The following is a 288358-nucleotide window of genomic DNA, read 5'->3' on the forward strand; positions in this document are numbered from 1 at the left end:
AGGTGGAACTTTCCCTCCCCTTTCTACCCCTCCTGTTTTTCTTAGTACCAATCATATGCTACCTTTCGTTCTACCTGGAAACCCTCTACCCCAAATTATTTTCTTATATTCTTCAATAATTGTTATTCTAGTCCCCATCATTGTTCCTTTTTCACTGGATAAGAATGAGTAGAACACTGGTTAGTGACACTTTAATAAATAAACATCTTTCATAGATTATTGGTCAGATATTGTGATAGGAACAGGAAATGTACAGATTTTGACTGAGGATGATAATTGTTCTAGATAATGTTTGATGGTACTCCCATATACCTTCTATGCTTGTGTGTTTCAATAATCCATGTATTTACGGTAATCATTTCCAGTATGTACCACCATGTGACAATTTTGTATTTGTTGACTCATTATAAATATCTTGAAAACCAGTAATATACGATCGATCTAAATAAATGATTTTAAATTGCTGAAACAATTTTTTCTGCAACTTATACTTTTATTTAGTGCATTTGTGTAAGATATACAGGTAAAGAAAAAGATAGAGATAAGAATATAATTTTAAGATGCTCTGTCTCTAGAAAAAAAAATAGAAAACTGCTGCAGGTATAAAGCGTGGACACCTGAAGATGCCTGCATATACTTGCAGGAACTCCAAAAAGTCTTCAATTATGGTTGAATTCCTGATTGTTCTTAAAGCCAAAGCTCTGTCCCATCCTGTTAGATTCCTATTGTTCTAACAGCCTGTGCTGCCACATTGGCCAATAGAAATGCACAGGTCGCAGGAAAGGGCAGGCAAGCTTTGGACCTATCAGAATGCCTAGTATTTTTTTCTTATGTGAAAAGAACCCTTTAAGATGCTGCAGGCACGTGCGGTTTCTTCTTCCTTTTTTTTTTTTTTTTTTTCTGGAGAGAGAATCATCATTGCTGTTTTAAGGGAGTTTTCCAAAAAGTCCTATATTGTGACACACCGCTACCCATTGAATAGGAAAAGAAAATCACTTTTTGTCAGTGACAATGTTAGATGCTGGCACACAGAGCACATGCCCAAGATCTAATGTCAAGTTTCCTAGGCCTCCCACCTTAAAGGGGTTGTATGGGTTCGCTTTTTATTTTTTTTTAAAAACAAACATGTCATACTTACTTACTGTGCAGTTCGTTTTGCACAGAGTGGCCCCGAACGTCCTCTTCTGGGGTCCCACGGCGGCTCTCGCAGCTTCTTCCCGCAAGGGCTAAGCCCCTCTGGGAAGCTCTCTCCCGAGGGGGTTACCTTGCGGGCGCTCTCCCGTGTGACACACTCGGCGGCCATAGCCGCCAAGTGTATGACTCAGCCCCGCCCCCCGGCGTGCCGTGTCATTGATTTGATTGACAGCAGCGGGAGCCAATGGCTGCGCTGCTATCAATCATCCAATGAAGAGCCGACTAGAGCTCGGTGAAAGCAACACGGGATCGCGCCCAAGGAGTTTCGGGTCTCAGGTAAGTAAAACGAGGGGGCGGTGACTGCAAGTGTCAGCGAAATTTGGCTGTACGCAGAGCACACAGCCAAATCTCCTGTTTCCCTTAATAATAATATTTTCGTCTTATGATATAATGTACCTTACCTATCAACCCACGCATCCAAGTAATCAGACATCATCACACTCTTACGTTCTCATCCCAGCATGGCTGCCTTTTCTCAGCCAGCCCTTTTATTTACACATCAACAGGAAGTCCCAAAACTTGGGGGTTGTGCCTCCAACAGCCAAACGCCTCCTACAAAGTTTGTGACCTCACAGGAAATGAACTACAACCAATGAACAATGACTACAGGAGTCTCATGGGTGTGTCTGAGCAGAGACAGGGTGCATGCATGCTTTTAGAAGCCACATGGCTTTCAAACATTGACTCTGTCTCCAACCAGAACAACCCAAAAGACTCCCGTATTTCCGTTGATAGAAATTCCTATAATACATTGTTCTAGAGAACAATGTATACCTGGATTATTCTTCTGTCTTTGTGGGCAAGAGATTGTCAGCAGGCGTACACTCATTGGGCCACAAATATGTTGATCAGGCACACAGGGGCAACATGAGCGCACACTCGTTAAACCGATAATGTCTTTGCAGAGCGAACACACCCCCACCAGACGATCGTTCTGTGCATCGCACAGGGGCCTTTAGCTGGCGAACATGTCCCCACTCCACAAACATTTCTCTACATCTCCAAAGACCTTTTCACTACCAAACAGATCTCAATCAGCGTCGGTCTGCCCCAGTCAGCTCTTTAGAGCGGCCTGCGAGAGAACGAACACTGGGAGACTTATGACAATACATTAAAATACATCTTCATAAAATTTTCCACAACAGTCCCTCCTCTTGTCATATGATCCCATGTGTCCCTCGATGAATCATGATCTTCTTCTTAGTACTCTGTTCTTCAGGAGAGACGACATGGTGAGCTGTAGTAGTCGCCGGTCGGTTTGGGATCCTCTGTGTCTTTTATGTGGGTTGGGCTTCGGGGCATCTCATCAGGGAAGATGTGGTCACCTGCTCAGGCTCTGGTCACGCGTCCAATCAGGCAACAGGAGCACCTCATCATGGCATATAGAAGCAACAGAAACAAAAACAACATGAGTATATATACCCCTACTTCCTTCAACTATGATCTGCTGCAAAATAAAAAAAAATTAAATCCCCCAACGATTCCCAAACCCTTAAAAGGATTCCAACCTTCACTAGTTATAGCTCTGGCTTTGCCTTGTAGGGATCTAAACCTTATCCATATGGGCCTGAACTTTGTTACTACTATCCCCGATCCAGATATAACAATCTTTACTTATGAATTCCCAGAAACCCCCCTTGGACTGTGGGAACTTCCTTGTAGCTTCAACAGTTACATGAAAACATCCCACCCTCAATGGATGAGAAATTGTTCAATCGTTTCATAAGCTCAAGCCCCCACCGTGTACAAGCAATTCCCTTCCAGCTGTCCCTGCCATTCTTACCTTCTTTCGCGCCATCAGATCCTCACGATCGGCCGCGACATAAGATGCTGGGACGAGTTTCACCAGCACACATGAATCATTTGCCTTAGGGGAATTACCTTATAAGCTGTAGATCCGCATTAATACCAAACTACAGTTGAAGCACACTTGTGGGCTACCTAGTTATCCCGATACCAAAGCTGGCAAGAACCAGAGCTATTGTTAAAATTATAACTAATTTTACCCTCTAGAAATGTTTTGTTAAGTTCTATTAACAAAGGTTTGTTTGGATTTTACTAGTTTGTCAAAACTCCTCACACCAATATGAACGTCACATATAGCATGTACCGCCGTCATCGCTGGGGCACCAGTAGACCCGACCATGTGTCCTGTTCTCTTTCTTAGCTAGTTGGGATGCTTTTCATCGTTACTCTTGCTAAAATTTACTAAACAAAAAAATATAAATAAACAAAGATACTCCTCTATTCTTTGTGGTTGAGCCGCTTCTTGCAGTGACTGGCGTGGTCTCATCCCTCAAGCGTCTTTACAATGACTCAGTCACCTGGTTGGAAAAAATGTAATCTGGTTATTGTGTCAGGGTCCAGGAGGGACTTGTGAACCCTGTGGTGGACCTTTTGAAGTTCATGTTACAGTGATTGCACCTACCCCATCAGCTGAGAATGTAGGTGAAAGCTAATGAGGAAAGTACAACTCTGTTTTTGGTTGACCTCCAAACAAACCTCATATGACAATAACCCAGACCTCGGGACTGTGGTCACTGCATAACCTGTACGTGGCTTACCATCTGGGGTGTAATACCTGGAACCAGTGACAAAAAGGTTCTTAGCATCTGGCATGGGAGCCTACTTCACCAGACTGCTGCTTGCCGATTCAAATTCCATCAAAGAAAGACAGTCTTGGCACAAACTTGGTTAGAATTAGAGCGGTTAGTATTATTGGTTTGAAAATTTTCATTCTCATCACTCTCATCCCCCCTTTTCTTCCTCCTCATTACAAACTGGAGGAATACATGCAGGGTTCAGAAAGGTGCAGAAAAAAACTGAAACAGCCTATGACACTTTTACCTTCTTATACACCTGCTTTCTATGTAAACTCCTTGGACCTGAAAAGATACTTATAAACAAAGGTTATTACTCTATCCTTCAAAGAATGGTAAACAATACAACATTCGTGTACATTGGTAAATTGTCACTGACATTCCACAAAACCGATAATAACTAAGCCCTCTGTAAATCTTACTTTCACGTTTTTACTAAAATACAACAGCAGCGACACGCAAGAAGGGCTGTCGCGGTAGGTTCAAACATGTTACTACATGCAAACAATGAGAAGACTAAAACATGAGACAAACATTTAGATACAAATGTGGGGGAGGTGTTTCATAGTTCCCAAAAATGAAAATGAAAAAAATAAAAACAACCAGATGGAATGCTGCCTTCACTCTTTTAGCGATAGAAAAAGAATACAAATTGAAAAGCACGAGAGCATCTCGAAATCTTTGCATGGATCAGCCACACAAAGTTCAAAAACAGGCCTGTATATTTTAATCACACAAATGTGTTCTACGCATCCATCAACTCACTCAACATTACAGATTTCTGAAGCCGCAATCACGCTACATCAACTCCAGAGGGATACCCAAAATAGTATCCTTGGACCACCTATGTCAATCTTTCTGGGGTTTAATGGCCTTTTCCTCTAAGCTATTTCATGTACTGTGCAGCCGTCTGACTGTGGGAAGCCTCACTCCTTCCCTTGCATGGACTTCCAATTGCCCATGGCGATTCGAATCGGCTTATCGTCTTACCCCTGCGTCCAGGGAAACCCTTGCACCCATTTCGGGGAGCACCGTCTGATGTCTTCTTTCACGGTGGAATGACGGACTACAACCACTATTAGTCCCCCAACTAGAAACCCTAAAACGAGGCATCAACTCTATGGCTTGTTGTCCCAACACTTTTGGCACAGAACTACAGAGTACCACTCTTTTAACAACCAACTATTAACTATGCCAAATGATTCGCCAACAACCACAGATCAACCCCCGAATTATGTCTCTACCCCTCACAGTGTATGCATACACTGCGTCGCCAGACTAAACTACACAGCGCACTTATGCCCGCTTTCTTTTACAAAACACTGCGGCTTCTCTCTGTACCTCGATATTACAACAATAACTTGGATGCCTCCTGTTTGCTCTCTACCCAAAACTGTATTACAGTATAAAACTAAAAAGACAACTGGAATTAAATTTAAAACACTTTCAAACGCCAGTATTTTCCCATTGTCCTTCTGAGCACAAAATCTCATTTGCTTGTGTCATAGGACCCCAAGCTCCCCCCACCAACTTCCTGTGGATACATAAAATGCTGAGAAGAACTTCCTGTTGCATGCCCAGCTCTAAAAAACCCACAAACTTGTTTATTTACATATCAATGTACAGGAAAAGGGAGGGGGAGGGGGAGCCTAGCTTCATATACTGCAGGCTATACAATAAAGACACAAAAACACAAAGCAGATAAAAATTAAACACACACTGCTAAAAGTACAAAAACTCAGTTAAAGCTAGTCTTGTTATCCATTGAAATTCAGTGCAAAGTAGAGGTTTCACTCAAAACCAATATTCAATACAGAAATTGCAACAGCTTCCTTGAAAAGTATGTAAAAAGTACAAAAATAGAATTCACTTAAAAGGAAATGGTGCCTAGAGAGGTGACAGCCCAAACCACATGGCTACACACACACACACACAAAGGAAATGGAGCAGTTTCCACTCTGGGATGATTTACAAGCTGAAAAGCACAAAATCTTTAAAACTGCTCCTCTCAAGTTGGCCGCCGATCATAGCCTCATGGTGACTACAACAAAAGCCAGGCCACAACAAAATGGTGCATTTTCCCGCCAAAACTGAAATCCAATACAAATATGGCCACTCTTCTACTGCAAGTTGACATAAAGTACAGACACAGCTCACCTACAATAGTTTACATTCGCTTAAAAGAAAACAGAAATGATGCCTAGAAACAAGATAGTGGCTCATGTCACATGGTTTCACACACAAAGGAATTGAAAATGGTCGACCGTAGCCACATGGCAGACAACAACAAAAGGAAATGGAAGACAAAAACCAGGCCACGACAAAATGGCGCATTTTCCCGCCGAAACCAAAATTTCTCCCCACAAAATTACACATTTGAGATACTAAAAGAACACTTACAAACATTTATGAGTGTTAGAAGTTATGACAAAGCACAACTTAAAACAAAATGGTAGATGAAATCTGGACCACAGCAAGATGGCCGATGACAAAAAGACCACACTAAAACACAAGCACATGAAATGCAATTGTTGAACACTTAAACCATAATAAAAACACTTTAGGAACAGTTCTACTGAAAAGCATGTAATCTCACCGCACAATTGAGAATGCACACTTAGGAACACATGCTATCCAATGAAACAACAAAGCCACATAAACCACAATCACACAGCTGAAACATACCCTCTTTTCTCAAACAAAATTCACATCAGCTTTCACAGGAACAGGACATTGAGAAATACAGACAGTGAATCCTTGCATGTCTGCTCAGAACATTAGAGCTCCCTTCCCACAAAGCATAGCCATTTCAACACAAAAACAACAATGCCTGCCCCTCCACCAGTTAAACTCATGGCATCTTTACAAACAGATTCAACTACTTACAAAACTGTTTAGAACACACACACATCCCATGTTGCAAATAATCCCATATCATACATTTCTATTTCTCATATACTTATTACACAACATACAGTTACTTACACATACACACAGCACACAGTCACGTTACACAAACATTCGAGCTTGCAAATACAAATCACACACACACACGCAGGCACACATCAGACATACAATCAAAATTCCAGCATTTTTTCAAAAAGACGAAAAATAATTTCTTACGCAGAGCAGAGGCTCCCCAACAAATCGGAAAGAGATGTCCTGGACTGGGATCCATTCTCCCCCCTTTCTTGGCGGTGTGGAGGGGGCTCTGTCTGCTCCATAAGGACCTGGCTCGCCATATGTCAGCGAAATTTGGCTGTACGCAGAGCACACAGCCAAATCTCCTGTTTCCCTTAATAATAATAATATTTTCGTCTAATGATATAATGTACCTTACCTATCAACCCATGCAGCCAAGTAATCAGACATCATCACACTCTTACGTTCTCATCCCAGCATGGCTGCCTTTTCTCAGCCAGCCAGCCCTTTTATTTACACATCAACAGGAAGTCCCAAAACTTGAGGATTGTGCTTCCAACAGCCAAACGCCTCCTACAAAGTTTGTGACCTCACAGGAAATGAACAACAACCAATGAACAATGCCTACAGGAGTCTCATGGGTGTGTCTGAGCAGAGACAGGGTGCATGCATGCTTTTAGAAGCCACATGGCTTTCAAACATTGACTCTTTCTCCAACCAGAACAACCCAAAAGAATCCTGTATTTCTGTTGATAGAAATCCCTATTATACATTGTTCCAGAGAACAATGTATACCTGGATTATTCTACTGTCTTTGTGGCCAAGAGATTATCGGCAGGCGTACACTCATTGGGCCACAAATATGTTGATCAGGCACACAGGGGCAACATGAGCGCACACTCGTTAAACCGATAATGTCTTTGCAGAGCGAACACACCCCCGCCAGACGATCGTTCTGTGCATCGCACAGGGGCCCTTAGCTGGCGGATATGTCTCCACTCCACAAACATTTCTCTACATCCCCAAAGAGATTTTCACTACCAAATGGATCTCAACCAGCGTCAGTCTGCCCCAGTCAGCTCTTTAGAGCAGCCTGCGAGAGAACGAACACTGGGAGACTTATGACAAGACATTAAAATACATCTTCATAAAATTTTCCACAAAACAAGGTGTTTTTTCACCTTAATACGAAGGATGCATTAAGGTGAAAAAACACAAAGCTTTACAACCCCTTTAATGAAAGGCTGATGTTACATTTGTAGATGCAGGAAACACCCAGCTCTAGGATCCCTACTTTACTCCTTTTTTTCATTCTGGGTACTTTGGTTTAAATTGCTACTTACTGCCAAAGAATGTGGCAATGATTTATTTATTAGAAAAGCAGACACAATTATGTACCTGTTGTACACAAAACATGAATCTGGGGCATGTGCCAAGTGTGGAGGCATAATGAGGCCAGAGTGAAACTAGGTCCCCACCCCTTAGCACTCATGATCGGAGAAACTATTTATCGTAGTGTTTTGTTGATGCTGTCAGCTATGACAAAGGCCCCCAAGGGAAGAAACTCGTTAGTGCTTTTTATATGTATCCTCAATACTCAATAAAGGACTCATATGCTGTTTACACACTGGATTGCCAAATGTTTCTTCCTTTCCAGAGTGTAACTGTGTTTGTACCTGGGGTGCGGAACTTGAAGGGGATATACAGGCACTCAATTATCCATCAGGTCCACTTGCCTTGTGATCCTTAGCAAACACATCCTGCTATCAGCTAAATAATCAGTCCAGCCATCATTATACAGTAGCAAGCATGGAAATAAATATCAGGGGGGGAGATGGGCGGAGCCTAGCGGAGCAGACATGCATTGTTAGAGCTCTGCACCGCTGAGGAGAGAAGAGAAGGACAAAGCGGAGCCTGCAGGCTCAAAAGGTATCCATTTGAACCTTTTTGCCCCAGGGAACAAACTGTGAAAGTTTGGGCAGGAAATATGGTACTGGGAGGAAACCGTGGCAGAAATAAAAAATCATCTCACAAAGAGCTCACAGGCACTCACTGCAACTAAAGCAGCTCCAGTCACCTCACAAGATACAGCATCAGGGCGCTCTCACAGATAGAAAATGTCACAGCAAGACTCTCCATTTGAGTCAGATACAGAACAAATCCTCTCACAAACTTCTCCACAAGCCTCCTCAGCATCCCCAGTAATATTATTACAATTTGAAAAGATGCTTCATAAGGCTTTAAAACAAACCTCAGACCAAATAACAAAAAGCCTAACCAAAGAAATAAGAGAGCTGGGAAACCGCACCGCAGCCTTAGAAATAAAAATGGATGAAATTGAAATTACAACCCAAGTAAATATAACAGAATTGGAACAATTAAAAGAAGAGAATTTAATACTTCAAACTAAGCTCGAAGATTACGAAAATAGAGCCAGACGGTCAAACTTGCGCATAAGGGGAATACCTGAAACTGTGACAGACCTGCAATCTACTATTACTGCTCTATTACAAGAACTAAAGCCAGATATCCCTATTGAACGTTTAGAACTGGACAGAGTACACAGAGCCCTCACAGCCAAAAAGAAAGATGGACCCCCACGTGATATAATCACAAAATTTCATTATTACAGAACGAAAGAACAAATACTAATTGCTGCAAGAGAAAAAAAAAGAACTTAATTTTCAAGGACACAATTATCAAATTTTTGCTGACCTATCCCAACTTACTATTACTAAAAGACGATCCATGAAACCCCAACTAATGGAACTGCAACGCCACAACATTATGTATCAATGGGGCTTCCCCTTTTCAGTCAGATTTAACTACCAAGATACAATTTACAGAAGCAGATCAGCAGATGAACTACAACAAACCCTTTTAAAATTAAATCTGACAGAACCCACAAGCAGCAACTCTCCCACACGCAGAAGAATGGCATCATCTTCACCTTCAGGCAGCACTCAGAAAATTTCAGAACAAAATGGGAATCATCATTCTCACAAAAGAGGCCGTTATGCCACATTATCCATGGACCAAGAAGATTCAATGGACTGACATCCTAATTCCTGATATCTCTTCATTTATTATACTAAGAGATGGTTCTCTATAAAAAACCTGTATTTATAACTGAATGTAACTGCATTCTGATAGTCACACACTGTGTGGGATCATGTTACATTCCAGTTATATTTCTTATGACTTCTGATTCATATAGCCTTAGAATATATAAGTGAAATAAGGAAATTCTTGTTCAGTTATATATTATCAGGTAATAACAATAGATTTATTACTTTTTAGGACAAATATGTTCAATAATCCAGAAGTAATGGAAGCTTTTTCTTTCTTTTCTTAAAACAAATATATTATTACCTAACTAGTTCCTAGAATTATGTTTTTGTTTATTCTAATCTGAAGCAATACAACCTCAATTTTATGAGTTAACATATCTAAACAGTTACATATGAATAAAATATGTAATTGTTTACTCTAAAAGGGTTAAAATCCCAAAATAATTCAAACTATCTTCATCAATACCAAAGTTATTAACAGTACCTTTCTAACTGAATTATTTAGCCTAGGGCAAGACTAACCATATACAACCACCCTGGAATAAATAATTTCAACAAAAACTATATTCTGCACTCCAATTAATGAAACATCATTTTGATGTCTTTTGACATAGCACTTCTCTCCTGTAAGCGGAAGATCCGTGTACCCCCATTAGCCCTCCTCATTCTCCCAACCATATTATGTGGGAGTGTGACGAAGGCACTTATTCCCCTGAGAGAGATATTTACTCTCTTTCACGGGTAAATTGTGATTACTTGCAAAAAATAATTTATACAATGTATCATCTAATCTCATATGTTTTTTGTTTACTCTTTACTCCAGAATTCACTGGTTTCTTTTCTATCTATTCATCTCTTCAGTCCACACAGGTTGATCTGCGCAGTCAGCTCTGCATAACAAAAAGTAAGTCAAAACTATTTGATCTGTTGCCATGGCACCACTGAATATACTTTCCCTGAATGTTCAGGGAATAAATGTCCCTCAAAAAAGGACCAAAGCCTTCCGTACTTTTCATAACAAGAAGGCTCACATAGTATGCCTCCAAGAAACACACTTCACCAAAGATTCTACTCCAAAATATATTTCTCCTTTTTATCAACAAATTTACACGGCTTCTGCCTGTACCAAGCAAAGGGGAACTCTAATTGCATTTCACCGATCCACACCATTCACCTTATCATCAGAAATTAAAGACCCAGAAGGTAGATACCTGATACTCATGGGTTATATAATGGATACAGCAATCACGGTGATTTCCTACTACGCTCCTAACAAACAACCTACACCATTCCTCTCACATATATTACAAGTGATTAATACACACAAAATAGGAACAGTGATAATGTGTGGGGATTCGAACCAGGTCCTCCCCCCATTTCTAGATAAATCACCTTTTACACCATCCAAAATAACCTCTAGATTACCTTTTTCTCAACTTCTTTCCAAATACAATCTGGTAGATTCGTGGAGAGAAAGTAACCCAATGAAAAAGATATTCACTTATTTCTCGCACCCTCATCAAACCTTCACCAGAATAGATCATATTTTTCTAACAATAGGAATGATACCAGAAATTATTGCATCAGATATAATTCCGATTCCGTGGTCTGACCATAATGCAGTATACGCTACTATAGCCTCAGCCATACCAAAAGCGCATGACCCAACGTGGTACTTACCGGACATAATGCTCAAACACCCACTACATCAGATGGCCGTTGAACAAGCTTTAAAGGAATACATATCAATTTATAATACAACAGACATCTCCCCAATAACACTGTGGGAAGCTCATAAGCCTGTCTTGCGTGGTACAATACAAAGACAAATGGCACTATTTAAACGGGAACGCAAAAATCTAGCAAAAAAACTAGAACTCAATTTTAATGCAGCCTACATATCATTTCAAGATAATCCATCTCAGAGTACAAAACCTCATCTGGAAAAATCTAGATTGGAATACGATCTATTTCTCACTGAGTCAGTTGATAAATCCCTCAAACGCTCCAAACACAATTTCTACATGAATACAAACAAACCAGGTACATATTTGGCTCGGGCATTAAATTCAACTAACAAATCTTTCAAACCAATACGTTTGAAATTATCAAAAAATGTTTACACTTGTAATCCAGTTAAAATAGTCCATAAATTTCACTCACATCTCGCAACTTTATACAAGACAAACAATTAATTTAATCCTACAGAGGCTGAATCCTTCTTTTCAAAAATAACCTTACCTGAGTTATCTCAGAATCAAAAAACCAGTTTGGATGAGCCTATAACTATAGATGAAGTTGCTAACGCCATAAAAGACCTAAAACTTAACAAAAGACCAGGCCCAGACGGCTACTCGGCTTTATACTATAAAACATTCTCAGAAATACTCTCTCCCATTCTCACTGAAACTTTTAACAAACTTCTAGATGGACATTCTTTTCGGCAAGAAACACTAATGGCAATTGTTTGTATGATCTCAAAACCCCTTTCTGATGATACTTCCTGTGTGAATTATCGGCCTATCTCTCTGTTAAACCTCGATATTAAATTATTAGCAAAAATAATAGCAAAACGCCTCAATAGCATTATAGGAAAATTAATACATAGAGATCAAGTAGGCTTCATGCCAAATAGACAGGCAGGCGATAATATACGCAGGGCAGTGTTATTGGCACATATTGCTAAAAAACGGAAAATCCCTTTATGTTTTCTATCTCTCGATATTAAGAGGGCATTTGACACAGTATCCTGGCAATATATGCAATATTCATTACAAAAATGGGGTTTTGGACCCCACTTTTTAACATGGATCAAAGCATTATATAATAAACCCAAAGCCTATATAAAATATGCTGGATACAAATCTGATGCCTTTAATACCGAAAGAGGTACCCGACAGGGTTGCCCATTATCTCCCTTATTATTTGCCCTTATACTCAAACCCATGGCCCAATACATCAGAACAAACCAAGCTATAACTGGCATTGAAGTAGGAGGTATTACACACAAATTATGTATATTTGCAGACGATATATTACTTTTTCTATCATCACCACAGGTCTCTGGTCCTAACTTAATACCAGCTCTTGATGGATTTGCAGCCCTATCCGGCCTTATGATTAATCCTAAGAAATGCCTAGTGCTTAATATTTCACTCACAAACATGGAATTGATCCCGGCTAGGGCTGCACTCCCATTCACATGGGCAGAAAAATCAATCCCATATCTTGGAATTCATTTAACAGCATCTCATTCTGACTTATTCTCAACCAATTATCCTCCTGTATTAAGACAGATCACAAATCTAATAAAACAATGGTCGCAACTTCCTTTATCCTGGATAGGGAAGATTAATGCAATCAAAATGACTATTCTACCCAAATTGCTTTATCTATTCAGAGTCCTCCCTATTCCAATTCCTTCCTATTTTTTGAGAATAGTACAAAAAAGAGCAACTTCGTTTATATGGGGCTCTTCTAAACCACGTATACCTATACACACACTACATCTTCCCAAAAATAAAGGAGGCCTGGGATACCCTAATTTTACTAACTACTACAGAGCAGCACATTTGGCCAGTCTGTCCAAATACCATGCAAAACAGGAAATCCCATTATGGGTATTTATAGAGGCTTCAGAAAATGACCCTCTATTAATATCAAATTTATTATGGCTTGATCCTAAAGACCGCTTTAAAATTCATAATCCCATAACTAAACACTTCTTATCTCTCTGGGATAAACTAAAAACCAAATATCAGTTACAATCTCCACACAATCCTCTCCTTTCTTTTATCAGAAATCCGGCCTTTTATCCGGCATGGATCTACCCAAATTCTTTTAAAGCTTGGACAACATCAGGCATTCAGACACTAAATGACTTCATAGCATCTAAATCATTCCTTTCATTCCCATCGCTTAGAGAAAAATATGATCTACCAAACTCTGAGATATTTAGATATCTCCAAATCAAAAATTTCTATACACCATTCCTAAAGGGGGATACACCATTATCCCAATTATCCATTTTTGAATCAATCTGTACAAAAGATCCATTTGCTAAAGGTACAATTTCATCACTTTATAATCAATTATATGGAGTAGCAAATCTTAATAGACCCTCTTACGTTCAGAGGTGGGAGGAGGACCTGGGACGAACTTTAGAAGACACGGACTGGTCTAACATATGGCTCACATCTAAGTCATCTTCACCCAACATCTTAGCACTGGAGACAAATTATAAAGTCCTAACTCGCTGGTACCTTGTACCTGCAAGAGTGGCAAAATATTCACCTAATACCTCAGCTCTTTGTTTTCGAGGATGCCCAGAAATAGGCACATATTTACACATATGGTGGACGTGCCCAGTAATCCAAACCTTCTGGAAGGAAGTCTTCGTGATTGCATCTAAAATATTTTAAAAAAATAATACAACCAGATCCATATTTAACTTTACTTAATCTAAAACCGGAATGGTTAACACTCTCTCAATTCAAACTTATGATCCAACTAATAACGGCTGCAAAACAAACAGTGGCCAAGGCATGGAAATCTCCTACATTGGTACTAGCAGAAACAATTCACAGAATGAATAATACAATGTCCCATGCTAAGATGGTAGCCATCGATCAAAATCAAATTCCAAAATTTGAAAAACTTTGGCACTCTTGGATAAAACAACAGTTCCTGTCAAACTTCAATGACTCTGTCCTGTTGCCATGGTAACAGATCAAATGACTTACAGAGACACCCATTCTAAGGCTTCAAAGAGAACTAAAAAGAATAATAAACTGACGAGCGGGACAACCTTGTGGACCATACCTCTACCTTTCAACCCTTTTTCTTCTTTCTCTTTCCTTTTCTCCACCTTACGATTAAAGCTCATTATCAGAATTTATTTGACCTATATACACTCTACTTGTAAACAATATGTATAGTAGGTATAAATCATTTAAATACCTACAAAAGTAACTAAGGAAATTATATATATCTTTAATTTAGGTTTACGTGAACCCAATGTTTAATATTTGAAATTTCATGATATTTACCTATATAAACCCTACTGTAAAACAATGAGCTTACTTTATAGATCCTTGTAAACTTACTTTATGTATCTTTATAATATTGTATACTCAATAAACTTCTTTTGACAAGGAAATAAATATAAGCCCTGAGGGGGTGTTGGCAACAGTGATGTCATTACATCAGTGCCACTCTGCAATACTGAGTGACCCACCACTGGAATAAGATCTAAAGAGGACTTCTCTCATCACTTGATCTGCCTGAAGAGGGAATTTATGTACAGTATAACATTAAAAAAAAAAAAATCATAAAATACACACAGTTGAGGGAGGGTGCTCAAGGAGGAGAGGGGGATGTTTGAAGCACAGAGTTGGGCTTAGACACTTGAAGCATAATTGGCAGGTAACAGGTAACAATTTGTATCCAACAGAGTTTGGGTTGTACATATGCAACTGCCTGAACATACCCCAGGGCAGCTAATGACTTAAAAAAAATTGCATCTATGCATTTGTGTTACCATTTGAATATATCCAACATGACAGTACAAATAACAGCAGCAAATGGACTTACAGTATCTCACAAAAGTGAGTACACCCCTCACATTTTTGTAAATATTTTATCTTTTCATGTGACAACACTGAAGAAAAAACACTTTGCTACAATGTAAATTAGTGAGTGTACAGCTTGTATAACAGTGTAAATTTGCTGTCCCCTCAAAATAACTCAACACACAGCCATTAATGTCTAAACCGCTGGCTAAGTGAAAATGTCCAAATTTGGCCCAATGCCATCGTCTCCGGTGTCATGTGACTCGTTAGTGTTACAAGGTCTCAGGTATGAATGGGGAGCAGGTGTGTTTAAAATTGGTGTTATCACTCTCACTCTCTCATACTGGTCACTGGAAGTTCAACATGGCACCTCATGGCAAAGAACTCTCTGAGGATCTGAAAAAAAGAATTGTTGCTCTACATAAAGATGGCCTAGGCTATAAGAAGATTGCCAAGACCCGAAACTGAGCTGCAGCACAGTGCCCAAGACCATACAGCGGTTTAACGGGACAGGTTCCACTCAGAACAGGCCTTGCCATGGCCAACCAAAGAAGTTGAGTGCATGTGCTCAGCGTCATATCCAGAGGTTACCTTTGGGAAATAGACGTATGATTGCTGCAGAGGTTGAAGAGGTGGGGGGGGGGGTCAGCCTGTCAGTGCTCAGACCATACGCTGCACACTGCATTAAATTGGTCTGCATGGCTGTCGTCCCAGAAGGAAACCTCTTCTAAAGATAATGCCCAAGAAAGCCCACAAATCGTTTTCTGAAGACAAGCAGACTAAGGACATGGATTACTGGAACCATGTCCCGTGGTCTTATAAAACCAAGATAAACTTATTGAGCATCTGTGGGGCATCCTCAAACGGAAGGTGGAGAAGTGTAAGGTCTCTAACATTCACCAGCTCTGTGATGTCGTCATGGAGGAATGGAAGAGGACTCCAGCGTCAAGCTGTGAAGCTCTGGTGAACTCCTTTCCCAAGAGGGTTAAGGCAGTGCTGGAAAATATTGACACTTTGGGCCCAATTTGGACATTTTCACTTAGGGGTGTACTCACTTTTGTTGCCGGCGGTTTAGACATTAATGGCTGTGTGTTATTTTGAGGGGACAGCAAATTTACACTGTTATACAAGCTGTACACTCACTACTTTACAATGTAGTAAAGTGTCATTTCTTCAGTGTTGTCACATGAAAAGATATAATAAAATATTTACAAAAATGTGAGGGGTGTACTCACTTTTGTGAGATACTGTATGTTACAAGCTACAATGACTGGGTTTAGCAAAGGAGAAAACAATGTCTTTTGGAACTGAACCTCAAGTGTCTCATGTGTTTTTGAACAGCTATTTTGAGTAGCTCATTTGATTATATATTTCAGGAATTTTATGTTGTATTTTTTTTTTTAATAGTTAGTCTTGATGAAAAAAGACACAAGTCCATCTAGTTCAACCAAAAAAGGGGGGAATTTTTTATTTTTTTTTAATTTTACAATTCTATATACACAATTCTATACCCACTGTTGATCCAGAAGAAGGCAAAAAAAAAAACAACAAAGCATGAGCCAATTTGCTCCAGCAGGGGAAACAACTCCTTACTGATCCCCCAAGAAGCAATCGGATATTCCTTGGATCAACCTATAAATGTTAGTATCCAGTTATATTATGTACATTTAGAAAATAATCCAGGCCTTTCTTAACCACTTCCCTACCGAGCCATAGCCATATGATGCCCACAGGAACACTTTGTCCCTCCGGGCAGGCGTCATATAACGTCCTCGGCTTCTCGCCGCGCGGCGATCGGCCATGAAGCATGTCCTTCAAACACAGCCCATCCCAGATCAGTGTAAAGAGACAATAAAAATTGTCTCTTTACCATGTGACCGACTGTGTCCAATCACAGCCGGTCACATGCATTGTCCTCTTTCACGGCGCTCGGGCACGCCCCTTGGGGGGCGCAGAGCGGTGATCGGGGACGAGGCTTGTCACCCTGACACAGCCCATCCCCGATCGTGGTGAAGAGTGAATTAAATTGGCTTTTAACCACGTGACCGGCTGTATCCAATCACAGCCAGTCACCAAATGTCAACAAACCGTGGTAACGAGCTGTTACCGGGTTCTCCTCCTCACACACTGATCGTGCGTGAGGAGGAGATTGCGGTAACAGCGCATTATCGCCTACAGTATACACCAATCACACTGATTGCCCCCCCCCTTAATAAAGAGGACCTGTCACCAGCCCATCAAAGTATCTGTCACCAGCCCATCTGAGTACCCGAGTACCTGTCACCAGCCCATCTGAGTACCCGAGTACCTGTCACCAGCCCATCTGAGTACCCGAGTACCTGTTACCAGCCCATCAGAGTACCCGAGTACCTATCCCCAGCACATCACAGTACCCGAGTACCTGTTACCAGCCCATCAGAGTACCTGAGTACCTATCACCAGCCCTTCTGAGTACCCGAGTACCTGTCACCAGCCCTTCTGAGTACTCGAGTACCTGTCACCAGCCCATCAGAGTAACCAAGTACTTGTCACCAGCACATCAGAGTACCTAAGTACCTATCTGCAGCACATCAGATTACCCGAGCACCTGTCTTCAGCCCATCAGATTACCCGAGTACCTATCTGCAGCCCTTGCCTCATAGAATATACCTTGGGGTGTTTGGAGTCATTTTGTGGGTAATTCCACTGTCCTGGTGCTCCAGGACCTTTAAAAGTGTGATAGGAAGGAAGGAATGAAATTTATATTGTGTTAAACCTCTCTATTTGGCCAGGCTGTGTAAAAGTCTTACACATGTTGTATCGCCATACTCAGGAGGAGTAGCAGAATGTGTTTTGGGGTGGAATTTTTGCTATGTACATGCTGTGTGTTAGAAATATCTTATAAATTGACCACTTTCTGTAAAAAAAAAAAAAACATTTTCTTTCCACGTTTTCCAAAGACTTGTGGAAAAAAATTAACCGTTCAAAAGACTCATTATGCCTTGGGGTGTTTGCTTTCCAAAAGGGGGTCAATTTGTGGGTAATTCCATTGTCCTGGTGCTCCAGGGCCTTCAAAATGTGATAGGTCATTAGGAAATTGTATGTGTAATTTATGCTCCTAGAATGCCTGTCGGTGCTCCCTGCATGTTGGGCCTCTGTATGTGGCCACGCTGTGAAAAAGTCCCACACATGCAGTATCACCATACTCGGGAGGAGTAGCTGAATGTATTTTTTGGTGTAATTGAAAGTATGCATATGCTGTGTGTGAGAAATAACTTGTTATGACAATTTTGTGTAAAAAAAAAAAATAATAATAATAATTTCTTAATTTTTCCAAGAATTGTGGGAAAAAATTACAAATTCAAAAAACTCACTATGGCTCTTACTAAATACCTTGGACTGTCTACTGAGAGATGAGATAGGCCATCAGTGCATCAGGTGTGATCAATTTTCGATGATTTGCTTGAAGACTCTATAACTTTCACACAGACCAAATAATATACACTTATTTTGGTTATTTTTACCAAAGATATGTAGCAATATAAATTTTGGCCCAAATTTATGAACATAAATTACTTATTTGCAAAATTTTATCATACTAAAAAAAAGTGGGGTTTTTTTTCAAAATTTTCGCTCTTTTTTCACTTATGTCGAAAAAAATAAAAAACCCAGTGGTGATTAAATACCACCAATAGAAAGCTCTATTTGTGTGAAAAAAATAATAAAAATGTTGTTTGGATAGAGTGTTGCATGACTGAGTAATCGGTATTCAAAGTGCGAGAGCACTGAAAGCTGAAAATTGGTCTGGGCAGGATGGGTGTATAAGTGCCCTGTATTGAATTGGTTAAAGCAATCTACTTTTGGAACCTGCAAGGTAAAGCCATAATGTGCTAGTATGCATTGCATACTAGCACATTATGTGAACTTTACCTTAGAATGAAGGCTTCCAGCAGCAAGCTGTCACCGTTGACAAGGCTTCCATCTTCACCTGGTCTTCCGTCACGTGGTAGTCGCCGTATGCAGCACAGGATCCGGAAGGCTATTCCTTCAGAACGCATGCACGTTACAGTAAATATCTTCTAAATGGTGCTTGCTTGGGAGATATTTACAGTACCTATAGGTACTTTTTTTTGGTTTACCTATAGGTACAAATTATGCATGGGAGTTTACTCCCACTTTAATCTCCTTTTCTCCAGAGAGAATAAATTCAGTCTCTCTTGCCTCATAGCTGAGCTCCTTCATGCCTCCTATCAATTTAGTTGCTCTACTCTGCACTTTCTCCAGTTTCCCAATATTCTTTTTGTGAACGGGTGCCCAAAACTGAACTGCATCTCCAGATGAGGTCTTACTAATGATTGTACAGGGGCAAAATGATGTCTCATTCTAGAGTCTATACTTCTCTTAATACAAAAGAGGATTTTGCTCACTTTGGAAACTACAGCTTGGCATTGCATGCTATTATTAAGCTTATGATGTACCAGAACACCCAGATCCTTCTCCACCATAGACTCCCCCAGTTGTATCCCCCAGAGTATGTATGATGCATGCATATTTTTAACCCCCAAGTGCATAACTTTACATTTTTCAACTTTAAACCTCATTTGCCCACATCTTCTGCATTTCATGAATCCATGCTGTCTGTTGTTTAAAATATTATTTCCAGCAAGAACTCATCTATGTGATCTTTTATTAACTTCTCCAGTATCTTCCTAACCATAGTAGTTAAACTAACAGGTCTATAGGTAAAGACTTTGATCCCTTTTTAAATATAGGCACCACAATGGACTTACGCCAGTCCAGTGGTACTATTCCAGTAATTAACTGCTTGCCGACCGCCGGCTGTCAATTGACGGCCAGGCGGCGCAGCTCTCGTTGCGGGAGGGCGTTACATGACGCCCTCGCTTTCCCGGCCCACCAGGGGGCGCGCGCGCAACGCCGACAGCGATCACGCGTGCCCGCCGTGTCACTGGGCACTAGGTGCGCGTGCCCGGCGGCGGCAATGTCCGCCGGGCACCCGCGATTGCTGGTAACACAGCAGGACCGTGGATCTGTGTGTGTAAACCAATCAATATACGCTCATTGCGATTTTTTTTTACCAAAAATATGTAGAAGAATACATATCGGCCTAAACTGAGGAAAAAATTTGTTTTAAAGAAAAAAAAATTGGATATTTTTTATCGCAAAAAGTAAAAAATATTGTGTTTTTTTTCAAACTTGTCACTTTTCTTTTGTTTATAGCGCAAAAAATAAAAAACGCAGAGGCAATCAAATACCACCAAAAGAAAGCTATATTTGTGGGGAAAAAATGATAACAATTTCATCTGGGTACAGTGTTGCATGGCCGCGCAATTGTCATTCAAAGTTTGACAGCGCTGAAAGCTGAAAAATGGCTTTGGCAGGAAGGGGGTGAAAATGCACTATACTGAGGTGGTTAAAGAGTCCCTAAAAATTAGAAACAATGGTTTGAAATGACAGAGCTCAATTCTTTTAGGATCTGTGGGTGTATGCCATCTGGTCCTCATGCTTTATTCACCTTTGTTCTCTAAATATTGCTGGACCATATACATTTTTGAGCAATTGTGGATCATTTGTCAATACCATCCCCATTATGGATATGAGCTGCCCCATGCTCCTTTGTATACACAGAGCTGAAGAAGGAATATAATAAATTTGCCTTCTCTTTGTCCCCAGTCACCCACTCTAGATTATTTTGTAAAGGGCCTACATGCTCAGACCTGACCTTTTTACTATTAACCACTTGACCACTGGGCACTTAAACCCCCTTCCTAACCAGACCAATGTTCAGCTTTCGGTGCTCTCATATTTTGAATGACAATTACCCAGTCATGCAACACTGTACCTATATTAAATTTTTGTCCTTTTTTCACACAAATAGAGCTTTCTTTTGGTGGTATTTAATCACCGCTGAGTTTTTTTATTTTTTGCGCTATAAAAGAAAAAAGACTGAAAATTCTGTAAAAAAAAAAAATTTTTCTTAGTTTCTGTTATAAAGTGTTGCAAATTAGTCATTTTTCTTGAAATATTTTGGCCAAAATTTACACTGCTACATATCTTTGGTTAAAATAACCCAAATCGGTGTATATTAATTGGTCTTTGTGAAAGTTATAGAGTCCACAAGCTATGGTGCCAATCTCTGAAAATTGATCACACCTGATGCACTGACGGCCTATCTCATTTCTTGAGATCCTAACAAGCCAGGAAAGTACAAATACCCCCCAAATGACCCCTTTTTGGAAAGCAGACATTCCAACGTATTTAGTAAGAGGCATGGTGAGTTTTTTGAAGTTGTAATTTTTTTTCCCGCAATTCTTTGCACAATCAAGATTTTTTTTCTTTTTTCTTTTTTTTCACAAAATTGTTATATTAGCAGGTTATTTCTCACACACAGCATATGCATAACACAAATTACACCCCAAAACACATTCTACTACTCCTTCTGAGTATGGCGATACCACATTTGTGAGACTTTTACACAGCGTGGCCACATACAGAGGCCCAACACGCAGGCATTCTTGGAGCATAAATTACACATATAATTTCTTGATTACCTCTTACAATTTTTAAGGCCCTGGAGCACCAGGACAATGGAAACGCCCCAAAAATGACCCCATTTTGAAAAGAAAACAACCCAACGTATAATCTATAAGGCATAATGAATCTTTTGAACATGTAATTTTTTTCTACAAGTTTTTGGAAAATGTGTAAAGAGAATCAAAACACTTTTTTTTTTTTTTTTTACACACAAGTTGTTCATTTATACAATATTTCTAACACATAGCATGTACATACCAAAAATTACACCCCAAAATAGATTCTCCTTCTCCTCCTGAGTACGGTGATACCACATATGGGAGACTTTTACACAGCCTGTCCACATAGAGAGGCCCAACATGCAGGGAGCACCATCAGATGTTCTAGGGGCATAGGTTTCAAATCTAATTTGACTACCTATTACAATTTTGTGAGGCACTGTAGTGACAAGGATGTGGCATGGATGAGAACTAATGTGGTGTGGATGAGCATGAATGGGGATGGATGAGCCGTGGATGGGGATGGCTGAGTATGGATGGGATGACTGAGCATGAATGAGCATGAATGTGTATGGCTGGGTACGGCTGAGTACGGCTGGGTACGACTGAGTATGACTGAGTACGGCTGGGTATGGATGGGATGGCTGGGTACGGCTGAGTACGGCTAGGTATGGCTGAGTACGGCTGAGTGTGGCTGAGTAGGGCTGGGTACGGCTGGGTATGGCTGGGTACAGCTGGGTATGGGTGAGTGCAGCTGGGTATGGCTGAGTACAGCTGAGTATTGCTGGGTATGGCTGAGTATTGCTGGATATGGCTGAGTATTGCTGAGTATGGCTGGGTACGGCTGAGTATGGCTGAGTATTGCTTGGTATGGCTGAATATGGATGGGGGTGGATGGGATGGCTGAGCATGGATGGATGGATGAGTATTGCTGAGTATGGATGGATGGATGAGTATTGCTGAGTATGGATGGATGAGTATTGCTGAGGATGGATGAGCATGGATGGATGAGTATTGCTGAGGATGGATGGATGAGTATTGCTGAGCATGGATGGATGAGTATTGCTTAGTATGGATGGATGGCTGGATGAGGCTGCAATTGTCACATATCAGCGCTGTGGGCACTACAGATCCGGCGGTCATGGGTGCATGCCCCAGGGGGCGCGCGGGAGCGGGATTCTTGGAGGACGTCAATGTACGCCCTCCCAGAGTTATCGAGCCGTGCTGTAGACATCATTCGGCTATGGCGCGGTCATTAAGTGGTTAATATATTTGAAGAATTTTTGGGGGCTTGTCCTACTATCTTTTGCAATCTGTCGTTCATTTTGAAATTTTTGTGGCCTTGATTTCCTTTTTACATATTCTGTTATACTCTTTGTACATTTAAACAATGATTGTGTTCCTTCATTTTTATATTTTAATATATTTTATATATTATTTTCTGATTATTTATAGCTTTTTAACTTTGGCCGTGAGCCACGTAGGTTTTATTTTTAGCTTTTTAAACTTCTTTCCCATCGGAATTTACTGTATTTTGCAGTGTGTTCGCAAAGTCTTTTTGAAGAATTCCCATTTCTCTTCTGTGTTCATCAATGCCAATATGTTTACAGCTACCATTAAATGAAATCATGTTATGGTCACTGCTACCCAGATGTGTTTTTAAATGAACATTAGTAATAAGCTTTGCATGGTTTGAGATTGCCAGGTCCAGCAGAGCATCATTCCTAGTCAAGGCCTCTATGAACTTTGCCATAAAGTTGTCTTTTAAAAGGTTAATACATTTTGCCCTTCAACTGTTTCTGCAGTGCCATTACTCCAGTCAATTTCCAGGTAGTTAAAATCGCCATTATTATCACTGTCCCAGCCCTTGCAGCCCTTTCAATTTGTGTAAAATATTACTTTACATAAAAAAACACAATTGCTGAATTGTTTTATGATTTTTATTTTCAATAGAACAAATATGGCTCACAGTATTTTTCCATTTAAAGCTGAGCTGGAAAGTCCTTGTTTTCTATTTGTTGAGAATTTTTCCTAACTGGCCCATTGGTAGCATTGTACAGTGCCTTGCAAAAGTATTCACCCCTTGGCTTTTTACCTATTTTGTTACATTACAGCCTTTAGTTCAATGCTTTTTTAATCTGAATTATATGTGATGGATCAGAACACAATAGTCCAAGTTGGTGAAGTAAAATTATAAAAATATATACATAAAACTATTTTTCAGAAATAAAAAAATCGATAATTGGCATGTGCATATGTATTCACCCCCCTTTGTTATGAAGCCCATAAGAAGCTCTGGTGCAACAAATTACCTTCAGAAGTCACATAATTAGTGAAATGATGTCCACCTGTGTGCAATCTAAGTGTCACATGATCTGTCATTACATATACACACATTTTTTAAAGGCCCCAGAGGCTGCAACACCTAAGCAAGAGGCACCACTAACCAAACACTGCCATGAAGACCAAGGAACTCTCCAAACAAGTAAGGGACAATGTTGGTCAGGGTTAGGGTCAGGGTTAAGTTGTAAAAAAATATCCAAATCTTTGATGATCCCTAGGAGCACCATCAAATCTATCATAACCAAATGGGAAGAACATGGCACAACAGCAAACCTGCCAAGAGATGACCGCACACCAAAACTCACGGACCGGGCAAGGAGGGCATTAATCAGAGAGGCAGCACAGAGACCTAAGGTAATCCTGTAGGAGCTGCAGAGTTCCATAGCAGAGACTGGAGTATTTGTACATAGGACGACAATAAGATGTACGCTCCATAGAGTTGGGCTTTATGGCAGAGTGGCCAGAAGACAGACATTACTTTCAGCAAAAAACAAAATGGCACATTTTGAGTTTGCGAAAAGGCATGTGGGAGACTCCCAAAATGTATGGAGGAAGATGCTCTGCTCTGATGAGACTAAAATTGAACTTTTTGGCCATCAAAGAAAACGCTATGTCTGGCGCAAACCCAACACATCACATCACCCAAAGAAAACCATCCCCACAGTGAAAGATGGTGGTTTCATCATGCTGTGGGCATGTTTTTCAGCAGTCAGGACTGGGAAACTGGTCGAAGTTGAGGGAAAGATGAATGGTGCTAAATATAGGGATATTCTTCAGCAAAACCTGTACCACTCTGTGTGTGATTTGAGGCTAGGACGGAGGTTCACCTTAAAGCAGGACAATGACCCCAAACACACTGCTAAAGCAACACTTGAGTGGTTTAAGGGGAAACATGTAAATGTGTTGGAATGGCCTAGTCAAAGCCCAGACCTCAATTCAATAGAAAATCTGTGGTCAGACTTAAAGATTGCTGTTCACAAGCGCAAGCCATCCAACTTGAAGGAGCTGGCGCAGTTTTGCAAGGAGGAATGGGCAAAAATCCCAGTGGTAAAATGTGGCAAGCTCATAGAGACTTATCCAAAGCAACTTGGAGCTGTGATAGCCGCAAAAGGTGGCTCTACAAAGTATTGACTTTAGAGGGGTGAATAGTTATGCACATTGACTTTTGTGTTATTTTGTCCTATTTGTTGTTTGCTTCACAATAAAAAAAAAAAAACACATCTTCAAAGTTGTGGGCATGTTCTGTAAATGAAATGATGCATAGTATCCTATAAGTCCTTGCCACTCTCTTTACTCTCTCCACCTTTTCTCTCCCATGTTAATATTAATAAAACATTAAATACTTGTGGATTGCATTTAGAGTAATTTTGGTAACCAATTGTAATTGTTGTAAATCTTTGTACTATTGTAGTATGGTTGTATGATCTTTTTCTATAATGCTTGCTGGTGTATTTCTAATTCCTTCCCTCTTCCATTTTAAATATAAAAAAAATTATAACAGAGGGCAAGATATATATTTTACTAAAAGCAGAACTTCAGGTAGAAAACACCTGAAGTCTGTTTATGTAAACTGTTCTAATTGAAAAAAAAAGAAGAAATATGAAACCACCCAATTCTAATCTCTTGGCAATGCTAGTTGCCCGGCTGCTGCGCTGATACTCTGGCTTCAATACTTTCTGTGTCACCGAATCAGAACCGATATGCAGGTCAAGAAAGTCAAAATAACGTTGAAAGTCCTTATCTACTTACCTGTTTTGGGTCTGTAACCATAAGTATTGAAGCCAGGTGGTCATTGGAACGACCAGGAAACTAGCATTTGCACAGTAGAAAGTCAGCAATGGCAGCTTCTTTGTATTGCTCAGGAAGGGCTTACTTCACTTCTGTGAGCCATTCACACAGACCGACCACTGTTTGGAGCCAAATGATAATACCACCAATTAGATCTTCTTGTATCTTTCAGTGTCACCTTACTTTCTCATGCCTTCCCTTTTGTCTATAAGTAAGGATCCCCAAAGCGAGGAGGCCTTCCTGTGCTCTCCATGTATTCAAGCCTGCAAACTCTACATGTCACAGTTCCCATTTTCCTTAAGTAGTTACTATCTACACATCATTAACCATCTCCTGGCAGAAGGGTAGAAGACCAGGAGGTGCAGGGTTTCTTTAGTTGGCTCAGATCTTCCAACAATAATGCATAGGGAAGGAGGGAATGCTATACAAGAATGCTGAATAAATAACTCCCAAATGTTCATCATTTGGTGCCTTGCCCTTCCTTTGGAACCAAATGCCTCTGTCCCTCTTTCCTTTTTAATTGTCCTTTTTCTTCTCTAATGCGTAAACATCTATTTAAAATAATGCAATCAGTAAAAAAGATAAGTAGTAATGAAAAAAATGGTGGATTTAAAAAATGATTCTTTGTTCTTTTTATGTTCCTAATATATGGGGGTGTGGTAGATGTGCATCTTATACTTATATAACGTTTACTAAAACTGTTGCTTTTCCTGTCTCAGAAAGTTGGGAGGTATGTGGCGATTTAAACTAATCTGAAACTTATTTTATCTAATATGCATGTGAACCTTTTGAAGTAGCGACTCTTACAGAAGGAACCATTGCTCCTCAAAAATTGTAGTGGAAATACCATATGTAAAAGGCTTAATTTGGCCATAAATAGTGCTTCCTAGAGTTGTTCTTTACCAAAATTGACTTTTTCCATTATGTTGCAGCAATACTACTTACAGTAACTGTTTTATGACACAGAGGATATAAAATATCCTGCTTAAAACATAATCCGATGAGATCAGATTCAGAGGAATATCCTGGTTTGCATGCAAAGTGAATATTGGCTCCATTCTCAAAATAAACTTTATTGTCATCAATTATAGTAAGTTCCAAAAAGTTCTCATCCATTTTCTCTTGAGATATTCGGCAAGGTTCTACAAAGCAAGCACATTTTGGAGACTCATGGTCATTTTAAATACCATTCCAGTCATGACAATTGTAATATATGAACAGTTTGCAAAGGTTTTCTATCATTTACAAAATACTAGCCCAAAAATTCTTGCTTTACTATGTTGCAACAAAGTCTCCCTTAGCTGTAAAGGGCCAATTCACAGCTATGTGTGCACAGGAAAACACATGTATAGATGTGAAGGAGACCTTCATTCTCCAATGAATGTTTTGTTGAAACCTTCAAGTGTATGCCAGGGCAAAAGAAAATATATGCATTACATATCTACAATACATGCACAATTTCTCATGTTTTAACCATTTAAAGACCCTGCAAGTACAGAAAAATGCCTATTGATCTGCCAGAAATAAGCTCAGCTACTAAGTACTGTTATGCAGAAAATGAACAGCAGGGTGCTGAGGTCAGTATCAAATGAAAATCACTTTATTAAAAGTAAGCAGCACACTTACACAGAAGTTAGCATTAAACAGCATGGATTGGGAACACTGAGACCAAGTAGCTGTGATCAGTGTGAGGCTGTAGGCATCACTGAGCAAACAGAAACCAAGCATGACAGGGCACCAGCCAGTTCAAGGTATAGATAGTAGCAGCAATGTTCTCAGCTGCACACAAGGATGACAGCTGTCAAACTGCCTGGCAGATGTCCACATGCTAACGTAACAGACCCATAAAAACTAAGGGAGGCGGCTCAACAGAAACTACAGAACTGCATGAAAAACCTTATGACAGAAGCTAGCATCAGCTGAAGCCTGTACATCCTCCTAGCAAAACTTAAAGTGATATTAAAGGTTGTTTTTTTTTTTTTTTTTTTTAATAAACAATATGTCATACTTACCTGCTCTGTGCAATGGTTTTGCAAAGAGCAGCCTGATCCTCTTCTTCTTGGGTCCCCTGTCTGCGCTCCTGGCTCCTCCCTCTTGACAAGTGTCACCAATAGCAAGCCGCTTGCTATGGGGGCACTGGTGTGTGCTCGCTCCTGAGCCCTGCTCTATGCATCCTTAAGACACATAGAGCCACGGCTTGAGTCTGCCCCCCACTCTCTCCTCATTGGCTCACTGGCTGTGATTGACAGCAGTGGAAGCCAATGACTCCACTGCTGTGTGTCAGCCAATGAGGAGAGAGGGATCCGGGACAACCGAGGCTCCCGTGCACATCACTGGATCAAGAGCTTTTTTTTTTTTTTTTCCTGGTTTCATCAGTCTATCAATTAAGGGGTGTGGTTAATTGCTCACAGGTGCCTATTTAACTGGTTGTAGGACTCAGTCTGAGCGTGCTTAGTCTGAAGCTGTGGAGCTTGGTGTAAGTGGAGCTGGATTAAGTGGGAGTTAGAAACAAGAGTTAGAGTATACAAGTCTTGGTGTTTGTTTGCTGTTTGCTGTCTGTTGCTGTTTGCTGTCTGTTGCCGTTTGCTGTCTGCTGTCTGTTTGCTGTGTGCTGTTTGCTGTCTGTTTGCTGTTTGCTGTCTGTTTGCTGTTTGCTGTCTGTTTGCTGGGTTGCATTTTGGGGGCTTTTCCTTTTAGTTTTTAATTTGCCTTTTGCTGTCACTTTTTGAAAAGCTTTTTTTTTTTTCCTGGTTTCATCAGTCTATCAATTAAGGGGTGTGGTTAATTGCTCACAGGTGCCTATTTAACTGGTTGTAGGACGAGGTCTGGGCGTGCTCAGTCTGAAGCTGTGGAGCTTGGTGTAAGTGGAGCTGGATTAAGTGGGAGTCTGCGCTCCTGGCTCCTCCCTCTTGACAAGTGTCACCAATAGCAAGCCGCTTGCTATGGGGGCACTGGTGTGTGCTCGCTCCTGAGCCCTGCTCTATGCATCCTTAAGACACATAGAGCCACGGCTTGAGTCTGCCCCCCACTCTCTCCTCATTGGCACACTGGCTGTGATTGGCAGCAGTGGAAGCCAATGACTCCACTGCTGTGTGTCAGCCAATGAGGAGAGAGGGATCCGGGACAACCGAGGCTCCCGTGCACATCACTGGATCAAGAGCTTTTTTTTTTTTTTTTTTCCTGGTTTCATCAGTCTATCAATTAAGGGGTGTGGTTAATTGCTCACAGGTGCCTATTTAACTGGTTGTAGGACTCAGTCTGAGCGTGCTCAGTCTGAAGATGTGGAGCTTGGTGTAAGTGGAGCTGGATTAAGTGGGAGTTAAAAACAAGAGTTAGAGTATACAAGTCTTGGTGTTTGTTTGCTGTTTGCTGTCTGTTGCTGTTTGCTGTCTGTTGCTGTTTGCTGTCTGTTTGCTGTTTGCTGTCTGTTTGCTGTTTGCTGTCTGTTTGCTGTTTGCTGTTTGCTGTCTGTTTGCTGTTTGCTGTCTGTTTGCTGGGTTGCATTTTGGGGGCTTTTCCTTTTAGTTTTTAATTTGCCTTTTGCTGTCACATTTTAAATAGCTTTTTTTTTTTTTTTCCTGGTTTCATCAGTCTATCAATTAAGGGGTGTGGTTAATTGCTCACAGGTGCCTATTTAACTGGTTGTAGGACTCAGTCTGAGCGTGCCCAGTCTGAAGCTGTGGAGCTTGGTGTAAGTGGAGCTGGATTAAGTGGGAGTTAAAAACAAGAGTTTAAAACAGGAGGTTATAACAGGGGTCATAGTACCTGTTTAGTGTGAGTATCTGAGTGTTGTCTGAGTAGTGTGTGTGGATCGTTAGTACTTGTGTATTGTGTACCTGTGTATTGTTGTGTACCTGTGTATTGTCTTGAGTATTAGTGCCAGGAAGCTAGCAGTTAGGTAATTTGGACAGCGTAAAATCCCCAAATCCTCACTAAATTTAATAGGTACGATGCCCGGCGGGTGTGGAGAGGCGACTCTTTGTACATCTTGCCGCATGTATGCGTTCCTTGATCATCCGATCGAGGGCGAATACTGCTGTGCAAAATGTAAGCACATTGTTTCCCTGGAAGCCCAGGTTCTGAATCTGGGGAAGCAACTGTCAGCACTGAGAAGTCCCTCCATACTAAAGGTGAGCCAGGAACATACACGGCAGGTGCCGGCAGGGGCCAGCACAGAGGCGGGTGGAGACAAAGCGGTGCAGGCACTAGCAAAGAGTAGATGGGTGACAGTCAGGAGGGGTAGAGGGGGAAGTGCCAGAGAGGCCGATCCAGGACTGGAGCATCCCAATAAGTACGCTCCATTGAGTGACATTGGTGTAACCAGTCAGGGACCAGCACTGCTGGAGATGAGGGACTCTCCTAGCTGCCAAGGGAAGAACTCCTCCAGTGAGAGTGATGGGGGCAGCAAAGGGAAAGGAAAGACAGATTCTGGTGGTAGGGGACTCAATTCTTAGAAGGACAGAGAGGGCAATCTGTAACCAAGACCTGAAGCGCCGAACAGTATGTTGTCTACCGGGCGCTCGGGTTCGGCACATCACGGATCTTGTGGACAGATTACTGGGAGGGGCTGGGGAAGACCCGGCTGTCATGGTGCACGTTGGCACCAATGACAAAGTCAGAGGCAGATGGAGTGTCCTAAAGAACGATTTTAGGGACTTAGGAGCTAAATTGAGGAAAAGGACCTCCAAGGTAGTGTTCTCAGGAATACTACCGGTACATCGAGCCACACCAGAAAGGCAGAGGGAGATTAGGGAAGTAAACAAGTGGCTGAAGAGCTGGTGTAGTAAGGAGGGGTTTGGGTTCCTGGACGACTGGGCCGACTTCTCAGTCGGTAACCGGTACTATAGAAGGGACGGACTGCACCTAAATGAGGAGGGTGCAGATCTGCTGGGAATGAAGATGGCCAAAAAGTTAGAGGGGTTTTAAAACTAGGCGATGGGGGGGAGGGTCCAGAGACAGTGATAGCCAGCGCGGAAGATATTTCAGAGGGTAGTATTGGGGGCATTAGTGGTAGGTTAACCAAAGCACAAAAACACAAGGTGAGTATAGTAGCAAGTCCTAGTTGCAATCTTGAAACACCCAATACGAGGACAATATGCGACCAGTCTAAACTATGTGGCATGTTCACCAATGCCAGGAGCATGGCGGACAAGATGGGTGAACTAGAGATACTGTTGTACAAGGAGGATTTGGATTTTGTGGGAATTTCAGAGACCTGGTTCAACAGCTCTCATGATTGGCTGGCAAACATTCAAGGGTATACCCTATACCGCAAGGATAGAGAGGGTAAAAAAGGGGGAGGGGTATGCCTATATATCAAGAATAATGTACAAGTGAATGTGAGAGATGACATCACTGAGGGGGCTAGGGAGGAGGTGGAATCTTTATGGGTAGAGCTCCAAAGGGATGAAGCTAAGGGGAAAATAATACTGGGAGTATGCTATAGGCCCCCTAACCTGAGGGAGGAAGTGGAGACGGATCTCCTATCACAAATTGGATTAGCAGCAAGGATGGGAAGTGTTATCATAATGGGGGATTTTAATTATCCAGACATAGACTGGGCGGAGGGAGCCGCGCATTCATTTAAGGCTCGTCAGTTCCTTAGTGTCTTGCAGGACAATTTTATGGGTCAGATGGTAGACGCACCAACTAGAAATAAAACATTACTAGATCTACTGATTACCAACAATACAGACCTGATAACAGATGTGGAAATACGGGGCAATTTAGGTAACAGCGATCACAGGTCAATTCGTTTCAGTATAAATCACACAAATAGGAAACATGAAGGGAACACAAAGACACTGAATTTCAAAAGAGCCAACTTCCCTAAACTACAAACCTTGCTAAAAGGCATAAATTGGGATAAAATATTAGGAACAAAGAATACGGAGGAGAGATGGGTTTGCTTTAAGAGCATATTAAATAAGGGCATTAGCCAATGTATCCCATTGGGTAATAAATTTAAAAGAGCGAACAAACATCCTGGATGGCTTAACTCCAATGTAAAAATGCATATAAAAGCAAAGGAGAAGGTCTTCAAAAAATACAAGGTTGAGGGATCATCCTCAGCATTCAGAATTTATAAAGAATGCAATAAGAAATGTAAGGGTGCAATTAGGATGGCTAAGATAGAACATGAAAGACACATAGCAGAGGAGAGCAAAAAAAATCCTAAGAAATTCTTTAAGTATGTAAACAGTAAAAAAGGGAGGACAGACCATATTGACCCCATAAAGAATGAGGAAGGACATCTGGTTACAAAGGATGGGGAGATGGCAAAGGTATTGAATTTATTCTTCTCCTCAGTCTTCACGAGTGAATCGGGGGGCTTCAGTAACCAAAACTGCAGTGTTTATCCTCATGACACAACACAGGAAGCACCTACATGGTTAACAGAGGACGGAATTAAAATTAGACTTGAGAAACTTAACATTAATAAATCACCGGGACCAGATGGCTTGCATCCGAGGGTACTTAGGGAACTCAGTCAGGTGATTGCCAGACCGTTGTTCCTAATTTTTACAGACAGTCTATTGACTGGAATGGTACCAGCTGATTGGAGAAAAGCCAATGTAGCACCAACATTTAAAAAGGGCCCAAAAAACATCCCTGGGAATTACAGACCAGTTAGCCTAACATCAATAGTATGTAAACTCTTGGAGGGGATGATAAGGGACTATATACAAGATTTTAGTAATAAGAATGATATCATTAGCAGTAATCAGCATGGATTCATGAAGAATCGTTCTTGCCAAACCAATCTATTAACCTTCTATGAGTAGGTGAGTTGCCATCTAGATAAAGGAAGGCCCGTAGACGTGGTGTATCTGGATTTTGCAAAAGCATTTGACACAGTTCCCCATAAACGTTTACTGTACAAAATAAGGTGCGTTGGCATGGACCATAGGGTGAGTACATGGATTGAAAACTGTCTACAAGGGCATGTTCAGAGGGTGGTGATAAATGGGGAGTACTTAGAATGGTCAGGGGTGGGTAGTGGGGTTCCCCAGGGTTCTGTGCTGGGACCAATCCTATTTAATTTGTTCATAAACGACCTGGAGGATGGGATAAACAGTTCAATCTCTGTATTTGCAGACGATACTAAGCTAAGCAGGGCAATAACTTCTCCGCAGGATGTGGAAATCTTGCAAAAAGACCTGAACAAATTAATGGGGTGGGCGACTACATGGCAAATGAGGTTCAATGTAGAAAAATGTAAAATAATGCATTTGGGTGGCAAAAATATGAATGCAATCTATACACTGGGGGGAGAACCTCTGGGGGAATCTAGGATGGAAAAGGACCTGGGGGTCCTAGTGGATGATAGGCTCAGCAATGGCATGCAATGCCAAGCTGCTGCTAATAAAGCAAACAGAATATTGGCATGCATTAAAAGGGGGATCAACTGCAGAGATAAAACGATAATTCTCCCGCTCTACAAGACTCTGGTCCGGCCGCACCTGGAGTATGCTGTCCAGTTCTGGGCACCAGTCCTCAGGAGGGACGTACTGGAAATGGAGCGAGTACAAAGAAGGGCAACAAAGCTAATAAAGGGTCTGGAGGATCTTAGTTATGAGGAAAGGTTGCGAGCACTGAACTTATTCTCTCTGGAGAAGAGACGCTTGAGAGGGGATATGATTTCAATTTACAAATACTGTACTGGTGACCCCACAATAGGGATAAAACTTTTTCGCAGAAGAGAGTTTAATAAGACTCGTGGCCACTCATTACAATTAGAAGAAAAGAGGTTTAACCTTAAACTACGTAGAGGGTTCTTTACTGTAAGAGTGGCAAGGATGTGGAATTCCCTTCCACAGGCGGTGGTCTCAGCGGGGAGCATTGATAGCTTCAAGAAACTATTAGATAATCACCTGAATGACCGCAATATACAGGGATATGTAATGTAATACTGACACATAATCACACACATAGGTTGGACTTGATGGACTTGTGTCTTTTTTCAACCTCACCTACTATGTAACTATGTAACTATGTAAGAGGGGGCGCAGTTAGGTATTAGAGGGAGCTGTGGGTGGAGCAGCGCACAGAAGGTTTTTTAACTTTATGAATAGCATGCATGAAGGTAAAAAACCTTTAGCCTTTACAACCACCTTAACAAACAAGTGAACAGAAGCCCATGTGGCAGCCTTGCAAATCTGAGAAATATGTCTGATATTGCAAAGCCAAAAAAAGTATTAACTGATCTGGGTGATTGAGCTTTGACAGGAAAAGGCAAAACCCTGTCCTTAGGGCAAACCTTGTATGATGACTTGTCGACTCTACCAGGTGATAGTGGAATGAGAAGCAGGCTGTCCCATACAAGGCCCTTCAGGAATGACAAACAGAGAGTCATACCATCTAAGGGATGTTGTAACTTGGAGATAGCCTCAGATACTGTATCACCTAATGCATCTAGAGACAATGGAGGCAAGTGTATCATGAAGCATTACAAAGAGAAAGGAGAACAGTGTCCTGGTTAAGGCAAAAAGACACTATAATAGTACAACAAAATACGGATAAAATACAGAAAAAAATATTTTTGTACAAAATCCCTAAGGCAAATTAAATGAGCAGGTTGGCATCACGACATTACCAAAGATGTTGGAGTATTTATCTTTGGTTAATTGATATGCCATGATGTCAGCCTGCTATTTTAATTTGTCTTAAGGATTTTGTACAAATAAAAAAATGTTGTACTTTATCTATATTTTTTGTACTGTTATAGTGCCTAAAAAGTCCTATTTTGTTTTTGTTAGTCATCTCGGAAAGGAAGAAAGCCTTAGCCCTCAAGACAAACTTGTCTCTGTGTAGAACAAGAAAGGGTTCTTTACAGATTAAGGTCACCAATTCAGAAACTCAAAGCTGATGACAATGAGCGAAGCAACCTTTGGGTAAAGCCAGGTACACACTACAGTTTTTTTTCATGCGACTCTCAGCTCCGGTCGGAGACACTGTACTAATGACCCGACATTAGTGCAGTGATCTCCCCTGCTGAGCTTCTGCGTTCTGACAGGGAGACGGCCCCCCGCCAGAACACTCCGATCAGCGCTCTCTGCTATTGGCTGCCTGTGTGTACGCTGCTTAAGAGTGGGAGGGGAAAATCCCTTATCAGTTCAAAGGGAAGTTTCTGAAGAACCAACTGGGGGATGTACAGGGAGAATAATGCGAATACTACCTATTAGAAAGGCCTTCACTAAGAAGTGAAAAGGCAAGTGATCTTTAAAAAGAACTGCTAGGGCTGCTATTTGACCCTTGATGGTACTCAAGGCCAAATGTTAATCCAAACCTGATGGAAAAAAAGACAATTCCTCCCACAGTACTTTTGGGATGGAATTTCCTTGCCTAGTACTATGAGAAATATGCTTTCCAGGTGCAATAGTAGACTTTAACAAAATAATTTGTGCTCTGCATATTATTATTATTATACAGGATTTATATAGTACCAACAGTTTGCACAGCGGGCAGACAGTACAGTTAAAATACAATTCAATACAGCTCTCTGAAGAGCGGTCAGTATTTGGATCAGTCTTCAAGGAGCATTTGACAGGCAGTGAGGAGGTTTATCACCTTCTTACCGTCTGCTTTAACCCCACAGTAGCATGCTGCAACCATGTGCTTTACACATGGTTGCCTGGCACTTGTTTGACAGGGGTATCATTTCTGCCATGGCTTAGAAGCATAGCATCACAGTCATGGCATGTGTACACCCCTAGCCACTGCCTAGCCACTGCCTCTGTTGCTAAAGTAGCAGGTAGCAGTTTGTGGGTGGTAAAAGCACAGCTCAACTGTGGGGTAATATTGCCCCCCCCCAACCTCATGTGTGAGTGAGTCCTAAGGACTCATTCACACAGTAACATTGGCTGTGTGAATGAGTGGATTGTTCATGTGGCTGGAGCTGCCTGTCACTCTAATGCCGCGTACACACGATCGGACATTCCGACAACAAAATCCATGGATTTTTTTCAGACGGATATTGGCTCAAACTTGTCTTGCATACACACGGTCACACAAATCTTGTCGGAAATTCTGAACGTCAAGAACGTGGTGACGTACAACACGTACAATGGCACTATAAAGAGGAAGTTCAATAGCCAGTGCGCCAGCCTTTGGGCTCCTTCTGCTAATCTCGTGTTTGTAGAAGTTTGGTAAGAAACGATTCGCGCTTTTCAGGCGCGTGCTTTTCTGCTCGTTACTGCTCTTCAGTTTGTGCTTGTGGGTTTGTATCTGGTTTTCAGTGTGTGCAGTCAGTTCGCATTTGTTTTTCAGTGCTTATTATTATAGTACATATTTGATTTTCAGTGCGTTCTTGTCCGCTCATTTCTGATTTTCAGATCGTTCTTTTCAGGTCCTTTCTGATTTTCAGTGCGTTCTGTTAGTTTGTTCTGACCAGCTGACCGTTTTCAAGCCATGTTGCAGGTATGTACTCATTGTAGATTTTGTGCTGTGCAGGGGCTTGGTGTTGGTGTTCTTACTTTGACCCAAGCCCAGTCCATGAACAGGGCGGGGAGGAGTTCATGAATTGGTTACTCCAGCATGACCAATTCTCTCATATGCCTTTGTTGCGGGAGATCCGAGAGAATAATCCTGATGATTTCAGGAATTATCTCCAGATGACGGACCCTGTTTTTCACCGTTTGTTGGCTTTGCTGTCCCCTTATATTACCAAGCAGGACACCTGCATGCGGCAAGCCATCACTCCCGAGCAGAGGCTAGTCGCCACGTTGTGGTACTTGGCGACAGGGAGAAGTCTGCAGGACATCAAGTTCTCGACAGGCATCTCCCCCCAGGCTCTGGGGATCATTATCCCAGAGACCTGTTCTGCTATTATTCAGGTCCTGCAGAAGGACTATATTAGGGTAAGTTTTCTCCTTTAACATCACATTCTATGTGTTTAATGTTTGTTAATGTATTGTATTTCTTTCATCATTCCCTAATTACCATGATTGTTATATGCTGTGAATGTCCCCTTTGTCCTCATGCATGCTTGAATTTTTTAAACTTCTTTTTTTGTCCTTCATGCATATTTGCCTTCACTAACCTCCCCAGCATGCTATCCTGTCCGCTTCGTTCTCCTCTCTGTCTCCTCTCTCGCTGTGTGATGACGTCACCACGATATTACATGCAAAGACGCCGCACACTGACATTCCCTGCTGACACCATATAGTCGTTCAGCACTGCGGCTATTTAAGCCTACACCTGGCGCAGCTTCTTAAAAACTCTCAGTTTAAACAACAATGGTAGCAACGACCGGTCACACACTCAGTCTCAACAGGTAAAAGGTTTATTTCCAATCTTACTTGATCTTTGATTTACTTAAAGTTACAAGAAAGTATCTTTACATATTCATTTAAACATTCAATTGACTTGTCATAATAAATTACCTTCAAATTGCAATATAAAATGAATATAATTCATTATTTTTAAATCTTACCTTTTTAAATAATTCATTTGATATCATTTTCAATGCCTTAATTTTTCTATACAAAAATATAGTTTCCATTTTTATCAAAACACTTTATTATTTTGTAGGGCTCACTTCTAGCTGTTTGAGTTGGCCATTCGGTGGGGATCCTTGTGTGGGTTGTTTCAAGCAAAGACGGGGTTTATAGGCCATGATGGACCATTAATGACAAAATCAGGTCTTTCAAACCTTTTTTTCTACAAAAATCAAATATATTTTTTCACATCTTAAAAATTGGTACGTATGCTAGCTATGCTCATGCTTCATGGGGGTACTTTTTGCTTTGAAAAATGCTTTGTTAAAACCGATCCTCTTTTTCAGAATATACTACATTATCTCCCATAGACACCTCTGAAGAAGGGAAGTGTTCCCGAAACATGTCAGGCTAACTGGAGGAATATTATATTCATTTTTGAATTATGTGTAATAATACAAACACGATGAAAATGTATTTTGTATCATGTACCAAAAGTGTTGTATGAGTTATATTTATATATGTCCTTTTAATCTTTCTAATAAATGATATTTTATACCTATACATGCTGTTCGCCCTTAAAGTCCCGCTGTACCGGGGGGTACTTGTGTCCCTAATTCAGGGTCCTTATACAATAATTATTGGGATGTTGGCAACACTTTTTTGAGAATAACATTTCTCTTTGTGGTTCACCATTTATATACAGCATGCTATCCTGGGCCCATACACACCTAGCCTAGTCACTTAACAATGTATTTTGTCAGTTCCATTGTATTGCTTTTCCCTAAACACCCCCTAAAATGTGTATAAATGTTATTTGTGTTCTTAAATTCATGCAGAGTGCCAGAGGCTTTTTTTTGGGTCCCAAAATCATTTGGAACCCCCCCCCAACCGCTAAGTCAACCGATACCAATCCTCTATCTGCTGACTTTGCCAAACCCATAACACTATACCTACCTCTTTTGTGGTCAGATTTATGGATGAATTCACCAAAGCATGTAGTGAAAGGGCCTGCCAGAATACTTTCAAATGGTACTGTTTAAAGTTTTGTTCTCCTATTATCTTGATAGGTAATTGCAGAATGTAAAAAAAGTGCTTCAATTTGTACAGTGTGTATTTATTTATTTAAGGAGGGGCTGGCCAAAGTAATACAGAGCATTCAGCTCTCAATGAAGTGGAGAGGGTTACCTGTCCAAAACATACCCCCCCCCCTCAATTTTTTACAATGGGCCATCAGAGAGGGTGAGGAATCTGATAGGTGGACCTTATATTTTTGTCTTTAAATACTCCTTAAAATAAATGTTATACTGATGTTGACCAAGAATGTTTGTGTCTAATCTGCTTGCAATGTTTATGTGCAAAATTACTTTTTTTTTTTCTTGTTTGACTTCACAGTTTCCTTCAACGCCACAGGAATGGCAGGCTGTGGCTTCCCAATTTTCCCAGCGGTGGGACTTTCCCAACTGCGGAGGGGCAATTGATGGGAAACTCGTCCACATAGTCCCACCCCCCAACTCAGGTAATACTATTACAACTATAAAGGGTTTAATAGTATTGTGATGTTGGCGGTGGTGTCGGCGACATATGAGTTTCTCTATGTGGACATCGGGAAGAATGGCCGGATGTCAGATGGTGGAGTCATTGCCCAGATGGAGTTTTACAGACGGCTCCAGAATGGTGGCTTGGGATTGCCACCTGCTGAAGAGAATATGGAAGGACTCCCGTTCGTCTTTGTCGCTGATGAAGTGTTTGGGCTGGGTCGCCTGATGCGGCCGTTCCCCATGAGGACCCTCACCCCGGACCAGAGGGTTTTTAACTACCAGCTGGCCAGAGCCAGAAGAGTGGTGGAGAACGCTTTTGGGATAATGGCCAGCCGGTTCCGCCTATTTCTTACACCCATGGCGGAATATAAACTTAACTATATAATCCTTTCATGCTGCATTCTCCACAACTATTTAAGGAGAAATTCAATGACCTATGTTGCCTCAGTTGGGCCGGAGGCCGGACTTAACGAACAAACACTAACGGAGCTTAAAGCTGGCCGTCCTGGCTTGCCCCCCCCAAAGCGCCCGCGAGGTCCGTATAAAATACATGGAGTACTATAGGTAGGGGGGCCATTGATATGCATTGATATGAAAATGTTTAATACACATTTTAAAAATGCATTTTTTAGTTAAACTGAAATTATATTTCCTTGGATTTACTGCTTGTGTTTCTTTTAGCTGTCTCCTAGGTTCTCCAATGGGCTTTTCTTTTTGGCCATTTTCTTCAATAGTGCAAACATAATTTATTTGATACATGAGGTGACAATCTCTTCTTCAGCGAACTATTATTATGTTGTGGTTCTGCTACACACACACCTCGTTTTTGTTGTTAATGTATGTAATGCATTAATGATCAAAATATACATAATTTTCAGTACCATGAATGAATTTTGGTGAGTCACGAAAATGGCTTGATTGTGGCAAATTATAAAGCATTGTGGGAGTTATTTTCTAAAGGAAAATCCACTTTGCATTACAAGTGCACTGCAAAAGTGCATATGAAACTGCACTTGAAACTGCACTTGTAGTGCACTTTTAGTGCAAAGTGGATTTGCCTTTAGTAAATAACCCATTTCAGTGTAAACACCAACTTAGTCCAAAAAATGATATTGAGCATTGAAAGAAGAAGCCACACATTGTTGAGTAGAAAACTTTTTACTCTGTGCACATTCACATGTGCGTTAGAAAAGGGTTTTTGAATAAACCAACATATTTTAGTAATAACATTTTTGGTTTTTACATTACAAATAGCCTTTTTTTTTGTGGTAAACAGGCATGTTTAATACCAGAAACCAATACACAACACAGGAACTTACAAAGTTCAACTTTGACAAAGTGAAGGCAATATCAAACATTAGTATGACCAAACTGTGTTGATATTGCCTTCATCAGATGGGGTGATGTCACCCTTGTGAAAGCCAAATTTTGAAGATGCACACAAATTGAGAGTGAAAATGGGGATTTCCCTCCTGATCCCATGCCTAATGTCAACATGTGCTAGCTCCCATCATGGGGATCAATGGATGTGTTTCGGGGGTGCAACCCCTTCCTCTCATCTACTTTAGTTGCGAGGAAGGGGTTGCACCCCCAAAACACGTACGTTGATATCCCGTGATGGCAGATAGCACACGTTGACACACTGTGTGCATCTTCAAAATGTGGCTTTCTATAAAAAACTTAAAATGTGTGAAAATAATCAAAATATAAACAAACTATAATAATTTTGGGGTGTTTTAGATTCTGCCTAAAACATCAATGATGTTTTTGAGTCTTTTTTCCACATCATTGATGTCTTCCTTGATCTTCTGTAAATCCCGATTGCACACCATGATCTCCCCGATGATGACGTGTGCACTTGCACTTGTGAAATGAGATTCTTCTTCCACAACATCCACATCACCTAAAATAAAAAAACACACGCATGCATTATAAATATGCAGGCATACATCTATTACCTGAAGCTGTGGTCTCAGACACTCACCTGTTGTGGTCACTATTTCGCCCAATTCACAAACCTCTCCTTCCTCCACATCCTGAGGTTGTGGTGTTGTGAGTTCTCCTTCTTTCGGAGGTTGGGGGTCCCTGGTGACCTCAGATATCCCAAGTCTTTTCTCCCCTATGTGAATAAAATAAAGGTATACTTAGCACACAGATATATGATGCGAGTAATAGTAATATGAAACATTTACAAACAAAGTCGACCAGCGCGAACCGTACAACCTAACTATAAGCAGCTGTAGTACTGGGGGAAAAAAGTATCAAATCCCAAAAAACATAAATAAAAAAGGCAGTACAGCGCATATGAAATCTTAATTTAAATAAAACAATCAATAAATGTCCATAAAGAGATTAAATCCAATTCAAGTCCAGCAATTCCTTCAGTGATAATCGTGACATGCAATAGCTGATTATGTGACTGTAGTGACATGGACCTCCACCTTCGGTAGCACAAGCAGCTCACCTCTACAGATGGACCCCTGAATTAATCAGTCAGGTCAAATCAGCAGTTCCCTCACAGGGATAAAAGCAGGGAGTGGTGTATGCAGATCCCGGTCAAACTTCAGCAATGAATACTCTTGCAGTCATGACATGTAAGATATATAAAGGAGATCTAGTGCTCTCTGTAGATCGCTAAAAATGGTTTATTTATAAACAAGTAAAATCACTTACAAGCATCGCACTGAACCCCAGTGCAAAGTACAACAGCATATGTGAAAGGATGATCCACATCGGATGGACGAGCGGAGCGCGGGTGACGTCATGATCCAGACACGTGGGAGGTGCCGTACGCGTTACGTCCCTAAAGGGGGCGGGACTTCCTCAGCGGCAACGGCTGGCTGTGACTACACCCGCTTATATACATATCAGGGAGAGGACAGAGCCAATCCCCGTCAAAGCGTACCTATCTCCATGGTAACACAGGGAGAGATACTTGACAGCGCAATGTAAGTAAACAGGAAACACTGCAGCTGCCCGCTTAACATTGCATAATCAAAGACTGAACGTTTTAGAGAGCTAAAGCACGAACATAGTAAAAAATGTATAAAAAAGATATGTAAAAAATGTATTTTTTTTTAAAAATTAAATTGATTAATTGTCATCCCGCGCTCTTGACGGCCATCCTGGAAATCATCCATAATTCATCATACATAAAATATGTAAATTACATCAATCCCTAAAAATCAGACCCTAAAGTGAAATAAAAAATAAAACAAAAATACAAATAAAAAAAAAAAAAAAAAAAAAAATTTAAAATAAAAAACGCAAGCAAAGAGGGGAGGAGGAGGGCCAGAAAAAATGATTTGACAGTTAACTGTTAGCGATCCGAAATAAAGCAATTAACGTCAAATTCAACGTTCAAGCCCCCAGGGATGAGAACCTTGGTCTCATGAATCCAATGGGATTCCCTGCGACTTAATTGACGTAAAAAATTGCCCCCTCTCCAATGTTTTTTTACTCTCTCAATACCCCAAAAACTCAATCATCTGGGGTTTTGACCATGCACTAATTTAAAGTGTTTGGAGACATTATGTGTCTTTAATCCCTTCTTGATGTTGTTGACATGTTCTCCTAAACGCACATGTAGGGGGCGGGAGGTCCTTCCTATGTATTGAAGACCACACATTGGAGCATATATACGACCCCTACCGCTGTACAAGTGATCAGTTGGTCAATTTTATATTCTTTACCAGTGGATATGGCCCTAAAATTCTTGCGTTTTTTATTATTGCATTTAGAATGCCTGCAGGCTGTGCATCGCCCACAGGCATAGAAACCTGAGAGGAAAGAGAACAATCGGTTTTCCGATTGTATAGGAGGATCAACCACTCCTGGGGCTAATCGATCACGCAGAGATGGAGCTTTCTTATAAATAAACATCGGACGTGGTGGCAGCAAGGGACCCAGCACACGATCCTGTTTCAGGATTGACCAGTTTTTTTAAACTAATCTTTCAAACTGTTTATGTTGGACGTTATAGTTGAGCACCATTTTGAAATTGGAAACATCAGGGCTAATTTCTTTGACTTTGTCAGCAATCAAAGAGGCCCTATCCATGGCCAAAACCCTCTCAACTTCACTGTTCAAATTGTGTTTATTATAGCCTTTTTCCACGAATCTAGACGTAAGCAGCGCAGATTGATCAACAAAATCACTAACATGCGTGCAATTACATCTAAGTCTAACAAATTGCCCCCTGGGAATGTTGCAAAGCCAAGATTTATGATGGCAACTTCCCAGGGGGATGTAGGAATTACGATCCGTAGGTTTTAGGTAATTACACAATCTAAATCCTTCACTCTCTTTCAGGATTTCTAGATCCAGAAAGACTATCTTTTCCTTGCTGTAAACCCAGGATAACTGGATATTTTTGGTGTTACTATCCAGTTTCTGTACAAAGGTATCAAGACCCAGTTGATCACCCTCCCAGATCATAACGAGGTCGTATATGTACCTTTTGTAACAGACAAGTTCAGGGGGCCGATGCTTGAACACCACGTCTTCCTCCCAGTGGGCCATAAAAAGATTGGCCACAGTGGGAGCAACACGGGCGCCCATTGCAACACCCCTTTTTTTGAAGAAAGAATTGACGATTGAACCAAAAATAATTTTTGGCCAAACAAAACTTTAAACATTTCAAAAGGAACTTTTTATGTGCCTCAGGAAGGTCAGAATATAGAGATAAGGCCCATTGGACTGAGGATATAGCGTCCTCATGTCCAATGATGGTATATAAGGACCCTACATCGGCCGTAACCATAATACAAGAGGGAGAACATCTGGTTGATTCAATAGTTTGAATAATGTGCTTGGTATCTTTAAGAAAAGCATCTGTTTTACTTACCAGGGGCTGAAGAAAGTAATCTATATATTGGCCTAACCTAGAGGAGATGGAATCGATACCATTTACTATAGGCCTCCCAGGAGGGTTGATCATATCCTTATGAATTTTTGGGAGGCAATAAATGATAGGGGTTCTGCAGAAAAAGGGATCCAAATAGGAAGCCTCTTTCTTAGTGAGAATATTCTCACTTTTCCCCTCCTCTATTAGCCAATGAAGTTCATCTTTATAGATTAACATAGGATCTTTGTTCAAAATTTGATAAGTGTCTCGATCCTCCAACAATCTATGCAGTTCACCCAGATATTTAGATTTATCCAGAATCACCAGGCCATTTTTGGTTCAATCGTCAATTCTTTCTTCAAAAAAGGGGTGTTGCAATGGGCGCCGTTTTGCTCCCAGTGTGGCCAATCTTTTTATGGCCCACTGGGAGGAAGACGTGGTGTTCAAGCATCGCCCCCCTGAACTTGTCTGTTACAAAAGATACATAGATGACCTCGTTATGATCTGGGAGGGTGATCAACTGGGTCTTGATACCTTTGTACAGAAACTGGATAGTAACACCAAAAATATCCAGTTATCCTGGGTTTACAGCAAGGAAAAGATAGTCTTTCTGGATCTAGAAATCCTGAAAGAGAGTGAAGGATTTAGATTGTGTAATTACCTAAAACCTACGGATCGTAATTCCTACATCCCCCTGGGAAGTTGCCATCATAAATCTTGGCTTTGCAACATTCCCAGGGGGCAATTTGTTAGACTTAGACGTAATTGCACGCATGTTAGTGATTTTGTTGATCAATCTGCGCTGCTTACGTCTAGATTCGTGGAAAAAGGCTATAATATACACAATTTGAACAGTGAAGTTGAGAGGGTTTTGGCCATGGATAGGGCCTCTTTGATGGCTGACAAAGTCAAAGAAATTAGCCCTGATGTTTCCAATTTCAAAATGGTGCTCAACTATAACGTCCAACATAAACAGTTTGAAAGATTAGTTTAAAAAAACTGGTCAATCCTGAAACAGGATCGTGTGCTGGGTCCCCTGCTGCCACCACGTCCGATGTTTATTTATAAGAAAGCTCCATCTCTGCGTGATCGATTAGCCCCAGGAGTGGTTGATCCTCCTATACAATCGGAAAACCGATTGTTCTCTTTCCTCTCAGGTTTCTATGCCTGTGGGCGATGCACAGCCTGCAGGCATTCTAAATGCAATAATAAAAAACGCAAGAATTTTAGGGCCACATCCACTGGTAAAGAATATAAAATTGACCAACTGATCACTTGTACAACGGTAGGGGTCGTATATATGCTCCAATGTGAGTGTGGTCTTCAATACATAGGAAGGACCTCCCGCCCCCTACATGTGCGTTTAGGAGAACATGTCAACAACATCAAGAAGGGATTAAAGACACATAATGTCTCCAAACACTTTAAATTAGTGCATGGTCAAAACCCCAGAGGATTGAGTTTTTGGGGTATTGAGAGAGTAAAAAAACATTGGAGAGGGGGCAATTTTTTACGTCAATTAAGTCGCAGGGAATCCCATTGGATTCATGAGACCGAGGTTCTCATCCCTGGGGGCTTGAACGTTGAATTTGACGTTAATTGCTTTATTTCGGAACGCTAGCAGTTAACTGTCAAATCATTTTTTCTGGCCCTCCTCCTCCCCTCTTTGCTTGCGTTTTTTAATTTAAATTTTTTTTTTTTATTTCACTTTAGGGTCTGATTTTTAGGGATTGATGTAATTTACATATTTTATGTATGATGAATTATGGATGATTTCCAGGATGGCCGTCAAGAGCGCGGGATGACAATTAATCAATATAATTTTTTTTAAAAAATACATTTTTTACATATCTTTTTTATACATTTTTTACTATGTTCGTGCTTTAGCTCTCTAAAACGTTCAGTCTTTGATTAAGCAATGTTAAGCGGGCAACTGCAGTGTTTCCTGTTTACTTACATTGCGCTGTCAAGTATCTCTCCCTGTGTTACCATGGAGATAGGATTCGCTTTGACGGGGATTGGCTCTGTCCTCTCCCTGATATGTATATAAGCAGGTGTAGTCACAGCCAGCCGTTGCCGCTGAGGAAGTCCCGCCCCCTTTAGGGACGTAACGCGTACGGCACCTCCCACGTGTCTGGATCGTGACGTCACCCGCGCTCCGCTCGTCCATCCGATGTGGATCATCCTTTCACATATGCTGTTGTCCTTTGCACTGGGGTACAGTGCGATGCTTGTAAGTGATTTTACTTGTTTATAAATAAACCATTTTTAGCGATCTACAGAGAGCACTAGATCTCCTTTATATATCTTACATGTCATGACTGCAAGAGTATTCATTGCTGAAGTTTGACCGGGATCTGCATACACCACTCCCTGCTTTTATCCCTGTGAGGGAACTGCTGATTTGACCTGACTGATTAATTCAGGGGTCCATCTGTAGAGGTGAGCTGCTTGTGCTACCGAAGGTGGAGGTCCATTTCACTACAGTCACATAATCAGCTATTGCATGTCACGATTATCACTGAAGGAATTGCTGGACTTGAATTGGATTTAATCTCTTTATGGACATTTATTGATTGTTTTATTTAAATTAAGATTTCATATGCGCTGTACTGCCTTTTTTATTTATTAATAATATGAAACATTGCTTAGAAGTGTCATACAATTGTCTTTTTTGGCAGAGTTCCAAGCTGAAGACATTATTTTTTCCCTTTATAAAGCTGGAATACTTACCTGTTTTGTACAATTTTCACAGATGAAGACACCCCTAGTATCCACTGGAGCACCTGTGTGGGACACCCCAAAAAGTTTGTTCTGGTGTCCCACACTAGTGCTCCTGCGTCCAGATGTGTAATCAGCTGCTGAGTGTCCTCTCCTTACACTGAATCAAGTTTGCATTTCATTCTAGTTACAAACCCATCTAGACAACAAACTTATTTTAATAGAAATAGGCCTGAACAAATGTAGTTAACCTGCATCTGCCAAAAACATCTTATTAGTGGGCGAACGAACGTTGTGTACTACGAACGATTACTGTGCCCACGACCCTGAAAGTTGCCATTTTAAAATGTACAACAGTAAAGAAAAGCACATGGAGCAGCATGCAAGTAATAATAATAATAGGAACAAATGACAACTACTTACTTTTTTGAAGAACTCTCTTGAAGAACTCTCTTTCTGTACTGATCCTGCTCCCTCAATTTGAGGTCTGACCATCGTTTCCTCAGTTGATCCTTGGATCGTCGTACCCCAAATTTATTCTGCAGACTTTTCACAACTTTAGTCATGATCTTTGCCTTTCTGACTTTTGGGTTTGGGTAAGGTCCATGCTTCCCGTCATAGTCGTCCCTCTTCAAGATGTCCACCATCTCCACCATCTCTATAAAGGACATATTTGAGGCCTTAAATCTCCTCCAGGATCGGGACGTTCGTGGCTCCAGCCTTTCGTCGTTGCTGCTGCTGTCTGCATGCACTTGCTCTTTCTCCGCCATGTGCTCTCCCACTGCGCCGAAGGACAAGGGGTGGGGAATAGACTAGAAAGAACTTCAGGGGCGGGCGGAGTTTCACGCATGCACAGTGTATATAAAGCGTGAGGAAGGAGTATTGGCAGCGCCGATCGTTAGAACGAAGGTACAATTTTAACTTGGTGCATCAGTGGCCTATACTGCTTCTAGATTGAGGCCTATATTGGGACAAGATTATGAGAGTTTAGCCTGACATTAGGGTCTGTCTTGTGTTGTGTCTTGCAGAGAAAATGGATGGCTTCAATAATCACAACCTCCTCCCCCTATTCATAGACAAGTACAGGGAGCTGCCCTGTCTGTGGCAGGTGAAACATCCACATTATAATCATAAACAAAAGAGGCAGGCAGCGCTGCAGAAACTGCTGGAGTTGGTGAAGCTTCAGATCCCCACAGCAACCATCCCCTATTTGAAGGCAAAAATTGGTGGGCTGAGGAGCACCTATAATAGGGAGCGCAATAAGGTCCAGGATTCCATGAGATCAGGAGCAGCAGCAGATGCCATTTATGTCCCCAGGCTGTGGTACTATGACAGACTGTCATAGTTTTCTGTCAGATCAGACTGAAGTCAGGCAATCACTCTCAACCCTTCCTTCCATTCTTCCTTCCACCCCAGCTGAGGCTTCCGACGTCCATGGGCGTCCGCAGAACTTTTTTCAGGGGGGGGCATCATTTTATATCACCCATGCTCCACCCCTTTTTGACAATGTCATGAAGGAGAGGGGCTTAGTCATTATCACATAAAACGCAGGCATGTGCCCATCAATTGCAGTCTCATTGTGCCTATCAAATGTGGCCTGTACAGTACGTGTATATATAGGGGGTGGATTGGAATATTATATACAGGAAGGAAGGTGTGTGTATATAGCTGTACACAGGACAGATGATGTATATCTGCAGTCAGTGATGATGGAGGAAGGTCTCTATATACAGGAAGGAAAGTGGGTATATACAGCTACCTGTATATACCCACTTTCCTTCCTGTATATAGAGACCTTCCTCCATTATCACTGTGCAGATATACATCATCTGTCCTGTATACAGCTATATATACAGGACAGATGATGTATATCTGCAGTCAGTGATGGGGGAATACAGGAAGGAAGATGGGTTTATATAGCTGTATACAGGACAGGACAGATGATATGATCTTTCCTATACAGTATCTAGCAACCCACTTCACTGATCATACCTGCATTCACTCAGCTGCCCCCCTCATCTGTATATATGTCAGGCCCCCACACACACACAGCTCTGCCCCCCCTATACACAAACAGCCTCCTCCCTTCACTTGTACTCCCACCCTCACTTGTAAGGTGGTCTTCCTTCTCCCAAGTCCTGTTTCCACACGTCCCTGTGAAAATACAACAGGCAGCAAAGCAAACACGAGGGGCGCACATACAGAAAGCAGCCATAGGTGGCAGTAAAGAGCTCTGTAAGCTCAGTGACACTGATCTGAAGCAGCTGTGGAGCCGACTCGCACAAACCCAGAGAGCCAGCACAGCTATAGGTGCGGCCACAGCAGACCCTTGCCAATTCCAGGGGGGGTCACTTGCCCCCCCTTGCCCCTACCTGCGGACGCCCATGCCGACGTCCAACCTGGGCCTTCCAGCCAGGAAGAAGTGAGCCAGGTTTAGCATTGTTCTACATATTTCTTGTCGTAAAATTAATGATGTTAGCTAAATTTTATTATTGATCACTAATTGCTGATTTAATAAAGTGTTTTACATATCAATAGACAGTAGTGGCCAAAAATGTTTGGGACAAGAATGAAAAATGCTGGGCTCAGAATGATAGTCTTTTCTATTTGTTAGCATTTAACAGTCATGAGCTGAAAATTGTATGTGATTAATGAATAAAAAACTAAAACTATGTCCCTTTTTCATACACAGGAAAGCCTCAGCCAGGAGGAGGGCATGGAATGTGGCAGCCAGGAGGAGGCTGTGGAATGTGGCAGCCAGGAGGTGGCGGAGGAAAGTGGCAGCCAGGAGGTGGCGGAGGAAAGTGGCAGCCAGGAGGTGGCGGGGGTAAGTGGCAGCTATGAGGTGGCCTGGCCCAGTAGCCTGACCGAATCCCAGGTCCCTCCCCTCCGCCTTCCAAACAAAAGGCCAAGAAAGGGGAGTAACATGGAGGAGGCAGTGCTTGGGCTGATTCTGGAGGCTAATGCTGCCCTCAGAACCACCACCACTCTTCAAGAGGCCTTTGCCTGCATGGCTGCATGCAAAATGCAGAAAATGAAGGAGGGCCAACGCCTCATCTGTGAGGAAATGATGTATCTGACCCTAAATAAGGGGTTAAGGGGCCAACTTACAATCAAAACCCACCTGTGTGAGTTGGACCATCCTCCTCCTCCTGCCACAACTCCAAAAATACAGCCTGGAAGCAAGCCTGCAGGGAAGAGTGGAAGGAAGACAAGAGTGTGATGGCCTGGGTTAAATCTGGCCTGACAAAAGACGCAGGCTGTTGTATGACCATAGCCTGGGGACCTATATGTCATCTGCTGCTGTTCCTGATCTCTTGTAGTCTGGGACCAGATTGTGCTCACTATTATATGGACTCCTCATGCTACCAATTTTGGCTGTAAAATAGCTGATGTGTGCCCTGGGGTACAAAGGTTTCGCCAATTTCACCAGTTTCTCCAGCATTGCCTTCCTCTTTATTTGATTATGACCCATAATAAATGGCTATTTTGTATTCACAAATACTTGCCTATGTGTTTTACTTAAAAAAGGACAGTTTGTTTGTGAGTAGGCAGGTACATGTCCTAAATACAATGTCAAATTAACAAGGGACACCAACACCAACCAACCTCCTTGAGGTTAAAAAAATACAAGATAATAATGGTGTTGTGGTAACTTGACACACAAAAAGAAAAACAATATTATGGAGAGCACTATAAAAAAAAAAAAAAACAAGGAGATCTTGATACAACAAAAAAAAATATAAACAAAAATTAAAAACATTATTATGAAGATCTGACAAAAACAAAAAAAAAAATATTTATGAGATCACGAGAAATAATAAAGAAATCAGGTTGTCAGAACTCTGTGTGAATATGAGCAGCAAAACACCTTCATTCTTCTAGCATTCTAAAGAAGAAGAGAATGCACTGCATTAAAAGATTTCAAAATTTGCAGCGGGACAAATGTGCTATCTCCATTACGAACACCAGTTTTACCAGACCGAGCGCTTTCGTCTCGTAATTGATTCAGAGCATGCGTGGAACTTTGTGCGTCGGATTTTGTTGTCGTAAAATTTGAGATCCAGATCTCAAATTTCGTTTTTCGGAAATTCCGATGGAAAATGTCCGACAGAGTCTACACACAGTCGAAATTAACGACAAAAAGCTCCCATCGAACATTTTTAGTCGGAAAATCCGACCGTGTGTACGCGGCATAAGGGGGCGCAGCACCTGTAAAGACGCAGCCGCAGGTCCTAATTTGACAAGCGTGCAGGTGAGAGGGAATGGCCCTGAATATTCACTGTGTATGTTCAGGGCCGTACACATGAACCCTCACATTTGTCAAATTATAACCTGTGGCTGTGTTTGTACAGTTGATGCGTCCCCATAGCAAAACATAGGCTGACTGCACACAGATCCAGGTGGCTCCAGCCACATAAACAATCAACTGATTCACACTGTACATCCCACAGCACCCATGGGAATAGACCCAAAGACCTCACTAACACACAAAGCTTTATTTATTAACTCAAAACAGTTCTATCTTTTAACTTTAGCATGAATTGTGTCGTGTTTATTTCCACTAATAATAATTTTAGTGTATTTTTAGCGAAAGTATAATTTGATATTCTCGGGGAGGGGGGGGTACCTGTCAGGTAGGCTGTACAGGGCACTTTGATGTCTAACAGCTCCCCTGCTCCTTATTCTCAGGTGACTGGTCAGAAACAGCTGCAGCCCCAGGCAAGTCAGTGATGGAATCTGGAGAAGAAGACATGGAAGCACCCTGCGTAACATAAAATATAGTAGAGAGTTACCCCTGAAAGGATGAAAGGATTAGGGAAGACTCTGAGGAGTGTTGCAACTCAGGCAGGGGACAGTGATCTGGACTATTGATGTCAGGTCCCTTTGAGAGACTGCTGCAGAACTTACCCCAGCATCATTAGGGAAACATAAATTGGGAAGGCCCCCCACCATACTAGGTAAACAAGTGAGGTATTGCCCACAAGGGGTACTCACAAACTGCCGCTGGAGCATTAAAGGTTAACACCATTTGTGATCAAGTCACTGTAGGGCAAAAGGAAGTAAAAGAGTATACTCAGAAGATCACTGAGAATTATGTAAAGGTGAGGAGATGGCAGGCAACAAGGTCTCCAGGAATTGCCATTTGTATGCATAGTGAGCCTCTGCAGGAGTGGGAAGGCCAAAGAGCCCATGTAGCCACAACAAAGAACTACGAGAGTGCCAATTTTAGTTATGGCCCAGCTCCTCTTTCGACCTCCATCCCTGTAATCAATATTGTCTTAGCCGAAGCCTGGTCATGTGACAAATACTGTCTTGACTGGAACATTAATCCCGTAGATTAAAAAAAGAAGTAAATACCCGTGAGTCCTGTCTCCCCCTTTGGTCCCCGGACCTTTTTGTATTTCACCAACCATCTCCAGTAAGTAATAGTTGGATCGAACCCCCCCACGATATTGCCTTTTGACTTTCCCTATTCACATACGCCCAATCATGGCCACGCTTGGGTTGGGTTATGTACCCTCCTCCCCACCACCAGCCTGACTCGACCCAACCTGTTGGTGCGGACTTTGAAGTCACCCCCTCACCATCCTTGTTTATGACTACCCTCCTCTTCTCTTACACGCTCTGATTGGAGATCCATGAGTTCTTTCATTTGCTTTTGCACCCTGTTAGACTTAATTGTGCTGCTCCGGGACTTTCCGAACGCATTGGCATATTCCAAGCTGTGCAGCACCTGACTCTTATTGCCACTCACCATCCAAATTACCTCCTCAAGACTTCCACTCTGGACTTCCATGTCGTATTAACATCAAACGCTCCATCGCATCCAGAACCCCACTGTTTTATTTGAATTACAGGGTTCTTCCCCATCCTCTTAAGCATATGGTCCTGTAGATGCATGGTACATGGGAGCCCACCACGCTCCTTCCCCCCTCCTTCCCTTCCACCGCCCCCCCTCCACCTTTTTTTTTTCCTTCTCCCTCCCTATTTACTCTCCCCCCTCCCCCCTCCTTTTTCCCCTCCCTCTCCCTCTCCCCCCCTCCCCCCTTTCTCCCCCTCCCCCCTCTCCCCCTCTCTTTCCCTCCCCCCTCTCTTTCCCTCCCCCTGTCTCTTGTGGTCCCGACCCTCCCCTCCCTACCTCCTACATGCTCTTGTCTGAGCTTTAACCGGCGATGCTTCTCTCCTTTATCTTATCGGAGGTTTCCGGGGGCCCGCCTCCCGCCAGCAATAGTGGCTGGTGGCCGGCCCCGGGGGGACTTCTAGATGGACCCCATAACAGAGCCACCTAGCCGGATGGCTGGAGATTAGCCTGACTGTATGAGGTACTTCGCAAGTGTTATTTACAAGTTATGTTTAATACTGTTTTCAGGTAATACTGAATTATATGTTTATGTAGTGCTTAATTGCTGTGACTCATTTCCAGGTTGATAATTAATGTCCAGCCTCTTTTACTAGTTTAATTGGGCTCTCTGGGGGCCCGCTTCCTGGTGGCGCTTGGGCCTGATGGTGGGCTTCGGGAGATCCCTTGACGGACTTTAGGCCTGATACCCCAGGCTGGCTGACTGGAGCCCGGTCTCGCTGTATGACCTGATTCTCAGGGGTTGCTTACTTCATTTGTGTTCTTTATTGATATGTAACAATTCTATGTTTAAAGTTCAATTGGCAATCCCTCGTTGTAACTTATCCTCGGATTGGCAACTAGCACCCGTAATCTTGCTTTACCCCCTTAGTTGGGACCCCCCCCCCCCCTCCTTTTTAAAGGAAATTTAAAAAAAAATTTCATTTGGTTGACACAGCCAAAATCCCCCCCCCCCCCCCTCTTCCCGGCACCCCCCTCTTCTTGCTAAATTTTGAGCTATCAAGACCTAGAATGGCCATGTGTCTGGCGGTCAAGCCCCCCCGCCTTACACGTCTTGCCGAAGACGTGGTCCACGCCCACCGTGGCGTACTTAGTACATTCGTACTGTTTTTGTATTCTTCTTTTTGTGTTTTTTTTCCTTCCCCCATCCTGTCTCTTGTCTCTTGTCTTGCATCTTTTCCTGTCTTTCTCTTTTCTTCTTCCCTCAGGCTGGAAATCCACAAAAATTGTTGACCGGGATCCCTACCGACCTTAACTGCAGCTGCTGGACACCATCACGTGAGCTAACCTTCATCTCCTCACTATGACCCAATTTCCGCTGAAGTTTTATTCCCATAATATCCATGGTTTTAATTCACCAGTAAAACGATCCAAGGTGTTTCATCACCTAAAATCTAGTTGCGGCGACGTAGTATGCTTGCAAGAGACCAGGTTTTCCTCCTCTTCTGCCCCAAAATTTGTTTCCTCTCACTTCCCTACATTTTATCTGGCTTCCGCCCCCGAAAAGCATAGGGGGGTTCTCATAGCCTTTAGACGCAATCTCCTATTCTCATGCTCCAAAGAAATAGCGGACCAAACCGGTAGATACCTGCTACTCCAGGGCACGTTAAATGGCCAGAATGTAACCCTAGTTGGGTGCCCCCAACCGCTTCCAACATAAATCTTTCTCCCACCTTCTCAAGGTCGTGTCCCAACACAGCTCCGGGACCCTTATCTTGATGGGTGACACGAACGTAGCTCTGGACTCCTCGGTGGACAGGAAATACGGATCCCCCCCCCTCTCATGACTCAGTCGTGGAGGAACAGATGAGATCTCTTGTACAATCCCATGGCTTGGTGGATGCCTGGCGGGAGCTCCATCCCCGCGATCGCGACTTCACCTACTACTCTAGCCCGCACGATAGCTTTTGTAGGATCGACCACGTTTTCATTCCTCTACGCCACATCTCCAATATCCATAAAATTACGATCCCCTCTTCCGCGTGGTTGGATCATGACCCTATCATTTTTTTTATTCACCCTCTCAGGTCTGACACGCCCTACCTTTAATGGCGATTAAATGACTCACTCCTTACATCACAAGACGCCCTCCTTGAGATCCATACACGACTCCAAACTTTCTTTAAGGAAAATGTAGGCTCCGTGTCTTCGCCCATCTCTCTTTGGGGAGGCCCACAAGGCTACCATGAGAGGCCACTGTATACAACTATGGCAAAAAAAAAGTAAAAATTTGCGCTGAACTGTAAAAAGCAAAGTTCGTAGATAACAAACAAAAAGTCACATGCATAAAAATTATTGCGGTGCTGAAAAGTTCAAAATGAAATTGAAGAGTGGGGGGAATCCAATCACCAAATATATTGTGCAGATGTAGAAAGAGTCACTCGTCACCACGTGGTAATGTAGTCTGCTTACCAGAAGGTGTTAAGGATTAGGCATAGATGATAAATTCTCAATAGCATCCAGCAAATCCAGCCCACTGGAACCCCTCATCAGACCACAACATCCGTGGGATTTCCTTCACATATAAACATCTCCCAATGGTCACTTCAGAATTAGGCATTCAGGCATGTAGTCATCATATATCCGAGAAAAGAAAATGAAGGACCCATAGTGAAGCCCGTAATGATAGATAAAAAAAACTTTTATTGTAGTAACTTACAGTTGAAGCTTAAAACAGCGTGCATCAATGATAGGAACAAACGGCTGCAGCAATCAGCGTATGGATGTCAGCCTTCCTGACATGTTTCATCATAACAGATGTCTTCAGAGGCCACTGTATACAACTGGAATCCTCCCGCAAACACCACGAAAAGCGGACCCGGGAACTTGCAGTTCTTTTGGCCTCCACTGATGCGGAGTGGAAATCCCACCCCTCGCTAGCAAACAGGAAAGCTAGGGACACCCTTGCAGCCGAATTAGACTTGTTGGCCTCCGACCGAGCTGAGAGGGCCCTATGGTGGACTAAACATAAATTTTATTCCTACGCAAATAAACCGGGCGCAATGCTGGCTAAGAAACTCAATGCTACATCTCGCAGCCATAAACCTATCCGCCTTTGTACTGCCAACGGAGACCTCACTTCGGATCTGAACAAAGTCACTGCTGCCCTGGCAGACTTCCTAGCCTCGCTTTATAGCAAACTTCCCCCTTCCCTCTTAATCTCGCGGACGACTTCTTCCGTGATCTTCATCTTCCGCCTCTCTCCTCAGCAGCCTGTGCGACTCTTAATGCTGACATTACTGAACTGGAGGTGGCTCAGGCCATCAAGGGTTTCGAAGGCCCCGGGCCCAGATGGCTTCACCGGACTATACTATCGCAAGTTTTCTCCCCTCTTGCTTCCCCATCTGACGGCCTACTTCAATTGCATGAAACCAGGTGCGCTGCCCTCCCCGGACTCATTACGAGCTCACATCTCCATGATTCCTAAGACCACAGAGGAGGCTTACGAACCCCAGGCGTTTCGCCCAATTTCCCTATTAAATGATGTGAAACTTTTGGGGAAAATCCTATGCTTTCGCATTAACAAATACTTGCGCTCCTTGGTTCACAGAGACCAGCTTTGTACCTCGCCGTCAGGCGGGGGACAATATCCGGAAGGTTGTCCACTTGATCACCCTACTATAGCAACACAAAATCCCCGGCTTTCTCCTTTCTCTTGACATATATAAAGCTTTCGATACCCTCTCATGGGACTATCTACGTTACGTGCTACAACGATGGGGCTTTGGCGACTCGATCCTGTCATGGTTGATGGCCCTTTACTCAACCCCCTCTGCCTCAGTTCGTTATGCTGGTTGCCTCTCGCCCTCTTTTCCTATCTCTAGGGGAATGAGGCAGGGCTGCCCTCTATCCCCGGTCCTCTTTGTTCTTGCCCTCGAACCGCTGGCTATTGCCCTTAGGGCAGACCCTAATATCACGGGCATCCCTTATGCAGGTGACAACTATAAATTGAATATGTTCGCTGATGATGCCCTCCTGACCCTCACCAACCCCATTGTCACCCGACCAAATCTCCAGTCCCTTCTAACCCGCTTTTCAACTATCTCAGGCCTCCGTATTAACCCACACAAAAATACCACCCTGAACGTTACTCTCCCAGGCCCCCTAGTCTTACACCTCCAATCTTCCTTCCCTTACCGCTGGGCAAGCTCCTCCTTGGACTACCTGGGCGTCAAGTTGACCCCCTCTTACGCTTCCCTTTTCTCTGCCAACTACTACCCACTCTTACGCACAATCACGGCTCTCGCGACATCTTGGCGATTCTCCACTTTATCCTGGATCGGCCGTATCCATGCGGTCAAGATGACCATTCTTCCAAAGATTCTTTATTTTTTTCAAACCCTTCCTGTTCGGGTCCCTGCCTTCTATCTGCGGCTACTTCAGAACAGACTTCTCGCCTTTATCTGGGCACATAAACGCCCCAGGGTTTCCCGCTCTATGCTCTATCCTCATAGGTTACGGGGTGGGCTGGGCGTTCCGGACGTTGCAAAGTATTATCAAGCAGCCCAAATTTCCCAACTCTCCATGCTCCACGCAACTTCTGATATCCACTTATGGGTTCTCCTGGAGGTACCCAATTGTGCGCCTGTCCCTATCTCGGCCTTATTGTGGCTACCCCCTAAAATGCGACCGCCTTCTGCCAGCCCCCTCATGATACACAGTCTGAAATTATGGGACTCGATACGATACTCGGGCAAGTTTATGTCCCCATTTTTACCGCTGCTTCCCCTCTTGAATAACCCTATGTTCCCACCTGGCCTAGAACAACCCCACATTTTTTCATGGTGGCCTACTTATGGGTTTTCCCTGGTTCGCCACTTTCTTCATACCCGCGCCTTTCCTACGTGGTCCTCGTTTCGAGAGACCCATGAAGTTCCACCTGCCGAACTCTTCCGTTACATCCAACTGCGACACTGGATAACTTCCCTCCGGCACCTGGGCTCCTTTCCGTATCAAATGACTGCCTTTGAGCACTCCTGCCAACATTGCCCAGGTGCTCGCGGCACCATTTCCATGATATACTCCTTACTAACTGCTGGCAACACTTCCACTACCCCTTCCTATGTGCTTAAATGGGAACGCGACCTGTCCCCCATAAATCCAGCAGACTGGAGTAAAGCCTGGTCCAGCATAGCAAAATGCTCCTTTAACACTGCCACGTTGGAGGCGGCCTATAAGGTCCTCCTGCGCTGGTACTGGGTCCCAGCTCATATCGCCAAATCAAACCCATCATGCAATGACAGATGCTTTCGAGGTTGTGGTCAACGAGGAGATGAACTGCACACATGGTGGTCTTGCCCCCGTCTTACAGGCTTCTGGTCAAGGGTCTTTGGTCTACTTTCCTCCCTATTTCATGCTCCCTTCCGCAAAGACCCCAAATTTGCATTACTCCATTGCCCGCTCCCGGGCCTCTTCTCTTATCAACAAAAACTAGCTACATACTTATTTATTGCCGCCAAACGAACAATAGCGAGGGCTTGGAAAAAACCCTCTGTCTCATTCGCAGAGGTGAAGAATTCCTTGAGGACCCTCATGATCCACGAGAAAATGTCCAGCGTCCTCCACGACTCCCATGCAAAATTTCTTAAGGTATGGGCCCCGTGGTGGTCCTACACACTCCCCAACCTAAATCCGACTAGTCTAGGTCTGTGAATTCAACTTGAACTAGCCTGCAGCCTGGGGGACCCCTTTTTCCCCCTCCCATTTCTTCTATTTCTGGGCCTCTCGCCCGCCGTTCTGTTCTACTCTTATATCCCTCCCTCCTTCCCCCCCCCCCCCCGTTGTTGTATATGTGTTACATAGTTACATAGTTACATAGTAGGTGAGGTTGAAAAAAGACACAAGTCCATCAAGTCCAACCTATGTGTGTGATTATGTTATGTGTTCTTTCCCTTTTTTTTTCCCTTCTTTTTTTTTCCTCTCCTCTCGTGTTTGTTTGTCTCCCCCTACCCTGTTTTGTGGACAACTCCGCTCACCCTTGTCTGCCTTAGCCCCTGGGCCTCATGGCTTGAGCATAGCGCACTGACCGCCGGCCCTGGCTGACAGGTCAATGTCAGTTGATAAAATACACTCAAAAAATGTTTATTATGTTCTTTCATGTAAACCTTTTTCCTATGTTTTTGTACATATCCCCTTTCTCATATTTCAATAAAAACATTGTACCAGAAAAAAAAGAAGTAAATACAAGGCTCCCTATACACAAGGCCAAAACCCTGATTCACCTAAGCTGAGGCATTAGAAACCCTGCAGTTTCCACACAGACACTCAAGAGATGAAGAGACGGGATTCAGGGAACGTGTCACTTCCACAGTTTTAAGCCCCTCAGGTGGATACACTTGCTAAGGAGTTTTTACGGGAAGAGTTACATCAAACAGATGCACCATAGCCCTGGAGCTGACTCACACATTGCATAAAAGTGCCTAGCTGAGTGCTTTCAGCAAAGCGCAGTACTGAAGGACACATTACAAGCCAGCCCTGATTCTTTCTTTGAGAAGGGTCTAGGTATGGCTTCTGAGGCAGTTCCAAGGATCAAATGATCCAGAATCCTGCAAAATGAGCCTCTACTTGTTCTAGAGCAACTGAAGAAACTTACTAGAAGAAAAAGAATCTTGATAAAAAAAAGGGTTTTGCTTCTCTCAGTGGAGAGAAGACATCTATTCTCCGAAGATACAGGCAAAAACTGAGGCATGATAGGACAGGGAGGGGTTATAATAGACTGTCTTTACAGCTTTTGTTTGCCTGTGCAGCAGCATAACCCAGTGTACCTCAACAATTCATTCTGTGTCCCTTAAAGTAGAACTATAGAAAAAAAAATTTTTTTTTTCATTTTGGATAGAGTAAGGTAAGGTTATAATGTTGTTAATTTTTTTTTTCTCCATCTGTGTCCCACTGAGGAGATTCCCCTTCACTAACTGCCATAGCCAAAACAGGAAGTGAGACAAAATTCCTCCAACGTGGAGGAATCCCTGGTTGTCACCAGAACTAGTGTCCCCATCGGAAGATTTAATAATGTTCTGGGGACAACCCAAAATTTAGAGTTTACGTTGACTTTCACCTTCAATGATAATGGTAAACAGGACAAACAGAGAGGGTGAATCTCCCAAATGGGGGCATATACAGTAATAAAAGCTGGACAGTGGCTATAATTCCTCTCCACTCTGTCCAAAAAAATGTTTTTCCTGTAGTTTGTGCAATTAGGTAATGTAGTTTAACATGAGGTAATAAAAGACTAAGGCCTATTCATGCTGGATAATTGTCAGCCACACACTCAGTATACTGTTTGCTCCAATTCGGACTCATGTACATTATTCATATGTGTAACTTGATGATACGTAAAATGCTGTTTGTAAACTGTTTAATTTTTGTGTTCCTAGAATGCAATAAAAAAGTTTTTGGTTGTGTACTGACACATGTATATAACTTTTTCTGACTCAATGCAATTTTGATATTGCTTTATTACCCCTTTTTTTGCTGTTACAGGTTACAAGGCAAAGCAACTGTATTTTATATTTGAAAGTAAGTAGTATACTTACGTTCATGTGTGCATTTCGGATAGGCCAGTTTTCTATCCAGACATTTCAGTTGCAAAGGAGGGGATATAGAGAAATATCCAGGCTTACACCTGACTAGCATCATCTCACCACTTTTGAAAACTTTACGGTGGGAAGCACTCCTTGGTAATAATATGTTATTTTGGATTATTTTTTCTTCAGAAAGTTGGCAAGAGTCTGAGCCTTATAAATAAAAACAAAAAAAATCATAATCATTTTATGGGAAATTAATCACCATTAGTTATATTCATTCTTTGTATAAGAAAAAAGACCCTAGCCAGAAGCCTCTTACGTAGCCTGGACATAAGTTTGTAAGCCTGCTAAGGGTCAGTAGTGTACTTAGGGGGGTGCAGCAGGTGCAGTCTGCACCGGGTATTGTCACTCTGAAGGTGCTGGCCATCCAGTAGGCCAACAGCACCACTTATGCCTGGCAGACAGACATAAGTGGTGCTGTAGTTCTAGTATGCAGAACTATAACTCTGCCTGTCTGACAACAGCAGTTCAGAGCCAAGGGGAGGCTCCTCCTCTGCTCTGGTCACATGTCACAGTGAAGGGAAGGACTTCCTTCACTCTGAACTGCCTGCTGATTGGTAAGGAGAACTGCCCTAGGGGTGTCTGTACTTGGGGTTAGGCTGAGATGGGGTGTCTGTACTAGGGGTGTCTGTACTGGAGGGGGGTCTGTACTTGAGGTATCTGTACAGGGAGATTAGACTGGCAGGGGGAGTCTTTATTGAAGGGGTCTGCTCTGGAGGGTGTCTGTACTGAGGTGGATCTGTACTGGGGGTCTGTACTAGGGGTGTCTGTACTGAGAGTTTAGGCTGTGAGGGGGGTTTCTGTACTGAGTGGATTCGGTACTGGGGAGTCTGTACTAGAGGGTGTCTGTACTGAGAGGTGGGTCTGTAGTGAGGTGGATCTGTACTGGGGGTGTCTTTACTGATGGAGTTTTGTACTGAAAGAGGTCTGTACTGGGGGGGTCTGTATTGAGGGGGCTGTACTGGAGCGTGTCCGCACTGAGGGGGATCTGCCCTGGGTGTCTGTGCTGTGGGTTGTCTACACTGAGAGGTGTCTGTACTGATGGGGGTCTGTACTCAGATATGTCTGTATGATGGAGATCTATACTGGAAGATGTATGTACTGAGTAAGGCTGTTACTTGGGGGATCATATACTGGGAGTTGTCTGCACTGAGGGGGTTCTGTACTGAGGGAGGTCTGTACTGGGGGTCTGTGCTAGAGGGTGTCTGTACTGAGGCAGGTCTATAAGGGGGATTGTCTGCACTGAGGGATGTCTGAACTGAAGGGTGTCTATACTGAGGGGGGCCTGTACTGAGGAGCTCTATACTGGGGACTGTCAGCATTAAGGGGTGTCTGTATGGATAGGGGTCTGTACTAAGGGGGTTGTCCACACTGGGGGGTGTCTGTACTGATCAGGGGCTATACTGGAGGGAGCCTGTACTGAGTGAGGTATGTACTTGGGGGTTCTGTACTGGGGATTGTCTGCACTGAGGGATATCTGTACTGATGGGGATCTGTACTGAAGGGTATCTGTACTGAGTATGGTCTGTACTGGAGGAATCTATAGTGGGGGTTTTCTGCACTGCAGGGATCTGTACTTAGGGGCTTTTGTACTGGTGGTCTGTACTGGGGGTGTCTGTACCTTTGGGGGTTCTGTACTGGAGGGTATCTGTACTGAGTTGGGTTTGGGAGGGAGACCATACAGGCAGGTGTATGTACTAAGTGAGTACTGTACTGGGGGTGTTCTATACTGGGAGATTTGTACTAGAGGATGTCTGTAATAAGGGGGGTTGTACTGGAGTTGTCAATACTGAGGGGGATCTGTACTGGATGGTGTCTTTACTGAGGAGGGTCTGTACTGGGGGTTGTCTGCACTGAGGGTTGCCTGTACTGAGGGAGGTCTGTAATGGGGACTGTCTGTACTAAGGAGTTTGGCTGTAAGAGGGAGTCTGTAGTGGGCTGATGTCTGTACTGATTGGGTCTGTACGGGGGGTGCACTGGGACTGTCTGTACCGGAGGGGCTGTGCTGTGCTAAGAGGTTTAAGCTGGGAGAGGTGTCTGTACTGAAGGAGGTGTCTGTACTGGGGGCTGTACTAATGGATTGGGCTGGGGGGTCTGTACTGAGGGGTTAAGCTGGCCGGGGTGGGTCTGTACTGAGGGTGTAGGCAGGAAGGGGGGCCTGTACTGGAGGGTTAGCCTGGCAGGGGGAACTGTATAAGGGGTGGTCTGTACTGAGTGGTTAGCCTGGAAGGGGGTCTGTGCTGATGAGTTACGCTGTGTATGGGTTTCTGTACTGGGGAGTAGGGATGAGCTTTGAGTTCGAGTCGAAACCATGTTCGACTCGAACATCGCATGTTCGACCGTTCGTCGAATTACGAACGATATGGGCGTTCATGCCAAATTCGAGCGGCGCGTCATGGCCCATAATTCACTGCGGCATCGCAGTGCATTGCTGGCTGATGATTGGCCAAGCATGCACTATGACCCGCATGCTTGGCCAATCACAGCGCCATCTGTACAGAGAGCCATAATTATTATTATTATTATTATTATTATTATACAATATTTATATAGCGCCAACAGTTTACGTAGCGCTTTACAACTTGAGGGTAGACAGTACAAATACAATACAATTTGATACAGTAGGAATCAGAGGGCCCTGCTCACTTAGAGCTTACAATCTAAGAGGGAAGGTCAAGAGATACAAGAGGTAATAGCTGTGGGTGATGTGCTGATTGAGAAGATAAATGTACAGTTGTTAGGTGGGGGCCAGATAGGCTTCTCTGAAGAGATGAGTTTTCAGGGATCGTCTGAAAGTGGATAAGGTAGGAGAAAATCGGACGGATTGGGGAAGAGCATTCCAGAGGATGGGGGAGGCTCTGGAGAAGTCCTGAAGGCGAGCATGGGATGAGGTGACAAGGGAGTTTGAGAGCAGGAGGTCTTGGGAGGAGCGAAGAGAACGATTAGGTTGGTATTTTGTGACTAGGTTAGAGATGTAGCTAGGGGCCAGGTTGTGGATGGCTTTGTAAGTTATAGTTAGTATCTTGAATTTAATTCGGTGACTGAGTGGCAGCCAATGGAGGGATTGGCAGAGGGGTGTAGCAGACGCTGAGCGGTTTGTGTGGTGGATGAGCCTGGCCGCAGCGTTCATGATGGACTGAAGTGGGGATAGCCTATTTAGAGGTAAACCAATGAGGAGGGAGTTGCAGTAGTCAAGGCGGGAGATGACCAGGGAGTGGATTAGAAGCTTTGTGGTGTCATTGGTTAGGAAGGGGCGTATCTTGGAGATGTTGCGAAGACAGAGGCGGCAAGCTTTGGATAGTGATAGAATGTGGGGTCGAAAGGTTAGTTCAGAGTCCAGGATTACACCTAGGACCTTGGCGTGGGGAGATGGGTTGATAGTTGAGCCGTTGATCTTGACAGGGAGATCAGGGGAAGTGGCACCTGAGGGAGGAAATATCATGAGCTCGGTTTTGGATAGGTTGAGTTTGAGAAAGTGATGTGACATCCAGGCTGATATGTCTGCTAATAAGTTGGTAATGCGTGAGGAGACAGATGGAGAGAGCTGGGGGGTGGAGAGATAGATTTGGGTGTCATCAGCGTAGAGATGATATTTAAAGCCGTGGGAGGCAATCAACTGACCCAAGGAGGTGGTGTAGATTGAGAAAAGGAGAGGTCCGAGAACAGAACCTTGGGGGACCCCAACGGAAAAAGGAAGAGGAGAGGAGGAAGTAGAGTTGTAAGTGACACTGAAGGAGCGGTGGGATAGGTAGGATGAGAACCAGCGAAGAGTACAGTCACGGAGACCAAAGGAGTGGAGTTTTTTGAGGAGGAGGGGGTGGTCCACTGTGTCAAAGGCAGCAGAGAGATCCAGGAGAAGTAGTACAGAATAGTGTCCATTGGCTTTAGCCATTAGTAGGTCATTTGAGAGTTTAAGGAGTGCAGTTTCCGTGGAGTGTTGAGGGCGAAAACCGGACTGAAGGGGATCAAGAAGTTTATTCATGGTCAGATGGTCGCTTAATCGGTTGTAGACCAGTCTTTCAAGAAGTTTGGAGGAGAAGGAGAGTAAGGAGATGGGACGTAAGTTGTTGAGATTGGTGGGATCCAGTGAGGGCTTTTTTAGTATGGGGGTGACTAGCGCATGTTTTAGAGAGTTTGGGAAGATGCCACAAGAGAGGGAGAGGTTGAAAATGTGAGTTAGAGAGTGTAGAATCGAGTCAGAGGGTGAGCGTAGCATTTGCGAGGGAACAGGATCCAGGGGGCAAGTGGTTAGATGAGTGCTAGATAAAAGTTTAGCAACCTCAGTAGTAGTAGCAGGGTTGAATGAGGGAAGTAATGATTGTATCTGTGGACATGGGGTGGTGCATGGGGGAGGTTTTTGCGCATTGGCGATCTCCTCATGAATTGTATCAATCTTAGTTTTGAAGTGATTGGCAATCTCCTGGGCAGTGAGTGAGTTGGTGGGTGGAGGCAGTGGAGGACAGAGTAGAGTGTTGAAGGTAGAGAAGAGTTGACGTGGACTGGATGAGAAGGTGTTGATGAGTGTGATAAAGTAGGTCTGTTTGGCAGTGTGAAGGCAGGAGTAGTATTTTAGGAGGGCAGATTTATATTGTGTGAAGTCTTCCTGGGTCTTAGTCTTATGCCACAGGCGCTCAAGAGCGCGGCTACGTTTTCTGAGACTTCTGGTGTCATCTGTTTGCCAGGGTTGTAGCAGTCGGGGCCTAATTCTGCGTGTAGTGAGGGGGGCCAGCTTGTCTAGGGAGGAAGACAGTGAGCTGTTGTAAACGAAAGTAGCTAGGTTGGGGCAGGACAGGGGGGAGATTTTGTCATAGAGGTGATCAGTAGCAGAGTAGAGAAGAGAAGGGTTGAGGTGGCGAAGGTTTCTGTGTGTAACTGTTAGGCGGTTGGAGGGAGAAGAGGTGGAAGACAAGGAGAGAGCAAAACTAATAAGGTGGTGATCAGAGAGTGGGAGTGGATTGTTGGAAAGGTTGCACGGAGTACACAGATAGGAGAAGGCAAGGTCAAGGGTGTTGCCATTGGAGTGGGTAGGAGCCTGTATCCATTGCTTCAGGTCAAGCGATGAGGTTAGACTGAGAAGTTTAGAAGTAATAGTAGTGTTAGTGTTGACAGGGATGTTGAAGTCCCCAAGAATAATTGTGGGGATTTCAGAAGAGAGAAAGTAGGGTAGCCAGGCAGAGAAGTCATCAAGAAAGGCTGATACCGGTCCAGGGGGCCGGTAGATGACAGCAATTCTTAGAGAAATGGGAGAGAAAAGACGAATGCAGTGTGCCTCAAAAGAGGAGAGTATCAGAGAGGGAGGTGGGTGTAGAACCTGATAGGTGCTGCATGGAGCTAGAAGGATGCCCACTCCACCTCCCTTCCGTCCACTTGGTCTGGGGGAGTGAGTCCAGAGAAGGCCCCCATGGGAGAGGGAAGCAGGAGAAATAGTATCCGATTCATGAAGCCAGGTTTCAGTAATGGCAAGTAGGTTAAAGGAATTTGTGATGAAGAGGTCGTGGAGGGCGGTGAGTTTGTTGCAGACAGAACGTGCATTCCACAGGGCACAGGAAAAGGGGGGGCTGGTATTGGAAAGAGGAATAGAGACCAAGTTCTGTGGGTTGCGGCTCCTGCCAGAGGGTGTAGGGGGATGGGAGCGTTGGGCAAGGACAGATGATGGTGGCCCAGGGTTTGGGGATATGTCACCAGAGATTAGGAGAAGCAGGAGGGTGAGGGAGGTAATGTGGGACTGTGATTTATGTGAAGGGGCATGTCTCAGAGTACTGGAGGTTTTATCAGTGTATGGGTGTAGAATGAGCGAGAGTTGGTAAGAGCAGTAGTAGGGGGAAGACAGAAGGCAGGGTGATATGTATAAGCAGGAGGGTGGAGAGGGGGGGTGAAGGTAAGAGAGTTTGAGGAGAGAGGACAGGAGTGTCAGAAGTAGCGGTAGAGAGTGCATGTTACAGAGTGGAAAGAGAGCTTAAGAGAGAGACAGGGTCACCTGCAGTCTGTTAGCTGCTTTCCAGTGCAGATTGCTGTATTTGTTTGCTTCGTGCAATCGCTGAAGTGCAGAGAATGAAGTGCATATCACTTGTAGAAAGAATCACTTAGAGAAAGAAGCCTTAAGGATAGAAGCCCCTGCAATGTGCTCCCCCCAGCAATGTGCTGACCCCTTAAGGATGCTCAAATATATACTGTTATAAGGGTGGGGTTGAAGTTCGTTATTTAATCAAGAGTGACTATAAGAGTGCCTAGCAATCAAAGTGAACTTTTTGCTTCAAAAGTCAGAATAGCAAGAGGCCAAGACAAGATCAACACATAAAACTTAGGTAAGACAGTTCAGAAAAACAAATAATGTCATGGTTGTTCGCACAGGGCAGCAGATAGAGAAGGCCACATACCAGAGACACACACACACACAGAGACAGCAGGCAGATCCCAATTTCAGTTAACGGTGGAAGGTGTGGATGAGCTGACACATACCAGAGACACACACACACAGAGACAGCAGGCAGATCCCAATTTCAGTTAACGGTGGAAGGTGTGGATGAGCTGACACATACCAGAGACACACACACACAGAGACAGCAGGCAGATCCCAATTTCAGTTAACGGTGGAAGGTGTGGATGAGCTGACACATACCAGAGACACACACACACAGAGCCAGGGTGGCTTTGGCCAATTATGGCTCAGGGGGTTTAGTACACGCCCCACACTGTGTAGTGTGTTCCAGCGTTGAGAGAGAGATAGAGAGAGAGAGACAGTGTCATTTGATTTAAGTTAGAGAAGGCAGGCGAGTCAGTTAGCTGCACTTACAGTGTATTGTGTATATATATATACATCCTAGGTGTTGTATATATATATATATATATATATATATATATATATATACACTATATTCAGTTTACCTAGATCCGTTCCTGTTATTCTCTTCCTACTGACAGGCAGGCAGGTGTTTTTACAGTATTTAGAGCTACCTGAAGAAAATTGCTGGTGTTCTTCTGATCCTATTAGTCCTATTAGCTACAGTATTTACAGTTAGTGTAGTGCGTCCTCTGCACAGTGTGCACCTAAGGCTACCTGAAGAAAATTGGTGGTGTTCTTCTGATCCTATTAATACCGCAGGCAGCTGTAGTATTTACAAGTTAGTGTAGTGCGTCCTCTGCACAGTGTGCACCTAAAGCTACCTGAAGAAAATTGGTGGTGTTCTTATGATCCTATTAGTACCGTAGGCAGCTGTAGTATTTACAAGTTAGAGTAGTGTGTCCTCTGCACAGTGTGCACCTAAAGCTACCTGAAGAAAATTGGTGGTGTTCTTCTGATCCTATTAGTACCGCAGGCAGCTGCAGTATTTACAAGTTAGTGTAGTGCGTCCTCTGCACAGTGTGCACCTAAAGCTACCTGAAGACAATTGCTGTTGTTCTGCTCCTTTTAATACCACAGGCAGGCAGCTACAGTATTTACAGTTAGTGTACTCTGTCCTCTGCACAGTGTGCACCTAAAGCTACCTGAAGAAAATTGGTGGTGTTCTTCTGATCCTATTAATACCACAGGCAGGCAGCTACAGTATTTACAGTTAGTGTACTGTGTTCTCTGCACAGTGTGCACCTAAAGCTACCTGAAGACAATCACTGTTGTTCTGCTCCTATTAATACCACAGACAGGCAGCTACAGTATTTACAGTTGGTGTACTCTGTCCTCTGCACAGTGTGCACCTAAAGCTACCTGAAGAAAATTGGTGGTGTTCTTCTAATCCTATTAATACCACAGGCAGGCAGCTACAGTATTTACAGTTAGTGTACTGTGTCCTCTGCACAGTGTGCACCTAAAGCTACCTGGAGAAAATTGGTGGTGTTCTTCTGATTCTATTAATACCACAGACAGGCAGCTACAGTATTTACAGTTAGTGTACTGTGTCCTTTGCACAATGTGCACCTAAAGCTACCTGGAGACAACTGCTGTTGTTCTGCACCTATTAATACCACAGGCAGGCAGCTACAGTATTTACAGTTAGTGTACTGTGTCCTCTGCACAGTGTGCAACTAAAGCTACCTGAAGAAAATTGGTGGTGTACTGTGTCCTCTGCACAGTGTGCACCTAAAGCTACCTGAAGAAAACTGGTGGTGTTCTTCTGATTCTATTAATACCACAGACAGGCAGCTACAGTATTTACAGTTAGTGTACTGTGTCCTTTGCACAGTGTGCACCTAAAGCTAACTGAATAAAATTGGTGGTGTTCTTCTGATCCTATTAATACCACAGGCAGGCAGCCAGAGTATTTACAGTTAGTGTACTGTGTCCTCTGCACAGTGTGCACCTAAAGCTATCTGAAGACAATTGCTGTTTTTCTGCTCCTATTAATACCACAGGCAGGCAGCTACAGTATTTACAGTTAGTGTACCGTGTCCTCTGCACAGTGTGCACCTAAAGCTACCTGAAGAAAATTGGTGTTGTTCTTCTGATCCTATTAATACCACAGACAGGCAGCTACAGTATTTACGGTTAGTGTACTGTGTCCTCTGCACAGTGTGCACCTAAAGCTACCTGAAGACAATTGCTGGTGTTCTCATACTAATAATACTACAGTCAGGCAGTTTATTCTGCTAGCTGCAGCATCAGTATACATATACATCCCAGCTTTGTGCAGCTACATCTCACTGCAGGCCATTAGTATGTCTGGAAGGCCAACAAGGAGAGGCAGACAGTCACAAGCCAATAAAAGAGGGCAAGCAGGCTCTGTGTCTAGAGGCAACAGTGCTGGTCGTGGAGACGGTGCATCCTCATCAGCACGTGGCCGTGGGACGCGCTTGTCCTTTTTTTCGGCAGCTGGCCGTGTTGAGCCGCAACATGCGAAAGACTTGGTAGAGTGGATAACCAAGCCGTCCTCATCCTCCTCATCCTCTCTCACCCAGGCTCAGGGAACTTTGTCTGGCAAATTATGGTATCAGTCACTCCTTCCCTAGCCCCACCATGTCCTCCTGAGGAGTCCCCCAAACTGTTTGACCACAGTGTTGGGTACATGCTCCAGGAGGATGCCCAGCGTTTTGAAGGCTCCGATGATGGTACCCAGCTAGAGGAAGGCAGTAACGTGAGCCCAGAGAGAGGGGGTGCCCAAGAAGGACAGCAATCTGGCAGTCATGTTCCCCCAGCTGCAGCATACTGCCAGCTTTGCTCCAGTGATGAGGAGGGAGGGGATGATGAGGTCACTGACGCCATGTGGGTGCCTGATAGGAGAGAGGAGGAGGAGGAGGCACATCACCAAAGAGGCAGGATGCCCTCCAGGGGCCAGCTTAAGAGCGGCACACTGACTGCATCACACCGCAGAGCTCCGCATGTGCAGGGCGCTGCTGTCTCTGCGTGTTATTCCAAAAGTTCTTTGGTGTGGGCCTTTTTTGAGATGACTGCATCAGATTCCACCGCTGCTATTTGCAACAAATGTCTCCAGCGTATCTCATGTGGCCAAAACATCACCAGCTTGGGCACCACATGCTTGACCAGACATATGTCGACCTGCCATGCAGTTCGTTGGCAAGCGTACCTAAAAGACCCACACCAAAGAACAAAGAGGACCTCTCCTTGCTCCTCATCAGCTGGGATCTCCAACCCCTTAATACCTTCAGTCCTCTCTGAAACCTGCACTGAGAGGAATTAAGGTGTAGAATTAGGTGCGTCACAGCAAAGTACTTGGGGACAATCTGCTATTGGTACACCAACGTCAGATTGTACCAGGCAAATTTCCCTGCTCCCAGCCATCCACGTGCCCAGCGGTTGAATGCTAGCTTGGCTAAATTGCTAGCACTTCAACTGCTGCCTTTTCAGTTGGTAGACTCTGCCCCCTTCTGTGAGTTTGTGGAATGTGCAGTTCCTCAATGGCAGGTTCCCAAACGCCACTTTATCTCACTGAAGGCGATTCCGGCTCTCTACCGGCATTTGGAAGGCAATGTCTTGGCCTCGCTGGACAGGGCGGTCAGCGGTAAGGTGCATATTACCATCTGACTCATGGTCAAGCAGGCATGGCCAGGGACGTTACTTATCTTTCACCGCACACTGGGTGACTCTTCTGGCAGCTGGGAAGGATGCAGGACAGGGTGCAGTAGTGTTAGAGGTTGTTCCACCACCATGCCTCCAAAATTCTACTAGTGGTTATTCTGCCACACCTCTCTCCTCCACCCCCTCCTCTTCTTCTTCTTCCGTGGCCTCTTCCTGTGTGGATTTGTCCTCGGAACCAGCAGTGCTCCGTAGGCATTCAAGGGGCTACGCAAGCACGCAGGCAAAAAGATGCCATGCGGTGCTTGAGCTGGTGTGCTTGGAGGACAGGAGCCACACTGGGGCAGAGATTCTGTCAGCTCTGCATGGGCATGTTCAGAGGTGGTTGAAGCCACGCCAGCTTAAGGCAGGTATGGTGGTTTGCAGCAATGGCACCAACCTCCTCTCCGCCCTCCGACAGGGACAACTGACCTATGTGCCCTGTTTGGCTCACGTCCTTAACTTGGTGGTGCAAGTGGTTCTTGGGCAGGTATCCGGGCTTACAGGATGTTCTGAGGCAAGTCAGGAAAGTCTGTGTGCATTTCCGCAGTTCATATAATGCCAGTGCTCGGCTGGCTGACCGCCAAAAGGAATTTAACCTGCCCAAGAACCGCCTAATCTGTGACATGCCCACCAGGTGGAACTCAACGTTGGCCATGCTGCAGCAGCTGCACATGCAGCAGAGGGCCATCAATGAGTATCTATGCAACTATGGCCCCAGGACAAGGTCAGGGGACCTTGTTTTTTTTCCCCCACGCCAGTGGGCTATGAATAGGGATGCATGCACTGTCCTGTCACCATTTGAGGAGGCCACGAGGATGGTGAGCAGTGACAGTGCATGCATCAGTGACACTATACCTCTTGTCCACCTGTTGGAGCACACGCTGCGTGGAATAATGGACAGGGCACTTGAGCCAGAACAGAGGGAGGAAGAGGAGGACTTCCTTACCTCTCAAGGCCCCCTTTATCCACACAGTGTTCCTGCGTGCCCGCCGATCACTAGGAAGAGCATGAGGAGGAGGATTGTGTCAGCATGGAGGTGGAGCCTGGCACTCAGCATCTGCAGCAGTCTTCAAGGGATCATTTACAATCCCAAGAAACCCATGGACTTGTACGTGGCTGGGAGGAGGTGGCTGCAGATCATGTAGTCCTTAGTGTCCTAGACCGAATGTCTGAGCAAACCTACGCTGCATGGCCTCCCTGATCCTGCAAAGCCTGCAGAAGGATCTTTGTATTCGTGGTATCAAGGAGAGGGATCAATACTGCCTGGCAACCCTCCTTGATCCACATTATAAGGGTAAGTTTGCAGACCTTATCTTGTCGTCGAGGGAGCAGAGGATTAACCATCTTCGGGAGGCCTTGCAGAAAGGTCTATGCAACGCGTTCCCAGAGACTGGGAGGTTACAAACTCCTGTTCCTGGACAACGTGTTGCTGAGGCTTCGGTCAGTCAAAGAAGGATTGGTGGAGAAGGTGACCGTCTGACCGATGCGTTCAGACCATTTTTTAGTCCGCAGCCCCAAGGTATGATCGGTTCCAGCAACCATCGCCAGCGTCTGTTTTACATGGTGCAGGAATACCTAGGGGCAAGATCTGACTTGGACACCTTTCCCACCGAAAATCCTCTGGGTTACTGGGTCTTGAGGATGGATCACTGGCCAGAGCTTGCACAGTATGCAACTAAGCTACTGGCCTGTGCTGCATCCAGCGTTCTTTCGGAATGCACATTCAGTGCTGCTGCTCCACCGTCTCGGTAGATCGACTGACCTTCAATTAGTCTTGGATCACCACCAGCTACCAGGCGCCTGATGCTGATGTAACCGAATAATTTTTTTTGAAATGTCAGATCCCTTTAAGACTGCCTGTGCTGATGCTGAGTGACTATCCTGTTATGCTGAGTGATTATCCTCTTCTTCCTCAATGATCATGCTGATAGCTTGTAAGAACATTTTGGTTCTTGGCGCCACCACCAGTGGCTAAGGCCCAATTTTTCAGCCCCTGTTTAACAGGGGCGTGTAATTACAATTTTTGATGCAATATTTTGCAGGAGGGTTCGTTGCTGCACTCAACTAGAGTATCTGTGAGGGGTTGCAGTGTTGTGGCACCAGCACCAGTGCCTAAGGCCCAATTTTTTCAGCCCCTGTTTAACAGGGGCGTGTAATTACAATTTTTGATGCAATAATTTGCAGCAGGGCTTGTTCCTGCACTCAACAAAAGAATCTGTGAGGGGTTGCAGTGTTGTGGCACCAGTGCCTAAGGCCCAATTTTTCAGCCCCTGTTTAACAATGGCATGTAATTACAATTCTTGATCTAATATTTTACAGCAGGGCTCGTTCCTGCGCCCACCAAGAGTAACTGTGAGGGGTTACAGTGTTGTGGCAACACCAACACCTAAGGCCCCAGTTTCTGCAGAGTATATAGGGCAGGCCCCTACTTTCAAACATCCAACTTACAAACGACTCCTACTTGCAAACGGAAGGAAGTGAGATGAAATCTACCCCAGGAAGGGAAATTCTCTCCTGTAAGAGTTAATAGGGGAAAAACGTGTCTCCTCTACACTGATGCTTTATCACCAATCCTTGTTTCACTAAAAACCCCAAATTTTCAAAAAACATTTGTCATTGGGACAGAAAGTGAGGTGAAATCTTCTGAAGAGGTGCACAGACAGTAAAACAAATGTTACAGGGGTGATAAGTCTTCCCTATGTTTTCCAAAAAGCCTAAAAATAGATTTTTTGGCTGGAGCTACACTTTAAAAATGTACCAGTTCAAAATTACAAACAGATTCTACTTAACAACAAACCTACAGTCCCTGTCTTGTTTGCACCGCCTGTATACTGCTGTTCAGAGTATATAGGGCCTGGGGGCCCCACGCCTTTCCTTTTTTTAATTTGGGTGCAGGGTTCCCCTTAATATCCATACAAGACCCAAAAGGCCTGATAATGGACTGGGGGGGGGGTACCCATGCCGTTTGTCTCACTGATTTTCATCCATATTGCCGGGACCCGACATTACATTAAAGCCGCAAGCAGTTTTAAATGACTTTTATTCCTTTAAAAATGTCATTTTGTGCAGGGACTGTTCTAAGCACGGGAAACACGTGCCACTTTACAGGCATACTATAGACACCCCCAGGTACAATATTTAAAGGAATATTTCACTTTTTTTTTTCACTTTAAGCATCATTAAAATCACTGCTCTGAAAAAACGTCCGTTTTTGAAACTTTTTTTTGCATTGATACATGTCCCCTGGGGCAGGACCCGGGTCCCCAAACCCTTTTTAGGACAATACCATGCATATTACCCTTTAAAATTAGCACTTTTGATTTCAAATGTTCGAGTCCCATAAACTTTAATGGGGTTCTAAAGTTTGCGCAAACTTTCGGTCCGTTCACAGGTTCTGGTGTGTACCGAACCGGGGGGGTGTTCGGCTCATCCATACTGGGGAGGTCTGTACTGTGAGGCTGTACTAGGTGCGTCTGTACTGAGTGGTTAGGCTGGGAAAGGTGTATGTACTGGTGGGGTCTGTACTGGGGGGGGGTTATGCTTAGAGGGGGGGTCTGTACTGGTGTGGTGTCTGTACCAGGGGGCTGGGCTGAGATTAGGCTTGGGGTAAGCTCTGTCTTGAGGGGTAAAGCTGACCATACATGGTTTGAATTTCAGATGGTTCAGCAGGAACTGGACGAATTTCGCTCCATGTATGTTCATTCGCGTTGATCTAATGATAGTGGGAGGGGAGTTTGTACTGAGCTTCTAAGCTGCGGGGGGGGGGGGGTTACACTGAGAAAGGGCCCTGCACTGAGTGGGGGGGTGTCTGAACTGAGGGATAGGGAGGGAAAGTGGGTCTGTACTTGGGGGGTCTGTACTAGGGTCGTGGGTGAGAGGGGGAACTCAGGTGTGTGGGGGAAGATCTGTACTGTTAGAAGATTGGGGCTTTTAGTTGAGATATGTACTGTGTGGGATATCGGCTTGAGAGGGGGTTTGTACTCACAGGAGGAGATTATTTGTGGCTGTATTCTGCACAATGGCCTGTGCATTATGCACTCCTGAGTGTGTAGGTAGAAGTATCGTGGCATATGTGTGCTGTGTATACAGTCAGTAGGCTCAGGTTTTATTTACCATGGCTCTTTAGCACATTGTGGTCACACTCAATTTCTGGTGGTAGTTTCTTTTTTGTGTTTTGGGGGGGTAAAAAATGATCGGTCCCAGGTGCCAGATATGCTAGGCAGGCCACTGCTAAGGGTATTATGAACTTACCTGCCTACAGGTTCAGTCACAGTGTGGTTTAGTTCCCAGTAGCATTACCATTCCTTATATTAATAGCAGCACATAAGCCAAACATAACAGTTGCTGTCCAAAGGATGTCAAGTAGACCAGAGTAGTATATACATTTACACACTTACCAGATATTATTACTATATGGTAATACTATTATCTATGTCTGTGAACAGAAACTCTGTGCGACAGCATGCAGTGCTTCTGTTCCTGAATGTCACTGAATAGGAAAACATCACCATAACAACTATGAGGCAATCTCAAAAGAAATCCAGATATGTATGTGTAATATGATTAACGTAAGCCCAATAAATAAGGCCCAATTAAAGTCTCACACATTTTTATTTCTTTATAGTCTTGTTCCCCCATCTTATAATTTGTGACAAATTAATGCTTGGAAATATCTTGAAATACTTTAAACCACTTCCTTTCCAGCCACTCTACATATACGACAGGGTTGAATGGGTACGTCTTTCCAGACGTGCGCTTTGTGCACACTCAGGGGTGCACAGCAGAGCTATCTTCAACCACTGTGTCCAATCATGGATCGGGGTACAGGGTCGCTGTGATTGGCCCTGGTACCATGTGATGACTGTGACCAATCACAACCATCACATTACCATTAATAAACAAGACTGTCATTCATGACATCATTGTTTACTACTGTGATCTCTGTAATTGGTCACAGTGATCAGATGGTACAGGGCTGTCACAGACTTTGGGCTGCAGGAGAACCATTGCCTGGAGAACTCTGAGTTTTAATGTGTTCTTAAGTTATCCAGACAGAGCTGGTCACTAATTGCTTTTGGCTACTAAGGTATTCCTATGGGGGAGCCAGACTGTCTAAGGTTGTCATTGTTATGATAATAGGATTAGCTCTACTGCCTAAGGTGACCTTTGTCTGAGATAATGGGAGTAGCCCTTATCTGATGATTTGCTGTATAAATTCAGTGTGTTTCTAAAAATAAAGCAGTTCGATTTCTGGTGTACTCTAATGCCCCGTACACACGGTCGGATTTTCCGATGGACAATGTCCGATCGGAGCGTGTTGTCGGAAATTCCGACCGCGTGTGGGCGCCATCGGACATTTTCCATCGGATTTTCCGACACACAAAGTTGGACAGCAGGAGATAAAATTTTCCGACAACAAAATCCGATTGCGTCAATTCCGACCATGTGTGGCCTGTTCCGACGCACAAAGTGCCACGCATGCTCAGAAGAAATTCCGACACGGGACAGCTTGTTCTGGTAAACGTAGCGTTCGGAATGGATACAGCACTTTCGTCACGCTGCAATGTTCAAAATGGTTTAATACAGCGCACTCTTTTCTTCTTTATAATGTGACAAGAATTAAGTAGTTTTGCTGCTCATATTCACACACACTTCTCACAAACTTATTTCGTTACTATTTATCGGGATTCCCTCAATATATTTTGATTTCTCACATCTGACAACAACATTTTTTTTTTTTTTTGGACTTTAATGTAGATTCTTTTTTTGTGTTTCTCTTTTTTCTTTTTTTTTTTTTCGTGATTTTAAATTGTATTCCCGAAAATGTTTGTGTGTTTTTTGTGACAAGTTCCCACAACACTACTAATATGTTGTTCTATTTAATCTGTAGGAGATTGTTTGGTGTTGTTGTCCCTTGTTAATTTCACATTGTACTTTAGAAATGTACCTGAATCGTCACCAACAAACTGTCCTTTTTGGATGAAAACACACACAGGAGAGTAGAATTTACCCAAAAATATTTTATTAAGGGCTCACAACTAAACAAAGAGGGAGGCAACGCTGGAGAAACTGCAGAAGTGGGCGAAGCCTTGGACCCCCGGGGCAGACATCAACTATTTAAAAGCAAAATTGGTGGCCTGAGGAGTACATATCATAAGGGAGGGCAGTCTGGTCCAGAAGTCCCAGAGATCCGGAAAGCAGCAGATGACATCTGTGTCCCCAGGCTGTGGTCATACAAGAGACTGCAGCTTCTGTCAGACCAGACTGAACCCAGGGCAATCACTCTCAGGTCTTCTTTCCACGCTTCCTTCCAGCCTTTGGCTGTGGTGGTGGAGTTGTGGCAGCAGGAGGAGGAGGAGGAGGAGGATCGTCCCTCTCAATGACATCTGTCTTGTGTGTCAGTTCCCCACTCTCCCCCTTACGAAGGACTTTATAAATCAGGTCCTCAGAGATCTTGCGTTGACCCTCCTGCATGCCCTGCAATTTTGTGGCAGCCATGCAGGCAAAGGCCTCTTCAGGACTGGGGAAGGCTCGGAGGGACGCCGAAGCCTCCTGGATCAGCCTGTATGCTGAATCCTGCACGGGACTCGGAGTGGCCTTCCTGGCTCGTTTATATGGCAGGCGGAGGGGAGGGACCTGAGACTCAGTCAGGCTGCGACTTGTCCCTGGCTTCTCTTGGCTGACACTTAGCCCCGCCTCCTCCTGGCTGCCACTAATCCCCGCCTCCTCCTGACTGCCACATTCCACAGCCTCCTCCTGGCTGAGGTCTTCCTGTGTATGAAAAAAGGACATAGTTTTAGTTTTTTATTCATCAATCACACACAATTTTCACCTCCTGACTGCTGCAAATTGAATGTTAACAAATATAACAGACTATCCTTCTGAGCCCAGCAGTTTTCATTCTTTTCCCAATTTTGGGTGCCCACTACTGTCTATTGATATGTAAAGCACTTTTTTTAATCAGCAATTAGTGATCAATAATAACATCTAATAAACATCATTTATTTATTGACCAGAAATCTGTAGAAGAATGCTATACCTGACTCCAGCTGGGCTCCTCCACTTCTTCCTGGCTGGAAGGCCCAGGTTGGACATCGGAAGCCTCAGCTGGTATGGAAGGAAGCGTGGAAGGAAGAGTGGAGAGGGATTCCCTGACTTCAGTGTGGTCTGACAGAAATCGCAGTCTCTCGTAGTACCACAGCCTGGGGACATAAACGTCATCTGCTGCAGCTCCGGATCTCTGGGAATCTGTGACCTTCTTGCGCTCCCTAAGATAAGTGCTCCTCAGGCCACCAATTTTAGCTTTCAAATAAGGGATGGTTGCTGTGGGGACCACCGGCTTCACCAACTCCAGCAGTTTCTCCAGCGCTGTCTGCCTCTTCTGTTTGTGATTATAGTGGGGGTGTCTCACTTGCCACAGACAGGGCAGCTCCCTGTACTTGTCTATGAACAGGGGCAGGAAATTGTGGTCGTTGAACCCATCCATTTTCTCTGTAAGACACAACACAAGACAAACCCTAATGTCAGGCCAAACTCCCCTAATCTTGTTACAATATAGGCTTCCATTTCGAAGCAGTATAGGCCCAAGTTTAGATCCTACCTTCGTTAGCACGATCGGCGTTTCCGATGCTCCTTCCTCCGCTCACAGATCGTACGTAAGACGCGCGCGTTACGATTTATACATACTGCGCATGCGTATAACTCCGCCCGCCCCTGACGTTCTTTCTAGTCTATTCCCCACCCCTTTTCGTTCGGCGCAGTGGGGGAAGAGCACATGGCGGATAGACAGCAGGATCATGCTAATTGTAGCAACGAGGAGGAGGAGGAGGAGGAAAGGCCAGAGCCTGAAACGTCCCGATCCAGAAGGAGATTAAAGGACTCAAATATGTCCTTTGGGGAGATGTTGGAGATGGCGGACATCCTGAAGAAGGCCGACTATGATGGAAAGTATGGGCCTTACCCCAACCCCAATGTCCGAAAGGCCAAGATCATGGCGAAAGTGGTCAGGAGTCTGCACCGGAAATTCGGGGTACGATGATCGAAAGATCAGCTCAGGAAGCGGTGGTCGGACCTGAAATTACGAGAACATGAGCAGTACAGAAAGATCCGGAGAGTGCTGCAAAAAAGTAATTAGCTGTGCTGTGTTCCTATTCTTTATGTTTATTAAGTTCGTGCTGCTCCATGTGCTTTTAGGAACTGTTGTACAGTTTAAAATGGCAACTTTCATGTTCATGGGCACATTATTCGTTCGGATCACACATTGTTGTTTCGGACGATAAAATACCATTGTTTAGGCCATATGCATTTGGCCACCATTTTGACGCCCTATACTTGTCTTCAAAGAATTGGGTTGTGTAGATGGCTTTGTTACTAGAATGAAATGCAAACTAGATTGTGTGTAAGGAGAGGACACTGAGCAGCTGTTTTCACATCTGGACACTGGAGCACTAGTGTGGGACACAAGAACACCATTTTTATTAGGGGGCCACACAGGTGCTCCAGTGTATACTATAGGGGGGGCTAAATCTGTGAAGCTTTTACCAAACAGGTAAAGTATTGCAGCTTGACAAAGGACACTAAAAAAGCTACATGTTGGAACTCTGCTAAAATAGATAATTGTACCCCACTTCCAAGCAATGTTTCATCTTTATAGTTCTGACATTAAATATCTGTGTGCCAATTATACCATTTTTGTTTTACATAGGGGAGAAAAGACTCGGAGGACACCCCTCATCCGAGGAGACCAGAGCCCCCCCCCCCTCTGGAAGAAGGGGAAATCCCCCCAACACAAGATGAGCAGGAGGATGAAGACGTGTTGGAAGTAGTTACCACAACAGGTGAGTGTCTGCGACCACAGGCTCAGATAAGAGATGGATTGCGGCATTTTTTTGAAACCTAATTTATTTTGGGGTTCCTCTCTTTTTAGGTGATCGTGAGGTTGTGGATCCAGATCCTTTCACATCCGAAAGTGCCCAGATCCTGATCGGGGAGATCATGGGGTGTAATTTACAATTGGAAAACATCAAGCAAAACATCAATGATGTTATTCCAAAATATAAAAACATCATTGATGTTTTGGGGCGAGTTTAAAGCCCCTCCAAATCACTTTCTTCTTTTGTGTGCTACAATGTGCGAAATATTTTTGTGATTTTTCCCAAAGCCAAATTTGAAAGATGCACACAGTGTGTCAACATGTGCTATCTGCCATCACGGGAGATCAATGGACGCGTTTTGGGGGTGCAACCCCTTCCTCAATAATAAAGTAGCGGTGAGGAAGGGCTTTCTCCCCCAAAACACGTCCCTTGATCCCCCGTGATGGCAGCTAGCACATGTTGACATTGTGAAATTGGTGTGCATCTTCCAAATTTGGCTTTTCCAGGGGTGATTTCCCCCCATCTGAACGCAATATCAAACACAGTTCCTAAATACTCATGTCTGATATTGCCTTCCAGTTCTACCAAATGTGAACTTTGTAAGATCAAGATTTGTGTCTTTCTTGTGGGTTTTACACAGGCCTGTTTTCTATAAAATGCACATTTTGATTTTGGATAATGACACCACAAAAATTGGTATACAACAAACATGTTGGTTTGTCAGAAAAACCTTTGGTAAATGCACATGTGATTGTGCAGGTATTAAAAAGATTGTTCATCAAGAATGTGTGGATTATTGTCTCAACGCTACAACACTTTTGGGGTGATGTAATTGTTGTTTTATGAGAAAATGGGGGTTATTTCCTAAGGGGAAATCCACTTTGCACTACAAGTGCAGTTTCAGTGCAGTTGCAAGTGCACTTGTAGTGAAAAGTGTCTTTGCATTTAGTAAATAACAGCCAACAGTGCTTTGTATAAGGTTACACAATCACGACATTTTCTGCACTCCACACATTTCTGTCAGGGTCAGCTCAAACAAACACAAGCAGTAAATGTCCACAAAGAAGAGCCTGGGGGGAGATGCCTGTCGAGAACTTGAGGTCCTGCAGGCTTCTCCCTGTGGCCAAATACGGTAGCGACCAACCTCTGCTCCGGAGTGATGGCTTGCCTCATGCAGGTATCCTGCCTGCTAATATAAGGGGTCAGCAAAGCCAACAAACGGTGAAACACGGGGTCCGTCATCATGAGAAAGTTCCTGAAATCATCAGGATTATTCTCACGGATCTCACGGAGCAAAGGCATATGAGAGAACTGGTGACGCTGAAGCAACCAATTCTTGGTCCATGAACTCCTCCCCACCCTGTTCATGGACTGGACTTGTGTCAAGGTCAGGACCCCAACACCAAGCCCCCGCACAGCACGAACTGTACGAGGAGTACGCATACGAAACATGGCTAGAAAACGGTCGGCTGCTCAGAACGAAGTAACAGAACGCACTGAAGAACAACAAGGCCTGTGAAGAGCGACCTGAAAAACAGCAACGAGCAGGCAAGATCACACAGAAAACTCTGATACGAACTGACTGCACGCTCTGAAGAGCAGATATAAACCCACAAGCACAAACTGAACAGCAGAAAACGATCTGAAAGCCACGAGTCTGAAAAAGCGCGAATCGTCTCTCACCAAACTTTTACTAACACGAGATTAGCAAAAGAAGCCCAAAGGGTGCCGCGCTTGGTTCTGAACCGACCTTTTCTAGTCTCGTCGTACGTGGTGTACGTGACAGCGTGGTTGTCGATCGGAAATTCCGACAACTTTGTGCGACCATGTGTAAGCAAAACAAGTTTGAGCCAACATCCGTCGGAAAAAATCCTAGGATTTTGTTGTCGGAATGTCCGAACAAAGTCCGACCGTGTGCACGGGGCATTAGACTGGTGTTCCCTGGTTCTTGGGGTACTATAGCCAGATCCATTGGTCTTGTGTTCCAGGACTTGGAAAGCAGCTTCTTGGTGGAAATACCCAACAGGGTGTCCGGACTCCGTCGCAAGGGCCAATTATAGTGACCCTGTACCATGTGATAGCTGTGGCCAATAATGATGCTTATACAGCCATTGTGCCGTTGAAGCAATCATAGTGTAAATAAAAAGTCCTGATCATCCCCCCAGAGCAGTACAGTGTCACTATGGTAACACTTCACTGCTTTGTGATAGAATGTTATAAAAATTGTAAAAAAAAAATTTTGTAAAAAAGAATTATAAAAAAAAAAAACAGAGCAAATGCAGTGTCGCTATGGTGACATTGTACTACTGTGGTGGCTGGCTGCTCTGATATCACTGTATGTCAGTCCCACCAGCCATTGTCTCTGATCACCGCCACAGCAGTACAAGGTCACCAGGCCAGTGCAGCCAGTCAGTATTCCTATTTACCGCTGCTCACTCACAGTATCCCTAATCACCGCTGCACCAGTCACAGCATCCCTGATCACTGCCACACCAGTCATAATGTGCCTAATTACCGCCACACCAGTTACAGTGTCCCTTATTACCATCACACCAGTCTCAGTGTCCCTGATCACTGCTGCACTAGTCACCTGGCTCAGAAAGAGTAGCAGAATGTGTTTTGGGATGTAATTCTAAGTATGCCTATGATGTGTGTTAGAAATATCTTATTGGATTACAACTTGGTGTAAAAAAAAATATATATTTTTATTGTAATTCTGCACTTACCAAAAAATTGTGGCAAAAAAATGAAGTCTTCAAAAGACTCACCATGCATAACTTAGGGTGTTTACTCTCCAGAATGTGTTCTTATCGTGGGTGTTTCCACTGTCGTGGTGCTCCAGGACCTCCAAAAATGTGATAGGTATTCAGGAAATTAGATGCATAATTTATGCCCCTAGAAAGCCTGAAGCTTCTCCTAGGATTTTGGGCCCTTCTATTTGTCTAGGCTGTTAAAAAGTCTAAGGCATGTGGTATCACCATACTCAGAATTACACCCCAAAACACAATCTGCTACTCTTCATGAGTATGGTGATACCACATGCCTTAGAATTGTTAACAGCCTGGCCACATAGAGGGGCCCAAAATCCAAGGAGCACCTTCAGGCTTTCTATGGTCATAAACTATGCATCTAATTTCCTACCAATCATATTTTTGGAGGCCCTGGAGCACCAGGACAGTGGAAACACCCACAATAAGAACACATTTCGGAGAGACTTTTGCTTCATTTTCTTGCCACAAATTTTTGGAAAATGCAGAGTTGTCAATTTAAAAGCTATTTTAACACTAGGGATGAGCCGAACACCCCCCGGTTCGGTTCGCACCAGAACCTGCGAACGGACCGAAAATTTGCACGATCGTTAGAACTCCATTGATGTCTATGGGACTCGAATGTTCTAAATCAAAAGTGCTCATTTTAAAGGATAATTTGCATGGTATTGTCCTAAAAAGGGTTTGGGGACCCGGGTCCAGCCACAGGGGACATGTCAATGCAAAAAAAACTTTTAAAAGCGGCCGTTTTTTCGGGAGCAGTGATTTTAATGATGCTTAAAGTAAAAAAAAAGTGAAATATTCCTTTAAATATCGTACCTGGGGGTGTCTATAGTATGCCTGTAAAGTGGCGCATGTTTCCCGTGCTTAGAACAGTCCCTGCACAAAATGACATTTTTAAAGGAAAAAAAGTCATTTAAAACTGCTTGCGGCTTTAATGTAATGTCGGGTCCTGGCAATATGGATGAAAATCGGTGAGACAAACGGCATGGGTACCCTCCAGTCCATTACCAGGCCCTTTGGGTCCTGTATGGATTTTAAGGGGAACCCCGCACCCAAATTAAAAAAAGGAAAGGCGTGGGGCCCCCAGGGCCTACATACTCTGAACAGCAGTATACAGGCGGTGCAAACAAGACAGGGACTGTAGGTTTGTTGTTAAGTAGAATCTGTTTGTAATTTTGAACTGGTACATTTTTAAAGTGTAGCTCCAGCCAAAAAATCTATTTTTAAGCTTTTTGGAAAACATAGGGAAGGGTTATCACCCCTGTGACATTTGTTTTGCTGTCTGTGCTCCTCTTCAGATGATTTCACCTCACTTTTTGTCCCAATGACAAATGTTTTTTGAAAATTTGGGGGTTTTAGTGAAACAAGGATTGGTAATAAAGCATCAGTGGAAAGGAGAAAAGTTTTTCCCATATTAACTCTTACAGGAGAGAATTTTCCTTCCTATGGGGTAGATTTCATCTCACTTCCTGTTGTCTCCTTCCGTTTGCAAGTAGGAGTCGTTTGTAAGTTGGATGTTTGAAAGTAGGGGCCTGCCCTATATACTCTGCAGAAATTGGGGCCTTAGGTGTTGGTGTTGCCACAACACTGTAAGCCCCCACAGGGCCCTGCTGTGAAATATTAGATCAAGAATTGTAATTACATGCCCCTGTTGAACAGGGCCAGAAAAATTGGGCCTTTGGTGATGGTGGTGGTGGTGCTGGTGCCACAACACTGTAAGTCCTCACAGTTACTCTTGGTGGGCGCTGGAAAGGGTCCTGCTGTGAAATATTAGATCAAGAATTGTAATTACTAGCCCCTGTTGAACAGGGGCTGAAAATTGGGCCTTTGGTGGTGGTGGTGGTGGCACAACACTGTAAGTCCTCACAGTTAATCTTGGTGGGCGCAGAAACGGGCCCTGCTGTGAAATATTTGATCAAGAATTGTAATTACATGTCCCTGTTGAACAGGGGCTGAAAAATTGGGCCTTTGGTGGTGGTGGTGGTGGTGCTGGTGCCACAGCACTGTAAGTCCTCACAGTTAATCTTGGTGGGCGCAGAAACGGCCCTGCTGTGAAATATTAGATCAAGAATTCTAATTACATGTCCCTGTTGAACAGGGGCTGAAAAATTGGGCCTTAGGCACTGGTGCTGGTGCCACAACACTGCAACCCCTCACAGATACTCTAGTTGGAGCGCAGAAACTAGCCCTGCTGCAAAAGAATTGCATCAAAAATTGTAATTACATGCCCCTGTTAAACAGGGGCTGAAAAATTGGGCCTTTGGTGGTGGTGGTGGTGGCGGCACAACACTGTAAGTCCTCACAGTTAATCTTGGTGGAATGCAGGAACGAGCCCTGCTGCAAAGTATTGCATCAAAACTTGTAATTACACGACCCTGTTAAACAGGGGCTGAAAAATTGGGCCTTAGGCACTGGTGCTGGTGCCACAACACTGCAACCCCTCACAGATACTCTAGTTGGAACGCAGGAACGAGCCCTGCTGCAAAGTATTGCATCAAAAATTGTAATTACACGCCCCTGTTAAACAGGGGCTGAAAAATTGGGCCTTAGGCACTGGTGCTGGTGCCACAACACTGCAACCCCTCACAGATACTCTAGTTGGAATGCAGGAACGAGCTCTGCTGCAAAGTATTGCATCAACAATTTTAATTACACGCCCCTGTTAAACAGGGGCTGAAAAATTGGGCCTTAGGCACTGGTGGCAGCGCCCAGAACCAAAAATGTTCTTACAAGCTATCAGCATGATCATTGAGGAGGAAGGGGATAATTACTCAGCATAACAGGATAGTCACTCAGCATCAGCATAGGCAGTCTTTGAAGGGATCTGACATTTCAAAAAAAATTATTCGGTTACATCAGCATCAGGTGCTTGCTAGCTGGTGGTGATCAAAGACTGATTCATTTTTATGAAGGTCAGTCGATCGACCGAGTCGGTGGACAGACGCACCCTGTGATTGGTTACAAAGCCTCCAGCAGCACTGAATGTGCGTTCCGAAAGAACGCTGGATGCAGGACAGGCCAGTAGCTCAATTGCATACTGTGCAAGCTCTGGCCAGTGATCCATCCTCAAGACCCAGTAACCCAGATGATTTTCGGTGGGAAAGGTGTCCAAGTCAGATCTTGCCCCTAGGTATTCCTGCACCATGTAAAACAGACGCTGGCGATGGTTGTTGGGACCGATCATACCTTGGGGCTGCGGACTAAAAAATTGTCTGAATGCATCAGTCAGACGGCCACCTTCTCCACCGCTCCTTCTTGACTGACCGAAGCCTCAGCAACACGTTGTCCAGAAACAGGAGTTTGTAACCTCCCAGGCTCTGGGAACGCATTGCACAGACCTTTCTGCAAGGCCTCCAGAAGATGTTTCATCCTCTGTTCCCTCTGCGACGGCAAGATAAGGTCCGCAACCTTACCCTTGTAACATGGATCAAGGAGGGTTGCCTGCCAGTATTGGTCCTTCTCCTTGATACCACGAATACGAGGATCCTTATGCAGGCTTTTCAGGATCAGGGAGGCCATGCAGCGTAGGTTTGCTGAGGCATTCGGTCCGGAGTCTTCTGGGTCACTAAGGACGACATGGTCCGCAGCCACCTCCTCCCAGCCACGTACAAGTCCATGTGTTTCTTGGGACTGATCCTTAAAGACTGCTGCCGATGCTGAGTGCCAGGCTCCACCTCCATACTGACACAATCCTCCTCCTCCTCTTCCTGTGTGATCGGCGGGCACGCAGGAACACTGTCTGGATAAAGGGGGCCTTGAGAGCTAAGGAAGTCCTCCTCTTCCTGCCTCTGTTTTGCCTCAAGTGCCCTGTCCTTTATTCCCCGCAGCGTGTGCTCCAACAGGTGGACAAGGGGGACAGTGTCACTGATGCATGCACTGTCACTGCTCACCATCCTCAAGGCCTCCTCAAATGGTGACAGGACAGTGCATGCATCCCTGATCATGGCTCACTGGCGTGGGGAAAAAAAACAAGCTCCTCTGACCCTATCCTGGTGCCATAGTCGCACAGGTACTCATTGATGGCCCTCTGCTGCGTGTGCAGCCGCTGCAGCATGGCCAACATTGAGTTCCACCTGGTGGGCATGTCACAGATTAGGCGGTTCTCGGGCAGGTTAAACTCCTTTTGGAGGTCTGCCAGCCGAGCACTGGCATTATATGACCGGCGGAAATGCACAGACTTTCCTGGCCTGCCTCAGGACATCCTGTAAGCCTGGGTACCTGCCCAAGAACCGCTGCACCACCAACTTAAGGACGTGAGCCAAACAGGGCACATGGGTCAGTTGTCCCTGTCGGAGGGCAGAGAGGAGGTTGGTGCCATTGTCGCAAACCACCATTCCTGCCTTAAGTTGGCATGGTGTCAACCACCTCTGAACCTGCCCCTCCAGAGCTGACAGAACCTCTGCCCCAGTGTGGCTCCTGTCCCCCAAGCACACCAGCTCAAGCACCACATGGCATCTTTTTTCCTGCGTACTTGCGTAGCCCCTTGAACGCCTACGGAGCACCACTGGTTCCGAGGACAAAGCACAGGAAGAGGCCATGGAGGAAGAAGAAGAGGAGGGGGTGGAGGAGAGAGGTGTGTCAGAATCATTAGTAGTGGCATTTTGGAGGCGTGGTGGCGGAACAACCTCCAACACTACTGCACCTTGTCCTGCATCCTTCCCAGCTGCCAGCAGAGTCACCCAATGCGCGGTGAAACTTAGGTAATGGCCCTGTCCATGCCTGCTGGACCATGAGTCAGCGGTAATATGCACCTTACCACTGACCGCCCTGTCCAGCAAGGCATGGACATTGCCTTCCACATGCCGGTAGAGAGCCGGAATCGCCAGTGGCTTTTGGGTACCTGCCACTGAGGAACCGCACATTCCACAAACTCACGGAAGGGGGCAGAATCTACCAACTGAAAAGGTAGCAATTGAAGTGCTAGCAATTTAGCCAAGCTAGCATTCAACCGCTGGGCATGTGGATGGCTGAGAGCGAACTTCTTTCGGTGGTGCTGCAGCTGGGGCAGGGAAATCTGCCTGGTACAATCTGACGCTGGTGTACCGAAAGGAGATTGCCCACAAGTACTTGGCTGTGACACACCTAATTCTACACCTTCTTTCCTCTCAGTGCAGGTCTCAGAGAGGACTGAAGGTATAGTGGGGTTGGAGATCTCAGCTGATGAGGAGCAAGGAGAGGCCCTCTTTGTTCTTTGGTGTGGGTCTTTTAGATACGCTTGCCAACGAACTGCATGGAAGTTCAACATATGTCTGGTCAAGCATGTGGTGCCCAAGTGGGAGATTTTTTGGCCACGCGCGATACGCTTGAGACATATGTTGCAAATAGCAGCGGTGCGATCTGATGCACTCGTCTTGAAAAAGGCCCACACCAAAGAACGTTTGGAATAACGTGCAGAGACAGCAGCGCCGTGCACATGCGGAGCTTTGCGGTGTAATGCAGTTAGTGTGCTGCCCTTAGGCTGGCCCCTGGAGGGCATCCTGCCTCGTTGGTGATGTGCCTCCTCCTCCTCCTCCTCTCTCCTATCAGGCACCCATGTTGAGTCAGTGACCTCATCATCCCCTCCCTCCTCATCACTGGAGCAAACCTGGCAGTATGCTGTAGCAGGGGGAGCATGACTGCCAGATTGCTGTCCTTCTTGGGCACCCCCTCTGTCCGTGCTCACATTACTGCCTTTATCTAGCTCAGTATCATCATCAGAGCCTTCTAAATGCTGGGCATCCTCCTGGAGCATGTACCCAACACTGTGGTCAAACAGTTCGAGGGACTCCTCAGGAGGACATGGTGGGGCTAGGGAAGGAGTCACTGATGCCATTGAGCCGAGGGAAGAGGCCGCGTTGGCAGCTGCTTTGCCAGACAAAGTACCCTGAGCATGGGTGAGAGAGGATGAGGACGGCTTGGTCATCCACTCGACCAAGTCTTCTGCATGTTGCGGCTCAACACGGTCAGCTGCCGAAAAAAAGGCCAAGCGTGTCCCACGGCCACGTGCTGATGAGGATGCACCGTCTCCACGACCAGCACTGTTGCCTCTAGACACAGAGCCTGCTTGCCCTCTTTTATTGGCTTGTGACTGTCTGCCTCTCCTTGTTGGCCTTCCAGACATACTAATGGCCTGTAGCTGCACTAAGCTGGTATATATATATATATATGCTGATACTGCAGCTAGCAAAATCAACTGCCTGCCTGTAGTATGAGAACACCACCAACCTTCTACAAGTAGCTTTAGCTGAACACTGTGCAGAGGTCGCACTACACTAACGTGTAAATAATTTAGCTGCCTGTGGTAGTGATAGGATCAGGAAAACACCACCATCCTTCTACAGGTAGCTTTAGCTGAACACTGTGCAGAGGTCGCAAAAAACTAACTTGTAGCTTATTTAGCTGCCTGCGGTAGCGATAGGATCAGGAAAACACCACCAACCTTCTACAGATAGCTTTAGCTGAACACTGTGCAAAGGTCGCAAAAAACTAACTTGTAGCTTATTTAGCTGCCTGCGGTAGTGATTGGATCAGGAAAACACCACCAACCTTCTACAGGTAGCTTTAGCTGAACACTGTGCAGAGGTCGCACTACACTAACGTGTAAATAATTTAGCTGCCTGCGGTAGTGACAGGATCAGGAAAACACCACCGACCTTCTACAGGTAGCTTTAGCTGAACACTGTGAGGAGGACGCACTACACTAACTGTAAATAGTCTAGCTGCCTGACTGTGGTACTAATAGGATCAAAAGAACACCAGCAATTTTCTTCAGGTAGCTGTAAATACTGTAACAACATAAGCCTGCCTGTCAGTAGCAAGATAACAGGAACGGATCTAGCTAAACTGAATACAGTGTATATATATATCTATATATATATATAGATATATATATACACAACACCTGGGATGCATATATATATATATATATATACACAATACACTGTAAGTGCAGCTAACTGACTGACTGTCCTGCCTAATCTATCTAACTTAAATCAAATGACACTGTCTGTCTCTCTCTCTCTCTATGAACGCCGGAACACACTACACAGGGCCGCCGTGCAGGCGGCATTATATAGTGTGGGGCGTGTACTAAATCCCCTGAGCCATGATGCCGCAGTGAATTATGGGCCGAGACGCGCCACACGAATTTGGCGCGAACGGCAAATATCGTTCGCAATTCGGCGAACGGGCGAACAGACGATGCTCATCCCTATTTAACACACATCTTAGGCATACTTACAATTACACCCCAAAACAAATCTGCTACTCCTGCAAAGTATACCTATGATGTGTGTTAAAATATCTTATTAATTGAAGACTTTGTGTAAAAAAAATGTTCATTTTCATTACGCATTTTTCAAAAATGTGTGCCAAAAAAATGAAGTTTTTTAACCAGTTTCCGCTCGCCCACCGTCAAATGAAGGCGGGGCGGTGCAGCTCTTGTTCTGGGCCGCCATCATATGACGGCGGCACAGAATGGCCGCTCTCGCGTGCCTGCGGGGGCGCGCAGCGCGGCGATCGTGGCCGCACCATGTTGCTAGGACACATTTAGACTACATACGTACCCTGTTCGATGCACTGGGGATATACTATTTCACCTTTATTGCATTTTACTGTAAGTGTCTTTTCAGGAACCAGATTTCCAACACACTGAAATTCCACAGTATATCCCTCAGCAATATTTAAAGGGGCATTGTTCAAATTAACACCATTTTTCAACATGATTTCTTTTGATATTGCACAGCCATCTGAAATTAGAAGTTTATGTTGTTATCCACACCATAAGACATGTAACTTTAAGTGAAATGATTGCTTTCATTTAAACAGTCTAAAATGTAGAAAAAAAAATTGTTGATATGAAGAAAGGCAAAAAAAAGCACTAAGAGCCCACATCTGACATCTGGCCCTTTGGCTGTCCCTATTCGAGCCGCAATGTCTCCAGTGTCAGCATGCCTTTCTAAGGCTGACAGCTTTCTCGCTGAGAAAGCTAACAGGCTCAGAGAGGCACACTGACAGATATCCATGGGAAGATCTACAAAAACTGGAAGGAGAGCCTGAGGAGCTGATCGGTACAGCGGGGAGGCTTGATTCTGGTGGGAGAGTATTGCCTAGAAGACTATTGACGCTTTCCTGCCACTCTGTTACCCAACCAAGTGTTAGGTCCGGCATGCTGCAAACCCCAGAAGCTGTGCACCAATTCTTCACTCGAGGTCAGGATCAGCAGAAATCCCTGCTTTACCGATCTCAGGCTCTATCCTTCCAGTCAGTGCTTTTCAGAAGGCATTTGACAATCAGTGAGGAGCAGAGGCGTAACTAGAATCTTCAGGGCCCCAGTGCAAGAAACAATGAAGGGCCCCCACCAGGGGCGTTGCTAGGTCTACGAAAGATCTCGGGCTAGAGCCCATAGCAACAAAGTAAAGAAAGTCATACGCTTGGGCGGGCATACACATGTTTATATATATACATGTGTGTGTGTGTGTGTATATATATCTGTGCTTCAGGGGCCTCAGAGAGCCTGCCTTTGCATCAGGGTCCCCATAGAGCCCCCCTCTTACATCAGGGTTCCCAGAGAGCCCCTTCCTTACATCAGGGTCCCCAGAGAGCCCCTTCCTTACATCAGGGTCCCCAGAGAGCCCCTTCCTTACTTCATGGTCCCCAGAGAGCCCCCTTACATTGGGGTCCCCAGAGAGCCTCCCCTTACATCACGGTTCCCAGAAAGCCTGTCCTTACATCAGGGTCCCCAGAGAGCTCCCCCTTACATCAGGGTCCCCAGAGAGCCTGCCTTTACATCAGGGTCCCCATAGAGCCCCCTCTTACATTAGGGTCCCCAGAGAGCCCCTTCCTTACATCAGGGTCCCCAGAGAGCCCCCCTTACATCAGGGTCCCCAGCGAGAATCCCCTTACATCAGGGTCCCCAGAGAGCCCCGCCTTACATCAGGGTCCCCAGAGAGCCCCTTCCTTACATCAGGGTCCCCAGAGAGCCCCCCCTTACATCAGGGTCCCTAGAGGGCCCTCCTTACATCAGGGTCCCTAGAGGGCCCCAATTAGATCAGGGTCCCCTGAGAGCCCCCCTTACATCAGGGTCCCCAGAGAGCCTCTCCTTACATCAGGGTCCCCAGAGAGCCCCTCCTTACATCAGGGTCAACAGAGAGCCCCCCTTACATCAGGGTCCCCAGAGGGCTCCTCCTTACATCAGGGTCCCTAGAAGACGCCCTCCTTATATCAGGGTCCCCAGAGAGCCCCCCTTACATCAGGGTCCCCAGAGAGCCCCCTTACATCAGGGTCCGCAGAGGGCCCCTACTTACATCAGGGTCCCCAGAGAGCCCCTCCTTACATCAGGGTCCCCAGAGAGCCCTTCCCTTACATCAGGGTCCCCAGAGAGCCCCCTTTACATCAGGGTCCCCAGAAAGCCTTCACTTACACCAGGGTGCCCAGAAAGCCCGTCCTTACATCAGGGTCCCCAGAGAGCCCCTCCTTACATCAGGGTCCCCAGAGGGCCCCTTCTTACATTGGGGTCCCCAGAGGGCCCCTTCTTACATCGGGCTACCCAGAGAGTCCCCCCTTATATCAGAGCCCCCAGAAAGCCCCCCTTACATCAGGGTCCCCAGAGAGCCCCCCTTACATCAGGGTCCCCAGAGGGCCCCTACTTACATCAGGGTCCCCAGAGAACCCCTCCTTACATCAGCGTCCCCAAAGAGCCCCTCCTTACATCAGGGTCCCCAGAGAGCCCCCCTTACATAAGGGTCCCCAGAGGGCTCCTCCTTACATCAAGGTCCTCAGAGAGCCCCTCTTATATCAGTGTCCCCAGAGAGCCCCCGTTACATCAGGGTCCCCAGAGAGCCCCCTTACATCAGGGTCCCAGAGGGCCCCTACTTACATTAGGGTACCCAGAGAGCCCCCCTTACTTCAGGGTCCCCAGAGAGCTCCCCCTTACATCAGGGTCCCCAGAGAGCCCCCCTTACATCAGGGTCCCCAGAAAGCCCGTCCTTACATCTGGGTCCCCAGAGATACCCCCTTATATCAGGGTCCCCAGAGAGCCCCCCTTACATCAGGGTCCCCAGAGGGCCCCTACTTACATTAGGGTACCCAGAGAGCCCCCCTTACTTCAGGGTCCCCAGAGAGCTCCACCTTACATCAGGGTCCCCAGAGAGCCCCCCTTACATCAGGGTCCCCAGAAAGCCCGTCCTTACATCTGGGTCCCCAGAGAGCTCCCCCTTACTTCAGGGTCCCCAGAGAGCTCCCTCTTACATCAGGGTCCCCAGAGAGCCTGCCTTTGCATCAGAGTCCCCATAGAGCCCTCCTCTTACATCAGAGTCCCCAGAGAGCCCCTTCCTTACATCAGGTTCCCCAGAGAGCCCCCCTTACATCAGGGTCCCCAGCGAGAATCCCCTTACATCAGGGTCACCAGAGAGCCCCTCCTTACATCAGGGTCCCCAGAGAGCCCCTTCCTTACATCAGGGTCCCCAGAGAGCCCCTTCCTTACATCAGGGTCCCCAGAGAGCTCCCCCTTACATCAGGGTCCCCAGAGAGCCTGCCTTTACATCAGGGTCCCCATAGAGCCCCCTCTTACATTAGGGTCCCCAGAGAGCCCCTTCCTTACATCAGGGTCCCCAGAGAGCCCCCCTTACATCAGGGTCCCCAGCGAGAATCCCCTTACATCAGGGTCCCCAGAGAGCCCCGCCTTACATCAGGGTCCCCAGAGAGCCCCTTCCTTACATCAGGGTCCCCAGAGAGCCCCCCCTTACATCAGGGTCCCTAGAGGGCCCTCCTTACATCAGGGTCCCTAGAGGGCCCCAATTAGATCAGGGTCCCCTGAGAGCCCCCCTTACATCAGGGTCCCCAGAGAGCCTCTCCTTACATCAGGGTCCCCAGAGAGCCCCTCCTTACATCAGGGTCAACAGAGAGCCCCCCTTACATCAGGGTCCCCAGAGGGCTCCTCCTTACATCAGGGTCCCTAGAAGACGCCCTCCTTATATCAGGGTCCCCAGAGAGCCCCCCTTACATCAGGGTCCCCAGAGAGCCCCCTTACATCAGGGTCCGCAGAGGGCCCCTACTTACATCAGGGTCCCCAGAGAGCCCCTCCTTACATCAGGGTCCCCAGAGAGCCCTTCCCTTACATCAGGGTCCCCAGAGAGCCCCCTTTACATCAGGGTCCCCAGAAAGCCTTCACTTACACCAGGGTGCCCAGAAAGCCCGTCCTTACATCAGGGTCCCCAGAGAGCCCCTCCTTACATCAGGGTCCCCAGAGGGCCCCTTCTTACATTGGGGTCCCCAGAGGGCCCCTTCTTACATCGGGCTACCCAGAGAGTCCCCCCTTATATCAGAGCCCCCAGAAAGCCCCCCTTACATCAGGGTCCCCAGAGAGCCCCCCTTACATCAGGGTCCCCAGAGGGCCCCTACTTACATCAGGGTCCCCAGAGAACCCCTCCTTACATCAGCGTCCCCAAAGAGCCCCTCCTTACATCAGGGTCCCCAGAGAGCCCCCCTTACATAAGGGTCCCCAGAGGGCTCCTCCTTACATCAAGGTCCTCAGAGAGCCCCTCTTATATCAGTGTCCCCAGAGAGCCCCCGTTACATCAGGGTCCCCAGAGAGCCCCCTTACATCAGGGTCCCAGAGGGCCCCTACTTACATTAGGGTACCCAGAGAGCCCCCCTTACTTCAGGGTCCCCAGAGAGCTCCCCCTTACATCAGGGTCCCCAGAGAGCCCCCCTTACATCAGGGTCCCCAGAAAGCCCGTCCTTACATCTGGGTCCCCAGAGATACCCCCTTATATCAGGGTCCCCAGAGAGCCCCCCTTACATCAGGGTCCCCAGAGGGCCCCTACTTACATTAGGGTACCCAGAGAGCCCCCCTTACTTCAGGGTCCCCAGAGAGCTCCACCTTACATCAGGGTCCCCAGAGAGCCCCCCTTACATCAGGGTCCCCAGAAAGCCCGTCCTTACATCTGGGTCCCCAGAGAGCTCCCCCTTACTTCAGGGTCCCCAGAGAGCTCCCTCTTACATCAGGGTCCCCAGAGAGCCTGCCTTTGCATCAGAGTCCCCATAGAGCCCTCCTCTTACATCAGAGTCCCCAGAGAGCCCCTTCCTTACATCAGGTTCCCCAGAGAGCCCCCCTTACATCAGGGTCCCCAGCGAGAATCCCCTTACATCAGGGTCACCAGAGAGCCCCTCCTTACATCAGGGTCCCCAGAGAGCCCCTTCCTTACATCAGGGTCCCCAGAGAGCCCCTTCCTTACATCATGGTCCCCAGAGAGCCCCCCTTACATCAGGGTCCCCAGAGAGCCTCCCCTTACATCAGGCTTCCCAGAAAGCCCGTCCTTACATCAGGGCCCCCAGAGAGCCCCCCTTACATCAGGGTCCCCAGAGGGCCCTCCTTATATCAGGGTCCTTAGAGGGCCCCCCCTTAGATCAGGGTCCCCAGAGTGCCCCCCCTTACATCAGGGTCCCCAGAGAGCCTCTCGTTACATCAGGGTCCCCAGAGAGCCCCTCCTTAAATCAGGGTCCCCAGAGAGCCCCCTTTACATCAGGGTCCCCAGAGAGCCCCCTTTACATCAGGGTCCCCAGAGAGCCCCCCTTATATCATGGTCCCCAAAAAGCCCCTTCCTTACATCAGGGTCCCCAGAGAGCCCCTCCCTTACATCATGGTCCCCAGAGAGCCCCCCTTACATCAGGGTCTCCAGAGAGCCTCCCCTTACATCAGGATTTCCAGAAAGCCCATCCTTACATCAGGGTCCCCAGAGGGCCCTCCTTACATCAGGGTCCCCAGAGAGCACCCCCCCCTTACAACAGGGTCCCCAAAGAGCCTCTCCTTACATCAGGGTCCCCAGAGATCCCCTCCTTACATCAGGGTCCCCAGAGAGCGCCCCCCCTTACATCAGGGTCCCCAAAGAGCCTCTCCTTACATCAGGGTCCCCAGAGATCCCCTCCTTACATCAGGGTCCCCAGAGAGCCCCCCTTACATCAGGGTCCCCAGAGGACTCCTCCTTACATCAGGATCCTCAGAGAGCCCCCCTTACATCAGGGTCCCCATGGGGCCCTCCTTACATCAGGGTCCCCAGAGGGCCTCCCTTCGATCAGGGTCCCCAGAGAGCCCCCTTACATCAGGGTCCCCAGAGAGCCTCTCCTTACATCAGGGTCCCCAGAGAGCCCCTCCTTGCATCAGGGTCCTCAGAGAGCCCCCCTTATATCATGGTCCCCAGAGAGCCCCCTTACATCAGGGTCCCCAGAGGGCCCCTACTTACATCAGGGTCCCCAGAGAGCCCCTCATTACATCAGGGTCCCCAGAGAGCCCCTTCCTTACATCAGGGTCCCCAGAGAGCCCCCCCTACATCAGGTTTCCCAGAGAGCCTTCCCTTACATCAGGGTCACCAGAGGGCCCCTCCTTACATCGGGGTACCCAGAGAGCCCCCCCTCATATCAGGGTCCCCAGAAAGCCCCCCTTACATCAGGGTCCCCAGAGGGCCCCTACTTACATCAGGGTCCCCAAAGAGCCCGTCCTTACATCAGGGTCCCCAGAGAGCCCCTTTACATCAGGGTCCCCAGAGGGCTCTTCCTTACATCAGGGTCCTCAGAGAGCCCACCCTTATATCAGGGTCCCCATAGAGCCCTCCTTACATCAGGGTCCCCATAGAGCCCTCCTTACATCAGGGTCCCCAGAGGGACCCCCTTACATCAGGGTCCCCAGAGGGCCCCTACTTACATCAGGGTCCCCAGAGAGCCCCTCCTTACATCAGGGTCCCTAGAAAGCGCCTTCCTTACATCAGAGTCCCCAGAGAGCCTCCCTTACATTAGGGTCCCCAGAGAGCCTTCCCTTACATCAGGGTCCCCAGAGGGCCCCTACTTAAATCAGGGTCCCCAAAAAGCCCCTTCCTTACATCAGGGTCCCCAGAGAGCCCCTTCCTTACATCATGGTCCCCAGAGAGCCCCCCTTACACCAGGGTCCCCAGAGAGCCTCCCCTTACATCAGGGTTTCCAGAAACCCCGTCCTTACATCAGGGTCCCCAGAAAGCCCGTCCTTACATCATGGTCTCCAGAGAGCCCCCCCTTACATCAGGGTCCCCAGAGGGCCCTCCTTACATCAGGGTTCCCAGAGGGCCCCCCTTAGATCAGGGTCCCCAGAGAGCCCCCCCCTTACATCAAGGTCCCCAGAGAGGCTCTCCTTACATCAGGGTCCCGAGAGATCCCCTCCTTACATCAGTGTCCCCAGAGAGCCCCCCTTACATCAGGGTCCCCAGAGGGCTCCTCCTTACATCAGGGTCCTCAGAGAGCCCCCCCTTACATCAGGGTCCCCATGGGGCCCTCCTTACATCAGGGTCCCCAGAGGGCCCCCTTAGATCAGAGTCCCCAGAGAGCCCCCCTTACATCAGGGTCCCCAGAGAGCCTCTCCTTACATCAGGCTCCCCAGAGAGCCCCTCCTTACATCAGGGTCCCAGAGAGCCCCCCTTACATCAGGGTCCCCAGAGGGCTCCTCCTTACATCAGGGTCCTCAGAGAGCCCCCTTATATCATGGTCCCCAGAGAGCCTCCCTTACATCAGGGCCCCCGGAGAGCCCCCTTACATCAGGGTCCCCAGAGGGCCCCTACTTACATCAGGGTCCCCAGAGAGCCCTTCCTTACATCAGGGTCCCCAGAGAGCCCCTTCCTTACATCAGGGTCCCCAGAGAGCCCCCCCTACATCAGGTTTCCCAGAGAGCCTTCCCTTACATCAGGGTCCCCAGAGGGCCCCTCCTTACATCGGGGTACCCAGAGAGCCCCCCCTCATATCAGGGTCCCCAGAAAGCCCCCCTTACATCAGTGTCCCCAGAGAGCCCCCTTACATCAGGGTCCCCAGAGGGCTCCTCCTTACATCAGGGTCCTCAGAGAGCCCCCCTTACATCAGGGTCCCCATGGGGCCCTCCTTACATCAGGGTCCCCAGAGGGCCCCCTTAGATCAGAGTCCCCAGAGAGCCCCCCTTACATCAGGGTCCCCAGAGAGCCTCTCCTTACATCAGGCTCCCCAGAGAGCCCCTCCTTACATCAGGGTCCCAGAGAGCCCCCCTTACATCAGGGTCCCCAGAGGGCTCCTCCTTACATCAGGGTCCTCAGAGAGCCCCCCTTATATCATGGTCCCCAGAGAGCCCCCCTTACATCAGGGTCCCCAGAGAGCCCCCTTACATCAGGGTCCCCAGAGGGCCCCTACTTACATCAGGGTCCCCAGAGAGCCCCTCCTTACATCAGGGTCCCCAGAGAGCCCCTTCCTTACATCAGGGTCCCCAGAGAGCCCCCCCTACATCAGGTTTCCCAGAGAGCCTTCCCTTACATCAGGGTCACCAGAGGGCCCCTCCTTACATCAGGGTACCCAGAGAGCCCCCCCTCATATCAGGGTCCCCAGAAAGCCCCCCTTACATCAGGGTCCCCAGAGGGCCCCTACTTACATCAGGGTCCCCAAAGAGCCCGTCCTTACATCAGGGTCCCCAAAGAGCCCCTTTACATCAGGGTCCCCAGAGGGCTCTTCCTTACATCAGGGTCCTCAGAGAGCCCACCCTTATATCAGGGTCCCCATAGAGCCCTCCTTACATCAGGGTCCCCAGAGAGACCCCCTTACATCAGGGTCCACAGAGGGCCCCTACTTACATCAGGGTCCCCAGAGAGCCCCTCCTTACATCAGGGTCCCTAGAAAGCGCCTTCCTTACATCAGAGTCCCCAGAGAGCCCCCTTACATTAGGGTCCCCAGAGAGCCTTCCCTTACATCAGGGTCCCCAGAGGGCCCCTACTTAAATCAGGGTCCCCAAAAAGCCCCTTCCTTACATCAGGGTCCCCAGAGAGCCCCTTCCTTACATCATGGTCCCCAGAGAGCTTCCCTTACATCAGGGTCCCCAGAGAGCCTCCCCTTACATCAGGGTTTCCAGAAAGCCCATCCTTACATCAGGGTTCCCAGAAAGCCCGTCCTTAAATCAGGGTCCCCAGAGAGCCCCCCCTTACATCAGGGTCCCCAGAGGGCCCTCCTTACATCAGGGTTCCCAGAGGGCCCCCTTAGATCAGGGTCCCCAGAGAGCCCCCCCTTACATCAGGGTCCCCAGAGAGCCTCTCCTTACATCAGGGTCCCCAGAGATCCCCTCCTTACATCAGGGTCCCCAGAGAGCCCCCCTTACATCAGGGTCCCCAGAGGGCTCCTCCTTACATCAGGGTCCTCAGAGAGCCCCCCTTACATCAGGGTCCCCATGGGGCCCTCCTTACATCAGGGTCCCCAGAGGGCCCCCTTAGATCAGAGTCCCCAGAGAGCCCCCCTTACATCAGGGTCCCCAGAGAGCCTCTCCTTACATCAGGCTCCCCAGAGAGCCCCTCCTTACATCAGGGTCCCAGAGAGCCCCCCTTACATCAGGGTCCCCAGAGGGCTCCTCCTTACATCAGGGTCCTCAGAGAGTCCCCCTTATATCATGGTCCCCAGAGAGACCCCCTTACATCAGGGTCCCCAGAGAGCCCCCTTACATCAGGGTCCCCAGAGGGCCCCTACTTACATCAGGGTCCCCAGAGAGCCCTTCCTTACATCAGGGTCCCCAGAGAGCCCCTTCCTTACATCAGGGTCCCCAGAGAGCCCCCCCTACATCAGGTTTCCCAGAGAGCCTTCCCTTACATCAGGGTCCCCAGAAAGCCCCCCTTACATCAGGGTCCCCAGAGGGCCCCTACTTATATCAGGGTCCCCAAAGAGCCCCTCCTTACATCAGGGTCCCCAGAGAGCCCCTTTACATCAGGGTCCCCAGAGGTCTCTTCCTTACATCAGGGTCCTCAGAGAGCCCACCCTTATATCAGGGTCCCCATAGAGCCCTCCTTACATCAGGGTCCCCAGAGAGACCCCCTTACATCAGGGTCCCCAGAGGGCCCCTACTTACATCAGGGTCCCCAGAGAGCCCCTCCTTACATCAGGGTCCCTAGAAAGCGCCTTCCTTACATCAGAGTCCCCAGAGAGCCCCCCTTACATTAGGGTCCCCAGAGAGCCTTCCCTTACATCAGGGTCCCCAGAGGGCCCCTACTTAAATCAGGGTCCCCAAAAAGCCCCTTCCTTACATCAGGGTCCCCAGAGAGCCCCTTCCTTACATCATGGTCCCCAGAGAGCCTCCCCTTACATCAGGGTTTCCAGAAAGCCCGTCCTTACATCAGGGTCCCCAGAAAGCCCGTCCTTACATCAGGGTCCCCAGAGAGCCCCCCCTTACATCAGGGTCCCCAGAGGGCCCTCCTTACATCAGGGTTCCCAGAGGGCCCCCCTTAGATCAGGGTCCCCAGAGAGCCCCCCCTTACATCAGGGTCCCCAGAGAGCCTCTCCTTACATCAGGGTCCCCAGAGATCCCCTCCTTACATCAGGGTCCCCAGAGAGCCCCCCTTACATCAGGGTCCCCAGAAGGCTCCTCCTTACATCAGGGTCCTCAGAGAGCCCCCCCTTACATCAGGGTCCCCATGGAGCCCTCCTTACATCAGGGTCCCCAGAGGGCCCCCTTAGATCAGAGTCCCCAGAGAGCCCCCCTTACATCAGGGTCCCCAGAGAGCCTCTCCTTACATCAGGCTCCCCAGAGAGCCCCTCCTTACATCAGGGTCCCAGAGAGCCCCCCTTATATCATGGTCCCCAGAGAGCCTCCCTTACATCAGGGCCCCCGGAGAGCCCCCTTACATCAGGGTCCTCAGAGGGCCCCTACTTACATCAGGGTCCCCAGAGAGCCCTTCCTTACATCAGGGTCCCCAGAGAGCCCCTTCCTTACATCAGGGTCCCCAGAGAGCCCCCCCTACATCAGGTTTCCCAGAGAGCCTTCCCTTACATCAGGGTCCCCAGAGGGCCCCTCCTTACATCGGGGTACCCAGAGAGCCCCCTTATATCATGGTCCCCAGAGAGCCCCCCTTACATCAGGGTCCCCAGAGAGCCCCCTTACATCAGGGTCCCCAGAGGGCCCCTACTTACATCAGGGTCCCCAGAGAGCCCTTCCTTACATCAGGGTCCCCAGAGAGCCCCTTCCTTACATCAGGGTCCCCAGAGAGCCCCCCCTACATCAGGTTTCCCAGAGAGCCTTCCCTTACATCAGGGTCCCCAGAGGGCCCCTCCTTACATCGGGGTACCCAGAGAGCCCCCCTTATATCAGGGTCCCCAGAAAGCCCCCCTTACATCAGGGTCCCCAGAGGGCCCCTACTTACATCAGGGTCCCCAAAGAGCCCCTCCTTACATCAGTGTCCCCAGAGAGCCCCCTTACATCAGGGTCCCCAGAGGGCTCTTCCTTACATCAGGGTCCTCAGAGAGCCCCCCCTTATATCAGGGTCCCCATAGAGCCCTCCTTACATCAGGGTCCCCAGAGAGACCCCCTTACATCAGGGTCCACAGAGGGCCCCTACTTACATCAGGGTCCCCAGAGAGCCCCTCCTTACATCAGGGTCCCTAGAAAGCGCCTTCCTTACATCAGAGTCCCCAGAGAGCCCCCTTACATTAGGGTCCCCAGAGAGCCTTACCTTACATCAGGGTCCCCAGAGGGCCCCTACTTAAATCAGGGTCCCCAAAAAGCCCCTTCCTTACATCAAGGTCCCCAGAGAGCCCCTTCCTTACATCATGGTCCCCAGAGAGCTTCCCTTACATCAGGGTCCCCAGAGAGCCTCCCCTTACATCAGGGTTTCCAGAAAGCCCATCCTTACATCAGGGTTCCCAGAAAGCCCGTCCTTACATCAGGGTCCCCAGAGAGCCCCCCTTACATCAGGGTCCCCAGAGGGCCCTCCTTACATCAGGGTTCCCAGAGGGCCCCCTTAGATCAGGGTCCCCAGAGAGCCCCCCCTTACATCAGGGTCCCCAGAGAGCCTCTCCTTACATCAGGGTCCCCAGAGATCCCCTCCTTACATCAGGGTCCCCAGAGAGCCCCCCTTACATCAGGGTCCCCAGAGGGCTCCTCCTTACATCAGGGTCCTCAGAGAGCCCCCCTTACATCAGGGTCCCCATGGGGCCCTCCTTACATCAGGGTCCCCAGAGGGCCCCCTTACATCAGGGTCCCCAGAGGGCCCCTACTTACATCAGGGTCCCCAGAGAGCCCTTCCTTACATCAGGGTCCCCAGAGAGCCCCTTCCTTACATCAGGGTCCCCAGAGAGCCCCCCCTACATCAGGTTTCCCAGAGAGCCTTCCCTTACATCAGGGTCACCAGAGGGCCCCTCCTTACATCGGGGTACCCAGAGGGCCCCCCCTCATATCAGGGTCCCCAGAAAGCCCCCCTTACATCAGGGTCCCCAGAGGGCCCCTACTTATATCAGGGTCCCCAAAGAGCCCCTCCTTACATCAGGGTCCCCAGAGAGCCCCTTTACATCAGGGTCCCCAGAGGTCTCTTCCTTACATCAGGGTCCTCAGAGAGCCCACCCTTATATCAGGGTCCCCATAGAGCCCTCCTTACATCAGGGTCCCCAGAGAGACCCCCTTACATCAGGGTCCCCAGAGGGCCCCTACTTAAATCAGGGTCCCCAAAAAGCCCCTTCCTTACATCAGGGTCCCCAGAGAGCCCCTTCCTTACATCATGGTCCCCAGAGAGCCTCCCCTTACATCAGGGTTTCCAGAAAGCCCGTCCTTACATCAGGGTCCCCAGAAAGCCCGTCCTTACATCAGGGTCCCCAGAGAGCCCCCCCTTACATCAGGGTCCCCAGAGGGCCCTCCTTACATCAGGGTTCCCAGAGGGCCCCCCTTAGATCAGGGTCCCCAGAGAGCCCCCCCTTACATCAGGGTCCCCAGAGAGCCTCTCCTTACATCAGGGTCCCCAGAGATCCCCTCCTTACATCAGGGTCCCCAGAGAGACCCCCTTACATCAGGGTCCTCAGAAGGCTCCTCCTTACATCAGGGTCCTCAGAGAGCCCCCCCTTACATCAAGGTCCCCATGGAGCCCTCCTTACATCAGGGTCCCCAGAGGGCCCCCTTAGATCAGAGTCCCCAGAGAGCCCCCCTTACATCAGGGTCCCCAGAGAGCCTCTCCTTACATCAGGCTCCCCAGAGAGCCCCTCCTTACATCAGGGTCCCAGAGAGCCCCCCTTATATCATGGTCCCCAGAGAGCCTCCTTTACATCAGGGCCCCCGGAGAGCCCCCTTACATCAGGGTCCCCAGAGGGCCCCTACTTACATCAGGGTTCCCAGAGAGCCCTTCCTTACATCAGGGTCCCCAGAGAGCCCCTTCCTTACATCAGGGTCCCCAGAGAGCCCCCCCTACATCAGGTTTCCCAGAGAGCCTTCCCTTACATCAGGGTCCCCAGAGGGCCCCTCCTTACATCGGGGTACCCAGAGAGCCCCCTTATATCATGGTCCCCAGAGAGCCCCCCTTACATCAGGGTCCCCAGAGAGCCCCCTTACATCAGGGTCCCCAGAGGTCCCCTACTTACATCAGGGTCCCCAGAGAGCCCTTCCTTACATCAGGGTCCCCAGAGAGCCCCTTCCTTACATCAGGGTCCCCAGAGAGCCCCCCCTACATCAGGTTTCCCAGAGAGCCTTCCCTTACATCAGGGTCCCCAGAGGGCCCCTCCTTACATCGGGGTACCCAGAGAGCCCCCCTTATAACAGGGTCCCCAGAAAGCCCCCCTTACATCAGGGTCCCCAGAGGGCCCCTACTTACATCAGGGTTCCCAAAGAGCCCCTCCTTACAACAGTGTCCCCAGAGAGCCCCCTTACATCAGGGTCCCCAGAGGGCTCTTCCTTACATCAGGGTCCTCAGAGATCCCCCCCCTTATATCAGGGTCCCCATAGAGCCCTCCTTACATCAGGGTCCCCAGAGACCCCCTCTTTCATCAGGGTCCCCAGAGGGCCCCTACTTACATCAGGGTCCCCAGAGAGCCCCTCCTTACATCAGGGTCCCTAGAAAGCCCCTTCCTTACATCAGAGTCCCAGAGAGCCCCCCTTACATTAGGGTCCCCAGAAAGCCTTCCCTTACTTCAGGGTCCCCAGAGGGCCCCTACTTACATCAGTGTCCCCAAAAAGCCCCTTCCTTACATCAGGGTCCCCAGAGAGCCCCTTCCTTACATCATGGTCCCCAGAGAGCTCCCCTTACATCAGGGTCCCCAGAGAGCCTCCCCTTACATCAGGGTTTCCAGAAAGCCCGTCCTTAAATCAGGGTTCCCAGAAAGCCCGTCCTTACATCAGGGTCCCCAGAGAGCCCCCCCTTACATCAGGGTCCCCAGAGGGCCCTCCTTACATCAGGGTTCCCAGAGGGCCCCCCTTAGATCAGGGTCCCCAGAGAGCTCCCCCTTACATCAGGTTCCCCACAGAGCCTCTCCTTACATCAGGGTCCCCAGAGAGCCCCTCCTTGCATCAGGGTCCTCAGAGAGCCCCCCTTATATCATGGTCCCCAGAGAGCCCCCTTACATCAGGGTCCCCAGAGGGCCCCTACTTACATCAGGGTCCCCAGAGAGCCCCTCATTACATCAGGGTCCCCAGAGAGCCCCTTCCTTACATCAGGGTACCCAGAGAGCCCCCCCTACATCAGGTTTCCCAGAGAGCCTTCCCTTACATCAGGGTCACCAGAGGGCCCCACCTTACATCGGGGTACCCAGAGAGCCCCCCCTCATATCAGGGTCCCCAGAAAGCCCCCCTTACATCAGGGTCCCCAGAGGGCCCCTACTTACATCAGGGTCCCCAAAGAGCCCGTCCTTACATCAGGGTCCCCAGAGAGCCCCTTTACATCAGGGTCCCCAGAGGGCTCTTCCTTACATCAGGGTCCTCAGAGAGCCCACCCTTATATCAGGGTCCCCATAGAGCCCTCCTTACATCAGGGTCCCCAGAGGGACCATCTTACATCAGGGTCCCCAGAGGGCCCCTACTTACATCAGGGTCCCCAGAGAGCCCCTCCTTACATCAGGGTCCCCAGAGAGCCCATTCCTTACATCAGGGTCCCCAGAGAGCCCCCTTACATCAGGGTCCCCAGAGGGCCCCTACTTACATCAGGGTCCCCAGAGAGCCCCTCCTTACATCAGGGTCCCCAGAGAGCCCCTTCCTTACATCAGGGTCCCCAGAGAGCCCCCTTACATCAGGGTCCCCAGAGGGCCCCTACTTACATCAGAGTCCCCAGAGAGCCCCTCCTTACATCAGGGTCCCCAGAGAGCCCCTTCCTTACATCAGGGTCCCCAGAGAGCCCCCCTACATCAGGTTTCCCAGAGAGCCTTCCCTTACATCAGGGTCACCAGAGGGCCCCTCCTTACATCGGGGTACCCAGAGAGCCCCCCCTCATATCAGGGTCCCCAGAAAGCCCCCCTTACATCAGGGTCCCCAGAGGGCCCCTACTTACATCAGGGTCCCCAAAGAGCCCGTCCTTACATCAGGGTCCCCAAAGAGCCCCTTTACATCAGGGTCCCCAGAGGGCTCTTCCTTACATCAGGGTCCTCAGAGAGCCCACCCTTATATCAGGGTCCCCATAGAGCCCTCCTTACATCAGGGTCCCCAGAGAGACCCCCTTACATCAGGGTCCACAGAGGGCCCCTACTTACATCAGGGTCCCCAGAGAGCCCCTCCTTACATCAGGGTCCCTAGAAAGCGCCTTCCTTACATCAGAGTCCCCAGAGAGCCCCCTTACATTAGGGTCCCCAGAGAGCCTTCCCTTACATCAGGGTCCCCAGAGGGCCCCTACTTAAATCAGGGTCCCCAAAAAGCCCCTTCCTTACATCAGGGTCCCCAGAGAGCCCCTTCCTTACATCATGGTCCCCAGAGAGCTTCCCTTACATCAGGGTCCCCAGAGAGCCTCCCCTTACATCAGGGTTTCCAGAAAGCCCATCCTTACATCAGGGTTCCCAGAAAGCCCGTCCTTACATCAGGGTCCCCAGAGAGCCCCCCCTTACATCAGGGTCCCCAGAGGGCCCTCCTTACATCAGGGTTCCCAGAGGGCCCCCTTAGATCAGGGTCCCCAGAGAGCCTCTCCTTACATCAGGGTCCCCAGAGATCCCCTCCTTACATCAGGGTCCCCAGAGAGCCCCCCTTACATCAGGGTCCTCAGAGGGCTCCTCCTTACATCAGGGTCCTCAGAGAGCCCCCCTTACATCAGGGTCCCCATGGGGCCCTCCTTAAATCAGGGTCCCCAGAGGGCCCCCTTAGATCAGAGTCCCCAGAGAGCCCCCCTTACATCAGGGTCCCCAGAGAGCCTCTCCTTACATCAGGCTCCCCAGAGAGCCCCTCCTTACATCAGGGTCCCAGAGAGCCCCCCTTACATCAGGGTCCCCAGAGGGCTCCTCCTTACATCAGGGTCCTCAGAGAGTCCCCCTTATATCATGGTCCCCAGAGAGACCCCCTTACATCAGGGTCCCCAGAGAGCCCCCTTACATCAGGGTCCCCAGAGGGCCCCTACTTACATCAGGGTCCCCAGAGAGCCCTTCCTTACATCAGGGTCCCCAGAGAGCCCCTTCCTTACATCAGGGTCCCCAGAGAGCCCCCCCTACATCAGGTTTCCCAGAGAGCCTTCCCTTACATCAGGGTCACCAGAGGGCCCCTCCTTACATCGGGGTACCCAGAGGGCCCCCCCTCATATCAGGGTCCCCAGAAAGCCCCCCTTACATCAGGGTCCCCAGAGGGCCCCTACTTATATCAGGGTCCCCAAAGAGCCCCTCCTTACATCAGGGTCCCCAGAGAGCCCCTTTACATCAGGGTCCCCAGAGGTCTCTTCCTTACATCAGGGTCCTCAGAGAGCCCACCCTTATATCAGGGTCCCCATAGAGCCCTCCTTACATCAGGGTCCCCAGAGAGACCCCCTTACATCAGGGTCCCCAGAGGGCCCCTACTTACATCAGGGTCCCCAGAGAGCCCCTCCTTACATCAGGGTCCCTAGAAAGCGCCTTCCTTACATCAGAGTCCCCAGAGAGCCCCCCTTACATTAGGGTCCCCAGAGAGCCTTCCCTTACATCAGGGTCCCCAGAGGGCCCCTACTTAAATCAGGGTCCCCAAAAAGCCCCTTCCTTACATCAGGGTCCCCAGAGAGCCCCTTCCTTACATCATGGTCCCCAGAGAGCCTCCCCTTACATCAGGGTTTCCAGAAAGCCCGTCCTTACATCAGGGTCCCCAGAAAGCCCGTCCTTACATCAGGGTCCCCAGAGAGCCCCCCCTTACATCAGGGTCCCCAGAGGGCCCTCCTTACATCAGGGTTCCCAGAGGGCCCCCCTTAGATCAGGGTACTCAGAGAGCCCCCCCTTACATCAGGGTCCCCAGAGAGCCTCTCCTTACATCAGGGTCCCCAGAGATCCCCTCCTTACATCAGGGTTCCCAGAGAGCCCCCTTACATCAGGGTCCCCAGAAGGCTCCTCCTTACATCAGGGTCCTCAGAGAGCCCCCCCTTACATCAGGGTCCCCATGGAGCCCTCCTTACATCAGGGTCCTCAGAGGGCCCCCTTAGATCAGAGTCCCCAGAGAGCCCCCCTTACATCAGGGTCCCCAGAGAGCCTCTCCTTACATCAGGCTCCCCAGAGAGCCCCTCCTTACATCAGGGTCCCAGAGAGCCCCCCTTATATCATGGTCCCCAGAGAGCCTCCCTTACATCAGGGCCCCCCGGAGAGCCCCCTTACATCAGGGTCCCCAGAGGGCCCCTACTTACATCAGGGTCCCCAGAGAGCCCCCCTTACATCAGGGTCCCCAGAGAGCCCCCTTACATCAGGGTCCCCAGAGGGCCCCTACTTACATCAGGGTCCCCAGAGAGCCCTTCCTTACATCAGGGTCCCCAGAGAGCCCCTTCCTTACATCAGGGTCCCCAGAGAGCCCCCCCTACATCAGGTTTCCCAGAGAGCCTTCCCTTACATCAGTGTCCCCAGAGGGCCCCTCCTTACATCGGGGTACCCAGAGAGCCCCCCTTATATCAGGGTCCCCAGAAAGCCCCCCTTACATCAGGGTCCCCAGAAAGCCCCCCTTACATCAGGGTCCCCAGAGGGCCCCTACTTACATCAGGGTCCCCAAAGAGCCCCTCCTTACATCAGTGTCCCCAGAGAGCCCCCTTACATCAGGGTCCCCAGAGGGCTCTTCCTTACATCAGGGTCCTCAGAGAGCCCCCCCTTATATCAGGGTCCCCATAGAGCCCTCCTTACATCAGGGTCCCCAGAGACCCCCTCTTTCATCAGGGTCCCCAGAGGGCCCCTACTTACATCAGGGTCCCCAGAGAGCCCCTCCTTACATCAGGGTCCCTAGAAAGCCCCTTCCTTACATCAGAGTCCCAGAGAGCCCCCCTTACATTAGGGTCCCCAGAAAGCCTGTCCTTACTTCAGGGTCCCCAGAGGGCCCCTACTTACATCAGTGTCCCCAAAAAGCCCCTTCCTTACATCAGGGTCCCCAGAGAGCCCCTTCCTTACATCATGGTCCCCAGAGAGCTCCCCTTACATCAGGGTCCCCAGAGAGCCTCCCCTTACATCAGGGTTTCCAGAAAGCCCATCCTTACATCAGGGTTCCCAGAAAGCCCGTCCTTACATCAGGGTCCCCAGAGAGCCCCCCCTTACATCAGGGTCCCCAGAGGGCCCTCCTTACATCAGGGTTCCCAGAGGGCCCCCTTAGATCAGGGTCCCCAGAGAGCCTCTCCTTACATCAGGGTCCCCAGAGATCCCCTCCTTACATCAGGGTCCCCAGAGAGCCCCCCTTACATCAGGGTCCCCAGAGGGCTCCTCCTTACATCAGGGTCCTCAGAGAGCCCCCCTTACATCAGGGTCCCCATGGGGCCCTCCTTAAATCAGGGTCCCCAGAGGGCCCCCTTAGATCAGAGTCCCCAGAGAGCCCCCCTTACATCAGGGTCCCCAGAGAGCCTCTCCTTACATCAGGCTCCCCAGAGAGCCCCTCCTTACATCAGGGTCCCAGAGAGCCCCCCTTACATCAGGGTCCCCAGAGGGCTCCTCCTTACATCAGGGTCCTCAGAGAGTCCCCCTTATATCATGGTCCCCAGAGAGACCCCCTTACATCAGGGTCCCCAGAGAGCCCCCTTACATCAGGGTCCCCAGAGGGCCCCTACTTACATCAGGGTCCCCAGAGAGCCCTTCCTTACATCAGGGTCCCCAGAGAGCCCCTTCCTTACATCAGGGTCCCCAGAGAGCCCCCCCTACATCAGGTTTCCCAGAGAGCCTTCCCTTACATCAGGGTCACCAGAGGGCCCCTCCTTACATCGGGGTACCCAGAGGGCCCCCCCTCATATCAGGGTCCCCAGAAAGCCCCCCTTACATCAGGGTCCCCAGAGGGCCCCTACTTATATCAGGGTCCCCAAAGAGCCCCTCCTTACATCAGGGTCCCCAGAGAGCCCCCTTACATCAGGGTCCCCAGAGGTCTCTTCCTTACATCAGGGTCCTCAGAGAGCCCACCCTTATATCAGGGTCCCCATAGAGCCCTCCTTACATCAGGGTCCCCAGAGAGACCCCCTTACATCAGGGTCCCCAGAGGGCCCCTACTTACATCAGGGTCCCCAGAGAGCCCCTCCTTACATCAGGGTCCCTAGAAAGCGCCTTCCTTACATCAGAGTCCCCAGAGAGCCCCCCTTACATTAGGGTCCCCAGAGAGCCTTCCCTTACATCAGGGTCCCCAGAGGGCCCCTACTTAAATCAGGGTCCCCAAAAAGCCCCTTCCTTACATCAGGGTCCCCAGAGAGCCCCTTCCTTACATCATGGTCCCCAGAGAGCCTCCCCTTACATCAGGGTTTCCAGAAAGCCCGTCCTTACATCAGGGTCCCCAGAAAGCCCGTCCTTACATCAGGGTCCCCAGAGAGCCCCCCCTTACATCAGGGTCCCCAGAGGGCCCTCCTTACATCAGGGTTCCCAGAGGGCCCCCCTTAGATCAGGGTCCCCAGAGAGCCCCCCCTTACATCAGGGTCCCCAGAGAGCCTCTCCTTACATCAGGGTCCCCAGAGATCCCCTCCTTACATCAGGGTCCCCAGAGAGCCCCCTTACATCAGGGTCCCCAGAAGGCTCCTCCTTACATCAGGGTCCTCAGAGAGCCCCCCCTTACATCAGGGTCCCCATGGAGCCCTCCTTACATCAGGGTCCCCAGAGGGCCCCCTTAGATCAGAGTCCCCAGAGAGCCCCCCTTACATCAGGGTCCCCAGAGAGCCTCTCCTTACATCAGGCTCCCCAGAGAGCCCCTCCTTACATCAGGGTCCCAGAGAGCCCCCCTTATATCATGGTCCCCAGAGAGCCTCCCTTACATCAGGGCCCCCCGGAGAGCCCCCTTACATCAGGGTCCCCAGAGGGCCCCTACTTACATCAGGGTCCCCAGAGAGCCCCCCTTACATCAGGGTCCCCAGAGAGCCCCCTTACATCAGGGTCCCCAGAGGGCCCCTACTTACATCAGGGTCCCCAGAGAGCCCTTCCTTACATCAGGGTCCCCAGAGAGCCCCTTCCTTACATCAGGGTCCCCAGAGAGCCCCCCCTACATCAGGTTTCCCAGAGAGCCTTCCCTTACATCAGGGTCCCCAGAGGGCCCCTCCTTACATCGGGGTACCCAGAGAGCCCCCCTTATATCATGGTCCCCAGAAAGCCCCCCTTACATCAGGGTCCCCAGAGGGCCCCTACTTACATCAGGGTCCCCAAAGAGCCCCTCCTTACATCAGTGTCCCCAGAGAGCCCCCTTACATCAGGGTCCCCAGAGGGCTCTTCCTTACATCAGGGTCCTCAGAGAGCCCCCCCTTATATCAGGGTCCCCATAGAGCCCTCCTTACATCAGGGTCCCCAGAGACCCCCTCTTTCATCAGGGTCCCCAGAGGGCCCCTACTTACATCAGGGTCCCCAGAGAGCCCCTCCTTACATCAGGGTCCCTAGAAAGCCCCTTCCTTACATCAGAGTCCCAGAGAGCCCCCCTTACATTAGGGTCCCCAGAAAGCCTGTCCTTACTTCAGGGTCCCCAGAGGGCCCCTACTTACATCAGTGTCCCCAAAAAGCCCCTTCCTTACATCAGGGTCCCCAGAGAGCCCCTTCCTTACATCATGGTCCCCAGAGAGCTCCCCTTACATCAGGGTCCCCAGAGAGCCTCCCCTTACATCAGGGTTTCCAGAAAGCCCGTCCTTAAATCAGGGTTCCCAGAAAGCCCATCCTTACATCAGGGTCCCCAGAGAGCCCCCCCTTACATCAGGGTCCCCAGAGGGCCCTCCTTACATCAGGGTTCCCAGAGGGCCCCCCTTAGATCAGGGTCCCCAGAGAGCCCCCCCTTACATCAGGTTCCCCAGAGAGCCTCTCCTTACATCAGGGTCCCCAGAGATCCCCTCCTTACATTAGGGTCCCCAGAGAGCCCCCCTTACATCAGGGTCCCCAGAGGGCTCCTCCTTACATCAGGGTCCTCAGAGAGCCCCCCCTTACATCAGGGTCTCCATGGGGCCCTCCTTACATCAGGGTCCCCAGAGGGCCCCCTTAGATCAGGGTCCCCAGAGAGCCCCCCCTTACATCAGGGTCCCCAGAGGGCCCTCCTTACATCAGGGTTCCCAGAGGGCCCCCTTAGATCAGGGTCCCCAGAGAGCCTCTCCTTACATCAGGGTCCCCAGAGATCCCCTCCTTACATCAGGGTCCCCAGAGAGCCCCCCTTACATCAGGGTCCCCAGAGGGCTCCTCCTTACATCAGGGTCCTCAGAGAGCCCCCCTTACATCAGGGTCCCCATTGGGCCCTCCTTAAATCAGGGTCCCCAGAGGGCCCCCTTAGATCAGAGTCCCCAGAGAGCCCCCCTTACATCAGGGTCCCCAGAGAGCCTCTCCTTACATCAGGCTCCCCAGAGAGCCCCTCCTTACATCAGGGTCCCAGAGAGCCCCCCTTACATCAGGGTCCCCAGAGGGCTCCTCCTTACATCAGGGTCCTCAGAGAGTCCCCCTTATATCATGGTCCCCAGAGAGACCCCCTTACATCAGGGTCCCCAGAGAGCCCCCTTACATCAGGGTCCCCAGAGGGCCCCTACTTACATCAGGGTCCCCAGAGAGCCCTTCCTTACATCAGGGTCCCCAGAGAGCCCCTTCCTTACATCAGGGTCCCCAGAGAGCCCCCCCTACATCAGGTTTCCCAGAGAGCCTTCCCTTACATCAGGGTCACCAGAGGGCCCCTCCTTACATCGGGGTACCCAGAGGGCCCCCCCCTCATATCAGGGTCCCCAGAAAGCCCCCCTTACATCAGGGTCCCCAGAGGGCCCCTACTTATATCAGGGTCCCCAAAGAGCCCCTCCTTACATCAGGGTCCCCAGAGAGCCCCTTTACATCAGGGTCCCCAGAGGTCTCTTCCTTACATCAGGGTCCTCAGAGAGCCCACCCTTATATCAGGGTCCCCATAGAGCCCTCCTTACATCAGGGTCCCCAGAGAGACCCCCTTACATCAGGGTCCCCAGAGGGCCCCTACTTACATCAGGGTCCCCAGAGAGCCCCTCCTTACATCAGGGTCCCTAGAAAGCGCCTTCCTTACATCAGAGTCCCCAGAGAGCCCCCCTTACATTAGGGTCCCCAGAGAGCCTTCCCTTACATCAGGGTCCCCAGAGGGCCCCTACTTAAATCAGGGTCCCCAAAAAGCCCCTTCCTTACATCAGGGTCCCCAGAGAGCCCCTTCCTTACATCATGGTCCCCAGAGAGCCTCCCCTTACATCAGGGTTTCCAGAAAGCCCGTCCTTACATCAGGGTCCCCAGAAAGCCCGTCCTTACATCAGGGTCCCCAGAGAGCCCCCCCTTACATCAGGGTCCCCAGAGGGCCCTCCTTACATCAGGGTTCCCAGAGGGCCCCCCTTAGATCAGGGTCCCCAGAGAGCCCCCCCTTACATCAGGGTCCCCAGAGAGCCTCTCCTTACATCAGGGTCCCCAGAGATCCCCTCCTTACATCAGGGTCCCCAGAGAGCCCCCTTACATCAGGGTCCCCAGAAGGCTCCTCCTTACATCAGGGTCCTCAGAGAGCCCCCCCTTACATCAGGGTCCCCATGGAGCCCTCCTTACATCAGGGTCCCCAGAGGGCCCCCTTAGATCAGAGTCCCCAGAGAGCCCCCCTTACATCAGGGTCCCCAGAGAGCCTCTCCTTACATCAGGCTCCCCAGAGAGCCCCTCCTTACATCAGGGTCCCAGAGAGCCCCCCTTATATCATGGTCCCCAGAGAGCCTCCCTTACATCAGGGCCCCCCGGAGAGCCCCCTTACATCAGGGTCCCCAGAGGGCCCCTACTTACATCAGGGTCCCCAGAGAGCCCCCCTTACATCAGGGTCCCCAGAGAGCCCCCTTACATCAGGGTCCCCAGAGGGCCCCTACTTACATCAGGGTCCCCAGAGAGCCCTTCCTTACATCAGGGTCCCCAGAGAGCCCCTTCCTTACATCAGGGTCCCCAGAGAGCCCCCCCTACATCAGGTTTCCCAGAGAGCCTTCCCTTACATCAGGGTCCCCAGAGGGCCCCTCCTTACATCGGGGTACCCAGAGAGCCCCCCTTATATCATGGTCCCCAGAAAGCCCCCCTTACATCAGGGTCCCCAGAGGGCCCCTACTTACATCAGGGTCCCCAAAGAGCCCCTCCTTACATCAGTGTCCCCAGAGAGCCCCCTTACATCAGGGTCCCCAGAGGGCTCTTCCTTACATCAGGGTCCTCAGAGAGCCCCCCCTTATATCAGGGTCCCCATAGAGCCCTCCTTACATCAGGGTCCCCAGAGACCCCCTCTTTCATCAGGGTCCCCAGAGGGCCCCTACTTACATCAGGGTCCCCAGAGAGCCCCTCCTTACATCAGGGTCCCTAGAAAGCCCCTTCCTTACATCAGAGTCCCAGAGAGCCCCCCTTACATTAGGGTCCCCAGAAAGCCTGTCCTTACTTCAGGGTCCCCAGAGGGCCCCTACTTACATCAGTGTCCCCAAAAAGCCCCTTCCTTACATCAGGGTCCCCAGAGAGCCCCTTCCTTACATCATGGTCCCCAGAGAGCTCCCCTTACATCAGGGTCCCCAGAGAGCCTCCCCTTACATCAGGGTTTCCAGAAAGCCCGTCCTTAAATCAGGGTTCCCAGAAAGCCCATCCTTACATCAGGGTCCCCAGAGAGCCCCCCCTTACATCAGGGTCCCCAGAGGGCCCTCCTTACATCAGGGTTCCCAGAGGGCCCCCCTTAGATCAGGGTCCCCAGAGAGCCCCCCCTTACATCAGGTTCCCCAGAGAGCCTCTCCTTACATCAGGGTCCCCAGAGATCCCCTCCTTACATTAGGGTCCCCAGAGAGCCCCCCTTACATCAGGGTCCCCAGAGGGCTCCTCCTTACATCAGGGTCCTCAGAGAGCCCCCCCTTACATCAGGGTCTCCATGGGGCCCTCCTTACATCAGGGTCCCCAGAGGGCCCCCTTAGATCAGAGTCCCCAGAGAGCCCCCCTTACATCAGGGTCCCCAGAGAGCCTCTCCTTACATCAGGCTCCCCAGAGAGCCCCTCCTTACATCAGGGTCCCAGAGAGCCCCCCTTACATCAAGGTCCCCAGAGGGCTCCTCCTTACATCAGGGTCCTCAGAGAGCCCCCCTTATATCATGGTCCCCAGAGAGCCTCCCTTACATCAGGGCCCCGGAGAGCCCCCTTACATCAGGGTCCCCAGAGGGCCCCTACTTACATCAGGGTCCCCAGAGAGCCCTTCCTTACATCAGGGTCCCCAGAGAGCCCCTTCCTTACATCAGGGTCCCCAGAGAGCCCCCCCTACATCAGGTTTCCCAGAGAGCCTTCCCTTACATCAGGGTCCCCAGAGGGCCCCTCCTTACATCGGGGTACCCAGAGGGCCCCCCTTATATCATGGTCCCCAGAGAGCCCCCCTTATATCATGGTCCCCAGAGAGCCCCCCTTACATCAGGGTCCCCAGAGAGCCCCCTTACATCAGGGTCCCCAGAGGGCCCCTACTTACATCAGGGTCCCCAGAGAGCCCTTCCTTACATCAGGGTCCCCAGAGAGCCCCTTCCTTACATCAGGGTCCCCAGAGAGCCCCCCCTACATTAAGTTTCCCAGAGAGCCTTCCCTTACATCAGGGTCACCAGAGGGCCCCTCCTTACATCGAGGTACCCAGAGGGCCCCCCTCATATCAGGGTCCCCAGAAAGCCCCCCTTACAGCAGGGTTCCCAGAGGGCCCCTACTTATATCAGGGTCCCCAAAGAGCCCCTCCTTACATCAGGGTCCCCAGAGAGCCCCTTTACATCAGGGTCCCCAGAGGTCTCTTCCTTACATCAGGGTCCTCAGAGAGCCCACCCTTATATCAGGGTCCCCATAGAGCCCTCCTTACATCAGGGTCCCCAGAGAGACCCCCTTACATCAGGGTCCCCAGAGGGCCCCTACTTACATCAGGGTCCCCAGAGAGACCCTCCTTACATCAGGGTCCCTAGAAAGCGCCTTCCTTACATCAGAGTCCCCAGAGAGACCCCTTACATTAGGGTCCCCAGAGAGCCTTCCCTTACATCAGGGTCCCCAGAGGGCCCCTACTTAAATCAGGGTCCCCAAAAAGCCCCTTACTTACATCAGGGTCCCCAGAGAGCCCCTTCCTTACATCATGGTCCCCAGAGAGCCTCCCCTTACATCAGGGTTTCCAGAAAGCCCGTCCTTACATCAGGGTCCCCAGAAAGCCCGTCCTTACATCAGGGTCCCTAGAGAGCCCCCCCTTACATCAGGGTCCCCAGAGGGCCCTCCTTACATCAGGGTTCCCAGAGGGCCCCCCTTAGATCAGGGTCCCCAGAGAGCCCCCCCCTTACATCAGGGTCCCCAGAGAGCCTCTCCTTACATCAGGGTCCCCAGAGATCCCCTCCTTACATCAGGGTCCCCAGAGAGCCCCCCTTACATCAGGGTCCCCAGAAGGCTCCTCCTTACATCAGGGTCCTCAGAGAGCCCCCCCTTACATCAGGGTCCCCATGGGGCCCTCCTTACATCAGGGTCCCCAGAGGGCCCCCTTAGATCAGAGTCCCCAGAGAGCCCCCCTTACATCAGGGTCCCCAGAGAGCCTCCCTTACATCAGGGCCCCCGGAGAGCCCCCTTACATCAGGGTCCCCAGAGGGCCCCTACTTACATCAGGGTCCCCAGAGAGCCCTTCCTTACATCAGGGTCCCCAGAGAGCCCCTTCCTTACATCAGGGTCCCCAGAGAGCCCCCCCTACATCAGGTTTCCCAGAGAGCCTTCCCTTACATCAGGGTCCCCAGAGGGCCCCTCCTTACATTGGGGTACCCAGAGAGCCCCCTTATATCATGGTCCCCAGAGAGCCCCCCTTACATCAGGGTCCCCAGAGATCCCCCTTACATCAGGGTCCCCAGAGGGCCCCTACTTACATCAGGGTCCCCAGAGAGCCCTTCCTTACATCAGGGTCCCCAGAGAGCCCCTTCCTTACATCAGGGTCCCCAGAGAGCCCCCCTACATCAGGTTTCCCAGAGAGCCTTCCCTTACATCAGGGTCCCCAGAGGGCCCCTCCTTACATCGGGGTACCCAGAGAGCCCCCCTTATATCAGGGTCCCCAGAAAGCCCCCCTTACATCAGGGTCCCCAGAGGGCCCCTACTTACATCAGGGTCCCCAAAGAGCCCCTCCTTACATCAGTGTCCCCAGAGAGCCCCCTTACATCAGGGTCCCCAGAGGGCTCTTCCTTACATCAGGGTCCTCAGAGAGCCCCCCCTTATATCAGGGTCCCCATAGAGCCCTCCTTACATCAGGGTCCCCAGAGACCCCCTCTTACATCAGGGTCCCCAGAGGGCCCCTACTTACATCAGGGTCCCCAGAGAGCCCCTCCTTACATCAGGGTCCCTAGAAAGCCCCTTCCTTACATCAGAGTCCCCAGAGAGCCCCCCTTACATTAGGGTCCCCAGAAAGCCTTCCCTTACTTCAGGGTCCCCAGAGGGCCCCTACTTACATCAGTGTCCCCAAAAAGCCCCTTCCTTACATCAGGGTCCCCAGAGAGCCCCTTCCTTACATCATGGTCCCCAGAGAGCCCCCCTTACATCAGGGTCCCCAGAGAGCCTCCCCTTACATCAGGGTTTCCAGAAAGCCCGTCCTTACATCAGAGTCCCCAGAAAGCCGTCCTTACATCAGGGTCCCCAGAGAGCCCCCCTTACATCAGGGTCCCCAGAGGGCCCCCCTTAGATCAGGGTCCCCAGAGAGACCCCCCTTACATTAGGGTCCCCAGAGAGCCTCTCCTTACATCAGGGTCCCCAGAGATCCCCTCCTTACATCAGGGTCCCCAGAGAGCCCCCCTTACATCAGGGTCCCCAGAGGGCTCCTCCTTACATCAGGGTCCCCAGAGAGCCCCTCCTTACATCAGGGTCCTCAGAGAGCCCCTTCCTTACATCAGGGTCCCCAGAGAGCCCCTTTCTTACATCATGGTCCCCAGAGAGCCCCCCTTACATCAGGGTCCCCAGAGAGCCTCCCCTTACGTCAGGCTTCCCAGAAAGCCCGTCCTTACATCAGGGCCCCCAGAGAGCCCCCCCTTACATCAGGGTCCCCAGAGAGCCTCTCGTTACATCAGGGTCCCCAGAGAGCCCCTACTTAAATCAGGGTCCCCAGAGAGCCCCCTTTACGTCAGGGTCCCCAGAGAGCCCCCTTTACATCAGGGTCCCCAGAGAGCCCCCCCTTATATCATGGTCCCCAAAAAGCCCCTTCCTTACATCAGGGTCCCCAGAGAGCCCCCCTTACATCAGGGTCCCCAGAGAGCCTCTCCTTACATCAGGCTCCCCAGAGAGCCCCTCCTTACATCAGGGTCCCAGAGAGCCCCCCTTATATCATGGTCCCCAGAGAGCCTCCCTTACATCAGGGCCCCCCGGAGAGCCCCCTTACATCAGGGTCCCCAGAGGGCCCCTACTTACATCAGGGTCCCCAGAGAGCCCCCCTTACATCAGGGTCCCCAGAGAGCCCCCTTACATCAGGGTCCCCAGAGGGCCCCTACTTACATCAGGGTCCCCAGAGAGCCCTTCCTTACATCAGGGTCCCCAGAGAGCCCCTTCCTTACATCAGGGTCCCCAGAGAGCCCCCCCTACATCAGGTTTCCCAGAGAGCCTTCCCTTACATCAGGGTCCCCAGAGGGCCCCTCCTTACATCGGGGTACCCAGAGAGCCCCCCTTATATCATGGTCCCCAGAAAGCCCCCCTTACATCAGGGTCCCCAGAGGGCCCCTACTTACATCAGGGTCCCCAAAGAGCCCCTCCTTACATCAGTGTCCCCAGAGAGCCCCCTTACATCAGGGTCCCCAGAGGGCTCTTCCTTACATCAGGGTCCTCAGAGAGCCCCCCCTTATATCAGGGTCCCCATAGAGCCCTCCTTACATCAGGGTCCCCAGAGACCCCCTCTTTCATCAGGGTCCCCAGAGGGCCCCTACTTACATCAGGGTCCCCAGAGAGCCCCTCCTTACATCAGGGTCCCTAGAAAGCCCCTTCCTTACATCAGAGTCCCAGAGAGCCCCCCTTACATTAGGGTCCCCAGAAAGCCTGTCCTTACTTCAGGGTCCCCAGAGGGCCCCTACTTACATCAGTGTCCCCAAAAAGCCCCTTCCTTACATCAGGGTCCCCAGAGAGCCCCTTCCTTACATCATGGTCCCCAGAGAGCCTCCCCTTACATCAGGGTTTCCAGAAAGCCCGTCCTTAAATCAGGGTTCCCAGAAAGCCCATCCTTACATCAGGGTCCCCAGAGAGCCCCCCCTTACATCAGGGTCCCCAGAGGGCCCTCCTTACATCAGGGTTCCCAGAGGGCCCCCCTTAGATCAGGGTCCCCAGAGAGCCCCCCCTTACATCAGGTTCCCCAGAGAGCCTCTCCTTACATCAGGGTCCCCAGAGATCCCCTCCTTACATTAGGGTCCCCAGAGAGCCCCCCTTACATCAGGGTCCCCAGAGGGCTCCTCCTTACATCAGGGTCCTCAGAGAGCCCCCCCTTACATCAGGGTCTCCATGGGGCCCTCCTTACATCAGGGTCCCCAGAGGGCCCCCTTAGATCAGAGTCCCCAGAGAGCCCCCCTTACATCAGGGTCCCCAGAGAGCCTCTCCTTACATCAGGCTCCCCAGAGAGCCCCTCCTTACATCAGGGTCCCAGAGAGCCCCCCTTACATCAAGGTCCCCAGAGGGCTCCTCCTTACATCAGGGTCCTCAGAGAGCCCCCCTTATATCATGGTCCCCAGAGAGCCTCCCTTACATCAGGGCCCCGGAGAGCCCCCTTACATCAGGGTCCCCAGAGGGCCCCTACTTACATCAGGGTCCCCAGAGAGCCCTTCCTTACATCAGGGTCCCCAGAGAGCCCCTTCCTTACATCAGGGTCCCCAGAGAGCCCCCCCTACATCAGGTTTCCCAGAGAGCCTTCCCTTACATCAGGGTCCCCAGAGGGCCCCTCCTTACATCGGGGTACCCAGAGGGCCCCCCTTATATCATGGTCCCCAGAGAGCCCCCCTTATATCATGGTCCCCAGAGAGCCCCCCTTACATCAGGGTCCCCAGAGAGCCCCCTTACATCAGGGTCCCCAGAGGGCCCCTACTTACATCAGGGTCCCCAGAGAGCCCTTCCTTACATCAGGGTCCCCAGAGAGCCCCTTCCTTACATCAGGGTCCCCAGAGAGCCCCCCCTACATTAAGTTTCCCAGAGAGCCTTCCCTTACATCAGGGTCACCAGAGGGCCCCTCCTTACATCGAGGTACCCAGAGGGCCCCCCTCATATCAGGGTCCCCAGAAAGCCCCCCTTACAGCAGGGTTCCCAGAGGGCCCCTACTTATATCAGGGTCCCCAAAGAGCCCCTCCTTACATCAGGGTCCCCAGAGAGCCCCTTTACATCAGGGTCCCCAGAGGTCTCTTCCTTACATCAGGGTCCTCAGAGAGCCCACCCTTATATCAGGGTCCCCATAGAGCCCTCCTTACATCAGGGTCCCCAGAGAGACCCCCTTACATCAGGGTCCCCAGAGGGCCCCTACTTACATCAGGGTCCCCAGAGAGACCCTCCTTACATCAGGGTCCCTAGAAAGCGCCTTCCTTACATCAGAGTCCCCAGAGAGACCCCTTACATTAGGGTCCCCAGAGAGCCTTCCCTTACATCAGGGTCCCCAGAGGGCCCCTACTTAAATCAGGGTCCCCAAAAAGCCCCTTACTTACATCAGGGTCCCCAGAGAGCCCCTTCCTTACATCATGGTCCCCAGAGAGCCTCCCCTTACATCAGGGTTTCCAGAAAGCCCGTCCTTACATCAGGGTCCCCAGAAAGCCCGTCCTTACATCAGGGTCCCTAGAGAGCCCCCCCTTACATCAGGGTCCCCAGAGGGCCCTCCTTACATCAGGGTTCCCAGAGGGCCCCCCTTAGATCAGGGTCCCCAGAGAGCCCCCCCCTTACATCAGGGTCCCCAGAGAGCCTCTCCTTACATCAGGGTCCCCAGAGATCCCCTCCTTACATCAGGGTCCCCAGAGAGCCCCCCTTACATCAGGGTCCCCAGAAGGCTCCTCCTTACATCAGGGTCCTCAGAGAGCCCCCCCTTACATCAGGGTCCCCATGGGGCCCTCCTTACATCAGGGTCCCCAGAGGGCCCCCTTAGATCAGAGTCCCCAGAGAGCCCCCCTTACATCAGGGTCCCCAGAGAGCCTCCCTTACATCAGGGCCCCCGGAGAGCCCCCTTACATCAGGGTCCCCAGAGGGCCCCTACTTACATCAGGGTCCCCAGAGAGCCCTTCCTTACATCAGGGTCCCCAGAGAGCCCCTTCCTTACATCAGGGTCCCCAGAGAGCCCCCCCTACATCAGGTTTCCCAGAGAGCCTTCCCTTACATCAGGGTCCCCAGAGGGCCCCTCCTTACATTGGGGTACCCAGAGAGCCCCCTTATATCATGGTCCCCAGAGAGCCCCCCTTACATCAGGGTCCCCAGAGATCCCCCTTACATCAGGGTCCCCAGAGGGCCCCTACTTACATCAGGGTCCCCAGAGAGCCCTTCCTTACATCAGGGTCCCCAGAGAGCCCCTTCCTTACATCAGGGTCCCCAGAGAGCCCCCCTACATCAGGTTTCCCAGAGAGCCTTCCCTTACATCAGGGTCCCCAGAGGGCCCCTCCTTACATCGGGGTACCCAGAGAGCCCCCCTTATATCAGGGTCCCCAGAAAGCCCCCCTTACATCAGGGTCCCCAGAGGGCCCCTACTTACATCAGGGTCCCCAAAGAGCCCCTCCTTACATCAGTGTCCCCAGAGAGCCCCCTTACATCAGGGTCCCCAGAGGGCTCTTCCTTACATCAGGGTCCTCAGAGAGCCCCCCCTTATATCAGGGTCCCCATAGAGCCCTCCTTACATCAGGGTCCCCAGAGACCCCCTCTTACATCAGGGTCCCCAGAGGGCCCCTACTTACATCAGGGTCCCCAGAGAGCCCCTCCTTACATCAGGGTCCCTAGAAAGCCCCTTCCTTACATCAGAGTCCCCAGAGAGCCCCCCTTACATTAGGGTCCCCAGAAAGCCTTCCCTTACTTCAGGGTCCCCAGAGGGCCCCTACTTACATCAGTGTCCCCAAAAAGCCCCTTCCTTACATCAGGGTCCCCAGAGAGCCCCTTCCTTACATCATGGTCCCCAGAGAGCCCCCCTTACATCAGGGTCCCCAGAGAGCCTCCCCTTACATCAGGGTTTCCAGAAAGCCCGTCCTTACATCAGAGTCCCCAGAAAGCCGTCCTTACATCAGGGTCCCCAGAGAGCCCCCCTTACATCAGGGTCCCCAGAGGGCCCCCCTTAGATCAGGGTCCCCAGAGAGACCCCCCTTACATTAGGGTCCCCAGAGAGCCTCTCCTTACATCAGGGTCCCCAGAGTTCCCCTCCTTACATCAGGGTCCCCAGAGAGCCCCCCTTACATCAGGGTCCCCAGAGGGCTCCTCCTTACATCAGGGTCCCCAGAGAGCCCCTCCTTACATCAGGGTCCTCAGAGAGCCCCTTCCTTACATCAGGGTCCCCAGAGAGCCCCTTCCTTACATCATGGTCCCCAGAGAGCCCCCCTTACATCAGGGTCCCCAGAGAGCCTCCCCTTACGTCAGGCTTCCCAGAAAGCCCGTCCTTACATCAGGGCCCCCAGAGAGCCCCCCCTTACATCAGGGTCCCCAGAGAGCCTCTCGTTACATCAGGGTCCCCAGAGAGCCCCTACTTAAATCAGGGTCCCCAGAGAGCCCCCTTTACGTCAGGGTCCCCAGAGAGCCCCCTTTACATCAGGGTCCCCAGAGAGCCCCCCCTTATATCATGGTCCCCAAAAAGCCCCTTCCTTACATCAGGGTCCCCAGAGAGCCCCCCTTACATCAGGGTCCCCAGAGAGCCTCCCTTTACATCAGGGTTTCCAGAAAGCCTGTCCTTACATCAGGGTCCCCAGAGGGCCCTCCTGACATCAGGGTCCCCAGAGGGCCCCCCTTAGATCAGGGTCCCAGAGAGCCCCCCCTTACATCAGGGTCCCCAGAGAGCCTCTCCTGACATCAGGGTCCCCAAAGATCCCCTCCTTACATCAGGGTCCCCAAAGAGCCCCCCTTACATCAGGGTCCCCAGAGGGATCCTCCTTACATCAGGATCCTCAGAGAGCCCCTCTTACATCAGGGTCCCCATGGGGCCCTCCTTACATCAGGGTCCCCAGAGGGCCCCCCTTAGATCAGGGTCCCCAGAGAGCCCCCCTTACATCAGGGTCCCCAGAGAGCCTCTCCTTACATCAGGGTCCCCAGAGAGCCCTTCCTAACATCAGGGTCCCCAGAGAGCCCCCCTTACATCAGGGTCCCCAGAGGGCTCCTCCTTACATCAGGGTCCTCAGAGAGCCCTCCTTATATCATGGTCCCCAGAGAGCCCCCCTTACATCAGGGTCCCCAGAGAGCCCCCCTTACATCAGGGTCCCCAGAGGGCCCTACTTACATCAGTGTCCCCAGAGAGCCCCTCCTTACATCAGGGTCCCCAGAGAGCCCCTTCCTTACATCATGGTCCCCAGAGAGCCCCCCCTACATCAGGTTTCCCAGAGAGCCTTCCCTTACATCAGGGTCCCCAGAGGGCCCCTCCTTACATCGGGGTACCCAGAGAGCCCCCCCTCATATCAGGGTCCCCAGAAAGCCCCCCTTACATTAGGATCCCCAGAGGGCCCCTACTTACATCAGGGTTCCCAAAGAGCCCCTCCTTACATCAGGGTCCCCAGAGAGCCCCCTTACATCAGGGTCCCCAGAGGGCTCTTCCTTACATCAGGGTCCTCAGAGAGCCCCCCCTTGTATCAGGGTCCCCATAGAGCCCTCCTTACATCAGGGTCCCCAGAGAGCCCCCCTTACATCAGGGTCCCCAGAGGGCCCCTACTTACATCAGGGTCCCCAAAGAGCCCCTCCTTACATCAAGGTCCCTAGAAAGCCCCTTCCTTACATCAGAGTCCCCAGAGAACCCCCCTTACATTAGGGTCCCCAGAGAGCCTTCCCTTACATCAGGGTCCCCAGAGGGCCCCTACTTAAATCAGGGTCCCCAAAAAGCCCCTTCCTTACATCAGGGTCCCCAGAGAACCCCTTCCTTACATCATGGTCCCCAGAAAGCCCCCCTTACATCAGGGTCCCCAGAGAGCCTCCCCTTACATCAGGGTTTACAGAAAGCCCGTCCTTACATCAGGGTCCCCAGAGAGCCCCCCCTTACATCAGGGTCCCCAGAGGGCCCTCCTTACATCAGGGTCCCCAGAGAGCCCCCCCCCCCCTTACATCAGGGTCCCCAGAGAGCTTCTCCTTTCATCAGGGTCCCCAGAGATCCCCTCCTTACATCAGGGTCCCCAGAGAGCCCCCCTTACATCAGGGTCCCCAGAGGGCTCCTCCTTACATCAGGGTCCTCAGAGAGCCCCCTTACATCAGGGTCCCCATGGGGCCCTCCTTACATCAGGGTCCCCAGAGGGCCCCCCTTAGATCAGGGTCCCCAGAGAGCCCCTCTTACATCAGGGTCCCCAGAGAGCCTCTCCTTACATCAGGGTCCCCAGAGAGCCCCTCCTTACATCAGGGTTCCCAGAGAGCCCCCCTTACATCAGGGTCCCCAGAGGGCTCCTCCTTACATCAGGGTCCTCAGAGAGCCCCCCTTATATCATGGTCCCCAGAGAGCCCCCCTTACATCAGGGTCCCCAGAGAGCCCCCTTACATCAGGATCCCCAGAGGGCCCCTACTTACATCAGGGTCCCCAGAGAGCCCCTCCTTACATCAGGGTCCCCAGAGAGCCCCTTCCTTACATCAGGGTCCCCAGAGAGCCCCCCCTACATCAAGTTTCCCAGAGAGCCTTCCCTTACATCAGGGTCCCCAGAGGGCCCCTCCTTACATCGGGGTACACTGAGAGCCCCCCCTTATATCAGGGTCCCCAGAAAGCCCCCTTACATCAGGGTCCCCAGAGGGCCCCTCCTTACATCATAGTCCCCAAAGAGCCCCTCCTTACATCAGGGTCCCCAGAGAGCCCCCTTACATCAGGGTCCCCAGAGGGCTCTTCCTTACATCAGGGTCCTCAGAGAGCCCCCCCTTATATCAGAGTCCCCATAGAGCCCTCCTTACATCAGGGTCCCCAGAGAGCCCCCCTTACATCAGGGTTCCCAGAGGGCCCCTACTTACATTAGGGTCCCCAGAGAACCCCTCCTTACATCAGGGTCCCTAGAAAGCCCCTTCCTTACGTCAGAGTCCCCAGAGAGCCCCCCTTACATTAGGGTCCCCAGAGAGCCTTCCCTTACATCAGGGTGCCCAGGAAGCTCATCCTTACATCAGGGTCCCCAGAAAGCCCCTCCTTACTTCAGGGTCCCCAGAGAGCCCCCGTTACATCAGAGTCCCCAGAAGGCCCCTCCTTACACTGGGGTACCCAGAAAGCCCCCCTTATATCAGGGTCCCCAGAGAGCCCCCCCCGCTTACATCAGGGTCCCCAGAGGACCCCTACTTACATCAGGGTCCCCAGAGAGCCCCTCCTTACATCAGGGTCCCCAAAGAGCCCCGCCTTACATCAGGGTCCCCAGAGAGCCTTCCTTACATCAGGGTCCCCAGAGAGCCCCTCTTACATCAGGGTCCCCAGAGGGCTCTTCCTTACATCAGGGTCCTCAGAGAGCCCCCCCTTATATCAGAGTCCCCATAGAGCCCTCCTTACATCAGGGTCCCCAGAGAGCCCCCCTTACATCATAGTCCCCAAAGAGCCCCTCCTTACATCAGGGTCCCCAGAGAGCCCCCTTACATCAGGGTCCCCAGAGGGCTCTTCCTTACATCAGGGTCCTCAGAGAGCCCCCCCTTATATCAGAGTCCCCATAGAGCCCTCCTTACATCAGGGTCCCCAGAGAGCCCCCCTTACATCAGGGTTCCCAGAGGGCCCCTACTTACATTAGGGTCCCCAGAGAACCCCTCCTTACATCAGGGTCCCTAGAAAGCCCCTTCCTTACGTCAGAGTCCCCAGAGAGCCCCCCTTACATTAGGGTCCCCAGAGAGCCTTCCCTTACATCAGGGTGCCCAGGAAGCTCATCCTTACATCAGGGTCCCCAGAAAGCCCCTCCTTACTTCAGGGTCCCCAGAGAGCCCCCGTTACATCAGAGTCCCCAGAAGGCCCCTCCTTACATTGGGGTACCCAGAAAGCCCCCCTTATATCAGGGTCCCCAGAGAGCCCCCCCCCTTACATCAGGGTCCCCAGAGGACCCCTACTTACATCAGGGTCCCCAGAGAGCCCCTCCTTACATCAGGGTCCCCAAAGAGCCCCGCCTTACATCAGGGTCCCCAGAGAGCCTTCCTTACATCAGGGTCCCCAGAGAGCCCCTCTTACATCAGGGTCCCCAGAGAGACACCCTTGCATCAGGGTCCCCAGAGGGCCCCTCCTTACATCAGGGTCCCTAGAGGGCCCCCCTTACATCAATGTCCCCAGAGGGCCCCCCTTACTTTAGGGTCCCCAGAGAGCCCCTTCCTTACATCAATGTCCCCAGAGAGCTCCCTCTTACATCAGTGTCCCCAGATGCCCCCCTTACATCAGGGTCCCCAGACAGTCACCCCCCCTTCCAGAGGTTCTCCTGTACCTGGCTGGTGTCCGCTGTGCACCTCCAACCCCCAGCACACCTCTGTACCCCCCCACCCAGGGGAGGTGGGAGGCAGTGATCAGAAGCTCTATGGTGCCCCCGAGCCACAGGATCTCCCTGGGGCTTGTAGTTCTCTCTCCGACTGTATTCACTGGAGATACAAGAGTGTAAAAGCAGAGTGACTCACTAAAGAGTGAAGCCGATACATGCCCGGGTTAGAGGCCCCTCCCCTCTCCACTGTATACATTCGGAGAGAGAACTACAAGCCCCAGGGAGATCCTGTGGCTCACAGACACCATAGAGCTGACACCATCTCCTCCCCCCCACATGTTAAACGGACAGCCAGGGGTGCAGGTGGAGATGCCGGGTTTTGGGGCCTCCCCACAGTGGCAGTACGTCACGGCCCAGTTGCAAGTGCGACTGCAGCGACCCCTATAGTTCCGCCACTGGTGAGGAGGTATTATATTGCCTCCTAACCACCTGATTTACCCTATAATGCTGCACTACCATGCTGCAACCACCATGCACACCCATTAAGCTTATTTGGCAATTTTCACAAGTGGTGCCACTTGTCAAACTCTACTCCCCGAGTCAAATATTTACAGTTTGAGTGGTCGAGAGGATGGGTAAAACCACGACTCAGCCTCCCTTTTTAGCCACCCCTTGAATTCCCGTCTATACGCAACCTATTTCATGACCTATTTTGAATCTATTATTCCTAGCACCAGGTGTTGTTTCCTATATATTTACATACAGTACTTATGGACCTTCCCAGGTCCAGAAAATAATATTGAGCAGAATTAAGTTTGGCCTATCACAACATTCCCAATTTCTCATGTGGCCCTTTGGAAAAATTAAATGCCAAACTTATATAATAACGAACGAGAGTGCCACAAATCAAGCATAAGTCTAGTACATTTTTTTTGATCACAAGGTGAGGTCACAAGGTATTTCCAACGTGTTTTGAGGACTCACTCTCTGGGGACCCTGATCTAAGTGCTGCTACAAGCACCATTGTTTACATTTTTGCTTCTCACCTTTCACACCTTCCCATAGTTGCCAACAGTCACGATTTTCTTGGGACAATTCCGATTTTGGGACCCTCGTCCCGATTGGAGGCTGCCCAAATCGGGATTTCCATCAGGAAAATCGGGAATGTTGTTTTTTTCAATTTTTGGAGCAGCTGGCTCCAGGAAAATGGCCGCCGGCACCGCCGCTAGATCTTTCCCCTAGTGTTCAGTGGAGAGAGGAAGGGGGCTCGATCCGTGCAGCCAATGAATCGGCTTCTTTAGCTGCACAGATCGGCCCCTCCCCTCTCCACCTAACACACGGCGCCGGTGTCTGGCCAAGAAAGTTCCCCAGCTATTCAGCTCGGCTATTTCCGCCGGCTCGTATTGCGCAAGCGCTGCGCCTGTGCAGTACAGCGGGGTCCTTACTTGCCGAGGGGAACTTTCTCAGCAGAACACCGAACGCTCCTGGACGTGTGGTGGGGGCGTTATGGGAGTGGAGGGTCTGCACTGGCACTGATGGAGGGGGTGGTCTGCACTGAGGGGGGCCTGCACTAATAGAGGGGGGTCTGCACTGATAGAGGGGGGGCTGCACTGAGGGGGGTCTGCACTAATAGAGGGGGGTCTGCACTAATAGAGGGGGGGTTGCACTGAGGGGGGGCTGCACTAATAGAGGGGGGGCTGCACTGAGGGGGGCTGCACTAATAGAGGGGGGGCTGCACTGAGGGGGTCTGCACTAATAGAGGGGGGCTGCACTGAGGGGGGTCTGCACTAATAGAGGGGGGTTCTGCACTGAGGGGGTTCTGCACTATTAGAGGGGGGGCTGCACTGAGGGGGGCCTGCACTAATAGAGGGGGGTCTGCACTGATAGAGGGGGGCTGCACTGAGGGGGGTCTGCACTAATAGAGGGGGGCTGCGCTGAGGGGGGTCTGCACTAATAGAGGGGGGCTGCACTGAGGGGGGTCTGCACTAATAAAGGGGGGCTGCACTGAGGGGGGTTTGCACTAATAGAGGGGGGCTGCACTGAGGGGGGTCTGCACTAATAGAGGGGGGCTGCACTGAGGGGGGCTGCACTAATAGAGGGGGGTCTGCACTGAGGGGATCTGCACTGATGGAGGGGCGTCTGCACTGAGGGGGTCTGCACTGATGGAGGGGGTCTGCACTGAGGGGGTCTGCACTGAGGGGGTCTGCACTGATGGAGGGGGGTCTGCACTGAGGGGGTCTGCACTGATGGAGGGGGGTCTGCACTGAGGGGGTCTGCACTGAGGGGGTCTGCACTGAGGGGGTCTGCACTAATAGATGGGGGCTGCACTGAGGGGGGTCTGCACTGAGGGGGTCTGCACTAATAGAGAGGGGTCTGCACTGAGGGGGTTCTGCACTAATAGAGGGGGGCTGCACTGAGGGGGGCCTGCACTAATAGAGGGGGGTCTGCACTGATAGAGGGGGGCTGCACTGAGGGGGGTCTGCACTAATAGAGGGGGGACTGCACTGAGGGGGGTCTGCACTAATAGAGGGGGGGCTGCACTGAGGGGGGTCTGCACTAATAGAGGGGGGCTGCACTGAGGGGGGTCTGCACTAATAGAGGGGGGTCTGCACTGAGGGGGTTCTGCACTAATAGAGGGGGGGCTGCACTGAGGGGGGCCTGCACTAATAGAGGGGGGTCTTCACTGATAGAGGGGGGCTGCACTGAGGGGGGTCTGCACTAATAGAGGGGGGCTGCACTGAGGGGGTCTGCACTGATGGAGGGGGGTCTGCACTGAGGGGGTCTGCACTAATAGAGGGGGGGCTGCACTGAGGGGGGTCTGCACTAACAGAGGGGTCTGCACTGAGGGGGGTCTGCACTAATAGAGGGGGGCTGCACTGAGGGGGGTCTGCACTAATAAGGGGGGGCTGCACTGAGGGGGGTTGCACTAATAGAGGGGGGGCTGCACTGAGGAGGATCTGCACTAATAGAGGGGGTCTGCACTGAGGGGGTTCTGCACTAATATAGGGGGCTGCACTGAGGGGGGTCTGCACTAATAGAGGGGGGGCTGCACTGAGGGGAGTCTGCTCTAATAGAGGGGGGACTGCACTAATAGAGGGGGGTCTGCACTAATAGAGGGGGGTCTGCAATGAGGGGATCTGCACTGATGGAGGGGGGTCTGCACTGAGGGGGTCTGCACTGATGGAGGGGGGTCTGCACTGAGGGGGTCTGCACTGATGGAGGGGAGTCTGCACTGAGGGGGTCTGCACTGATGGAGGAGGGTCTGCACTGAGGGGGTCTGCACTAATGGAGGGGGTCTGCACTGAGGGGGTCTGCACTGATGGAGGGGGGTCTGCACTGAGGGGGTCTGCACTGATGGAGGGGGTCTGCACTGAGGGGGTCTGCACTGATGGAGGGGGGTCTGCACTGAGGGGGTCTTTACTGACTCTGCTGGGGGCACCTGATCCGAGGACAGACTCTGCTGGGGGCACCTGATACGAGGACAGACTCTGCTGGGGACACCTGATGCAAGGACAGACTGCTGGGGACCCCTGATGCAAGGACTGACTCTGCTAGGGGCACCTGATGCAAGGATGGACTCTGCTGGTGGCAGGTGACACGCTCAGGGATCCCACTGATTCAGCATTATGGTGAGTTGAATGATTTAATTTTATATTACAATGTAATAATAGAAATAATGCACTTCAATCATCCTGACACCATAACAATCATGGTGCCGGGATGATTGAAGCGTTAACACCAGGTGTTTGGAGTATCTTTATCTGCTGATTGTTAAACTTTCTAGAATACACATATTTCTATTGTGTAGGATCTGGGGCTGCTGTCCCGTCATTCCTCTCTCCCCCTTTCCCTCTCCATCCCTCATTCATCTCAGACTCTAACCACACCCTCTGTGAGCCATGCCCATTTAAGCCACGTAGTGTAAACTATGTCCATTTGTCACTGGGCTGCACTGAGGGGGGTCTGCACTAATAGAGGGGGGGCTGCACTGAGGGGGGTCTGCACTAATAGAGGGGGGCTGCACTGAGGGGGGTCTGCACTAATAGAGGGGGGGCTGCACTGAGGGGGTCTGCACTAATAGAGGGAGGTCTGCACTGATAGAGGGGGGCTGCACTGAGGGGGGTCTGCACTTATAAAGGGGGGCTGCACTGAGGGGGGTCTGCACTAATAGAGGGGGGGCTGCACTGAGGGGGTCTGCACTAATAGAGGGGGTCTGCACTGAGGGGGTTCTGCACTAATAGAGGGGGGCTGCACTGATGGGGGCCTGCACTAATAGAGGGGGGGCTGCACTGAGGGTGGTCTGCTCTAATAGAGGGGGGGTCTGCACTAATAGAGGGGGGTCTGCACTAATATATTATATACACAAGAGGCGTGCACAAGGGCTGAGTATGTAGAGTGGAAAAATATATGCATAACATCATATGGTCAGAATGATGAACATATATATACACATAAAAATTACATATCTGTGCCAATAGCAGCAGGCCTAACACCGGCACATGCACCCACATGGTACATCTGTATCCACCAGATGGTATGAAAAACATGATGTATTAATAGTAAATAAGTAAATAAATAGATCTCAATCCGTGTAGGGTATATGGCTGCGGCATCAAAATAAAGCTCTACGTGTTTCGTGGGTTTTCCCACTCGTCAGGAGCGGATGCGTCAGGCATTTCTATGGAATAAAAAGATTTAAGGAAATGTACTTCTCAGGGAAATTCAAAAATGTTGTTTCTATTAATATAGATGGTTAATCACTAACACTCACCAACCCAGGCATGGACCGCAAAGTGGGGTGATCGGTGCAGGGCTGGCTGAGAAACATGGCCTCAACGCGGGAGCTGAGGCGGCATAATACAAAAATTGCAGCACTGGATAGGGCAAGAGCTTGAGGTTTGGATGAGAGCTCCAAGTGGCCAAAAAGATAGTGTATAACTCCGTGGAGCAAGGATATCTGGGAACAAAATATTAAGTATATGTGTAAATATAATAATATTAATCATAATGATGATATATAGTAAGAGATAGTAATACCAATGGGTGAACCCAGTGTAGCTCCATATAAGAAGTGTATAAATAATGAGAAAAATAGGAAAAGTACGAATGGTGCCCAAGAGTGTGAAAGTGTTTGTGTGTAAAAGTGATGAGCATAAACATACGGCAAGTTGTGGTATGAATGCTGAAGGGAATACTACAAGCAATCAAGGGCAAATAGTATGGACAGAAGCCTGGTCCACCAAAAGAGGGAAAGGAGAAGAAGGTAAAGGTTAAGAAGGCGAAAGAAAATGCCTACCCTAATGCTGCAACAAAGAAATCCCCAGCAGATCATGTAGCTGGTATATAGAGACCTCAAGGGGAGACTGGTCAGATTGAACAGCTCACTTAAATAAGGGATGTAATTATGCCGCCAACGCCACGCCAATGAGCCATTGGAGGAGAGGGAGCCGCACCTGAAGTGAGTGTAACACTCAACAACAATCGCGTAGACCTCCCCATACCGGGACAAGAGATGTTATGGCTAGACGCCGGCGCCATGACCTCATTTCTGACGTCATACGCACGGAGTGAAGCCGCCACACAACACAGCGTGACAAGCGTGGCGCCGATGTGCAAAGCGGCAAGCGCCCCGTTCTTCCAAACACACTAGGTGCAGGGGGAGGAGGGGGAGGATCCAATAAGCGCATCGCAGCTCCCGCGATAGAGGTGGAGCCCAGCCATGCCCAAACACCGACCCATCCACACATGTCAGGCCATGACCAGGCAAAGGGAGTGTGCATGGAGCATATGAATGGAGACAGTCCATGTGGGTGCATGAAACTAGTGGAGAAATTGCTGCCTGTAAAGAATATCATATACAAAGCACACAAGCATGGATGTAGATAAACGACATGCAAGGAAAATAAAAAACAGCATTTTAGCTTGTACATGATTGGATGATAAAATCAGCAAAGCTTCCACTCATTTCAGATCAACCCCTTAGATTTAAAGCGACCGCACTTCCAAGTGCACTTGCAGTGCAAAGTGGATTTGCCTTTTGTAAATAACTCCCATTGGGTACTTTCAGACAGGCATCACCAGCTGTGATTATTTGAAAGCCTTTATGCTTGATTATTGCTGTTGTAATAAATAGCTATTTTCTACTGCTAACTGGAGCTCTCTTGCTTCCTTACCAATTACACAGAGACTGTGTTTCCAGCCACAAAGAATCAGTATCCCTTGCCCTGCTTGTTGCAGGTGTCTGTAGTCTGCGGGTATTAAGAACTACAAGGACATTGTTCTAGTCTGTATATTATATTATATATATTATATATCCTATGCCTGTTGTCAATTCATTTATGTTTCTATTGGCTTACATAAGCCTTATTACTGCTGTGGGTTTATTTGCGCTTTTCTTTGTTCACTTGCTTGTTTATGTATTCATATCATATTTATTATCTATATGGTGCAGATCTATATATTTTAACAAAATTTGTATATCTGTATAGATCTTTTTTTATTTACAATATGTTATGCATACCTCCCAACTTTTTGAGATGGGAACGAGGAACACCTAGTAGCAAAAGTATGTAGGCATAGTACACACCCCCTGCCACAACCCCTTAAAGGAGAATTTTACAAAAAAATGATTAGTTAAACCCAAAAGTGCTTTTTTTACCACTGCTATTCTTTTATACTGGCTTTTAAAATTTACAAATGCAACAATTTAGAAACTGTATGAAAGGTTATCACTGGGAAACACTTTTTGAAAGATAAAAAGTGCATTTAATATACAACTATATAGATCACACCAAAATGAGGGACAAATCAGGGACAGTCCCTCGAAATCAGAGACAGTTGGGAGCTATGTGTTATGCTACTTTTTCTCCTTAGCCCCGATGAAGGGGGATTTGTGAGCCCCTCAATCATACCTTTTGACCTTTTGTTGTGATGAATAAACTTTTACTGGGCTTATCCTTCATTTGTGGCACTCTTTCATTCTTTTAGATATAGTCTTCAGACTCTTTTATAACTCACCAGAAACACCCTGGTTGACAGAGAGCAGCTGTCAGGGACATGCTGGCCGTAGCACAAGTGAAGCTCTGAGGCACACACGAATGCACAGGCGCAGGCCTGCGTGTGCTCGTACTATTGTGTGCAAGCGCACACATATGTGCATTGGCTAATTCTGGTGCCCAGTGGCCTATATAAGTGCAGCAGCTGCACAAGTGAATTGCTGTCTGATCTGCAGCTATTCCCGAGTTCCTGTATCTGCTTTTGTGTTGGATTCCTGAGATTGATCCAGCTTGCCCTGACCTTGCTTGAAGACTACCTGGCCTGACCTTGTCTTATCTCTGGATTTGCTCTGCCTCCTGCTCATATGGAGGCACTGGAATCTGAAGGAACGGTCCGGGTGACTGTTTCTTCAGAGCGTGTGTGCTGGTGACGTCGCCGGATGCATGTACAGTAAATATCTCCAAAACGGTGCACGTGTAGGAGATATTTACAGTACCTATACTTAAACCTTATTATAGGCCTACCTATAGGTAAAAGTCAGAGATGAGAGTTTACTCTGACTTTAACAAGCAGCTCAGGTCAGTCCCCCCAAGTGTAGACTAAATATCTCTAAGTCTACCTAATACTATTGCCTTAAAATTCTGGCTGCATATTAAGAGTGTCAATCAGTTTGCTACACACTTCTCAGAAATTCTGATGTTATATTCCCATTTAAGTTTTGTTTTAAAAATCTCTGCAAATTTAAGATTGTGCCTAACTGAGAGTGTTTTGCAGTCCCCTATCATTTCCTACATCTCATGAAATGTATATACGCATACAAATATTAAGAACTAGATAAGCACTAGAATTAGGAGGTTGGTCCTTGTATAAAAACAATTGGGTAAAGGTAAGACTTACCAGAACCTTTCTTTGCACACTTGGGGTAGATTAGTTTTCCTCTTTCGCATTTGGTTGTTAAAGTTGAGGGAGATGTCTCTAGCTGGTATCCAGGTAAGCACAAAAACTCAATTATTTTGCCATGTTCAAAATAATGTTTTTCAGTTATCAAATGCTTTAACTCAATGTGATTATTGAACAGTTCCCTTTGCCCCACTGTGCACGGCTCTGTAATCAGATCATAAAAAACATATTGACTGACACAATGTCACTTCTGATGTACTCATTACATAAGATATACACATCACATAAGACACAAATATAAGCAAGGGCATGATTTTTATGGCAGTCTGATATTACAAGGTGTTTTCAATGTTCGGTAGACTCTAGATTTACATTACCTAACCTAAGAGATCTCTGCCCTTGATTCCTTATAGGCCACACCCAAAGATGGATGGGGATATACAACCTTACAAAATTGATGGCAGATTAAGCATGTTAAAGTGTATGTAAACCCTAGAAATGAACTTGAATATGTCAGAAATTCAAAGCTGTTCCATGTCCTGTGCACACTTCCTGTGTTATCTCAGAAACTCCCACTTGTAATCTTGGGCCACACAACAATTAGTCTCTATATTTTGCAGGATAGGGGAAGGGTATGAGTAGTTTGACAAATTACGACTGGGCAGGACTAACACCCCTCAACCCACAAAAATGCTGTATGTTGTTAGCCCACAACAGGCGATAAGAGCTGAGTGCATTTCTGTCAGATCAACATTTCTCTATTTGCAAGATCCTTAAAGAAGTAAAACATTACAGAGATGTACTGCATATGTTTTTTTCCTTAACATACACATTAATCAAGTTCCCAACAGATATAAGAAGCCAAGGGGATATTAGAGCATCAGGCTTCATCTTTCACTTAAAGCAGAGTTCCACCCAGAAATGGAACTTCCGCTGATCGGATTCCTCTCCCCCTCTGGTTACACATTTGGCACCTTTCAGGGGGAAGGGGGGAGCAGATACCTGTCAAATCCAGGTATTTTCTCCCACTTCTGGCGAAAGAGCAACTTACATTGTGAGGCGAACTACGCTATGTCCGGCCCCTCCTTCTTCCCCCTCGCTGTCTTCTGGACAGCATGGACCATTCAGAACATGCAGCGCGACTCATGCATGCGCAGTATGGAATCAGGAGTGAAGCCGAAAGTCTTCACTGATGGGTCCCCTTACCAGGAATGGTGGCGGTAGCACCGTGAGTCGATCCGAAGATCGGCTTCGTGTGCCGACATCGCGGGCTCCATGAACAGGTAAGTGTCCATATATTAAAAGTCAGCAGCTACAGTATTTGTTTTTTTCCCAGGCGGAACTCCGCTTTAACCGCTTGCATACCATATCACTTAGATATACAGCAGCAAGGCGGCTCTACTGCACTGGATCATGTACCTAGTACATGATCCAGCACTTCCAGGTTGGGGGTGTGCTGCCGCTGTGATTATACACAACAGGAGCTGATCGCTGGGTACCGTGGACTCGATGTCCACTGGCACTCGCCGATCATTCATTACGTAAACAAGGCAGATTGCCGTACTCCTAGTCAAAGCACCTCCCACAGTTTAGTAAAACACTGGCTAGGCGCACAGTTAACCCTTTTATCCTCACTGATGTTAACCTCTTCCCAGCCAGTGTCATTAGTACAATGGCAGTGCATAATTTTAGCACTGATCACTGTATTAGTATGGTTCCCAAAAACTGTCAAAAGTGTCAGTTATGCCACGTACACACGAACGGACTTTGGTCCGGCGTACCGGAGTCTGTCGGACAATTCGATCGTGTGTGGGCTCCAGTGGACTTTTTTTTCTCAAAAGTTTGATGGACTTAGATTTGAAACATGTTTCAAATCTGTCCGACGGACTCGAGTCCGGTCGAAAAGTCCGCTTGTCTGTATGCTAGGCCGACGGACAAAAACCGACGCTAGGGCAGCTATTGGCTACTGGCTATGAACTTCCTTGTTTTAGTCCGGTCGTACGTCATCACCTACGAATCCGTCGGACTTTGGTTGATCGTGTGTAGGCAAGTCCGTTCATTTGGAAAGTCCGATGTAAAGTCCGTCGAAAAGTCCGCCAGACAAAGTCTGCCGTAAAGTCCGGTCGTGTGTACGCGGCATTAGTGTCTGATTTGTCCACCACAATATCGCAGTACAGCTATAAGTCACTGATTGCCGCCTATACTAGTAAAAAAATAAAAATTTAAAATAAATAAATAAATAAAATGATTCCATAGTTTCTAGATGCTATAACGTTTGCGCAAACCAATCAATATACACTTATTGGGATTTTTTTTTTTTAAATATGTAGCAGAATACATATTGGCCTAAATTGATGAAGAATTTATTGGATGTGTTTTATAGCAGAAAGTAAAATATTTTATGTTTTTTTTTCAAAATTGTCAGCCTTTTTTTGTTTATAGCACAAATAATAAAACTGTAGCGGTGATCAAATACCACCAAAAGAAAGCTCTATTTGTAGTAAAAAAAAGGACATATATTTGATTGTCGCACGACCAGGCAAATGTCAGTTAAAATAACGCAGTGCCATATTGCAAAAAATGTCAGAAAGGGGGGTAAATCTTCCTGAGGTCAAGTGGTTAAATATCACTTTAGGATGGACTGACCATTTTATAATTTATGTCAATAAATATACATCGTGTGAAAAGCATCTGCACATATTTGGCTAAAGTAAACAGTATTTTTTTTTTCTTATGACTGAGTATTTGAAGTAAATATTCACACATTTTTTGAGTGAAGATTCTCAGCTCCTTTAAATCAGCCTTATTGCCTTGGGGTGGCAATTGTAGCCCTTGTGCATGATGCAACATATAATCCAGGCCACACACATTGAGAATTTATTGCACAATCCCTTTTAGATTTACCAACAGTTATGCAGTGTGAGTGCACAAATGATTGTATATAAAAAAGAATTGTCTGAATAAGCCCTTTGCAATATATTGTTCTTGATAAACCAAAGGAGTTTTTAACCACTTCAGCCCTGGAAGGATTTACCCCCTTCCTGACCAGAGCACTTTTAGAAATTTACGTCCTTTTCTTCCCACAAATAGAGCTTTCTTTTAATGGTATCTGATCACCTCTGCCATTTTTATTCTTTGCGCTATAAACGGAAAAAGCCTGAAAATTTTGAAAAAAATTATATTTTCTACTTTTTGTTATAAAGAAAAACCAATAAACTCATTTTTAGTCATACTTTTAGGCCAAAATGTATTCGGCCACATGTCTTTGGTAAAAAAAATGTCAATAAGCGTATATTTATTGGTTTGCGCAAAAGTTATAGCGTCTACAAACTAGGGTACATTTTCTGGAATTTACACAGCTTTTAGTTTATGACTGCCTATGTCATTTCTTGAGGTGCTAAAATGGCAGGGCAGTACAAAACCCCCCCAAATGACCCCATTTTGGAAAGTAGACACCCCAAGGAAATTGCTGAGAGGCATGTTGAAGCCTATTGAATATTTATTTTTTTGTCCCAAGTGATTGAATAATGACAAAAAAAAAAAAAATTACAAAAAGTTGTCACTAAATGATATATTGCTCACACAGGCCATGGGCATATGTGGAATTGCACCCCAAAATACATTTAGCTGCTTCTCCTGAGTACGGGGATACCACATGTTTAGGACTTTTTGGGAGACTAGCCGCGTACAGGGCCCCGAAAACCAATCACCGCCTTCAGGATTTCTAAGGGCGTAAATTTTTGATTTCACTCCTCACTACCTATCACATTTTTGAAGGCCATAAAATGCCAAGATGGCACAAAACCCCCCGAAATGACCCCATTTTGGAAAGTAGACACCCCAAGCTATTTGTTGAGAGGCATGGTGAGTATTTTGCAGCTCTAATTTGTTTTTGAAAATGAAGAAAGACAAGAAAAATGTATTTTTTTTTCTTTTTTCAATTTTCAAAAGTTTGTGACAAAAAGTGAGGTCTGCAAAATACTCACTATACCTCTCAGCAAATAGCTTTGGGTGTCTATTTTCCAAAATGGGGTCATTTGGGGGGGAGTTGTGCCATCTGGGCATTCCATGGCCTCCGAAACTGTGATAGGCAGTGAAGAGTGAAATCAAAAATTTACGCCCTTAGAAAGCCTGAAGGCGGGGCTTGGTTTTCGGGGTCCCGTACGCGGCTAGGCTCCCAAAAAGTCTCACACATGTGGTATCCCCGTACTCAGGAGAAGCAACAGAATGTATTTTGGGGTGTAGTTTCACATATTCCCATGGCATGTTTGAGCAATATATCATTTAGTGATAACTTTGTGCAAAAAAAAAAAATTTGTCTTTTTCCCGCAATTTGTGTCACAATATAAAATATTCCATGGACTCGACATGCCTCTCAGCAAATAGCTTGGTGTGTCTACTTTCCAAAATGGGGTCATTTGGGGGGTTTTGAACTGTCCTGGCATTTTATGCACAACATTTAGAAGCTTATGTCACACATCACCCACTTTTCTAACCACTTGAAAACAAAGCCCTTTCTGACACTTTTTGTTTACATGAAAAAATTATTTTTTTTTGCAAGAAAATTACTTTGAACGCCCAAACATTATATATTTTTTTTAAAGCAAATGCCCTACAGATTAAAATGGTGGATATTTCATTTTTTTTTTCACACAGTATTTGCGCAGCGATTTTTCAAATGCATTTTTTGGGGAAAAAACACACTTTTTAAAATTTTAATGCACTAAAACACACTATATTGCCCAAATGTTTGATGGAATAAAAAAGATGATCTTAGGCCGAGTACATTTGATGCCAGACCGACGCTTGCGTTCGCCTTTGCGCGAGAGCAGGGGGAGGACAGGGGTGCTTTTTTTTTTTTTGCTTTTTTTTTTTTTTTGCTTTTTTATCTTATTTTTAAACTGTTCCTTTCATTTTTATTTTTTTTTTTTTTTATCCTTTTTATTGTTATCTCAGGGAATGTAAATATCCCCTATGATAGCAATAGGTAGTGACAGGTACTCTTTTTTGAAAAAATTGGGGTCTATTAGACCCTAGATCTCTCCTCTGCCCTCAAAGCATCTGACCACACCAAGATCGGTGTGATAAAATGCTTTCCCAATTTCCCAATGGCGCTGTTTACATCCGGCGAAATCTAAGTCATGAAATGCTCGTAGCTTCCAGTTTCTTAGGCCATAGAGATGTTTGGAGCCATTCTGGTCTCTGATCAGCTCTATGGTCAGCTGGCTGAATCACCGGCTGCATTTTCAGGTTCCCTGTTGGGACAGGAGAGCCAGAGAAAAAAAAAGAAGACGGTGGGGGGGGCATTCCCTCCCACTGCTTGTAAAAGAAGTCTAGAGGCTAATTAGCCGCTAGGATTGCTTTTACATGAAAGCCGACCACTAGCTGAAAAGAATGATACCAAGATGATACCTAAATCTGCAGGCATCATTCTGGTATAACCACTCAAAGTCCAGCAACATACCAGTACGTTGCTGGTCCTTGTTGGGCATATATTGTAAACGTTTTTTTCATGCAGCCTGTGGGCTGAACGAAAAAAAGATATTGATCGGTGGGTATGCCCGCCATTAGAATACCTCCCTTCATCCACCCACTTCTAATGATGGGCATACATGCACCGTATATATATATGCCGAAGCATGGGTGCATCCTCCCGCAAAAGGCAGGAGCAAATCGCTCCTCCGCCCTCTGCTGCCCCCATGCTTCGGCATATATGCTGAAGTATGTAACTGTGGTGGTGAAATCACCTCCGACAGCGCTGGAGTCACGGCTTTATGTATCGTGGGAGCAAACGCTGTTGCTGTCAAGATAAATAAATCCGCGCTGCAACTGAATGGCCTACCTGCTAAGCAAATGATGGTTAACAAAAAACAAAGTAACATTACAGTATAACAGTAATACTTACCATACCTGCAAAGCAAATACAAAAAAAAACCATAGTAAACGGCTTTATATATCGTGGGAGCAAACGCTGTTGCTGTCAAGATAAATAAATCCGCTCTGCAGCTGAATGGCGTACCTGAAAACAAAAAAGTGGTTAACAATAAAAAAACAAAGTATAAAAAAATAGCATACCTATAAAGCAAACATGATAAAAACATAATAAAACATTGCAGTATAGAATACAATAAAAAAGAGCATAACAATAGAGAGAGAATAGAGAGAGAACAATAAAACAACAACTATTTTTTTTTTTTTTTGTTTTATATATTTTTTTGTGTTTTTTTCTTTTTTTTTACTTTTTTTTTTTGTTTTATTGTTTTTTTTTACACTTTTTTTGTAACTTTAACTTTTTTAACTGGTACCAGGTTTGGGTCTTTAAAAATGCGATGGTATCTTGGGAGACCCTGTGAAAGTGTGTCCTAGTCTGTGCAGTGCTGTACCCTATGCTAAAACTCAACTAGTGTATGGTAGCGTTCAAAACATTCACCAATGCAAAGACCAGGATTGTCAGGACAGAAGGGACAATAATACTGGGTGTCACGCCTAAATCCGCGCTTGCTGCAGACACGGCATCTTTTTTGGGTGGGCTCTTTGGGTAAGGGTACTCGGGAGGACATATTGAAAATGCCTCTCATGCAGCCGGCTTACTGCATTTGGTTGGGGATGGTGAGGTGGAGCACCGTCTGGATACAGAAGGGCTCTGACGATCTCTTCCTGGAATTTAAAGAAGGATCCAGTCTGTCCTGAAGCTCTGTATAGCACAAAAGCATTCAGCAAAGCCAATTGAAATAAATAAACAGACACTTTTTTGTACCAGCGTCTGGCCTTACGGGCAACTAGGTACAACTGGTCATTGAGGTCTACTCCTCCCATATTTTGGTTATATTCGTGGACACAGAGGGGTTTCTCCACAACACCAGTCGCCGTAGTAATTTGGACCGTCGTGTCTGCATGAAGGGAGGTAAGAACGAAAACATTCTTATTGTCCCTCCACTTCATAGCGAGCAAGTTATTACACTGCAAGCAGACTCTCTCCCCCAGCCTAAGACAGGAATCTACAAGCCGCTGGGGAAAGCCCCGGCGATTAGGTCGCACGGTGCCACATGCTCCAATCTGATGATCAAAAAGGTGGCTAAAAAGTGGCACATTCGTGTAATAATTGTCCACGTACAAGTGGTACCCCTTTCCGAATAAGGGTGACACCAAGTCCCACACTATCTTGCCAGCGCTTCTTATGTAGTCAGGGCAGTTTGTCGGCTCTACGTGACTATCTTTGCCCTCGTAAACCATAAAACTACATGTATAGCCTGTGGCCCTGTCACAGAGCTTATACATCTTGACCCCGTATCTGGCACGCTTGCTGGGAAGGTACTGTTTGAATGACAAGCGGCCAGAAAATTTAATCAGGGACTCATCAACGCAGACAACTTGATGGGGAGTAAACATGTCTGCAAAACGTTGGTTGAAGGGGTCTCCACGAGGACGACAGAGTTCATTGTCGTTGAAGTGCATGAACTGCAAAATCTGCTCATATCGTGCCCTGGCCATGGAGGCAGAGAACACGGGCATATGGTAAATTGGGTCAGTGGACCAATATGACCGCAACTCACTCTTTTTATTTATGCCCATGTTGAGGGAAAGGCCCAGAAAGAGCTTAAATTCGGAAACCGTAATTGGTTTCCAATCTCTGGCAAGGGAGGACTGGGGAATAGTGGCGATGTGTTGACCAGCGTACAAATTGCTTTGGTCCACAATAGATCTATAGAGATCTTCGGTGAAAAACAGCGAATAAAAATCCAGTGGCGTAAAATCAACTGTTTCCACCTGAATTCCGGGTTGGCCAGTGAATGGGGGAAGTACGGGTGCTGCAGAAGTGGTGGGTTCCCAATTCAGATTGGCGAATGCAGCAGGAAGGGCACTATGGGCACGACGGGCCTGTGTTCGTCTTCTTGGTGGCAGCGGGACACTACTTGTGCTTGCCACCTCGCCAGCTTGAACTGCACTTATGGGACTCGCCACGTCAACACGTGATACTGCAGTGCTGGATGTACGACCAGGGTGTACTAGGCTGCTGGTGCTTGCCAGTTCACCAGAAGAAATAGCGGCGCTAGTACTTCTCTGCTCAATACGAGGGACCTTCGGTTCTTGCACTTCAAGGACAGAAGAAGAAGATTGGGGTCTGGTACGCCTGACCTTGGCAGGGACCACAACTCCGTCATCAGAGCTATCTGTCATGGAGCCGCTGTCCTCTACAGTTTCGTATTCTGAGCCTAAAAACTGCTATTGGTGTCACTGTGACAGGGGGTACAGGGGGGTGATCGGGGGGTGACTGGGGGGTGAAAAGTGTGCCTAGTGTGTTCTACTGAAAGTGTAGTGTTGGTGCACTTACTTGATGTCTTCTCTCCTCGGCGCCGGAACGAAAAGACCGGCTTGAGGAGGGATGACATCAATTTCTCTCCCTCTGTTTACATTACAGAGGCAGAGGAAGGATTTTCATTCGCCGGGAGCGATCGGGAGGGGGTGGCCACGAATGGATGGCCTCCCCCTCACCTCTCATCGCCCGGGAACAAATGCCGGCCGCCTCTGGCACCGGGGGGGGGTCCGATCGGACCCCCCCGCCCGCGGGAAGGCAATCACGTACCAGGTACGTGATTTTGCCTGCCCGTGCCATTCTGCTGACGTATATTAGCGTGAGGCGGTCGTCAAGTGGTTAATGCAAGTAACTACAGAAAAGGGGATGTGAAGGATTTAACAAAATTAGAGACTTTATTTTTTACAGTCCCTATTTTGGATTCTGCATCATCTGAGGGAAAAAAGGTGAACCTAATCATTAATCATCACAGCCCAGTGATCAAACCTCTAGTAACTGGAGAGCCAAATGACCACCAGAAACAACTCCATGCTAGCTAGAGTCCACCATCAACCAGTGAAAACCAGCATCCTCAGACATAATGCACAAACTGATAAAAAATAAAATCTGTCATGCTAGAGTTCATAGTTTTAAGGTGTCTGTCTAAATTAGCATCAGCTTTAATTCTCTCCTATTTGGTATTTAACATAATCACTTGTAGCGGTACGCCCGTAAGGGCTGCTGATTTGGTTATAACAATCCGCCAATCACCCTGCTGCCATACTCCCCACAACCCATTAAAGTAAAAGAACAGTCAATCTCAGGGTTTTCTGCTGTATCTATTTCAGGGTTTGAACTTGAATAGGGAAAGGATAACATGAGATGCCTTTCTCTTTGATGCATTGCATGTGGTAAATAGTTATTCAATGGCCGTGGCTAGGGATGAGCCGAACACCCCCCCCCGGTTCGGTTCGCACCAGAACCTGCGAACGGACCGAAAATTCGCACGAACGTTAGAATCCCATTGACGTCTATGGGACTCGAACGTTCGAAATCAAAAGTGCTCATTTTAAAGGCTAATTTGCATGGTATTGTCCTAAAAAGGGTTTGGGGACCCGGGTCCTACCCCAGGGGACATGTATCAATGCAAAAAAAACTTTTAAAAACGGCCGTTTTTTTCAGGAGCAGTGATTTTAATGATGCTTAAAGTAAAAAAAAAAAAAAGTGAAATATTCCTTTAAATATCATACCTGGGGGGTGTCTATAGTATGCCTGTAAAGTGGCGCGTGTTTCCCGTGTTTAGAACAGTCCCTGCACCAAATGTAATTTTTAAAGGAAAAAATCTCATTTAAAACTGCTTGCGGGTTTAATGTAATGTCGGGTCCTGGCAATATGGATGAAAATCAGTGAGACAAATGGCATGGGTACCCCCCCAGTCCATTACCAGGCCCTTTGGGTCTTGTATGGATATTAAGGGGAACCCCGCACCCAAATTAAAATAAGGAAAGGTGTGGGGACACCAGGCCCTATATACTCTGAACAGCAGTATACAGGCGGTGCAAACAAGACAGGGACTGTAGGTTTGTTGTTAAGTAGAATCTGTTTGTAATTTTGAACGGGTACATTTATTTTTTTTTAATCATTCATATTATTTAATAATACAAAAACATAGAATAAAATGTGTAGTTTGTACAAACCCATTCTTTTGTTTCTACCCTCATTCCATACAAGATTGTGTTTCTGCTACTAATTCATTACTTCATTTTCTCTATTTCATTCCTCCCTTCCTCCCCTCCCTGTACCCCCCCCCCCCCTCCACCACAACAAACCATTCCTATTACCTTTAGTATTTCATTCACCACATTCACAATTACTACTAACTTCCCCCCTATCCAATGTTCTTGATTATCTAATTATATTATCATTACTTTTACAGGCCATCCTTCTGTCCCTCTCTCCCTTCTCCCCTTCCCTGCACACTTCTTTGTCTTCTTCCTTTCCCTCGGCTGTCTCTATCTCCCTTTTCCTCTCTACTCTTCCCCCCCCTGTCTCTACATCTGAAACCTCTCTACAACAATTGGTGCGGGGCCAGGTCCACATCCCCCAACCATGACTGCCATATCTTATCAAATTTACCCCTATCACTTCTGCGGCTATAAGCCAACCGTTCTCTAGGAAGCAGCGAATTGACGTACGCAATCCATTGCTTCACTGTAGGCACCGTTGGGGCCATCCAATACCTTGCAATAAGTTTTCTGGCAAGGTACATCAGTCTAGTTAACATAAAGTACTTTCCTCCCGGGAACATTTTTGCATTCATGGCTCCAAGCAAGTATACAGTCGGGTTTAGGGGGATGGGGACCCGCGCCAACCTCGAAATGCACTGGGAGACCTCATCCCAGTACCTATACAGCTTTGGGCACCTCCAAATTAGATGGATGAAGTCCCCTCTGTGTACTCTACACTTAGGGCACAGCGGGGAGTCTCCTCGTCCCCATTTATAAAGCTATACTGATGTTCTGTAGGCCCTATGAAGAATAAATAATTGTGACAGCCTTTGGGTTGCGGAAAGCGACACCACCGGAATAGCCTCAAGCGCCATTTCCCACTGTTTTTCTTCTATCTCTCCTATATCCTCTACCCATTTATTTCGGCACTTTAACAAAGTGTGATCCTGAACCGACCTCAGCAACTCCCTATATATTTTTGATATTAACCCTTTCCTTGTGTCTGCCAAAAAAACCTCACTCATGAGTGATACTGTTGGTACTGTCTGAGAATGTGTTATTTGTTGTGCCTGTAACGCATGGCGAAGTTGGAGATATTGATAAAAACCCCTCGGGTTCAGATGAAATTCCCTGCATAGTTGTTCATATGTCTTCAACACCTCTCCCTCGTATAATTGTGGGAAGAACTGAATCCCCTTTTCTTTCCAGTGTGTAAACCCTTGTAGTTCCTGGATCTCGGGGTATCTTCTATTGTGCCAGATCGGTGTGAATGGGAGCACGCCTGTTATTTTTAGCGCTTTCCGAACCTCTCCCCATACCCTTTTAAAGAGAGTACTTATAGGTTCTACCCCCTTCATACTAGGCAAGTCCATTTCCAAGTGTGAGGCCGCTTCTAGCATGGGTTCCGATATGGTCACCAGTTTATATGTAGGGTCCTCATTCCCCTTCCGACCCCACCCTGCCATTTGTTGTAGCTGTGATGCCAAAAAGTACAGCTTTGAGTTGGGTATTGCCAGCCCTCCTCTATCCTTTTCATATTGCAATGTTTCCAGGCTAATCCTGGGTGCCTTTTTTTTCCATATCAGTTCCCTCATTAGTGTATCAACTTGCTTGAACCACTTTTTTGATATCCATATCGGTGAATTATGAAAAACGTACAGTTGCTGTGGTGCCCACACCATTTTTATTAAGTTTGCTCGTCCTATAACTGATAGGGGAAGCCTACACCAGCTATTGCTTTTTTCTTTCTGTCTACAGAGCAATGGCTCCAAGTTCAATCGAAGATACTCGGCCGGATTCAGGGACACCATTACTCCCAGATACTTAAAGCTATTAACTATTGCTATTTGTTCCACCCCCACTGGTAGTCGGTCCCTCGGCTGGTCTATGGGCATTAGAGTTGATTTTGACCAGTTAATGGCAAAGCCTGAAAAACTGCCATATTCTCCCACTATCTCCATCACTGCCCGCAGAGATGAGGTCATGTCACCTAAATATATAAGTGCATCATCTGCGTACAAAGATATTTTTTCTTCTCTCTGATATCTACGGAACCCCACCACCTCCGTTGAATTCCGGATCATTATAGCTAGAGGCTCTATTGCCAAGGTGAACAGTAATGGAGATAGTGGGCAACCCTGTCTAGTCCCTCTATACAAATCAAATGGAGGCGAAAGGTTATTATTAATGCGTATTCTGGCTCTGGGTTTAAAATAAAGTATCTCTACCCAAGATACAAACTTACTTCCCAAACCAAATCTTTTCAATATTTCCATGAGGTAGGGCCACTCTACACTATCAAACGCTTTTGAGGCGTCCAGTGACAGAATGGCCCTACCCCCCGGATTATCCACTGGCATCTGTAGGTTCATGTAAAGTCTCCTTATGTTATCTGACGTAGAGCGGGTGGGTATAAAGCCAGACTGATCACAATGGACCAGCTTGCCAATCACTCGAGATAACCTCTTAGCCAAAACACTGGCAAACAATTTAACATCCGCATTTAATAGCGAAATTGGGCGATATGAATCCAATAGGAGTTTGTCTTTTCCAGGCTTTAAAATTATTGTTATTATTGCCTCTTGCATGCTATCTGGTAAGTGACCCACTTCCTCAGCCTCCATTATGGCCTGCAGTAATGATGGTAAAAGGTCCTGCCTATAGTGGGAGTATACCTCTGCCGGAATCCCGTCTGGGCCTGGTGATTTATGATGTTTTGTCCCCTCCAGGGCTTCTCTTAATTCCGCTAATGTGATTGGACGGTTTAACATTTCCCTGTCCGCCTCCAATAACTGCGGGAGCGGACAGGTTTGTAAGAACTGTACCAAATCAGATGGAATATAACTAGTTTTACTAGAGTACAAATCCCTGTAAAACTGCTGAAAGCTGTTTAAAATGTCTGAGCTAAGGGTCTGCCTCTCCCCAGATTTAGCCCTCACGGCCAAGATATTAGTAGAGTCTCGTTGCTCTCTGGCTATAAGGGCTAAAAGGCGGCCAGTGTTTTCCCCTTCTTCAAAATAACTTTGTTGCTGAAAGTATCTTCTCTTCTCTGCTGCCGATAACCAAACCGAGTTATATACCACTTGTGCCTCCTTCCAGGATTCTTGATTGGATTTTGATGGATCTCTTATTAAGGCCTGTTCCCTTTCTTTCAGTTCTTCCCGTACCCTGTTCTCCCATTCCCTGGAACGTGTTTTGATTCCCGCAATTTCTTTAATGAGACATCCCCTCAAGAATGCCTTGAGTGTATCCCATACTACCACAGCACTAGCAGATCCCCTATTAAATTGCAGGAACTCCTGTAGTGCCTCTCTTGTTCTATCTACCTGTGGAAACAAAGTTAACCAGTAGGGGTTCACCTGCCATAATAGGCGCCCCAGCATTCCAGTGGTGTCTAACCGTACCCAAAATGGGGAATGGTCGGATAGTAGGCATGGCTCATATGCTGAGTCCTCTACTAGCTGCAAGAGTGCCTCATTCCCTAAACCCAGGTCAATACGGGAAAAACCATCATGTGTTGCAGAGTAACATGAGTAGCATCTATCCTTTTCATGTCTCTCTCTCCATACATCCCGGAGTCCTATTTCCGTAAGCAGGGCAACAAAAGCCGCCCTGCCAACTGTCTGTCTCATAATTCTAGGTGTCAAAGACATTCTATCTTGGGAATTATCTAAAATGTTATTATAATCACCCAGTGCTAACACCGGGACATCCGGGTGTAAGGCTATAAATTGTGATAGACACCCAAGTGGAACTGATGAGAATGGTGGGGGTATGTATATAGATGCGATTATGCACATTAGTCCGTTAATTTTACATAGCAAAAAAACAAATTTTCCCTCCTTATCCACCCTCTGTTCTATGCATTCAAAGGAGACATCCGAGGAGACCACTATACTAACACCCCTTGAGTATGAGGTGTGCATGGAATGGAACTGTGTCGGGTATCTCCTTGAACGCAATAAATGAACAGAGTCTGGACACAAATGCGTTTCTTGTAAACAGATTATCTGAGGTTTCATTTTATCGAAGTATCTAAACATTGCACTTCTCTTATCTCTGTCCCTCAGCCCTCTCACATTCCATGTCATTAGAAGTAAACCCTTTTTTTCCCCTTTTCCTTACTCATATAGGGAATCATACCAGTTCAAATAATTATAAAACCAAAAACAACAGCATAAGCAAAAAGTCAAAATACAATTATCCTTCTGAGTTTTACCTACCCCTTGGGCCCCCTCAATGTATAATACATATCTATCAGCCTTCCTCCTAATCCCCCCACCATCAGTGGTGAAGCGTAAAAGACATTTGTGAATAAACTTATATTTGTGGTATTTTCCACTATTTGTTTGTGTTATACCTCTCCCACCCGCCCCTCCCTTACCTCCCTCCCCTCTCCTCCCCCTTTCCCACCCCTTACCCTCCTGCCTCACCCACCCTCTCTCCCACCCACCCCCTACCCTCCCTCCCTGCCCATCTGGGCCTACCCTAGGGACTATGTTCCTGACCTCCCACTTACTCTCAATCCCCAAACTGCACCGGCATACCTTGCCCGTGCCATACATTTCAATACCCCCTTACCCCAGGGGGTCCCTATCTCGCCCCCTCCCCCCCTCTCTGACCTTATTAGTGCTATTCATGTGTTCTAATTTTTTGTACTCATAAACAAAATAATTTGTTGTGTCGGCTCAATGTGTTCTAATAAGTGTATGTCTAACCTTTACTATTTTATAATCCTATTCCTTCGACCTTATTAGTGCTATTCATGTGTTTTAATTTTTTATACTCATAAGCAAAATAATTTGTCGTGTCGGCTCAATGTGTTCTAATAAGTGTATTCTAACCTTTACTATTTTATAATCTGTTCCTACATCACTCCCTAATTCGTATTTTTACTTGTGATTTATTATTTACTTGTTTCTTTTCTTAGTATGTTGCTTATTATCTCTGTTTCCCCTCTCCCTTCCCTCCTCCCTAGTACCTCAAGTGTGATAAAAAAAAAAAAGAACCAAGATCTAATTAGTCTCTAGTCTCTCTTCTCCTATATTCCGTGTTGTTCTCTCAATATTCTCCAACCATTCTTCCACATTTCGAGGAGAATCAAAAAAGAGTGTCCCATTCCTTGTAGTTATTCTCATACGGGCGGGGTACAGTAATGCTTAGTCCATCTTTTTTTGCTGTAACACACGTTTAATCGGCATATATGCCGCCCTGAGTTTTTGCAGGTCCGGAGAAAAGTCCTGATATAGTGAAATTCTTACCCCCCTATATAGGATCTCTCCCATTTCTCTCGCCTTCAGAAGCAAAGATACTTTATCTCTGAAATTGAACATTTTCATGATTATGGGTCTTGGGTACGCCTTGCCCTGACAGGGTTTAAAGGGGATTCGATGGGCACGTTCAATGCCAAAGAAAAGAGAAAAAGATGTAGTCCCAAATGTCTCCTTAATCCATCCCTCCAGAAATTCTATAGGGCCAGATCCCTCGCTCCGTTCGGGCATGCCTATTACTCTTATGTTGTTTCTCCGGTTTCTATTTTCTAATTCATCTTATGCTTTTTAGCTGAATATCCAAACCAGAGATTGATTCCTTACATGCAGTTATCGCATACAGGAGGTCCCTCATTGTTGGTTCTTCCACTCCTCCACTTTGGCCTCCCTCCATGTCTGCCTCGGTTATATTAGGTAGCCTTTTAAATTCTGTGTCACTACTTGTAGTATCAAGTTTTCCCGCCCCTTGGCCTTTTGTGGGCGGCACTGCGATTGGACTTGCTACGGCCAGTATTAACCCGCTGCTTTGGTTTTTCCTAACCGCCGAGGTACCTGTTTGAATTGATTGTTGGGATTTTACTGGTGATAGGGAGGTCCTAGCGAAACGCTCTAACTTTGTTGCTGCCTCTGCTGCAGCTGCTGCTGCAGCTTTCACTTGGTTTGTCTGATTTTTTGCAGAGCGTGTAACCTGACCTCCTACTTGCTGTGGCTGATTTTGTAACTGGTGCTGGTTTAATTTTTCCTCTGCTGCCCGCTTCCCAGCCATGCTGTTATATCATGGGGACAAAAAAGTGGGAGGAGGGAAAAAAGAAGAGAGGAAAAAAAAAAAAAACTTTCCTTTTGTTGGTTTGAGATATAATGTATAATAAATGCTGTCCCAGTCTGCTGGTTTTACTTGAAAATGGTACCACAAGGGTAACCCTCCACATACCTCTGTCACCACAACATCAGCCCAATAGCACATGGAGCAGTGAACAGACACATGGACAACACAGTTCCACTTACAGCTGATGTTATAATAAGCAGCTTGCATCCACCGTTCCACTGGTTCTATTTATGTTGTAAGGAAAAAAAAAGGGAGCCTCACACACCAGCTCCCTGTCCGTCTCCCACTTCGGACTGGGGCTGCTATTTCCTCTATTTCAGGTACTGTCTCTTTAAGACCAATAAATATTGAGGCAACAAGTTCTATTTAACCAGGATTTCACATTGCAAGCTCAGTTAAGTTTCTTCAATCAAGAACCAGGAGTAAAAGTCATTTATAGCAAATATGGTATATGAGGGAAAAAAAAAGGGAAGTTTTCACCTATGTCTGGCGTCTTCTTAGTCGTTCTCCAGTTTCACAGCGTTACCTTGCTAGTTTTATTAGCTTGCTTCATTCACTGCTTCTGCTGTTACTGTGTTCGGCCTGCTTGTAGGCTACTGACAGCCAGGGGGGGGCCTCTCACGCCACCCCTATGGCTCCGTCCTCCTGGCTCTCTCACCGCCACACACGCTGACACCACCACTGCTGAAGCTGCTGTAACCGCTACCGAAGCATCTCCTCATTTGGCCGCTGGCCAGCTGGTAGGGTCTTTCACACCCCTCCTCTGCTCCGTCCACCGAGCCTGCACCGGGATCAGGTGTGCTCAGTAGCTCTGCAGTTTAGCCGGATTCCGCTGCTTACGTCTGCCGCCGACAGACCGGCAATCTCCTCAGCCTGTAGCTTAGCTGGTCAGAGCGGAGGGAGAGGAGATCTCACACACCCTCTCACTCCCGCATCCGGTCACGCCCCCTCCCGCCGAACGGGTACATTTTTAACGTGTTTAGCTCCAGCCAAAAAATCTTTAAGCTTTTTGGAAAACAGGGAAGGGTTATCACCCCTGTGACATTTGTTTTGCTGTCTTTCCTCCTCTTCAGAAGATTTCACCTCACTTTTTGTCCCAATGACAAATGTTTTTTGAAAATGTGGGGTTTTTTGTGGAACAAGGATTGGAAAGCATCAGTGGAAATGAGAAATGTTTTTCCCATATTAACTCTTACAGGAGAGAATTTCCCTTCCTAGGGGTAGATTTCATCTCACTTCCTGTTGTCTCCTTCCGTTTGCAAGTAGGAGTCGTTTGTAAGTTAGATGTTTGAAAGTAGGGGCCTGCCCTATATACTCAGCAGAAATTTGGGCCTTAGGTGTTGTTGTGGCCACAACACTGTAAGCCCTCACAGGGCCCTGCTGTGAAATATTAGATCAAGAATTGTAATTACATGCCCCTGTTGAACAGGGGCAGAAAAACTGGGCCTTTGGTGGTGGTGGTGCTGGTGCCACAACACTGTAAGTCCTCACTCGCTCTTGGTGGGTGCAGAAATGGGCCCTGCTGTGAAATATTAGATCAAGAATTGTAATTACATGCCCCTGTTGAACAAGGGCAGAAAAATTGGGCCTTTGGTGGTGGTGGTGCTGGTGCCACAACACTGTAAGTCCTCACTCGCTCTTGGTGGGTGCAGAAATGGGCCCTGTTGTGAAATATTAGATCAAGAATTGTAATTACATGCCCCTGTTGAACAGGGGCTGAAAAATTAGGCCTTAGGCACTGGTGCTGGTGCCACAACACTGCAACCCCTCACAGACACTCTAGTTGGAACGCAGGAACGAGCCCTGCTGCAAAGTATTGCATCAAAAACTGTAATTACACGCCCCTGTTAAACAGGGGCAGAAAAATTGGGCCTTAGGCACTGGTGCTGGTGCCACAACACTGCAACCCCTCACAGATACTCTAGTTGGAATGCTGAAATGAGCCCTGCTGCAAAGTATTGCATCAAAAATTGTAATTACACACCCCTGTCAAACAGGGGCTGAAAAATTGTGCCTTAGGCACTGGTGGTGGCGCCCAGAACCAAAAATGTTCTTACAAGCTATCAGCGTGATCATTGAGGAGGAAGAGGATAATTACTCAGGGATAGTCACTCAGCATCAGCATAGGCAGTCTTTGAAGGGATCTGAGATTTCAAAAAAAATTATTCGGTTACATCAGCATCAGGTGCTTGGTAGCTGGTGGTGATCCAAGACTGATTCATTTTTATGAAGGTCAGTCGATCGACCGTGTCGGTGGACAGACGCACCCTGTGATCGGTTACCACGCCTCCAGCAGCACTGAATGTGCGTTCCGAAAGAACGCTGGATGCAGGACAGGCCAGTAGCTCAATTGCATACTGTGCAAGGTCTGGCCAGTGATCCATCCTCAAGACCCAGTAACCCAGAGGATTTTCGGTGGGAAAGGTGTCCAAGTCAGATCTTGCCCCTAGGTATTCCTGCACCATGTAAAACAGACGCTGGCGATGGTTGCTGGAACCGATCATACCTTGGGGCTGCGGACCAAAAAATTGTCTGAACGCATGGGTCAGACGGCCACATTCTCCACCGCTCCTTCTTTGACTGACCGAAGCCTCAGCAACACGTTGTCCAGAAACAGGAGTTTGTAACCTTCCAGTCTCTGGGAACGCGTTGCACAGACCTTTCTGCAAGGCCTCCCGAAGATGTTTCATCCTCTGCTCCCTCTGCGATGGCAAGATAAGGTCCGCAACCTTACCCTTGTAACGTGGATCAAGGAGGGTTGCCAGCCAGTATTGGTCCTTCTCCTTGATACCACGAATACGAGGATCCTTACGCAGGCTTTGCAGGATCAGGGAGGCCATGCAGCATAGGTTTGCTGAGGCATTCGGTCCGGAGTCCTCTGGGTCACTAAGGATGACATGGTCCGCAGCCACCTCCTCCCAGCCACGTACAAGTCCATGTGTTTCTTGGGACTGATCCCTTAAAGACTGCTGCTGATGCTGAGTGCCAGGCTCCACCTCCATACTGACGCAATCTTCCTCCTCCTCCTCCTCCTCGTCCTCTTCCTGTGTGATCGGCGGGCACGCAGGAACACTGTCTGGATAAAGGGGGCCTTGAGAGCTAAGGAAGTCCTCCTCTTCTTGCCTCTGTTCTGCCTCAAGTGCCCTGTCCATTATTCCACGCAGCGTGTGCTCCAACAGGTGGACAAGGGGGACAGTGTCACTGATGCATGCACTGTCACTGCTCACCATCCTCGTGGCCTGGTCAAATGGTGACAGGACAGTGCATGCATCCCTGATCATGGCCCACTGGCGTGGGGAAAAAAAACAAGCTCCCCTGACCCTGTCCTGGTGCCATAGTCGCACAGGTACTCGTTGAGTTCCACCTGGTGGGCATGTCACAGATTAGGCGGTTCTTGGGCAGGTTAAACTCCTTTTGGAGGTCCGTCAGCCAAGCACTGGCATTATATGACCGGCGGAAATGCACACAGACTTTCCTGGCCTGCCTCAGGACATCCTGTAAGCCCGGGTACCTGCCCAAGAACCGCTGCACCACCAAGTTAAGGACGTGAGCCAAACAGGGCACATGGGTCATTTGTCCCTGTCGGAGGGCAGAGAGGAGGTTGGTGCCATTGTCGCAAACCACCATTCCTGCCTTAAGTTGGCATGGCGTCAACCACCTCTGAACCTGCCCCTGCAGAGCTGACAGAAGCTCTGCCCCAGTGTGGCTCCTGTCCCCCAAGCACACCAGCTCAAGCACCGCATGGCATCTTTTGGCCTGCGTACTTGCGTAGCCCCTTGAACGGCTACGGAGCACCGCTGGTTCCGAGGACAAAGCACAGGAAGAGGACATGGAGGAAGAAGAAGAGGAGGGGTGGAGGAGAGAGGTGTGTCACAATCATTAGCATTTTGGAGGCATGGTGGCGGAACAACCTCCAACACTACTGCACCTTGTCCTGCATCCTTCCCAGCTGCCAGCAGAGTCACCCAATGCGCCGTGAAACTTAGGTAACTTCCCTGTCCATGCCTACTGGACCATGAGTCAGCGGTAATATGCACCTTACCGCTGACCGCCCTGTCCAGCGAGGCATGGACATTGCCTTCCACATGCCGGTAGAGAGCCGGAATCGCCTTCCGTGAGAAAAAGTGGCGTTTGGGTACCTGCCACTGAGGAACCGCACATTCCACAAACTCACGGAAGGGGGCAGAGTCTACCAACTGAAAAGGCAGCAGTTGAAGTGCTAGCAATTTTGCTAAGCTAGCATTCAACCGCTGGGTGTGGATGGCTGGGAGCAAACTTCTTTCAGTGGTGCAGCAGCTGGGGCAGGGAAATTTGCCTGGTACAATCTGACGTCGGTGTACCAAAAGCAGATTGCCCACAAGTACTTGGCTGTGACACACCTAATTCTACACCTTCATTCCTCTCAGTGCAGGTCTCAGAGAGGACTGAAGGTATAGTGGGGTTGGAGATCTCAGCTGATGAGGAGCAAGGAGAGGTCCTCTTTGTTCTTTGGTGTGGGTCTTTTAGATACGCTTGCCAACGAACTGCATGGCAGGTCAACATATGTCTGGTCAAGCATGTGGTACCCATGCGGGAGATGTTTTGGCCACGCAAAATACGCTTGAGACATGTGTTGCAAATAGCAGCGGTGCGATCTGATGCACTCGTCTCAAAAAAGACCCACACCAAAGAACTTTTTGAATAACGCGCAGAGACTGCAGCGCCCTGCACATGTGGAGCTTTGGGGTGTGATGCAGTCAATGTGCTGCCCTTAGGCTGGCCCCTGGAGGGCATCCTGCCTTGTTGGTGTGCCGCCTCCTCCTCCTCTCTCCTATCAGGCACCCACGTTGAGTCAGTGACCTCATCATCCCCTCCCTCCTCATCACTGGAGCAAACCTGGCAGTATGCTGCAGCAGGGGGAGCATGACTGCCAGATTGCTGTCCTTCTTGGGCACCCCCTCTGTCCGTGCTCATGTTACTGCCTTCATCGAGCTCAGTATCATCATCAGAGCCTTCCAAACGCTGGGCATCCTCCTGGAGGAGGATGCCCAACACTGTGGTCAAACAAAAAGAGAAAAGAGAAAGCGGGACTTTAATGAGACGTGTCAATGCATAAATATTAATAAATTGGCCAGGCATATATAGAGTTGGCCTGTATCCAATATAAGTATAATCCGGACATAAATATTCTATAACCAGGGAAACTGGGCGTAATCACAAAGGATTTACAGCAATATTCGTATAAAACATTGTTTAATGCTTCATTAGACATAAAGAGAATTGTTAAAAATCAATCAAGGGTATGGTGGATACAAAGCGTATACAGTTACAGTACAGGTAGTTCTTAGATTGTAGGCATCCTTAAGTTGTTAACTCTACGCGTTTCTTGGCTTACAACCAATCATCAGGAGTTCAGATGCATAATAACTAGAAAATAATAAAGCAGCCATTAATCTAATGATTGACATAAACATATCGAAAAAGCAAAGACTACAATAGTACTCACAAGTAAAATGGATAGATGATAAAATGAGAAGGTGGTCCGGCCTGCAAAGTCTCACCCGGGGTTGAGGCAAGGACCAGCCCCCCAGAGGTAAACCCCAAAGGGGAGGAGGCTGCCATCAAAACCAGGACACCCCACACAGTATGGCCCAACGAGAAGGGGGAACCTGGCAAGCGCATGTGGAGTGCTATGGGGGGAGAAAAGGAATTATAAGTGGAAGTGAGAGTGAAGTGAGAAGGGAAGGTCCACTCCCGATCATTGTGATCTGGGTGGAGTGCCCTCCCCCTGTTGTCATGACTCCCAAAGAGTGGAACAGAGACGCCCGCAGTGCGGCATCGTGAGACGCCGCACCAAGGGCGCAAACGCATGACGCTGATGCGTCAAGGTCACGGCCCGCCCCCACCGTGGTGTAGGGCGGGTGAAGGGCCGCGAACTGGGCGCATCACAACCCCGGGAATGAGACATGACCAGACCAAAGACCAACCTCCCAGTACCTATATTACCAGTGAGTGGTAAAAAACACATAATGGGGTAGTACAAGCAAAAGAGTGGAAAAGTATGCACTGAATTAAATCAGAATCAAAGTTGCATATAATGGTCAGCAAATGTATAGCTGATGAAAAGGAAAAAAGAAGAAAAAGAAGCAGAAAGATATGATAAATTGGAAAAATAAATAACAAAGATGATACAGTGGGTTCTGGAATATGGTTGGTCAGGTCACGGAAATGGGTGTTTTCCACCCTAAATTTAATTATGCACATAAAGGGGGGTTGTGACCTGTCCATACCAACATTATGAACGCTGACATGTCTGGGAGGTTGGTCTTTGGTCTGGTCATGTCTCATTCCCGGGGTTGTGATGCGCCCAGTTCGCGGCCCCACACCCGCCCTACACCACGGTGGGGGCGGGCCGTGACCTTGACGCATCAGCGTCATGCGTTTGCGCCCTTGGTGCGGTGTCTCACGATGCCGCACTGCGGGCGTCTCTGTTCCACTCTTTGGGAGTCATGGCAACAGGGGGAGGGCACTCCACCCAGATCACAATGATCGGGAGTGGACCTTCCCTCCTCCTTGTGCGCCGCACTGACGTCCCCTCATGACGCTGGCGGGGACACGCCCCCTGCCTGGGGTATATGGCGGCGGCCTCTGACGAGCCCACTCCACATGCTGTCTCGGCGTGTATAGGGATGACCGGCATACGCTACACTCGCACATCACAGGTAATCTCCCTCACTGCTCATAGCCATTCATGCTTTCACATTCTTAACACTCATATTCCCTTCACCATTCATCATCACTCCACTTCCCTCCTGTGCTCCACGTTTTTTGCTATACCCCCCAGTCACTTTCATCTGTTTATTCATGGATGGTTTTCTCACTTCACTCTCACTTCCACTTATAATTCCTTTTCTCCCCCCATAGCACTCCACATGCGCTTGCCAGGTTCCCCCTTCTCGTTGGGCCATACTGTGTGGGGTGTCCTGGTTTTGATGGCAGCCTCCTCCCCTTTGGGGTTTACCTCTGGGGGGCTGGTCCTTGCCTCAACCCCGGGTGAGACTTTGCAGGCCGGACCACCTTCTCATTTTATCATCTATCCATTTTACTTGTGAGTACTATTGTAGTCTTTGCTTTCTCGATATGTTTATGTCAATCATTAGAGCCCTTGCACACTGGGGCGGTTTGCAGGCGCTATTGCGCTAATAATAGCGCCTGCAAACCGCCCCGAAAGTGCCGCTGCTTGTATTCCAGTGTGAAAGCCCCGAGGGCTTGCACACTGGAGCGATGCGCTGGCAGGACGGTAAAAAAAGTCCTGCCAGCAGCATCTTCGGAGCGGTGAAGGAGCGGTGTGTATACCGCTCCTTTACCACTCCTGCCCATTGAAATCAATGGGACGGCACGGCTATACCGCCGGCAAAGCGCCTCTGCATAGGCGCTTTGCGGTGGTATTTAACCCTTTCTCGGCCGCTAGCGGGGGGTAAAACTGCCCCGCTAGCGGCCGCATACCGACGGTAAAACGCCGCTAATAATAGCGGCGTTTTACCGCCGACGCCGCCCCCGCCCCAGTGTGCAAGGGCTCTAAGATTAATGGCTGCTTTATTATTTTCTAGTTATTATGCATCTGAACTCCTGATGATTGGTTGTAAGCCAAGAAACGCGTAGAGTTAACAACTTAAGGATGCCTACAATCTAAGAACTACCTGTACTGTAACTGTATACGCTTTGTATCCACCATACCCTTGATTGTTTGATTTTTAACAATTCTCTTTATGTCTAATGAAGCATTAAACGATGTTTTATACGAATATTGCTGTAAATCCTTTGTGATTACGCCCAGTGTTTCCCTGGTTATAGAATATTTATGTCCGGATTATACTTATATTGGATACAGGCCAACTCTATATGTGCCTGGCCAATTTATTAATATTTATGCGTTGACACGTCTCATTAAAGTCCCGCTTTCTCTTTTTGGTATTACTAATTGGGATGGAGACATGTCAGCGTTCATAATGTTGGTATGGACAGGTCACAACCCCCCTTTATGTGCACTGTGGTCAAACAGTTCGAGGGACTCCTCAGGAGGACATGGTGGGGCTAGGGAAGGAGTCACTGATGACATTGAGCCGAGGGAAGAGGCCGCAGCTTTGCCAGACAAAGTACCCTGGGCATGGGTGAGAGAGGATGAGGAGGATGAGGACGGCTTGGTCATCCACTCGACCAAGTCTTCCGCATGTTGCGGCTCAACACGACCAGCTGCCTCAAAAAACGGCCAAGCGTGCCCCACGGCCACGTGCTGATGAGGATGCACCGTCTCCACGACCAGCACTAGACACAGAGCCTGCTTGCCCTCTCTTATTGGCTTGTGACTGTCTGCCTCTCCTTCTTGGCCTTCCAGACATACTAATGACCTGTAGCTGCACTAAGCTGGGATATATATATATATATATATATATATGTACTGATACTGCAGCTAGCAAAATCAACTGCCTGCCTGTAGTATGAGAACACCACCAACCTTCTATAGGTAGCTTTAGCTGAACACTGTGAGGTGGACGCACCCCACTAGCTTGTAGGTTTAGCTGAACACTGTGAGCAGGACGCACCCCACTAACTTGTAGGTTTAGCTGAACACTGTGAGCAGGACGCACCCCACAAACTTGTAGGTTTAGCTGAACACTGTGAGGTGGACGCACCCCACTAACTTGTTGTAGGTTTAGCTGAACACTGTGAGCAGGACGCACCCCACTAACTTGTAGGTTTAGCTGAACACTGTGAGCAGGACGCACCCCACTAACTTGTAGGTTTAGCTGAACACTGTGAGCAGGACGCACTGCACTAACTGTAGATAGTCTAGCTGCCTGACTGTGGTACTAATAGGATCAAAAGAACACCAGTAATTTTCTTCAGGTAGCTGTATATACTGTAACAAGAAAAGCCTGCCTGTCAGTAAGAAGATAACAGGAACGGATCTAGCTGAACACTGTGAGCAGGACGCACCCCACTAACTTGTAGGTTTAGCTGAACACTGTGAGCAGGACGCACCCCACTAACTTGTAGGTTTAGCTGAACACTGTGAGGTGGACGCACCACACTAACTTGTAGGTTTAGCTGAACACTGTGAGCAGGATGCACCCCACTAACTTGTAGGTTTAGCTGAACACTGTGAGCAGGACGCACCCCACTAACTTGTAGGTTTAGCTGAACACTGTGAGCAGGACGCACTGCACTAACTGTAAATAGTCTAGCTGCCTGACTGTGGTACTAATAGGATCAAAAGAACACCAGCAATTTTCTTCAGGTATCTGTAAATACTGTAACAAGACAAGCCTGCCTGTCAGTAAGAAGATAACAGGAACGGATCTAGCTGAACACTGTGAGCAGAACGCACCCCACTAACTTGTAGGTTTAGCTGAACACTGTGAGCAGGACGCACCGCATTAACTTGTAGGTTTAGCTGAACACTGTGAGCAGGACGCACCCCACTAACTTGTAGGTTTAGCTGAACACTGTGAGCAGGACGCACTGCACTAACTGTAAATAGTCTAGCTGCCTGACTGTGGTACTAATAGGATCAAAAGAACACCAGTAATTTTCTTCAGGTAGCTGTATATACTGTAACAAGACAAGCCTGCCTGTCAGTAGGAAGATAACAGGAACAGATCTAGCTGAACACTGTGAGCAGGACGCACTGCACTAACTGTAAATAGTCTAGCTGCCTGAATGTGGTACTAATAGGATCAAAAGAACACCAGTAATTTTCTTCAGGTAGCTGTATACACTGTAACAAGACAAGCCTGCCTGTCAGTAGGAAGATAACAGGAACGGATCTAGCTGAACACTGTGAGCAGGACGCACTGCACTAACTGTAAATAGTCTAGCTGCCTGACTGTGGTACTAATAGGATCAAAAGAACACCAGTAATTTTCTTCAGGTAGCTGTATATACTGTAACAAGACAAGCCTGCCTGTCAGTATGCATATATATACACAATACAATGTAAGTGCAGCTAACTGACTGACTGTTCTGCCTAATCTATCTAACTCAAATCAGATGTCACTGTCTGTCTCTCTCTCTCTCTCAATGAACGCCGGAACACACACTACACAGGGCCACGGTGCAGGCGGCATTATATAGTGTGGGGAGTGTACTAAATCCTCTGAGCCATAATTGGCCAAAGCCTCCTTGGCTTTGGCCAATTACGGCTCTCTGTTCAGACGGCGCTGTGATTGGCCAAGCATGCGGGTCATAGTGCATGCTTGGCCAATCATCATCCAGCAATGCACTGCGATGCCGAAGTGAATTATGGGCCGCGACGCGCCACACGAATTTGGCGCGAATGGCCCATATCATTCGCAATTCGGCGAACGGGCGAACAGACGATGTGCGAGTCGAACATGGGTTCGACTCGAACACGAAGCTCATCCCTAGCCGTGGCCTTGTAAGAACACTAGATACACTCCTTTCTTCCCAGTTTCTTTTGGTTTGATTGACTTTTCTGCAGACTACTACTTCCTCTTCTTCTGTGCTAATCTTTACTGCAAAAACATACTAATGTCCTGTTTCTTCCCTTTCAATTGAGCAACAAAGAATTACTCTGAATAACTCCTCAGTTTTAGACTTTTATGAGATTGTCCCTGAGAATCAAAAGGCCAGAAACTGTACCCGCTTCTTTCCAATGTCCCAGAGAGTTAAACACCCACGCAGTCTTTGGAAGGCACTGTCATTATGCTAACCAGGCCGGAGATAACACGGTATCCCCCCACGATGACCTGACACATGACCGTGAACGGACTATTGCTTTTACTCATTCCAAAATTACTAATGCTGTGTACCCAGGCCACAGCATTCTACACTGCTCTGACCAGTTTCTCTTCTTATGTTACACTGACCTTCTCCTCCAGAACAGTTCTGTGTCCCCAGTCGCAGAATGCTGCTCTACTTCCTTTGCTTGACTGCTACTTTCTCCACTTGATCTTCTTTACATCCAAGTCCTGTGTTCCCCGGTCACAGCAGCTTGATGCAGCCTTAGAGATGAAGATCTTTATCTTTAGCCTCCTCCTGATGGCTCCTTCATCCCTCCTCCGCGCATGGCACATCCCCACATGGGGATGCCCAGGACAGCACCTCACTACTCCATGCTGTCTTTCCTGGAACTCCAGACTCCCCCTTGGAAGCATGTGACCCCATCTTATATGAGAGGCCTGCCCCCTGCCAATGCAAGTTTTTACCTGGCTTGGGTATAAGTACTATATAGGCCTCGCTCATGGATCTCGGCAGGGACCCTGACTTGAAAATATACGAGAATAATTTGTGTAATCTGGGGATCATGGATTCATTGTATGTTGTATAGAATTCTAATGGAAGGCCATCAGACCCGGGTGCCTTAGACCGACTGAGGTGAGAGATTGCCTCCGTTATATTGTCTTCGGTGATGGGGGCTTCTAATATTTCTATCTGTGCTGGAGTAAGTGTCGGTAAGTGTATATCGGCCAAGAGCCTCTCAATCTCCTCGCTAGTATTATGAGTGGAGGAGGAGTATAGGGCTGCGAAGAACGAGCGGAACTCCCCAGCCACTCTGTCGGGGTCAGAAATCAATCTGTCCTCGCTGTCCCGAAGGGACACCACAGTCGGAGGTCTACGTTCCATGTGAGCTAGGTAGGCAAGAAGACGTCCCGCCCGCTCCCCGCATTCATACACCCTTTGTTTGCAATAAAATATTTTCCTCTCCGCCTTTTCAAAGTGAAGACCGTTCACCACTCTAGTTTGTAGTTTTAGCTGATCAGCCGTAGAGGGTGAAGGGTTATCTGTAAACTCTTTCTCAACTGCCGCCAGAGCTCGTTCTGCTGCATGAATTACTTGGGACGAGGTTTTCTTATATCTGGCTATACGTTGGGCTAACATCATGCGTGCGTGGGATTTGAAGGAGTCCCAAACCACATCAAATGTTGTTGTGTCCCTGTTGGCCTGGAAAAAGAAACTCCACTCATTGCCCAACTCCTGTATATCTGGAACCACTGAGAGCCAGAAGGGGTTGAGTTTCCAGGAATATGTTGTGGGAGGAGAGTCTATCTTAATTTCAGCCCAGCAGGGAGCGTGGTCAGAGAGTATGCAGGGGTTGATACCCATTTCCCCGAGCAATGGGAGAAGGGATCGAGATATTAGAATTAAGTCTATTCGCGACATCGCATTATGTGATGCCGAGAAACACGAAAACGCCTGATCGGTTGGATGGCAGTGCCTCCATGTATCTATGAGTGAAAGCTCATTTACAAATTTGCCAAATCTCGTTTGGGTATGGGTCTGTGGGCTCAAAGGTGACAGTCTGTCCAAATCCCTATTTATTACGTTGTTAAAATCTCCCAACCATATTGCGGGTACAGTAGGAGATTGAGACATGAAGGCTAATCCTTCCATCAATATTGCAAACTGGAAAGGGGGAGGTACATAGACTGCCAGTATAAGAGCCTCCAAACCATAAATTTTAGCATGTAGGAATAGAAATCTCCCCTGAGGGTCGGATTTGAGCGAGAGTAGGGTGAATTGTACCGTCTTGGCTATTAATATTGCAACTCCCCTGGAATTGGCAGTGTGAGGGGCCTGGTAAAGCCATCCCACCCAGGGCTTTTTAAGGGTCAATAAGAGCTGGCCTGTAAGATGCGTCTCCACCAGGACTACCAAGTCCGCACGTTGCATTTTGAGTTATGAAAGGACTGCATTCCGTTTGGGCTTAGCTCTCACCCCCCTTACATTCCATGTGACACACTTTATCTTGGGCATATCATGTACCAATGAATAGTATAGACCCCGTAACCACTGCCGGCCGTCCCATACCGCCCCACGTATGGAGAGGCCTGCGCCGCCGCCCGGAGGGCCCGCGTCCCCAGGAAACATCCACTCTTGCGTAGCCATGTAATCATCTTCCAAGCACCCGGATGCCATACATTGCCTATAACATTAAACATATACCTGCGAATATTTCCTTTTTCAAGAAGAATGGTCATAACATTTCTCAACCAGCAATAAAACTTTAACATGATAAACTTTAACACACTGGACCGCCCGGGCAGATGGAGCTCCGTGAAAAATCCACCAGAACCCCACTGAAACTGGACCGCCCAGGGAAACTCAACTTGAGCTAAACACTTAGCGTTACAATTGGTATTTGAAAAAGCAGGACCCGAGAGAGCTCCCGCAACTAGGAGGACGATTGTACGCTGCAAAACAAGCAACGGTGTCAGGAGTGAAACTCCCGGACTGATATGATCAGGATTTCGAGTATTGGGGAACCCATCATACAGGTAAAATTGAGTCATCAGTCCGAGAGTCCGTGTGAGCAGTGACTTGCAAAGGAAGCCAATTGTGTGGGGTAGTTTCTTTAGTCCTGAGGACAGCGTACCCACCCCCCCTGAAAAAAAAAAAGGGGGAAAAGGGGGAAACAAAACTTTCAGCCAGGTATGGAATCTTTAGGATCGAGAAGGGGGGAGGGAAGGGTAAAGGACGTAGGCGAAAGCTAAGTCCTCAGTCGGATCCAATATGGATGTGTTCACAGTACCTGTAGCTGAGAGGATAACAGTCCAACTGACGGATCCAAATGCTCTTCGCTGTCCCCATCTTGCCATATGTCGGTCGTTAGGCAGGGTTGGACGGAGATGTTGCTAAGCAGGTGCTTGTCGGGGGCGCGATCCTTCCCCCAACCAGGCGAACACAGCTTCAGGGGTGTCAAAGAAGTGCGCCTTATCTTCCCCCACTACCCGAAGCCTGGCGGGAAAGAGCATTGCATAAGAGTAGTGGCGTATCCTCAGTTGTCTCTTGGCCTCAGTAAATAGCGCCCTCTTTTTTTGGACCTCCGCCGAAAAGTCTGGAAAGACTCTGATCTCGCCATTTTTGTATGGGATATTGCCCTTAAGCCTGGTTAGGCGGAGGACCGCATCTCTATCCCAAAAATTGAGCATTTTAGCGATAAAGGTCCTAGGAGGTGCACTTGGAGGGGGGGAGTTTAGCGGCCAGTCTATAAGCCCGTTCGACCACAAGTGAGGTGGAGAATTCAGCTCTCCCAAAAGTGGTTATGAGCAGGTTTTCTAGGAACGAGGGGGGGTCCGAGCCCTCAGAGCCTTCAGGGATCCCCACGAAGCGAAGGTTACACCTCCGGAGACGGTTCTCCATGTCGTCTTGTTTAGCCATTACCGCGTTCAGCTGATGTTGCATGCGCTCAATGGTGATTTGTAATGGCGGTATGTCATCTTCCAACTAACTGATGCGGGCCTCCGTCTCTGTGACTCAGTCTCTGAGCTTCTGTAGGTCTTGCCGAATTAGGGATACATCCACCTTTATCTCCTCAATCTTGCCTGTTAGCGTGCTCTTGCAGTCTGAGATAGCATCCAGCACTCGAGCAGTATCGTCGGCAGAGTCCACAGGAGGAGATGAGTCGGCGCCATTTTCCTCAGCGGCCCCCTTTATCCTGTCGATATTTAGCCAGTTTCGCGGCCGTATCGCTCGCCTTTTTCGTGGGAGACATACTGTCCAGTGTCCTGATGTAATGTCTGACCCGATTTTAGAGTAAAGTCAATAAGAAATGCCCCAGGATATCTAGATACGGATCTATAGCAAGCAGAGCTCTCGTCAGTGCTCCTCACACCATGCCGTCCAGGCCACGCCCCCCACCAATGCAAGTTAATGATTGGTCAGGGCTCCTCACATGAGCTGCCTGCCACTCAGATCTCAAGTCCAACCTCTCTTCCAGAATCATCCCTCTGAAAGCAGGGGAGGCATCTCTGAGCCAGAGTGTAGGTGGCCACACCCCCCACTGATCATTCCCAGTCCCAAATCACAACAACCAGGCCCAGCCTAAAACATAGCCTGGCTAAATTTACCTGCACATGGGCCCTGCAGCTAGAAAAATACTACTCTAGCACCTACCTTTAGGTAGAGGGTGCTACACACTAAGCAAATTATCACAGCTAAAAAGAAATACACAAGTAATACAGACATATTCTTTAATGACATATGAATGGTGTAGGTTTTCCTTAAAACATATGGTAAAACTATTGTCCCATCTCCCTGATTAATAAATGTAGCGCTATCCCCGCAGGAGCCGTTGGTGAATGAAGTACTTCCCACCCTGCACAGCCAGGCACACAGAATTTTTCACAGCACCCTGGAGTTAAGAAACAGTACTTGCAGCTTTGTTTTTTTGTATTTTATTAGGGGTATTGAACTTGGATAGGGTTTAGGGTGGGATGCACACTTGATCAAAGTAGTAGAACTCCTCAGGGACACAACTATATACAGTCCCTATATACACTTCTCCTCAACCTCCAGCATAAATCTTGCTTGTAGAGCTACAAATCTCAGGACCAGCTGGCACTGTATGGATGGTCTGATAAGAGCAATCAGACCAATAGCAAATGTCCTTTGCAGGTAGGGACTGTGGGCCCTTTTGGTAGTGTAGCAAAATGTCCTAGTGCCCAGCTGTCCACCTCCTGTGGCTACTTATCCCAGCACCACCTCTTCAGGCACTGCCAGCCCACCTGGCTGCAGCTGCCCCTTTTACCAGCCCTTCTGGCTTATGCCCTGTACACACAACCGGTTTTCCCGTTGGAATAAACTCTGAAGGTTTTTCTGATGGAGTTTCGACGGAATTCCGCTCAAGCTGTCTTGCTTACACACGGTCAAACCAAATTACGACTGTCCAGAATGTGGTGAAGTACAACACGTACAACGGGACTAGAAAACGGAAGTTCAATAGCCAGTAGCCAATAGCTTCCGTCTCGTACTTGCTTCAGAGCATGCGTCGTTTTTGGTACGTCGGAACAGCATACAGACGATCGGTTTTCCCGATAGGAATTGGTTCCGTCGGAAAAATTTAGAACATGTTCTCTTTCTAGGTCCATCAGAATTTTCAACGTAAAAAGTCCGATGAGGCATACACGCGATCAGAATATACAATGAAAAGCTCCCGTTGGACTTTTTCTGTCAGACATTGCGCTCGTGTGTACACGGCATAAGACTCCACAGTCCTCCCATTCTGACTCTGCATCCATCCCAGACTGCTCTCCTCAGGCATGCCTCTCAGTCCTCTTGACTGTAACACTTACCAGCCCACTTGGCTGTTTTCCTCCCTGGAGATTTGCCCGGCAGTGTTCTCCTGCTGTCCTCCACTCTGCTCCCGTGCCTCTGGTCAAAATACTTTTGTGTCATGAAGAAGGGTCCTTCTGCACCCGAGGTCATTCCCCAGACTAGGGAGTTACCCTCAAGGGCCACGGACAGCCTAACACTCCATCTCCAGCTTCCACCCGAACTCCACTGCCCCAGCTGGGCTGACCCTGAGTATTTGAGGGAGCCTGCCCCATGGCAACCTATCTGTTGGGGATTGGTTAGGGCCCTCAGAACACTCTAGGCAGCTCCTCCTCCATCCACTACCCTTCTTCTAGAACCTTTTGCTAGTTTCCAGAAGTAGGGGGAGGTCTCAGAGATGCTGCCTGTGAGTCATCTAACCCTCCTTGTGTCACTCATACCCTGACCCAGAAAAACACACAGGCTTGGTTGCCAGTCAAGCTTGAGCAATTTACCTACTCTGTACAAAAATGTACTTCTAGTACACTAGAGGGTGCTACATAATGATCTCAGATTTCTGACTAGGGCAAATAGGCTGTCCTCTTTTATCAATCTTTATATTTATAAGGATTGGTGGGATTCATCCCCGGGAGGCAAGGCCCCAACCAGATCAGAAGATCTGTCAATATAATTTCTCTTCTACATTCCTAGTGGGATGGAGAGCCTGCCCAGGAAGGCTTTTTGCTGTGTATTGATTTACAAAAGGCATTTGACTCGGTGTCCTGGCCCTATTTATTTAGTATTTTGGAGGTGTGGGGTCTAAGCCATGTATTTCTACAAAACTTGCGGTTCCTGTACTCCAATCTTAAGGCCCAAAATAAACTGCAGGGTAATTTATCCAAACCCATATTTATTGCTTGTGGGACTCGACATGGATGCCCACTGTCACCGCTAATATTTGCCATTGCTGATGAAATGTTGGCCATTGCACTTTGAGATGATCCTGACATTAGAAGGGTGCAATATGGGCCCAGAATGCACAAATGTGCCCTGTTTGCTTATTACATTTTGTCACCTCCCCTTTGACGACCCTCCATAATATTATGCATGTTCTGCGTTGGTTTGGTGAGATCTCGGGTCTTCAAATGAATGAAACTAAATCTATGGCTTTGAACACAAATTTACCTCCCAATCTCCTCACTAGGCTTAAATATCACTATCCTTTTCAATGGCAGATCTCGCTCCCATATTTGGGAGTAGGGATGAGCCGAACATCCCCCGGTTCGGTTCGCAGCAGAACATGCGAACAGGCAAAAAATTTGTTCCAACACGCGAACACCGTTAAAGTCTATGCAACACGAACATGAAAAATCAAAAGTGCTAATTTTAAAGGCTTATATGCAAGTTATTGTCATAAAAAGTGTTTGGGTACCTGGGTCCTGCCCCGGGGACATGTATCAATGCAAAAAAAAGTTTTAAAAATGGCCGTTTTTTCCGGAGCAGTGATTTTAATAATGCTTAAAGTGAAACAATAAAAGTGAAATTTTCCTTTAAATTTCATACCTGGGGGGGTGTCTATAGTATGCCTGTAAAGTGGCACATGTTTCCCGTGTTTACAACAGTCCCTGCACAAATTGCTAAAGGAAAAAAAGTCATTTAAAAGTACTTGCGGCTATAATGAATTGTCGGTCCCGGCAATACACATAAAAGTCATTGAAAAAAACGTCATGGGATTCCCCCACAGTCCATTACCAGGCCCTTTGGGTCTGGTATGAATATTAAGGGGAACCCCAAACCAAAATTGCGTGGGGGTCCCCCCAAATTTCTTACCAGGCCCTTCAGGTCTGGTATGGATATTAAGGGGAACCCCGTGCCAAAATTTAAAAAAAATTGGCATGGGGGTCCACGTAACGTAATCGGGTGGCCTCGCCCCCCTCTGACGCTACGGGGAAGCCATAGGGATGTCCCCGTGCGCCACCCGGGTATGTCACCGTGTGGCCACGCCCTCAGTTATAAAAGAACTGTCACCTGAGAGGATGGTCATTACGGCAGGTGCCTCCCATGGAGGCGGATCGGTGGTGGCGTGCAGTGTTTTTTTTTTTCTTTTTCGGTGTCCGTCGGCGGAGCAAGAGAAGAAGACTTCGTGGGACAGTTTTTTTTTAATTTTTTAATGTGAAATGGTAGGGGTACATTTGTACCCCATTACCATTTCACACAGGGGGGAGGCCGGGATCTGGGGGTCCCGCAGACCCCCACAACCACCAGGCAAGGGTTGTGGGGATTAGGCCCTTGTCCCCATCAAGATGGGGACATGGTGCTTTGGCTACCCCAAAGCACCCTCCCCATGTTGAGGGCATGTGCCCTGGTACGGTTCAGGAGGGGGGGTGCTCTCTCATCCCCCTCTTTTCCTGTGGCCTGCCAGGTTGCGTGCTTGGATAAGGGTCTGGTATGGATTATTTGGGGGACCCCCACTCCATTTTTTTTTTAAATTTTGGTGCGGGGTTCCCCTTAAAAGCCATACCAGAACTGAAGGGTCTGGTATGGATTTTGAGGGGGACCCCCACGCCATTTTTTTTTAATTTTGTTTCGGGGTTCCCCTTAATATTGATACCAGACCCAAAGGGCCTGGCAATGGACTGTGGGGGAATCCCATGACGTTTTTTTCAATGACTTTTATGTGTATTGCAGGGACCGACAATTCATTATAGCCGCGAGTACTTTGAAATGACTTTTTTTCCTTTAGAAATGTCATTTTGTGCAGGGACTGTTGTAAACACGGGAAACATGCGCCAGTTTACAGGCATACTATAGACACCCCCCAGGTACGAAATTTAAAGGAATATTTCACTTTTATTGTTTCACTTTAAGCATTATTAAAATCACTGCTCCCGAAAAAACTGCAGTTTTTAAAACTTTTTTTTGCATTGATACATGTCCCCTGGGGCAGGACCCATGTCCCCAAACACTTTTTATGACAATAAGCCTTTAAAATTAGCACTTTTGATTTCTCCCATAGACGCCCATAGACTTTTAAAGGGTCTTCCGCGGCTTTCGAATTTGCCGAATTTTACGTTCGACTCGAACTTCTGGCTCATCCCTATCTGGGAGTGTACCTCTTCTCATCTATATCGCAACTATACTATTTTAAATACTCACCCTTATTTAGGCGCTTGGAAACAAAGCTTAATTAGTGGTCCCTGTTTGATCTCTCGTGGTTGGGCCATTTACATACGACTAAAATGACAAGTTTGCCAAAGGTGCTATCTTTTTAGTTTAGAAAAAAGAAACAACGCCCTTGTGGATTCCTTAAAAAGTGAGCCAGTGGTCCTCTGGCTAGTGATGTCTTCCTAACACCCTAATACAGCACAGAGTTGAAGAGTGTACCCTGTAATACATCATCAGAAACAAATTGATTTTTTTTGGATGACGTGTTGCCGGCTACACTCTTCAACTCTGTGCTCTATCTTTTTCATTCTCTCCCCTTAGTGATAAGCTGTCCTGACTTGTTACGCTTTCAATCCAAATTGATCAAACATATCTGGGGTTCATGGGGACATAGGTTTGCAAAAAAAGATCATATATGCCTCTAGGTCTTGGGGCGGGTTGGGCTATATTATTAAGTGTCGCAATTGAGACAATTATCAGCAGTTCGCTCCACATGTGAAAAAGCAGATTGGGTACAGATGGAAAGACAAGCTATCTAACGGTTCACCATTGATTTTGTGATGTGGCAAACCCCAAAAGCCCGCTCAGCAGTCCTGGTGGACTGGGACAAGGACTTGTCAATTGATATGAGATATGGCACTCATGCTTTAATGCCTTGTTTCGTGGCATCATAAACATCTCCCTTATTGAGACAAAGCGGAAAGTCCTTACCTGATGGTACCTTGTCCCCACCCACCTAGCTAAGATGTATGCGAGCTCTTCTCTATCTGTGCTTTCGTGGATCCTCCATGAGGAGTACTATGTATCATATCTGGTGGGAGTGTCCCCAGATCAGGGGGTATTGGAACAGGTTTTTTTCTTGCTCTGTCAAGTGTTGGACGAGGCAGTAGATCAACAGCTCCAATATGGCCTATTAAATGAAGCTATCCTCGATATTCCCCATAGTGCACAGAGACTAGCTTTTTTTATTTTCTTAGCAGCCAAATGCACGATTGCAGGAGCTTGTAAGAAATCATTTTTTTTCTTTACCTATAATAAACATAAAATCTCCTGGATCATGATCCACGAGAAGTTGGCATGTGGGCTGCTTGATAAGGTTAAATCATTTGTACGGACATGGTCTCCGTGGGCCTCGTATATGCATATCCAACTGGAGGAATGAATACTCTTCTTATTCTATGGCTTTGGAGAACCCTAGGTTTACTCTCTCTTTTGTCCTCTGCACTCTGTCTCCTTTTCCAATTCTCTCTCTTTATTCTTCAGGATATCCTGATACCGTATCTTTCATTATTTCCTAAAACCCAACCAAATGTTTTTATAAATGCTTTTTTGGGAATGGGCAGAAGAAGCAGTTTGTTTGGATTTTTTTGGCATGACCTATCAGTACTGCTGTTTGACAATCGGGTGCATTGGCACCATGTTATAATGCATACTGCTTCCGTTTTCCTTATGTATCATCATATCCTGTGCTATAAGAAAACCTTTACGCAACTCAATGAGCTTGTGGCCATGCCTTCTGCCATCGCTGCCTTATACTGCTGTACTATTTTTTTGTGATTTATAAACTCAATAACATACTGAACATAAAACACATGGTGGAGGCCAGCCTGTGTGTGTGTGTGTGTGTGTGTGTGTGTGTGTGTGTGTGTGTGTGTGTGTGTGTGTGTGTGTGTGTGTGTAAAGGTGTGTGTAAATAGTTATGCCCTGTACACACGATCGGACATTCCGACAACAAAATCCATCGATTTTTTCCGGCGGATGTTGGCTCAAACTTGTCTTGCATACACACGGTCGCACAAAGTTGTCGGAATTTCCGAACATCAAGAACGCGGTGACCTACACCACGTACAACAAGACTATAAAAGGGCAGTTTAATACAAAGCAAGGCACCCTTTGGGCTCCTTTTGCTAATCTTGTGTTAGTAAAAGTTTGGTGAGAGACGATTCTCGCTTTTTCAGACTCGTGGTTTTTAGATCGTATTTCTGGTGTTCAGTTTGTGCTTGTGGGTTTGTATCTGGTCTTCAGTGCATGCAGAGAGTTTCCATTGATTTGTCATTGTGTTCTTGTCCGTTCGTTACTGATTTTCAGGTCGCTCTTAACAGGCCTTGCTGTTCTTCAGTGCATTCTGTTACTTCGTTCTGACCAGCCGACCGTTTTCAAGCCATGTTGCATGTACGTACTCATCGTAAAGTTCGTGTTGTGCGGGGGCTTGGTGTGGGTGTTCTTACTTTGACACAAGCCCAGTCCATGAACAGGGTGAGGTGGAGTTCATGGACTAAGAATTGGTTGCTCCAGCATGACCAATTCTGTCACATGCCTTTGCTCCGTGAGATCCGTGAGAATAATCCTGATGATTTCAGGAACTTTCTCCGGAATGACGGACCCCGTATTTCACCATTTGTTGACTTTACTGACCCCTTATATCAGCAGGCAGGATACCTGCATGCGGCAAGCCGTCACTCAGAGGCTAGTCGGCACCCTGTGGTACTTGGCGATGGGGAGAAGCCTGCAGGACCTCAAGTTCTCAACAGGCATCTCCCCCCAGGCTCTGGGGATCATTATCCCAGAGACCTGTTCTGCCATCATCCAGGTCCTGCAGAAGGAGTATATTAAGGTAAGATTTTTATCCTTTAACATCACATTTTATTGTATTTAATGTTTTCTAATGTAATGTATTTATTTCCTTATTCCCTAATTACCATGATTGTAATATACAGTGAATGTCCCCTTTGTTCTCATGCATGCTGGTTTTATTCTACATTTTTTTTGTCCTTCATGCATATTTGCCTTCACTTACCTCCCCAGCATGCTATCCTGGGCCCATATCCACCTCGTCTAGTCACTTAACAATGTATTTTGTCAGCTCCATAGTAGTGCTTTTCCCTAAACACCCCCTAAAATGTTTAAAAATGTTTTTTGTGCTTTAAATTCTGGAAGAGTGCCAGAGGCTTTTTTTTTTATCCCAAAATCATTTGGAACCCTCCCTCCCCCCCAACTGCTAAATCAGCTGATACCAATCCTCTATCTGCTGACTTTGCCAAACCCATACACACTATACCTACTTCTTTTGTGGTCAGATTTATGGATGAATTCCCCAAAGCATGTAGTGCAAGGGACTGCCTGAATACTTTCAAATGGTACTGTTTAAAGTTTTTGTATCCTATTATTATCTTGATAGGTAATAGCAGAATGTAAAAATGTGATAAAATGTGTACAGTGTGTATTTATATCTTTGTAATATGACACTTCTTACCTGTCCAGTGGGCTGCCAATAGTGTAAGTAAGGAGGGGCTGGCCAAAGTAATACACATTATTTAGGCATTCATCTTTCAATGAAGTGGAGAGGGTTAATAAACAAAGGGCAATCAGCGCAAACTAAAACGTAAATTTGAATGCAAGCTGGACACTAAAGGATTCACCAACCTCAATATCACATAATAAACACTTTTATTGTCTATTAAGTGGGGAGGGTTACCTGTCCAAAACATCCCCCCCCTAAAAAATTTTTATTCGTCCATGAGAGGGGGGGAGGAATCTGATAGGTGGACCTTATACCTTTGTCTTTAAATACTCCCTAAAATAAATGTTATACTGATGTTAGCCAAGAATGTTTGTGTCTAATCTGCTTTCAATGTTTATGTGCAAAATGATTAATTTTTGGTTCTTGTTTGACTCCACAGTTTCCTTCCAACCCACAGGAATGGCAGACTGTGGCCTCCCACTTTGCCCAGCGGTTGGACTTTCCTAACTGCGTAGGGGCAATTGATGGGAAACACGTCCACATCGTCCCACCACCCAACTCGGGGTCATACTATTATAAATACAAGGGGTTCAATAGTATTGTGATGTTGGCGGTGGTGTTGGCTACTTACGAGTTCCTGCATGTGGACGTGTGGAAGAATGGCCGGATGTCAGATGGTGGAGTCATCACCCACACGGAGTTCTACAGGCGTCTCCAAAATGGCAGCTTGGGCTTGCCACCTCCAGAAGACAATGCGGAAGGACTCCCATTCCTCTTCGTTGCGGATGAAGCGTTTGCGCTGGGGGGCCATCTTATGCGGCCATTCCCTATGAGGACCCTCACCCCCGGACCAGAGGGTTTTTAATTACCGGCTGGCCAGAGCCAGAAGAGTGGTGGAGAACACGTTTGGAATAATGGCCAGCTGGTTCCGCCTATTTCAAACACCGTTACACATGGTGGAATATAAACTCAATCACATCATCCTGTGTTGTTGTGTTCTCCATAACTTTTTAAGGAGAAATTCTTGTACTATGCTGGCTCAGTTGGGCCTGAGGCCGGAATTAATATTAATGAACCAACCCTGACGGTGCTTGAAGCTGGCTGTCCTAGCTTGCCCCCCCAGAGTGCCCGCAAGGTCCATATAAGATACATGGAATACTTTGCAGGTAGGGGGGCCATCGATATGCCAGACAATGTCTGAGAAATTTTTTAAATAAAAATATATTTTAAACTGAACAAATATTTGCTTTGATTTCCTGCTTGGCTTTCTTTTAGCTGTCTCCTCGGTTATCTTTTATTAATGGTCTAATTTTTTGGGCTTTTTCTTCAACAGTGCAAACGAAATTTCGTTGACACATGAGGTGACAATCTCTTCTTCGGCTAACTATTAATTATTATGTCTGCTACACACACACCTTGTTTTTATTGTGAATGTATGTAATGCATTACTGACAAAAATAATAATAATTTTCAACACCATGCCCTAAATTTGTGGAGTCCCGAAAATGGCGTGATTGTGTAAAATTAGAAAGCACTGTTGGGTGTTATTTACTAAAGGAAAATATACTTTGCACTACAAGTGCACTTGAGACTGCACTGAAACTGCACTTGTAGTGCAAAGTGGATTTGCCTTTAGTAAATAACCCCCATTGTCACTGAAAACACCAACTTTACTCCAAAAAATGCTTTTGAGCATTGAAAGAAGAAGCCACACATTGTTGATAATCAATCTTTTTAATCAAAGCACAATTACATGTGCATTTCTAAAGGGCTTTTTGAACAAACCAACATGTTTGTTGTCTAAAATTTTTTGGGTCACATTAAAATAAGTAGAAATTGCCTTTTATTAAGGTAAAACAGGCATGTTTACAACTATAAAAAAATACACAACTTTGCAACTTACAAAGTTCAGCTTTTCAAGAAAGTGAAGGCAATATCAGACATGAGTATTTAAACACTGTGTTTAATATTGCGTTCAGCAGATGGGGTGATGTCACTCCTGGAAAAGCCAAATTTTGAAGATGCACACAAATTGCCTAATGTCAACATGTGCTGCCATCATGGGGTATGAAGGGACGTGTTTTGTGGGTGCAACCCCTTCCTCCCAGCTACTGTACTATTGAGGAAGGGGTTGCACCCACAAAGCGCGTACATTGATCTCCCGTGATGGCAGATAGCACATGTTGACACACTGTGTGCATCTTCAAAATTTGGCTTTTCTATAATATGTCAAAAATTTGTCATAAAACTAACAATAATAAAGCTGCAATAAGTTAGGGATTTCTGGGTGTTTTAAATTCTCCCTAAAACATCAATGATGCTCTTCATTTTGTTTTGAACATCATTGATGTTTTGCTTGATGTTTTCCAAATCCCTATTACACCCCATTATCTCCCCGATGAGGATCTGGGCCCTTTCACTGGTGAAGTGACATTCCTCTTCCACAACATCACGATCACCTAAAAGAAAAAAAAAATAACATACCATGTATTATAAATATGCAGGCATCCATCTCTTACCTGAAGCTGTGGTCGCAGACACTCACCTGTCGTGGTGACAATTTCCACAACGTCTCCCTCCTCCTCTTCTGGTTGTGTTTGGGGAATTTCACGTTCTTCCTGAGGTGTGGGGTCTGTGGTCTCCTCTGATGAGTGGTGTCCTCCGAGTCTTTTCTCCCCTATGTGAACCAAAGGTATACTTAGCACACAGATATTTGATGGCAGAAATAGGAATATGAAACATTGCTTGGTACAATTGTCTGTTTTGGCAGAGTTCCAAGGTGAAGAAATATTTTTGTCCTTTGTCAAGCTTGAATACTTACCTGTTTTGTATAAGCTTCACAGATGGAGACACCCTTATAGTATACACTGGAGCACCTGTGTGGGGCCCCTAATAAAAAGTTTGTTCTGGTGTCCCACACTAGTGCTCCAGCGTCCAGATGTGTAAACAGCTGCTGAGTGTCCTCTCCTTACATAGAATCTAGTTTGCATTTCATTCTAGTTACAAACCCATCTAGATAACAAACTTATTTTATTAGAAGTAGGGCATAAAAAATGTATAGAACTGCATCTGGACAAAACATGGTGTTTTATTGGCCGAACGAACAATGTTTCCTACGAACAAATAATGTGTCCATGAACATGAAAGTTGCCATTTTAAAATGTACAACAGTAAAGAAAAGCACGTGGAGCAGCACGAACGTTAGAAAAATAAATAATAGGAACACAGGACAACTACTTACTTTTTTGCAGCACTCACCTGATCCTTCTATACTGATCGTGCTCCCTGATTTTGAGGTCCGACCACCGCTTCCTTAGTTGATCCTTAGATCGCCGTACCCCAAAATTTCTGTGCGGACTCTTCACAACTTTCACCATGATCTTGGCCTTTCTGACATTGGGGTTGGGGTAAGGTCCATACTTCCCATCATAGTCGGCCCTCTTCAAGATTTCCACCATCTCCACCATCTATACAAAGGACATATTTAATGCCTTAAATCTCCTCCGGGATTGTGACGTTTCTGGCTCTGGCCTTTCCTTCTTCTCCTCGTTGCTGCTATTAGCACACACTTGTTGTGTCTCCGCCATGTGCTCTTCCCCACTGCGCCGAACGAGAAGGGGTGGGGAATGGACTAGAAAGAACGTCAGGGGCAGGCAGAGTTTCACACATGCGCAGTGTATATAAAGCGTAACACGCGTGCGTCGTACGTACGATCTGTGAGCGGAGGAAGGAGTATAGGAAGGTAACATTTAAGCTTGGGCCTATACTGCTTATAGATTGAGACCTATATTGAGACAAGATTAGGAGACTTTAGCCTGACATTAGGGTTTGTCTTGTGTATTGCAGATAAAATGGATGGCTTCAATGACCACAACTTCCTCCTCCTGTGCCAGGAAGAAGTGGATGATTTCTGGTCAATAAATAAATTATGTCTACTAGATGTTATTATTGATCACTAATTGCTGATTTAATAGTGTTTTACATATCAATAGACAGTAGTGGGCAAAAATAATTGTGACAAGAATGAAAAATGCTGGGCTCAGAATGATCATCTTTTATATTTGTTAACATTCAATTTGCAACAGTCATGAGCTGAAAATTGTGTGTGATTGATGAAGAAAAAAATAAAAGTATGTCCCTTTTTCATACACAGGAAGACCTCAGCCAGGAGGAGGCTGTGGAATGTGGCACACAGGAGAAGGCGGGGGTTAGTGGCAGCCAGGAGGAGGCGGGGGTTAGTGGCAGCCAGGAGGAGGCGGGGCTAAGTGCCAGCCAGGAGGTGGCAGGGCCCAATAGGAGCCTCACAGAATCACAGGTCCCTCCCCTCCGCCTTCCAAACAAAAGACCCAGGAAGGGGAGTAACGTGTTGAGTGTCAGCACACAGGCTGATTCAGGAGGCTTATGCGTCCCTCAGAGCCACCCCCACTCGTGAAGAGGAGTTTACCTCCATGGCTGCCACCAAACTGCAGGACATGCAGGAGGGCCAACGCCTCATGTGTGAGGAAATCATTTATAAAACATTAAATAAGGGGTTGAGGGGTGAAATCACACCCAATACCCACCTGAGTGAGTTGGACAATCCTCCTCCTCCTGCCACAACTCCAACACCACAGACACAGCCTGGAAGGAAGCGTGTAAGGAAGACAAGAAAGTGATGGCCTGGGTTCAGTCTGGTCTGACAAAAGATGCAGGCTCTTGTATGACCACAGCCTGGGGACAATACATGTCATCTGCTGCTGTTCATGATCTCTTAGACTTCTGGACCAGATTGTACTCCCTTATATATGGACTACTCAGGACACCAATTTTGCAGTAAAATAATTGATGTGTGCCCTGGGGGCCAAAGGCTTCGCCAATTTCTGCTGTTTCTCCAGCGTTGCCTCCCTCTTTCTTTCGTTATGACCCCTTAATAAATTTTTGGTTTGTTTTATTATACTTGCCTATGTGTTTTTTCTTTAAAAAAAAACATACAATGTGAAATTAACAAGGGACACCAACACCAAGCAACCTCCTTGAGATTAAATAATACAAGATAATAATGGTGTTGTGGTAACTTGACACACAAAACACACCCAAAACTATTCTGGAGTTTAAAAACAATATACAAAAAATAACAGGAGATCAGGATTTCAAAAAATAAAAACAAAAAAACAAAATCTAAAAACATCAAAAAATGAAATTCTTTTCGGGAGATGTGACAAATAAAAATATTATATTCATGAAATCACGATAAATAATAAAGAAAGAAGTTTGTGAGAACTTTGTGTGAATATGAGCAGCAAAACAACTTCATTCTTCTAGCATTATAAAGAAGAAGAGAGTACGCTGCATTAAACAATTTAAAACATTGAGGCGTGACGAAAGTGCTATATCCATTACGAACACTAATTTTACCAGACCGAGCAGTTCCGTCTCTGAATTTATTCTGAGCATGCGTGGCACTTTGTGCGTCGGAATTGTCCACACACGGTCGGAATTGACGCAAACGTATTTTGTTGTCGGAAAATTTTATAGCCTGCTCTCAAACTTTGTGTGTCAGAAATTCCGATGGAAAAAGTCTGATGGAGCCCACACACGGTTGGAATTTCTGACAACAAGCTCCGATCGCACATTTTCCGTCAGAAAATCCAACCGTATGTACAGGGCATTACTCTACCCCAGTAATAATCATTCTTAATCTGCCAGTCTGCTGGTGCATAGATTGATGTCCCAGAGCAGGCACCTTTCTTTACAGGGTGAGGCTCCCCTACCCACGGACCCCGGCTGCCGAGGAACCGCAGCACCCCAATATGAACACCACCAGGCGGGAAAGGTGCAACCAGGCCGCTTAGCACAGGATAGGCTATAAAAAGGAGTAAAATTGTGTGAGAGTGAGAGGAAGAGGGGGTAGGGGTGGAAGTGTGTGTGTGTGTGGAGGATAAGTGTATCAATGAAGACTGCATGGTGAAGGGATAGATGAGTGTTGTGTGTGAAATAGTAGGAAACAAGTGAAAGTGTAGTAGGTCATGAGTAATGTTCAGGAGAAAGGGGAGTGAAAGACAGGCAGTCTGTGTGCTTAAAAAATTAATCAAAAAATGGCAAATTGGTGAAAAGGGAGTGTGAAGGATGGATGTGGTTACCTGGATGGTACAAGTGCAAAGCGGAAGGTCCTTCCCCAGCCACGGCAGTGCCTGGAGTGAGACGGTCAAAGGCAGCCGCTATATGCCGTGGGCAGGGGGCGTGCTCACGCCAACGTCATGTGGGGGCGTGATGACGGCATCTCCCTCCGCGATGCTAGTGTCACGGTGATCTCCCGCCCCGATGCCGCCAAAGCCTGAGTGGAGAATCCTACTGGCTCCCGCAATGCGGTGTCACAGGGTACCGCATGCAGGACGTGGAAACATGACGTTGATGCGTCAAGGACGGATAAGGCAGTAAAAATTGTCATTTTAATAATATAAAAAAATATAAAAAAGGGGGGATGGAATTGGAAGGAAGTACACTGAATTTAATCAATATGCACCAGGGAAGGGGTATATTGCACTGAATTTAATCAATATGCAACAGGGAAAGGGGTGTTTGCACTGAATTAAATCAATATGCAACAGGGGTAGGGATTTGATGCACTGAATTTAATCAATATGCATATAGAAAACAATAAATATATAACTAATATGAGGGAAAGGATATAAAAAAAAGGGGAATGAAGTATGAATATTAATATAAATAGGTGGAGGTGAGTAGATCAGGTCACAGAAAGCGGGTGTCTTCCACCCAATACTTTGTATAACAAAAATGGAATAAGATTGTGACCTGTCCACACCAATAATTGCATTGACATGTCTCCATCCCAGTAATTTATGACAAAAAAAGAAGGGGATAGGAGCGGGACTTTTCTTGAGACATGTCAATGGATCCAAATACTGGTTGTTCCAGATCAAAGGGGGGTTGACCTGAAACAAGTATATATGTATATTTAGTAAAATGTTGTAATACCCATAAAGGTACATATAGCCTGGGATTTTTTAAGCACACAGACTGCCTGTCTTTCACACCCCTTTCTCCTGAACATCACTCATGACCTACTACACTTTCACTTGTTTCCTACTATTTCACACACAACACTCATCTATCCCTTCACCATGCAGTCTTCATTGATACACTTATCCTCCACACACACACACACACTTTCACCCCTACCCCCTCTTCCTCTCACTCTCACACAATTTTCCTCCTCTTTACAGCCTATCCTGTGCTAAGCTGCCTGGTTGCACCTTTCCCGCCTGGTGGCAGCCGGGGTCCGTGGGTCGGGGGGCCTGTGCTCGGCCTCAGCCCCGGGTGAGACTTTGTTGACCCAGACCACTTATATACCCCAGCCCATTGGTTGTCATTGACCAATGCAATGTATGTAAGTATTACTGAAACATATGTTTCTTCTGTACTTACTCTCTATCTATCCATAATTGATCATATATTAATAGATCTTTTCATTGCTTTAATTTTTAGTTAACTTGCATCTGATTTCTGATGATTGGTAGAAAGCCAAGAAATGCGTAGAGTTACTAACTTATGGATGCACATATTGTTTTATTATACATGAACAATAATATCTCTCTTTTTTCTGTAACTGCCTCGACTACATGAATTATGTCCACTGTCGTACTGCCTTTTTATGTCAAACCATGTTGTACAATGTATTCCATGAAGTATGTCTTACGCAAAGCTTATTAAAATATTTTGTAACATTTATACTTTGAATATCTTTGGAGATTATGGTATCCCAGACTATATGTACCTTTATGGGTATTACAACATTTTACTAAATATACATATATACTTGTTTCAGGTCAACCCCCCTTTGATCTGGAACAACCAGTCTTTGGATCCATTGACATGTCTCAAGCAAAGTCCCGCTACTATCCCCTTCTTTTTTTGTCATAAATTACTGGGATGGAGACATGTCAATGCAATTATTGGTGTGGACAGGTCACAATCTTACTACAGCTGCTGACTTTTTATATATGGACACTTACCTGCCCAGGGTGCCCGTGATGTCCTCACCTGAAGCCGATCTCCCTGGGCATCTTCGGTAAGGGAATCAGCCTAGCTCTCTACTGCGCATGTGCGAGTTGTGCTGCACGGTCTCACTGGTCCCTGCTGTCTTCTGGGACCTCTGTGCTTCCCAGAAGAAAGCGTGGGGGTGGAGGAGGGGCCGGACATGGCGTAGATAGCCGCGGATACTGTGGCGGTCTATGCCCGGAAGTGGGAGAAAATACCTGGATTATACAGTTATCTGCTCCCCCCTCCACCCTGAAAGGTTCCAAATGTGACACCGGAGGGGGGGGGAATCCGAAAAGCAGAAGTTCAATTTTTGGGTGGAACTCCGCTTTAAATACAATACTATTGTTGATCCATCAGGAAGAAAAATACAATTTGGAAGAATCAACCCCTTAACCTCAAACCAATCCCTAAAACAATATATTATCCTGGTATATCCCCAAACTGAACTATAACCCCAAATTTAAGCCCAAAACATAACTGTTGATCTTAACCTAGCCGTTATATCCAACCGTATACCTAAAAATACTCCTAAACCCTTATCCCAGCCTTCAACCTAACCATAAACATAAAATACTTCAAGCCCTAACCCTTAAAATTAAAGTAACCCTAAATTCTACTAATAATACAATTAAAGCAGATCTTCAACCTTAAATATAAAAGGCCTCCTCTCCACCCCTCCTCCCCTCCTCTTCTTACATCACCCACTTTTTTATCTTGTTTACCTTTTTTACATGAAAAAGCTTCAGCTTGGCCCCCAATGCTTGTCATTAGCCTAGGCAAACAAAGGGCATTATGCCTGCTGTGCCTCCTGGGATCTGCATATCACATATCCCAGGAGGCATAAGTACATCATTGAGAATGGAGGAGAGGGGCAGGCCTAGCGCCGCATCATCGTAAAGCCCTTTGGGATTAAGCAGGGGCAGAATTCAGAGAGGATTCTGCAGGACACCGCTGGATCTGCTGGGCAGGTGAGTATACGAAATAGTTACATCCCACAATGTTCTGTACATTGGGCTCAAAAAATAAACATAGGTTGGACAGACTGAAGATCTGCTTTAATATTAAAAAAAAAAAAAACTGACTCCAATAATTGCATGAAAACAGCACCTAATGTTTCTTGCTCCATGAAATGTGACACCGAAGAATATGTAAACCTTTTCTGGTAGCACAGTAAATTGTTGGCCTTTTTGTAACATGCATGATGTCAATGCTTTCTTCATAGCTGGAGGAAAATATATAACATTTTACTCATTCCATGTAAGGCTAAGGTTATTCAATCATGTATTTTTCTACCCTTGGTATGTGTCTGGAAAGTGAAACTAGAAGCCGCTGTCTGATGAGCTCATTCTTATGTCACACTGCTCTTTCCACCTGTAGCAATATGGACTACAATTGCAACAAAAAGTTATTCCCTGCCCTATCAGTATATTATAATATACCTCTTGTGCCCTGTGTTACTAAACTGACATCATATTTGTGAACCCAACCAAAGGGATTGTGGAATTAGTAGTTCCACCAGATGGCTATTCCCCTGCTTGGCTATATGCCCGGACCACATATCCCAGGGATCTTTGCTACTATCAGGGAGATTGCTGGGAAGGACTATAAAAGAAACTAGAGACCCTCCCCAGTGTCTCTTCTTCCCGAGCCTTGTGTGTGGTGGTTTTCTCTATGCTGGGAGGGCGAGATCGTGGTCTACCACACGGATGTACAACATTCCTGCCCAACCGAGAAGGGGTTCAGCACTGCCTGCTGTTCATCGGAGATTTGACCAGCACCAACTTGACTACACAGAAACCCACGCTTTGTGTTCCGGATTCGGGTGATCACCACAAGCGGGTCCACATCCAAGACGTCTATTTGGGAGTCGCTGTCTGGAAGGCACTTGATCGGCCTGGTCATTGATGAGAGGGCAATTGCCCACCTTTGCAAGTCTTTCCTTGGTTGTTTTACTGGGACACTGTGTACAGCTTTACTTTGGGAACAATTCACTGCACTTCTATTCGAACACTGTACATAGGCATCTTTAGCTGCAATAAGCACAAGATATACTACCAGTCTGTTACTACACCTTATTGGATACAGTTAACGAGCTCCGACTGCCGGAGAAGACCATCAGATCTGCAACGGGAATATTCTGTCATTGCTGCTTTAAGGGCCCTTATACCATCCTTGTTTAGTTTCATCTCTTATTAGGAAAAAGGTTGAACAGGCCGTCCCGGGTTTCTCCTTCTAGAAGTATCGCCAGAATCTATGCTTAACTATGCTTATCCTTTCAGGCTATGTTCTAGTGATATTCCATTGTACATATGTATATATAGTATCCTGTTGTTGCTAACTGTCTTAACTGTTTTACTGAGGGAATCATTCTACTGAGCTGGTGCTGTTATCCAAAGCTCAGTTGAACCATTACCCCTCTTGTACAACTATATCTTTTCTGTAGCATTCCAGTAAACGTTAACAGAATATAAACATTTTGAGTGCTGTCTTGTTACTCAAAGGTGTTGCAAGGATGTTTGAACCCAGAGTATCAGGTGGGTTTGAATGTTCACAGGGTCACGGCGATGCAGATGAGCAGGTGAATCCAAGCACTCACAAAAGGGGCCGTGCTACATTTGGGGGCTCGTCCAGGATGCCATCTGCAGCGAGCCCTAACCAACCTAGATAAGAGCCACAATCCGCATGGGAGGCCGCTTCGGTAGTTGCGGCTGCCTGGGGCAGGGATCAAGGTGCTCAAATGGAAAGAAGCACTGTTCTAGAGGTCTCAGAAAGTGAACACACTAAGAGCGAGATTAGAAAGTGGGTGAGAGCTCTGGCCCCAGGGCACCGGGCCAACATTGTAGACATGGAAGCCGAGTATGAACTAGATCAAGTTTGGGTACTACTGGAGTGACAAGAAGAGATACCTGTGTGCTTCCAGAAGGAAGAGGTGCATCTATCCGAAGGAGTGATTGCTAGAGTGATCCTATTCAAAGTGGTGGGAGAGCCTGCTGAGCGGCAGTCCTCGGCAAGGGCTCAGGAGAAGGGCCCAGTACCAGTGGGGGCAACTCTTAAGGGGCCAATGTCCCACCGCTCTCTTTCTACACGGATATGAGCCGGCTGGTTGATAGTTTGGTGAAGGACGGCCCTGGAAATGCCAACTAGAGCTACCGGAGACTCAGGTTTTTCTCAGGGCACTTACCGACTCCAGTAGGGGAAGATGAGTTTGAGACCTGGATGAGTCAGGCTTTGCAGGCCATGGAAGAATGGAGTGTTTCAGAGACTGTGAAACAATGGCTCAGTGAGAGTCTTCAAGGCTGATGTAATTCATAATCTGATGATGGGGAAGAAAATTTGTGTTGCCATGGACTAGACGCTAGGGATGGGCGAACTGTTCAACCCGAGCATAAGTTTGGTCGTTCGGACGTTCGGCGAACAACGAACATTATGCGGTGTTCACAGCAAATTCAAAAGCTGCAGGACTCTGTTAAAGTCTATGGGATACTAACATGAAAAACCAAAAGTGGTCATTTTAAAGGCTTATATGCAAGTTATTGTCATAAAAAGTGATTGGGGACCTGGGTCCTGCCCCAGGGGACATGTATCAATTCAAAAAAAAGTTTTAAAAACTAATGTTTTTTTGGGAGCAGTGATTTTAATATTGCTTAAAGTGAAACAATAAAAATGAAATATTCCTTTAAATATTGTGCCTGGGGGTGTCTATAGTATGCCTGTAAAGTGGCACAGTTTTCCCATGTTTAGAACAGTACCACAGCAAAATGACATTTCTAAAGGAAAAAAAGTAATTTAAAACTGATTGCGGCTGTAATAAATTGTCGGGTCTCGGCAATATAGATAAAACTCATTGAAAAAAACAGCATGGGTTCCCCCCAGTTCATTACCAGGCTCTTTGGGTCTGGTATAAATATTAAGGGGAACCCCAAACCAAAAATTTAAAAAACAATTGCGTGGGGGTCCCCCCAAAGTCCATACCAGGCCCTTCAGGTCTGGTATGGATACTAAGGGGAACCCTGCACCAAATTTAAAAAAATGGCGTTGGGATCCTTCCCAAAATCCATACCAGACCCTTCAGGGTATTTTTTACTATTTTTGACACTTTTTTTGTGAATTGGTAGGGGTACAATGCACCCTTTACCAATTCACATGGGGGGGAGGCCGGGATCTGGGGTCCCCCTTGTTAAAGGGGGCTTCCAGATTCCGATAAGCCCCCTGCCCACAGACACCCACAGCCCCCGGACAAGGGTTGTAGGAATGAGGCCCTTGTCCCCATCAACATGGGGACAAGATGCTTTGGAGGGCTACTCCAAAGCACCCTCCCCATGTTGAGGGCATGTGGCCTGGTACGGTTAAGGAGGGGGGGCGCTCTCTCGTCCCCCCCTCTTCCTGCGGCCTGCCAGGTTGCGTGCTTGGATAAGGGTCTGGTATGGATTTTGGAGGGGACCCCTACGCCATTTTTTTTTACATTTTGGCGCAGGGTTCCCCTTAGGTATGGATTTGGGGGGGGCTATGCAATTTTTTTTTAATTTGGTGCAGGGTTCCCCTTAATATCCATACCAGACCTGAAGGGCCTGGTATGGATTTTGGGGGGACCCCCATGCAATTTTTTGTAAAAAATTTGGTTCGGGGCTCCCCTTAATATTCATACCAGACCCAAAGGGCCTGGTAATGGACTGGGGGGAACCCATGCCATTTTTATCAATGAGTTTTATCTATATTGTCGAGACCCGACAATTCATTACAGCCGCAATCAGTTTTAAAGGACTTTTTTCCTTTAGAAATTCATTTTGCTGTAGTACTATTCTAAACATGGGAAAACTGTGCCACTTTACAGGCATACTACAGACACCCCCCAGGCACGATAATTAAAGGAATATTTCATTTTTATTGTTTCACTTTAAGCATTATTAAAATCACTGCTCCCGAAAAAGTGGCCATTTTTAAAACTTTTTTTGCATTGATACATGTCCCCTGGGCAGGACCCAGGTCCCCAAACACTTTTTATGACAATAACTTGCATATAAGCCTTTAAAATGAGCACTTTTGATTTTTCGTGTTCGTGTACCATAGACTTTAACGGTGTTTGTCTGAATATTTTGCCTGTTCACAAGTTCTGGTGCGAACCGAACCGGGGGGTGTTCGGCTCATCCTTAATAAATGCCCTGTATGCTGTATTTGGAAGAGTTGAAACTACCACAGACCTGAAGTACAAATTCAACCACACCCACCAGCAAAAAGGGGACAGCCTTTCTGAGTACATATCTTGAGTAGACAGAATGCTGTACCAATTTATCCTCAAGAGGGGTATTGATCCCAAGGAGGCTGATCAAGCTCGTCTAGACCGGGTTCTACAAGGGACTAGGCCAAATCACCCAATTGTAGTAAAGTTGTATCAAAGTTGTATCAAAGTGGTGCCTACATACCCTGAATTGATAAGAGAAGTGAGAGGGTATACCTCTATATATCCTACGGGATAGTATGCAACCGGTCTAAACTACGTGGCATGTTCACCAATGCCAGGAGCCTGGCGGAAAAGATGGGTGAACTAGAGATACTGTTGTACAAGGAGGATTTGGATTTTGTGGGAATTTCAGAGACCTGATTCAACACCTCTCGTGATTGGCTGGCAACCATTTTATGGTATACCCTTTATCGCAGGGATAGAGAGGGTAAAAAAGGGGTAAAAAAGGGGGAAGGGTATGCCTATATATGAAGAATAATGCACAAATGAATGTGAGAGATGACATCATTAAGTGAGCTAGGGAGGAGGTGGAATCTTTATGGGTAGAGCTCCAAAAGGATGAAGCTAAGGGGAAAATATTACTAGGAGTATGCTATAGGCCCCCTAACCTGAGGGAGGAGGGGGAGATGGATCTCCTATCACAAGTTAGATTAGCAGCAAGTGTTATAATGGGGGATTTGATTAACCAGACATAGACTGGGCGGAGAGAACCATGCATTTGTCTAAGGCTCGCCAGTTCCTAAATGTCTTGCAGGACAATTTCATGGTTCAGATGGTAGACGCACCAACTAGAAATAAAGCGTTACTGGATCTACTGATTACTAACAATACAGAATGGATGTGGAAATATGAGGCAATTTAGGAAACAGCGATCACAGGTCAATTGGCTTCAGTATAAATCACACAAATAGGAAACATAAGGGGAATACAAAGACACTGAATTTCAAAAGATCCAACTTCCCTAAACTAAGAACCTTGTTAGAAGGCATGAATTGGGATAAAATCTTACGAACAAAGAACACGGAGGAGAGATGGGTTTGCTTTAAGAGCATAATAAATAAGGGTATTAGTCAATCCATCTCATTGGGTAATAAATTTAAAAGAGCGAACAAAAGTCCTGGATGGCTTAACTCCAATGTAAAAATGCATATAAAAGCAAAGGAAAAGGCCTTCAAAAAATACAACTTTGAGGGATCATCATCATCATTCAGACTTTATAAAGAATGCAACAAGAAAAACTAGAATACGAAAAGACACATAGCGGAGGAGAGCAAAAAAAATCCCAAGAAATTCTTTAAGTATGTAAACAGTAAAAAAGGGAGGACAGACCATATTGGCCCCATAAAGAATGAGGAAGGACATCTGGTTACAAAGGATGGGGAGATGGCGAAGGTATTGAATTTATTCTTCTCAGTCTTCACGAGGGAATCGGGGGGCTTCAGTAACCAAAACTGCAGTGTTTATCCTTATGACACATCACAGCACCTCCATGGTTAACAGAGGACAGAATTAAAATTAGACTTGGGAAACTTAACATTAATAAATCACCGGGACCAGGTGGCTTGCATCCGAGGGTACTTAAGGAACTTAGTCAAGTAATTGCCAGACCATTGTTCCTAATTTTTACTGACAGTCTACTGACTGGAATGGTACCAGGTGATTGGAGAAAAGCCAATGTAGCACCAATATTTAAAAAGGGCCCAAAAATACATACCTGGGAATTACAGACCAGTTAGCCTAACATCCCATTTACAAGGAGCAGATAAAAGGTCCAGAGTTCATTTTAAGTGTGCTATTTGCATTTGGAATCTGTTGCTGTCAACTTTCAATATGAGATCCAAAGAGCTGTCACTATCAGTGAAGCAAGCCATCATTAGGCTGAAAAAACAAAACAAACCCATCAGAGAGATAGTAAAAACATTAGGTGTGGCCAAATCAACTGTTTGGAACATCCTTAAAAAGAAAGAACGCACCAGTGAGCTCAGCAACACCAAAAGACCCGGAAGACCACAGAAAACAGCTGTGGTGGATGACCAAAGAATTCTTTCCCTGGTGAAGAAAACACCCTTCACAACAGTTGGCCAGATCAAGAACACTCTCCAGGAGGTAGGTGTATGTGTGTCAAAGTCAACAATCAAGAGAACACTTCACCAGAGTGAATACAGAGGGTTCACCACAAGATGTAAACCAATGGTGAGCCTCAAAAACAAGAAGGCCAGATTAGAGTTTGCCAAACAACATCTAAAAAAGCCTTCACAGTTCTGAAACAACATCCTATGGACAGATGAGACCAAGATCAACTTGTACCAGAGTGATGGGAAGAGAAGAGTATGGAGAAGGAAAGGAACTGCTCATGATCCAAAGCATACCACCTCATCAGTGAAGCATGGTGGTGGTAGTGTCATGGCGTGGGCATGTATGGCTGCCAATGGAACTGGTTATCTTGTATTTATTGATGCTGTGACTGCTGACAAAAGCAGCAGGATGAATTCTGAAGTGTTTCAGGCAATATTATCTGCTCATATTCAGCAAAATGCTTCAGAACTCTTTGGACGGCGCTTCACAGTACAGATGGACATTGACACGAAGCATACTGCGAAAAGCAACCAAAGAGTTTTTTAAGGGAAAGAAGTGGAATGTTATGCAATGGCCAAGTCAATCACCTGACCTGAATCCGATTGAGCATGCATTTCACTTGCTGAAGACAAAACTGAAGGGAAAATGCCCCAAGAACAAGCAGGAATTGAAGACAGTTGCAGTAGAGGCCTGGCAGAGCATCACCAGAGATGAAACCCAGCATCTGGTGATGTCTATGCGTTCCAGACTTCAGGCTGTAATTGACTGCAAAGGATTTGCAACCAAGTATTAAAAAGTGAAAGTTTGATGGATGATTGCTAATCTGTCCCATTACTTTTGGTCCCTTAAAAAGTGGGAGACACATATACAAACTGTTGCAATTCCTACATCGTTCACCTGATTTGGATGTAAATACCCTCAAATTAAAGCTGAAAGTCTGCAGCAAATCACATCTTGTTTATTTCATTTCAAATCCATTGTGGTGGTGTATAGAGCCAAAAAGATTAGAATTCTGTCGATGTCCCAATATTTATGGACCTGACTTTATAATCACACACATAGGTTGGACTTGATGGACTTTTTCAACCTCACCTACTATGTAAGAGGCTCTATTAGAGGAGAAAAGTCAAAGAATGAGGGAAATGGGTTCTACTGCTGGAAACAGGGAGAAAGTGGTGGCTGAGCTGTTCATGCAAAAATTAGTTTCTCGGATGAAGACAATGGAACTGAATCTGAACCGACAGGGCTGACCATTCCTGACTCTAATAAGCCAGTAAGTGAACTGGGGCCAACCGAACTGATGGCCCAGGTAGCTCAAGCTTAAACCCTGATGTATCTTGCCTTGATGCGAGTGATGGAGACCCAAGCTTAGGTTTAAGAACAAGGGACTCGTCAAGAGGAGCCATTCTCCCAAGGACAAGAAAAGAGATGTTACGGATGTGGGGAGGCTGGACACTTTCGGGCCAAGTGTCCCAAGGCTGGCATCAGCTCCCAATTACTTGCGGACGTTCTGAAGGCCTTACAGAAGTTACTTTTCCAAAGCTGGCGGGAAACTTCAGGAGACCTCGGTGAAGGAGCTAGTTGAGAGCCCCGAGGGAAGACGGAGCTCCAAGACAAAAAAGAAATCTTAGAAGAAAAGGTGGTGCAAGCCATCTGCTGCTTTCCTCCCTCCTTCACCAAAGGAAAGACTTGAGGAGAAAAGGGGACACAAGCCAGTTGTTACCCCCCCCTTTCTTGCCAAAGAAAGCAAAAGAAACTAAACCCTCAAGGAAGGATATCCAGAGGCAGGAAATCAACGCACATCTCACTGAGTGAGTAGTTAGATCAACTTCCAAAGAGACTGATTAGGGCACAAACTATAGAGTCACCTGTGAGAAATCTGCCAAAGAACCTAGTGGGGCCTTCTCCTATAGTCTCGGTGCAAGTAGAAGGCATTTATATCCAAGCTCTACTGGATACGGGAGCCCAAGTGACGCTGCTGTACCAAGATTTTTATCACAAATATTTAAAGCATATCCCTTTGTGTAAACTTGAAGAGTTAGAGAATTGGGGCATAGGCACCCAGAAATGCCCATATGATGGATACATACCCATCAAGATAACTTTTGATACTTCCTTGGCTGAGAAACCAGAGACTTTTGACACGTTGGCTGTTGTCTGCCCCTGACCTCCTGGGGCAGTCTGAAATTCTTTGCTGATAGGCAACACCAATCTTGTGAGGAGGCTACTCACTCCACTGGCTTTGGAGGGCGCTCCAGTAGGGAAGATTCACCCTCAGCTGTGACAGGCCTTCCAGCGAGTGTTGCAGGAGAAGAAGGCCCTCGTGGAAGGAGTAGGAAGGCTGTGGCGATTGGATGCTCACAAAAAGGTCTTGCAGCCGGGCGAGAGGGCCTGCTTGAAAAAAGCCACTGTTAAGTTGTCATGGGACCAGCCGGGCCCTTATGTAGTGGTGGAAGCTGATTCAGAAGAGGAGGATATTGGAAAAGAACTGGTACCGGAGATCTTATCCACTAGGACTCTTTTGAGAAGCGGGGGGCGAATCCCTGTCAGTGTGAGGAACGCTACCGGTCACCTGATTAGCCTGAAGCCTCGGATGGTGATTGGGAAAGTGAGTGCCGCCACCCCAGTGACGGAGAATGATTTAGTTCAATGATCTAGTTCAGAAGGAAGGTGGGAGAGAGACCACTGTCTGCTGCACAAATATACCCTCAGGATGGGAGGAGACGATTAAAGCACAATTAGCCCGATGGGAGAAGATGTTCTTCAAAAATGACTTTGATGTGGGCTGCACCAAGAGTGCACAACAAAACAGAATCAGTAGATGGTGCTGCACTCTAAGTGATAATGCAAATAATGTGCAAACAATGTAAAGTGCTGAATGCTTAAATATACAATATACAGTATGAGTAATATGATGTATAAACGATGTAACGTACCGCGTGCTTAGATAAACAGTATAAAAAAACTGATTCTGTTTCATTTTACTTACCTTGGTTATGGACTGACTGTTTCGGTGCTTGCAGCAACTAGTGTCTCTTCCTTTTATCCTTCCTTTGGTAGCGCGGGAATATCTTTGTATCTTATCAAGAGTGCACAACAATCGAACGGAACGGAAGATAAGCCAGACGAATCCCGTTGTGTGATCTGGAGGACCTTAGAGAGCAGTTGGCCGAACTGAAGAAGTCAGGGGTCATTAGGAAATCCAGGAGTCCTTATGTTTCCCCGATGGTAGTGAGAATGGGTCCCTCCGGATGTGTATTGATTACCGAACCTTGAACCGAAGGACTGTTCCAGAACAGTACACAACCCCTTGCATAGAAGAGGTCCTGCAGTGCCTATCAGGTGGTTCAGTGTACTGGATCTGAAGAGTGAATACTACCAGATACTAGGGATGCACCGAAATTTCGGTGGCCGAAAAGAAAATATGGCTGATAGTGGAGCCAAAAATGGGGCGGGGCCCCGCCCCTGGTGCCACCCATTGCAGGGGTGTCACCCTGGCATGCCCCAGTCCTCCCTTCCCTCCTCCTCTTCTCCCTCCCACAGAGTGGCGATCTCCGTGTGTCACGGAGCTGAATTGCACTGGCCTCCTGTGACAGATGGCACACTGATCCAATGGTGGGACATTGAATCAGTGTGAAAAAAAGAAAAACAACTGCGCCAAAGAAATACAAAATTAACCAAAAACAAAGAACGCCAGCAGCTGGTGTAAAAGTGAGCTGATTAGCGTCACTGTGAATGGAAAACAAGAAAAAAAGAAGACAAGAAAAAATGAACAACGCACTATGCGATGAGAATAATTTCATCTATAAAAGGTCAACAATTCATGTACATTCAAAATCCCACTTTTTAGTGCTCGTGCTTCAAATCAATAAAGGTGCTCCAATTTCAATGTGTAGACGAAGGTGCCCCACATGGATATGCACTCACCCTTATGTATTGATCCCCTATCTCTAGGATGGTCACTTGTGCCTTGTGGGGATAAATTACCCCTGGGTTGTGTCCTCCAAATCAGCTACACTCAGAGTGGTCCTCCATGGGTGGGGAGAGAAATTAAAGAGAGGGAGCTCCCATAGTGTAAATCCATTATTTATTAAAATTAATTAAAATACAAATGAGATCCACTCACATGTTAAGGTGCCTGATGACGGCCACTCTCATTGGCTGAATCGCGTCGAGGCTTGATAGCGTCATCGCGACCATACAACCGCCCAGGGACTACAGGGGATCGAGCCACACCATAATAGCGGCGTCTACACAAAATTTTTGGCCGAATGTCCCACATATACACATGCTGATCACACTGGGTGCCAGGAATCAGGCACCTTAACATGTGAGTGGATCTCCTTTGTATTTTGATTAATTTTAATAAATAACGGATTTACACTATGGGAGCCCCCGCTCTTTCATTTCTCTTTCATCTCCTGTATCATGTCTGCAGTCTCTGAACATCTACTGTATCATGTTTGCAGTCTCTGACCATCTCCTGTATCATGTCTGCAGTCTCTGACCATCTACTGTATCATGTCTGCAGTCTCTGACCATCTCCTGTATCGTGTCTGCTAGAGGTGCGCCAAATGGAAATTCTGCTAATACTATTAGCAGTGTGTTTAACCACTTCAGCCCCAGAAGGATTTACCCCCTTCCTTACCAAGCCATTTTTTGCAATACGGGACTGCATTGGTTTAACTGACAATTGCGCAGTCGTGCGACATTGTACCTAAACAAAATGTTTGTCCTTTTTTTCCCACAAATAGAGCTTTCTTTTGGTGGTATTTGATCGCCTCTGTGATTTTTATTTTTTGCGCTATAAACAAAAGAAGAGCGATAATTTTGAAAAAAAACATTATTTTTTACTTCTTGCTATAATAAATATCCCAAATTTTAAAAAATGAATGTCATCATCAGTTTAGGCCGATATATATTCTTCTACATATTTGTTGTAAAAAAATTGCAATAAGCGTATATTGATTGGTTTGCGCAAAAGTTATAGCGTCTACAAAATAGGGGATAGATTTATGGCATCTTTATTATAATTATTTTTTTGGTGGCAATCTGCAATTTTTATCAGGACTGCGACATTGTGGTGGACAGATCGGACACTTTTGACACTTTTTTGAGACCATTGACATGACACTGGCAGAGAAGGGGTTAAAACTAGGGGGCGCTCAAGGGGTTAAATGTGTTCCCTGACTGGGGGGATGGGACTGACTTAGGGAGGAGACCGATCGGTGTTCCTATATATACTATGATCACACGATTTGTCTCCTCTCCCCTTACAGGATGTGGTTTTGTGTGTTTACACACACAAATCCCCGTCCTCACTCTGTCAGGATCAATCGTTGGTGCCCGGCAGACACCGCTGCCCCCGGGCACGAACATTGGCTCCTTAGGGATGCAGCGGGCTTGCGCGCGCCCCCCTATGCTACTAAAGCGCCTGCCGTACAGCTATGGCGATTTGCACAGGAGTGCCATTCTGCCGCCATCATTCGGCGAGTGGTTAAGTGGTTAAGTTTAAGTAAGAGACTGCAGACATGATACAAGAGTTTGTTAGAGACTGTGGACATGATACAAGAAATGGTTAGAGACTGAGGACATGATACAAGAGATGGTTAGAGACCGAGGACATGATACAAGAGATGGTTAGAGACTGAGGACATGATACAAAAGATGGTTAGAGACTGAGGACAATGATACAAGAAATGGTTAGAGACTAAGGACATGATACAAGAGATAGAGACTGAGGACATGATACAAGAGATGGTTAGAGACTGAAGACATGATACAAGAGATGGTTAGAGACTGGGGACATGATACAAGAGATGGTTAGAGACTGAGGACATGATACAAAAAATGGTTAGAGACTAGGGATGGGCAAACGGTTCGGCCCGACCATAAGTACGTGCCAATCTTTTGTTGTTCGGCGAACATCCAAACAAACGAGTCGTTCGACCGTTTGTTCCCCCCGCCCCCGAACCGACCACAATGCATTGCGGGGCTGAACAGTGCATTGCAAGCCCTGATTGGCTAAAGAAGTGAAAGCTTCAGCCAATTAGGGCACAGAGCACTGTCAGAGTTATGATTGGACACTTTCATCATGACTTTATCCAATCATGGCTCATTCCCACCCACAGTATAAAAGTTTTCTTTCAATGGCAGCCATATTCAGTGTGATTTTGGCGTGGAGAGTGTTGGACGGCAACATGAGTCAATATAATATTTCTGGAGTTTATACATATCTGTTTCCTATTCCCAAAATCAGCCAGACTGCCATGTTTTTAAAGGGTAAGGATATTCTCACTCCCTAGAGGACAGGATGCCCCCCCAAGTTGGAATGTAGCCAATTAAGCCTCTAACTGTGCATGACAATACTGACTCTGATCTGTCTATGAGACTTCCTGATTAACTGCTCTGCAAGCAAGCTTCAAAGAGAGCATGACTGGCAGAGATAATTGATGAGTTGAGCTACAGAAGATCAAAGGCCCATCTATGAAGATTTGACTCAGGTCGGACAGTGGCGATTCGTGGACAAACACTGCCCCCAGAGGCCAATTACGGCAAGACAGTCAGTAATATAATCTATTGAGGAGGACTGCCCTGTGAACACTCTGATTCGTCCAAGACCGAGTGGGGCTGACAATTGTGGGGGGGGGTTTGGATGAGGTGTGACTGAGGGTTTTGTAAAAAAAGGGCTGTATCAAGCAAAGAGCTCTCTCTTTCGATGCTGGCTTTTGCCAGAGCTCCTTCTCTCTCTCTCTCTCTCACTCTCTCTCTCTCTCTCTCTCTCTCTCTTCCCCTTTTCCCTTTGGATCATGGCTTGGGCCTAAGCCTCATGGCTCTGGCCCTCTCTTGGTCATCTGAGCATAGTTGGAAGAAACAAAGCCTCGTGGAGAGCCTTGTGATAAGTATCCTTGATGTTCTTGTATTATGTTCTGATTGTAAGCTTTGTAATATTGTAATATCTTTTAATACTTTCATGTTAGCATTTTCTTATTTCCTTGGGAAATAAATAAGACTTTATTACTTATAAACCGTGTGCTTGGTTTTCATAGCTAACCTTGTATTATTGTGATATCAACAGTAACGTGCTTAGAATTTAATGTAGACTAATTAACTATAGGGATTAGACAAATATATATATCGGTACAATAATATTTATTGTATCTTTAGTACTTTATTACTTCAGAGTAGGGATGAGCTTCGTGTTCGAGTCGAACCCATGTTCGACTCGAACATCGTGTGTTCGGTTGTTTGCTGAATTGTGGGCCGTTCGCGCCAAATTCGAGTGGTGCGTCACGGCCCATAATTCACTGCGGCATCGCAGTGCATTGCTGGCTGATAATTGGCCAAGCATGCACTATGACCCGCATGCTTGGCCAATCACAGCGCCGTCTGAACAGAGAGCCGTAATTGGCCAAAGCGAAGGAGGCTTTGGCCAATTATGGCTCAGGGGGTTTAGTACATGCCCCACACTATATAAGGCCGCCTGCACGGCGGCCCTGTGTAGTGTGTTCCAGCGTTCAGACAGAGATAGAGAGAGAGACAGACAGTGTCATTTGATTTAAGTTAAATAGAGTAGGCAAGTCGAGTCAGTTAGCTGCAGTTACAGTGTATTGTGTATATATATGCATCCCAGGTGTTTTATATATATATATATATATATATATATATATATATATATATACACTGTATTCAGTTTAGCTAGATCCTGTTCTTCTCTTCCTAATATACTGACAGGCAGGCAGGTGTTTTTACAGTATTTCTAGTTACTGTACTGTGTACCCTGCAAAATCTCACTTACAGTATAGCTACCTGCAGCCAGGTGCTTGTGTAGGCTCTTTGAAGTATTTCTAGTTACTGTACTGTGTACCCTGCACAGTCTCATCTACAGTATAGCTACCTGCAGCCAGGTGCTTGTGTAGGCTCTTTGAAATATTTCTAGTTACTGTACTGTGTACCCTGCACAGTCTCACCTACAGTATAGATACCTGCAGCCAGGTGCTTGTATAGGCTCATAGAAGTATTTCCAGTTACTGTACTGTGTACCCTGCACAGTCTCACCTACAGTATAGCTACCTGCAGCCAGGTGCTAGTGTAGGCTAATTGAAGTATTTCCAGTTACTGTACTGTGTACCCTGCACAGTCTCACCTACAGTATAGCTACCTGCAGCCAGGTGCTTGTGTAGGCTCTTTGAAGTATTTCCAGTTACTGTACTGTGTACCCCGCACAGTTGCACCTACAGTATAGCTACCTGAAGACAAGTGCAGATGTTATCATACTAATAATACTACAGGCAGGCAGTTGATTCTGCTAGCTACAGTATAATCGGTATATATATATATACATCCCAGTTTTGTGCAGCTCACTGCAGGCCAATAGTATGTCTGGAAGGCCAACAAGGAGAGGCAGACAGTCACAAGCCAATAAAAGAGGGCAAGCAGGCTCTGTGTCTAGAGGCAACAGTGCTGGTCGTGGACACGGTTCATTCTCATCAGCACGCGGCCGTGGGACATGCTTGGCCTTTTTTTCAGCAGCTGGCCGTGTTGAGCCGCAACTTGCGGAAGATTTGGTCGAGTATATGACCAAGCCGTCCTCATACACTTCATCCTCTCTCACCCAGGCTCAGGGTAATTTGTCTGGCAAAGCAGCTACCAACGAGGCCTCTTCTCTTGGCTCAATGGCATCAGTGACTCCTTCCCTAGCCCCACCATGTCCTTCTGAAGAGTCCCTCGAACTGTTTGACCACAGTGTTGGGTACATGCTCCAGGGAGATGCCCAGCGTTTTGAAGGCTCCAATGATGGTACTCAGCTAGAGGAAGGCAGTAACGTGAGCCCAGACAGAGGGGGTGCCCAAGAAGAACATCAATCTGGCAGTCATGTTCCCCCTGCTGCAGCATACTGCCAGGTTTGCTCCAGTGATGAGGAGGGAGGGGATGATGAGGTCACTGACTCCTTGTGGGTGCCTGATAGGAGAAAGGAGGAAGAGGCACATCACCAACGAGGCAGGATGCCCTCCAGGGGCCAGCCTAAGGGCAGCACACACACCGCAGAGCCCCGCATGTGCAGGGCGCTGCTGTCTCTGCGCGTTATTCCAAAAGTTCTTTGGTGTGGGCCTTTTTTGAGATGAGTGCATCAGATCGCACCGCTGCTTTTTGCAACATATATCTCAAGCCTATCTCGCGTGGCCAAAACATCTCCCGCTTGGGCACCACATGCTTGACCAGACATATGTTGACCTGCCATGCAGTTCGTTGAAAAGTGTACCTAAAAGACCCACACCAAAGAACAAAGAGGACCTCTCCTTGCTCCTCATCAACTGGGATCTCCAACCCCACTATACCTTCAATCCTCTCTGAGACCTGCACTCTGCGGGCAATCTGCTGTCGGTACACCGATGTCAGATTGTACCAGGCAAATTTCCCAGCCCCAGCTGCTGTACCGCGGAAAGAAGTTCGCTCCCAGCCATCCACATGCCCTGCGGTTGAATGCTATCTTGGCAAAATTGCTACCTTTTCAGTTGGTAGACTCTGCCCCCTTCCGTGAGTTTGTGGAATGTGTGGTTCCTCAGTGGCAGGTTCCCAAACGCCACTTTTTCTCACGGAAGGCGATTCCGGCTCTCCAACGGCATGTGGAAGGCGATGTCTTGACCTCGCTGGACAGGGCGGTCAGCAGTAAGGTGCATATTACTGCTGACTCATGGTCCAGCAGGCATGGACTGGGACGTTACCTAAGTTTCACGGTGCATTGGGTGACTCTGCTGGCAGCTGGGAAGGATGCAGGACAAGGTGCAGTAGTGTTGGAGGTTGTTCCGCCACCACGCCTCTAAATTGCTACTACTGGTGATTCTGACACACCTCTCTCCTCCACCCCCTCCTCTTCTTCTTCCTCCATGGCCTCTTCCTGTGCTTTGTCCTCGGAACCAACGGTGCTCCGTAGGCGTTCAAGGGGCTACGCAAGTACGCAGGCCAAAAGATGCCATGCGGTGCATGAGCTGGTGTGCTTGGGGGACAGGAGCCACACTGGGGCACAGATTATGTCAGCTCTGCAGGGGCAGGTTCAGAGGTGGTTGACGCCACGCTAACTTAAGGCAGGAATGGTGGTTTGCGACAATGGCACCAACCTCCTCTCCACCCTCCAACAGGGGCAACTGACCCATGTGCCCTGTTTGGCTCACGTCCTTAACTTGATGGTGCAGCGGTTTTTGGGCAGGTACCCGGGCTTACAGGATGTCCTGAGGCAGGCCCGGAAAAGTCTGTGTGCATTTCCGCCAGTCATATAATGCCAGTGCTCGGCTGGCAGACCTCCAAAAAGGAGTTTAACCTGCCCAAGAACCGCCTAATCTGTGACATGCCCACCAGGTGGAACTCAATGTTGGCCATGCTGCAGCAGCTGCACACGCAGCAGAGGGCCATCAATGAGTACCTGTGCGACTATGGCACCAGGACAGGGTCAGGGGAGCTTGTTTTTTTTTCCCCATGCCAGTGGGCCATGATCAGGGATGCATGCACTGTCCTGTCACCATTTGAGGAGGCCACGAGGATGGTGAGCAGTGACAGTGCATGCATCAGTGACACTGTCCCCCTTGTCCACCTGTTGGAGCACACGCTGCGTGGAATAATGGACAGGGCACTTGAGGCAGAACAGAGGCAGGAAGAGGAGGACTTCCTTAGCTCTCAAGGCCCCCTTTATCCAGACAGTGTTCCTGCGTGCCCTCCGATCACAAAGGAAGAGGACAAGGAGGAGGAGGATTGTGTCAGCATGGAGGTGGAGCCTGGCACTCAGCTTCAGCAGCAGTCTTTAAGGGATCATTTACAGTCCCAAGAAACCCATGGACTTGTACATGGCTGGGAAGAGGTGGCTGCAGATCATGTCATCCTTAGTCACCCAGAGGACTCCGGACCGAATGCCTCAGCAAATCTATGCTGCATGGCCTCCCTGATCCTGCAAAGCCTGCGGAAGGATCCTTGTATTCGTGGTATCAAGGAGAGGGATCAATACTGGCTGGCAACCCTCCTTGATCCACGTTACAAGGGTAAGGTTGCGGACCTTATCTTGCCATCGCAGAGGGAGCAAAGGATGAAACATCTTCGGGAGGCCTTGCAGAAAGGTCTGTGCAATGCGTTCCCAGAGACTGGGAGGTTGCAAACTCCTGTTCCTGGACAACGTGTTGCTGAGGCTTCGGTCAGTCAAAGAAGGAGCAGTGGAGAAGGTGGCCATCTGACTGATGCGTTCAGACAATTTTTTAGTCCGCAGCCCCAAGGTATGATCGGTTCCAGCAACCATCGCCAGCGTCTGTTTTACATGGTGCCGGAATACCTAGGGGCAAGATCTGAATTGGACACCTTTCCCACCGAAAATACTCTGGGTTACTGGGTCTTGAGGATGGATCACTGGCCAGAGCTTGCACAGTATGCAATTGAGCTACTGGCCTGTCCTGCATCCAGCGTTCTTTCGGAATGCACATTCAGTGCTGCTGGAGGCTTTGTAACCGATCACAGGGTGCGTCTGTCCACCGGCTAGGTCAATCGACTGACCTTCATAAAAATGAATCAGTCTTGGATCACCACCAGCTACCAAGAACCTGATGCTGATGTAACTGAATAATTTTTTTTGAAATGTCAGATCCCTTAAAGACTGCCTATGCTGATGCTGAGTGACTATCCTGTTATGCTGAGTAATTATCCTCTTCCTCCTCAATGATCATGCTGATAGCTTGTAAGAACATTTTTGGTTCTGGGTGCCGCCACCAGTGGCTAAGGCCCAATTTTTCAGCCCCTGTTTAACAGGGGCGTGTAATTACAATTTTTGATGCAATTCTTTGCAGCATGGCTCCTTCCTGCACTCCAACTAGAGTATCTGTGAGGGGTTGCAGTGTTGTGGCACCAGCACCAGTGCCTAAGGCCCAATTTTTTAGCCCCTGTTTAACAGGGGCGTGTAATTACAATTTTTGATGCAATTCTTTGCAGCAGGGCTTGTTCCTGCGCTCCAACTAGAGTATCTGTGAGGGGTTGCAGCAGTGCCCAAGGACCAATTTTTCTGCCCCTGTTCAACAGGGACATGTAATTAGAATTCTTGATCTAATATTTCACAGCAGGGCCCGTTTCTGCGCCCACCAAGTGTAACTGTGAGGACTTACAGTGTTGTGGCACCAGCAGCACCTACACCACCATCAAAGGCCCAATTTTCTGCCCCATGTAATTACAATTCGTGATCTAATATTTCACAGCAGGGTCCTGTGAGGGCTTACAGTGTTGTGGCAACACCAACACCTAAGGCCCAAATTTCTGCAGAGTATATAGGGCAGGCCCCTACTTTCAAATATCCAACTTACAAATGACTCCTACTTGCAAACGGAAGGAGACAACAGGAAGTGAGATGAAATCTACCCCTAGGAAGGGAAATTCTCTCCTGTAAGAGTTAATATGGGAAAAACGTTTCTCCTTTCCACTGATGCTTTATCACCACTCCTTGTTTCACTAAAACCCCCAAATTTTCAAAAAACATTTGTCATTGGGACAGAAAGTGAGGTGAAATCTTCTGAAGATGAGCACAGACAGCAAAACAAATGTCACAGGGGTGATAACCCTTCCCTATGTTTTCCAAAAAGCTTAAAATAGATTTTTTGGCTGGAGCTAAACACGTTAAAAATGTACCGGTTCAAAATTACAAACAGATTCTACTTAACAACAAACCTACAGTCCCTGTCTTGTTTGCACCGCCTGTATACTGCTGTTCAGAGTATATAGGGCCTGGTGGCCCCACGCCTTTCCTCTTTTTAATTTGGGTGCGGGGTTCCCCTTAATATATGGATATTGAGGACAAGACCCAAAGGGCCTGGTAATGGACTGGGGGGTACCCATGCCATTTGTCTCACTGATTTTCATCCATATTGCCAGGACCAGACATTACATTAAAGCCGCAAGCAGTTTTAAATGACTTTTTTTTCTTTAAAAATGTCATTTTGTGCAGGGACTGTTCTAAGCACGGGAAGCACACGCCACTTTACAGGCATACTATAGACACCCCCCAGGTACGATATTTAAATGAATATTTCACTTTTTTTTTTTACTTTAAGCATCATTAAAACCCCTTCCCGCCGACCGTACGCAGATATGCATATTCGGCTTTCCGGGGTTATACCGGGATGATGCCCGCAGCTGCAGGCATCATCCCAGTACCGTTGTTTACAGCGGGCGATCGGCTACCCATGTATAACAACCGATGCGGCTAAAAGCTGCTCGGTTGTTATACCGGGGGAGCGGGAGGGGACATCCCCCCCCTCCCGCCGCCTCCCGCCGCTGTTACCGGGCTTCCCGTGGGATCGGGAGGCCCGGTGTCCAATCGGGAATCTTCGACGGCTGGGGGCGGGCTGGAACGAAGCTGTGAGTGGCTTCGTTCCAGCCTTCTTGTTGTAAACGCGGAAGCGACGTCATGACGTCACTTCCCGTTTACTCGGCTGCCAATGGCGCCGAATTAAAAAAAGTACACAGTATTCAGAATCGCCGTTTTCGGCGATCTGAATACTTTGAAGTGTAAAGGAGGGATGGGGGGTCTTTTAGACCCCCCATCCCTCCATAAAGAGTACCTGTCACCACCTATTACTGTCACAAGGGATGTTTACATTCCTTGTGACAGCAATAAAAGTAAAAAAAAAAAAAAAAATTTTTAAACACAATTTGTAAAGTAAAAAAATAAATAAAATAAATAAATAAATAAATTAAAAAATTTTTTAAAGTGCCCCTGTCCCCGCGAGCTCGCGCAGCGAAGAAAACGCATACAGAAGTCGCGCCCGCATATGTAAACGGTGTTCAAACCACACATGTGAGATATCGCCGCGATCGTCAGAGTGAGAGCAATAATTCCAGCCCTAGACCTCCTCTGTAGCTCGGTAACCGTAAAAAATTTTTAAAGCGTCGCCTATGGAAATTCATAGGTACCGTAGTTTGTCGTCATTCCACGAGTGCGTGCAATTATAAAGGGTGACATGTTTGGTATCTATTTACTCAGCGTAACATCATCTTTCACATTATACAAAAAAATTGGGGTAACTTTACTGTTTGGATTTTTTAAAATTCATGAAAGTGTCCCTTTTCCAAAAATTTGCGTTTAAAACACCGCTGCACAAATACCGTGTGATAAAAAATATTGCAACAATCGCCATTTTATTCTCTAGATTCTCTGCTAAAAAAATATATATAATGTTTGGGAACTCTAAGTAATTTTCTAGCAAAAAATACGGATTTTAACTTGTAAACACCAAATTTCAAAAATAGGCTTAGTCATGAAAGGGTTAAAATCATTGCTCCCGAAAAAATGGCCGTTTTTAAAACTTTTTTTTGCATTGATATATGTCCCCTGGGGCAGGACCCGGGTCCCCAAACACTTTTTAGGACAATCCCATGCAAATTAGCCTTTAAAATTAGCACTTTTGATTTCGAATGTTCGAGTCCCATAGACATCAATGGGGTTCTAACGTTCGTGTGAATTTAAGGTCTGTTCGCAGGTTCTGGTGCGAACCGAACCGGGGGTGTTCGGCTCATCCCTACTTCAGAGAGAGATAGAACAGGGCTCTGTTCAGTGCTATTAGTTAGTTAGTGTGCTATACTGTGCTATTTTGCTTCAATTGTCAGTGTACAATATTAGTTTAGTGTCAGTCTAGGGATAGTGTGAGTGTAGTGAAGAGGACCATCATTCAGCTTTGCATAGTGTGCAGCTAGAGTAGGGACAGCTCAGATAGTTTCACTGTAGTGTAGTGAGAACACCATTTACTTCTGTGTGCCTTACTGCCAGTTTAACGCCATATAGTTTTGTGTGCGTTACTGCCAGTTTAATGCCATTTACTTCTGTGTGCATTACTGCCAGTTTAACGCCATATAGTTCTGTGTGCGTTACTGCCAGTTTAACGCCATTTACTTCTGTGTGCTTTACTGCCAGTTTAACTCCATATAGTTCTTTTTGCGTTAGTGCCAGTTTAACGCCATTTACTTCTGTGTGGGTTACTGGCAGTTTTACGACATTTACTTCTGTGTGCGTTACTGCCAGTTTAACGCCATATAGCTTTGTGTGCGTTACTGCAAGTTTAACGCCATATAGTTATGTATGCGTTACTGCCAGTTTAATGCCATATAGTTCTGTGTGCGTTACTGCCAGTTTAACGCCATATAGTTCTGTGTGCGTTACTGCCAGTTTAACGCCATTTACTTCTGTGTGCGTTACTGCCAGTTTAACGCCATATAGTTCTGTGTGAGTTCCTGCCAATTTAACGCCATTTACTTCTGTGTGCGTTACTGCCAGTTTAACGCCATATAGTTCTTTTTGCGTTACTGCCAGTTTAATGCCATATAGTTCTGTGTGTGTTACTGCCAGTTTAATGCCATTTACTTCTGTGTGCATAACTGCCAGTTTAATGCCATATAGTTTTGTGCGTTACTGCAAGTTTATTGCCATTTACTTCTGTGTGCGTCACTGCCAGTTTAACGGTACATAGTTTGTGTACGTTACTGCCAGTTTAATGCCATATAGTTCTGTGTGCGTTACTGCCAGTTTAACACCATATAGTTTTGTGTGCGTTACTGCCAGTTTAACGCCATATAGTTCTGTGTATGTTACTGCCAGTTTAACAACATTTACTTCTGTGTGTGTAACTGCCAGTTTAACGCCATATAGTTTTGTGCGTTACTGCAAGTTTAACGCCATTTACTTCTGTGTGCGTTACTGCCAGGTTAACGCCACATAGTTTTGTGTGCGTTACTGCCAGTTTAACGTCATATAGTTCTGTGTGCATTACTGCCAGTTTAACACCATATAGTTTTGTGTGCATTACTGCCAGTTTAACGCAATATAGTTCTGCGCGTCACTGTACGTTTGGCGCATTATATTGCAGTATATTATAGTGTATCTGTAGAGTGTGTCTGTGTAGTGTGAGTACTCAAATTAAAGTGCACCAAACACCACTTTACATTGATTAAAGTGCATCTATGTACAGATTTCAACTTCTTCTTTACATTTGCTTATACCCACCGCCCCCTCACTCCCAATAATGTCTGGGAGGATAACAAGGTGAGGCAGATGTTCCCTTGGCACTGTAAGGGGGCCAGCAACAAATGTGTCCAGAAGCAAAGGTGGACGTGGTGTCAGTCCTCAGGCAGGGCATAATTTCCTCTTTTTAGTGAGTTTGCCCATGCTATCCAGCCATTCGTTCACAGCATACTGGGTAATGCTGCTTGCAACTCGAAAGGATGCAGGACAGGGCTCGGTGCTGCAGCTTGTTGTGCCCCCACATCTCCATACAGCTAGTGGTGATGATGCTAGACCTGTGAGCTCTACCCCCTCCTCCTCCTCCTCCACTGCCACCTCCATGCCCTCCTCTGCAGAATTGTCCTATTAACATAAGGTACCCCCTAAGCGTTTAAAGGGCTATTCCCAGAGTCAGTCTAAAAGGTGCCATGCAGTGCTTCAGCTGGTGTGTTTAGGGGACAGGTACCACACCGGAGCAGAGATTCTTTCAGCTCTGCAGGAGCAGGCCCAGTGGTGGTTCACACCATGCCAGCTGGAGCCAGGAATGGTGGTGTGCGATAATGGCTCAAACCTCCTGTCCGACCTTAGACAGGGAAAGTTGTCACATGTGCCATGCCTGGAACATGTCCTTAATTTGGTGACGCAGCGTTTTCTAAATAAGTACCAAGGGTTGCAAGATGTGCTAAAGCTGGCCAGAAGAGTCTGTAGCCATTTCAGGCGGTCATACACAGCCATTGCTCGGTTGGCAGCGGGAAGTCCACCTGCCCGTAAACCGCCTGATTTGTGACATGCCCACCAGGTGGAACTCAACTTTGTCAATGCTGCAGCGGCTATACGTGCAGCAGAGGGCCATCAATGAGTACCTGTGTGAATACGGCATGACGACAGGCTCAGACCGCCTTGGCTTTTTTTCCCACGCCAATGGCTGATCACTAAGGATGCATGCACTGTATGTCACTATTTGAGGAGGCCACAAGGATTGTGAGCCGTGACAGTGCATGCATCAGTGACACAATCCCTGTTGTGTTCCTGCTGGAGCAGACTCTGCATGGCATTATGGACAGGGCACTGGAGGCAGAGCAACAGGAGGAAAAGGAGGACTTCCTTTCCTCTTAAGGCTCACTTTATTCAGACACCATCACTCCTATGTCACAGAACACACAGGAGGAGAAAGGGGAGGAGGATGAGGAGGAGTATTCTGGCACTTTCATAGGCTTCGAAGAAGAGGAGACATGTGTCAATCTGTGAACGATGGCTTTCCAAACCCAGGACCCTTGGGAGTAGTACGTGGCTGGGAGGAGGAAGTTCCAGATCCTTTCATCCTGAGTGACCCTGAGGAGTCTGCTTCTCAAGCCTTGGCAAATTTGAGGCGCATGGGCAACCTCATGCTTCAAAGCCTGCGAAAGGACCCAAGAATACGTGGCATAAAGGAGAATGATGATTACTGGTTGGCAACCCTCCTTGACCACCATTATAAGGGGAAGGTCTCAGAACTCATCCTGTCCCCACAGAGTGCAGAAGATAAAATCCCTTGAGGACACGTTAAAGAGGATTTTATTGAGCGTTTTTCCTGACTCCTGTAGGTTACAGTGTCGTGGAAAACGTAGTTTTGAGTCTTCTGTTGGTCAAGAGAGGAGTGTTGAAGAAGGCGTCCGCCTAAGTGAGGCATTTCGGAATTTTTTTAGTCCTCGCCGCCCAGGGCTGTCAGCTTCCACATCCCAACGGCAGTGTTTGCATCACATGGTGGCCGATTACCTCGGGGCCAAAATAGAGATGGAGAGCTTTCCCGCTGATGATCCACTGACTTACTGGGTCATGAGAATAGACCACTGGCCAGAACTTGCCCAGTATGCTATTGAGTTGTTGGTCTGCCCTGCATCCAGCGTGCTTTCACAACGGGCATTCAGTGCTGAGGGAGGCTTCGTTACTGATCATAGAATGCGTCTGTCCACAGACTCTGTGGACCGTTTGACTTTTATAAAAATGAACCAGTCCTGGATTACCAGCATTGAAGGCCCTGATGCCAATGTCACTGATTCAGCCCGGGTTCACACCTATGCGAATTAGAGGTGCGTTTCCGCACCTCTAATTCGCATAGCAGGAGAATGTGACTGGCTCCCTATGGAGCCAGTTCACATATCTCCGGGGCGGCTGCGGTGCGCACTGCACAAAAACGCTGTGCGTCTTTGGCTGCGTTTCAGGGCCGAATTCAGGCATAGAATCGGCCCTGATTCGTCCCTGAAACGGTGAACAGGGACGCACAACGCTCCTGTGCGATCCGCAGCCCGTTGTGGTGTGAATCTCTGCAGGACTTCGAGGCTGCCTAGCTTTGAGGTTGTTCAATCATTTCATCTGGAAGAATGTTTTTGGTATAGGTTTCATGGCCAATTTTTCAGCACCTGTTTGACAGGTGCATATCATTGCATTTTTTTTCAGCAAGGCAAATTCTTGCTTTTATCAAGAGAACCTCTATAGCGTTACGGTGGGAAGGCGCCACGACACCCAAAGACCATTTTTTATACGCACGTTACTTCTATTCAAAGTCGAAGTGAAACCAGTCACTAGGGATGAGCCGAACACCCCCCGGTTCGGTTCGCACCAGAACCCGCGAACGGACCGAAAGTTCGCACGAACGTTAGAACCCCATTGACGTCTATGGGACTCGAACGTTCGAAATCAAAAGTGCTCATTTTAAAGGCTAATTTGCATGGTATTGTCCTAAAAAGGGTTTGGGGACCCGGGTCCTACCCCAGGGGACATGTATCAATGCAAAAAAAACTTTTAAAAACGGCCGTTTTTTCGGGAGCAGTGATTTTAATGATGCTTAAAGTAAAAAAAAAAAAGTGAAATATTCCTTTAAATATCGTACCTGGGGGGTGTCTATAGTATGCCTGTAAAGTGACGCGTGTTTCCCATGTTTAGAACAGTCCCTGCACCAAATGTCATTTTTAAAGGAAAAAATCTCATTTAAAACTGCTTGCGGGTTTAATGTCATGTCGGGTCATGGCAATATGGATGAAAATCAGTGAGACAAACGGCATGGGTACCCCCCAGTCCATTACCAGTCCCTTTGGGTCTTGTATGGATATTAAGGGGAACCCCGCACCCAAATTAAAATAAGGAAAGGTGTGGGGCCACCAGGCCCTATATACTCTGAACAGCAGTATACAGGCGGTGCAAACAAGACAGGGACTGTAGGTTTGTTGTTAAGTAGAATCTGTTTGTAATTTTGAACATTTTTAACGTGTTTAGCTCCAGCCAAAAAATCTTTTCTAAGCTTTTTGGAAAACATAGGGAAGGGTTATCACCCCTGTGACATTTGTTTTGCTGTCTTTCCTCCTCTTCAGAAGATTTCACCTCACTTTTTTGTCCCAATGAAAAATGTTTTTTGAAAATTTGGGTTTTTTTGTGGAACAAGGATTGGAAAGCATCAGTGGAAAGGAGAACTTGTTTTCCCATATTAACTCTTACAGGAGAGAATTTCCCTTCCTAGGGGTAGATTTCATCTCACTTCCTGTTGTCTCCTTCCGTTTGCAAGTAGGAGTCGTTTGTAAGTTAGATGTTTGAAAGTAGGGTCCTGCCCTATATACTCAGCAGAAATTTGGGCCTTAGGTGTTGCTGTGGCCACAACACTGTAAGCCCTCACAGGGCCCTGCTGTGAAATATTAGATCAAGAATTGTAATTACATGCCCCTGTTGAACAGGAGCTGAAAAATTAGGCCTTAGGCACTGGTGCTGGTGCCACAACACTGCAACCCCTCACAGACACTCTAGTTGGAACGCAGGAACGAGCCCTGCTGCAAATTATTGCTTCAAAAATTGTAATTACACGCCCCTGTTAGACAGGGGCAGAAAAATTGGGCCTTAGGCACTGGTGCTGGTGCCACAACACTGCAACCCCTCACAGACACTCTAGTTGGAACGCAGGAACGAGCCCTGCTGCAAAGTATTGCATCAAAAATTGTAATTACACGCCCCTGTTAGACAGGGGCAGAAAAATTGGGCCTTAGGCACTGGTGCTGGTGCCACAACACTGCAACCCCTCACAGACACTCTAGTTGGAACGCAGGAACGAGCCCTGCTGCAAAGTATTGCATCAAAAATTGTAATTACACGCCCCTGTTAGACAGGGGCAGAAAAATTGGGCCCTAGGCACTGGTGCTGGTGCCACAACACTGCAACCCCTCACAGACACTCTAGTTGGAATGCAGGAACGAGCCCTGCTGCAAAGTATTACATCAAAAATTGTAATTACACGCCCCTGTTAAACAGGGGCTGAAAAATTGTGCCTTAGGCACTGGTGGTGGCGCCCAGAACCAAAAATGTTCTTACAAGCTATCAGCGTGATGATTGAGGAGGAAGAGGATAATTACTCAGGGATAGTCACTCAGCATCAGCATAGGCAGTCTTTGAAGGGATCTGAGATTTCAAAAAAAATTATTCGGTTACATCAGCATCAGGTGCTTGGTAGCTGGTGGTGATCCAAGACTCATTCATTTTTATGAAGGTCAGCCGATCGACCGAGTCGGTGGACAGACGCACCCTGTGATCGGTTACCACGCCTCCAGCAGCACTGAATGTGCGTTCCGAAAGAACGCTGGATGCAGGACAGGCTAGTAGCTCAATTGCATACTGTGCAAGCTCTGGCCAGTGATCCATCCTCAAGACCCAGTAACCCAGAGGATTTTCGGTGGGAAAGGTGTCCAAGTCTGATCTTGCCCCTAGGTATTCCTGCACCATGTAAAACAGACGCTGGCGATGGTTGCTGGAACCGATCATACCTTGGGGCTGCGGACCAAAAAATTGTCTGAACGCATCGGTCAGACGGCCACCTTCTCCACCGCTCCTTCTTTGACTGACCGAAGCCTCAGCAACACGTTGTCCAGAAACAGGAGTTTGTAACCTCCCAGTCTCTGGGAACGCGTTGCACAGACCTTTCTGCAAGGCCTCCCGAAGATGTTTCATCCTCTGCTCCCTCTGCGATGGCAAGATAAGGTCCGCAACCTTACCCTTGTAACGTGGATCAAGGAGGGTTGCCAGCCAGTATTGGTCCTTCTCCTTGATACCACGAATACGAGGATCCTTACGCAGGCTTTGCAGGATCAGGGAGGCCATGCAGCGTAGGTTTGCTGAGGCATTCGGTCCGGAGTCCTCTGGGTCACTAAGAACGACATGGTCCGCAGCCACCTCCTCCCAGCCACGTACAAGTCCATGTGTTTCTTGGGACTGATCCCTTAAAGACTGCTGCTGATGCTGAGTGCCAGGCTCCACCTCCATACTGACACAATCTTCCTCCTCCTCCTCTTCCTCCTCGTCCTCTTCCTGTGTGATCGGCGGGCACGCAGGAACACTGTCTGGATAAAGGGGGCCTTGAGAGCTAAGGAAGTCCTCCTCTTCCTGCCTCTGTTCTGCCTCAAGTGCCCTGTCCATTATTCCACGCAGCGTGTGCTCCAACAGGTGGACAAGGGGGACAGTGTCACTGATGCATGCACTGTCACTGCTCACCATCCTCGTGGCCTCCTCGAATGGTGACAGGACAGTGCATGCATCCCTGATCATGGCCCACTGGCGTGGGGAAAAAAAACCAAGCTCCCCTGACCCTGTCCTGGTGCCATAGTCGCACAGGTACTCATTGATGGCCCTCTGCTGCGTGTGCAGCCGCTGCAGCATGGCCAACGTTGAGTTCCACCTGGTGGGCATGTCACAGATTAGGCGGTTCTTGGGCAGGTTAAACTCCTTTTGGAGGTCCGTCAGCCGAGCACTGGCATTATATGACCGGCGGAAATGCACACAGACTTTCCTGGCCTGCCTCAGGACATCCTGTAAGCCCGGGTACCTGCCCAAGAACCGCTGCACCACCAAGTTAAGGACGTGAGCCAAACAGGGCACATGGGTCATTTGTCCCTGTCGGAGGGCAGAGAGGAGGTTGGTGCCATTGTCGCAAACCACCATTCCTGCCTTAAGTTGGCGTGGCGTCAACCACCTCTGAACCTGCCCCTGCAGAGCTGACAGAACCTCTGCCCCAGTGTGGCTCCTGTCCCCCAAGCACACCAGCTCAAGCACCGCATGGCATCTTTTGGCCTGCGTACTTGCGTAGCCCCTTGAACGCCTACGGAGCACCGCTGGTTCCGAGGAAGAGGCCATGGAGGAAGAAGAAGAGGAGGGGGTGGAGGAGAGAGGTGTGTCACAATCAGCATTTTGGAGGCGTGGTGGCAGAACAACCTCCAACACTACTGCACCTTGTCCTGCATCCTTCCCAGCTGCCAGCAGAGTCACCCAATGCGCCGTGAAACTTAGGTAACGTCCCTGTCCATGCCTGCTGGACCATGAGTCAGCGGTAATATGCACCTTACCGCTGACCGCCCTGTCCAGCGAGGCATGGACATTGCCTTCCACATGCCGGTAGAGAGCCGGAATCGCCTTCCGTGAGAAAAAGTGGCGTTTGGGTACCTGCCACTGAGGAACCGCACATTCCACAAACTCACGGAAGGGGGCAGAGTCTACCAACTGAAAAGGCAGCAGTTGAAGTGCTAGCAATTTTGCCAAGCTAGCATTCAACCGCTGGGCATGTGGATGGCTGGGAGCAAACTTCTTTCGGCGGTGCAGCAGCTGGGGCAGGGAAATTTGCCTGGTACAATCTGACGTCGGTGTACCAAAAGCAGATTGCCCACAAGTACTTGGCTGTGACACACCTAATTCTACACCTTCATTCCTCTCACTGCAGGTCTCAGAGAGGACTGAAGGTCTAGTGGGGTTGGAAATCTCAGCTGATGAGGAGCAAGGAGAGATCCTCTTTGTTCTTTGGTGTGGGTCTTTTAGATACGCTTGCCAACGAACTGCATGGCAGGTCAACATATGTCTGGTCAAGCATGTGGTACCCAAGCGGGAGATATTTTGGCCACGCGAGATACGCTTGAGACATATCTTGCAAATAGCAGCGGTGCGATCTGATGCACTCGTCTCAAAAAAGGCCCACACCAAAGAACTTTTTGAATAACGCGCAGAGACTGCAGCGCCCTGCACATGTGGAGCTTTGGGGTGTGATGCAGTCAATGTGCTGCCCTTAGGCTGGCCCCTGGAGGGCATCCTGCCTCGTTGGTGATGTGCTGCCGCCTCCTCCTCCTCCTCCTCCTCCTCCTCCTCCTCCTCTCTCCTATCAGGCACCCACGTTGAGTCAGTGACCTCATCATCCCCTCCCTCCTCATCACTGGAGCAAACCTGGCAGTATGCTGCAGCAGGGGGAGCATGACTGCCAGATTGCTGTCCTTCTTGGGCACCCCCTCTGTCCGCGCTCATGTTACTGCCTTCATCGAGCTCAGTATCGTCATCAGAGCCTTCCAAACGCTGGGCATCCTCCTGGAGCATGTACCCAACACTGTGGTCAAACAGTTCGAGGGAATCCTCATGAGGACATGGTGGAGCTAGGGAAGGAGTCACTGATGACATTGAGCTGAGGGAAGAGGCCGCTGCTTTGCCAGACAAAGCACCCTGGGCATGGGTGAGAGAGGATGAGGAGGATGAGGACGGCTTGGTCATCCACTCGACCAAGTCTTCCGCATGTTGCGGCTCAACATGGCCAGCTGCCGAAAAAAAGGCCAAGCGTGTCCCATGGCCACGTGCTGATGAGGATGCACCGTCTCCACGACCAGCACTAGACACAGAGCCTGCTTGCCCTCTCTTATTGGCTTGTGACTGTCTGCCTCTCCTTCTTGGCCTTCCAGACATACTAATGGCCTGTAGCTGCACTAAGCTGGGATAGAACACCTGTAATTTTCTTCAAGTAGCTTTATATACTGTAACCAGACAAGCCTGCCTGTCAGTAGGAAGATAACAGGAACGGATCTAGCTGAACACTGTGAGCAGGACGCACTGTACTAAATGTAAATAGTCTAGCTGCCTGACCGTGGTACTAATAGGATCAAATAGAACACCTGTAATTTTCTTCAGGTAGCTTTATATACTGTAACCAGACAAGCCTGCCTGTCAGTAGGAAGATAACAGGAACGGATCTAGCTGTACACTGTGAGCAGGACGCACTGTACTAAATGTAAATAGTCTAGCTGCCTGACCGTGGTACTAATAGGATCAAATAGAACACCTGTAATTTTCTTCAGGTAGCTTTATATACTGTAACCAGACAAGCCTGCCTGTCAGTAGGAAGATAACAGGAACGGATCTAGCTGAACACTGTGAGCAGGACGCACTGTACTAAATGTAAATAGTCTAGCTGCCTGACCGTGGTACTAATAGGATCAAATAGAACACCTGTAATTTTCTTCAGGTAGCTTTATATACTGTAACCAGACAAGCCTGCCGGTCAGTAGGAATTTAACAGGAACGGATCTAGCTGAACACTGTGAGCAGGACGCACTGCACTAAATGTAAATAGCAGGAACGGATCTAGCTGAACACTGTGAGCAGGACGCACTGCACTAAATGTAAATAGTCTAGAAGATAACAGGAACGGATCTAGCTGAACACTGTGAGCAGGACGCACTGCATTAAATGTAAATAGTCTAGATAGAAGATAACAGGAACGGATCTAGCTAAACTGAATACAGTGTATATATATATATGCAACACCTGGGATGCATATATATACACAATACACTGTAAGTGCAGCTAACTGACTGACTGTTCTGCCTAATCTATCTAACTCAAATCAAATGACACTGTCTCTCTCTCTCTCTATCTCTCAGCACACCGGAACACACACTACACAGGGCCGCCGTGCAGGCGGCCTTATATAGTGTGGGGTGTGTACTAAATGCCCTGAGCCGTAATTGGCCAAAGCCACCCTGGCTTTGGCCAATTACAGCTCTCTCTACTGACAGCGCTGTGATTGGCCAAGCATGCGGGTCATAGTGCATGCTTGGCCAATCATCAGCCAGCAATGCACTGCGATGCCGCAGTGAATTATGGGCCGTGACGCGCCACACGAATTTAGCGCGAACGGCCCATAACGTTCGCAATTCGGCGAACGATCGAACAGCCGATGTTCGAGTCGAACATGGGTTCGACTCGAACACGAAGCTCATCCCTACCAGTCACATTGCGGCCTCATCATACACACTGGCTCCCCAGCTATTGCTGAGCAAAATAAAGGCAGCTTGTAGGGAAAATTTAATTTTTTTTGGCTTTATAGATGCAATTATTGCTGCAACAGATTCTAGACATGGTACAGATCTGCCACTTTACAGTTAGACTAAGGGGACCCCACAGGCACTAAATTGTAAGGAATTTTGCATTTTTATGCTTTCACTTTAAAAATAAAAAAAAACACTGCTCATTTAAAAATGACTTTTTCACAAACTTTTTATTTTATTGATATCCCCCAGGGCAGACCCCTATAACCATTGTATACCCAATTACTTGCATATAAGCCTTCAAAATGGGCACCTTGGATTTTTGAGGTTCGGGTCCCATTGACTTTAATGGGGTTTCGTTATTTGGGTCCAAACTTTCGCTGTGTTCGAAAGTTCTGGTGCGAACCGAGGAGGGGTCCATTCGGCCTATCCCTATTAGAGACTGAGGACATGATACAAGAAATGGTTAGAGACTGCAGACTGCATTTTTCTTGAGCTTTTCTAGCCCTAAATGTGGCAATAATGGCCAATAGGGATGAGCCGAACACCCCTGGTTCGGTTCACACCAGAACTTGCGAACGGACCAAAACTTTGCAGGAACGTTAGAACCCCATTGAAGTCTATGGGACTCGAACATTCAGAATCAAAAGTGCTAATTTTAAAGGCTAATTTGCATGGTATTGTCCTAAAAAGGGTTTGGGGACCCGGGTCCTGCCCCAGGGGACATGGATCAATGCAAAAAAAAGTTTTAAAAATGTCAGTTTTTTCGGGAGCAGTGATTTTAATAATGCTTAATGTGAAACAATAAAAGTGTAATATTCCTTTATATTTCGTACCTGGGGGGTGTCTATAGTATGCCTGTAAAGGGGCGCATGTTTCCCGTGTTTAGAAAGTCTGACAGCAAAATGACATTTCAAAGGAAAAAAAGTAATTTAAAACTACTCGCGGCTATTAATGAATTGCCGGTCCGACAATATACATAAAAGTTCATTGATAAAAACAGCATGGGATTACCCCACAGGGGAACCCCAAACCAAATTTAAAAAAAAAATGGCGTTGGGGTTCCCCTAAATTCCATACCAGGCCCTTCAGGCCTGGTATGGATATTAAGGGGAACCCTGGGCCAAATTTTTTTTTTTTAAATGGCGTGGGGGTCCCCTTGAAAATCCATACCAGACCCTTCAGGTCTGGTATGGATTTTCAGGGGAACCCTGCGCCATTTTTTTTTAAAAATGGCATGGGGTCCCCCCAAAAATCCATACCAGACCCTTATCCGAGCATGCAACCTGGCAGGCCACAGGAAAAGAGGGGGGACGAGAGAGCCCCCCCTGAACCGTACCAGGCCACATGCCCTCAACATTGGGAGGGTGCTTTGGGGTCCCCCCCAAAGCACCTTGTCCCCATGTTGATGGGGACAAGGGCCTCATCCCCACAACCCTTGCCCGGTGGTTGTGGGGGGTCTGCGGGCGGGGAGCTTATCAGAATCTGGAAGCCCCCTTTAACAAGGGGACCCCCAGATCCCAGCCCCCATGTGTGAAATGGTAAGGGGGTACAAAAGTACCCCTACCATTTCACAAAAAAAGTGTCAAAAATGTTAAAAATGACAAGAGACAGTTTTTAACAAGTCCTTTATTTAAAGTCTTCTTCTTTCCATCTTCTCTCTTCTATCTTCCTTCGGTTTCTTCCTCCATCTTCTTCTTACTCGGCTTCTTCCTCTGATCCTCTGCTTCTTGCTCCGGTGTTCCTGTCCGGCATCTTCCTCCACGGCGTCTTCTTCCCTTCTTCTTTCTCAGGCCGCTCCGCATCCATGATGGGTCACTTGGTGACCCCGCCCCCCTCTGACGCCTGGGGACTTGACAGGGACTTCCCTATGGGTTTTTCTGTGATGTCAGAGGGGGGCGGGGTCACCCATTATGTAAGTCTTCCAATGGCTATACACAGAGGGGCTGAAGTTGTCGTTAGAGAAATGCCAGTTCTACCAGACCTCGGACCTTGGGCATGTAGTCTCAGCCGAGGGGATAGCTACTGACCCTTGGAGTCTGTTACTTCTTGGCCACGCCCAACCACGTCACTGAATTGAGGTCAGTTTTGGGATTCATGAAGAACTCCTCACAGATTGCTCGACTGTTGAACAAACTCTTACAGAAACAGACGGAAGGGGATCTGCAGAAAGCTCAAAAGGGAGGCCCCAGGAGGCCATGTAAAGACATTCAGGAGCAATGGACGGTGAAGTGTGAAAAGGCTTTTGAATGCCTGAAGTGGAGCCTTGTGGAAGCACCAGTGCTTCCACCAGTGCTGGGCCTAAACCTTATGAATTGCACCTAGATGTCAGCAACAATGGCCTTGGAGGAGTGCTGTACCAAGAGTCTGAGGGAAGACTCAGCCCGGTAGCTTATGAGAGCCGCAGCCTCACCCCTCCTAGGAAGAACTATCCAAGAAGTTGGAATTCCAACTTCTTGGAAGGGCCAAGAAGTTGGAATTCTTGGCCCTTGAGTGGGCCATGGTAGACTACATGACTATCTGTATGGGGCCACCTTTGTGGTGGAAACAGATAATAACCCTTTAACTTACCTATTGACCCCTGCCAAGCTGGATGCCACTGGGCATCAGTGGTTGGCTGCTCTGTCTGAATTTCGGTTCAGCCTGAACTACCGGCCAGGAGTGGGAAATCGGGACGCTGATGCTCTTTCCCGAAGACCTCATACCACAAATGTTGGCCAGAAGCGTTGGGTCCTTTTGCCCCTGGAAGGAGTGATGGCTGTGTGTCAAGGAGTCGAGCATAAGCACAGAGGGGCAATAGGAGTGGAAGCTGTGGGAGTCACTCCTGCTGGTGTGCACAAATATTTCTGTGATTTTACACAAGTGCGCCGTCAAGAATTACCCCAGTTGACAAAAGAGGATATGAGGCGGGATCAACAGGAAGACCCATTGGCAAATCTTTTGAGAAAGCCACTATCCGTTCAGGACCCTCAGATGCTGTTCCATTGAGGGAGCAAAAGTAGTCCATAGAGAATGGGAATGAATGCGATTAGAGGATGGAGTCATATACCGGAGAGGCCCATCTAAAGAGCCAGAGGGCGTTCGGCAACTGTTCTTCCCTGAGAAACACTGACTAAAAGTGCTGACCGCCCTTCATGATGATCATGGTCACTTAGGCTCGGACAGAACCTTCAAGTTAGTCAGAGATAAATTTTATTGGCCATCCCTGAGAGCTGAGGTGGAAAGCTACTGTCGCTCTTGTATCAGATGCATTTAGAGAAAGACTTTACCAGGCAGGGCAGCCCCAATGGGCCATCTACAGAGTTGGTGTGCATTGATTTCTTGTGTTTGGAACCTGACTTGAGTGAACGGAATAATGTCCTGGTTGTGACAGATCATTTCACCTGCTATGCCCAAGCTTTCCCCACTAGGGACCAGCAAGCCAGTACTGTAGCAAAAACCCTAGTGGAGAAGTTTTTTATTCATTATGGGCTGCCACAACGCCTATATTCAGACCAAGGCCGGGACTTTGAGAGCAAGATAATCAGAAGATTATGTGAACTCTTAAGTATAAAGAAATCCAGGACTACTCCTTACCACAACCTGAGCGTTCCAACGGTACTCTGCTGATTATTATTATTGGGAACACTTCCCTCTGAGAAAAAACAGCATTGGGGAGATCATATAGCTGCAGTAGTGCATGCTTATAATAGCACCTCAAATGATTCTACTGGGTACTCCCCCTACAGACTGATGTTTTGAAGAGAAGCCCGTTTATCTGTGGATCTGGCTTTTGGAACATCGTTAGATCATATCTCTCAGGCCTCCTACCGGGGGTATGTCAACAGGCTTCAGAAGAATTTGAAGATTACCTATGAGAAAGCCAAGGAAGCATCCACCACCAGAGAACAGAGGAACAAGAAAAACTTTGATTTCAGAGTGAGGGTCCAGAACCTACAACCCGGAGATCGAATGTTGTTGCACAACCTAGGAGTGCCTGGGAAACATAAACTGGCCGATCAATGGCACTCCCATCCTTACATTGTCCGTAAACGATTATCTTCCTGCGTACCAGATCCGACCTTGTCAGGGCTGTTCTCAGCCCTTCCTTCTCTGAGCTGGCTGCTCAGCTGTCTGCGAATTGCCAGCTCCCATCTCTCCTCACAGTTACCCAGCTCTTGTTGATTCTGCTTGTCAGTCCTGCCTACTTAAAGCCATCCAGCCCACTTGATCTGTGCCTTTGTCTTTGTCAACATCACAGAGACTTTCTCCTGCGTTCCTGTTCAAGACTTGCTCGGGCTGACTTCCTTCTGGCTCCTGATCCTGCTTGCTGCCCGATCCGGTTACTGAACTCTGGCTTGTTTTGACTACGTTTATACTGTTTACCTTATTATTATTATTATTATTATTATTATTATTATTATTAAACAAGTGTGATTTAACTATACTTCTGTCTCAGTCTGATTCATGGTTCCTGATAGACCTGAGGGTAAGACTGGGCCTTTGAAAACCTGGCACCGAAACCATCTGCTACCTATATCTGAGGCTGTCCGAGTACCTCCATCTTCCTGTCAAGAAACTTATCAGTGCCCTACGCCAAGGCCTAGGGCCAGGAAAGCCTGCCAACCCATGCCACCTGAAGAAGAGAGTGAAGAGGAGGAATTAGACCTTGATTGGTTATGGATTTCCCCCTTAGAAGACGATCCAACCACTCAGGGGGCGAGGGAGACACATCTTCCACTACCAGAAGTTGAAGTGCTAGATTCCCACCCACTAGGAAGAAACGAGGAGGTCAAGATGGAACCCAATGAAGTACTCAGTGTGCCAAAGACCTCCAGTTCCCACACCAATGAAGTAGAGAGAGAGACTGTTCCTGAACTTGAGCCAGAGCTTGAACCAGAGTTTGAACCGGAGCTTGAACCAGAGTTTGAACCAGAACAGGAATCAGAGTCTGAATCAGAACCACCTGAAAATATCTACTCATGATTGAGACAGAAAATATGCCCTCCAAAAAGACTGACGTATGATACTTTTGGGGAGAATTCTGTTGAACTCATTCCTACCGCTCAGCGTTCTAGTCAAGCACTTGCCTCCTTTATTAAACCTTTAGTAAAGTGTGACACTACTGGGTGGGCCAAAAATTTGTTACTGGCCTGTCATAAACTTGATAATGTACAACATTTTTTGTTAGAATATCCCTCTTTGGGTCAGTTGTTGGCTGTTGCAACTTCTAGTTTGTCATATGATTAACCAGTCACTTTCTTATGATACAGTAAAGTGATCCTACAGGTTGTGTTCTGTCTTCTGGGACCAAAGACTTTCAAGTTGGAGGAGGATGTAGCCATATGGACTATGATTGCATTGAACAGTTATTCCCTGCCCTATCTGTATATTATATTATCCTTCTAGTGCCTGGTGTTACTAAACTGACCATATTTGTGAGCCCAACCAAAGGGATTGTGGGATTAGTAGTTCCACCAGATGGCTATTACTCTGCATGGCTATACGCTCCAGACCACATACCCCAGGGATCTTTGCTACCATCAGTGAGATTGCTGGGAAGGTCTATAAAAGAAACCAGAGACCCGCCCCAGTGTCTCTTCTTCCCAGGCCTTGTGTGTGATGGATTTCTCCATGCTGGGAGGGCGAGATCGCAGTCTACCACATGGGTGTACAACATTCCTGCCCGACCGAGAAGGGGTTCAGCGCTGCCTGCTGTTCATCGGACATCTGACCAGCACCAACTTGACCATACAGCAACCCACGCTTTGTGTTCGGGTGATTATCACAAGCAAGTCCGCATCCAGGGCGTCTATTCGGGAGTCGCTGTCTGGTCGTTGATGAGAGGGCAATTGCCCACCACCAAGTCTTTCCTTGGTTGTTTTACTGGGACATTGTGTAAAGACAGCTTTACTTTGGGAACACTTCACTGCACTTCTATTCGAACACTGTAAATAGGCATCTTTAGCTGCAGTAAGCACAAGATATATTACCACTCTGTTACTAGACCCTATTGGATACAATTAATGAGCTCCAACTGCCAGTGAAGACCATCAGATCTGTAACGGGGACATTCTGTCATTGCTTCTTAAAGGGCCCTTATACCATCCTTGTTTAGCTTCATCTCTCATTAGGAAAAAGGTTAAACAGGCAGGCCTGGGTTTCTCTTTCTAGAAGTATTTTCAGAATCTATGCTTAACTTTGCTTTTCCTTTCAGGTTATGTTGAAGTGATATTCCATTGTACATATGTATATAAAGTATCCTGTTGTTGCTAACTGTCTTAACTGTTTTACTGGGGAAATCATTCTACTGAGTTGGTGCTGTTATCCAAAGCTCAGCTGAACCATTACCCCTCTTGTACAACTATATCTTATCTGAAGCATTCCAGTAAACGTAACAGAATATAAATATATTGAGTGCTGTCTTGTTACTCAAAGGTGTTGCAAGGATGTCTGAACCCAGAGTGTCAGGTGGGTTGGAATGTTCACAGGGTCATGGTGATGCAGATGAGCAGGTAAATCCAAGCAGTCCACAAGGGGACTGTGCTACACACCTATCACCATGACCCTTGCCAACCCATTAACACTGCTCTTGGCTCTATCTCTCAGCCCGGTCTCTGCAGTACAAGGGACTGCAAAAAGCTGATACTTTACATTCAAGTACTTACATGGTGTGTATTAAAAAAGCACATGCAATGACTTATTAAATCATCTGGAGTTGCATTCATTTATTTGTTTTTTTATATCTGCCAAGAGCTTAGCTTTAAAATAATAAAAACTTTTTCTTCTGTTCTCACCTAGGCAATCTGGTGTGTCTGTCCAGTGTCCATTTCTACAAGTAATTTCCAAGCTTCCCAGAGCTTTATAATATTTTTGACATTGATATTCCAATATAGAGCCAGAAGTATATAGTTCCTGTATTGCTTCTTTCACTTCTCCATTTGCAACAAATGGTGGAGATAAGCAATTCTGTCCTTGTTCTTGAACATTGAAAAAAAAGTTAGAAAACTACTGTCACATGTACATACGGTATTTATATAGCATCAACAAATACACAGCATTATTCACAAAAACGGGAGCGTGTAAAATCTGGTGCAGTTCTGCATAGAAACAAATCAGCTTCCAGGTTTTAATGTCAAAGCTTAACTGAACAAGCTGAAGTTAAAAGCTGCTGGCTACCATGCACAGCTGCACCAGATTCGAAGTGCATCAGTTTTAGTAAATTTCCCCCACAGTTCTCCCTTCCCTTATTTCACACGCGTACATACACATACTACGTCCAGTTTGGGAAGAAACCAATTAACTTACCCTAATCTTTGAAGTGTGGGAGGAAACCAGTCTCTTAGTGAGTATGTGCAAACTCCATGCAGATAATATTCCGACCGGGAGTTGAATCAGGAAGCCCAGTACTGAAAAGCAGAAATGCTATCCACTAAGCCATGTGAATATTAGAAGGGACTAAGGGGTGGGGCCAAGCCCCGCTCTGTGTGTCTTATGGACACAAAGGGAGGGTCTCAGGAGTGAGCATGCACGAGTGCCCCCATAGCATGCGGCTTGCTATGTGGGGCACTCAGCCGGAGGGGAGGGGCCAGGAGCGCTGGCAGGGGACCCTAGAAAAAGATCAGGGCTGTTCTGTGCAAAACCATTGTGCAAAGCATGTAGGCATGACATGTTATTGTAATAGAAAAAAAAACTAGCCTGTACAATCACTTTATTTGAACAAGCTGAAGTTAGAAGCGGATTGGTTACTATGCATAGCTGCACCAGATTCTGTGTTCTCCAGTTTTAGTAAACCCCCTCCCCCCCCCCCCCAGTCTACAAGTATCACCCCACTAATAACAACCTTCTCGATACCCTTACGATCTGGCTTTCTCCCACAACACTCCACTTAAATTGTCCTTCTAAAACTCAATTACAACTTATTTAACTGCTAAAACCAAGGGCACTACTCTGTACTCATACTATTAGACCTTTCTGCTGCCTTTGATACAATTGATCAACTGCTCCCACTCAAAAAACGTCACTCCCTTAGCATCAAAGACTCTTTCCTAGTTCTTCTCCTACTTGTTTAAAAAACTCTTTCAGTATCCCATATAACATTATCTTTTCTTCCTTTTCTCTTTTCATAGGGGTTCCCTAAGGCTCTGTCCTCAGACCCGCTTCTATTCTCTAGCTACACTTCCTACCTTGGTCAGTTGACTAATCTCTATGCTGCTACACCCAAATTAAACTCTCTGTGATAGCTCACCCTTTCCCTCTCCTCACACATAACTAATTATTAACTACATAAATTAGCGTGGATGTCACACCACTTTCCAAATTGAATTTAAAATATTTCTAGCCCTGTGCACTATGAATTGAACTTTTTTTGCACTTTATTCCTAAATTGTTATGATTATTATGAATTTTTACTGATTATAGTGGAAAGCACAGAACGTTTGATTTATATCATGAATGCTGCTGCAACCTTGCAAACCATTCAGTGTGCACAACCCCTCTCTGCCAGTTCCTCTACTGGCTTTCTTTAGCCCAACTAATAACATTCAAAATACTAATAATATCTTATGAGAATCTGCTAAAAGGTGCGAGGGAGAGAAATTGCATATTGACATATTTCATCAGGAGTTATCTTATGAAATGTCCTTAAAGCGGGGGTTCACCCACACCGCCAAAAAAAAAAATATTAAAAGCCAGCAGCTACAAATACTGCAGCTGCTGACTTTTAATACAGGGCCACTTACCTGTCCCAGGGTCCAGCGATGTCGGCAGTGGACGCCGAGAACCCGCTCGGTTCTCGGCAGCTGCTGCCGCCATCCTAGGTGAGGGAATCAGGAAGTGAAGTGTTGCGGCTTCACTTCTCGGCTCCCTACTGCGCATGCATGAGTCGCGCTGCGCGTCCCAAGTGGTCCCCGCTCTCTCCTGGGAGCTGTGTGTTCCCAGCAGACAGCGCGGTGGGGACGGGAAGAGGCGTAGACTCCCATGGGAGTCTATGCCGGAAGTGGGTGCAAATACCTGTCTTAGACAGGTATCTGCACCCCCCTCCCCCCTGAAAGGTGCCAAATGTGACACCGGAGGGGGGGAGGGTTCCGAAAAGCGGAAGTTCCATTTTTGTGTGGAACTCCGCTTTAAGAATGTTTTTATAGATGCAAACAGTACAAAGCATTTGCTTTGAGATACAGTAATATAGACATGCTGTTACTTACTGCCACATGCTGGAGGCAAAGACCACTTCCCATTGATGCAGAAGCTTTCAGCCAACCCATTCATTTCAAAATCTTTGCTGCATTTGTATATCACAACATCTCCACTGTAGTATGCGTCTTTTGTAGTTGCTGAATCCAGTGTCCCAAATGGGATGGATGGTGGTTGATTACATTTCAAAGTCCCTTGAGTAAAAATGTTGTTTATTTATTGTCTATTTAATCTGTGTATCCTTTCTACACATAGAAGCTTATGACATCATACATTTTGCAGAAAGCACCGCCAAAAAAAAAAAAAAAGTGAAAGAATAGATTTGTACCATAGCTGTAAAAAGAGCTTGAGGGGAACTGAAAACTCTTCTTTTAAAGTGTAACTAAAGGCATAACGTTTTAAATAGAGTGGGGAGGGATTAGAACACCTGTCAGTTTTTACTTCTGTCTGTGGCCTTGTTGGGAGCTTGGCCCTCTCTATTTGTCCTGTTTACTATTATAATCGAAAGTGAAAGTTTAAGAAAATCCCAGATTTTGGGTTAACATAAGAACACTGGTGACCCTGGTGAAATACCAGAATTCCCTTACTTTGGAGGGATTTTCTTTCACTTCCTGTTTTGGCTATGGGACAGGAAGTGAAGAGAAATCTCCCCAATGGGACACAGATAGCAAAAAAAAACTGACGGGGGTTATAACCCTCTCTTACTCTATCCAAAATAAAAAAGCTTTGCCTTTAGTCACATGTTAACAGCTTCATAACCCCATAGGACTCTTGAGCATACTTGTAGTATGAACTACAGACCTTAGATAAACAGAAAACAGGAACAAAAGTGTATTTGCTGCTCATATTAATTTATTTTTGGCTTGTATTTTTCTAGGGTAATAAAACAAAGATAAATATTTCATAAAGATGTAAGGAATTAGCACCATACAGTGTGAATTTGCAATTAATTTAGCAAATAAGATGAAGTCTGCATTCACATCATTCAACCAATTACATGCAAGCAACCGTTTTCTTTTTTAACTTCCCTTGCACATTGCAAGTTTAACATAGCTTGAGCTTACAATAAATGCTCTACTCTATAGCAAATGACCCTTTGAAATATAATTGGGTGCTGTGGGCAGCAACTCCCCTTCCAATTCAATTTTCTTTGTTCCAATTTTCATAAATTACCCTAATCTAAGAAGGGTTATTGTGAGGTCCTTATCTTGTAAAATGGGATAATCATTGCACAGATGTATTTGCATCATGGCTGCAGATTTAAATTTAGTTTGCCAACTTTTTTTTTTTAAATGTTCTACCCTACAGGATGTTGCAGAAATGCCTACATTTTTAAGACTGAAGGATGTATTATTTAAAGTCTGTAAAAAGTACTTACTGACACACTGAGGAGGTGATGTCCATTTGTCATTTTGACAAAGTACAGATGTAGGGCCATGAAGTTTGAAACCAGTTTTGCATTTCATCTGAATTTTTTCACCATTAAAGTAGTCCCGTTTTTGTCCAATATCTTCAGTATTGTCTGGCTGTGGTGGAGGTGGACACTTGGACCTTCTGCCTGCAGCTAAAGCTAGACATAGTTGTTGATTCATTTTTAGACAACAGGAGTAAAGGCATGTAAATAGTTAGAGGTGCAGTGGTAACTGTTATTTACAGTAAGACACTAATTTAAATGTGTATACATGTACACACACAAATTAATGCGTACACATTACTTAATTAGTGTAAAGGAGCGAGAACATAAAATTACGGTAAAATTTACCTTCACACACTGGTAATGGTGGGTCCCATCCATAGTAATAACACTGGCTAATTGCTGGTCCTCTAAGTATCATTCCTTCACCACATGAAAATTTTCCCACTTGGCCATTGGAATAGACTGGATGAAGTTTATCAAAACCAGTGGATGGCGGTACAGAGCATTTTATTTCTAATAGAAAAATTGGATAAATATAAATCTAACATATAAAGCGCTGAACCCTCCTGGAACATATCTTTAAAAATAAAAATGCAATCATTTTTTACATTAGACAAAAAAACACACACACATATCACAACATATGAACCAAGTTCAGAAAATTTGATTGCAGTCAATCAATTGGAAGTGACCATGGGATTCAATAAATCCTGCAAACCTGTGCTGGAAGGTTGGGTTTGCGAACACCTGTAATTAGAAATGACTCTTTGTGTGAAGCGGTCATAAACATTGTTGCAATAGCCAGCAGGTCTAGCGTTTGTATTATAAGATCCCTAAATCAAAGAGAAACTCACCTGCCCGGAACCTTAATGTTGGCCCTCACATAATGCCAAAATTCTGTTAAGGCACATTTAGCAATATGCAAATATTTAAATATGGAAGTTAAAGTGTCCTAATGTATAAGGTGTTAATGCTTTCACTTAAAATATGGCTTATAAAAAAAAAAAAACAGTTATGCTCACCTAGATGGTTCCATAACCGATCCCAGCTGCAGCTGTCCCCGCCACCTCTAAGGCCGAGAACTGAGCGATCAAAGACCACCGATCACTCAGTTCTTGGTCTTCAGCCTACAGAGAGCAGGTGACTATCAGTCACCCGCTCTCTGCTCTGCTCTTTCAGGGCTGACTGGAGTAATGGGTTGAATGCTTCAAATAAGAGTCTGCTATGGACTTTTAGGAGGGCTTAACACATTTTGTTTTTGTAATGGAGTCTCCATTAAAATCCAAAGAAGACCAGAAGGGGTCATTTTGGGGGAACTCAATCCAATTTTTTAAATTGCCAGCAAAGAAAACTGCAAAAAACAAACAAAAAAAAAGCTCACACCAGACCAGACATATCGCTTGGTGTTGAGGCCAAATAATTCACTTTAACCTCATCTGACCACCTTAAACACACCTTGAAGATTCTGAGACCACATGGAAAAAGGTGTTATGGTCAGGTGAAACTAAAATTGAATTATTTGGCCTCAGCACCAAACAATATGTCTGGCAGGAATCCAGTACAAAAAACATCCAAATAACATCATTCCTACAGTAAAGCATGGAGGTGGTAATATTCTGTTATGGGGGTGTTTCTGTGTAGCAGGGATTGGAGTACTTGTCAGAATAGAAGAAAAATGGATGGGGCAAAATACCATCAAGTTCTTGAGGAAAATCTGCTGCCCTTTGCCATAAAGTTGTCAATGGGAAGAAGGTTTACCTTCCATCATGACAATGACCCAAAGCACACAGCAAAAATGACCACAGAGTGGTTGAAGGTGAAAAAGGTGAATGTCCTATATGGCCTAGTCAGAGCCCAGACTTAAACCCCATTGAAAATCTGTGGAATGACTGCAGTCCACAAAAAGTCAATATTAAATTGAACTGAACTTAAGCAGTTCTGCAAAGAAAAGTGGACAAATACTGTCATTAAAGCAAAAGGTGGTTCAACAAAATACTGACATAAGGGGGGTGATCTTTTTTCCAACTCAGTGATTCTGTTTTTGATTTTTCTTACATGTTGGTGTTATATCTTTCACTTGGATGTTATAAGTTGCACCAGTAAATACAGCTGGATAAAACAAAAATGGTATCTGTCTTCATTTGATGCTGCAAAGCAAAAAAATTTGATTATTTTAAGGGGGGGTGATTATTTTTCTATACCCACTTTAAATGTTCCCCAGGTTAGTGACCACCCTCCACTCTATGCTATTTTCTCACACTGCACTCTCTTTTTTTTTTTTTATTTGACAAATTCTGCTACCGATTGATGTTAAAGGGATTCAGGTTTGGCATTTCAGCGGGTTCAGGTTTGGTGAGTCCCTGCTGAACTAAACCTGGAACAGTTTGGCTCATCACTACTCAATGATAATGGTGCAGGTTTCCAAGCGTTCTAAGTATGCAGTAAATGTTGCTAGGAAAAGTTCATACTTTACATGACCTATCTGGTCAATTTGACTACCAGCAGTATTAAAAATGCAGAAAGACAACAGATGTGAAAAGCACTACCGTAATAGTCAAGTAAAGCAGCAGCAGCAAACCTTTGTTTTTCTCCTTCATATACTACTCACAAAAGTCAGCTGCTGACTTGTTTTGCTCTCCCTATCGATATAGCATATGAGCTATAAGAAGTATTGCCATTACTTATTGCACCTAATGAGGCTGGAGAAAAGTAGACATTTAGCAGGCAAGTGAATCAAAGTAGTTTCCAGAAGTAAAATTCATTGGTTGCAGGGAAATCACAGAAAACACATAGCCATAATTTAAATAAATGAGGCCCATTCATAGTATATAGCCTGTAGGCAGAGATATTTTTTTTTTGTTTTGTTTTTTTTGTTTTGCAAAAAGCCCTGTCCATACGCACTATACTTTTAAAAGCTAGCTAGTGACTGCAACTTTTGCCATCCTCACAGTGTAAAGTGTGCATCCAGCCAAACTGATCTATAGTAATCATAGCCCTCTACCCTCGTCTGTGTCTGGGTGAAAAACAACCCCTTGTTTGCAGGGAAGTGTTCTGTACTGTAAAAACAGGTTCCTTCCATTTGATGTGTTGCCATTCAATAGATGAATATATATACTGTATATACATCTATACTGTATATATTTATAGAGAGAGAGGAAGGAAGGGTGGAAGGAAGGATGGAAGAAAATACTACTTGTTTGCTGTACCAGAACATTGTAGAACAGCTGACCATCCAGATAAAAGGCACTCTGCTTCTTCTACAATATTTCTTTGAGCTGTCATATAACCGTCATCGCACTGATATTGGAGCCACTCTCCAACTTTAAAAATTGTTTTATTTGGCACATAATTTCCATTCTCCAAGTTTGAAACTTTACAGATACCTGCAAATAATTCAACAGAGTTAATGTGCAATTCAAGCATTAACATTTGTAGGCGTTTGATCTTGGTGATAGTTTACTTATAAGTTCTGGGGTTCAGCTATGTTCCACCTCAGGTTTATTCTCCTTTAAAATAAATGCAGTTTAATGGTTACCTTTTGCCCAGGAAATACTGTATATAAAATGGTTTCTGGGCACAAGACCTAAGGCTATTAATGTAAGTACACACAGACATTCTTTAATATTATCTTCAAACCCTAGATTGAGAAACAGTATTAGCTTATTTAATAAGTCTATGAAGGTTCTCGTTCATACAGGTCATGACATACCTGCTTCATACTGGACATGCCCACACACCTATGGTTATGCTATAAAGAAAACACTGTAATTCTATTAAAATCAATTAGAAAAGAAAGGTTAAACTGGGTTTTAGGCTGGACAGTTTGCTTTTGTGTATATCATTATTCTTGCAAACTGTAAAGAAATGTAGTCTGGGATGAGTAGTCATAGATTGCTCAGGCAGCCTTATGGGTATATAACAGCAGGAACTGGAACAAACTTGTACAGAGTATAGAAAGAAGTATACAAGTAACAACTGTAAATAATGACATCTACAGGCCAGAGGTGTGAACACCACATATTCCCCTCATAGTGAAAAATAGTCCTTTTTCTCATCCTCAATATTAAAACAGACAGCAACAATGCATAGAATTAAATCATAAAACAGCACTATGCATTTTAAGCACATCACATAATCCTTGGTCTACAAAGGAGGCCATTGGATCATTTAACTTTATCTAGGCAGTCTAGGCCTCTAGTTTGGAAGTTATTAGTAGTAATAAGAAAACGTCCTTCATTAAATTGAACTTCTGAAAATCCTGACTAACAGTCGGCACTGGGGTTTTACAGAAGTTGATTGGCTCCTGCTGCTGTCAAGCAAATCCTGTGAAAAGGGAGCAGGGGCAGGGCTGAGCCACATTCGGTGTGTCAATCAATGCACACAGCCCAGCTCAGGATCAAGTCTGCACGAGTGCCCCCATAGAAAGTGGCTTTGTATGGGGGCACTCAGAAGGGAAGGGAAGGAAAGCAAGAGCACAAGCGGGGGAAAGAGAAGGGGAAGTTCGGGGACACCCTGTGCAAAACCATTGCACAGAGCTAGAACATATTCTATGTTTATTATTTTAGAAAAAAAGAACCTTTACATACACTTTAGCTCTTGCAGGCTTACACCAACTGCCACACACAATGTGCTCTGTCAACATCATATTTTGCCTGGAGTGGGGGTTTAAACTTACTTCTTTTGTAGTGAGGATTAGCAGAGCCCGCTATTTTGCCTTTGCATATCTACACCATATGTGGGGTTAGCTTCAGGTGAAGGGTGTCAAGGACTCAAGAATTTCCTCTATATCAATCATCAATCGTGGACTCCTTCACCATGTGTAGGTAAGAAACCTACTTTATATTACCAAAAGTATTGAGACACCTGCCTTTTCATGCACATGAACTTTAAAGGGGTTGTAAAGGTAAACATTTTTTCACCTTAATGCATTCTATGCATTAAGGTGAAAAAACTTCTGACAATACCGTCGCCCCCAGCCCCCCCCGTTTTACTTACCTGATGCCTCGAAAGTCAGCTTCGCGTTCCCGACATCTATTCCTCCGCTCACACTAGCCGCTGATTGGCTACAGTGGATGAATTGGAAGCAGCGCAGCCATTGGCTCGCGCTGCTGTCAATCACATCCAATGACGCGGCGCGCTGGGGGGCGGGGCCGAGTGATACAGTGAGCGGCTATAGCCGCCGGCTGTATCACGGGAACGCGCCCGCAAGCACTAACCACCATGCGAGGGAGCTCGCATTAAGGTGGTTAATGCTTGCGGGGAGGAGCTGAAACAGCCGCCGAGGGACCCCAGAAGACCAGGTTCGGGGCCACTCTGTGCAGAACGAGCTGCACAGTGAAGGTAAGTATAACATGTTTGTTATTTTTAAAAAATAAAAATTTTACCTTTACAACCCCTTTAATAGCTTCCCATTCTTAGTCCATAGGGTTCAATATTGAGTTGGCCCACCCTTTGCAGCTATAACAGCTTCAACTCTTCTGGGAAGGCTGTCTACAAGGTTTAGGAGTGTGTCTATGGGAATGTTTGACCATTCTTCCAGAAGCGCATTTGTGATGTCAGGCACTGATGTGGACAAGAAGGCCTGCCTTGCAGTCTCTGCTCTAATTCCCCCCCAAAGGTGTTCTATCGGTCTATCGCTCATCCATGTCTTTATGGACCTTGCTTTGTGCACTGGTGCACAGTCATGTTGGAACAGGAAGGAGCCATCCCCAAACTGTTCCCACAAAGTTGGGAGCATGAAATTGTCCAAAATGTCTTGGTATGCTGACGCTTTAAGAATTCCCTTTACTGGAACTAAGGGGCCAAGCCCAACTCCTGAAATGCAACCTCACACCATAATCCCCCCTCCACCAAATGATTTGAACCAGTGCACAAAGCAAGGTCCTGACCTCAACCCAATAGAACACCTTTGGGATTAATTAGAGTGGAGGACTGCGAGCCAGGCCTTCTCGTCCACATCAGAGCCTGACCTCACAAATGCACTTCTGGAAGAATGGTCAAACATTCCCATAGACGACACTCCTAAACCTTGTGGACAGCCTTCCCAGAAGAGTTGAAGCTGTTATAGCTGCAAAGGGTGGGCCAACTCAACATTGAACCCTACGGACTAAGACTGGGATGCCATTAAAGTTCATGTGCGTGTAAAGGCAGACGACCCAATACTTTTGGCAATATAGTGTATGTGACACACCTACACTGTCCAAAACCCTGCCAGCCAGTGCCTACAATTATACATTTAATTGTCTATCTATTTCAAGTCCCTGAGTATTTTCTATTCACTAGTAGAAACATACTGCCTCTAACTGGCAGATAAAACCACAAGTGAAAACAGTATTTTTCCTGGAACAACCTTTCAATAAAATTCACACATTGTGCAATGTTTACGGTAACTGCATATGACACAATGGTAACAAGCAGGGTTATATGGTTATTTTAAGCAATAGAGGGCAAACAGTCCGTTATCTCTATGAAAAAAAAGAGGCATTACTGGGAAATCCACAAAAGCACACAAGGTGTTGAAGATGTAAATGTTTTCTGACCCATGCCAATGTATCGTTTTATTTTTGATATAGTGAGGTTAGAGTATGATAATAGGTCAAGGTATATATTTGCTTTAATTTGATATTGAAGAATGTGACAGTATATCCTGCTTGACACACTTCATATTAGTACAAATATATACAGTAAGAAGTCTTCTAAAATATACAGAGAAATGTATACATACAACCCTTAGCCCCCTCCCACCACCACCACCACCATCACTACCACTTCTTTGAAGAGGGTGTAGAACCTACTGGAGTCCTAAAACACACACTTGCGCATCCTTGCATATATCCCATTACCAAACGCTCTGCTTGCGCCCTCTCTCACAATGGACCCTCGGGATCACACTACCCCTGTATGTCTTCTCCACTTCCTCACATTCTCCTACTTTGGTTTAACAAGCTCGTTATAGCTTTCATGTGTACAAAGCATCACATATGTATCATAAGCCTATGATCTGTTGAATGTATTACATACAATTTATTTTCACTTTGTACACAAGTTGATGATGTAACTCTTTGTACTACCAAATGCACATGCACTGTTGTCACCTACCCCTGATGCACAATTAAAACAATGAACAAGAAAGTGTAGAAAAACAATTTGTATTTAATGCATCCTACGTGGACCAAAATTGGAGAACCTGATATAGACTTAATTACAGTATTATCATTTAAATAAAAATCGTATTACAACGCTTTCACATTAGCAACTATATATTTGGCAAATGTAATTTTTTTTTTTAACAAACCCAAAATTAAGCCTTTAAATTTTATAAGGCAAGTGAAAATATTGTAAAATAAATCCTTTTTATCCCTTTTACTAACAGTATAAAAGTATAAAAGCTGTCAGCACGTAAAGTAAAAACTGAATTTGAATATTAAATAACAGGTCAGGCCATTCAATACAAATCCTGCAGCAGAGAATATTGGAAAATAACCCCAAACCCACCCCCATATTCATTCAGTGCTTGACAGCTGTGTTCAGAAATAGGCCATATTTTTTTTTTTTTAAGAACAAAATTACATTTTAACCTATGCCATTTTTTTTAAATATATAAACATGTTTTAGAAAAATCATGGTCTAAGAAATTGGTAATCTAGTCTTATCGGTTTCTGCTTGCTGTACACCTTTCATCACTTCCTTCTAGATTATAGACTGTCATTCATTAAAAAAAATAAAAATAAAGATTAAAATGAATTTAAAAAAGTTTTACCTTGTTTATTTTCCTGTGCAAAAGGTGTTCCTGGGCATGATGCAATAAACAGAGAAATAAGGAAGATATATTGTCCCAGAGAGATCATTCTTATGCCAGTACAAAAAGGTTAATAATGAAACTGTTTTGCAAGAAGGAGTTCATATCCTTCCCTGACTGATGTTTCCTGCTCACAAATATTATCTGGTGAATCTCAAGCCAAGTTTTCTTCTGCAGCTACTGCAGCTACATGTCTGTGTTGCACAAGTACCTGTAAAGCTTATTTATTAAAATAGTCTAAAGCTAGGGTAAATGTTCGTTTAACCAGCGGATTGAACAAAGTAAAAAAAATCCTTGACTTTAGGGTCAAAGTGCTCAGGGTGATGCATAGCTAATACCATATACTGTTCTGGAATCAACAAGTTCTTATATGTTGCCAGGAGTTACTATGCTTTACTGTGATTTGCCTTTGTTTCAATATTTAAATAAGTTAAGTTTTCTTGCCTTAATATAAGTAAAATAAGTTAATAAAACCTGGATTATCAGTAACGTGCTTCTGAGCACAGGGAACTACGCCAAAATGTACACAGAGAGACAAACTGTCCAAAATGCCATTTATTCCTAACTCTTTATTTGACTCTAGTACTGAATTCATAATCTGTTCAACTCCTAGGGGTTTATTTAAAACAAATTTGCATAGCAATTCACCCACTGAAAGTAAACGTACATTTGTTCTGTGGAAATGGGGCAAGAAAATAAATATTATTATGCTATGTCCTGTGTTGCTTGAATGCGATTGATTTAAAAGATAAATTCACCTTTACAAAAAAATAAAAATAAATGCAAACTTTTTTGCAGGTGCAATGCCATGGTCCTGCAGACTGTGTATCTGTCTGGCCGTACCTCCAATAAAAGCAGGCTCTCTTACAGGAAGCTTAAAAAACTGCCTAAAACAATCAGCGGCGTTCTGGTACACAAAGGCTGTCGGAACTTGTAGTTTACCCATTCACAGAACACTGTAAATGGATGACATGGCCGGCTGGGCGGAGCCACGCATGGCCATGTTTTTTTTATAATTGTAACAGCAAGCTGGGGGGGGCATTTTTTTTGAGAATGGGGACTCACAGGGTACGGGGGCCGGTGCTTTTGTAACATGTTACATGTTACACCCTGAATATGGGTGTAACATGTAATGCCCTGTACACACGACCAGTTTTGCCGTCGGAATAAACTCAGAAGGTTTTTCCAACAGAGTTCCAATGGAATTCCGCTCAAGCGGTCTTGCATACACACGGTCACACCAAATTCCGACCGTCCAGAACGCGGTGACGTACAACACGTACGACGGGACTAGAAAACGGAAGTTCAATAGTCAGTAGCCAATAGCTTCCGTCTCGTACTTGCTTCAGAGCATTCGTCATTTTTGGTGCATCGGAACAGCATACAGACGATCGTTTTTTTCGATAGTAATTTGTTCCGTCGGAAAAATATAGAACATGTTCTCTATCTAAGTCCGTCTGAATTTCTCAACAGAAAAAGTCCGATGGGGCATACACACGGTCGGAATATACGATGATAAGCTCCCATCGGACTCTTTCTGTCGGAAATTCCGCTAGTGTGTACGCGGCATAACATGTTACAAAAGGTGAACTTAACCTTTAAAATGGAAACTATTACCTTTTGGCCTCTAGATGGCCTTAAATGTGTAAAGTTGCCTATCTATAAATTTCCATGTCAAGTGTCATTCAAAATTCCTTTGATACTTAGTGCCATCAAGTGAACACGTGGTATTTTCCACTAAACTGAAGAAAAACACCCAACCAGTAAAGAAATAATTCAATAAGATTTTTTTGTGCCCCATTTCCATAGGGCAAACTCCTATGCAATGTTTTTATAAATACACACTCTAAAGTGTCAAACCATAAACTTGTCTGTTTGTATTAGATAAAGTGGAAAATGATAAGACTCTCTGGTTTTACTGCTATCTGGGGATCCAAAAACACTCCCAGTTAATGATGTATAGGAAAGGGAATGCTTTCCTTGTGGTTTCAGCAGATTTATGGCATCATTCCTTTAAGATACACTTTTCAGGCCTAGACACTGCCACTTGACTGAAGCCAAATTACTGTTTTTAATAGTAAAACAAGTTGTTTTTTTTAATGATTGGGTTCCAGAATGTATTGATGTTACAAGCTTCTAGTGTTACTCATGGGTCCTCTCTAACCTGTACCCTAACACTTATATCCTTAAAATGGAACTAAACATAAAACAATTGAATGCAGGCAGACCTTTGTTTACTGTTTATTGCAGAAAACACACTGGAGTTGATTTACTAAAACTGGTGAGTGCAAAATCTGAAGCAGAGAAAAACAATCAGCTTCTAGTTTTTTTTTGTCAAAGCTTAATTAAACAAGCAGACATTAGAAGCTGATTGGCTCCCATGCACAGCTGCACCAGATTCTGAGTGCTCCAGTTTTAGTAAATCTCCCCAACTCTGTCTCTTCTGCTATAAAACAAATGTATCTGCCTGTTCACAATCTTCTTTAGAATGTACCCTGGGCCACTCATTAGTAACTCAATATGCATTCTTGGCACACCTCGGTGCCAGAATGAATCAACTCTGTGCACATGTGAGGGAAATACATCATGTGTCTGTCCAAAACTAAAGAAATCTATTTTGGCTGGGCATACACTTTATGGGTTAAAAGCAGAACTAAACTCACCTTCCTTCACTCCCTAACCAACCTTCTTCCGGGTATGGGACCTTCTGCTTTGATAAGCCAGAATGATTTAAATCCCACCCATTCACATGTGCATGTGTCAAAAAAGATTGCAATATGAATACTTAATTTTGTAAAGTAGACCTCACCTCAAAGATTTTTTTATGTCAAGCCAATGATTGCTCAGTATGTGTAAGTGTAAGATACCCATGGTATCCTTTACTTATCACAGTATAACTACTGACAGCATGCTTTCATACGTTCCTCCTCAGAAGGCCAGTACCATATTTGCTTATCTTTTGCATTGCTTTAGCACATACTTTCTTGATAAAGACACTGACTCATTCATCAAAAAAAAACATACTTGTATGGTAGTCCTCATGTTTTCGCACAGCTTACCTTCTGCCTTTTAAGCTGCCAGAAACTGTCCCCGTGAGTGATGGTCTGTATTGAGGGGGAAGAAGATGTCCCGAGGGGATGGCGGATCTGTACTTGAAAGAGTTGAGAAGGAGGAATCTGTATTGGAGGGATTTGGGGGGATCTGTACTAACAGGGGAGATTGTACTGTGTACAGCCTGCATGTTATGTATTCCTGACGCCTGCATTCTGCATTTTGCACCACTGAACCCTGCAACCTGTGCCTTACACACTCCTGAACCTTGTGTTCTATGTGTTATGCACTCTTGACCCCTGTGCTCTGTGCGTTACACACTCTTGAACTCTGCTCTCTGCGTTATGCACTCAAGACCCCTGTGGTCTGTGCCCTATGCGCTCCTGATCCCTCTGGTCTGAGCCTTACACACTTCTTACCACTTTGGTCTTTGCGTTTTGTACATCTGATCCCTGCGTTCTATGCATTAAGCACTCCTGACCCCTGCACTCAATATGATACCCACTCTAGACCCCTATTCCCTGTCTTTTATGCACTTCTGAGCCCTGCACTCTATCGATTATGCACTCCTGAGCCCAACACTCCAGCCCAATGCACCCATTTCCCCTGCAGTCTGTGCGTTTTGCACTTCTGATCCATGCATTTCATGTGTTGCCCACTTCCAACCCCTGGGTTCCATGCAATACCCACTCTCAATCCCTGCACTTAGTGTCTTATGCACTCCTGAGCCCTGCGCTCTATGCCTAATGCACCCATGACCCCTGCAGTCTGTGCGTTTTGCACTTCTGATCCCATGCATTTCATGTGATGCCCACTCCCAACCCCTGGTTTCCATGCAATACCCACTCTCAATCCCTCTGTGCATTACACACTCCTGAGCCCTGCGCTCTATATGTTATGCACTCCTGTCCCCTGTACTTTTTGCCTTTGTCAGGAATCAGCAAGAGAGATGGCCAGATCTGAGTGGCTACACTCAGGAAACTAGGACCAGACTGTGTATGCACACAGCAAACATGAAAATATAAGTGAACCCAAAACCCAGTGACAGAATACCTAACTAATCAACCTAAAAAACTGAAAGTCTAACAACTAACTATATACAACATATACAGGATGGGGAACATCAAAAAGTAGAGGAAAACTGGAGGTGCATGGAGCAGATGGGAAGAAAGAATCAAAATTTGGATCAGGAACAAGGGGGAGCAGGCACAAGGCAGGAGGGTACAGGGTACAAAGTACAGGGCAGGAAGCAAGAGCAGAATCTAGGCAAACAGAATCTGGCAGCAGCAAAACACTGCAGTGAGAGGCCCTTAGTATAGGAGGACCTAAATACCTTCCCAGCAGCCAGCTTCAGGTGGAAACTGAATACTAGGGTCTGCTGGCTGCTGGAAGACACCTACTGGAATTACAAACTATATACAAAATGTTGTACATTTAACACTGCTTACCACTGCACTCTACGTACATTATATTCTCCTGACCAAAGTTTTTATTGTCTCAATAGTTGTTGGTTGCTAAGTAGTCACTTGTACATAGGTTTTTATGTGTCTGTTTGACTCTGTGGCACAGTAAACAAAGCACATTTTATAGGTACAACAACTGTACAACAATATGTGTTCCATGGTTACATCAGTAGGCTCAAGTCTTATTTAATAATGCCCTATAATCTCCTCCCACTGCAAAAGCAAGTCAGCACACAGACCATTTGGCATGGTGCACTTCGTTCTTCCTTCTTTTGGGTGCCCAAGGATGTCCCAGGTTTTTCACAATCCTAGCAATAGACATACAATAATTACCTCCAGATACTCCTGTCAAGTCTAGATATTGCCTCTTGAGTGAAGCTAAATGACTGCTTTTATTTGTAATGGAAACTGTATTGTTTTTTTATATGATTTTGCTAAATGTATTGATTTGTGATGAGCTTACCAAAAACTTCTGTATTTACCCACATGTCTACTTTAACATCCATCACATGTATACTTTAACATCTATCGCTTACTATTTACTCACATGTCTACTTTATATTCCTTGTCAAAAGAAGTTTATTGAGTATACAATGTTATAAAGATACATAAAGTAAGTTTACAAGGATCTATAAAGTAAGCTCATTGTTTTACAGGAGGGTTTATATAGGTAAATATCATGAAATTTCAAATATTAAACATTGGGTTCACGTAAACCTAAATTAAAGATATATATCATTTCCTTAGTTACTTTTGTAGGTATTTAAATGATTTATACCTACTATACATATTGTTTACAAGTAGAGTGTATATAGGTCAAATAAATTCTGATAATGAGCTTTAATCGTAAGGTGGAGAAAAGGAAAGAGAAAGAAGAAAAAGGGTTGAAAGGTAGAGGTATGGACCACAAGGTTGTCCCGCTCGTCAGTTTATTATTCTTTTTAGTTCTCTTTGAAGCCTTAGAATGGGTGTCTCTGTAAGTCATTTAATCTGTTACCATGGCAACAGGACAGAGTCATTGAAGTTTGACAGGAACTGTTGTTTTATCCAAGGATGCCAAAGTTTTTCAAATTTTGGAATTTGATTTTGATCGATGGCTACCATCTTAGCATGGGACATTGTATTATTCATTCTGTGAATTGTTTCTGCTAGTACCAATGTAGGAGATTTCCATGCCTTAGCCACTGTTTGTTTTGCAGCCGTTATTAGTTGGATCATAAGTTTGAATTGAGAGAGTGTTAACCATTCCGGTTTTAGATTAAGTAAAGTTAAATATGGATCTGGTTGTATTATTTTTTTAAATATTTTAGATGCAATCACGAAGACTTCCTTCCAGAAGGTTTGGATTACTGGGCACGTCCACCATATGTGTAAATATGTGCCTATTTCTGGGCATCCTCGAAAACAAAGAGCTGAGGTATTAGGTGAATATTTTGCCACTCTAGTGGGTACAAGGTACCAGCGAGTTAGGACTTTATAATTTGTCTCCAGTGCTAAGATGTTGGGTGAAGATGACTTAGATGTGAGCCATATGTTAGACCAGTCCGTGTCTTCTAAAGTTTGTCCCAGGTCCTCCTCCCACCTCTGAACGTAAGAGGGTCTATTAAGATTTGCTACTCCACATAATTGATTATAAAGTGATGAAATTGTACCTTTAGCAAATGGATCTTTTGTACAGATTGATTCAAAAATGGATAATTGGGATAATGGTGTATCCCCCTTTAGGAATGGTGTATAGAAATTTTTGATTTGGAGATATCTAAATATCTCAGAGTTTGGTAGATCATATTTTTCTTTAAGCGATGGGAATGAAAGGAATGATTTAGATGCTATGAAGTCATTTAGTGTCTGAATGCCTGATGTTGTCCAAGCTTTAAAAGAATTTGGGTAGATCCATGCCGGATAAAAGGCCGGATTTCTGATAAAAGAAAGGAGAGGATTGTGTGGAGATTGTAACTGATATTTGGTTTTTAGTTTATCCCAGAGAGATAAGAAGTGTTTAGTTATGGGATTATGAATTTTAAAGCGGTTTTTAGGATCAAGCCATAATAAATTTGATATTAATAGAGGGTCATTTTCTGAAGCCTCTATAAATACCCATAATGGGATTTCCTGTTTTGCATGGTATTTGGACAGACTGGCCAAATGTGCTGCTCTGTAGTAGTTAGTAAAATTAGGGTATCCCAGGCCTCCTTTATTTTTGGGAAGATGTAGTGTGTGTATAGGTATACGTGGTTTAGAAGAGCCCCATATAAACGAAGTTGCTCTTTTTTGTACTATTCTCAAAAAATAGGAAGGAATCGGAATAGGGAGGACTCTGAATAGATAAATCAATTTGGGTAGAATAGTCATTTTGATTGCATTAATCTTCCCTATCCAGGATAAAGGAAGTTGCGACCATTGTTTTATTAGATTTGTGATCTGTCTTAATACAGGAGGATAATTGGTTGAGAATAAGTCAGAATGAGATGCTGTTAAATGAATTCCAAGATATGGGATTGATTTTTCTGCCCATGTGAATGGGAGTGCAGCCCTAGCCGGGATCAATTCCATGTTTGTGAGTGAAATATTAAGCACTAGGCATTTCTTAGGATTAATCATAAGGCCGGATAGGGCTGCAAATCCATCAAGAGCTGGTATTAAGTTAGGACCAGAGACCTGTGGTGATGATAGAAAAAGTAATATATCGTCTGCAAATATACATAATTTGTGTGTAATACCTCCTACTTCAATGCCAGTTATAGTTTGGTTTGTTCTGATATATTGGGCCATGGGTTCGAGTATAAGGGCAAATAATAAGGGAGATAATGGGCAACCCTGTCGGGTACCTCTTTCGATATTAAAGGCTTCAGATTTGTATCCAGCATATTTTATATAGGCTTTGGGTTTATTATATAATGCTTTGATCCATGTTAAAAAGTGGGGTCCAAAACCCCATTTTTGTAATGAATATTGCATATATTGCCAGGATACTGTGTCAAATGCCCTCTTAATATCGAGAGATAGAAAACATAAAGGGATTTTCCGTTTTTTAGCAATATGTGCCAATAACACTGCCCTGCGTATATTATCGCCTGCCTGTCTATTTGGCATGAAGCCTACTTGATCTCTATGTATTAATTTTCCTATAATGCTATTGAGGCGTTTTGCTATTATTTTTTGCTAATAATTTAATATCGAGGTTTAACAGAGAGATAGGCCGATAATTCACACAGGAAGTATCATCAGAAAGGGGTTTTGGGATCATACAAACAATTGCCATTAGTGTTTCTTGCCGAAAAGAATGTCCATCTAGAAGTTTGTTAAAAGTTTCAGTGAGAATGGGAGAGAGTATTTCTGAGAATGTTTTATAGTATAAAGCCGAGTAGCCGTCTGGGCCTGGTCTTTTGTTAAGTTTTAGGTCTTTTATGGCGTTAGCAACTTCATCTATAGTTATAGGCTCATCCAAACTGGTTTTTTGATTCTGAGATAACTCAGGTAAGGTTATTTTTGAAAAGAAGGATTCAGCCTCTGTAGGATTAAATTCATTGTTTGTCTTGTATAAAGTTGCGAGCTGTGAGTGAAATTTATGGACTATTTTAACTGGATTACAAGTGTAAACATTTTTTGATAATTTCAAACGTATTGGTTTGAAAGATTTGTTAGTTGAATTTAATGCCCGAGCCAAATATGTACCTGGTTTGTTTGTATTCATGTAGAAATTGTGTTTGGAGCGTTTGAGGGATTTATCAACTGACTCAGTGAGAAATAGATCGTATTCCAATCTAGATTTTTCCAGATGAGATTTTGTACTCTGAGATGGATTATCTTGAAATGATATGTAGGCTGCATTAAAATTGAGTTCTATTTTTTTTGCTAGATTTTTGCGTTCCCGTTTAAATAGTGCCATTTGTCTTTGTATTGTACCACGCAAGACAGGCTTATGAGCTTCCCACAGTGTTATTGGGGAGATGTCTGTTGTATTATTAATTGATATGTATTCCTTTAAAGCTTGTTCAATGGCCATCTGATGTAGTGGGTGTTTGAGCATTATGTCCGGTAAGTACCACGTTGGGTCATGCGCTTTTGGTATGGCTGAGGCTATAGTAGTGTATACTGCATATGGTCAGACCACGGAATCGGAATTATATCTGATGCAATAATTTCTGGTATCATTCCTATTGTTAGAAAAATATGATCTATTCTGGTGAAGGTTTGATGAGGGTGCGAGAAATAAGTGAATTTCTTTTTCATTGGGTTACTTTCTCTCCACGAATCTACCAGATTGTATTTGGAAAGAAGTTGAGAAAAAGGTAATCTAGAGGTTATTTTGGATGGTGTAAAAGGTGATTTATCTAGAAATGGGAGGAGGACCTGGTTCGAATCCCCACACATTATCACTGTTCCTATTTTGTGTGTATTAATCACTTGTAATATATGTGAGAGGAATGGTGTAGGTTGTTTGTTAGGAGCGTAGTAGGAAATCACCGTGATTGCAGTATCCATTATATAACCCATGAGTATCAGGTATCTACCTTCTGGGTCTTTAATTTCTGATGATAAGGTGAATGGTGTGGATCGGTGAAATGCGGTGAAATTTGCTTGGTACAGGCAGAAGCCATGTAAATTTGTTGATAAAAAGGAGAAATATATTTTGGAGTAGAATCTTTGGTGAAGTGTGTTTCTTGGAGGCATACTATGTGAGCCTTCTTGTTATGGAAAGTACGGAAGGCTTTGGTCCTTTTTTGAGGGACATTTATTCCCTGAACACTCAGGGAAAGTATATTCAGTGGTGCCATGGCAATAGATAAAATAGTTTTGACTTACTTTTTGTTATGCAGAGCTGACTGCGCAGATCAACCTGTGTGGACTGAAGAGATGAATAGATAGAAAAGAAACCAGTGAATTCTGGAGTAAAGAGTAAACAAAAAACATATGAGATTAGATGATACATTGTATAAATTATTTTTTGCAAGTAATCACAATTTACCCGTGAAAGAGAATAAATATCTCTCTCAGGGGAATAAGTGCCTTCGTCACACTCCCACATAATATGGTTGGGAGAATGAGGAGGGCTAATGGGGGTACACGGATCTTCCGCTTACAGGAGAGAAGTGCTATGTCAAAAGACATCAAAATGATGTTTCATTAATTGGAGTGCAGAATATAGTTTTTGTTGAAATTATTTATTCCAGGGTGGTTGTATATGGTTAGTCTTGCCCTAGGCTAAATAATTCAGTTAGAAAGGTACTGTTAATAACTTTGGTATTGATGAAGATAGTTTGAATTATTTTGGGATTTTAACCCTTTTAGAGTAAACAATTACATATTTTATTCATATGTAACTGTTTAGATATGTTAACTCATAAAATTGAGGTTGTATTGCTTCAGATTAGAACAAAAACATAATTCTAGGAACTTTAGGTAATAATATATTTGTTTTAAGAAAAGAAAGAAAAAGCTTCCATTACTTCTGGGTTATTGAACATATTTGTCCTAAAAAGTAATAAATCTATTGTTATTACCTGATAATATATAACTGAACAAGAATTTCCTTATTTCACTTATATATTCTAAGGCTATATGAATCAGAAGTAATAAGAAATATAACTGGAATGTAACATGATCCCACACAGTGTGTGACTATCAGAATGCAGTTACATTCAGTTATAAATGCAGGTTTTTTATAGAGAACCATCTCTTAGTATAATAAATGAAGAGATATCAGAAATTAGGATGTCAGTCCATTGAATCTTCTTGGTCCATGGATGATGTGGCATAACGGCCTCTTTTGTGAGAATGATGATTCCCATTTTGTTCTGAAATTTTCTGGGTGCTGCCTGAAGGTGAAGATGATGCCATTCTTCTGCGTGTGGGAGTGTTGCTGCTTGTGGGTTCTGTCAGATTTAATTTTAAAAGAGTTTGTTGTAGTTCATCTGCTGATCTGCTTCTGTAAATTGTACCTTGGTAGTTAAATCTGACTGAAAAGGGGAAGCCCCATTGATACATAATGTTGTGGCGTTGCAGTTCCATTAGTTGGGGTTTCATGGATCGTCTTTTAGTAATAGAAAGTTGGGATAGGTCAGCAAAAATTTGATAATTGTGTCCTTGAAAATTAAGTTCCTTTTTTTCTCTTGCAGCAATTAGTATTTGTTCTTTCGTTCTGTAATAATGACATTTTGTGATTATATCACGTGGGGGTCCATCTTTCTTTTTGGCTGTGAGGGCTCTGTGTACTCTGTCCAGTTCTAAACGTTCAATAGGGATATCTGGCTTTAGTTCTTGTAATAGAGCAGTAATAGTAGATTGCAGGTCTGTCACAGTTTCAGGTATTCCCCTTATGCGCAAGTTTGAACGTCTGGCTCTATTTTCGTAATCTTCGAGCTTAGTTTGAAGTATTAAATTCTCTTTTTTTAATTGTTCCAATTCTGTTATATTTTCTTGGGTTGTAATTTCAATTTCATCCATTTTTATTTCTAAGGCTGCGGTGCGGTTTCCCAGCTCTCTTATTTCTTTGGTTAGGCTTTTTGTTATTTGGTCTGAGGTTTGTTTTAAAGCCTTATGAAGCATCTTTTCAAATTGTAATAATATTACTGGGGATGCTGAGGAGTCTTGTGGAGAAGTTTGTGAGAGGATTTGTTCTGTATCTGACTCAAATGGAGAGTCTTGCTGTGACATTTTCTGTCTGTGAGAGCGCCCTGATGCTGTATCTTGTGAGGTGACTGGAGCTGCTTCAGCTGCAGTGAGTGCCTGTGAGCTCTTTGTGAGGTGATTTTTATTTCTGCCACGGTTTCCTCCCAGTACCATATTTCCTGCCCAAACTTTCACAGTTTGTTCCCTGGGGCAAAAAGGTTCAAATGGATACCTTTTGAGCCTGCAGGCTCCGCTTTGTCCTTCTCTTCTCTCCTCAGCGGTGTGGAGCTCTAACAATGCATGTCTGCTCCGCTAGGCTCCGCCTCCAGCTCCCGTCTACTTTATATTCCATCCTATCACCCCAACCCCACTTTACAAGTGGTTGTAAAACCTACCTTACATATACAGTACCCAGTGAAGTGACTGGCCTTAGGTGATACACAGCGATAAAACAATTCCTCTTACATAAGTTATACCGTTTATCTGCACTATTCTCTTCTCTGCATTCGTTCAAAGTCCAGCGTTTGCAGCTTGTTTGAGATTCCAGGAAGCATGCGGCAGGAGCTGAGAGTGTTGAATGGAAGGAAGGGACACACCCCTTTACACAGCACACAGGAGCAGAGCTGAGGCTGTCAATCAGCTGGAGTTCCCTCCCCTGTCAGCATTTGTCTCTTGGTGTCAGGAAAACTTGTCAAAAGTGACTCATACAGATAGCAAGGGAAAGAAGCAGCAGACATACTGTAAATGACACTTTGTGCTCTGGATTGGGATAAGTACACGCAATGGACCTCATCCTTTGGACTTCCCTAAAACACTGAAAAACTATTTTGAGCCCAACACTCTCTCACTCATTGCACATATAGGATATGAGTTGCAGGAGATGGCTCTTACACTCTGCACATACCCCAGTGGCTCCTCTCTTTGGCAACCCCCTGTCCCAACCTGATGTACAACCCAATAGATTTGGTTGGTGGGTAAACAAGGTATTGTACCCTATAGGCGCCTATCTAGACCAAAAAGGAATATGTCCTCCCTCGCTCTTCACAGGCAGCTCGGAGATGCCCCCCACGGAGAGCTTCCATTTACAACAAATTCTACATTTTCTTAACTAATTGCGAAAAGATGGCTCTGACCTGGGCAGTACGCACCGTGTTTGAAAACTGGTGCATGCAGGATGGTGCTCTCCGGGGAAGCATCTCTGTGCTCTATAAACAGTTCTTTATTCCCCCTACTAAATTGTTATATCAGGTGGCATGGGATAGGGATCTGGACATACCCCCTGAGGCAGAGAACTGGCGCAAATTGACCTCACAAATCCACAAAGGTATCCTCAATGTTGCCCTGATTGAGACGGGATACAAAGTACATGCCAGATGGTACTTAGTGCCAGAGCACCTGTTCAAAATGTATCCAGGAACCTCGGCCTCCTGCTTCAGGGGTTCTAGTCAGGTGGGCACACCAACGCACGTATGGTGGACGTGTCCCAAGGTTCGGCGCATTTGGATGAGGGTTCATTCATTCATATTTTTGGTCACAATGGTTAACATTGTTGAAGACGCTAGTGTCGCCCTACTGAATAAGCCAGTGGAAAAAGTCCCTACCCAGACGTTAATATACTTCATGTTCATGGCGGTCAAAATTGCCATTGAGTCATCATGGAAAAGTCCTGTTATAGACATAGCATTGATGAAACGTAAACGTACGTGGATCAAACAACCCCATTTTGAGAAAATATGGCCCCCTGGCTTACATAGCTACAGGTCCCTGATATATAGAGTCGTTCACCTGGATGACCAATGAAGGATTCCCAGATGAATTCACCCTTTTCTCTTCTCCCTTTCCTTCTTTTCTTTCACTTCTTTATCCCATGCCAAATCCTGGTATCATGCTTCTATAGCCCTCTCGCTCTTCCCTTTTAACCAAGACACTCCTGGGTATGTTGTTGAAAGCAGGGTCCCCCATAGGGGACAGTTGTATTGCATGATTGCTGAAAGAGCCTTACTTATCCACACAACATGGGAAAGAGGCTACATAGCCACCTAGAATAATTTACTGTGGTTTTACATTAACATTGTTGTGTATCTGTGATCACGCTGTTTTGCATACACACAATACACTAGGTGGCTAGTTGGATGGTCATGAGGTCATGAAGTTCAAATGTTATATCAGTATTTTATAATTAGTTACTGTCCTGCCTTATATCCTAGTTAAAATGTGTTGGAGGCCTCATGACAGACCTAACCTGCGTGTTATGGTCTTCAATAATCCTTATTAAGCCCCACATTTGTATGTTTCCTATGTTGCTTGGAGCATGTGAAGATGGTTAGTTGCTCTACCAAACAAACTTTTTTCTTTTTTTTTTTGCTTTACTAAAAACAATAAAAACTATTGAAACAGAATACCTGTCAGTTTTTATTGCTGTTTGTGCCCCTGTTAGGGAGATTCATCCTCTCTATTTGCCTGTTTACTATGATCATTGAAAGTCAAAGTAAAAGAAAATCCCACATTTTCAGTTGTGCCCAGAAAAGAAATATAGGGGATATCTTCAAATGGGGACACTAGTTCTGGTGGCCTGGGGGTCCCCAAGGAATTCCCTTAATTTGCAGGGATTTCCTTTCACTTCCTGTCTGGCTATGGGACAGGAAGTGAAGGTAAATCTCTGCAATGGGACACAGATGGTGAAAAAAAATCTGACAGGGGTTATAACCCTCCCTTGTTCTATCCAAAAATTTAAAAAAAAAATGTCTATAGTTCTACTTTAATTCAAAAAATGAAGATTTGCTATCTAATAGGAAGCATCTAGAAATGTTACCTATACCTGGGCAGTGCCTGAAAAATATTATTTTTTAGCTTGAACACCTCTTGAAAATAGCAGTGCACGTCTTGTGTCTTGAGTCTTATAGCAGTATATCTGCAGTCTAATATCATCTTTGGCTTTGTGCTTCTGATGGCTAGTCCCACAAGATTAGGAAATGTGTTGATGTCACTACTGTGCTGCTTGCTGTAGATGAAGCTGTATCTGAGAACCTACAACTTGAGAATTCCTGCTGCTGCTGCTGCTGCTGCTGCTGCTGCTTTATTCATTCTGTGAATCTGCTCTTTCTTTATTTCTCCTGCTGCTTTTGAAATATTACTCTACCAGCCAACAGATCACAATTCATCAAAGAGTGAGCTCTGATATAGAAAATAAAACCCTGCCTCTACCAGGATGGTCACATTCACACAGAAAAAAAGTGTGGAACAAACACGTGGTAAGTCAGAAATGAGTAAAAGATCAGCTGCATGTTGGCAGGCTGCCTCGCGCATGGCCATAGCAAACAGCCGAGCCAACCCCAATGTAACTTTGACCTTCTGGGCTATACAGAACTTTGTCCAACAACTTTCCCCAATGTGTGGGTGCCAGGTGGAAACCACCCTCCTAACTGTGTGCTTCATCCTTCTCACTCCCGGGGATTCAAGACACTGGGCACCTTTCCCAGACCCAACAGCTAGGCGACACTGGTAGAACTCATACTCACACTCCCCAAAACAGCAGTCTTACTGAATAAAGGCACCAAAAGGCTGGATGTGGTTAAGGTTCACATACTGAAAGCCCCAAAAATCATGGCTAGAACAACACAGTTTAGTCATGTAACCTTGGTCCCTGGCCCTACTGGTCACTGCTCTTATCCCTGCAATTAGATGAACCCATGTTCTTTCTGACCCATGATGGGGGAAACAGATAGCTAAACCATCTCCATGGCTCTCTCTTCCCTCTCCTGGAATTAGGATGGAGATCCCCAAGGCACATTGCCCTCCCTCAAGAGGGGGGAGAGCAGGAGCACAGCAGATGGATGTTGCTGCTTCCTCTTCCTCTGTAGTCTGACCCACTTCCCTCCTATGTCTTGCCTAGTCTCTAAGCTAAATAGCCACTGGACTGCTTTTTCATGCAGAGGAAGGGGGTCCCCCACTCTTGCCACCTTCTCCCACTTTTCGGGCTCTCCTGTCTCACCGGTTCTGACGAGTATTTTGTCACTTTCGGTTTCGTCAGTATGTAAACAAGCCATTGCTGGCTAGTGAAAGCATCTGATCAAAATGATCTCGGTTTGATCAGATGCTTTTAAGGGCAGAGGAGAGATCTGGGGTCTAATAGACCCCAAATGTCTCAGTAAAGAGTACATGTCACTGTCCATGCAATCACAAGACAGTGTAAAAAAAAAAATTAAACAAGGTAAATAATCAAATAAAAAAAAAAGAAAGCACCCTGTGCTCGTGTGCAAAGGCGAATGCATACACATGTGAGGTATCACCATCAACAACAGAACGAGAGCAATAATTCACTTTCAATAAGCTTTTATTGAGCATTATATCAATTTTCCATACATATAAATTTGCAGAAATGCGATAGAGGTGATACTGTCTAAAGCGATTAAACTATAGGTGTTACCTGCGTGTCACATATGACATTAAAGAGGATCAAGATATACAGATCATTTCAGTCAACATGTCTCATCTTTACTCTCGCATGTTAGGTAACCAACCTAGACTATATGTAATAAGCGGTGAGTATCTCCTTGCTCAATAATAAAGAAAATACTGTATTTATCGGCGTACAACACACGCCGGCGTATAACACGCACCCTAATTTTGAGAGGGAAGTTTCAGGAAAAAAACATTTTTAAAATATGCAGCCTAAATAAAGTCCTCAATGCAGCCTGAACAATGAATCAATGCAGCCTGATTATTGTCCTCAATGCAGCCTAAATAAAGTCCTCAATGCAGCCTGCTTAACCACTTACCACCCGCCCTATTACAAAATGACGGTGGCAAAGTGGTTTGAAAATCCTGACTGGGCGTCATACAACGTCCTTCAGGATGTGCCGCTATTGCGCGCCCCCAGGGGTGCGCACCACGGCGATTGGGGATGATGCTTGTCCCTCGGACACAGCGCATCCCCGATCAATGTGATCGGCTGTGTCCAATAACAGCCGGTCATATGTCAAAACAAATCGGGCTCGCACGTAATGCACGCCGCCGGGCACACCGATCGGAGATGGCGTGTGTCCCTTGGACATAGCCCCATCCCGATCAGGGTAAACAGCCAATAAAATGGCTGTTTACCCACGTGATCAGCTGTGTCCAATCACAGCCGGTCACAAGTATAAACATTGTGGAGGTTTCCAGGGATCTCTCCTTCTCTCTCCTCACACACCGATCGTGTGAGGAGAGAGGAGAGATCTGATCAGTGAGTGAAACACTTTTTTTTACATTTACTGTCTGCACAACACGCACCCCCCCACCAATAAAGAGAACCTGTCACAGCCCATCAGAACCTGTCACAGCCCATCAGGATCTGTCACAGCCCATCAGGATCTGTCACAGCCCATTAGAACCTGTCACAGCCCATCAGAATCTGTCACAGCCCATCAGAATCTGTCACAGCCCATCTGGTGGATCTGTCACAGCCCGCCATCAGCACCGCCATCGGTACCGCCACCAGCACAGCCCCTGCCATCAGCACCGCCATCGATACCATCTGGATCTGACAGCCCTTCTGTCACACAGACCGCCATCAGTACCACTAACGGTACCGCTATCAGTACCGCCATCAGTACTGCCATTGGTACCATCTGGATCTGACAGCCAATCTGTTACAGCCCATCTGTCACAAAGGCCACCATCGGTACCGCCATCAGTACCATCTGGATCTGACAGCCCATCTGTCACACAAGCCACCAACAGTACCACTAATGGTACCGCTATTAGTACCGCCATCGGTACCATCTGGATCTGACAGCCAATCTGTCATAGCCCATCTGTCACACAGGCCTGCCATCACTACCGCCGCACAGTCCCGCCATTAATACCATCACACAGGCCATCAGTAACCTGTCAGTACCATCACACAGGCCCGCCATCAGTGAGCTGTCAGTAGCACCACCAGTTCTGTCACACAGGCCCGCCAAAAGCACCACCATCGTGTCTCAAAGAGTTTACACAGCTGAGGAGGCATATCACATCCTTACCATGTTGGATGATGAGAGCAGTGGGGAGCTCTCATTATCCGATTCTGGTTCGGAATACGAGCCATTGGAGGGTAGTGGATCGGAGTCAGAGTTAGCAGAGGAAACCGCCCCTCCTAAAAGAATAAGGAGATCAGGACCTAGATCAGGACCAAGATCAGAACACCTGCCTACCACCAGCAGTGCCAGACCCCAGGAAGAGGAGCCCAGTACAAGTACTGGAATTGCACATCCAGCCCAAAGAATCCGGGCCCAGTCCTACCTTCCCGATGACCTGGCAAACCCCTTATAGTTGCCTCCCAACTCAGGATCCGCTACAATCCCCCCTTTCACTGCACAGCCAGGTGTGCAGCCCAACACTTCAAATTTTTCACATTTGGACTATTTCTATTTGTTTTTCCCCGAAGATTTGTTGCAGTACATGGTGAACCAAACAAATCTCTATGCAGAGCAATTTATTGCTGCCAACCCCAATTTGTCCTACACCCATATGTTCCATTGGTGACGTCTCACACTAGACAAATTCAAATTGTTTTTGGGCCTTACTTTTAATATGGGGCTTACGAAGAAAAACTAACTGCATGCCTACTGGTCCACCCACCCCATCCACCACATGCCCATATATTCTTCTGTTATGTCCACGACACGGTACAATATGATTATGCGTTTCCTACATTTCAATGACAATTCGCCATGCCCTCCCCAAGATCATCCCAACCACGACAAATTATATAAGCTTCGCTCCCTAATAAATTCTTTTACCAAATGATTTTCTGAAGTGTTTATCCCCGACCAAAATATATGTGTAGACGAATCCCTTATCCACTTTACTGGCCGGCTGCATATCAAGCAGTATATCCCAAGTAAGAGAGCCAGGTACGGGGTGAAATTGAATAAATTATGTGATCGAGCCACTGGATATGTGTACTCATTTCGTATTTATGAGGGCAAAGACTCCCAGCTCCATCACCGTGAGTGCCCCACATATATAGGAACCAGTGGTAAAATTGTGTGGGACCTTGCATACCCCCTGTTCAAAAAAGGTTACCACTTATATGTAGATACTACAGCAGCTTGCCCCTTTTCCGTCACCTGCATCGTGAAAAAACCCTGGCCTGTGGTACCTTCCAAAAAATAGGAAGGGTTTCCCACAGAATTTACTAACAAAACGGCTACAAAAGGGGGAAGCCGCATTCATGAGGAATGAGGAGGTGTTGGCCAAGAAGTGGCAGGACAAGAAGGATGTTCACATGATGACTACCATTCACATGACACCTTGGTGGAGGTTCAGAGAAGACGTGGCCCCGTAGTAAAGCCTGAATGTGTCCATGACTACAATCTGTATATGGGGGGTGGATTTAAATGATCAGATGCTACAACCATATTTGTCAACCCGCAAGTCCAATTATTGGTATAAAAAGGTTGCATTTCATCTGTTTCATATGGCCATGTTCAATTCATTTGTCTGCTATCAAAAATCACCGGAAAACCAACCCATCACCTACCGCAAATATATTGAAAACATTGTCATTGCCCTTATTTACCAGCGAGGACCCGCCCCAGGAAGCATTCGCTCTGATAGTGTGAGTCGACTTCATGAGCAACATTTTCCCTATAACATTCTCCCCACAGAATCCGGAAGAAGACGCCAAAAGAAATGCCGTGTATGCTCAAGTGGAGGAGCTAGAAGAGATACAAGTTATTATTGTCCCCAATGTCCCTCCCAACCTGTGCCTGTGTATCGCTGATTGCTTCAAAAATTATCACACATCCATCAGATATTAGTTCCCCTTATTAGTAACAGACTGCCATTTCCCCATTTCAATTACCTGTGTGCGTCATTTGCCTGCCACCATGTTTCTACCTTCCATGTTAACTGACCCTGGCCTGTTTACCGACAATGTCTTTGCCTGGCGTTTTAACCACGTTTCTAACTTCCACGTGCGCCAACCTCAGCCTGTTTACCGACGATGCCTTTGTCTGCCGTTTTAACCATGTTTCTGACTTCCATGTGCACCAACCTCAGCCTGTTTACCGATGATGCCTTTGCCTGCCGTTTTAACCACATTTCTGACATCCACGTGCACCAACCTCAGCCTGTTAAATCAACCATGTTTTTGCCTGCCACTTGGATTGATCTTTTGCCCTTCTACTTCAGTACACAGGGGTCTCACATATGTGAGGGGCTTCAGAATAGCGTTCTGAGTAGAAAATCAGTTTTTGGTTTTCTGTGTCCCCAGAACAGGGTCTGGTTGCCCGGAGGCTTCAAAGAGATTTGGGTGGGAGAAGCCTCTATCCCTGTCCCTCTGGCCCTAAGCTTGATGGTCCTTCCTGCTGCCTGGACCAATACTTTGGCTGTGCTGACCATATCGCTGCCTGTAATGACCCAGGACTTTATGGACTGTGTTTCTTTCTGCTGCCTGGACCAATACTTTGGCTGTGTTGACCATATCTCGGCCTATTGCCTCTACTGACTATAGACAGTATTTCTGCCTGGACATCTCTGCCTGCTACCTAGACCAATGCTTTGGCTGTACTGACAGTATCTCTGCCTGTACTAACTATAGACAGTATTCCTGCCTGCTGCCTGGACGATTGCTTTTGCGGTCACTGACCACATCCCTACCTGCTGTCTGGACCGATGCTCTCCTCTGTGGACCACTACACTACTAAAATCACAGGTAATCTTTTGTTATTTGGTATGTACATGTTATGTGTTAAAAATATGAAGGGCCTTCAAAAATGTGATCGGTAGTCAGGAAATTATATGTGTAATTTATGCTCCTAGAACGACTGGAGGTGCTAATTGAATGTTGGACCTCTGTATGTGGCCAGGCTGTGTAAAAGTGTCACACATGTGGTATCGTTAAACTCAGGAGGAGTAGCAGAATGTATTTTGGGGTGTCATTTTTGCTATGTACATGCTATGTGTTGAAAATGTCTTATAAGTGGACAACTTTTTGTAAAAAAAATACGTTTTCATTTTTTCCCCATTTTTTCTGAAAACTTCTGGAAAAAAATTAACCATTCAAAAGACTCATTATGCCTCATAGATTGTACGTTGGGGTGTTTGCTTCCAAAATGGGGTAATTTTGTGGGCGTCTCCATTGTCCTGATGCTCCAGGGCCTTCAAAAGTGAGATAGGTCGTCATGAAATTATATGTGTAATTTTACTCCTAGAATGCCTGGAGGTGCTCCCTGCATAATGGGCCTCTGTATGTGGCCAAGCTGTGTAAAAGTCTCACACATGTGGTATCGCCATACTCAGGAGTAGCCGAATTTATTTTTGGGTGTAGTTGCAAGTATGCGCCTGCTGTGTTCAAGAAATAACCTGTCAATACAATAAGTTTGTGTAAAAAAAAAAAAAAAATCTTTTTTTTCCCAAGAATTGTGGGAAAAAATTACAACTTCAAAAAACTCACCACACCTCTTACTAAATACCTTGGACTGTCTACTTTCCAAAAAGGGGTCATTTGTGGGGTATTTGTACTTTCCTTGATTGTTAGTGTCTCAAGAAATGAGATAGGCCTTCAGTAAATCAGGTGTGATCAGATGTGATCAATTTTCAGTGATTTGCACCCTAACTTGTAGACTCTATAACTTTCACACAGACTAAATAATATCCACTAATTTGGGTTATTTTTACCAAAGATATGTAGCAGTATAAATGTTGGCCCAAATTTATGAAGAAAAATGACTTATTGTCAAAATTTTACAATAGAAACTAAAAAAAGTGTTTTCTTTTCAAAATTTTCGCGTTTTTTTTGCTTATATCACAAAAAATAAAAAACCCAGCTGTGATTAAATACCACCAAGAGAAAGCTGTAATTCTGATAAAAAAATTGTAAAAATTTTGTTTGGATACAGTGCAGCATGACAGAGTAATTATCATTCAAAATGTGAGAGTACTGAAAGCTGAAAATTGGTCTGGGCGGGAAGGTGTTTAAGTGCCCTGTATTGAAGTGGTTAATGCCTTTTTTTAAACTACCATCATTTGCAGCCTCACCATCTCCCTTACCAGCAGCCTGAATCAGGAAACCACTGAGCCGTCATCTCCTCTCCACTCTGCTCTCACGTCACACACACAGTCCCGCCTCCGCCATCAGCATTGGACCAGCTCCTGTGATAGGCAGAACACTAGTCCAATGCCGGTGGTGGAGTCAAGACTGTGTGTGTGTAATGTGAGAGCCGGGTGAAAGCCGAGGAGCTGAGTGCAGAGGAGATGATGGCTCAGGGAGGCACGCTGTCGGTGTATAACACGCGCCCCTGATTGAAAAGGTGCATTTTATACGCCGATAAATCTAACTAACAGAGAATATGAATGAACAAAACCTGTATGGTAATATGGCTACATTAGAAATGCTGCTGTAAGATTGATCTTTGATCTTGCTAGTACGAGCACCCGTCCCTCGAACAGCACACATGAAGACGTCCCTCCCGGGAGGAGCTGACGTCTTCGCGTGTGCTGTTCGAGGGACGGGTGCTCGTACTAGCCAGGCTGTTATGCTTTTATACCTCTTGGATATTGTAAGTGTTATTTTATACTTTTAATAAAACGATGGTCTGTCAGTATTACGCTATGGTGAACCTTTTCACTCTGGGGAACATCTGAATGGCATCCATATTTGGCCACCTGTTTGAATCGATTGATTGGGGAGACTTGTGCTGTATGCTGACCACTTCCGTAAGATTTGCTGGGACATCGTTCTCCCTGAATCTCCCCTGGATAAAGGCCCTGGCTGGGTAATAGGTCGCAGGCTTACAGAGCTTGCCTTAGGGTAAGCGTGCATTCTGTGTGGTGTTAGCACTGGGGTTGTGGTGGAGGATTTATTCAATCAATCTTTAAGAAGCTTTACCCACACTTTAGTTATGGATTTTGAGCACAATCAGTATAGTATAGTATCAGCGAACATACGAACATATATGTATATACATTTTGGTAGTGCCAATATACATATGTTTTTCTATAGGTGGTCTTCACTGTTGGGATTTTTGGTCTATGGGATGTTCCGCAAGTGTGTCCTTTTAACCAATTATTGTTCATTGATTTAATTGATTGCTTCACCAGTTTATTATTGGTGGTTTTTTACCCTTTTTGCTCTATTTAGTTGTGACTACATTCACTTACCTTTTACCTATGAGTAAGCATCTTTGTATGTGAAACACGTTAGCTATTGCTATTCTTCTATCGTATCCTATGACTTTTGTTGGACTTTAATACTTTTTTGAAATAAAGATGACCGTTTTCAGAGTGCAGCAGTCTGGGATTTCCTTGCTACCATAGACTTGTGTATAGTCTGCACCTGATTCCTATTGAGGGTGGAGGTTTTCCTTTACGGTCCACGGAGCTTGGAGAGCGGCATTACCTTCCCCCATGTTGGTACTCTTGTATGCTGTGTCTCTTTTTTGGTGCTGACCTCTCCCCCCCATTTTTTGAATCTTCATGTTGTTGTTGATTAAAGAAATGTACCTATAGTTTTCCACCTCCCCTGGGTCTTTGTTTGGTTTGAGTATAACGGAGATGAAAGCCGCATTAAGCTGTCTCTCTAGCGGGGCCCCTGAAGTTTTTGAATTGAAGAAGTTTGCTAGGTGTGGAGCTAGGGTCTCCGCAAACGCTTTATAATATGGCGTGGAAAAGCAGTAGTGCCCTGTTTAAGGGTTCTTAATAACCTGGGTTATTTCTTCCGCTGATATCGGAGCTTCCAGTTTTTCTTGGTCTCGGGATTCTAATTTTGAGATTGGCAGTGAATCCAGGAGTGAGTTATGATGGGTCTCGTTGTCTTTGTTCACCTCGCTGTATATATAATTTCTCGTAGTATGCATGGAAAGTTTCAGTGATGCGTTGCGGAGTGTGTGTCCCATCAGGGATGCGTATTTTAGGTAAGGAGCGTTGTCTAGCCTGAGGGGTAAGTTTGGCTGCTAACATGGAACCTATTTTATCTCTGTGGTGATAAAATTTTTCTCCGCTATATCTGATGCCCTTTTCAGCCTTGGCCGTGAGAGCCAGATTTAGGGAGAGTCTGGCTGCATCCAGTTTATCTGTGGGCATCCATTTGGGGTTTTGTTTATGGAGGCTTTTCAGGTTTTTGAATTATTTTTCTAGTTTTTCGATGTCTGCCATTCATTCTCTTTTAATTTGGGAGGAGATTTGGATTATTTTTCCCCGAATGGTGGCCTTGTGTGCCGTCCATAGAGTTTCAGCTGACACCCCCTCACCTCTGTTGAGAAGGAAATATTCTTTTATGGCTTTTTCTGTTTCCAAAACCTTGACCGGGTACCTGAGGATAGATTCGTTAAGTCTCCATTGGAGGAGATTAGGGCGATTGTAGCCCCTTTTTAGGGTGGTCCGACCACACTGTCCATTATTGCTGATTTAACTATGAAAGGGATGTTGGCAGTGGAAATGAAATTGTGGTCAATCCTAGCATAGGATTGGTGTGGGCACGAGAAGTGTGTGTAGTCTCTCCTAGTTGGATTAATTTCCCTTTAAGCATCGACTAAACCGTGTAGGTGAATCAGCTTGGCTATTTTTAGGCTCCGTTTGGGGGGTCTGATAAGTTGGGATCCAGGGGATCTGGATTTGTCTATACCTTGGTCCAGGGCAGTATTGGAGTCACCCCCATATATCACAGTTCCTCCCACCATGGGGTCTAGCATTTTAAGCATCACTTGGAAAAAAGCTGCCTGTCCCTGAACGGGCGTATAGTATGAAATAAAGGAGTACAATTGATCATCTATCAAACAAATATATGGTATACTCCGCGCTCAGGATAATTAAGGGCTGCAGCCCCCCCTGTTAGGTTCCCAAGGGAACTCACAGAAAATAAAGGGGAAAAAAATGGGGTACGTGGCGCTACCCTATTGTACCATAGGTGTAAACAGAGATAGAAGTGAGTGTCCTCCCACCAGGGGAGGCAAAAATACCTATGCTGTTGGGGCTAGGTGTATATAAATATATCCGTCAATGGTGGATATAAAAGTGTATTGTGGCAGAAACCATGCTAAGTGAGAAGAAAAGGAGTGCCTATGTGCACATATAAGCAAATATGTATATTTCGTCAAACAAGGACATGGAAAAATATGTAGTATATATCTAATAAACCAAACATGTAAGCTAACACCATACATATATATTGAAGGTACTAATATAGGTGAGACCTCCAAAGTGACTAGGGATGAGCTTCGTGTTCGAGTCTAACGCATGTTCGACTCGAACATCATGGGTTCGGTGGTTCGCCGAACTACGAACGATATGGGCCGTTCGCTCCAAATTCGAGTGGCACGTCACAGCCCATAATTTACTGCGGCATCGCAGTGCATTGCTGGCTGATGATTGGCCAAGCATGCACTATGACCTGCATGCTTGGCCAATCACAACTCTGTGTGTACAGAGAGCCGTAATTGGCCAAAGCCAAGGAGGCTTTGGCCAATTATGGCTCAGGGGTTTAGTACACGCCCCACACTATATAAGGCCACCTGCACGTCGGCCCTGTGTAGTGTGTTCCGGCATTGAGACAGAGGTAGAGAGAGAGAGAGACAGTGTCATTTGATTTAAGATAGATAGAGTAGGCAGGTCGAGTCAGTTAGCTGCAGTTGCAGTGTATTGTGTATATATATGCATGCCAGGTGTTGTATATATATATATATATATATATATATATATATATATATATATATATATATATACATATATATACACTGTATTCAGTTTAGCTAGATCCTGTTCTTCTCTTCCTAATATACTGACAGGCAGGCAGGTGTTTTTACAGTATTTCCAGTTACTGTACTGTGTACCCTGCACAGTCTCACCTACAGTATAGCTACCTGCAGCCAGGTGCTTGTGTAGGCTCTTTGAAGTATTTCCAGTTACTGTACTGTGTACCCTGTACAGTCTCACCTACAGTATAGATACCTGCAACCAGGCGCTTGTGTAGGCTCTTTTAGGTATTTCCAGTTACTGTACTGTATACCCTGTACAGTCTCACCTACAGTATAGCTACCTGCAGCCAGGTGTTTGTGTAGGCTCTTTGAAGTATTTCCAGTTACTGTACTGTGTACCCTGCACAGTTGCACCTACAGTATAACTACCTGCAGCCAGGTGCTTGTGTAGGCTCTTTGAAGTATTTCCAGTTACTGTACTGTGTACCCCGCACAGTTGCACCTACAGTATAGCTACCTGCAGCCAGGTGCTTGTGTAGGCTCTTTTAGGTATTTCCAGTTACTGTACTGTGTACCCCACACATTTGCACCTACAGTATAGCTACCTGCAGCCAGGAGCTTGTGTAGGCTCTTTGAAGTATTTCCAGTTACTGTACTGTGTACCCTGCACAGTTGCACCTACAGTATAGCTATCTGCAGCCAGGTGCTTGTGTAGGCTCTTGACGTATTCCCAGTTACTGTACTGTGTACCCTGCACAGTTGCACCTACAGTATAGCTACCGGCAGCCAGGTGCTTGTGTAGGCTCTTTGAAGAATTTCCAGTTACTGTACTGTGTACCCTGCACAGTTGCACCTACAGTATAGCTACCTGCAGCCAAGTGCTTGTGTAGGCTCTTTGAAGTATTTCCAGTTACTGTACTGTGTACCCCGCACAGTTGCACCAACAGTATAGCTACCTGCAGCCAGGTGCTTGTGTAGGCTCTTGAAGTATTTCCAGTTACTGTACTGTGTACCCTGCACAGTTGCACCTACAGTATAGCTACCTGAAGACAAGTGCAGGTGTTATCATAATAATAATACTACAGGCGGGCAGTTGATTCTGCTAGCTGCAGTATAATCAATATATATATATATATATATATATATATATATATATACACATCCCAGTTTCGTGCAGCTCACTGCAGGCTAATAGTATGTCTGGAAGGCCAACAAGGAGAGGCAGACAGTCACAAGCCAATAAAAAAGGGCAGGCAGGCTCTGTGTCTAGAGGCAACAGTGCTGGTCGTGGACACAGTGCATCCTCATCAGCACGTGGCCGTGGGACACGCTTGGCCTTTTTTTCGGCAGCTGGCCGCGTTGAGCCGCAACATGCGGAAGACTTGGTCGAGTGGATGACCAAGCCGTCCTCATCTTCCTCATCCTCTCTCACCCAGGCTCAGGGTACTTTGTCTGGCAAAGCAGCTGCCAACGCGGCCTCTTCCCTCGGCTCAATGGCATCAGTGACTCCTTCCCTAGCCCCACCATGTCCTCCTGAGGAGTCCCTCGAACAATGCCAGTGCTCGGCTGGCAGACCTCCAAAAGGAATTTAACCTGCCCAAGAACCGCTTAATCTGTGACATGCCCACCAGGTGGAACGCAACGTTGGCCAAGCTGCAGCGGCTGCACACACAGCAGAGGGCCATCAATGAGTACCTGTGTGACTATGGCACCAGGACAGGGTCAGGGAAGCTTGTTTTTTTTTTCCCACGCAAGTGGGCCATGATCAGGGATGCATGCACTGTCCTGTCACCATTTGAGGAGACCATGAGGATGGTGAGCAGTGACAGTGCATGCATTAGTGACACTGTCCCCCTTGTCCACCTGTTGGAGCACACGCTGCATGGAATAATGGACAGGGCACTTGAGGCAGAACAGAGGCAGGAAGAGGAGGACTTCCCTAGCTCTCAAGGCCCCCTTTATCCAGACAGTGTTCCTGCGTGCCCGGCGATCACACAGGAAGAGGACGAGGAGGAGGAGGAGGATTGTGTCAGCATGGAGGTGGAGACTGGCACTCAGCATCAGCAGCAGTCTTTAAGGGATCATTTACAGTCCCAAGAAACCCATGGACTTGTACGTGGCTGGGAGGAGGTGGCTGCGGATCATGTCGTCCTTAGTGACCCAGAGGACTCCGGACCGAATGCCTCAGCAAACCTACGCTGCATGGCCTCCCTGATCCTGCAAAGCCTGCGGAAGGATCCTCGTATTTGTGGTATCAAGGAGAGGGATCAATACTGGCTGGCAACCCTCCTTGATCCACGTTACAAGGGTAAGGTTGCGGACCCTATCTTGCCGTGGCAGAGGGAGCAGAAGTTGAAACATCTTCGGGAGGCCTTGCAGAAAGGTCTGTGCAACGCATTCCCAGAGACTGGGAGGTTACAAACTCCTGTTCCTGGACAACATGTTGCTGAGGCTTCGGTCAGTCAAAGAAGGAGCGGTGGAGAAGGTGGCCGTCTGACCGATGCGTTCAGACAATTTTTTAGTCCACAGCCCCAAGGTATGATCGGTTCCAGCAACCATCGCCAGCGTCTGTTTTACATGGTGCAGGAATACCTAGGGGTAAGATCTGACTTGGACACCTTTCCCACCGAAAATCCTCTGGGTTACTGGGTCTTGAGGATGGATCACTGGCCAGAGCTTGCACAGTATGCAATTGAGCTACTGGCCTGTCCTGCATCCAGCGTTCTTTCGGAACGCACATTCAGTGCTGCTGGAGGCTTTGTAACCGATCACAGGGTGTGTCTGTTCACCGACTCGGTCGATCGACTGACCTTCATTAAAATGAATCAGTTTTGGATCACCACCAGCTACCAAGCACCTGATGCTGATGTAACCGAATATTTTTTTTTGAAATGTCAGATCCCTTCAAGACTGCCTATGCTGATGCTGAGTGACTATCCTTTTATGCTGAGTGATTATCCTCTTCCTCCTCAATGATCATGCTGATAGCTTGTAAGAACATTTTTTGGTTCTGGGCGCCGCCACCAGTGGCTAAGGCCCAATTTTTCAGCCCCTGTTTAACAGGGGCGTGTAATTACAATTTTTGATGCAATATTTTGCAGGAGGGTTCGTTGCTGCGCTCAACTAGAGTATCTGTGAGGGGTTGCAGTGTTGTGGCACCAGTGCCTAAGGCTCAATTTTTCTGCCCCTGTTCAACAGGGACATGTAATTACAATTCTTGATCTAATATTTCACAGCAGGGCCCGTTCCAGCGCCCACCAAGAGTAACTGGGAGGACTTACAGTGTTGTGGCACCAGCACCACCACCATCACCAAAGGCCCAATTTTTCTGCCCTTGTTCAACAGGGGCATGTAATTACAATTCTTGATCTAATATTTTACAGCAGGGCCCCGTGAGGGCTTACAGTGTTGTGGCAACACCAACACCTAAGGCCCAAATTTCTGCGGAGTATATAGGGCAGGACCCTACTTTCAAACATCCAACTTGCAAACAAATCCTACTTGCAAACGGAAGGAGACAACAGGAAGTGAGATGAAATCTACCCTTAGGAAGGGAAATTCTCTCCAGTAAGAGATAATATTGGAAAAACGTTTCTCCTTTCCACTGATGCTTTATCACCAATCCTTGTTTCAATAAAAACCCCAAATTTTCAAAAAACATTTGTCATTGGGACAGAAAGTGAGGTGAAACCTTCTGAAGAGGAGCACAGACAGCAAAACAAATGTCACAGAGGTGATAACCCTTCCCTATGTTTTCCAGAAAGCTTAAAATAGATTTTTTGGCTGGAGCTAAACACGTTAAAAATGTACCAGTTCAAAATTACAAACAGGTTCTACTTAACAACAAACCTACAGTCCCTGCCTTGTTTGCACCGCCTGTATACTGCTTTTTAGAGTATATAGGGTCTGGTGGCCCAATTTTTTAATTTGGGTGCGGGGTTCCCCTTAATATCCATACAAGACCCAAAGGGCCTGGCAATGGACTGGGGGGTACCCATGCCATTTGTCTCACTGATTTTCATTCATATTGCCAGGACCCGACATTACATTAAAGCCGCAAGCAGTTTTAAATGACTTTTATTCCTTTAAAAATGTCATTTTGTGCAGGGACTATTCTAAGCAAGGGAAACACGTGCCACTTTACAGGAATACTATAGACACCCCCCAGGTACGATATTTAAAAGAATATTTCACTTTTTTTTTTTTTACTTTAAGCATCATTAAAATCACTGCTCCCGAAAAAATGGCCGTTTTTAAAACTTTTTTTTGCATTGATATATGTCCCCTGGGGCAGGACCCGGGTCCCCAAACCCTTTTTAGGACAATACCATGCAGATTAGCCTTTAAAATTAGTACTTTTGATTTTGAACGTTCGAGTCCCATAGACGTCAATGGGATTCTAACATTCGTGCAAATTTTCGGTCCGTTCGTAGGTTCTGGTGCGAATCGAACCAGGGGGTGTTCGGCTCATCCCTAAAAGTGACATACCAAAAAAAATATAAATATTTTATGGTGGGCAAAAATTAGATATTGTGTTAAGAAATCCCAAAGCAGGGGTAAATAAAATATATATAAATGAAAATATATAAACCAAGTCCCGTACAAATTGTGCGTGAAAAAACGAAAATAATGAAACATAAAAATAAAAATAAAATATACAAAATGTATAAAAATAAAAAGTCCCAAGGGATAAGATGTATATCACAGGAGTATAATTTCAAAATAACCAGTTATCATCCTTTCAAGTGACTTCGATGCTCAGCAGATAAGGTGACTTGAGGTGCTCCCCCCGTTGTGTCCCCACTCACCAAATGTTGTCACCCCTGCAGGGGTAATAGGCATAAGTGTATGGCTGTGGATAGGCTTCCTCCTAGGCTCTCCCAAAATTCCGTCTGTAGGTCCATCGGGATCCTCCAGCTGTCTCCACAGGTAAGGAATCACACTGGTCAGCACCTTCGCAAAAGTCACTCCCAGCGCTCAGAGTCCTCATAAGAACAAAAAGGGGGGCTCCCATAGTGTAGTAGTTAAAAATATATGTTTATTGTAATGAATAAAAATCAATGGCTTCCCATCCAAAATGTGGGACAGCCCAGATGAAAAACACAATGCTAGTATGTAAGGGAAGCCAGAACGCAGCGTGCGTTCCACATGCGCTCCAGGCTCCCTAGTTCCGTACCGGAAATGACATGAAAGCGTAGCCCCGCCTTCATCTTTCTACAATTAACAGCTATTATAGGTAAACAGGCACACAAGGTCCTCCCCTACCCAGATAGCACTCAACGGTGCTGTATGTGCATTACTATACTAGAGGGATGGAGTGGCCATGTACAGCACGCATCGAGCGGCAGTTCCCCATAGGATAATAGAACTTGTGTGTATCCGTACTCCCTAATGATCATATTATAAACAAAAATAGCATATTATAGACAAAGGTACATAAGAGGCATATACTGCATACTAAGTATGTAAAATAGAAAGAAAATAAAAATATATATAATTGATACAAGTGAATGAAGTGCTAGTTATAGATAGTGGATATATGAATAGGAGAATGTTAGGTGGTCGGTCATGGAATTGCAGCTCCAACCACCAACCACCTGAGAAATCAGGCATCGACAGATACTACCTGGTAAAACTCATATAAAAGACATATGTATATGTAAAAAATGGTATAATGAAGAACACCCTACCCAGGGCATGGGAGAGCTGTTCTAAAGCGCAGAGGAAATATGCACAATAGTAATCCAACATTGTGCTATATGAGACAAAGGGAGAAAAATCAAAGTAAGAATAAACAAAAATATTACAATAAAAAGGAATAAAATATTACAGTAAAAAAGGGGGAATAAAATAAAGATTAAAATATGAATTATGGCCACGGGTATAAAATTTTATATCTATAAACCATATTCATTATATAATCTGCCCAATATCCACGTCCTGTGGTCAAACACTATCTATATAGGAATAAAAGCATGTCCAGGTGGGATAGGCAATATCAGCGAGACTAAAAAGAGGATTTAATTGTAAAATGAGGATATCAATAAGTTGATATCCTCATTTTACATTGATATCAATATCCTCATAGTGTATCTCATTTTTATTGATATCAATATCCTCATAGTGTATCTACCCAAAAGCCTATAGAGTGCATTCCACAGTGGGCATGTAATTATGCTTAAACTATATAATAGCTATCGGCCCAAAAGGAAAAAATGCACAATGCAGTAGGTCAGCTGGCCCCGCCAGGTGGCCACCCGCAGAAGTGCAGCTCCATCTATATAAGGTGTATATGTACCAAGCCCAGATACTACCTGGTGACACTATATCCCTAAACCTAAGAACTGTAAAAATATATACGGGCAGATGTGGTATTTCAAAAAAGGAGAGAAAATGAAAGCAAAGCCTACAAGCGGGTGTAATTTCTTAAGGATGAGAACACCCTTAGTACCAAACTATAAATCAGTAATGTGCACTAGAATGGTCCTCAAAAAGAGGCTGATAAGCATAAGCCAGACTTGTAACCATACCTGGTGTGTTGTGGAAAATTTTATATTAATGTGTTGTCATAAGTCTCCCAGTGCCTGATCAACCACAGCCCGTTCTAAAGAACTGACTGGGGCAGATCGATGCTGGCTGAGACCTGTTAGGTAATGGAAAACTTCCTGGTGTTTGGAGAGAGGTGTTTGCGGAGAGAGGACATGTCCGCCAGCAAAAGGGCCCCTGTGCAATGCACAGAACGATCGTCTGGTGGGGATGCGTTCACTCTGCAAAGACATTATCGGTTTAGAGGTGTTTTGCTCTTGTCACCCCTGGTATGCCTGATCAACATGTTTGGGGTGCCATGACGTGCACCTGCAGATAATCTCCCATGCACAAGGAACTTTAGTCATCGTCATTTAGTATATTGTATCATGTCCTGTAGTCATTGTTCATTGGTTGTTTTGTGTTCTGTTGTTAAATCCTTATATGGTCACTTACATCCTGTGAGGTCATATCCTGTGAGGTCACAAGCTTTGTAAGAGGTGTGTTTGGCTGTTGGAGGCGGAACCCTTGAGCTTTTGAGACCTCCTATTGATATGCTAATAAAGTGGCTCACGCAGACAGCTGGGGCTGGCTAGCAGTGTGTTTTTGGAACTTGAACGAGGAGGATGTGATTATTTGTCTAGTTGGTTGGATGGGGCACACACCAGAGGATGGATACGATCAAAAGGTGAGATGGTATTATATAATTTAGACGAAATTGTTATTATGATTAGAAACAGGAGATTTGGCTGTGTGCTTTGCGTACAACCAAATTTCGCTGACAGCATGGCGAGCCAGGTACTTTATGGAGCAGACAGGACCCCCGTCCACATCGGTGAGAAAAGGGGGGAGAATGGATCCCAGTCTAGGACATTTCTTTCTGATGTGTTGGGGAGCCTTTGCTCTGCAAAAGAACACATTTTTCGTCTTTTGAAATAATGCTGGAAGTTTGGTCGTATGCCTGGTGTGTGCCTCTGTGTGTGTGTGTGTGCCTGCTTGCGCGTGTGTGTGTGTGATTTGTATCTCGAATCTTTGTGTAAGGAGACTGTGTGTGTGTGTGTGTGATTTGGATCTCGAATCTTTGTGTAAGGAGACTGTCTGTGTGTGACTGATGCTGTGTAACAAGTTTGTAATGCATGTGAGAAATGAATGAATTGTAATTATTACTTATGTATGGGACAAGTAGATTACATGAGTTTTGTAAAGTGTTTGATTGACTCAAGACACAGATGGTTAGTGGACTTTGATGGTTATGAAAAGAGCATGAAGGCCTCACTGTCTGTACCTCTCAATGTTTTGTTCCTGTGAAAGCTGATGTGAACTGAGTTTGAGGGTATGTTACAGCTGTGTAATTGTGGGTTATGTGGCTTGATTGTTTCACTGGATAGCATGTGTTCATAAGTTGTGTTTTTTTTTTTTGTAACTTTAACACTTTTAAATGTTTGTCTAAGGGTTCATTTAGTATCTCAAATGTGTAAGTTTTTGGGGAGACATTTTTGGTTTTGGCAGGAAAATGGTTTTTGTCTGCTACTTCCTTTTGTTCTCTTGTTGTTGTTGTCTACCATGTGACTACGGTCGGCCATTTTCTTTTCCTTTGTGTGTGAACTTTGAAATTTTTATCCATCTTGGTCAGTTTTGGTGGGAAAATGCACCATTTTGTTGGGGTCTGGCCTTTGTTGTGGTCACCATGTGCATCGGCGGCCATTTTGACCTGTGAGCCCTCCTATAGGGGGAGCTGCTCCATTGTGTATTCCTTTGTGTGTGCAAAGCCAAGCTACAATCTGGCTTCTAGGCACCATTTTGTGAATTCTATTTTTGTACTGTTTACATACTTTTCAAGGAAACTATTGCGTTTTCTGTATTGAAAATTGGTTTTGAGTGAAATCTCTACTTTGCACTGAATTTCAATGGATAACAAGACTGGCTTTAACTGAGTTTTTGTACACAGCGGTGTGGGTTATTTAATTTTTGTAATGTTTTGGCAGTTTCTCAGAGGGCAATTAATTGTTTTGAGGCTTCTATCGCTTTAAGCTAAGGTTTGCTAGCCTGCAGTATCCCTCCCCTCTCTTTTCCTGTACATTGATATGTAAATAAACCAGTTTGAGGGGTTTTAGAGCTGGGCATGCAGCATTTTACGTATCAACAGAAAGTTGGGGGGGGGAGCTTGGAGTATCACACAAGCAAATGAGATTTGTGCTTGGAAGGACAATGGGAAAATACTGGCGTTTGAAAGTGTTTTAAATTTAATTCCAATTGTTTTAAAGAAGTTTATGTTTCTAGTGAAGATTTCTAATGTCTTGATAGACAAAATACGAAGCTATTTGGGGCTTCCTATCCCCCTCCCTCTTCCTACTCAGGTGTGCAACAGGAAGTTGGTGGGAGGGGCTTGGGGTCTTTTGACTCGTGTTTGGAAGGACAAAATCATTTTTATTTTTAAATTTAATTAAGGTTTATACTGTAATACAGTTTTTGGTAGAGAGCAAACAGGAGGCATCCAAGTTATTGTTGTAATATCGAGGTACAGAGAGAAGCCATAAGATTGTTTTGAATAGTGGAGGATTTCATGGTGCTTTGTAGTTTGTCTGACAACACATTTATAGGGCTGCCGATAACCGGTTGTAGAGCATGTAAATGTGAGGATTAGTACGCTAGCACACCGGGAGGCCGTGTAAAATAATCGGAGAACGCCGGGTGCCAGTACTGTAAAAATAGTCACTAAGCAGTACTGATCCGAAAACTAGTGCAAGGGTGCCCTGGACGCAGGGACCGTCATAAGCGATTCGAGTCGTCATGGGTAATGTGTCGTCCATGCGTTGGAGGAAAAAAATGAGGCTCCACACCAGTCAGACAGCTGCACTTCACATGAGATCTGTGTCTGGGGCTCTGGACATGAGACCCCTTAAAGATTAGCAGATATGGTCGGAGGGTACAGTAAGGTGAACTCCTTTGGAAGGTACTTTTGATGTCTGGAGGTACGAGACCCCAGAATAAAAATACCTTGGAAGTAGTTCAGCTGTGGCTTCAGAAATCTGTAATGTTGAGTGAGTTGATGGATGTGTAGTACATGTTTGTGTGATTAAAAATACACAGGCCTGTTTTTGAACTTTGTGTGGCTGGTCCATGCAAAGATTTTGAAATGCTCTCATGCCTTTCAAATTGTATTCTTTTTCTATCGCTAAAAGAGTGAAGGCAGCATTCCATCTGGTCGTTTTTATTTTTTCATTTTTCGTTTTTGGGAACTATGAAATATCTCCCCCACATTTGTATCTAAATGTTTGTCTTTGTTTCATTGTTTGCATGTGGTAACAAGATGTTTGAACCTACCGCGACAGCCCTCTTGCATGTCGCGGCTGTTGTTTTTTAGAAAAAAAAAAAAAAAACGTACAGAGGGTTTAGTTATTATCGGTTTTGTGGAATGTCAGTGACAATTTACCAATGTACATGAATATTGTATTGTTTACCATTCTTTGAAGGATAGAGTAATAACATTTGTTTATAAGTATCTTTTCAGGTCCAAAGAGTTTCTGGAAGTGTGTGTACAGGTGTATAAGAAGGTAAAAGTATCATAGGCTATTTCACTGTTTTATTCTGCACCATTCTAAACCCTGCATGTCTTCCTCCAGTTTGTAATGAGGAGGGAAGAAAAGGGGGGATGAGAGTGGTGAGAATGACACATTTTCAAACCAACAATACTAACCGCTCTAATTCTAACCAAGTTTGTGCCAAGACTGTCCTTCTTTGATGGAATTTGAAGCAGCAAGCAGCAGTCTGGTGAAGTAGGCTCCCATCCCAGATGCTAAGAACCTTTTTGTCACTGGTTCCAGGTATTACACCCCAGATGGTAAGCCACGCACAGGTTATGCAGTGACCACAGTCCTGATGTCTGGGTTATTGTCATATGAGGTTTGTTTGGAGGTCAACCAAAAACAGAATTGTACTTTCCTCAGTAGCTGTCACCTACATTCTCAGCTGATGGGGTGGGTGCAATCACTGTAACATGAACTTCAAAAGGTCCACCACAGGGTTCCCGAGTCCATCCTGGACCCTGACACAATAACCAGTTTACATTCTTCCTAACCACTTGACTGGGTCATTGTAAAGAAGCTTGAGGGATGAGACCACGCCAGCCACTGCAAGAAGCGGATCAACCACAAAGGAGTAGAGGAGTATCTTTGTTCATTTATATTTTTTTGTTTAATAAATTTTGGCAAGGGTAACGATGAAAAGCATCCCAACTAGCTAAGAAAGAGAACAGGACACATGGTCGGGTATTAGTGCCCCAGCGATGACGGCGGTACATGCTATATGTGACGTTCATATTGGTGTGAGGAGTTTTGACAGACTAGTAAAATCCAAACAGACACCTGTCAAAAGAACTTAACAAAACATTCCTAGAGGGTAAAATTAATTATAATTTTAACAATAGCTCTGGTTCTTGCCAGCTTTGGTATCAGGATAACTAGGTAGCCCACAAGTGTGCTACAACTGTAGTTTGGTATTAATGTGGATCTACAGCTTATAAGGTAATTTCCCGTAAGGCAAGAGGTTCATGTGTGCTGGTGAAACTCGTCCCAGCATCTTATGTCGCGGCCGATCGTGAGGGTCTGATGGTGCGAGAGAAGGTAAGAATGGCATGGACAGCTGGAAGGGAATTGCTTGTACACGGTGGGGGCTTGAGCTCATGAAACGCTTGAACAATTTCTCATCCATAGAGGATGGGATGTTTCATGTAACTGTTGAAGCTACAAGGAAGTTCCCACAGTCCAAGGGGGTTTCTGGGAATTCATAAGTAAAGATTGTTATATCTGGATCAGGGATAGTAGTGACAAAGTTCAGGCCCATATGGATAAGGTTTAGGTCCCTACAAGGCAAAGCCAGAGCTATAGATAGTGAAGGTTGGAATCCTTTTTAAGGGTTTGGGAATCCTTGGGGATTTAATTTTTATCTTGCAGCGGATCATAGTGAAGGAAGTAGGGGTATATATACTCATGTTGTTTTTGTTTCTATTCCTTCTATATGCCATGATGAGGTGCTCCTGTTGCCTAATTGGACGCGTGACCAGAGCCTGAGCAGATGACCACATCTTCCCTGACACAAGACACAGAGGATCCCAGACCGACCGGCGACTACTACAGCTCACCACGTCATCTCCAACAGAGTCTACATGTCAAGCTGTGTTTTACTTTTTATGGGCTAAGAAGAAGATCAGGATTCATCGAGGGACACATGGGATCATATGACAAGAGGAGGGACTGTTGTGGAAAATTTTATATTAATGTGTTGTCATAAGTCTCCCAGTGTCTGATCAACCACAGCCCGTTCTAAAGAACTGACTGGGGCAGATCGACGCTGGCTGAGACCTGTTAGGTAATGGAAAACTTCCTGGTGTTTGGAGAGAGGTGTTTGCGGAGAGAGGACATGTCCGCCAGCAAAAGGGCCCCTGTGCAATACACAGAACGATCGTCTGGTGGGGATGCGTTCACTCTGCAAAGACATTATCGGTTTAGAGGTGTTTTGCTCTTGTCACCCCTGGTATGCCTGATCAACATGTTTGGGGTGCCATGACGTGCACCTGCAGATAATCTCCCATGCACAAGGAACTTTAGTCATCGTCATTTAGTATATTGTATCATGTCCTGTAGTCATTGTTCATTGGTTGTTTTGTGTTCTGTTGTTAAATCCTTATATGGTCACTTACATCCTGTGAGGTCATATCCTGTGAGGTCACAAGCTTTGTAAGAGGTGTGTTTGGCTGTTGGAGGCGGAACCCTCAAGCTTTTGAGACCTCCTATTGATATGCTAATAAAGTGGCTCACGCAGACAGCTGGGGCTGGCTAGCAGTGTGTTTTTGGAACTTGAACGAGGAGGATGTGATTATTTGTCTAGTTGGTTGGATGGGGCACACACCAGAGGATGGATACGATCAAAAGGTGAGATGGTATTATATCATTTAGACAAAATTGTTATTATGATTAGAAACAGGAGATTTGGCTGTGTGCTTTGCGTACAACCAAATTTCGCTGACAGGTGGTAGTGCACTAGTAAATTGGAAAATGTGGTATCTATAAGCAAACTAATATGCATCCCATTGAGTGAATCCTGATATATACCCATATTCAACTGATATGACATATATCAGTGGGTGGTAGGATGAGTACTACAATCAGTTCTCATTAGAACAGTACTAATGTGGCAGCTTCTTAAGGTTATGGATCCTATGATTGCTTAATTAAGGATTGGCTATAAAACAGTTCAGGTCTATGTCAAGGTTAAGTCCCTTGGGGGCAAGGGATCTCAACCGATATATCCAGCTGGTTTCATTCCTGGAAATTAGAGTTTCTTTATTTCCCCCTCTCCAGTGATCCTGAACTAGATTAGTGCCATAGAATATATGTCCACTCGGGTCTCTGTGATGCACTTCATCAAAGTGTCTTGATAAATTATGGTTGGGGAACCCCTTTCTTATGTTTTTAATATGTTCCTGTATGCGAACAAAGAGAGGGCAGGTGGTTCTTCCCACATACTGGTGGTGGCATGGGCATTCAATGATGTATGTGACATGCGTACTCCGGTATGTAATTAGTTGCTTTATCTGATACTCCTTATGGTCAGTGAGTGATTTGAAAGATGTCTTCTTTCTCGGTTGCCTTTTGCTTGCTTTACAAGGTAGGCATCTTTGACACCTATGAAAACCTTTCATATCTGAAGAGATCTTTATAGGTTTAGGAGGGTCTATGACTGTGTGTACTAGATGGTTTCTCAGGGTGGATGCTTTTCTGTACACGAATTTAGGTTTTTCGGGGAGAATTTTAGACAAAACACGATCCTCTTTCAGGATAGACCAGTATTTTTTCATAATACGTTCAAAATCCTTATACTGGCTATTGAACCCAGTTATAAAAGCTATATCTGTTGGCTTGTTCCTGTTTCTGTGGTCATTATGGAGTAGGTTGTTTCTATCCATCCCCATAATTTCTAGTTTTAGTTTCATAAGACTATCGAGTGCATAGCCCTTTTCATGGAATCTGTGTATAAGAATGTCGGCCTGGGCATCAAAATCCTCAAGTGTGTTGCAATTTCTGCGTATCCTCAACAGTAGGCCCTTCGGAATATTGCACTTCCACTTCGGATGATGGCAACTCGAAGTGGGGATGTAACCATTGCAGTCGGTTGCTTTAAAGAAGGTACAGGTGCATAAAGTATCCTCTACTTTGAAGATCTCTAGATCTAAATAGTCTATTTTCTGGTGGCTCCATTTGCCCGTGAACGTGATGCCATATCTGTTTGTATTTAGATCTTCAAGAAATTTTGCAAGGCTTTCTGGTGTTCCATCCAATAAGACGATCAAATCATCTATGTATCTCCTGTACATCTTGATTTGTGTGATGTTTTTACTAAAGACATACTCTTCTTCCCACATATTCATAAATAGGTTCGCTACGCTTGGGGCGTAACAAGCTCCCATAACAACACCTTTTGTTTTCACTAAATATTCTTTGTTATACTAGAAATAGTTACATTCCATGGCACGTTGCAGGCCCTCTAGGATATAATTGATCCGTTGCTGTTTCATCCCTTTGTTTTCATACAGTGCTTTCTCCACTCCATGTAGTCCCTCTTTTTGTTCAATATTCATATGCAGTGAGTTAACATCAATTGTTGCAAGCAGCCAGTGTTCTGCACCCTTTATTCCCTGTAATTCTTGGATAAGCTGCAAGCTATCACGTAGTTATGATTGACCTTCCTGTACCATAGGTTTTAGATATTTATCTAGATACTCCCCAAGTTGGGAAAAAAACGAATTAATTCCACTAATAATGGGCCTCCCTGGTGGTTTTTCCAATCTTTTGTGGATCTTAGGTGTATAACCTTTAACTGGCGTCTTGGTGGAGTTTGAGACCAGATATTCCGCTTCTTTTGGGTTCAGGATGCCCATGTTTTTCCCTTTTTCCACATACTTCTTCAGTTTGGTCTTATATTTCTTCTTGGGTTTCCCTGTCAATTTCTTGTATGTGTTTTCTACTTTTAGTAGATTACCCATCTCTTCTTGATAATCTTTTTTGTTCAGGATCACCAGCCCTCCTCCTTTGTCTGCGGGCCTTATTCCTACCTCATGCTTGTTTCCTATTTGTTTGATAGTTTTCCATATATTTTGGGTTTTCCCATTCTTTTTCTCCAAATCTCTTAAGTCATCCTCCACCATCTTCTTAAATGCACTCATGCATTGATTTCCTGGTGTTTTTGGATTGAAGATGGAGTTATTTCTGAGGTTTGTTTGTATATACTCTATACGCTATATACTACATATTTTTCCATATCCTTGTTTGACGAAACATAGGCACCCCTTTTTTTCTCACTTAGCACGGTTTCTGCCGCAGTACACTTTTATATCCACCATTGACGGATATATTTATATACACCCAGCCCCAACAGCATAGGTATTTTTGCCTCCCCTGGTGGGAGGACACTCACTTCTAACTCTGTTTACAACTATGGTACAATAGGGTAGCGCCACGTACCCCATTTTTTTTCCTTTATTTTCTGTAAGTTCCCTTGGGAACCTAACAGGGGGGGCTACAACCCTTAATTATCCTGAGCGCAGAGTATACAATACATTTGTTTGTTAGATCACCCAAGGGTGTGAATTTTTCCCTCTGCTGCTATGGAAATTTTTGGCTACATGAATAGTAGGAACATAGACTTAGAAGGCATTTTTAGCCAGCAGCAGGTCACCAATAATCAGGATATGCATGGCCTGATGAAACAACTAAAACATACCATGGAAAAACAGTTATGGGTGTGGTGGGACATTGCCACCCTAGAGACGTACATCACTGAGAAAATTACCCCAGAAGATTGAGGTGGGATGTACATCCTAATGACAGCATTGATGATGCTGACCTCATGGGAGAATGGTATAATTTTTTTAATAAATGTGAGGGGGAACTACTCCAGAATATCATTAAAAGGAGACAGTTCAAGTTAAGGCATATTGAAACCAACATTATGGAGATAAAAAACTTACTTATACTCTTTGCCAATCAAAGAGAATATAAGGATAAAGAGCAAGAACTCCAGGAATCTATTAAAAAATATGACAATGACATTCAGGCTAAAAAACAGAAAAAATTCAAACGAGATGTCGGAATACATGGTCTCAAACTCCACCAAGACGCCAGTTATATATTATATACCTAAGATCCACAAAAGATTGGAAAAACCACCAGGGAGGCCCATTATTAGTGGAATTAATTTGTTTTTTTCCCGACTTGGGGAGTATCTAGATAAATATCTAAAACCTATGGTACAGGAAGGTCAATCATAACTACGTGATAGCTTGCAGCTTATCCAAGAATTACAGGGAATAAAGGGTGCAGAACACTGGCTGCTTGCAACAATTGATGTTAACTCACTGTATATGAGTATTGAACAAAGACGGACCACATGGAGTGGAGAAAGCACTGTATGAAAACAAAGGGATGAAACAGCAACAGATAAATTACATCCTAGAGGGCCTGCAACTTGCCATGGAATGTAACTATTTCTGGTATAACAAAGAATATTTCGTGCAAACAAAAGGTGTTGCTATGGGAGCTCCCTACGCCCCAAGCGTAGCGAACCTATTTATGAATATGTGGGAAGAAGAGTATGTCTTTAGTAAAAACATCCCCCAAATCAAGATGTACAGGAGATACATAGATGATTTGATCATCTTATGGGATGGAACACCAGAAAGCCTTGCAAAATTTCTTGAAGATCTAAATACAAACAGATATGGCATCACGTTCAAGGGCAAATGGAGCTACCAGAAAATAGACTATTTAGATCTAGAGATCTTCAAAGTAGAGGATACTTTATGCACCCGTACTTCTTTAAAGCAACCGACCACAATGGTTACATCCCCACTTCGAGTTGCCATCATCCAAAGTGGAAGTGCAATATTCCGAAGGGCCAACTGTTGCAACACACTTGAGGATTTTGATGCCCAGGCTGACATTCTTATACACAGATTCCATGAAAAGGGCTATGCACTCAATAGTCTTATGAAACTAAAACTAGAAATTATGGGGATGGATTGAAACAACCTACTCCATAATGACCACAGGAACAAGCCAACAGATATAGCTTTTATAACTGGGTTCAATAGCCAGTATAAGGATTTTGAATGTATTATGAAAAAATACTGGCCTATTCTGAAAGAGGATCATGTTTTGTCTAAAATTCTGTCCGAAAAATCTAAATTTGTGTACAGAAAAGCGTCCACCCTGAGAAACCATCTAGTACACAACGTCATAGACCCTCCTAAACCTATAAAGATCTTTTCAGATATGAAAGGTTTTTATAGGTGTCAAAGATGCCTACCTTGTAAAGCCTGCAAAAGGCAACCGAGAAAGAAGACATCTTTCAATTCACTCACTGACCATAAGGAGTATCAGATAAAGCAACTAATTACATGCTGGAGTACTCATGTCACATACATCATTGAATGCTCATGCCACCTCCAGTATGTGGGAAGAACCACCTGCCCTCTCTTTGTTCGCATACGGGAACATATTAAAATCATAAGAAAGGGGTTCCCCAACCATAATTTATCAACACACTTCGATGAAGTGCATCACAGAGACCCGAGTGGACTTATATTCTATGGCATTGATATAGTTCAGGATCACTGGAGAGGGGGAAATAAAGAAACTCTAATTTCCAGGAATGAAACCAGCTGGATATATCGGTTGAGATCCCTTGCCCCCAAGGGACTTAACCTTGACATAGACCTGAACTGTTTTATAGCCAATCCTTAATTAAGCAATCATAGGATCCATACCCTTAAGAAGCTGCCACATTAGTACCTCGCTAGTGAGAACTGATTGTAGTACTCATCCTATCACCCACTGATATATGTCATATCAGTTGAATGTGGGTATATATCAGGATTCACTCAATGGGATGCATTAGTTTGCTTATAGATACCACATTTTCCAATTTACTAGTGCACTATCACCAGGTATGGGTACAAGTCTGGCTTATGCTTATCAGTCTCTTTTTTGAGGACCATTCTAGTGCACATTACTGATTTACAGTTTGGTACTAAGGGTGTTCTCATCCTTAAGAAATTACACCCGCTTGTAGGCTTTTCTATCATTTTCTCTCCTTTTATGAAATACCACATCTGCCCGTATATATTTTTACAGTTCTTAGGTTTCGGGATATAGTGTCACCAGGTAGTATCTGGGTTTGGTGCATATACACCTTATGTAGATGGAGCTGCACTTCTCCGGGTGGCCACCTGGCGGGGCCTGCTGACCTACTGCATTGTGCATTTTTTCCTTATGGGCCAATAGCTATTATATAGTTCAAGCATAATTACAGGCCCACTGTGGAATGCACTCTATAGGCTTATGGGTAGATACATATATATGAGATAAAACAGTCTATCACATTAAGCAAACAAATGTGAAGAGACACATAATATCCAAGCGGCGCTCCTGTCCAATTATTGAGAATTGACAGTTGACACAATTGCATATAAAGTAAAATGCACATATAATAGCTAAACGGTAAATCGCAGATCTGACAAGTGAATTAACATGAAGATAAAGTCCGTGGTTAGCTACATAAGTGGATAAAGAAGGGGAAATGGTTGGATAGTGCACCAATCACCGTATTCAAAACCCGTGCTCCACACGCCCTCTGGGGTTTAAACTCACCACATAATTGCAGATAATAAGCATTCATGATCTCCCACTGATTTACTGCTGGGCCGGCTTGGCTTGTATTCTCAAAAGGTGTTTGGTTCTTCCAATATATAATAAGCCACAGGGGCAAGTTAGGGCATAAACTACATGTGTCGTATTACATGTCATAAAATGTTTAATCCTGAACTCTTTGTTATTAGAAGGGGAAACAAAGGTCTTTACCCCTCTAAGTGGTCTACTCACTTCCCTGCAGGCTTTACATCTCCTGCAGGCAAAGAACCCCTCCTGATCCCAAAAGGTGGGGAGATGGCTGGGGGGGTCAAGGACCTTTTTTACTACAGCATCTCCGTAACTGCGACCTCTACGGTACTTCCAGCCAAACCAAACTCCTCGCTTAGGGCAGATGGATAGGTATGCTGCCTGCCCTAATGTCACCCCCCAAAAAAACTAAGGGGATGTCTTTAGATAATCAAATAAATAAAAGGTAAGGGGAGAGTGGCGCTCCCTTTAATGGTGGAAACAGAGTCTCTACAGGAATGTGTATGCTACACCCAAGTGTAGATGTGCTCCAACCACCTAAATAAATATAAAAATAAATAAAATGTAAACAATGTGTGTTGTGCCTTGTATCACTAAGTGTGTGTATACACTAGAACAGCAAAGAGTGACATATATATGTATACTACACCTAAATGTAGATGTGCCTCACCTAGTGTAAACAAGGTGTGTAGTGCGTGTGTCACTATGTAAGTATATACAATAGCAAGGCATCTAATAGTGCAAAAGAATCAATCAAAACACTTCAGTGGTGCACCACCACCAAAAAAGTTGGGAACTCCCCCACAGGGATTCCCAACTGTCAATAAAGTGACATCCAGAAAAAATATGACACAAATAGTAAATATCCAAATCAAATAAAATAAGGAATTCCTCAATTAAGAAGGTGAAGCTCTAAAATAGCAAAGTGTGCAAAAAATACATATGATAAGGCAAAGACTGGTTCAGAAGGTGATCAAAATATATATATATATATATAAATGAGGCTCCAAAAATGGCATAATGTTCATAGCAAAAAAGTATTCATACAAAAAATGCATCCAAAAAAATAAAAATTCATAAACATCTAGGTGACTCTTGTGTTCCAAAAAAGCATCCAGTGACTTCCGTGATCCCCCTCAAGGGTCCCCACTCACCAGCTCCTGGCACCCCTACAGGGGTAGAAAGCGTGTAGCATAAAAAATGGATGAGCTCCTATCCCGGATAGAACGCCCCCACCGATCCTGTATTCAGCACGACCGTGTCCAGGAGATGATTCACCGGCTTTCAGTAGTCACATCCTCTTAAGAAAAAGAACGGGGCTCCCATAGTGCAGCAGTTTAAAACTTTTATTTATAAAATGATAAAGCATTAATCTCCCACCAGGGGAGAAGAACGCTACAACTGTGGTCAAAGTTAGCAGTATCCAGGGAGCGAACGGCTCACAGCGTGCACCTCAGCTGCGCTCCAAGCTCCCTGTCAGTGTGCTGGGTGTGACGTAAGTGCGTAGCTACGTCTTATGCGTTTCGTCATCAACGTTATCAATGGCGTCACGCCATACGCATTTCATCATCAACGCCTTTGATAATGCCGATGACGAAACGCCGAGCTACGCACTTACGTGTCATAATAATCATTAGTGATTATTTATATTATATTATTTTTTTTTGATATGGGGTTAGTTTTATTTAATTTTATTTAATGTTGTGGGACTGAATTTTATATTTTGAGTTTCAGTTATTCAGAAATAACAAGGGAGGTTTTAATTTCTAATTTTGATATAATTTTTACTATGAATGATCCTAGTTAATGTATATTTAAGTCTAGGAATAGTAAGAGTAAAGCCAACCATCCATTTTAATTAATTTTAACCACTTTAGCCCCGGACCATTATGCTGCCTAAGGACCAGAGGTCTTTTTCCAATTTGGCACTGCGTCGCTTTAACTGCTAATTGCGCGGTCATGCAATGCTGTACCCAAACAAAATTTGCGCCCTTTTCTTTCCACAAATAGAGCTTTCTTTTGATGGTATTTGATCACCTCTGCCGTTTTTATTTTTTGCGCTATAAACGGAAAAAGACCGAAAATTTTGAAAAAAAATGATATTTTCTACTTTTTGTTATAAAAAAAATCCAATAAACTCAATACATTTAGGCCAAAATGTATTCGGCCACATTTCTTTGGTAAAAAAAATGTCAATAAGCGTATATTTATTGGTTTGCGCAAAAGTTATAGCGTCTACAAACTAGGGTACATTTTCTGGAATTTACACAGCTTTTAGTTTATGACTGCCTATGTCATTTCTTGAGGTGCTAAAATAGCAGGGCAGTACAAACCCCCCCCCAAATGACCCAATTTTGGAAAGTAGACACCCCAAGGAAATTGCTGAGAGGCATATTGAACCCATTGAATATTTATTTTTTTTTGTCCCAAGTGATTGAATAATGACAAAAAAAAAAAAAATATTTACAAAAAGTTGTCACTAAATGATATATTGCTCACACAGGCCATGGGCCTATGTGGAATTGCACCCCAAAATACATTCTGCTGCTTCTACTGAGTACGGGGATACCACATGTGTGGGACATTTTGGGAGCCTAGCCACGTACGGGGCCCCGAAAACCAATCACTGCCTTTAGGATTTCTAAGGGCATAAATTTTTTATTTCACTCCTCACTACCTATCACAGTTTTGAAGGCCATAAAATGCCCAGATGGCACAAAACCCCCCCAAATGACCCCATTTTAGAAAGTAGACACCCCAAGCTATTTGCTGAGAGGCATGTTGAGTCCAAGGAATATTTTATTTTTTGACACACGTTGCGGGAAAGTGACAATTTTTTTTTTTTTTGCACAAAGTTGTCACTAAATGATATATTGCTCACACAGGCCATGGGCATATGTGAAATTGCACCCCAAAATACATTTAGCTGCTTCTCCTGAGTATGGGGATACCACATGTGTGGGACTTTTTGGGAGCCTAGCCGCGTACGGGGCCCCGAAAACCAAGCACCTCCTTCATGATTTCTAAGGGCGTAAATTTTTGATTTCACTCCTCACTACCTATCACAGTTTTGAAGGCCATAAAATGCCAAGATGGCACAAAACCCGCCCAAATGACCCCATTTTGGAAAGTAGACACCCCAAGCTATTTGCTGAGAGGCATGTTGAGTCCATGGAATATTTTATATTTTAACACAAGTTGCGGGAAAGTAACACTTTTTTTTTTTTTGCACAAAGTTGTCACTAAATGATATATTGCTCAAACATGCCATGGGCATATGTGGAATTACACCCCAAAATACATTCTGCTGCTTCTCCTGAGTATGGGGATACCACATGTTTAGGACTTTTTGGGAGCCTAGCCGCGTACGGGGCCCCGAAAACCAAGCACCGCCTTCAGGATTTCTAAGGGCATAAATTTTTGATTTCACTCCTCACTACCTATCACAGTTTTGAAGGCCATAAAATGCCCAGATGGCACAACCCCCCCCCCAAATGACCCCATTTTAGAAAGTAGACACCCCAAGCTATTTGCTGAGAGGCATGTTGAGTCCATGGAATACTTTATTTTTTGACACAAGTTGCGGGAAAGTGACAATTTTTTTTTTTTTTGCACAAAGTTGTCACTAAATGATATATTGCTCACACAGGCCATGGGCATATGTGAAATTGCACCCCAAAATACATTTAGCTGCTTCTCCTGAGTATGGGGATACCACATGTGTGGGACTTTTTGGGAGCCTAGCCGCGTACGGGGCCCCGAAAACCAAGCACCTCCTTCATGATTTCTAAGGGCGTAAATTTTTGATTTCACTCCTCACTACCTATCACAGTTTTGAAGGCCATAAAATGCCAAGATGGCACAAAACCCGCCCAAATGACCCCATTTTGGAAAGTAGACACCCCAAGCTATTTGCTGAGAGGCATGTTGAGTCCATGGAATATTTTATATTTTAACACAAGTTGCGGGAAAGTAACACTTTTTTTTTTTTTGCACAAAGTTGTCACTAAATGATATATTGCTCAAACATGCCATGGGCATATGTGGAATTACACCCCAAAATACATTCTGCTGCTTCTCCTGAGTATGGGGATACCACATGTTTAGGACTTTTTGGGAGCCTAGCCGCGTACGGGGCCCCGAAAACCAAGCACCGCCTTCAGGATTTCTAAGGGCATAAATTTTTGATTTCACTCCTCACTACCTATCACAGTTTTGAAGGCCATAAAATGCCCAGATGGCACAAACCCCCCCCCAAATGACCCCATTTTAGAAAGTAGACACCCCAAGCTATTTGCTGAGAGGCATGTTGAGTCCATGGAATACTTTATTTTTTGACACAAGTTGCGGGAAAGTGACAATTTTTTTTTTTTTTGCACAAAGTTGTCACTAAATGATATATTGCTCACACAGGCCATGGGCATATGTGAAATTGCACCCCAAAATACATTTAGCTGCTTCTCCTGAGTATGGGGATACCACATGTGTGGGACTTTTGGGAGCCTAGCCGCGTACGGGGCCCCGAAAACCAAGCACCTCCTTCAGGATTACTAAGGGCATAAATTTTTGATTTCACTCCTCACTACCTATCACAGTTTTGAAGGCCATAAAATGCCAAGATGACACAAAACCCCCCAAAATGACCCCATTTTGGAAAGTAGACACCCCAAGCTATTTGCTGAGAGGCATGTTGAGTCCATGGAATATTTTATTTTTTGACACAAGTTGCGGGAAAGTGACAATTTTTTTTTTTTTTTGCACAAAGTTGTCACTAAATGATATATTTCTCACACAGGCCATGGGCATATGTGGAATTGCACCCCAAAATACATTTAGCTGATTCTCCTGAGTATGGGGATACCACATGTGTGGGACTTTTTGGGAGCCTAGCCGCATACGGGGCCCCGAAAACCAAGCACCGTCTTCAGGATTTCTAAGGGCGTAAAGTTGTGATTTCACTCCCCACTACCTATCACAGTTTTGAAGGCCATAAAAAGCACAGATGGCAAAAACCGCCCCAAATGACCCCATTTTGGAAAGTAGACACCCCAAGCTATTTGCTGAGAGGCATGTTGAGTCTATGGAATATTTTATTTTTTGACACAAGTTGCGGGAAAGTGACAATTATTTTTTTTTGCACAAAGTTGTCACTAAATGATATATTGCTCAAACATGCCATGGGCATATGTGGAATTACACCCCAAAATATATTCTGCTGCTTCTCCTGAGTACGGGGATACCACATGTGTGGGACTTTTTGGGAGCCTAGCTTCATACGAGGCCCCGAAATCCAATCACCGCCTTCAGGATTTCTAAGGGCGTAAATTTTTGATTTCACTCCTCACTACCTATCACAGTTTCGAAGGCCATAAAATGCCAAGACAGCACAAAACCCCCCAAAATGACCCCATTTTGGAAAGTAGACACCCCAAGCTATTTGCTGAGAGGCATGGAGAGTATTTTGCAGCTCTCATTTGTTTTTGAAAATAAAGAAAGACAAGAAAAATGTATTTTTTTCTTCTTTTTTCAATTTTCAAAAGTTTGTGACAAAAAGTGAGGTCTGCAAAATACTCACTATACCTCTCAGCAAATAGCTTGGGGTGTCTATTTTCCAAAATGGGGTCATTTGGGGGGGGGTTGTGCCATCTGGGCATTCCATGGCCTCCGAAACTGTGATAGGCAGTGAAGAGTGAAATCAAAAATGTACGCCCTCAGAAAGCCTGAAGGCGTGCTTGGTTTTCGGGGTCCCGTACGCGGCTAGGCTCCCAAAAAGTCTCACACATGTGGTATCCTCGTACTCAGGAGAAGCAACAGAATTTATTTTGGGGTGTCATTTCACATATCCCCATGGCATGTCTGAGCAATATATCATTTAGTGACAACTTTGTGCATAAAAAAAAAAAAATTGTCTTTTTCCCGCAACTTGTGTCACAATATAAAATATTCCATGGACTCGACATGCCTCTCAGCAAATAGCTTGGGGTGTCTACTTTCCAAAATGGGGTCATTTGGGGGGGGGTTTGAACTGTCCTGGCATTTTATGCACAACATCTAGAAGCTTATGTCACACATCACCCACTCTTCTAACCACTTGAACACAAAGCCCTTTCTGACACTTTTTGTTTACATGAAAAAATTATTTTTTTTTTAAAGAAAATTACTTTGAACCCCCAAACATTATATCTTTTTTTAAAGCAAATGCCCTACAGATTAAAATGGTGGGTGTTTAATTTTTTTTTTCACACAGTAATTGCGCAGCGATTTTTCAAATGCATTTTTTGGGGAAAAAACACACTTTTTAAAATTTTAATGCACTGAAACACATTATATTGCCCAAATGTTTGATGAAATAAAAAAGATGATCTTAGGCCGAGTACATGGATACCAAACATGACATGCTTTAAAATTGCGCACAAACGTGCAGTGGCGACAAACTAAATACATTTTTAAAAGCCTTTAAAAGCCTTTACTGGTTACTACTTTAGATTTACAGAGGAGGTCTACTGCTAAAATTACTGCCCTCGATCTGACCTTCGCGGTGATACCTCACATGCATGGTGCAATTGCTGTTTACATTTGACGCCAGACCGACGCTTGCGTTCGCCTTTGCACGAGAGCAGGGGGGGACAGGGGTGCTTTTTTTTTTTTTGATTTTTTATCTTATTTTTAAACTGTTCCTTTCATTTTTATGTTTTTTAATCATTTTTATTGTTATCTCAGGGAATGTAAATATCCCCTATGATAGCAATAGGTAGTGACAGGTACTCTTTTTTTAAAAAATTGGGGTCTATTAGACCCTAGATCTCTCCTCTGCCCTCAAAGCATCTGACCACACCAAGATCGGTGTGATAAAATGCTTTCCCAATTTCCCAATGGCGCTGTTTACATCCGGCGAAATCTAAGTCATGAAATGCTCGTAGCTTCCGGTTTCTTAGGCCATAGAGATGTTTGGAGCAATTCTGGTCTCTGATCAGCTCTATGGTCAGCTGGCTGAATCACCGGCTGCATTTTCAGGTTCCCTGTTGGGACAGGAGAGCCAGAGAAAAACATGGAAGACGGTGGGGGGGGCATTCCCTCCCACTGCTTGCAAAAGCAGTCTAGAGGCTAATTAGCCGCTAGGATTGCTTTTACATGAAAACCAACCGCTGGCTGAAAAGAATGATACCAAGATGATACCTAAACCTGCAGGCATCATTCTGGTAACACCACGCAAAGTCCAGCAACATACCAGTACGTTGCTGGTCCTTATTGGGCATATATTGTAAACTTTTTTTTCATGCAGCCTGTGGGCTGAACGAAAAAAAGATATTGATCGGTGGGCATGCCCACCATTAGAATACCTCCCTTCATCCACCCACTTCTAATGATGGGCATACATGCACCATTTATATACGCCGAAGCATGGGGGCATCCTCCCGCAAAAGGCAGGAGCAAATCGCTCCTCCACCCACTGCTGCCCCCACGCTTCGGCATATATGCTGAAGTATGTAACTGTGGTGGTGAAATCACCTCCGACAGAGCTGGAGTCAGGGCTTTATATATCGTGGGCGCAAACGCTGTTGCTGTCAAGATAAATAAATCCGCGCTGCAACTGAATGGCGTACCTGCTAAGCAAATGATGGTTAACAATAAAACAAAGTAACATTACAGTATAACAGTAAGACTTACCATACCTGCAAAGCAATTACAAAAAAAACATAGTAAAAAAAAAAACATTTAACGCAACCTGTGCCTAAAATATATATATGCCGAAGCATGGGGGCATCCTCCCACAAAAGGCAGGAGCAAATCGCTCCTCCACCCACTGCTGCCCCCACGCTTCGGCATATATGCTGAAGTATGTAACTGTGGTGGTGAAATCACCTCCGACAGCGCTGGAGTCACGGCTTTATATATCGTGGGAGCAAACGCTGTTGCTGTCAAGATAAATAAATCCGCGCTGCAACTGAATGTCGTACCTGAAAACAATAAAATGGTTACCAACAAAACACAGTAAACAGTAAAGTATAAAAAAATTGCATATCTGAAAAGCAAACATGGTAAAACATAATAACAATAAAACATTGCAGAATAGAATACAGTAAAAAAGAGCAGAACAATAGAGAGAGTATAGAGAGAGAGAGAACAATAAAACAACAACTATTTTTGTTTTTTTATTTTATATTTTTTTTGTGTTTTTATTTTTTTTTATTTTTTTTTTATTTATTTATTTATTTACACTTTTTTTAGTAACTTTTAACTTTTGTAACTGGTTCCAGGTTTGGGTCTCTCAAAATGCAATGGCATCTTGGGAGACCCTGTGAAAGTGTGTCCTAGTCTGTGCAGTGCTGTACCCTACGCTAATACTCAACTAGTGTATGGTAGCGTTCAAAACATTCACCCATGCAAAGACCAGGATTGCCAGGACAGGAGGGACAATAACACCGGATGTCACGCCTAAATACGCGCTTGCTGCAGACATGACATCTTTTTTGGGGGGGTTTTTTGGGTAGGGGTACTCGGGAGGGCATAAGGAAAATGCCTCTCATGCAGCCGGCTTACTGCATTTGGTTGGGGATGGTGAGGTGGAGCACCGTCTGGATACAGAAGGGCTCTGACGATCTCTTCCTGGAATGTAAGGAAGGATCCAGTCCGTCCTGAAGCTCTGTATAGCACATGAGCGTTCAGCAAAGCCAATTGAAATAAATAAACAGACACTTTTTTGTACCAGCGTCTGGCCTTACGGGCAACTAGGTACGGCGCCAACAACTGGTCGTTGAGGTCCACCCCTCCCATATTAAGGTTATATTTGTTGACACAGAGGGGTTTCACCACAACACCAGTCACCGTAGTAATTTGGGTCGTCGTGTCTGCATGAAGGGAGGTGAGAACGAAAACATTCTTCTTATCCCTCCACTTCATAGCGAGCAAGTTATTATACTTCAAGCAGGCTCTCTCCCCCAGCCTAAGACGGGAATCTACAAGCCGCTGGGGAAAGCCCCGGCGATTAGGTCGCACGGTGCCACATGCTCCAATCTGCTGATCAAACAAGTGACTAAAAAGTGGCACGCTCGTATAATAATTGTCCACGAACAAGTGGTAATCCTTTCCGAATAAGGGTGACACCAAGTCCCACACTATCTTGCCAGCGCTTCCTATGTAGTCAGGGCAGTTTGTCGGCTCTACGTGACTATCTTTGCCCTCGTAAACCATAAAACTACATGTATAGCCTGTGGCCCAGTCACAGAGCTTATACATCTTGACCCCGTATCTGGCACGCTTGCTGGGAAGGTACTGTTTGAATGACAAGCGGCCAGAAAATTTAATCTGGGACTCATCAACGCAGACAACGTGATGGGGGGGTAAACAAGTCTGCAAAACGTTGGTTGAAGTGGTTTACGAGGGGCCAAATTTTGTAGAGCCGATCGTATGCAGGGTCTCCACGAGGACGACAGAGTTCATTGTCGTTGAAGTGCATGAACCGCAAAATCTGCTCGTATCGTGCCCTGGCCATGGAGGCAGAGAACACGGGCGCATGGTAAATTGGGTCAGTGGACCAATATGACCGCAACGTACTCTTTTTATTCAAGCCCATGTTGAGGGAAAGGCCCAGAAAGAGCTTAAATTCGGAAACCGTAATTGGTTTCCAATCTCTGGCAAGGGAGGACTGGGGATTAGCGGCGATGTATTGACCAGCGTATAAATTGCTTTGGTCCACAATAGATCTATAGAGATCTTCGGTGAAAAACAGCGAATAAAAATCCAGTGGCGTAAAGTCAACTGTTTCCACCTGAATTCCGGGTTGGCCAGTGAAAGGGGGAAGTACGGGTGCTGCAGAAGTAGTGGGTTCCCAATTCGGATTGGCGAATGCAGCAGGAAGGGCACTATGGGCACGACGGGCCTGTCTTTGTCTTCTTGGTGGCAGCGGGACACTACTAGTGCTTGCTACCTCACCAGCTTGAACTGCACTTATGGGACTCGCCATGTCACCACGTGATACTGCAGTGCTGGATGTACGACCAGGGTGTACTAGGCCGCTGGTGCTTGCCAGTTCACCAGAAGTAATAGCGGCGCTAGTACTTCTCTGCTCCGTACGAGGGACCTGCGGTTCTTGCACTTCAAGGACAGAAGAAGATCGGGGTCTGGTACGCCTGACCTTAGCAGGGACCACAACTCCGTCGTCAGAGCTATCTGTCATGGAGCCGCTGTCCTCTACAGGATCGTATTCTGAGCCTGAATCTGACAGATGAGTGACTTCCTCTTCACTATCTGTCATGCTCAGAAACGTGTAGGCCTCTTCACTAGTGTACCTTCGATTTGCCATTTTGGGCTCTAAATTTAGGGGTACACTAGTGAGACTCACAGGTAAAAAAGCTCCTGACTGTCAGCGACTGTATCAAAACGCTACCAAAAAACTGTTAGCGATCACAGGGATCAGGCCTGACTCTGCGAAAGCTGCAGTTATGTGTGCTTAGTGTTTTGTAAGTGTCAGTGATCGATCGATACTGCACTTGGGTGGGCTGGGCAGGGCTGGGCTGAGGGGCAAAACGCAGGTGCTAGCAGGTATCTGGGCTGATCGCGCTAACACTGCGTTTATGGGAACCCTAAACTGCTGAGGAGTATAGATCTGATCGGATCAGATATCGATCCGCTCAGATACTATAGCACTAGGGATGAGCCGAACACCCCCCGGTTTGGTTCATACCAGAACCTGCGAACGGACCGAAAGTTTGCACGAACGTTAGAACCCCATTGACGTCTATGGGACTCGAACGTTCGAAATCAAAAGTGCTCATTTTAAAGGCTAATTTGCATGGTATTGTCCTAAAAATACCCCAGGGGACATGTATCAATGCAAAAAAAACTTTTAAAAACGGCCGTTTTTTCGGGAGCAGTGATTTTAATGATGCTTAAAGTAAAAAAAAAAAAAAAAGTGAAATATTCCTTTAAATATCGTACCTGAGGGGTGTCTATAGTATGCCTGTAAAGTGACGCGTGTTTCCCGTGTTTAGAACAGTCCCTGCACCAAATGTCATTTTTAAAGGAAAAATCTCATTTAAAACTGCTTGCGGGTTTAATGTAATGTCGGGTCCTGGCAATATGGATGAAAATCAGTGAGACAAACGGCATGGGTACCCCCTAGTCCATTACCAGGCCCTTTGGGTCTTGTATGGATATTAAGGGGAACCCCGCACCCAAATTAAAATAAGGAAAGGTGTGGGGCCACCAGGCCCTATATACTCTGAACAGCAGTATACAGGCGGTGCAAACAAGACAGGGACTGTAGGTTTGTTGTTAAGTAGAATCTCTTTGTAATTTTGAACGGGTACATTTTTAACGTGTTTAGCTCCAGCCAAAAAATCTTTTTTAAGCTTTTTGGAAAACATAGGGAAGGGTTATCACCCCTGTGACATTTGTTTTGCTGTCTTTCCTCCTCTTCAGAAGATTTCACCTCACTTTTTGTCCCAATGAAAAATGTTTTTTGAAAATTAGGGTTTTTTTGTTTAACAAGGATTGGAAAGCATCAGTGGAAAGGAGAAATGTTTTTCCCATATTAACTCTTACAGGAGAGAATTTCCCTTCCTAGGGGTAGATTTCATCTCACTTCCTGTTGTCTCCTTCCGTTTGCAAGTAGGAGTCGTTTGTAAGTTAGTTGTTTGAAAGTAGGGTCCTGCCCTATATACTCAGCAGAAATTTGGGCCTTAGGTGTTGCTGTGGCCACAACACTGTAAGCCCTCACAGGGCCCTGCTGTGAAATATTAGATCAAGAATTGTAATTACATGCCCCTGTTGAGCAGGAGCTGAAAAATTAGGCCTTAGGCACTGGTGCTGGTGCCACAACACTGCAACCCCTCACAGACACTCTAGTTGGAACGCAGGAACGAGCCCTGCTGCAAAGTATTGCATCAAAAATTGTAATTACACGCCCCTGTTAAACAAGGGCTGAAAAATTGGGCCTTAGGCACTGGTGCTGGTGCCACAACACTGCAACCCCTCACAAACACTCTAGTTGGAACGCAGGAACGAGCCCTGCTGCAAAGTATTGCATCAAAAATTGTAATTACACGCCCCTGTTAAACAGGGGCAGAAAAAATGGGCCTTAGGCACTGGTGCTGGTGCCACAACACTGCAACCCCTCACAGACACTCTAGTTGGAACGCAGGAACGAGCCCTGCTGCAAAGTATTGCATCAAAAATTGTAATTACACGCCCCTGTTAAACAAGGGCTGAAAAATTGGGCCTTAGGCACTGGTGCTGGTGCCACAACACTGCAACCCCTCACAGACACTCTAGTTGGAACGCAGGAACGAGCCCTGCTGCAAAGTATTGCATCAAAAATTGTAATTACACGCCCCTGTTAAACAGGGGCAGAAAAAATGGGCCTTAGGCACTGGTGCTGGTGCCACAACACTGCAACCCCTCACAGACACTCTAGTTGGAACACAGGAACGAGCCCTGCTGCAAAGTATTGCATCAAAAATTGTAATTACACGCCCCTGTTAAACAGGGGCAGAAAAAATGGGCCTTTGGCACTGGTGCTGGTGCCACAACACTGCAACCCCTCACAGACACTCTAGTTGGAATGCAGGAACGAGCCCTGCTGCAAAGTATTACATCAAAAATTGTAATTACACGCCCCTGTTAAACAGGGGCTGAAAAATTGTGCCTTAGGCACTGGTGGTGGCGCCCAGAACCAAAAATGTTCTTACAAGCTATCAGCGTGATGATTGAGGAGGAAGAGGATAATTACTCAGGGATAGTCACTCAGCATCAGCATAGGCAGTCTTTGAAGGGATCTGAGATTTCAAAAAAAATTATTCGGTTACATCAGCATCAGGTGCTTGGTAGCTGGTGGTGATCCAAGACTAATTCATTTTTATGAAGGTCAGTCGATCGACCGAGTCAGTGGACAGACGCACCCTGTGATCGGTTACCACGCCTCCAGCAGCACTGAATGTGCGTTCCGAAAGAACGCTGGATGCAGGACAGGCCAGTAGCTCAATTGCATACTGTGCAAGCTCTGGCCGGTGATCCATCCTCAAGACCCAGTAACCCAGAGGATTTTCGGTGGGAAAGGTGTCCAAGTCTGATCTTGCCCCTAGGTATTCCTGCACCATGTAAAACAGACGCTGGCGATGGTTGCTGGAACCGATCATACCTTGGGGCTGCGGACCAAAAAATTGTCTGAACGCATCGGTCAGACGGCCACCTTCTCCACCGCTCCTTCTTTGACTGACCCAAGCCTCAGCAACACGTTGTCCAGAAACAGGAGTTTGTAACCTCCCAGTCTCTGGGAACGCGTTGCACAGACCTTTCTGCAAGGCCTCCCGAAGATGTTTCATCCTCTGCTCCCTCTGCGATGGCAAGATAAGGTCCGCAACCTTACCCTTGTAACGTGGATCAAGGAGGGTTGCCAGCCAGTATTGGTCCTTCTCCTTGATACCACGAATACGAGGATCCTTACGCAGGCTTTGCAGGATCAGGGAGGCCATGCAGCGTAGGTTTGCTGAGGCATTCGGTCCGGAGTCCTCTGGGTCACTAAGGACGACATGGTCCGCAGCCACCTCCTCCCAGCCACGTACAAGTCCATGTGTTTCTTGGGACTGATCCCTTAAAGACTGCTGCTGATGCTGAGTGCCAGGCTCCACCTCTATACTGACACAATCTTCCTCCTCCTCCTCCTCCTTTTCCTGTGTGATCGGCGGGCACGCAGGAACACTGTCTGGATAAAGAGGGCCTTGAGAGCTAAGGAAGTCCTCCTCTTCCTGCCTCTGTTCTGCCTCAAGTGCCCTGTCCATTATTCCACGCAGCGTGTGCTACAACAGGTGGACAAGGGGGACAGTGTCACTGATGCATGCACTGTCACTGCTCACCATCCTCGTGGCCTCCTCAAATGGTGACAGGACAGTGCATGCATCCCTGATCATGGCCCACTGGCGTGGGGAAAAAAAAACAAGCTCCCCTGACCCTGTCCTGGTGCCATAGTCGCACAGGTACTCATTGATGGCCCTCTGCTGCGTGTGCAGCCGCTGCAGCATGGCCAACGTTGAGTTCCACCTGGTGGGCATGTCACAGATTAAGCAGTTCTTGGGCAGGTTAAACTCCTTTTGGAGGTCCATCAGCCGAGCACTGGCATTATATGACCGGCGGAAATGCACACAGTCTTTCCTGGCCTGCCTCAGCTGAACACTGTGAGCAGGACGCACTGCACTAACTGTAAATAGTCTAGCTGCCTGACTGTGGTACTAATAGGATCAAAAGAACACCAGCAATTTTCTTCAGGTAGCTGTATTTACTGTAACAAGACAAGCCTGCCTGTCAGTAAGAAGATAACAGAAACGGATCTAGCTGAACACTGTGAGCAGGACGCACCCCACTAGCTTGTAGGTTTAGCTGAACACTGTGAGGTGGACGCACCCCACTAACTTGTAGGTTTAGCTGAACACTGTGAACAGGACGCACCCCACTAACTTGTAGGTTTAGCAGAACACTGTGAGCAGGACGCACTACACTAACTGTAAATAGTCTAGCTGCCTGACTGTGGTACTAATAGGATCAAAAGAACACCAGCAATTTTATTCAGGTAGCTGTATTTACTGTAACAAGACAAGCCTGCCTGTCAGTAAGAAGATAACAGAAACGGATCTAGCTGAACACTGTGAGCAGGACGCACCCCACTAGCTTGTAGGTTTAACTGAACACTGTGAAGTGGACGCACCCCACTAACTTGTAGGTTTAGCTGAACACTGTGAGCAGGACGCACCCCACTAACTTGTAGGTTTAGCAGAACACTGTGAGCAGGACGCACTGCACTAACTGTAAATAGTCTAGCTGCCTGACTGTGGTACTAATAGGATCAAAAGAACACCAGCAATTTTCTTCAGGTAGCTGTATTTACTGTAACAAGACAAGCCTGCCTGTCAGTAAGAAGATAACAGAAACGGATCTAGCTGAACACTGTAAGCAGGACGCACCCCACTAGCTTGTAGGTTTAGCTGAACACTGTGAGGTGGACGCACCCCACTAACTTGTAGGTTTAGCTGAACACTGTGAGCAGGTTGCACCCCACTAACTTGTAGGTTTAGCAGAACACTGTGAGCAGGACGCACTGCACTAACTGTAAATAGTCTAGCTGCCTGACTGTGGTACTAATAGGATCAAAAGAACACCAGCAATTTTCTTCAGGTAGCTGTATTTACTGTAACAAGACAAGCCTGCCTGTCTGTAAGAAGATAACAGAAACGGATCTAGCTGAACACTGTAAGCAGGACGCACCCCACTAGCTTGTAGGTTTAGCTGAACACTGTGAGGTGGACGCACCCCACTAACTTGTAGGTTTAGCTGAACACTGTGAGCAGGTTGCACCCCACTAACTTGTAGGTTTAGCAGAACACTGTGAGCAGGACGCACTGCACTAACTGTAAATAGTCTAGCTGCCTGACTGTGGTACTAATAGGATCAAAAGAACACCAGCAATTTTCTTCAGGTAGCTGTATTTACTGTAACAAGACAAGCCTGCCTGTCAGTAAGAAGATAACAGAAACGGATCTAGCTGAACACTGTGAGCAGGACGCACCCCACTATCTTGTAGGTTTAGCTGA

The 288358-nt window shown here is 46.1% G+C and overlaps 2 protein-coding genes across 8 annotated transcripts in view; one reads left to right on the forward strand and one right to left on the reverse strand.

Moving 5' to 3' along the window:
- Window positions 1–472, forward strand: part of LOC141103387 (complement factor H-related protein 1-like) — a 553742-nt gene extending 553270 nt beyond the window's left edge. For all 7 annotated transcript variants that reach the window (XM_073592914.1, XM_073592913.1, XM_073592912.1 and 4 more), the window contains one exon: window positions 1–472. This exon is cut by the window's left edge and continues 380 nt beyond it. The gene's annotated coding sequence lies outside the window, so the exon portion shown is untranslated.
- A 25134-nt stretch (window positions 473–25606) lies between these two features.
- LOC141103388 (coagulation factor XIII B chain-like) lies at window positions 25607–229966 on the reverse strand. Its single transcript, XM_073592917.1, is given in 11 exon segments — window positions 25607–27160; window positions 59960–60160; window positions 89205–89387; window positions 132335–132541; window positions 218124–218306; window positions 220530–220712; window positions 221897–222088; window positions 222281–222448; window positions 225142–225318; window positions 229695–229785; window positions 229788–229966. Coding segments are annotated over 11 exon segments (1857 nt in total). The 5' UTR covers window positions 229839–229966; the 3' UTR covers window positions 25607–26939.
- Window positions 229967–288358: the final 58392 nt, after the last annotated feature.

This window comes from Aquarana catesbeiana, linkage group LG07, assembly GCF_042186555.1.
Source record: "Aquarana catesbeiana isolate 2022-GZ linkage group LG07, ASM4218655v1, whole genome shotgun sequence".
Lineage (NCBI taxonomy): Eukaryota > Metazoa > Chordata > Amphibia > Anura > Ranidae > Aquarana > Aquarana catesbeiana.